At 39.3% G+C, this 240,043-nt stretch overlaps 1 protein-coding gene across 3 annotated transcripts; it reads right to left on the bottom strand.

Annotated features, from left to right (window-relative positions):
* Nucleotides 1–41,384: 41,384 nt before the first annotated feature.
* Nucleotides 41,385–188,125, bottom strand: LOC126355072 (tuftelin-interacting protein 11). 3 transcript variants are annotated; one of them, XM_050005245.1, is made up of 15 exons: nt 187,945–188,118; nt 176,826–177,087; nt 176,523–176,650; nt 149,062–149,332; nt 146,679–146,862; nt 136,224–136,317; nt 106,668–106,878; nt 105,971–106,160; nt 98,655–98,864; nt 80,507–80,748; nt 58,247–58,443; nt 57,753–57,974; nt 53,333–53,539; nt 53,080–53,228; nt 41,385–42,799 (listed from the first exon to the last, which is right to left on the bottom strand). In XM_050005245.1, the coding sequence occupies exons 3-15, from the start codon at nt 176,629–176,631 to the stop codon at nt 42,494–42,496; spliced, it is 2,592 nt and encodes an 863-aa protein (XP_049861202.1). In that variant the 5' UTR covers nt 176,632–176,650; nt 176,826–177,087; nt 187,945–188,118; the 3' UTR covers nt 41,385–42,493. The 3 variants fall into 3 exon arrangements, with proteins under 3 accessions (XP_049861202.1, XP_049861201.1, XP_049861203.1); XM_050005244.1 differs by lacking the exon at nt 176,826–177,087 and having other exon boundaries at nt 187,945–188,125; XM_050005246.1 differs by lacking the exons at nt 146,679–146,862; nt 149,062–149,332; nt 176,523–176,650; nt 176,826–177,087; nt 187,945–188,118 and adding an exon at nt 153,106–153,172.
* Nucleotides 188,126–240,043: the final 51,918 nt, after the last annotated feature.

Below are 240,043 nucleotides of genomic sequence, written 5' to 3' on the forward strand. Positions count from 1 at the left end.
TGGAGGAATTGCTTGTTTCCACATAGATGTCATCCCACAGCAGACAGTTGATGGTTTTCCTGTAAGTATCACATGGATCAAGAAGCCATATCTGCAGATTCTGTTTATAGAAGGTCATAACATTTGTACATGGTTGGCCAGATTTACCAGCTTTTCATCCGTCCGACTCTTTCTGTAATTATTACATCATGTGGCAACGGTTCTCTGTTATGGATGGTGTTCGCTTTTAGACACAGATCACACACCACCTTGGGTAGTGTCCCCTCAGTCCTTGATTCAGAGGGTTTATGTTTATTACATGCAAATCATTGGGGCGTATCATGCACAAAACTGTTAGCCCATCAACATGTGTTTTGGCCTGGCTTGGTTGTTGACATTACCCACCTGGTTGCCTCCTGCTCACAGTGCACAATGCACCTATCATCTCCATGGATATTGCATGCATGGGACCATATACATGTGAATTTCGATGGCCCCTTTCTCAATGCTTAATGACTGTTAGTCATTCACGCCTATCCTTTTTCCCGTATGTCATTCATTGTGTTCCCTCATCCACAACTGTCACCATCACAGTCTTGTCCAAAATTTTTGTACTTAAAGGCTTATTAATGACATCAGTGTCCGACAATAATGCACAATTTACATCACAAGAGTTTGCAGAAGTTTGCAATTACCATGGTATTCCTCACATCCTTGCCTCTCCATTCCATCCGTAATCTAATTGTGAGGCAGGACGTACAGTGCGAATGTCCAAACCTCACATGAAAACGTATGTTGCCACTTCTTTGTCCAACATTGCCCTAGATCAGTTTCTTTCTGTGTAGCATTTCATGCCGATTGATGAGAAGAGCCTGGTGGAAGTATTCCAAGGGCACCAGCTGAGGACACCATTACACCTCCTGTGTCCTCCACCCAGATATCAACTCGCGTGGCTGCAGCACCTCTTCCAGCCGGATATGGCTGTCTGGCCACACAGTTTCGGACATCACCCTAAATGGATTCCTTCTGTTATCGCCAGATGGCAGAGGTGATGTACCTGTGACATCCACATGCAGGATAGCCTCTGCTCAAGGCATCATGATCAGCTTTGCCTTTGTGTGGATGGCTGGCACGTACTGTCCCACACCATCACCTCCGAGCCTGTCCACATTAAGCGTCACATGATCTGCTGCTGCTGGTTCTCCACTCCTGGGCAGGCAAAGGCATCCATCCTTGGTGGACAAACCAGCAGTTCCTCTATTGCTCCTGACATCATCATCAAGGGTTCTGTCATCCATTCCTGTCAACCGCTGATACCTGTATCATCAGCACTGCAAGCACCATCATCAGAGCTGCAGCCTTGGCGTTGATGGGGTTGCTGTATGGTATCACACGGGAAAGTGAGCACAGAATGTGTCTGTGCCTGAAGCACTTCAGACCATACACTCCCATTGCACCTTGCCACCTTTGCCAGAGCCCAGTGGACTAGGAGGACAGTATGAGCATCTCCAGAATCTGCCTAATAGAGGGTGTGTGTGTGTGTGTGTGTGTGTGTGTGTGTGTGTGTGTGTGTGTGTGCCAGAGAGAGAGAGAGAGAGAACCCACCATAGGCCCTGGTCTATTTAAGGCTAGTTACGCTTGGCCTCGGTTATCTATGTGTATTGCTATAGGCTCTTTGCATACAAAATTTGCCCTTCTGAGCATTATGTAAATATTGTGTTCAAATTTTCAATGCTTCCATGGAATAAAGTTGTGTTCAGTTTATTGGCCATGTTGTATTTATCCCTGATCACAACACATGCACTGGATAGATATGTACCTAGTAGAACAATTCATAATGGGAGGGATCCTCCATGGTATGCAGTCACTGTAAAGAAACTACTAAAGAACCAGAGATTACTGTATAATAGTGATAAAACAAAGCATAGAGGTATAGACAGGGAGATGCCAAATGAAACGCTTTTCGCTGTCAAGAGAGCAATGTATGAGCCCTTCAGAGACTACTGTAGCAGAATATTGTCAAATGATCACAAAATCCTAAGAAATACTGGTTGTATTCAAAGGCTGTTAGTGGCACCAAATTTAGTGTCCAGTCCCTAGCAAATGAGATAGGAATTGAACTGAGGGTAGCAAAACAAAAACGAAAATGGTTAACTCCATTTTCCAGTGTTCCTTTACAAATGAAAACCCAGGAGAACTACCCTAATTTAATTCTTGTACCTCTTAAAAGATGAGCAAAATAAGCATTAGTGTAAGTGGTGCTGAGAAACAGGCTGAAATGGTTAAAACTGAACAGAGCTCCAGGGTCCAGTTGAACCCCTATCAGATTCTATACAGAATTCATGGCTGAATTAGCCAACATCTGACTATAATCTATCGTAGATCCCTCAAACAACAAAGCATGCCCAGTTCTTGAAAAAAACCACAGAATTCACCTGTCACATGAAGGGTAGTAGAAGTGAACCACAAAACTACTTCCAATATCCTTGACAATGATTTACTATAGAATCTTAGAATACATTCTGAGCTCAAACACAATGAGGTATCCCAAACAGAATGACCTCCTCCATGCCAACCAGCATGGATTCCAAAAACATCAATCACGTGAAATCCAATTCGCATTTTTCTCACTTGACATACTGAAAGCTTTGGATCAAGGCAGCCACACCTATGCTTATTGTCAAGAGTATGGTCATATGGGGCATCAAGTGAAATTTGTGTCTCGATTGAGGACTTTTTGGTATGAAGGACACAACACGTTATCTTGAATGGTGAGTTATTGTCAGATGTAGAGATAACTTTGGGTGTGTCACAGGGAAGTGTGTTGAGACCCTTGCTGTTCATGTTGTACAAGTATATTAATGACCTTGCAAAACCATATTAGTAGTAACCTCTGGCTTTTTGCAAATGATGCTATTCTTTATAATGAAGTCCTGTATGAAAGAAGCTGCATAAATATTCTATCAAATCTTCATAAGATTTCACAGTGGTGCAGTGATTGGCAACTTGCTTTATATGTTCAAAAATGTAAAATTGTGCACTTCACAAAACAAAAAAACATAGTATCCTGTTACTACAATATCAAATACCTGGGAGTAACAATTTGTAGGGATATGAAATGGAATGATCACATAGGCTCAGTTGTGGGTAAAGCACATAGTAGATTTCAGTTTATTGGTAGAATACTGGGGAAATGCAATCAGTCTGCAAAGGAGATTGTTTACAAATCACTCGTGCAACTAGTTCTAGAATAAGCTCAAGTGTGTGGGGAGCAATACCAAATAAGATGGACACGGGATATTGAATGCATACAGTGAGATGCAACATGAATGGACACAGATTTGTATGATCCCTGGGAACGTGTCACAAGATACTGAGGAAACTGAACTGGCACACTCTTGAAGATAGAAGTAAACTATCCCAAAACCTCTACTAATAAAGTTTCAAGAACCAGCTTTAAATGATGACTCTATGAATATAACAACAACTCCCTACATATCTCTCATGTAGGGATCATGAGGGCAACATTAGAATAATCAAACAATTTTTCCTTGAATGTTCCATACGTGAATGGAACAAGAAGAAACCCTAGGGACTGAGACAATATGGCATACCCTTTACCATGCAAGTCATGGTGGTTTTGCAAAGTATAGATGTAGATTTAACTTGACTAGAAGAAGGGATCGGTTGGTAGGACATGTCCTGAGGCATGAAGGGATCACATATTTAGCATTGGAGGGCAGCGTGGAGCGTAAAAATTGTAGAGGGAGACCAAGAGATGAATACACTAAGCAGATTCAAAAGGATGCAGGTTGCAGTAGGTACTGGGAGATGAAGGAGCTTGCACAGGATAGATTAGCGTGGAGAGCTGCATCAAACCAGTCCTAGGACTGAAGACCACAACAACAACAGATGTAGATTTATGTTATGGTGTAATGTCAAGTGCTGGCACATCAGTCAGGAACGAGATAGCAGAGAGGGCTGTGAAGAAGACATCAGCCAATTGCACACTGACCGACCCCTCTCCAGGATGACAATGCGACAGCAGTGGCCTCAATGCAAAGAGAACATAAGTGCTGCGCCCGACTTTTCACAATAAAACACATTAATACAATTTGCTTGAATTGTTGTCCAGCAATCTGAGAAAGCAATTTTCCTAGACACCCCATATTCGATGACTAGGCAGGATTCAACAATGTAGATATATACGGTGTTACAAAAAGGTACAGCCAAACTTTCAGGAAACATTCCTCACACACTAATAAAGAAAAGATGTTATGTGGACACGTGTCTGGAAACACATAATTTCCATGTTAGAGCTCATTTTAGTATCGTCAGTATGTACTGTACTTCCTCGATTCACTGCTAGTTGGTCCAATTGAAGGAAGGTAATGTTGACTTCGGTTCTTGTGTTGACATGGGACTCATTGTTCTACAGTATGTTCATCAGTATGTAGCATCAACAGGTTAGTGTTCGTCACAAATGTGGTTTTGCAGTCAGTGCATGTTTACAAATGTGGAGTTGGCAGATGCCCATTTGATGTATTGATGTATGGATTAGCACAGGGCAATAGCTGTGGAGTGGTATGTTTGTATCGAGACAGATTTCCATAACGAAGGTGTCCCGACAGGAAGACGTTCGAAGCAATTGATCGGCGTCTTAGGGAGCATGGAACATTGACTCGTGACTGGGGAAGACCTAGAATGATGAGGACACCTGCAATGGACGAGGCAATTCTTCGTGCAGTTGATGATAACCCTAATGTCAGCATCACAGACGTTGCTGCTGTACAAGGTAACGTTGGCCATGTCACTGTATGGAGAGTGCTACGGGAGAGCCAGTTGTTTCCGCAGCGTGTGCAGGCACTATCAGCAGCTGATTGGCCTCCACGGGCACAGTTCTGCGAATGGTTCATCCAACAATGTGTCAATCCTCATTTCAGTGCAAATGTTCTCTCTATGGATGAGGCTTCATTCCAATGTGATCAAATCGTAAATTTTCACAATCAACATGTGTGGGCTGACGAGAATCTGCACGCAATTGTGCAGTCACATCATCAACACAGATTTTCTGTGAACGTTTGGGCAGGCATTGTTGATGATACAATACGCCACTCTCCAGGGCTGCATCAGCGCATCAGGGATTCCATGCGACGGAGGGTGGATGCATGTATCCTCACTAACGGAGGACATTTTGAACATTTCCTGTAACAAAGTGTTTGAAGTCATGCTGGTACGTTCTGTTGCTGTATGTTTCCATTCCATGATTAATGTGGTTTGAAGAGAAGTAATAAAATGAGCTCTAACATGGAAAGTAAACATTTCCGGACACATGTCCACATAACATATTTTCTTTCGTTGTGTGTGAGTAACGTTTCCTGAAAGTTTGGCCCTACCTTTTTGTAACACCCTGTAGATGGGTGCATGAAAAGAAACAAGCAGGCGAGGCATATGACAATATTAGGGAAAACTTTTTTAACTGCTTCAGGAAAGAAGCCCCAAGTGGAGGCTAATCTTCAGAAACTGGAGAGAAAGGCCTTTGCAGCTGGGTCTGTGACAAATGCACCACACAGTGGAAGACCCAAGAAATATGATAATGACAATGAAGTCGTGGAATGCTTAAATGCCTTACTGCTTCATTTACCAGCAAAATCCACAAGGTAAGAACCTTTTGTTTTTGTATTATTCCATGCCTGCATGTTTTTTTTCCATTCAATACAGTTCCTGCAAGTGCTAGGGTGTCTTTTCATGTTCCTGTTTGCTTTTCATCTTGCTCCTTATTTCAATACAATAGCATTAAATATAACCAATTGTGACTTATGGCACGCCTTGTACAGTCAGCTTAAACTTTGCCCATAATTCCACTATGGCCACCTTATTGGAACTAAGTGATGTCCTTTCATTGTCTAAGTAGGAATCTAACAACTGTTTATCTGCTCTTGGCTGCTTAAACACTCTCCTAGAATTCTTTATGACATTATTAAGTTTAGTAACCATCATCACTATAATGACATCATAATAGCCGATACGAGTCTCTGTCTGCATACAGACACTGTCGACAACATCAGGCCTGAATAAGATTTTCGCTCTGCAGCGGAGTGTGCACTGATATGAAACTTCCTGGCAGATTAAAACTGTTTGCTGGATCGAGACTCGAACTCAGGACCTTTGCCTTTCGCGGGCAAGTGCTCTACTATCTGAGCTACCAAGCACGACTCACGACCTGCCCACACAGCTTTAATTCCGCTAGGACCTCGTCTCCTACATTCCAAACTTCACAGAAGCTCTCCTGTACAACTTGCAGAACTAGCACTCCTGGAAGAAAGGAAATTGCGGAGACATGGCTTAGCCACAGCCTGGGGGATGTATCCAGAATGAGATTTTCACTCTGCAGCAGAGTGTGCACTGATATGAAACTTCCTGGCCTGTTTGTAGTTATAAGGTCTCAAAAATTTCACTGCTTGTAGGTTGTTGAACCAGCTTGCTGAGATAGATTTCGGAAAATATATTCAGAACTACTTCACAAGCATTTCCTCACTACTGTCTAGACTTTCTTTGTACAATTCTACAACCGTTACAAAGGAATCAGTTGGTCTATAAAAACATTCGATTAACTTATCACCTAGGCTGGTTACTTGTGTCCAAATACCTTCACAGTCAGGCGCAGTTTTGATCTCCATAGAAGATATATTTTTGTCGATTACACTGAACATACCTGTTGTAAACCTATGTAGGTCACAACATACTTCCTTTGTATAATAACAAACAGATTGAGGGTGATGTGGAATTTAGGTCATCTGTCTCTGGCACATGAGTAGCTGCATGCAGAGCTGAGATGGTGATGGAGGTCAAGCTGAGGTTGGAGACAGTACAAAATGATTCAGATGTCGGGTGAAGGAGGAGTATATAGTTGTGTTTGATCTGCTTTTAATGCTTCTTCACAAGTGTATGTGAACATGCCAAAGCCCAGAGGCACTGGTTTATCACTTGAGTCCTAAAAACCACTTAACTTACTACAGTGGGGTAGATCATCGACATGGGCTTTTGGAGTCGAAAGCCCACTCTTGTACCCTGGGCCGGTCATTTGGACTGTTGATGAATGGAAACATGTTGCCTGGTCAGACGAGTCTAGTTTCAAATTGTATCGAGCAGATGGACATGTATGTGTATGGAGGCAACCTCATGAATTCATGGACCCTGCATGTCAGCAGGGGGTTGTTCAAGCTGGTAGAGGTTCTGCAATGGTGTGGGGCATGTGCAGCTTGAGAGATATGGGAACCCTGTTATGTCTAGATATGACTCTGACAGATGAGACATATGTAAACATCTTGCCTGATCACCTGCATCCATTCATGTCCACTGTGCAATCCAACAGACTTGGGCAATTCTAGCAGACAATGCGACAGTCAACATGTCCAGAATTGTTATAGAGTGGTTCCAGGAACACTCTTTGGAGTTTAAAAGTGTCTGTTGGCCAACAGACTCCACAGATGTGAACATTACTGATCATATATGGGATGCCTTGCAACGTGGTGTTCAGAAGGGATCTACAGCCCGTCGTACTCTTACGGATTTATGGATAGCCCTGTAGGATTCATGGTGTCAGTTCCCTCCAGCACTACTTCAGCTGTTAGTTGAGTCCATGCCATGTCATGTTGCAGCACTTCTGTGTGCTTGTGGGGGTCCTAGACAATGTTAACCAGGTGTACCTGTTTCTTTGACTCTTCAGTGTAATTACAGGAAGTAAAGGCAAAATATTTAAACTTACAACACTAAATTTAAACAAAAACAAATTAACAAAGTCAAAATTATCCCCAGAAATAAAATATTAAGTTATTTGGCTCTTAACACTTATTCTGGCTGTTTTTATACAAAAGTTTTCAAACAGGATGCACTTAACATATATCTCAAGATTGTAAAAATTTTGTCATGCATACTTTTTTGCATTATTTCCAGTAAAATAAACTTTACACATTATGTATGCTCTCCATACAGTCTCTCGCTCTTTCAAAACAATCATACAACAAAATTTAATCGAATAGTAATTTTGAAATAATTTCTTTTACATTGGCAAGTTAACATAGTTGAAACTAAAACATATCCTAGATCAGCAATTTCTATAAACTGATGTTTGATAATGGCAAGAAATTTTAACAGTATACTTTTGTTATGAATACAAGACTGTATATTAAGTTTGAAATAAATTGGAAGAGAATTAATAATATTTCTTTATATTCATATGGAGTGTGGATATGAGTTGTGTGTCAGTGGGCACACGAGTTAACCTTGACTGTGACCTAGAGGTCATTCCAGTTCTCAGGCAGTTACGCTTGTTATATTTTGCTGATGTTAGTATCAGTGCTTTCTTATCTTCAAGGCTGTTCCTGGAATTCTGTCATCACTGTCTCAAGCAATGTGCACCACAGCCATTCTGGAAACTCTGATGTAAGAATCAGCACTGTTATATTTTGTTGACTCAGCAGCAGTGCTTACTTATCATCAAGACCATCCCCAGAATTCACATCTGGCCAAGTGCATCAAGGTCATTATGGGAATCCTGACATCCTTATCATTAAGATCACCCCTGCATGTGCACCCCCTGGCCTGAGCACACCCATTCAACCAACTGCATGCAATGCTGACATACGTGACATCATTTCATCACTCTCTGTATGTACATGAAGATCTCTTGTGTTCAATTGACAGCACACTTGAGCTGAACAAAGAAGAATTTGGCATGTCTATTTTTTGTACATATCTATCAGGGAAATACACTCACAGCTTTCTGTATAAGGAACATAAAAGCATGATAGCAGTGGACCACTTGACTGTAGACAGAGGGAATATTGTTCAACTAATAATGACAATGAAGAAGATGCATACCTGATTGGGGCCACCAGCACGCTGCACTCCACATGTTGAAATCGTATACAATTATCAAAAAACATCTATCCATTTTCCCACCATGTAGGAAGTGCCAGCAATTGCAGTAAGTATTCATCCATCTATAAATATTAATATCATTATCATGTGTGTATGACATTATAAGATTTTTTTGTTGTTACTCTTATAGCACTAGCAGAACTACTACTGGACAAGGAAGTGGAGATGTTCACAGCAGCAGCAACAAGGAGAAATACTGTAAATAAACGTATACTACAAAAAATTATTCAGTTTTAACCCACATACTTACAGTTTATAAAGAGGGTGTGTTCACTGACAGACCATGCTTGTGATGCTGTAACAATTACTTTCAACCTACAGTGCCAAGCGAAGCATGCTGTGTGAATGCACTGCCTCTGACACAGAGATGCTTATCAGCTGTGTTACATTCAGTACCCAGCATACTTCATAACAACAACCAAAGCTGTGACTGCAGCACACACACAAATCAGCTACATTACTCTCCTAAATGCTTTAACCAGTTATGCACAGACATGGGTAACTGTGTGTTTAGTAACAAAGATAATTACAACCTCGATGAACTGGCAGAGGAGGTCACTAACAGTATTTATATTTATAGGGATTGAAAAAAGTTCACCCAGTTGTGAGAGAACCAGCAAAGGTGCCTTTTGTGAGGTAATGTAAGTAATAACACTGATGGCAATGAACAGGAAGAAAACACAAAAACACCATGCTTAACTGGTAATTCCATTTCCTTGCAGGTGAGCTGAGGTCATTCCAGAAGCAGCCACCTGGTGTATAAACGATGCTGTTCAATAACACCTACTGTTTGAACACCAGAGTCTGTAAGTGTGTCAGTATGATATCAAATCAGGAACTCTACCCAGTGGTAACATATGGAAACCCTCCATTTAGTGGCATCAAAGTAGTATTATCCCTGGATGAATAGTGTCAACAATTCACAATCTGTAGCTGGATGTCCTAATCAGATATTGTAGGTTGAGCACAAAGTTGATGAAACTTAGATAACTGTTCACCGACAGCTCTCCTCTGCACCAAATCCAAAAATACTGGGAACTATCCACATGTTCCCAAGGTGCTGCCAACAGCAGAGACAAAATTTCCAAGTAATATATATATCTTTGGATATAAAATTCAGTTGTCTTTGAGTAAAACAAATGCCTACCATACTAGGGTAAAATGCACTTTTCTTAATCTTATTAGCTATTTTTGTGTCAATGTAATGAGCAATTACACCAAATTTATGAATAATACTCTTCTCAGGTGTGCAACCAGATAATGCAGTATTCTTGATGCAATATTTCAATGCACCAGCTGGCCGCCATCTTCAGGTGAGTGTGTTGATGCACAATCTTGCCAGAACTAAGTTCCCAAAAGAATCGATGGCTCCTTTATACACCGCAGACAGCCCATCCCATGTGCACGAGCAGAAGCACTGCTGCCTCAAGCACAAGTGAACTGGCAGCACACTGGTGGAAGAAATAAGCAGAATGATATATTGCTAAGCAGACATTAACTACAAGAATCTCCTGTTGAAATGAAGATGAATACAAGTAAAACCGGATTCATGTCTTATTTAAAGAAAAACCCTTATCCCTAGTAATAATTTTATCAGATAATCAAATTTCAGTAGATTCCCTTAGAACACATTCCCAGTAGTGGGAAGTGGGAGTGATCATTTGCGTCTCATTATTTAATATCTTACGACCCTCTTTCTGGTAGTGTTCCTCCACTGCAGATTTCTCTGGTTGGAACAAGTGAGTGTGATGGTGTTCCAGACATTGGTCCTGAACAGTATGGATAGTATGGCTTATATAAGCCATCCCACAATGACATGGAATTTTGTATACTCCAGTTTTCCTCAGCCCAAATGATCAATTCTTGACATGTTTGAAGATACACTCCCAACAAAAGCTAAAAAAGCAACAGTTTACACCGTCTTCTCTCTAATGGTTCATCTGGCAGTCTGAACTGAAGAGCATGACATATTTGTTGGTCAGTATAACCATTCTGTGTCAGAAATACCAAAAGCTCCCTTCACCCAATTCCGCAGGACCCATGTGCGTTGGTGCAGTGGCTGACAAGTGTTTGCATGAAAATAAGAATCAGTATGACTGGCTATATGACATACACTATGCCCCAAAGTCCCATCATCATTTCTGTGGCCAAAAACATCTAGAAAAGGAAATTTGCCACCCTTTTCAACTTCCATCCAAAACAAAATTTCATACGAAGATGGAGACAATTAAAATGATCTAAGAAATTGTTCAAAGCATCATTTGCACAAGACCAAACCATAAAAGTATCATATCACTAAAAACAGGTAGGTTTAAGAAATGAAGTCCTGAGCACTATGTCTTCAAAGTCTTCCATAAAAAAAGTTAGCAACTATGGGGAAAAGAGGGCCGCCCATTGCCACTCCAGCACCTTGCTCAAAATATGTATCATTAAATTAGAAATATGTCGATGACAGCACACAATGGCATAACTTGGTTGTTTCAATGACAAGTTTTTTAGCAGTTAACAAAAGGGACTCTTCAAGATGCACCTGGGTAAAAAATGACACAACATCAAAGCTAGCAAGCAAGTCTGAAGGACCAAGACACGACGACTTCAATTACCATATAAAATCCACTGAATACAGCTAATAAGATTAAAAAGCATGCCAGTTTTGCTCTAGTATGTGAATACATTTGTTTTATTTGTAGACAACTGGATTTTATATCCAAAGATTTGTATTATTTGCATTTGAAAAGCTCGTCATAGCTGTTTGCTGCATCTTGGGAATGAGTGCATAATTCATCTTGGGAATTTTTGGACTAGGTGTGGAGGAGCACTGTCACTTAACAATCATCTAAGTTTTATCAACTCAAACTACCATATTTGAAGACGACACCCATCAATGGATTGTGAGTAACCTCACTAATAAGGAACTGTGGACGCTACCTTATCAGACTTAGAGGAAGGCTTCAATTTTGCTACCAGACCGGAGAATGTCCCCAGTATTGATTTCATTTGTGCATTTTAGCAAGCCATGTCCTGCTTTCCTGGGGACTGGACAGAAAAAATCAGGCAGGAGATCTCCCACAAGCTGCATCCAGCATCACTCTGACAAAGCAATACTTCATCTCTTGAAAGTGTAGTCATCAAGTTCATGAGAGAGATGATCAAGATTTACTAATTGTTCCAGCAGACAGAGACAGTGCCACAGTTCTTCCCTCACACAAAGATTATTTGGCTAAAGGAGGACTTAGCATTTCTAAGACTACAGAATGATCCTACAGAACAAATAAACTGGAAGACTCTCTCACTTCTTAAGAAGAGTTCCTTTTTTGATGAAGTGGTTAAAAAAAACTTTACCCTGGAACTGCCCCCGGAATTATATGGTTCACTCGATGTTCACGAACATTGAATTCCTCTTCATTCAGAGGTGAGCAATTTGGGTACTCCTACCTACAATTTGACAAATATTTATCTTCTGTTCTCAGCCCTCCATTTGAAAATATGAACATCACATTTTTAACTCAGTAGATTTTATTCAGCAGTTGTAGTCATTATGCCTTTGTCTTTCAGTCTTGCTTGTTAGTTTTAATGACGTATTACTTTTTACCATAGTTCCTCTTGCCAAGACCTTGTTGTTAATTGGTGAGAAACTTGACAATGAAACAGCCAGTTATGTTGTCATGTGCTGGCATTGACCTATTTCTTAGTCAATATTACATATTTTAAGCAAACTGATCAAAAGGCAAAGGGGAGACCTTATTCACCCATAGTCACCAATCTGTTTATGGAAGACTTTGAAACATGGCATTCAGGACTTTGTTTCTTAAACCCACCTGTTTTGGAGATATGTTGACACTACTTTTACTGTTTGACCTCATGGAATTAATGCTTTGAATCGTTCTTTAGACATTTTGTTTCCATCCTAGTACCAAATTTGTGGTGGAGGCTGAAAAGGGTGGCAAACTTCCTTTTTCCCCCCACAGAAATGATGATAGGACTTTGGGGCATAGTGTGTAGTGTAAACCCACTCTTATTGACTGTTATCTTTATGCACACAGCTGTCATCCACCGCACCAATGTACGGGAGTCTAGCGGACTTTGGTGAAGAGGTTCTTCCATTTCTGACACAGAAAATTTATTACAGAAATTGGAACATCTTCAAGTTGCTTTTAAGCATAATAGTTATCCTGACCAACAAATATGTCATGCTCTTCAGTTCAGACTGCCAGGTGAACTATTAGAGGACACTTGTAAACCTGTTCTTACCTTTTGCTACAAGTACACCTCGAACATCTCAAGAATTTTAAGATGATACAATGTTAAAAGTATATTTATGCCACCAGCTAAGATTAGAGCCCTTCTTGGATCAGTAAAGGATGATTCAGGACTGAAGAAACCTGAGTATACAAAATTCTGTGTCACTCTGGGATGACACTTATAGGCTAAACAACCCATACTATTCAGGAATGGTGTGTGGCACACCATTGTCGCACTCATTTGATCCAGCCATAGAAATCCGCAGTGGTAGAACACTGCCTTAATTAGGAACATAAGATGTTGGATAATGAGTCACAAATGATTGCTCCTGACAATCCATCTGATATAATTATTATTAATAGAGATCAAACACATGAAATACAATTTTATCTATTTTGAGCAACAACGGTCTTGATTTTAACCAGCAGATTGTTTTAGTTAGTGTTCTCCTTGTGACATACCATAATGCTCATTTCTTCCACTAGTGTGCTACCAGCTCACTTGCCGTTGAGGGCATTGGTGCTTCTGCTCACTTACATGCGGTCAGCCAGCCATGGTCAAGTAATGGTCTTAGCAATTTTAACATTGATGGCTTATGGTAATGATATGCTAAAAGAATATTTTTGCTAATTAACTGATAACAGTAACTCAGATGTAACATGAATATTCTAACAAATTCATGAGAATTTAATTTTCGAGTTTAGCGAGTGTAGTAATCTGATTTGAGTGCAGTAACAAGATGATTTGGAAACAGCTTCCACCCTTTTAAAATTAATTTAACTGGTTAACTGTTAATGATATTATGATAATGATTTTGTACTTTTTGTAATATGTAAAATATGTGCCTGGTCATTTGAAATATACAGTTAAACATGTGTAATTGTTGTTGTTGTTGTCTTCAGTCCTGAGACTGGTTTGATGCAGCTCTCCATGCTACTCTATCCTGTGCAAGCTGCTTCATCTCCCAGTACCTACTGCAACCTACATCCTTCTGAATCTGCTTAGTGTACTCATCTCTCGGTCTCCCTCTACGATTTTTACCCTCCACGCTGCCCTCCAATGCTAAATTTGTGATCCCTTGATGCCTCAAAACATGTCCTACGAACCGATCCCTTCTTCTAGTCAAGTTGTGCCACAAACTTCTCTTCTCCCCAATCCTATTCAATACCTCCTCATTAGTTACGTGATCTATCCACCTTATCTTCAGTATTCTTCTGTAGCACCACATTTCGAAAGCTTCTATTCTCTTCTTGTCCAAACTAGTTATCGTCCATGTTTCACTTCCATACATGGCTACACTCCAAGCAAATACTTTCAGAAACGACTTCCTGATACATAAATCTATATTCGATGTTAAGAAATTTCTCTTCTTCAGAAACGCTTTCCTTGCCATTGCCAGTCTACATTTTATATCCTCTCTACTTCGACCATCATCAGTTATTTTACTTCCTAAATAGCAAAACTCCTTTACTACTTCAAGTGTCTCATTTCCTAATCTAATTCCCTCAGCATCACCCGATTTAATTTGACTACATTCCATTATCCTCGTTTTGCTTTTGTTAATGTTCATCTTATATCCTCCTTTCAAGACACTGTCCATTCCGTTCAACTGCTCTTCCAAGTCCTTTGCCGTCTCTGACAGAATTACAATGTCATCGGCGAACCTCAAAGTTTTTACTTCGTCTCCATGAATTTTAATACCTACTCCAAATTTTTCTTTTGTTTCCTTTACTGCTTGCTCAATATACAGATTGAATAACATCGGGGAGAGGCTACAACCCTGTCTCACTCCTTTCCCAACCACTGCTTCCCTTTCATGCCCCTCGACTCTTATTACTGCCATCTGGTTTCTGTACAAATTATAAATAGCCTTTCGCTCCCTGTATTTTACCCCTGCCACCTTTAGAATTTGAAAAAGATTATTCCAGTCAACATTGTCAAAAGCTTTCTCTAAGTCTACAAATGCTAGAAACGTAGGTTTGCCTTTTCTTAATCTTTCTTCTAAGATAAGTCGTAAGGTCAGTATTGCCTCACGTGTTCCAACATTTCGACGGAATCCAAACTGATCCTCCCCGAGGTCTGCATCTACCAGTTTTTCCATTCATCTGTAAAGAATTCGCGTTAGTATTTTGCAGCCGTGGCTTATTAAACTGATAGTTCGGTAATTTTCACATCTGTCAGCACCTGCTTTCTTTGGGATTGGAATAATTATATTCTTCTTGAAGTCTGAGGGTATTTCGCCTGTCTCATACATCTTGCTCACCAGCTGGTAGAGTTTTGTCATGACTGGCTCTCCCAAGGCCGTCAGTAGTTCTAATGGAATGTTGTCTACTCCGGGGGCCTTGTTTCGACTCAGGTCTTTCAGTGCTCTGTCAAACTCTTCACGCAGTATCGTATCTCCCATTTCGTCTTCATCTACATCCTCTTCTATTTCCATAATATTGTCCTCAAGTACATCACCCTTGTATAAACCTTCTATATACTCCTTCCACCTTTCTGCCTTCCCTTCTTTGCTTAGAACTGGGCTGCCATCTGAGCTCTTGATATTCATACACGTGGTTCTCTTCTCTCCAAAGGTCTCTCTAATTTTCCTGTAGGCAGTTTCTATCTTACCCCTAGTGAGATAAGCTTCTACATCCTTACATTTGTCCTCCAGCCATCCCTGTTTAGCCATTTTGCACTTCCTGTCGATCTCATTTTTGAGACGTTTGTATTCCTTTTTGCCTGCTTCATTTACTGCATTTTTATATTTTCTCCTTTCATCAATTAAATCCAATATTTCTTCTGTTACCCAAGGATTTCTAGCAGCCCTCGTCTTTGTACCTACTTTATCCTCTGCTGCCTTCACTACTACATCCCTCAGAGCTACCCATTCTTCTTCTACTGTATTTCTTTCCCCTATTCCTGTCAATTGTTCCCTTATGCTCTCTCTGAAACTCTGTACAACCTCTGGTTCTTTCAGTTTATCCAGGTCCCATCTCCTTAATTTCTCACATTTTTGCAGTTTCTTCAGTTTTAATCTACAGGTCATAACCAATAGATTGTGGTCAGAGTCCACATCTGCCCCTGGAAATGTCTTACAACTTAAAACCTGGTTCCTAAATCTCTGTCTTACCATTATATAATCTATCTGATACCTTTTAGTATCTCCAGGGTTCTTCCACGTATACAACCTTCTTTCATGATTCTTAAACCAAGTGTTAGCTATGATCAAGTTGTGCTCTGTGCAAAATTCTACTAGGCGGCTTCCTCTTTCATTTCTTAGCCCCAATCCATATTCACCTACAATGTTTCCTTCTCTCCGTTTTCCTACACTCGAATTCCAGTCACCCATTACTATTAAATTTTCGTCTCCCTTCACTATCTGAATAATTTCTTTTATTTCATCGTACATTTCTTCAATTTCTTCATCATCTGCAGAGCTAGTTGGCATATAAACTTGTACTACTGTAGTAGGTGTGGGCTTCGTATCTATCTTGGCCACAATAATGCGTTCACTATGCTGTTTGTAGTAGCTTACCCGCATTCCTATTTTCCTATTCATTATTAAACCTACTCCTGCATTACCCCTATTTGATTTTGTGTTTATAACCCTGTAGTCACCTGACCAAAAGTCTTGTTCCTCCTGCCACCGAACTTCACTAATTCCCACTATATCTAACTTTAACCTATCCATTTCCCTTTTTAAATTTTCTAACCTACCTGCCCGATTAAGGGATCTGACATTCCACGCTCCAATCCGTAGAATGCCAGTTTTCTTTCTCCTGATAACGACATCCTCCTGAGTAGTCCCCGCCCGGAGATCCGAATGGGGGACTATTTTACCTCCGGAATATTTTACCCAAGAGGATGCCATCATCATTTAATCATACAGTAAAGCTGCATGTCCTCGGGAAAAATTACGGCTGTAGTTTCCCCTTGCTTTCAGCCGTTCGCAGTACCAGCACAGCAAGGCCGTTTTGGTTAATGTTGCAAGGCCAGATCAGTCAATCATCCAGACTGTTGCCCCTGCAACTACTGAAAAGGCTGCTGCCCCTCTTCAGGAACCACACGTTTGTCTGGCCTCTCAACAGATACCCCTCCGTTGTGGTTGCACCTACGGTACGGCCATCTGTATCGCTGAGGCACGCAAGCCTCCCCACCAACGGCAAGGTCCATGGTTCATGGGGGGGACATGTGTAATATAAGCAACATTTATCAAGTTATATGATGAGGTTTTCTGTTGCAAGTAAAGCAATAGTAATAACTAAAATACTAAAGTAGGGCTTTTGTTTGTTTTTCTTCCTTGAGCAGAACAATACCTAACGACACTATAGGACTCATCAGCTGGAGATGTATAGTGAGCAGGAGATGGGAGGCATAAAATTAATTGTTTGAGTTGAAAGTATGAGTGAATAGGAAAACTGTGCATTGTTTGATCAGTATGAAATATTTTTTTCTATGTTTTTAGTGAAAGAGCAATAAAAGCCTTTCTTTTTTTCTTATGGACTTAATTACTCAACCTGTAAATGTATCTTTGTTTGCAACAAGAAGTTATGTATTGTAATATAAGTTAGAAATTTCATATTTCCTTGTAATTTCTGTTTATGCCCTGGACAGGGACCCAATAATCTGAATATGTGATTTTTTCATGAAAATTTTATTTGTAATATGCTATTTCCAATGACTATCTGCTAATTCAGTGGCAGTGATGGAAGTAATGAGGGGGGGGGGGGGGGGGGGGGAATGGGTTATGAGACAGCATAGCCACCTGCTATGTTCTCTTCCCCAAAAATTGTTATTTTTTCCAAATGCCTTATACCTCCAATAAAGCCACGGACATATTATGTTGTGACATAGTGTGTTGTCAGGACATAAAAATTGCATATCCATAAATAAGCCTAATTTAACTTAGCTTCATTACTCAATACATTCTTCTGATCATTACTCAATTATTTGGTTAATTGACATGGAGACTGTTGATTAGAAAATATCATGATGTCAAAATATTCATTACATACAATCCTGCAAACTTACAGGGAGCTAGCAGACATATTGCAGTTTAAGGACTTATATCATTCAATAGCATAATATTCCAACTTTCAAGTGACACATTTTATTTTCCTGAAATTAATTGAATTTGAAGTTGAGAGAGGCTGACACTTTTCATTGTAAATTCTGTTGTAAATACTGTGAGATTCCAGACTTCGATTACATTCTTTTTACTGCCTGAATTTTTCTGAATAAAGTTACATACAGTACTGAGGAATTACTTCATTATTTGATAATTTCACAAAATTTTCTCTAATTTGCAATATGGTCCTCATAGATGTAAACAATGTGATTTTCATTGTGTATAGATTATAGTTCCAAAAAATGTTTCTAAATTTCTGATGAGCAATAATTTCAATAAGCCAAAATCACATTAGTTCTTGTAGTTCTTCAAAACAGCAATTTCCAACCTAATTGTTTTTCATAATATTATGTAGTTTTCAAAACAACATTTTGTTCTTATAACTGTCTGAAAGTAGTCAATGTCACCCAAAATTGGCAGTCCACAGCTGGAGAGCTAATGAGTGACACCTTTATTCGAGTGTGCTCTCAGTGTTGGCTCACGGCACAAATATGTTTCTTCTGTACGCAAAAATATGCATGCTGCCAACCACGAAACACAAGAACTTTGATATTTAATTGCATTCAAGTGGATTCTGTGATCGAAGACTAGTGTATTTGAACTGCATTGTGAACATGTATGGTATATGGCAACTGTCAGTGGAGTGAGCTAATGATGAAATTAGTACGTCATGTGATAAACTCACTTAAATGAACTATTGAAGAATTATAATCTGTAATGGACTACTGTAGGACAATGTTAATTGTGTACTGCATCAACTTCATGCAACAGTGAACTATTTATTTTGCGCCACAATAGAACAATTAACTTTGCCACTGTATTGTGAGTACTGGTCTGAAGACTTGCTGCCAACTATTTTTTGTAGTACATGAACTGGTCACCATTACTATTATTCAAGCTGTTTAAGAAATAAAGAGTTGTGTTAATGAAATCTAACATTAATGTCATGTACATTTTTGAATGAATACCATTCCACACTTATGTAGGTTTTCAGGTATGATATGATCCAGATTGGAGCTACCAAGGAGAGACTACAAAATTCATATCAGTTTCATCAAAAAGTCTAAAATAATTCTGTATCACTGCAGGAACCAAGATGAAGATTTATTCCTACATTGGTCAAAAATTTTAAATCCAACTATACCCATATCCAAAAGGCACTCCTTTGAGCGTACCCCATAGTGCCTAGTTGCTCACATCAATTATGGAAAAGCCTTTCCATTAGTGGCCAAGCAACAGCATGGTATGGTATGCTCCATGAGGATTTGTCGACTGATAAAGTGGCAGCTCACTAGCCTCAGTGCAAAAACTCTGTATGGGGCTGGTTCTAGAGCACCAAGAGTCAACCAAATTCCTGCATATTACGCCACATCTAACAGTTCTAAATGTGAGGGTTGAGCAGATACATACACAGTGCACCCACAATCATGTCAAGATCACACAAATGCCCTGTAAAACTGGAGCAGACAAGTTCAGTCTGTTACCCGTGAATCATGGCTTAGACATTTTGAAGAAATGAGTACTTTTACGGATTGTCCTTACAGGTCTCTGCGATGTGGCAACCATTTAAGTTTAGTATGGTATTGCAGTGCCTGTGTTGTTAAGAAGGATGATGCAATGTTTCTTCAGAAATGCATGCAAATGCGAAGGAACAGGAAATGCAGCGACTACAGCCATTATGAAATATATTTACTGTTGTGAACACGAACAACAATCAAGTGTATAAGGGAAGGATGATGAAAATTTGTGCCAGTCAAGGACTCAAACTCATATTTCCCGCTTTATGCAAGTCGATACCTTAACCGCTTTGGCTATCCAAGCACGACCCATGGCCAGACCCAAACTTCCACATGTCACCATTCCTGCTTCCAAGGGAATATTGCCTCTTTCTTCTTAACAACACAGGCACTGTAATATTGTAGCTATCCATCATATGGAAATTACATAATATTACATGTTGCGACAAAAGAACAATGACATGGAAGTTTGGCTTTTGCCATGGTTCATACATGAATAGCCGCATAGCCAAAGCAGTAAAGGTGACTCACATAAAGCACGAAATCCGGTCGGCACAAATTTTAATTGTCATTTCCTTATAGAGCTGATGGTAGTTCGTATTTACAACTGTGAATACATTTCATGTATTTCATAATGGCTGCAGTCCCTGCGATTCAGTCCTTTGAACAAGCATGCACATCCGAATGAATATTATTATTCTTAACAACATAGGCACTACAACATCATTTTATCTGTCAATAACAGTCAGTGACTTACAATTAAAATGGCCTCCCCTGTACTGGAATTACATAATGTGTGTACAAGTAAAGGTTATGATGCAGGAATGATGAGGATTGGAAGTTTGGGTCTGACCATAGATCATGCATGGAAAGCCAAAGCAGTTAAGGTGACCGCTTGTTGTTGTTGTTGTTGTTGTTGTTGTTGTTGTTGTCTTCAGTCCTGCGACTGGTTTGATGCAGCTCTCCATGCTACCCTATCCTGTGCAAGCTGCTTCATCTCCCAATACCTACTGCAACCTACATCCTTCTGAATCTGCTTAGTGTATTCATCTCTTGGTCTCTCTCTACGATTTTTACCCTCCATGCTGCCCTCCAATACTAAATTGATGATCCCTTGATGCCTCAGAACACGTCCTACCAACCGATCCCTTCTTCTGGTCAAGTTGTGCCACAAACTTCTCTTCTCCCCAATCCTATTCAATACTTCCTCATTAGTTATGTGATCTACCCATCTAATCTTCAGCATTCTTCTCTAGCGCCACATTTCGAAAGCTTCTATTCCCTTCTTGTCCAAACTATTTATCATCCATGTTTCACTTCCACACATGGCTACACTCCATACAAATACTTTCAGAAACGGCTTCCTGACACTTAATTCAATACTCGATGTTAACAAATTTCTCTTCTTCAGAAACGCTTTCCTTGCCATTGCCAGTCTACATTTTATATCCTATCTACGGCCATCATCAGTTATTTTGCTCCCCAAATAGCAAAACTCCTTTACTACTTTAAGTGTCTCATTTCCTAATCTAATTCCCTCAGCATCACACGACTTAATTCGACTACATTCCATTATTCTCATTTTGCTCTTGTTGATGTTCATCTTATATCCTCCTTTCAAGACACAATCCATTCCGTTCAACTGCTCTTCCAAGTCCTTTGCTGTCTCTGACAGAGTTACAATGTCATCGGCGAACCTCAAACTTTTTATTTCTTCTCCCTGGATTTTAATACCTACTCCGAATTTTTCTTTTGTTTCCTTTACTGCTTGCTCAATATACAGATTGAATAACATCGGGGAGAGGCTGCAACCCTGTCTTACTCCCTTCCCAACCACTGCTTCCCTTTCATGTCCCTCGACTCTTATGACTGCCATCTGGTTTCTGTACAAATTGTAAATAGCCTTTCACTCCCTGTATTTTACGTAAGATTGCCTTTCCTTAATCTTTCTTCTAAGGTAAGTATTGCCTCACGTGTTCCAGTATTTCTACGGAATCCAAACTGATCTTCCCCGAGGTCGGCTTCTACTAGTTTTTCCATCTGATCTTCCCCGAGGTCGGCTTCTACTAGTTTTTCCATCTGTAAAGAATTCGTGTTAGTATTTTGCAGCTGTGACTTATTAAACTGATAGTTCGGTAATTTTCACATCTGTCAACACCTGCTTTCTTTGGGATTGGAATTATTATATTCTTCTTGAAGTCTGAGGGTATTTCGCCTGTTTCATAGTTCACCATATGGTACAGTTTTGTCAGGACTGGCTCTCCCAAGGAAGTCAGTAGTTCCAATGGAATGTTGTCTACTCCGGGGGCCTTGTTTCAACTCAGGTCTTTCAGTGCTCTGTCATACTGTTCACGCAGTATCGTATCTCCCATTTTATCTTCATCTACATCCTCTTCCATTTCCATAATATTGTCCTCAAGTACATCGCCCTTGTATAGACCCTCTATATACTCCTTACAGCTTTCTGCTTTCCCTTCTTTGCTTAGAACTTGGTTTCCATCTGAGCTCTTGATATTCATAAAAGTGGTTCTCTTTTCTCCAAAGGTCTCTTTAATTTTCCTGTAGACAGTATCTATCTTACCCCTAGTGAGATAAGCCTCTGCATCCTTACATTTGTCCTCTAGCCATCCCTGCTTAGCCATTTTGCACTTCCTGTCGATCTCATTTTTGAGACGTTTGTATTCCTTTTTCCCTGCTTCATTTACTGCATTTTTATATTTTCTCCTTTCATCAATTAAATTCAATATTTCTTCTGTTACCCAAGGATTTCTGCTAGCCCTCGTCTTTTCACCTACTTGATCCTCTGCTGCCTTCACTCCTTCATCCCTCAAAGCTACCCATTCTTCTTCTACTGTATTTCTTTCCCCCATTTCTGTCAATTGTTCCCTTATGCTCTCCCTGAAACTCTGTACAACCTCTGGTTCTTTCAGTTTATCCAGGTCCCATCTCCTTAAATTCCCACCTTTTTGCAGTTTCTTCAAATTTAATCTACAGTTCATAACCAATAGATTGTGGTCAGAGTCCACATCTGCCCCTTACAATTTAAAACCTGGTTCCTAAATCTCTGTCTTACCATTATATAATCTATCTGATACATTTTAGTATCTCCAGGGTTCTTCCATGTATACAACCTCCTTTCATGATTCTGAAACCAAGTGTTAGCTATGATTAAGTTGTGCGCTGTCCAAAATGCTACCAGGCGGCTTCCTCTTTCATTTCTTAGCCCCAATCCAAATTCACCTACTACGTTTCCTTCTCTCCCTTTTCCAACACTCGAGTTCCAGTCACCCATGACTATTAAATTTTCGCATCCCTTCACTATCTGAATAATTTCTTTTATTTCATCATACATTTCTTCAATTTCTTCGTCATCTGCAGAGCTAGTTAGCATACAAACTTGTACTACTGTAGTATGTGTGGGCTTCGTATCTATCTTGGCCACAATAATGCGTTCACTATGCTGTTTGTAGTAGCTTACCCGCATTCCTATTTTCCTATTCATTATTAAACCTACTCCTGCATTACCCCTATTTGATTTTGTGATTATAACCCTGTAGTCACCTGACCATAAGTCTTGTTCCTCCTGCCATCGAACTTCACTAATTCCCACTATATCTAACTTTAACCTATCAATTTCCCATTTTAAATTTTCTAACCTACCTGCCCGATTAAGGGATCTGACATTCCACGCTCCGATCCGTAGAATGCCAGTTTTCTTTCTCCTGATAACGGCATCCTCTTGAGTAGTCCCCGCCCGGAGATCCAAATGGGGGACTATTTTACCTCCGGAATATTTTACTCAAGAGTACGCCATCGTCATTTAATCATACAGTAAAGCTGCATGTCCTCAGAAAAAATTATGGTTGTAGTTTCCCCTTGCTTTCAGCCGTTCGCAGTACCAGCACAGCAAGGCCGTTTTGGTTATTGCTACAAGGCCAGATCAATCATCCAGACTGTTGCCCTTGCAACTACTGAAAAGCCTGCTGCCCCTCTTCAGGAACCACACGTTTGTCTGGCCTCTCAACAGATACCCCGCCGTTGTGGTTGTACCTACGGTACGGCTATGTGTACCGCTGAGGCACGCAAGCCTCCCCGCCAACGACAAGGTCCATGGTTCATGGGGGGGGGGGGGGGGGGGGGTTGAGAAATGAAAAACCCTCTTCTCTGTCTATTCTTCCAACCATCGAATAGACAGTTGCCACTGAAGAGCTGCTGCAAGACTCTAGGAGGAACAAAAGACAGAGAAGTTGTCTAAAAACAAATAACATTGGATAGGACATCTAACTGATGATGTTATGTTATTAACAGTTATGCCAAAGACAGTAGCATATGAAACACTGCCTTGAGCAATACAATTATTTTGCTCAAAGCAATCAGAGAGGATGTCACTTGCTCAATGTCTACCATAATGCAGTGGCAGGAAAGACTGTGATAAAGATTGGCAGACATCCTGGAAAACCCCTTTAATGGAGCTGCCTTAGGCTACTGTGCCTCCAAGTAATATTGTAAGCCTTCTCAAAGTAAAAAAAATGTAACCATGAAGTGATGCTGGTTCAGTAAACCCGAAACCCTGTTATATAGTCACTTCCAGGAGGGTCAGGTTATCAAAGGTGAAGCAGTATCTCCTGAACTCACACTGGAGTTGTCTGGAGTGCCAGATCCAGATAAGGCGGCAGTTTGCCATCTGCTGCAAGCTCTTACCCACACTGTTAGTGAAGTCAACACTATGATTTAACTACCTGGGTGTATACAGTCTTTCTCAGGCTATAAAAGTAGCATTAAAATTACCTCACTGCATGAGTTGGGAAAGTGTCCTGACACCCAAAGGGATGTTAAAAATGGGCAAGTAGGATTTCTTCGCCTTGCCATGTGAGATGCTATGACATACTGTAATGGACTCTGATGACATGTCGTAAGCTGCAGATAATACAGAATCCATTTGCCACAGGAAAAAGGGGCAGTAGTTTTCTTCATCAGAGGTGGAACTGAAGTCCCAGTGACTTTGACTGGCAGCAGTGGTAACTGAGGCAACATAGACTCTAGAGATAGCCATTCCATGTTACAGCAGCCACTGGGCACCTCCCTCCTCTCCCAAAGATCCTCCTGATTATCTCCCATATGGAAAGGTGTATGAAAATCACAAACTGTTGCCACGATCTCTTTTTGCTGTCTCGAATAATGCAGCATTATTTTATCCTCGTTAGCCATCTGCAAGGATCTCTGCAGTTGGCCATCATTTGAACGTATATATATATATATATATATATATATATATATATATATATATATATATATATATATATATATATATAAATAAATAAAATATATAAACAAAATAGAAAGAAACTTCCACATGGGAAAAATATATTAAAAACAAAGATTCCAAGACTTACCAAGCGGGAAAGCGCCGGCAGACAGGCACATGACCAAAACACACAAACACACACACAGAATTACGAGCTTTCGCAACTGGCAGTTGCTTCGTCAGGAAAGAGGGAAGGAGAGGGAAAAATGAAAGGATGTGGGTTTTAAGGGAGAGGGTAAGGAGTCATTCCAATCCCGGGAGCGGAAAGACTTCCCTTTCCGCTCCCAGGATTGGAATGACTCCTTACCCTCTCCCTTAAAACCCACATCCTTTCATTTTTCCCTCTCCTTCCCTCTTTCCTGACGAAGCAACTGCCAGTTGCGAAAGCTCGTAATTCTGTGTGTGTGTGTTTTGTTCATGTGCCTGTCTGCCGGCGCTTTCCCGCTTGGTAAGTCTTGGAATCTTTGTTTTTAATATATATGGGGACACTAGAAGGCTCTCTACTCCTGGGGAAGGTGGTTGCAGAATCTTGAAGCACACTGTATGCGTTAAAAAGCCACAGTGGATGAACGGGTGAGTGAGCTGAGTAAGGTGGTCACAGAGAGCTGCTTCATCAAACACATCATGTGGGGGCAGGTAGATTATTGGCAACCTATATGACATACATGCACTGATACAGCAACAACTTGTAGGCTGGATGTGAGGGAAAGAAGCAAGGAGTGGTAGGAGCTGTTTACAAAAATTGGCAGTCATTCTTTAGTTCTCTCTCCACTAAGGCTGTCCTTTCAAAGGAGACTGTAAGCACGTGGCTCAGAGATTTTAAAATATGTCTCCTGAAACAGATACACATAGGTCTACCGTAAGCTAATAGACATAATTCCTCCTCAAGTATCCAGAACCCAGTCCAATTCTACTGAAGTATGGAAGCCATCTTTATAGTGAAGTTTTACTCTGTTTTTCTCTGTATCATACCTGTGGTGGGGAGATTGCTATACGGGAGGAGAGAGACGGTCTTTTTCATGAAATTCTGGACTTCAGTGACACATTTGTTTTCCCTTTCTTGTTGGAGTTCTGATATCTATATCCGTAATGTTCCAAGATGTTACAATTCCTTTATGACAATTTAGCCTGGTGTACAAATCACTGTTGATAACATACTCTCCAGATAGTTCGGCATTTAATAACTTGTTTATTTGAGTAGCTTTCAGTGTATGAGTCCAGTGTATACCACTTTGCAGCATCTTGACATATCCCAGTTGCCCCGCAACGCCCCCTAGAACTTTGTAGATGTGTAAAGGGCCAAATTTTTTCAAAAACACTGTCTACACGTTTCACAGCAATAATGACACTATTTACCACATAATATAGTCCATGACTATAACTGTTTCACTCACTTATACAGATATCTCAGGTGGATTATCCATTCAATGTTTCATTAGGGTGTGGGTGTTTAAATACTGCCCAATGGACCACCTGACCCACTGAGAGTATAAGACAGAGTTAGGCTTCATGGAAGTCCCAGCGGGGGAAGTAAGCGTCCACCCAGACACAGGTCCACTTCCCTGGACAACAGATGTTTATACCATCCTAATAACCTGAATGGTTAAGCCAAGATCTACATTCCCTGTGGCACACAATGTTCCAACGCCGCACCATATGGCAGCCACCAAAACTGCCAGCAGCAATTCAACCAGTCTACAAAAATAAAGCCGCCTTAGGACGTTAGTTAGAAGTTAAACTGAAAAAGACCCTATGCTCGCTCTCCTCTCCTATTTCTTAACCCTTGCACCACCCCTTAATCTGTGTCATTGCTGCTTTTTCCTATTTGCTTGTTAAGGTGAACATCTCTCATACTGAACTGGCATTACTTTTGGCTTTTAGTTAAATTTCTACTTATTCTTTTATCGGCATTCATACATACTTGTATTTCACTCCCTTTTCATGCAATGCTATGTGGTCCCTTCATGGTGTTTACCATGGATACAAACTGCAGTGTTACTGCAGTCCTCTTGCTGTAGCCACGCAGGTCCCACAAGGCGCAATTTATTAGTGCAGGCCTCGAATGTTACCACCGTTGTCTCAGGTTTATAGTTGATCGCCAACTAAGGTTTATAGTTGATTTGCTTTTTGCAACATAGGGTCATTATTTACTTGAGCTTTGGGCCAGTGTGCGACTTCCACATAATGTCCTATGGCAGCTTTATTTTCGTAGTCTGCATGCACTCCCGGTAGAAATTTTGGGATGAGACATTTTCCCATTTGAAAGCCCACATTCTTTGAAGCCACAATTGGGGAGGTATTACGACAATCCATCTGTGCTAGTTTGCCTGCTAGTTGTTTTTGGGCATGGACGTTGTGTCCTAGTACTGCTAGTTAGGCTATTTAAAATTTATAATTGTTTAAAGGAGTAGGTTACAATTATTGTTTTACTTTAGATTTCAAATATGCCTGGTGATGGGGTTATAAAACCAAAACCATGGCAGTGTATAGCAACTTCTGCCATATAAGACTTTGGTCAATAAAAGCATTTTACCACTGCAGAGGATTTATTTAGCATGAACATGTTGCAGAACAGTTGTGAATGTACCACAAATAAAAATGTAAAGATATTTTATGTAAATGATAAGAAAAAAAATTCAAAGGAAAAGTAGGACAGTGCAAACATAATTTTATGATACATTTGTGAAAGATTAATACCTTTCTGCGAAATGTGATGAAATTTTAAGAGAATCCGGTATGTTTAAAACTTTCGTAACTAAGAAAGGAAGAGGATTCATTCCAATTTCTGCACTTTCAGCTTGAGGCCTAAACAATGCTACACTTGTAAAAAAATGGCATCAGTCCTATTCCAGCTTATGGTCAATTTAGGCAGTGTTAAAAGAGTGCATATTCCATCCGCTCTCACAAATGGAATTGCGTATACATCAAAAAGCTCAATTATCAGTCACAATATTTCTTCCGTGGAAATGGTTATAGATTCTTAGAATGTAACAACCAGCAAGCTGAACTGTGAACTTCAAAAATTAAAGGTGGTTCTGTTGAATGATGTGAATTATTTTAGTGTCACATGGAAGCAGAGAGATAAATTTTGGAATCTGTTTTTGTTAATATTTCCATTATGAAAATACATACAAAGTCTGACAAGGAAAAGTAAATCACCCAGAAACTGCAGCTGGATGCCAATGTACATGTCACTGGCTGATTTGAACTACAATTCTCTCTCACAAAGTAGAAAGGCCACCACAGTGCATCAGTATTGTTCGTGTTTCGTGATGTTACTGGGCCCGGTAAGGTATACAATGGGCGTGAACAGTGTCATGGGCATGAACAGCGTCTGACATTCAGTGATCACTGTGAAGGACATGGAGATGCCATGTACTCATGGGAGATAGTATTATCAGTATCTGACAGAGTCTTTGGGTCTGAATTCAGCTGGCTTCATCTGTCATCAATGTTCTGGTCAACCATGTCTGACAAGGATCATACTGAACAAAAATTATTTCGTAAGTTCTTTACACCTGCGCCTGCACCTGCTATCCAAGCACATTCTGCACCATTGGTCGGAGACTAACAGCAGTTGGACCATGGAATTATCATTCCAGGCCATTAACACAATACAAACGACTGCATTTGGTAGATACCTCAAATGGGGAACCTAGACTTCTGACAAATCAAATCACATTGCGTTCAGCACTTCTCCGGATGACCATTGTCAGCAAATATCACACCCACCTGGAGAGAAGTTCCTTTCTTCCAATTTTTTCGAGAGGCACAACGGTGTTACTCCTGGCATTACAGTGTGAGCAGTCATAGAGAATGACATCTACATCTACACCTACATCTACATTTATACTCCGCAAGCCACCCAACGGTGTGTGGCGGAGGACACTTTACGTGCCGCTGTCATTACCTCCCTTTTCTGTTCCAGTCGCGTATGGCTCGCGCGAAGAACGACTGTCTGAAAGCCTCTGTGCGTGCTCGAATCTCTCTAACTTTACATTTGTGATATCCTTGGGAGGTATAAGTAGGGGGAAGCAATATATTCGATACCTCACCCAGAAACACACCCTCTCGAAACCTGGACAGCAAGCTACACTGCGATGCAGAGCGCCTCTCTTGCAGAGTCTGCCACTTGAGTTTGCTAAACATCTCCGTAACGCTATCACGGTTACCAAATAACCCTGTGACGAAACGCGCCACTCTTCTTTGGATCTTCTGTATCTCCTCCGTCAACCCGATCTGGTATGGATCCCACACTAATGAGCAATACTCAAGTATAGGTCGAATGCGTGTTTTGTAAGCCACCTCCTTTGTTGATGGACTACATTTTCTAAGGACTCTCCCAATGAATCTCAACCTGGTACCCGCCTTACCAACAATTAATTTTATACGATCATTCCACTTCAAATTGTTCCGCACACATACTCCAAGATATTTTACAGAAGTAACTGCTACCAGTGTTTGTTCCGCTATCATATAACCATACAATAAAGGATCCTTCTATCTATGTATTCGCAATACATTACATTTGTCTATGTTAAGGGTCAGTTGCCACTCCCTGCACCAAGTGCCTATCCGCTGTAGATCTTCCTGCATTTCGCTACAATTTTCTAATGCTGCAACTTCTCTGTATACTACAGCATCATCCGCAAAAAGCCGCATGGAACTTCCGACACTATCTACTAGGTCATTTATATATATTGTAAAAAGCAATGGTCCCATAACACTCTCCTGTGGCACGCCAGAGCTTACTTTAAAGCCTGTAGACGTCTCTCCATTGATAACAACATGCTGTGTTCTGTTTGCTAAAAACGCTTCAATCCAGCCACACAGCTGGTCTGATATTCCGTAGGCTCTTACTTTGTTTATCAGGCGACAGTGCGGAACTGTATCTAACGCCTTCTGGAAGTCAAGGAAAATAGCATCTACCTGGGAGCCTGTATCTAATATTTTCTGGGTCTCATGAACAAATAAAGCGAGTTGGGTCTCACACGATCGCTGTTTCCGGAATCCATGTTGATTCCTACAGAGTAGATTCTGGGTTTCCAAAAACGACATGATACTCGAGCAAAAAACATGTTCTAAAATTCTACAACAGATCAACGTCACTGATATAGGTCTATAGTTTTGCACATCTGCTCGAAGACCCTTCTTGAAGACTGGGACTACCTGTGCTCTTTTCGAATCATTTGGAACCTTCCGTTCCTCTAGAGACTTGAGGTACACAGCTGTTAGAAGGGGGGCAAGTTATTTCGCATACTCTGTGTAGAATCGAATTGGTATCCGGTCAGGTCCAGTGGACTTTCCTCTGTTGAGTGATTCCAGTTACTTTTGTATTCCTTGGACACTTATTTCAATGTCAGCCATTTTTTCGTTTGTGCGAGGATTTAGAGATGGAACTGCAGTGCAGTCTTCCTCTGTGAAACAGCTTTGGAAAAAGGTGTTTAGTATTTCAGCTTTACGCGTGTCATCCTCTGTTTCAAAGCCATCATCATCCCGGAGTGTCTGGATATGCTGTTTCGAGCCACTTACTGATTTAATGTAAGACCAGAACTTCCTAGGATTTTCTGTCGAGTCGGTACATAGAATTTTACTTTCGAATTCACTGAACGCTTCACGCATAGCCCTCCTTATGCTAACTTTAACATCATTTGCTTCTGTTTGTCTGAGAGGTTTTGGCTGCATTTAAACTTAGAGTGAAGCTCTCTTTGCTTTCGCAGTAGTTTCCTAACTTTGTTGTTGAACCACGGTGGGTTTTTCCCGTCCCTCACAGTTTTACTCGGCACGTTCCTGTCTAAAACGCATTTTACAATTGCCTTACACTTTTTCCATAAACACTCAACATTGTCAGTGTCAGAACAGAAATTTTCGTTTTTATCTGTTAGGTAGTCTGAAATCTGTCTTCTATTACTCTTGCTAAACAGGTAAACCTTCCTCCCTTTTTTTATATTCCTATTAACTTCCATATTCAGGGATGCTTCAACGGCCTTATGATCACCGATTCCCTTTTGTGCACTTACAGAGTCGAAAAGTTCGGGTCTGTTTGTTATCAGTAGGTCCAAGATGTTATCTCCAAGAGTCGGTTCTCTGTTTAATTGCTCGAGGTAATTTTCCGAATACTGCACTCAGTATAAAGTCACTTGATGCTCTGTCCCTCCCATCCGTCCTAAACATCTGCGTGTCCCAGTCTATATCTGGTAAATTGAAATCTCCACCTAAGGACTATAATATGCTGAGAAAATTCATGTGAAATGTATTCCAAATTTTCTTGCAGCTGTTCTGCCACTAATGCTGCTGAGTCGGGAGGTTGGTAAAAGGAGCCAATTATTAACCTAGCTCGGTTGTTGACTGTAACCTCCACCCATAATAATTCACAGGAACTATCCACTTCTACTTCACTACAGGATAAACTACTACTAACAGCGACAAACACGCCACCACCGGTTGCATGCAATCTATCCTTTCTCAACACCATCTGTGCCTTTGTAAAAATTTCGGCAGAATTTTTTGGCTGGCTTCAGCCAGCTTTCTGTACCTATAATGATTTCAGCTTCGATGCTTTCTATCAGCACTTGAAGTTTCGGTACTTTACCAATGCAGCTTCGACAGTTTACAATTACAATACCGATTGCTGCTTGGTCCCCGCCTGTCCTGACTTTGCCCCGCACCCTTTGAGGCTGTTGCTCTTTCTGTACTTGCCCGAGGCCATCTAACCTAAAAATCTGCCCAGTCCACGCCACACAACCCCTGCTACCCGTGTAGCCGTTTGCTGCGTGTAGTGGACTAATGACCTATCCAGTGGAACCCGAAACCCCACCAGCCTATGGCGCAAGTCGAGGAATCTGCAGCCCACACTGTCGCAGAACCGTCTCAGCCTCTGACTCAGACCCTCCACTCGGCTCTGTACCAAAGGTCCACAGTCAGTCCTGTCGACGATGCTGCAGATGGTGAGCTCTGCTTTCATCCCGCTAGCGAGACTGGCAGTCTTCACCAAATCAGATAGCCGCCGGAAACCAGAGAGGATTTCTTTCGATCCACAGCGACACACATCATTGGTGCCGACAAGGGCGACCACCTGCAGATGGGTGCACCCTGTACCCTTCATGTCATCCGAAAGGACCCTTTCCACATCTGGAATGGCTCCCCCGGGTATGAACACAGAGTGCACAATGGTTTTCTTCCCCTCTCTTGCTGCCACATCCCTAACCCTAAGGGGCCCCATTACACGCCTGACGTTGGAGCTCCCAACTACCAGTAAGACCACCCTCTGCGACCGCCCGCCCATGACTTCAGGTCATGGTTGGTAATAACTGAGGGATCTCTGATGGCACAATGGTACATTGCATCATCACATTACCTCTCATGCTACAGTGTTGTGGTGCCACTTTTCAACAAGATAATGTTTGTCCACACACGGTATGTGTCTACAAACTGTCTACATGATGTAGAGATATGCCCATGGCCAGCAAGACCCCTGTATCTGTCCCAGATAGAACACTTGTGGGACCACTTTGGCTGTCAACTCAATTCCAGTGCCATTACCAGTACCGAGCATATCAAGCACAAGTTACACAGTTGCAGGATAATTTGCCTCAGCAGAGGTTACAATGGCATTATAAGACCTTTCCCAGCTGAATTAGAGCAGGCATCCAAGCCATAAATGGTGCAATGTCATTCTGTAAAAGTCACCTCATACTGCCAAGTTCTTGGTAAATTTGCAATTCTGAAGTAACACCCACAAAGTTTCATTTCTCTTCCTCCTCCCCTTTTGAGTGCTGTCCCTCCCCCAGTTACTGTATTTGTATTTTGTGCACAAATACTTCATATGCCCACATCACTTTTTCAAGAACATTAAAATATTACCGAATAGTGTCATAATTTACAATCAAGAGCTGATGATAATTACTTCCATATTACAAGTACCGGTCACAGATTTATCATCAAACATTCACAACAGTGTTTGTAGAACTCTCAGGTGTCTGCTTGGGTCAGATCACAATGTGTCCACGATATTCCAGCAGACAGACTTTTTGGCATATTCATGTAGTTCCTGATGACTGCTTCTTCTTGGGTCAATGTGGAGCTGTGTGATGAAGGAGATAACAGCCAAAGTATTGGGTGCTTATACTTGAAGCGTAGCTTCTCAAAGAGGTCCAGCATGGGCTGTAATCATCATAGACATACGGCAGTGAATTCGATAGAAATGCTAATACATTAATGTGGAACTGATTAACAGTAGGGGGGGGGGGGGGGGGGGATGGTTCCAATTGCGGTCATTGGGTGCAAATCTGGTGCTGTATATTGTTTGTATTATGGGGATATCCACACTGTCATTGGCAAGAGACAACATGAGTGAACAGTATGACTATTGAGAAGAGAGACCAAGCACTGTTAATGACGCTGTTTTATATGAATGGTGGCAATTAAATTGCTGCACTGAGAGAGTACTGCTGACTGAATAGTCTAAGGAGAAACCCAATGTCAGTAAATCGTTTAAAGATAATTATAACAAAATTTGAAAGGACGAGTGAGCTTGGTGTGGCACATGAAAGAGGAAGGCACCATGGAAATTATTGATAAAGTCGCTGTTGCTGTAAAATGAATACACAGCACATGCCTCTGTTAGTGCTAATGCTCATGCAGTGTTATGAGAGTTGTCCATCCCACAGTAAACAGTACAGAAATTTTTTTGTGGTTTTACTGCACTGCTACTCAAATAAAACTGAAACCTCATGATATGTTGCAACATTGCAAATTTGTTCGGCGGTTTGTGACACAGATCTAAGTCGATGACATGTGGGCAGGAAATATTCTGTTGAGTGACGAGGCACATTTTACACTACAAGGTGCATTGTGTGCAGTGGATTCACAAGTCAGTCCATTCTCCGTTGAAGAGAAGAGACTCAGAGGGCCTGTCAGACGTATCGTGATCTGAATGTTATCGAGACCTCCTTGCATACCTGTTTTCATGCAATATGAGGCAACACCTCATGTCACTTACCCAGTACATGATCTGCTTAATGCAATGTTGTATGAACTTGTTATCTCCAGAAATTTTTGAAATGCACGGCCTGCAAGATCACGACCTGAACCCACGTGACTTTTGGCTCAGGACATCCAAAAGAACCTGTCCACCAGGGAAACATTCAATCTCTACCTGATCTGAAGCCCAGTATACAGAAATACGGTGTTCAGATTCCACAGAAACTGCTGCGAGCAACGGTTGCTTATATCATTTTACGGATCCAATATCTCATCAACTTCTCCGGTGCTCATACCTCTTTTTTTTCTCCCTGCATCCTGTCCCTAATCCATTATATATGGAAACATTTCTATATGTCTTTCTTATATTTATGGTGCCACATTTGTATCTGCTAGACAAAATTGTAACTAATTACTTTCCAGTGTAAATCAGTTTCATATTAACGGATTAACATAACTACCAAGTTTCGCTGTGCCATATGATAATTCCATCCCATACTGCACCTCTATGAGTAGCTGCTGTTTAATTATAAGCACCAAACATATAGGATGCCAATCCGAACAGAGCAGCAGTTATCAAGAACCAGCTGAAGAAGGCATCAAGTCTGTCTGTCACATTATTGTGAAGAACTTATGATGTAACCTGGGCAGACACCTAGGAATTCTGAAAGTTAGAAATAAGTCAGAAAAACATCAGATCAAATAGTGCAAATCCTCTTGACACTTGCCTATTTGGCAATTTATGGACTGAAACAGGGTACATTCAGCCTCATGAAAAAAACTGAGGAGCTACTTCAAAGAATGCCGCTATGGTTTGGATCATGAAAAGTCAGTAGAAAACACTGTTTTATGTCATACGAGTGGGTGTATGGTCTGTAAAATTAGGCAAGGACTGCTATACTTTATTATTATTATTATTATTATTATTATTATTATTTATTACTAATATGACTAGTACTGAAGTACGTCATGTATAATTTTAAAAGAGTGGACCAACATTATACAGGGTGATTCAAAAAGAATACCACAACTTTAGGAATTTAAAACTCTGCAACGACAAAAGGCAGAGCTAAGCACTATCTGTCGGCGAATTAAGGGAGCTATGAAGTTTCATTTAGTTGTACATTTGTTCGCTTGAGGCGCTGTTGACTAGGCGTCAGCGTCAGTTGATGCTAAGATGGCGACCGCTCAAAAGAAAGCTTTTTGTGTTATTGAGTACGGTAGAAGTGAATCGACGACAGTTGTTCAGCGTTCACTTCGAACAAAGTATGGTGTTAAACCTCCTGATAGGTGGTGTATTAAACGTTGGTATAAACAGTTTACAGAGAATGGGTGTTTGTGCAAAGGGAAAAGTTCTGGACGGCCGAGAACGAGTGATGAAAATGTAGCACGCATCCAGCAAGCATTTGTTCGCAACCAAGGAAAATCGACACACAGAGCTAGCAGAGAGCTGCAAATTCCACAATCAACTGTATGGAGAGTCCACATTGGCACTTATCTGTCCGTAACTACCTGCACGTCAACTACCCGAGGCGATGGATCGGCCGCCAGGCAGCCTGTGACAGAGCACTTCATCACTGGCCTCCAAGAAGCCCTGATCTTCCCCCTGCGATTTTTTCTTATGGGGGTATGTTAAGGATATGGTGTTTCGGCCACCTCTCCCAGCCACCATTGATGATTTGAAACGAGAAATAACAGCAGCTATCCAAACTGTTACGCCTGATATGCTACAGAGAGTGTGGAACGAGTTGGAGTATTGGGTTGATATTGCTCGAGTGTCTGGAGGGGGCCATAGTGAACATCTCTGAACTTGTTTTTGAGTGAAAAAAAAACCTTTTTAAATACTCTTTGTAATGATGTATAACAGAAGGTTATATTATGTTTCTTTCATTAAATACACATTTTTAAAGTTGTGGTATTCTTTTTGAATTACCCTGTATTTTGCTTTGCACACACCAGTGTGTATACATGGACAAAGAAAAAAAATTCCCAGATTTTTCACGGATTTCCCGGTTGAAAATACACTTTCTCCCAGGTGAAAATACACTTTTTCCGTCTTAAGTGACAGTATACCTTTCCTCGGCACTGTAAAACTTATCAATCCACAGAAAGTTTATATGGATTTCTACCCAGACGTAGAATTTGCCGGCACTTTAGAAAACAAAACTCAGGGCTTGGGGGGGGGGGGGGGGGGCAAGTTTTGGAAAAATCTTTGATGTGCAGCAACATACATGCTGCATTTTTTCGTGTTACGGAGATATAAATTCTAATTCCACCAAACACCACAAGTTACTTTCTGAAGCAGTGGAATCAAGATTACGACGCGCTTTTGTAAGCCAGTCATAACTCATGTCAAATGATCTCAACAGCTGATGACAGCATAGGAAACGTGACGTAGTCAACCAATACCAAAGATCAATCTTCAGTAGGCCGAACACACAAAAAGGAAAAGTTAATGGTTTAAATTAATATACATAGTGTTGCTACAAGGGAAAAAAAGCTTTCACAAAATAATATTGGTCTTTAAGATTAATAAGCTGCAAGAGAAGCTAAGCTTCCACATATAATGCTGATCTTTTTGCACGTGTTACACTTTAAGATACATCACACAAATGAGCCAGTAAAATTTTTAATAATGATTTAAATGTCTGGGCTCGAAATTCTTCTAGATGGTCATCCTCAAAGAGTTGATTTTTAAATGAGAATGAAACACTCTGTGATTTAAGAAATTCATTGTACATTCTCGCACATAGTTCATCTTGCGTAAAAGGAAAATTTACTTTGAAAGTAACACTTTTCAAACCACCATTCGCAATATTTTCCTGTGACCTGTTAGAAATTGGTTCGTTTCAGCAGTTGCCAGAGAGCGCTACATAATAGGCGTCACTGCGCCTGCGCAGCTATGACGACGCAGAAAGCCCACATGATGTATAAAACATTAAAAGTTTATTATCTCATGTTTGGTTCTTTATTATGGCATAATGCCATACGAGATAGAAGATGGAAAACGTACACTTGAAATGCAGCGAACAGTTGAAACTAGCCAACAGTGTGAAATTAACACTTCGTTACAAATAAACTGGCTGCCTCAGCGCAAAAGATTAATAAAAGCCAAATCTCTTTAGCTACCCGACGAAAATAACTTCATTACTCTGCAAGGCGATTGAGGCTTGACTGTCAGAAAGGTGGAAATGAAACCTGGAACTAACAACATATTTTAGCCTTCTGTAACTATGCGGAAGTATTTTAATTCATTTGGTAGCTCTCGGCCACAGAAATTCATTTTGTTTTCATTCAATGCGAGAGCAATAAACGAAGAGGAAATAGCAAAATCACTAAACGTAAACACAGGTCATGTGGAGACTACCCACATCCCCACTACAACTCAGACTTCTCTGTGCATCAGCCCCGTATCTACAGTATCTACATCTACATACATACTCCGCAATCCACCACACGGTGCGTGGCGGAGGGTACCTCATACCACATCTAGCATCTTCTCTCCCTGTTCTACTCCCAAACAGAATGAAGGAAAAATGACTGCCTATATGCCTCTGTACGAGCCCTAATCTCTCTTATCTTATCTTTGTGGTCTTTCCGTGAAATGTAAATTGGCGGCAGTAAAATTGAACTGCAGTGAGCCTCAAATTCTGGTTCTCTAATTTCCTCAGTAGCGATTCACGAAAAGAACGCCTCCTTTTCTCTAGAGACTCCCACCCGAGTTCCTGAAACATTTCCGTAACACTCGCGTGATGATCAAATCTACCAGTAACAAATCTAGCAGCCCGCCTCTGAATTGCTTCTATGTCCTCCCTCAATCCGACCTGATAGTGATTGCACACGCTCGATCAGTACTCAAGAATAGGTCGTATTAGTGTTTTAGAAGCAGTGTCCTTTACAGATGAACCACATCTTCCCAAAATTCTACTAATGAACCGAAGACGACTATCCGCCTTCCCCACAACTGCCATTACATGCTTGTCCCTCTTCATATTGCTCTGCAATGTTACGCCCAAATATTTAATCGACGTGACTGTGTCAAGCGCTACACTACTAATGGAGTATTCAAACATTACGGGATTCTTTTTCCTATTCATCTGCACTAATTTACATTTATCTATGTTTAGAGTTAGCTGCCATTCTTTACACCCATCACAAATCCTGTCCAAGTCATCTTGTATCCTCCTACAGTCACTCAATGACACCGCTTTCCCGTATACCACAGCATCATCAGCAAACAGCCCCACATTGCTATCCACCCTATCCAAAGGATCATTTATGTAGATAGAAAACAACAGCGGACCTACCACGCTTCCCTGGGGCACTCCAGATGATACCCTCACCTCCGATGAACACTCACTCACCATCGTGGACAACTTACTGGGTTCTATTACTTAAGAAGTCTTCGAGGCCCTCATATACTTGGGAACTAATCCCATATGCTCGTACCTTAGTGCAGTGGGCACCGAGTCAAACACTTTCTAGTAGTCAAGGAATATGGCATCCGTCTGATACCCTTCATCCATGCTTCGCAAGATATCATGTGAAAAAAGAGCGAGTTGCGTTTCGCAGGAGCAATGCTTTCTAAAGCCGCGCTGATGCATGGTCAGCAACTTCTCTGTCTCAAGGAAATTCATTATATTCGAACTGAGAATATGTTCAAGAATCCTGCAACAAACCGATGTTAAGGATATTGGTCTGTAATTTTGAGGATCCGTCCTTCTACCCTTCTTATTTACAGGCATCACCTGCGCATTTTTCCTAGTCACTCGGGACTTTACGTTGGGCAAGAGATTCACGATAAATGCAAGCTAAGTAAGGAGCCAACGCAGTAGAGTACTCTCTGTAAAACCGAATTGGAATCCCATCAGGACCTGGCGATTTATTTATTTTCAACCCATTCAGCTGCTTCACAACCCCAGGGATGTCTATCACTATGTCCTCCATACGGGAATCTGTACGAGGCTCAAACAGCAGTATGTTTGTACGATCCTCCTGAATGAAAGATTTCTCAAATGCAAAATTTAAAATTTCAGATTTTGTTTTGCTGTCTTCCATTTCCAGGCCAGACTGATCAGTGAGTGACTGGATGGAAGCCTTCAACCCACTTACCGATTTTACGAAAGACCAGAATTTCCTTTGGTTTTCAGTAAGATCTTTTGCTAAGGTATGACGGTGGTAGTGGTTGAATGCTTCGCCCATCGCTCTTTTTACAGCAGCACGAATCTCTACTAACTTTTGCCTGTCCTCATTCTCCCGATCTTTCTTGTACCGCGAGTGCATCTGCCGTTGTTTCCTGAGCATTCTCCGAATTGCGCTGTTAAACCATGGTTGGTCTTTTTCATCCATAACCCACTTTTTCGGCACATACTTGTCCAATGCGTGATTTACAATGTGTTTAAAATTTGCCCATAAGTCTTCCACGTCCATTATACCGGAAGTAAATGAAGTCGATTCATTTACTAAGTGGGATGCTAACAACTGCTTATCTGCCTTTCTAGTAAGAATACTCTCCTAGCCTTCTTGACCAACTTTTTTTTAACTTTTGTAACCATAGTCGTAATGAGATCATCATGATCACTTATTCCGAACCTGAGCAATTTAGATAGTGGCGCCCAGCCATACATCTGTAGCCAGAAGCGAGAGACGGTACTACTCATACGTGACTCAAGTGCACATGTGCAAGAGCCTGCCTGCAACTGCTCAAATGAATCTAATGTGAACAGTTGCCACGTCCTGCTCATCAGTGGCAATTTGTTGTCAGGAAGCACTGCATTTTCTTCCTAAAGCCTTTGACACACTTTGGTTTGCAGATGCTTGTATGAGAACTGTGTTTTGTTGTTGTATATGGCGCATTTCATTTGTGACTTTATTTTCGTTTTGTTACTGCAGTATTATTCTGCAGAAGTTGGATGCAGTAATATCCTTCGTTAGAATATTGGTTCTTAGCAGTCAAAATCACAAAAATTTAGCTGGCAACTAAAAGAATGAGAAATTCCCGAAATTCTAAAAAATTCCCACATCTCCTGGGTTGTATACACCTTGACACACACAAAGTAGATGGTGCTCTATTTTTGTAATAAATACAATATAAATATCAAACACACTAGGGAAAGAGGATAATTTGATTCACTGGCACTCAAAACCCCCACATTAGTGAACATATCTTTTAAGTGGCTCAAAAATTTCCCTACAAGAAGAGTTCATCATTGGTTGACAAAAAATGAACTTCATAACTTCACCAAGAGGTGGAACCCATGAAGAGTGGGGAAGGTGTGGTGGATGGGTGGGGTGGAGGGTTGCATCCCACATTCCAGAGGAAGGATAAAGTTCATTCCTACCATTTTAATATTGTGGCCTAGTAATCTAGATTTCAAAAGGAAATGTATACTTATCTTTACACATCTGAATATTTATACATGGGTTGAAAATAATCTCTTTCAGAAGTGAAAGAAATTATGTTGTGGTCTTTTGTACGTAATCAAACAATAAAACAATGGAAAGTCTAGGTTGGAATATTGGCAATATTATGAAAAGAACAGATTGCTATTCACCATCAAGATGACACATTGAGATACAAACAAGGCAAAAAGACTTATGTCCGAACTTCCAGCCAAAGCCTTCTTCAGAAAAGAAAAACAGACACACATGCAAACACATCTCTCTCTCTCTCTCTCTCTCTCTCTCTCTCTCTCTCTCTCACACACACACACACACACACACACACACACACACACACACACACACTCACTCACTCACTCAAAGAGCTCATGTGACCACTGTCTCCAGCCACTCTGATCAGAATCAGATTCTGGTGTGGGGGCAACTGGAGATAGCAGTCATGTATATGATGTGTCCTTGCTTGTGTGAATGTGTGTGTATTTTTCTTTTGTGAAGAAGACTTTGCCTGAAGCTCATCTGTAACAGTCTTTCCACTGTGCCTGTCTGCAACTCGACATGTCATCTTTATGATGAGCAGCAATCTTTTCTTTCATAATACTGTTGATATTCAAACACTATAACAAGTAGACAGAAATTGCTAAATCTCAAATGAATTAAAACAAAACATTATAACATCTTTACCACAACAAGTATTTTTATTGAAATACTTGGGCTTTAAAATCTCTTCAAATCGACGCATCACCTCGTAATTACCTCAAGCTTTCATAATCTATTGTAAACAACATAGCTTTGAACAGCCATAAAAAATAATTTGGGTGAGCAGTTGAAAATGATATACACTGGACACTGTTGACAGAAACTGTTTCCAAAAGCTTGAGATTTTATGAGTGATCATCACCTATAAAGCAAAAAGTTTTTATTCATTAATTTCCCGCCTACAAAACAACTTTGTAGTCAAAACTGAAATACTGTCTTAAGGAATATGTTTCACTATTTCCCTTGGATAGTAAAATGAGACTGACACTAAGCTCTAGTCAGTACATTTTGTACACTCAATCACAAAACATGAGATACTACCAAAATTATATAAATGCTATAATATTCAAATACTGCCAAGGATTCTGTTACATGCAAATATGTTCTTATGTATAAATATCAATGCACACAGTGCACAGTCTGGTTTTGATTAATAACTATTAATAAATACCAATATCCATGTTGAAAGATAACTCATCTGTTTATGAGCATATTTATAAGTCAGTATTAGTTAATATCAGCAAATTTTAAGTCTAATGAAAGGTAGGATACAGCCAGTACAGCTGAAGACATCGTACAATGCAATTTTTAGGTGCCAAAACAATATTTTCAATGGAGTGTTAAAACAATTCAGTATTTTTCTGAATAACTACTCAAATAAATAAAGTTATTGTATATAGAGTGCTCAATTTGACTCCCTATGTGTCAAGTGGCTCATATGCCTTTTTTTCTTAAATTATCCTCCAATAAACATTTACAACACATTTATTGTAGCACTTTTGGTCTTCTGCATTATTAGCAAGATACTGACTGCAGTTATTCAAACAATAAGCTGCAGCATATCAGTGAGCAAGAGATGGGGAATACTGATAGCAGCCATGTAAATTTTACTGCCCAAAATACTTTATCAGGTTACATGGTCATTATAAAGTCAGATGTAATCTTTTTAAAATTTTAAGGGAATGGTATATTCTCAATAATATTACAACATATTTCATTAAAATTTTGGAATACACAGTATATCACTTTGAGACATTTAGCCTAAACTTCACAATACAAGTACAAAAATAAACAAAATTAGCAATTCACTTCGATATGTACATAATCTGAATTTTTTTCACGATCAAAAAGTGAGGTCTTAATTTGATCACAGGCAGTGTCTCCGCTTTCATCACACCATTGTCACACAGTTATGCACATACTTATTTCTCTTCTCATTTGACACAACACTATAAAACAGCATATAATTTCTTTTTAAATGCTGCTGAACACCGGCCCCTTTGCACAACAAAGAACACTTGCAAAAATTTTAAGCAGCCATTTCCAACACACACTAAAAAGTGATGTTGGAGCCCATGTGCTTCCACCATTATAACTGACAAAAACAACATTGCGATCCAGGTACACTTGAACTTTCCCACAGCGATAAATTTGTTTGCCTTCACGGTACCTATTAGCAAGTGGCACAAAAACAATACCACGTTCCTCACAACGCTTCTGAATGAGATCCTTAAATCCTTGTGGTATCTGACTTGCAGTTCGAACAGCTTCTGCCAGCATCTGTAACAAAACATTAGTGACTGATAAATATTACCGTGTAATTAAAACCTTGTTTCCAAATTGCTCTTACTGACAAAAAAACCTAGCAAATTCTACACCCCATTCAATTTACGAAGAATATGAGCAACACATTTAATACTACCATTTATTGCTCAGATTTTTTTTGTTTTTATAGCAAAGGCTCAAAAAGGCACATTTGAGGCAGCTAGTTATGTCATGTCACTACAACAAATTGGAGAAAATTAGAGCTTTGTGCCCTGTACACAATAAGGCCATTTCAGAAAGGCCACATGGTCAAAATGCACAAGCAAGTAGCAGGACAATGGCCAACACTTTTTCAAAGGAAACATCCTTGTACTGACCTTTCCATGATTCAAGGAACAGGTTATTGCAAATTTTTGTAATAAACAATAAAAAATGTAAGGAAAATACAGATTGCTACTTACTGTAGAAAAGACATGTCAAGCCGCTGACAGGCACAATTAAAAGACACTTACACATAGCTTTCAACCACAGTCTTCATCAGTAAAAAGAGACAGAGCAAACCAAGACACTGGAGCTGGCAGACGTGTGTGCGTGGGCATGTGAAAGAGAAAGAGAGAGAGAGAGAGAGAGAGAGAGAGAGAGAGAGAGAGAGAGAGAGAGAGAGAGAGAGAGAGGTAGGTCTGCTTGCTTGTGTGTGTAAGTCTCTTTAGCTGATGAAGGCTGTGGCTGAAAGCTATATGTAAGAGTCTTAACTGTGTCTGTCTGGAACTTTACTTGTCTTCTTTACAGTAAGTAGCAATCTGCCTTTTCCTACATTGTTCATGTTCATATTCTTACATGGAATTTCCATTATTTAATATCAGTAAATGAGCCTACTGCACCTATTTTCTTTCACTGCTTTCATATGGCATCATATATTGGAGTAATTCATCATAAAAAGAAACAGTATTCATTGCACAAAAGCATGTAATCAGAATAATAGGTAGACCCCACCATGCTGACCTTGCAGACATTTATTTAAGGAACTTAGGATATTCACAGTAGCTCAGCAATACATGTATTTGCATATTAAATTTGTTATTAATAACCCATCCCCATTCAAAAATAATAATGAAGTGCATCAAAACAACACTAAAAGAAAGGATGAGCTTCACTATTCTGCATTACATCTGACTGGCACAGAAAGGGGTGAATTATGTTGCCACAAAAATCTTTGGTCATTTGCCAAATGCATTAAAAGTCTGACAGATAGCCAACAAACATTTAAAAACAAATTAAAACTATTTCTGAATGACAACTTCTTCTAGTCATTAGATAAATTTTTAGATATAAAGTAGTATTGTAAAAAAATAATTTTGTAATGAAAACTTATGTTAAACTGTCAAGTTCCACACCATTACAAAAGTGCATATTCATGGTCTATGGAACAAGTATTAATGTAATGTAATGAATATATATATATATATCAGGATTTGATGCCTGTTCATGAGGAAGTCATTAGATACAAAGAACAAGCTTATATTTGGGAAGGAAACTGGTTACATCCTTACACAGAAACCATACTGGAATCCGCCCTATATGATTTAAGGATACACAAATCGATGCAGCAAAATGGTGATCTGAGTCCCACTTCCTATATTGTAAATCCATTGCCTGTAGTTACTGCATTATGTTACTTGCTCCCCTATGGCTGGACGGTGGGATGGCATTTCAATAACAGAAAGCAGGAAGAGTCTAATGGGAGTAAACTGTTCATTAATGAAACTGTACTAACCAAACTTAATAATAATTTTTGCAACAGGTTATGGGCTCAGCCATGTCTAATTGAACAAAATGGAGTTTCAGAAGAAGAAATACAGTTTCAGAAGAAGATTGACTCAATTGGCAGATGAAATTTTTTGCTCTGACAAGTCATACAGTAAAGGGAACCTCCTGTACGAACATGGCTACCATAGGTGAGTATAATGTGAATATAGATAACTTAAAGGGCCTGATGATTGGGAAAAATGTAAATGCATATCTCTATGATGCTTTGTTCACATGAACTCTTCAAGACATTTAGTGTACACAGAATGGCAAAGGGATGACAAAAGTACCAAATATGATAGCAAGTGTGCTAAGTAAACCAACTGCTGAACTTGTGTTGACATGCAATAAAGCTAAAGAAATACCAGACAAACTACGTGTGCAATTTGAACATAGCAGCACACTGCTTAAAAATGTTTGCTGGAACTTTTTCCAGGTAAAATGCATTGAAACAGAAAGTGTTGATACACATGTAGCTAAGCTGCTGAAGTTGTTTGTAGATGTAAATGACGAGTTAACAAAACATGGAGAGAATACTCTGTCTGAAAGAAATTACACAGTCAAATCTTATCTACTCTGGAAAATAATACAATAATTTTGAATATCTATGGGGCACAATACCTCAGTAAATCACAGGTTGAAAGTACTCATTAAAAAACTTTATGCTACTGACCTGTGTGAATAAAATACAATGGAATCAACTGAATTTGTGGTTTCAAACACATGAAAAGAACTCAATAGTCATCCAAAGATCGAGCAAAGCTAAAATATCTGCGTAGTAAATGCTAACAACTAGGGCACTGTCAAGCAGAGTTTCCATGGAACAGTCATGACAACACTAACTCGTAGCAAGCAGAGAAGGTAAAGGAAATGTATTTACTTCAGGCATGTAGCTACTACTTACTCCACACGTTGTGCATGGATCTACTGGAAGTACACTGCTCCAAATAAATGGTATTGTGACAGTGGTGCCTCAAAGCATATAACTCCAGATATATTTCATGCGATGAATTTTATGTGCATGAAGTGATTTTATAGGGAAGACAGGTACTAATATCTATGCATTTGGTCAAGGAACAGTTAATATTGAAATTAGATGATGCTCTGAATTATACAGTGCTACAATGGAAAATGTTTTATATGTGGCTGATACGAGTGCTCATTAGTTCTCTGCTAGAGCAGCCTACTGACACAGCTGCACAACAACATTTGACAACTGAATTTTCTTTCTGAAACACTAATGTGAAGCATGTGATGTGTTTAAACAGTTTTTAAATGAAGCACAAACCAGTGAACATTGAGTTAAGTAAGTAAGATGTGATGGAGCTAAATAATTTAATAACAAATAACTCAAGGAATTTCTCATAGATAAGAAAAAGAGATAAGAAAAGAGATAAGAAAAAGAGATAAGAAAAACAGATAAGAGAAAAATGGTACAACTGAACATGAAAGTTGGACAATCACTGAAGCTGAAAATTTGCTGCTGAAGACAAGTGAACTACTGAAAGCACTCTGAACAGAAGCTGGAAGGTTATCACTTCCAAAGGAAACCCCTAATGGGCTGTGGTACAATCGACTAAAAGGAAATCTTGATCACTTCAGAAATTTTTGGCACAGGTTGCTTATGTTCTTATAAACAAATATTTCTATTCAAAGTTTGATGACAGGCTGCTTTTGGACACCTTGTTAGATATGTCAATGACAAAGATAAATTTAAAGAGTCTGAATTACTTCCAATAGGAAACTAGTCTTAAATCTTATTGTAAAATTTAAACCAGAAGCAGTCTGTAGCTTCTGTAGTGATTATGTTGAATTTTTTATTTGTTGGCAAGAATTCCCAGATCTGAAACAGTCAGACTTGGTACCCAAAGCAGAAAAAGGCAAATGTCATAGGCACTCCTAATGATGGACAATGTGGCACACTTAATTCTAAAGGAAGTCAAGTAGCAAGTGACTAACAAAGAAGCCACAAAATTCCTGAAAGTTGAAGCTTCTGAATTTTCTGAAGATGATAAACTGGGAAACAAAACAGAACGAAGAAAACTAGCCTGGATGAAAAGTGGTGAATTCCTGTAACAGAAGTTGTTACACACAAACATAACGATCGGAACTATTTTTCTGAAGCTTTGGAGTCAACTGAGAACAGAAAATGGATGCAAGCTATTAATGAAGAACTGGAATCCCTTAAGAGACGCAATGCGTGGGTTTTAAAACAGATTTACTATCCATAGTCATGGCTTTATCTTTCTTTAAATGACCATTTATAGTTCAACATGAACCATCCTCAGATCAGTATACAGGTCTGCCTGCAGACCTGAGGATGGCTTATGTTGAAATGAAGACAATCTTTTTTTTTTTTTAAATTAATACAATCAAGACAGATGTTGTTGTTGTGGTCTTCAGTCCTGAGACTGGTTTGATGCAGCTCTCCATGCTATTCTATCCTGTGAAAGCTTCTTTATCTCCCAGTACCTACTGCAGCCTACATCCTTCTGAATCTGCTTAGTGTATTCATCTCTTGGTCTCCCTCTACGATTTTTACCCTCCACCCTGCCCTCCAGTACTAAATTGGTGATCCCTTGATGCCTCAGAACATGTCCTACCAATCGATCCCTTCTTCTAGTCAAGTTGTGCCACGAACTCCTCTTCTCCCCAATTCCATTCAATACCTCTTCATTAGTTATGTGATCTACCCATCTAATCTTCATCATTCTTCTGTAGCACCACATTTCAATAGCTTCCATTCTATTCTTGTCTAAACTATTTATCGTCCATGTATCACTTCCACACATGGCTACACTCCATACAAATACTTTCAGAAACAGCTTCCTGACACTGAATTCAATACTCGATGTTAACAAATTTCTCTTCTTCAGAAACACTTTCCTTGCCACTGCCAGTCTATATTTTACATCCTCTCTACTTTGACCATCATCAGTTATTTTGCTCCCCAAATAGCAAAACTCCTTTCCTACTTTAAGTGTTTCATTTCCTAATCTAATACCCTCAGCATCGCCCGAATTAATTCGACTACATTCCATTATCCTCGTTTTGCTTTTGTTGATGTTCATCTTATATCCTCCTTTCAAGACACTGTCCATTCCGTTCAACTGCTCTTCCAAGGCCTTTGCTGTCTCTGACAGAATTACAATGTCATCGGCGAACCTCAAAGTTTTTATTTCTTCTCCATGGATGTTAAAGCCTACTCCAAACTTTTCTTTTGTTTCCTTTACTGCTTGCTCAATATACAAATTGAATGGCATCGGGGAGAGGCTGCAACCCTGTCTCACTCCCTTCCCAACCACTGCTTCCCTTTCGTACCCCTCGACTCTTATAACTGCCATCTGCTTTCTGTACAAATTGTAAATAGCCTTTCGCTCCCTGTATTTTACCCCTGCCACCTTTAAAATTTGAAAGAGAGTATTCCAGTCAACATTGTCAAAAGCTTTGTCTAAGTCTACAAATGCCAGAAACGGAGGTTTGCCTATCATTAATCTTTCTTCTAAGATAAGTCGTAGGGTCCGTATTGCCTCACGTCTTCCAACATTTCTGCGGAATCCAAACTGATTTTCCCCAAGGTCAGCTTCTACCAGTTTTTCCATTCATCTGTAAAGAATTCGCGTTAGTATTTTGCACCTGTGACTTATTAAACTGATAGTTCGGTAATTTTCACATCTGTCAACACCTGCTTTCTTTGGAATTGGAATTATTATATTCTTCTTGAAGTCCGAGGGAATTTCACCTGTCTCGTACATCTTGCTCACCAGATGGTAGAATTTTGTCAGGACTGGCTCTCCTGAGGCTATCAGTAGTTCTAACGGAATGTTGTCTACTCATGGGGCCTTGTTTCAACCTAGGTCTTTTAGTGCTCTGTCAAACTCTTCACGCAGTATCGTATCTCCCATTTCATCTTCATCTACATCCTCTTCCATTTCCATAATATTGTCCTCAAGAACATCACCCCTGTATAGACCCTCTATATACTCCTTCCACCTTTCTGCTTTACCTTCTTTGCTTAGAACTGGATTTCCATCTGAGGTCTTGATATTCATGCAGGTGGATAATATGTTTTAATACCAGTGACTGCAGATTTTATATCCCAGGCCATTATGTTAATTTCTTCAAAAGTGGGTGGTAGTTAAATGTCCTCTAAATGCTGAAGTAGCGCAGAATCGCTGGGTTCTACGTCAAAAGCTTGCAGCTGATGGAAGGGATGAAGAAAGCAGACTTTTTTTTAAGTGATGCAGATCCTTGGCTGTTTTACTGCAAACACAATGAGAATAGGCTATGTAGCAATATCTGTTGATGGTGGGCTAACTGTTGGATGTGACTAGGAAGAAACTATTGCTTTTACGAGTACTTTACAATGTAACTTTGATATAACAACAGGTATCCATGATAGATTAGATTAGATGAATTATTCATTTCATAGGTCCCTTGGCATTGACCCCTTGGCAAAAAAACAAAACAAAATGAAGATGGAGTGATTGTAATAATGAAGATAATTTGAGAATTAAAAGTGAGGCTGATTTCTTCATGACAAGTGAACAAATCATTCAACCACCAAAACTGTAGCAAAGAAAAATTGGCTGATATTCTGATGAAGTCATCTGAAAGGGTTAGAAGTGAAACAGCAATTATTTGTGATACTGCAATGCCTGTATTGTCAATAATGATGCAATACTCCTCCAGACAAGTATGTTTTCAAAACGTTAACTGCAATAAACTGAATGGACTCATCTAAGGAGGAAAACTGTTTACATTTTGCTACAAATATAGAATGTCTTTTTGTTTGGCATTTAAAGAACAAAAACTGGATGCAGTTTTCCAATATTACATGTTAACCTACTTGTATACGTTTGATCTGAGGTACAGTGTTTAATATTCAGTCTGTTACTATATGCTATTACAAATTGAACTAAAATAGTGTCCAAATTCAGTTTTCAGGTCACTTTCCCAGTTTCCATACGACCAGTTTTAGGCCAGATGCCCATCTTGAAACCATCTGTTACAGTTACAGTGTACCCTGTCGAATGTGGAACTGAGAGTTCTCTGTCATGACAGTCACTGTTATGACAGTACACACTGAGTTCCACATTCAAAAGGTTGCTCTGTAACTATAATAAATGACCTGAAGATGGGCAGCTGTCCCAAAACCAGTCACATGGAAACAAACAAATAGGATACTGAGACTGAATTTGGACACTTCAAGTAATGATCACAGTACCTCCATCAAGATTAATACGTCTTGTTTTGAGAAACTAAAGTGAATACTAACATTATTTGGGACAGAGGAGTGTATTTTACTGGTAGATAAAACTCCAGTTTCATTGTGATTACTTTCACCATAGGCTAATAGCTATAACAGACTAAGATCAAATAACATTAGACCATATAGAGATTGCATTTTAGTTTTGCAAAGAAGCACATTTCATTTGCTGAGGGTTATCATTATTTAATGGATAAAGTCTCGAAAAGATTAGAAGACTCAACATTAACAAAAGTAAAACAAGAATACTGGGATATAGTTGAATTAAATCAGGTGATGCTGAAAGAATTATATTAGGAAATGAGACATCAAAAATAGTACAGTTTTGCTATTTGGGCAGCAAAATAACTAACAATGGCCCAACTACAGAAGACACAAAATGCACCATGACAAGAGCAAGAAATGTATTTCTGAAAAAGCTATGTTTACTAACATAAAATATAAATTTAAGTGTTGCTAAGTCTTTTCTGGATGTGTCCACTTCCAAAGCTGAGCAGTCAGCACAGCTGATTGTCATGAGGAGGTTCAATTCCCAGCTGGGTCAAAGAGTTTCTCCACTCAAGGTCTGGGTATTGTGTTGTCATTATTTCATTATCATCAACATTTTTTTTGCCCCCTGTAAAATTATTTGTCTGGAGTAGAGCCTTGTGTGGAACTGAAATGTGGATGCTATTAATAAAGGCGATAGAAGAATGCATTACTACTGACGAGATACTGACTCTATCAGGGAAGAAAAAAAAATTTGTAGCTCAATTAAGTGTGGAGGGGGAAAGAGGGACAGAAATTGTAGAGGGAGATCAAGGCCAGACTACATTACACATCAGAATTGATGGGGGTTAGAGCAGTTATACAGATTTGAAGAGGTTTGTGCTGGATGAACTAGCATAGAGAGCTTCGCACTGAAGACCACTACCAACACAACAACTCACGTATGAAATGGTAGGTTATATGTACTATAGGTCAACACAAAATAGAGGTCAGCTATCACTTAATGAGATTGCTTTAATTTATGAGATACTGGCAATCATATTAAAGCCTCTGTTTTTCTTGGGCACGGCAATCACTTTTCTGATCGGTCTGATACAGCAAAATTCAAAATCCTCTCCTGCACCAATCTCTTCAATTCAAGAGTACAGTTTGCACCCACCATCCTCAATTATTCACTGGATATATTCCATCTCTGCCTTCCACTGCAGTTTTTCCCCTATGCAGCTCCCTTCAAAATCATGGAAGTTATTCCCTGATGTCCTATTAACCTGTCTTCCCTTCTTGCCAATGTTTTCCACACATTTTCCTCCATGCCGATTCAATTCTGTGGAACTTCCTCATTCCATATCAGTCTTTCTGATTTTCAACATTCTTCTGTAGCACATCATCTCAAATGATGATTCTCTTCTGTTTCGGCTTTTTCAGTGCCCATGATTCACTACCCCAAAATGCCATTTTCGCCTGTGCTGGTATGCTTTTTACTTCCTTCTTTCTTTGCCTGTCAAGTGTTAATTTGTTTCTAAGGGAGCAGAATTCCTTAATTTCATGAAATCATGGGCCCCAAATTTCATGATAAACTTATTGCTAATCTCATTTCTGCTACATATCATCAATTTTGTCTTTCATATTGGCTCCCATTTCTTTTTCTACCATGTCAGCAGTTCTTCCCTTTATAGAGTCCACTCTTCCCACCTATTTGCATTCTTCCTCTGTGTTTAACAATGAAATTCCTCTTGTACTGTTGAAGTAGACACCTTTTTTTTAAAAATTTTCTTTATGATGGCTGTTTTGACTTTTCTATATACTTAAACAATTCTTCCAATGACTATATTTTTGTTTCCTTCTTCAAGATTTAAGCATTTTTCCTGAATCTATTTCTCTTTGATTTTCCTGCACTTCCTGTTTATTTCATTCCTAATTGACTTACACTGCCATATTCCTTTCTTTTCCTGAACATCTGTGACCACCTTCCTTCATTGAGTAATTGAAGTGTTTCTTCTGTTACTTAATGTTTTGCCTTGCACTGCTTCTTACCTTCCCTGTTCCTATATTTGTCTGTCCACTTTCTATTCTAAGATTACCATTTTTAGACATCTATTCCTCTTCGATTGAACTGCCTACTATAGTATTCACTGTCGCATTATCTACACTCTTAACAAACTTCAAAAGCTCTTCATCAGTCCTCACTACTTCAGCATCCCACTTCTTTACACACTGAATCCAGTTGGTATCTTTCCATGTCTCCAGTCCTTTTTCCAAGTGTAACTTCTCCTCTTGTGATACTTGAACAGTGAATTCACTATTACAAGTTGAAATTTACTGTAGAACTCAGTCTTTCTCCTCAACCATTTGAGTCTATACTCCCCTATCTTTTTTCCACTGCTTACTCCACTACAGGTCATCTTGGGGCACTGCTTCGCTGTCGATTCTGATGAGAAGAATCCTATCACTGAACTGTTCACAGTAACACACACTCTGCCCTTATTATTAATGGCAAATCTTGCCCGCGTTACACCATTTTATGTTGCTGTTGATATTACCTTATACTCATCTGATCAAAATTCCTTGTCTTCTTTCCGTTTTATGTCACTGATCACACCTCTAATTTTAGATTGCGTTTTACATTTCGGTCATCGTATTTTCTCATTTCCCGATCACATTCAAACTTCTAACATTCCACACTCTCAATCATAGAATATTAGCCTTTCATTGGTTATTCAATCGTTTCCTCATGGTTGCCCGCTCCCTTGGCACTTCCCTCCTAGAGATCCAAAGGGAGAACTAAAGCCTACACTATTCCAAAGAAAAAAGTGGTAATAATTTATTTTAGGCTCTATTTTATGTTAACAGAATGTTCTCTCTTTGTGTGTTTGAAATTTACTGCATTATTTTAACGATAGTATAATGAGTGACACCAAGCGCAACTATCATGGCACTCCCAAGTTACTAACAGGGAATACATTACATTTTTCAATTACAATGCTCAGGTAACCATCAGCTCAACAGCCCTACATACTAAGGATTTGGAAACATAATGAGGGAGAAACTAAGGGGAGAGGTTTTAAATAAATAAGTAAGATAAGGGAGAGAAAACAACAATATGCAATATTCCCCTTACTTTTTATGAGAAACCTTATTCTTTTCTAAAATACAACTGGTTCCACAGATAAAATAAATATTATAGCTCTGGTATGTAAAATTTTAATAAATGTATCAATTATATGACACAAACCTCCATCCGTTCCTTCCCACGCTGAGCAGCAGGGGTCTGTTCGATGTTGGTGAGGTACGAGACAGATTCTACAGCACCTGGCTGGGATGATGGTTGCGACTGCATTGATACTGCTCTGTTCATCATCTCCAGTGCTCTCCTAAACTGTTCTACAGGGATATGGAAAGAAACATACTTCCTTACTGGCAAATCCTGCTGAATAGGTAAAAACTAAGTAAAGCATTGCTTCACAGTGCTAGCATCTGGGACTTACCCTGAATTCCAGGCTGTATAAGTAAATTCTCAGATAACATGCCTTTCCAGTCAGTGTACCAGTTTGTCACTTCTTCATAATTTGGATTATGGCTCAACCACAATGTCAGTATCTGCAGCCACTTGGGAAAGAAAAATCGCTCCAGCAGGGTGGCCATCGTGTGTGTAGGTATTAGATCTTGCCAGTCCATGACCCATTTCCACTGATCTGAGAAACAATTCAAAAATACATAATAAAGTTAAATGAGATTAGTAACAGAAACGTCAAAGAGCACATAACACATGTGTGACATAAGAGGGTTGCCCAGAAGGTAATGCACCATTTTTTTTTTCTTCTTTATTGAACATAATGAGAATTACATGCACAAAAGAATGGTGTCTTATGTACACACCCTGTTTTTCCACGTAACCTCCATCCTGTTCTATAGCCTTTTTCCAGCATGAAACTATGGAGTGTATGTAACAAGGGAGTGTATGCCCAGTTGGTACCAATCCTTGTCTGGTGGTGGAGCCAGTGCTTCACTTTGTGAATCACCTCATCATCATCCTCAAAAGTCTTCCACGAATAGCATCCTTTAATGACCCAAACAAGAGGAAGTCCAAGGCAGCTAGGTCAGGGCTGTCAGTTGTGATAACTGTGGATGGTCTCCCTGACCTCTGCAAATCGTGACGCTCCACCGAACTGCCTTTTGACGACTTCACCCTCCGTACCCAGTGATTAACTGTTCTTCTGTCAACAGCAGATGCTCCATAGACTTGCACAAGCATATGTGAATACTCCTCACAGTTTCATTTCTCTGCAGTGAGAGATTCAATGATGGCATGTTCCTTGTAACATACATCACCTATAGATGCCATTTTGAAACTGTCCTGCAGCCACTCTATCTGTTGGAAGTGACGGAAACTTGGCGTACTCACTCAGGAGACTTCAAATAATATGTACTTCATGTTTCACATTTGGAGCATTGTTTTTGTCTGAGAAAAAAAATGCGGTGCATTACTTTCTGGGCAACCCTCATATATAAAGTATATATTAGGATAGGAAAGAAACAACACTTACAAATAATAATGTGTTTGTTTGTTGCTGTGGATGAAGAATACTGCTGCACTCACATCCATTAACTAATGTATGTGAGAAGTAATGATTTCTGAAATTGTTAAGGTGGTGACAAAAATTAGTCATCAGAAGCAGATGTTCCTTCATCCAGCAAATGAGAGAAAAGCATGTCAGGAAAACGACAATTACACGATTAAGTGAAAATTTACCCTAAATTACAAGTACAATAATGTATAGCATGAAAGTGCAGCAGGGTAACTGGCAATGAAATACTACCAACAGACAAAATAAGAATAAAATAAAAAGAATAAAATTCTAAAGTAGTTGGAAGAATATGAATTAAAAGGAAATCACAAGAGATGGCAATCTTAAGAATGGCAAATGCCAATTTGGATCATGGAGCCATGAAGAGCTGCAGTCATTGGCGTGAAAGAGCAGAATCAGTGACACAAAAATTTACTTGAAGTGGACTGAATGAAACTGAAAGGAATGAAGTGAGAACAGGTTAGTCACTGCATGTAAGATCTACAACTGGAAAGTATTATCTTCTAATAAACATCAAGCTAGGCTTCTTACGTAACAGAAACTTAAGCTGACACATTTTGTTAGTTAAGGTTACTTCCCTCCAACACATTGTTTACTGCTCAACTTTTCTGTCATTCAGATGTGTGAGAGATTCTTTTCGTACCATCCACACAACTATCTAATCTCTACATTTCTTCCTTAAATATCTCTTTGCCAATATGATTCCTCACTTATGCTTCAATGCCAAAGCGTAGTTATTTGTGCAAGCAACCTATTTTCATTTTATCGTTAATGTTCTGGTCAGGTGTAGACAGACCACCTGGTTTTCTTTTGCAACTGTCATTTCTAGTCTCAATGTACTGCCACCAACAATAAGAAATAAAGGATTCATCCAGTTAGACAATAGGAAGAGGTTGACAAATTGTATGATTTAGGTTATCCCAAACAACTTTAAACAGAATTGCAAGACTTCAGATTTGAGTCAGGCTTCTTCCAAATACAAATTCTATCTGTCGACCATTTTGTCACATCATTCAATATGCCATGCCCTATCAGCTGCAAGATAACTATAGTTACATGTGCATCAAAGAATAAAAATATTGAACAAATAAACCAAGCCATTAAAAGCACGATCACACCAAACAGAATGGAGAACACACAAAAAGAAGCATATACAGAAGCTCAGATAGTTCGCTGCCATCATCATCTCTAAGTCTATCCCCTTATTATCCTCAAAAGTAATCATTTTTTTGAAAATATAATGGAACTGCATAGACAAAAAGAATCCACTCACCAAGCAGTGGCAGGATGACACAAATACAAAGGTATTAAATATGCAAGCTTTCGGAGCATGGCTCCTCCTCCTGGTAGAAGGGATGAAAGGCAAAAAGGTGGGTGAAGGAAAAGAACTGCGGAGGTTCAGGACACAGGGAGAGTTCGGAAAAATCATGCTGAATCCCAGGTCGGGGGATATCTACTAGATGGGATGAGAAGGAAAGAGTGATTGTTGGGGACTGCACCGGACGAGATTTGAAAACGTGAGATCTTAAACATGGAAGGTAGGGTAATACCCAAGACATAGATTTCCACCAAAACATCATGGACGAGTTAATAAGATTGGAGAGCTAAGCGCATTTTATGGGATAAGAGGTTGGAGAGGAGCTGGGGAGGGTGGGGTGAAAGTGGAAAAATGGACAGGTCAGAAAATGAAAGATATAGAAAATTAAACGGGAGTGAAGAAAGGAATAGTTACTGTGAAGAAATGCTGAGACTGCATAAATAAACGTAAATTAAGGCTATTTGGGTGACAAGAACTAAGGACATGTTGTAACGTCAGCTCCCAACTTCAGAGTTCAGAGAAACTGTTGTCTGGGGTAAGAATCCTGAGCGTGCACGTAGTGAAACATGCACCGAGGATGACTGTCAAACTGTTGAGCATGCTCTGCAACAGGATACTGTGTGTTGCTAGTACACCCCCTCCAACTATGCCCATTCATCCTAACTGATAACATGGTGGTAATCATGGAGACATAAAAGGCCGAACAGTGTTTATGTAATAGCAGGTATACAAGTGTTTTTACACAGGTGGCTCTCACTTTGATAGAATATGTTCTCCACTTAAACATTAGAAAAGATTGGTGGTAGAAGGGTGCAAAGAGCAAATCTTACAGCGGATATGGTCAATAACAATACCAGAGAAGAAAAGTTGCCACTAATCATATAGCAGAGATGCTGAGTCGCGATAGGCAAAATAAAAACATTCACACAATTATAGCTTTCGGCCATTAAGGCCTTTGTCAGCAGTCCTTATTTTAGCATAAAGACACAAATTCTCGTTACCAGTGTCGATGCAGGATAGGAATCGTCGGTGTTGTTCACGAGCAAGCACAGCTGCACATATGTCCAACTGCCGGTTCTTTTTATTTTGGCTTAGAACATGCCACCAGATTTTTGAACCTTACCCAATGCATGCCAATTTTGCATGATGGTGCAACTGACATGGATCATTGTAGATTAATGCACTTAAACAATCATCATCAAACCACGAAGGTCTTCCTCCTTAAATTGAGAAAATCATTTTCTTGCCATGCTTTGTAGAATGGCATAATCCTCATAAATGTGCACATGTTTCTGGCTGCCTCCACTGCTGTCACCCCACTAACGAACTCAAACAGAAAAAAGATGTTGGAAATGTTCTGATTTCTTCACTTGGCACTCCATTTCCTAGTGTCCACAGCTCCACTCACTATCTACAAATGACAATACGTAAACTCAAATAGCAACAGTGAACTACCAATTAAAAAAATGACAATCGATAAATAAACACACTGATTGGAATACTAACACTGCAAAACAAAAACACTATGAACTTATGCACCAACCTAATGCGCGCTCATTTTCAACATTTAGAAGTATGATGTCTAATAGAGGTTATTTAATTCCTTTTTTAAAACAAAAGAAAATATTCACAATTTAGGGTATCCCAGCAAATGTCATTGTGAAGTCTAACATTCAACCACATTACTCTACGGTCCAGCGCTTACTGGAAGTCCTATGATACTATACCCTTCAACCTTTGTAGATAATGTCACTATCATGGATGAGAATAAAAAGAAAAAGGTTAAACTTGGTGCCATGACTCAGAGTTCTCCACATAACATAGTGCAGCAAATGAAAGATTAGGCAGCTATGTACTGCTAGGTCTCCTAATCTGATAGACCAATGCTACATGTTAAAATCATGCTGCCATGATTAAAACAGGACAGCCTTGCATTAAGTATCCTCATGTTACTGCTATTTTAATATTTTTATGAAAGGAAACTGTATAAAATCAACTCACCATACTGCTGCTGTTGTGGATTGATAGTCATTTCTTGTAGTGCTAACTGCAATTTTGGCAGTATATTATGCACTAGGAAAGCTTCCATATCACCACGAGGAAAAACTGCATTCCAGGACTGCAGCATCAACCTTGCAGAATGATCTGAAGGATGCCAATTTACTAATGCTTTGCTCAGCTTACTACGAATGACAGGGAACACAGTAGAATCCATACGGTGCCCTGCAGCAAAAATAAAAGGAATATAATATCTCTAACACAATAAAATGATGAGTGAATATTTAAGCATCACTATACACAAATTTCTTTAAACAAGAAAGAGAATTCAAACCCTTTTCAAAACTGCATTAAAAGTGAAAGATACTCATTTTTCATTAACTAAAGAAATAAAATTACTGTACTATTTTAAGAGAAGGTGAGTTAGCAGTAAAACTGAAAAGTACAGTAAGTGTACCTGTATCGTGATCCAGTTATATCAATGTGAACTTACATACCAAGCAATGGCAGCCATGGATGTATCCATGCATGTATAGGGACAGTATCAGTAACAGGATTCCATTCTTCCACTTCCCGTTGAATACGAGGCAAAACTAGCTGCTCTCTGATATTTTCCAAGACCCAAGTTGGCAACAGTGGCAGCCAAAGTTCCAGGAGATTGATGACAGGTTCACAGTCTCGACAATTCCACGTGCTGTCAACAAAGTATTCACAATGAAAGAACAAGAAATACATAATTGCTTACATGAGCATTGAAAAAGTCAACAAATTTAAAGATCAACAATTAACACTAATGTGGCAGACTTTTATTATACTGAATAACAATAGCTCCCAAAAAAACAAAATTCATTAATGTATGTCCACCACGCACTGACTACATATGAACAGCACTTGGGGAAAAACTACCTGGGACGTACAGTTCTGAAAATTCTCTCTGTAAGGTGAATTAGATTTAGCTGAAACACAACTGGCATCAAACTGCTTGCTGCAGCACGTTACTTGTTAATCCAGTGCCTCAGGAATGAAAGTTGATCTATTTATTTAACAGGTCACCATTTTACAACATTTAGCATCATAAAATTGTAATCTAATATCAGCTAAAAAAATTAGCTGAAGTAAAAATAAAGTTACCTTCAGGAGGTGCAATTTTTAGAACCCCCCCCCTCCTCAAAAAAAAATTAAATAAAATAAAAATAAAACACACACAAAGTAGAGTCTAACTACTGGAACTTCTGGGAGGAAGAAAAGGATTGATAGAGGAAAGCTGGAAAAAGAGGTGGAAGGGGCAAGGCATGGGGGTAAGAAGGGGCGAGGTAGGGGCGGGGGGGGGGGGGGGGGGGGGGGCTGCTGCTCACAAAGACTGGGAAGTAGTCCACCTACTACCAGGATGGGTGAAGGCAAACAGCAAGCTATAGATTGAGTATGATGTCAATGATAGCACACTGATAAACACTGTGTCAGCTTCAGTTCAGAGAGGAAAGAAAAACATATAGTGAGAAGTAAGAGAGAGAGGGAGAGGGGAAACTTTAATTTATCTGGTCATAATACCTCATTGGATGTTAACCTCCATCTCAAAGAGGCTTCCATTCTAATCTCAGAATACATCAAACCAATGAAGAAACTATAGTACCTACACTTCAATTACTGACTCCCCTCTCACATAACAAATGCCCACTTTCCTAAATCCTAGATGTCCAATTGCAAATGTATTTTACTCAACACCAATTCCCAACATATATATCACTAATCTTTCTCAGGCGTTCTTCTCCTTTAACATCACGAATGTTCCAGATAAAACCTTAGTGGCTGCTACACCCAAGGGCCATTCGTTCCTCCCACCCAGCATTAATTTCCCAAAATTGCAAAATTAAGAACATGTTCTCCAACACACCCATCTCATAATCTCAATCTCCTGTACTTTAGTTATGCCAGCACAATCCACTCCGTTGTCCTAAGAGGTAAAATTTCATTATTCACTCATTCTTTAATCATTTATTTTCTCCTGTCCTTTCACACACACACACACACACACACACACACACACACACACAGAGAGAGAGAGAGAGAGAGAGAGAGAGAGAGAGAGAGAGAGAGTTATCCCCAGCTCTTCCACACTATTTTTGTGTTTCTTCCTATTCCTTAGCTGCATTACTTTTGCATCACAAGTTTATGGGCTTTAAGCTGTCATTTTCTCTTTACACTATACTTCGACAATTTCCCTTGATACCTTCATGATGTCTCAAGTGCTCACTTCGTTTCCTGCTACACAGACTCTAACCAAACTTAATAAGTAACTTAAACTTTTTCACATTTTGGCATAGTCTTTTAGTTGGTTTGGAATTTCTTTTGATTGCTTTACGATTTTGGCAGCAACTGCTAGGATACCACATGGCATGTTGTATTCACAGTTTGGTTGGAGTCCAGAGACTAATGAAATCTGCACTTAACATGTGACAAAGCTTCACATGGCAAAAGAAGATCCATGACAGCAGCACTGCTGCCAGGTTTCCTCCACAGACTTCAAACTGCTGCTGTAAGACTGACTAGCTGCCCAAGACTTTGCCATAGAACCATAAACAGAACTTTGTTAAATGACTGGTCAGAGTTGTCATGTGAAGCAGCTGCACTAAGTTCACTGTAACTGCTGGGGATCTTATCTTGCTGTATTGACCACAGGAAAGTTGTTGAAATATTGTGGAAAGAGTAAATGACAACTTAGCTGAAAAAAAAAAGAAACTTGTAAATCAGCCAACAAAGCCTGAAGAATCACGCATTATTATTTTCGCTTTTCCATTTCTCTTTTAATCAACATTTATTTCTCACCCTGTTTCTTCTAGCATCTATGATAGAGTCTTCGCCAATGAGCTCTCTTGACCACATATACTTCGTCCTTCATCTTTTATGTCTCTTTTCAGTAACAAGGTGCATCACACTCCACTCAGTCTCAATGAACCCCTTGTTTTTCCCTTTTTCCCAGCAAATCTTTCTTTTTTTTAAAAAAAAAAAAAAGAAGAAGAAGGAGGAGGAGGAGGAGGAGGAAAAGAAGAAGAAGAACACACAGTCTAACAGTCCAAAAGCTAGGACCACTACTTTCAACTTACAAGTATTTCTGCTAACACTACTAAAAATTGCACCTACTGAAGGTAAGTGCTGGTCAACCTCTCTAAACTTTTAACAAATGTATTACGAGTGACACATGGATGTACCAAATGGAAGTTAGTTGTAATAAATGACATGCATACAACTCGTTCCAATATTAAGTGAAGAGTCTATAAATCTCAGCCATGTGCCAAGACAGGCACTGCTGTTAACACATGAAAGTAATATTTTGCCAGCCTGTGTTAAATTCAATGGATGAGGCATGTATTTTCAGGAGTATAAGTTGAATAAGGAATAATGGGAGCAATTTATCTTTACTATTATATTCACTTCCTTGCTACCTCCACTACATTACCTCTGAAGTAGTGGTATTTTCAGGTCAATTACTTCACAATTTTTGAATCGAAGTAGTTTCCTGCCACTTTATTCAAGGTGCGAACTTCTATATAATAAACTGGCCATTGCAAAAGGAACTAAGACTAGTGTTTAAAATCTGGTTAAAGATGAAATGGTTAGAAACAGAGCCCTATTCGAGATAGGGAAAGAATTGGCCATGCTCTTTCAAATAATCCTTTTTGGCATTAGCTTTAGGCAGTCCATGTTGTCTTCTTACAAATAATAGTAATTTTATATGATGAGATTATAGTAATGACCATAACTACAGATTTTCAAATTAACAGTAGTTAACACCCTACATAGAAAAAGTGAATAACTAGTGCTGAACAGCTCTGCAGATAAGTTTGAAAGAAAGATTTTACAGATGTGGTGCTGGAGGTCGCTTACCTTTTCCAAATGTGCCTTTCAAATAATACTAATAATTTCTAAATAAGTTTTTCCAATGTTAACACATACATGTCATACAGGAAATTGAATTAGAAATCATTTTATCTGCAACACAGAGGACCCAAAAATAATGCATTTAGCTGCCATCAATAGCAAAAACACAAAGCCTGGTCACTGAGCATTCTGTGACAAACAAAAATTTGCTTTGAAACATGAGTTGCTTCTCATTATTCAAGATAAGACTCTGCAGTCAATACCTACCACGCACACTGAAAATACACTTTCTTTAGCAAATAACCACTTATTGATGTGATAATGTAATGTACTAACTGAAATGAAAAAGAAAAGGGCAGTGGATAGACAAACAAACAATTACTGCAGCATTAGGTGAGGGAGGGAGAAGGCGCACAAGGGGAAGGAAGGTGACTGGGAGGAAGGAGAAAGGAAGGAGTAAGGCATGATGAGTCAACATCTGAGGGATGGGTATGAGAATTAGGAGAGGGGAGTTGGCAGGGAAGGAACGATAAAGGTCGGGGACAGGGTTTCAAGCTGGAAAAGAGCCAGAATTTAGCCAGTGTTATGAGGAAGGTAGCATTAAGGATGAGGCAACAGGGTCAGGACTAGGGGAATGGGAGGATCAGGAGAACAAGGGGGGGGAGGACAGGACGGGGGGGGGGGGGGGGAGTTCAGTAAAAGGAAAATTGTTGCAAGGAGGGGAAGGATTAGGAGGAAAGGGAGAATTAGTAGCAAGGAGGGGTTAGTAGCAAGGAGGGGTTAGTAGGAGGGAGGGAAGGGAGGGCCAGGAGGGAGGGTAGGAAGGCCAGGAGAGAGGGTAGGAAGGCCAGGAGAGAGGGTAGGAAGGCCAGGAGAGAGGGTAGGAAGGCCAGGAGAGAGGGTAGGAAGGCCAGGAGAGAGGGTAGGAAGGCCAGGAGAGAGGGTAGGAAGGCCAGGAGAGAGGGTAGGAAGGCCAGGAGAGAGGGTAGGAAGGCCAGGAGAGAGGGTAGGAAGGCCAGGAGAGAGGGTAGGAAGGCCAGGAGAGAGGGTAGGAAGGCCAGGAGAGAGGGTAGGAAGGCCAGGAGAGAGGGTAGGAAGGCCAGGAGAGAGGGTAGGAAGGCCAGGAGAGAGGGTAGGAAGGCCAGGAGAGAGGGTAGGAAGGCCAGGAGAGAGGGTAGGAAGGCCAGGAGAGAGGGTAGGAAGAAAGGAAGGGTCAGGAGGGAGGGTAGGAAGAAAGGAAGGGTCAGGAGGGAGGGAAGGAAGAAAGGAAGGGTCAGGAGGGAGGGAAGGAAGAAAGGAAGGGTCAGGAGGGAGGGAAGGAAGAAAGGAAGGGTCAGGAGGGAGGGAAGGAAGAAAGGAAGGGTCAGGAGGGAGGGAAGGAAGAAAGGAAGGGTCAGGAGGGAGGGAAGGAAGAAAGGAAGGGTCAGGAGGGAGGGAAGGAAGAAAGGAAGGGTCAGGAGGGAGGGAAGGAAGAAAGGAAGGGTCAGGAGGGAGGGAAGGAAGAAAGGAAGGGTCAGGAGAGAGGGAAGGAAGAAAGGAAGGGTCAGGAGGGAGGGAAGGAAGAAAGGAAGGGTTAGGAGGGAAGGAAGACCAGGAGGAAGGGGAGGGAGGGAAGGAAGACAAGGGTGGAGGGGAGGGATGTCAGGAGAGGGGAGGGGTGGTCAAGAGGGAGAAGAGGTCAAGAGGGAGGGGAGGTCAAGAGGGAGGGGAGGTCAAAAGGGAGGGGAGGTCAAGAGGGAGGGGAGGTCAAGAGGGAGGGGAGGTCAAAAGGGAGGGGAGGTCAAAAGGGAGGGGAGGTCAAAAGGGAGGGGAGGTCAAAAGGGAGGGGAGGTCAAAAGGGAGGGGAGGTCAAAAGGGAGGGGAGGTCAAAAGGGAGGGGAGGTCAAAAGGGAGGGGAGGTCAAAAGGGAGGGGAGGTCAAAAGGGAGGGGAGTTAGGAGCAAACGGGGTTAGGACGAAAGGCAAGTTAGGAGGAGGGAAAGCTGATGGCTCATTCTTGTACATGTATACATGAGGTTAGTGTGGTCTGACAAAGGAGAACATATCTGAGTGAATGAATGAAGGAAGGAGATTAGGTTTTAATATTCCACATGTACGATTACTAGAGATACACCAGAATCTTGGAAAAGGAGAGAAAGATGGAGAGAACATTGGCCAAGCGTTTTTAAGGAGCTATTCTGGGATTCACTTTCAATCGTTTGAATAAACTACTGAAAACCTGAATGTGTTGCAATTGCCTCCTATGGGAACACACAGCCATCAATATCATAATGTATGGGCACCTAACCACTGCTCAATTCTATAAGATAGTGGCTACATATCCTTATACAAACAATTCTACATCATGAAACTTCCTGGCAGATTAAAACTGTGTGCCCGACCGAGACTCGAACTCGGGACCTTTGCCTTTCGCGGGCAAGTGCTCTACCAACTGAGCTACCGAAGCACGACTCACGTCCGGTACTCACAGCTTTACTTCTGCCAGTATCCGTCTCCTACCTTCCAAACTTTATCTCATTCTGGAAACATCCCCCAGGCTGTGGCTAAGCCATGTCTCCGCAGTATCCTTTCTTTCAGGAGTGCTAGTTCTGCAAGGTTCGCAGAAGAGCTTCTGTAAAGTTTGGATGGTAGGAGACGGATACTGGCAGAAGTAAAGCTGTGAGTACCAGACGTGAGTCGTGCTTCGGTAGCTCAGTTGGTAGAGCACTTGCCCGCGAAAGGCAAAGGTCCCGAGTTCGAGTCTCGGTCGGGCACACAGTTTTAATCTGCCAGGAAGTTTCATATCAGCGCACACTCCGCTACAGAGTGAAAATCTCATTCTGAATTCTACATCATACCACAATTTATTTTGTTTTCTATCAATTTCAAATAGTACAATAAAAATACTTATAGCACCTGAAACTTGAAGCAGATTGATAACAATGACGATGATTGTGGTGGTGGTGGTGGTGGTGGTGGTGGTAAGTTTAGCACATGAATTAATTAAGTTTGCTGCTAGACATTAAATTTTCTTATAAAAGTATCAAGGCACAAAAAATTATATAGTTCCACGTGCTCATAACACACATTGTCAGATGGAGGGTGGATGATGATGATGGTTTGTGGGGCACTCAACATCATGATCATCAGCACCCATGGAGGATGGAGTCTTCAAAGACAGTGACACGAATTTTGACAAGAAATTCTTGAGTAGTTCAACGATTAGCGTATGAGGAAAACAGTTGTTCTAATAAAGTGGTAGGGACTGACATTTTTGTCCTCTCTTGAAGTAGGACCTTTTGTAACTATATGCAGCGCAGCTTTCTGATAGTATCCATGCAGATACCTAATATTTAGTTAGTTATTATGCGATTGTTCTGTGTGTTATATGTGCTCCATAATGATAGTAAGAGGTATTTTATCTACAGAATGAAAGTGTTGGGTGTCATGATAAGTGCGTAAAAATAAATCTCAAATTCATAAACGATGAAGATCAGTGGCAGTGTTGTACATGTGCCAAACTTTTAGTAAAAATCAATTTAAAGGATTCCCTAACAATAAATGAAAAGGAAATAAATATAGTAAAAGAAGATCTAGCAGCAATAAGTTCTGAACATGGAGAACTCTTGATGACACACAAAATATTAACAGAAAAACTATCTGCTGAATGCTTCATTGTATGCATTCTTAAGGTTCTTTTGGCATCACAGATCACAGGAAGAAGATATTAATGCACTAAAAGAGGAATTAGCTACAACACATTACGAATATGAAGACCACATGAAGAAATTCAAAGTGTGTGTGTCTATATATATATATATATATATATATTCACTTTTGAAGGCCAGACATACCAACAATTAAAGGGAACAGCCATGGGTACCAGGATGGCCCCCTTGTATGCCAACCTATTTATGGGTCGCTTAGAGGAAGCCTTCTTCGTTACCCAAGCCTGCCAACCCAAAGTTTGGTACAGATTTATTGATGCCATCTTCATGATCTGGACTCACAGTGAAGAACAACTCCAGAATTTCCTCTCCAACCTCAACTCCTTTGGTTCCATCAGATTCACCTGGTCCTACTCCAAATCCCATGCCACTTTCCTTGACGTTGACCTCCATCTGTCCAATGGCCAGCTTCACACATCCGTCCACATCAAACCCACCAACAAGCAACAGTACCTCCATTATGACAGCTGCCACCCATACCATATCAAACGGTCCCTTCCCTACAGCCTAGGCCTTCGTGGCAAATGAATCTGCTCCAGACCTGAATCCCTGGACCATTACACCAACAACCTGAAAACAGCTTTCGCATCCTGCAACTACCCTCCCGACCTGGTACAGAAGCAGATAACCAGAGCCACTTCCTCATCCCCTCAAACCCAGAACCTCTCACAGAAGAACCCCAAAAGTGCCCCACTTGTGACAGGATACTTCCCGGGACTGGATTAGACTCTGAATGTGGCTCTCCAGCAGGGATACGACTTCCTAAAATCCTGCCCCAAAATGAGATCCATCCTTCGTGAAATCCTCCCCACTCCACCAAGAGTGTCTTTCCGCCGTCCACCTAACCTTCATAACCTCTTGGTTCATCCCTATGAAATCCCCAAACCACCTTCCCTACCCTCTGGCTCCTACCCTTGCAACCGCCCCCGGTGAAAAACCTGTCCTATGCACCCTCCCACCACCACCTACTCCAGTCCTGTAACCCGGAAGGTGTACACGATCAAAGGCAGAGCCACGTGTGAAAGCACCCACGTGATTTACCAACTGACCTGCCTACACTGTGACGCTTTCTGTGTGGGAATGACCAGCAACAAATTGCCCATTCGCATGAATGGACACAGGCAGACAGTGTTTGTTGGTAATGAGGATCACCCTGTGGCTAAACATGCCTAGGTGCAAAGAGTATATGGTAGATTACGGAAAAAGGGAAGATGAATACAAAGTGAAACTACTTGTACAAACGAAAAGAGAAAGTAAGATGATAGAGAAGATTTAGAAATGCAACAGAGGCAATAACAAACGTAATTGTTGGGTTCAAATTAATGATGATGTAAATAAAATAGAAAAAAACTTCCACATGGGAAAAATATATTCCCTTTTCCTTCCCTCTTTCCTGACGAAGCAGCCGCCGGTTGGGAAAGCTCGTAATTCTGTGTATGTGTTTGTGTGTTTTGTTCATTGTGCCAGTCTGCCGGCGCTTTCCCGCTTGCTAAGTCTTGGAATCTTTGTTTTTAATATATTTTTCCCATGTGGAAGTTTCTTTCTATTTTATTTACATCATGACAACAGAAAGTGGGCAACACACAACCAATGTACTGTGTTCATGATGTGACTAAAAACGTTGATATTAAAAAAACTCCTTACTCTAAACAAGGATTCTAGTGCTTCAAATAACACCACCAACAAGAAAAATGTGTATCACCAGCAACAAAAAGCCAAGGTAAACATATTGTCACAAAAGCAGCATAGACACTGACTGTAGTATTAATAATGACAACAATGAACACTTTTATAAACAACAGGAAACTAAATTGCTGGCTAAAGACATCACAATTCAAACAAAAATCTATGATTTAATAAATACAATGTGGACAGTCACGGCAAGAAATTAACTAGTGTAGTAAATGACATAAATAGCAACACTGCACACTGCAGCTACTGGAACCCCAAAACTGGGAGCAAAAACGAGCCCTCTCCAAGAAGATATCAGTCAAACAAAAGTAATGTCGCAAGAAACTATGTTATGTATTTAAGTGGTTCAAATTATGCGGCATATAATGAACCAGTCACCTGTATTAAAAATATAAAAATGTTCTTAGAACATAAGCAATCAAAAGGTTCAGTTGTTGTTACAATACCCCATAGATGCAATTTAACTTCAAGTTCATGTGTCAACAGAGAACTACACTAGACAAATACCCGTATATTCTTCTTTGTTCACAGTATGAGTCATCACACAGTACAAATGCTTCCTGTAAAAAATACTGGGTCCTGATTGCTTAGAGAGAAAAAAATGCTAATTACTTGTCCTCCTGCAAGTCAACATTCACAGTATTAGGAACACATTATTGGATAAAATGTAATGCATTGTGTGTCTCAGAACACTGGCTTATATAAAATCTAGAAGATTTCTTCATACCTAATGAGTACATTCTGGCAGCTATACTGTGTAGAAATGGGAAGAAAAATGTGGGTAGGGGTTGCAATGTCTACCTGACAATACACACCATTTTCTAAAATAAATTTATGCTCATACTCCTCTCCATTAAATGGAGACAGTTTGTATACAGATCTCCAAATGGCGATGTAGCTTTTATTTGGGGGAGGGGGCGGGGGGGGGGGGGGGGGGGGGGGAGATTTGACAAATGATAAAAATTTTAAAACTCAAAACAAATACAGTATATGACATTTCAACATATAGAGTTGTCTGACTCAGATGAGTCCAGCCCTAAAACGTTTTTAAACCTATTCAGGTCATTAAATTTATATTGTATTAATAATAGCCCAACAAGTGGGAATGCCTCTTTTGGACAAAATTATAGCTGATTTCTCACGGAACTTATATGCTGTTAGAATACCTGATGAATTTTTTGCAGATCATGATCCACCACTCCTCACGTACCATTATGCACAGTCAGATAATAACTGTGTGACTGCAAATACGAAGCCAGGCATGACATGTGTTTAGGTCAGATGTTATTCACAGATTGCCTGAGAAATGCAAACTGTGACTTTACTTACGAAAATGATGTAGACAAACCAACTGTTGAAACTCTATTAATTTCTTTAAGACACACACTATGTGCTCAAAAGTATCTGGACACCTGGCTGAAAATGCCTTACAAGTTCATGGCGCCCTCCATCAGTAATGCTGGAATTCAATATGGTGTTGGCCCACACTTAGCCTTGACGGCAGCTTCCACTCATGCAGGCATACTTTCAATCAGGTGCTGGAAGGTTTCTTCGGGAATGGCAGCCCATTCTTCACAGAATGCTGCACTGATGAGAGGAATCGATGTCAGTTGGTTTCCAAAACATCCCAAAGGTGTTCTATAGCAATCAGGTCAGGATTCTGTGCATGCCAGTCCATTACAGGGCTGTTATTGTCATGTAACCACTCTGCTAAAGGCTGTGCTTTATGAACAGGTGCTCAATCGTGTTGAAAGATGCTATCGCCATTCCCAGATTGCTATTCAATAGTGGGAAGCAAGAAGGTGCTTAAAACATCAAAGTAGGCCTGTGCTGTGATAGTGCCATGTAAAACAACAAGGGGTGTATGAAAAACACAACACCATAACACCACCGGCCCCAAATTTTACTGTTGGCACTACACACGCTGGCAGATGACGTTCACCGGACATTCGCCATACCCACACAATGCCATCAGATTGCCACATTGTGTACCATGATTTGTCACTCCACACAACGTTTTTTTACTGTTCAATCGTCCAATGTTTACGCTCCTTACACCAAGTGAGGCACTGTTTGGCATTTACCAGCATGATGTGTGGCTTATGAGCAGCCACTCGACCACGAAAGCCAAGTTTTCTCACCTCTTGCCTAACTGTCATAGTACCACGAAAGCCAAGTTTTCTCACCTCTTGCCTAACTGTCATAGTACTTGCAGTGGATCCTGATACAGTTTGGAATTCATGTGTGATGGTCTGGATAGTTGTCTGCCTGTTACACATTACGACACTCTTCAACTGTCGGTCTCTGTCAGTCAACAGATGAGGTCTGAGTGTAAGCTTTTGTGCTGTACACATCACTTCAAGTTTCCACTTCACTACCTCATCAGAAACAGTGGACCTAGGGATGTTTAGGAGAGTGGAAATCTCGCGTACAGACATATGACACAAGTGACACCCAATCACCTGACCACGTTTGAAGTAGATGAGTTCCACGGAACCCCCATCCTGCTCTCTCGCGATGTCCAATGTCTACTGAGGTCGCTGATACGGAGAACCTGGCAGTAGGTGGCAGCACAATGCAACTAATATGAAAAACGTATGTTTTCAAGGGTGTCCGGATACTTTTGATCACATAGTGTATATTGATTTACGGTACTCTTGTTCCCCACTGAAAAGAAACAGTTCTAAACCAAACAGAAAAGGTGAAAAGCTTAACTGATACACTGATAATGTTGCTAGCATCACAAAAATTTCACTTTACAATATGTATAAAATTAATTACAAATGTGGCACAGAGCTGTACGAAATTTTTCATAAAGTTTACATAAAAGAAATACAAAAAAATATAAAATTTAAGTTAAACTTGCCAAAATAGTTGCCCATGAAAATTACACAGGAGGAGCTCTGCCAAAGACTGGAAAAGTTTTATTTTATTTTTCGACTTTAGCATACCTGCTCTTAATTCTGATGATTGCCTTTTTGTAATGTAGTTCTATTATTTTCTCAAAATTTCACACTGATGAAGACATCCTTAGAGGTGTTGTAACCTAGATCAGTGTACGAAAAAGTTGTTTGGAACCAGTTGGCTGTATAATTCTTACATTGAATTTAATATATGGTTGCTGAGAAACAGCCATGTTTAAATTTGTCTTTGAAATTTTTAATCAGACATTAACTGCATTTGAAAATAAGAATACAGTCTCTCTAGAGGTATGGGATTTGAGTAATGCTTTTGGCTGTATCCCCTATGACACCTTACTAGACAAACTATAGTATTATAGAACAAATAATACAGCACTAGAAACTATTAATTCATATCTAAGTAACAGGAGGCAATTTGTGTCAATTCAAAATAGGCATTCTTCCTTGAAGAAAGCCACTTATGGTGTGCCTCAGGGCTCTGTCCTTGGACCATTCTTCTTCAGTGTTGCAGTCAACGATTTACCACATTATGCTGCACTTCAGTCAGTTATCTGATATGCAGGCAACACAACTTTAATCACCTCAGGTCGAGATATGTTAAGGTTACACCAGAAATCACAGTACACCCACTCCTTAACGTTAAACTGGTTCTCATCTAATAAACTACTGTGCAATCCAGAGAATACTCAGCACCTGATGGCAGGACTAGCTACAGACATAGAAGCAAAATCTGTAAACTGCTTTGTGACCTGCATTTATTATAAAACACAGGACTCTTTCAACTGAGAGCCCATCTTCGTTTATGTATCTAATTATTATACTTCACTGGTCCTTATGCAGAATATGGTGCAGAATCTACTATTGACAAATATTTAGAATAAATAACTTTATTAAATATGTTTTGGGTCACTGACCTCCTCAAAAGACATATTTAACCTTCATAAGTTGCTAGTGAGAAGTATGAAGTAAATCTTTTTCCTGAGTCACCTGGTCAGCTAAAAAAAGAATCACACCTTGCAATTATTTCCAGACAAATTATGATATTTCCATTTTTTGCACAAACATTTCTTTGTCTCCACAAAGTGTTAGACCCCTAGAAGCTAGGACAACAAAAATCCAGATAGGTCAGAGTTTCATAAATTTTCTCTTCTGATCCCAGTTGTAGGCTGTCTGATATGCACCTGAAGAAACAAACAACACAGGGTTGCCAGAACAGATGTTCTCTACATGTGTTCGTTCATTGCTGTTTGTGAGCACTTCTAATATCACTTTTTGATGAGTGACTCCAATAATTTGTTCAATATTGAACTGTGACTCCACATGTTTTAGAAGCAAAAAAGATGTACAAAACATTTTGAAACGCCACACAATTGCAGCCAGTGCCTGCTTGCTAAATCTTTCCAAAAGTTCAGTACTGGTGTGTACAACAAATTAATCCTCATTTTATTACAGAGATGTACTATAATGATGTTAAGTACCAGCAGGTCAAATAGTCCAAAGACTGGATAGTCATGAAACAGATAGTCAAGAGTCCACTGTACTTTGATTACATCAAATACAACAGAACCAACTTCACCAAGGCATGTTAGTACTCGAATTACATACTTTAATTTTAAATAGAGAACCACATGAAATGTTGTGTATGACAGCAATGAACTATCAATGAATGAAGAATTGAACAACACACCACACACAAGATCTTGTAGACTATGTGATTACATGGAGAGTAAGGCTGTGTCTGACAGAGAGTGCCCTGCTGGTGCACTCAGAACACACTGTTGCCACTGCGATCAGCTGTAGTCAAACAGAGGGCAGACAGGATGCAGCTATCCAGTTGTTGAACTACGCTCGTTGGGAGCGAATCAGCTGCTGTCCAAAAAACATGAGTAACAGTTCGCATGCCAATCAAATGTTGCCTTTATTCAAACTCGCTTAGAGGGAACAAAAAAAGTAGAAACATAAAATTAACACTAAACCACAAGATGACAGGGAATTTCACTGTCTTTGCGGGGAGCTTTGGTCTTGCGAACACCGTTTCTTCAGTTATTTATGAATGTCTTGCCAACAACTGGGAACATTCCACAAACTCATTTAAACAAAAATCTCAAAAAATCAAATAAACAAGAGAAAGCCACAGGTTCACAGGAAAGACTTGTCAATTTGTTTCAGGTAAGCACTTTATTTATGATGATTCTATATCTACATCTACATCCATACTCCGCAAGCCACCTGACCGTGTGTGGCGGATTGATTCTTCTGTCACTGTTTGGTAGAATATTATTTATGACAGATATTTATTGCATTATTGTATTATTATTATTATTATTGTTGTTGTTGTACTGTTGTATTATTGCATTGTATTGGTATTTATTGTAGAAACCATTTAGTTTATTTTATTACTTACTGTACCTGTACATTTTCAAAAACAGTTATTATCATAAAACATTGAACTATATGAATAAAATATACACTGAAAAATATTGTCAGCACTGTATACAAACAAGTGCGAACTACAGGTCAATCAACAATTGTCTACACTGAAACAAACTTTTGCCTTCTCATACATTTCTCTGGTGCGAGAAAAGTCACTGGAAGATTCCCGATTCAAAAATTGCAACTGTGACCAGCACTACATTGTGACACCACTGAGCTGAGTGATAAAAGGACTGCTGGGGATACAAGTGGTGGTGTTTCTTGTGATTGCAGCCACATTTTTATTTATTTCTTTTCGCTTTGTTTCCCCCGCCCCAGGTGGTCCCAGATGAGGGATTGAATTATGCTTCTTCCTCTCAATCCCAATCATCAGGAAAATATTTCTGTTTTCTCTGACTCTTCAACACATTTGATATTTATGATGTGGCAACTGTGTATCAGGAAGAAACTCCATATAACCTGCTCATGGACAATTCTGATACTTCTTGGCTCAACTGGTGCCTCCCTTTACGAATTTTAAGTATTTGCTGTAGCAGTCTCCTGTTTTGCTCAAACAGTCTCTCCTGTCTGTCACACCATAAGCAAATTATTTCATTTCATCCGCCACATTTACAACAAACAAACAGTACATTTGGTTCCAGATATTTGGCCACTGGTGATTCAGACCAGACCATTGCTTTTTCATTCCACATGCGAATGGCAACTCCCTCAAGCTAAGTCAGATATGTGTGTGTCAAGACCTCTACGACATTTCACATCCACTGTATTTATCTCAACCAGCAGAGAAAGTCTGGAAGAAAATTGAGATGGTACTAATGGAACGGTGACAATTCCCTAACAGCACTGACAACGTAGATGGGAAGCATATTAGAATCCTAAAAATAGTGAATCCTAAAAATAGTACCTCAAATTATTTTTGTTACACAAACTTTTTTTCAATGTCTGGCTTGCAGTTATTGGTCACAGTTTCATGGTTATTGATATGGGTCACTATGACAGACACTGTGGCAGCGTAAGTTTTTAAATTTCTGAATTTTTATGGAAGTTGAGATGAGGAATATGCATCAGCCTTCAAAATCATGCCCGGGCACAAGTATGTCCATTTGTCCTGTACTCACAGGTGAAGAAAGGTTCCCCGAATCAGCTGCCCTGTAAGACCCTTCAAAAGCAGTTTTCAATAAACAAATATGCAAGGGCTGGTGTGTGCTGAAAAATGCCTTCAGTATACTCACTCAAGGGTGATGCTATCTAAGGCCTATAGACTTACAATCAATACAGCAGAAACTGTTGTCAAAACGGTATATTTGTAGCTTAAATTGTCCTACAATGACACCACTAGTTTGTGCAAACCCATTATTATTTCAACTGAACTGTACTGTACACTACAGTCTGAAATACACTTGCGTCAGATTTCTTCCTTCTTGCTGCCTTTTCATCGCATTTTTATAATCACAGTGTCATATTCTCGTATCGTACAAAATAAATTTCCAAGCACCAACACAATCATTCTTTCTATTTCTGCTGCCATCTTGTACACATTTGCCTGCCACAGATTTTGTAGAAAATCACAAGCTGCCAACTGCACAATACAGACAAGGGCAGGCTAATGTGGGCACCCACCTACTCTTTGACCAGGAGGAAGCTGTAGCATGCATCCGCGCAACACAGAGAGAGCGGCGGGTGCCCACACAGGTTGTGCGCTTTCTGTTTGAAAAAGCTTTATTGTGCTTGTACATGAAAAACGTTATAAAGGTAGACTAGTAGTAAAATAAGAATTTAATGACAGGTACAATTATTTGTCAACACTTTGCCAATAAATTATCAAATGCCTGAATGCTGATGTAATGAACATTAAAATTATACTTAAAAAAACGATGGCAACATTTTTCTGGCCCAAAAATTTTGCTGCTCTGTACAGCTACAAATGCTGCACCTGCCTAAATATGGCCTCGACAGTACTAACATCCTATAATTTCTTTACATTTACAGTGTTGTATATTGCAAATATTTAAACCACAAATATCTCAAATGACAGGCAGGCAATGCAGAGGTTAGTTTTGTTTATACAGGTGTCAAGAATTGTCTCCAAATTACACACCATTGTTAATGATCTGTTTATAATATTCAAATTAATTCTGCTTTCATATGATGCAGGATAATTAACCCTTTCACTGTTACAGATGTGCTCTCTGCATTCTGTGTTGAGGAGTCTTTTGTTATGCTGTACTGCTCGCCAAATGCTGGTGTGTCTGCAGAGAGACAGCGTTCCACCCAATACAAAATCATCTGAATCATTATTTTATTAATTATTAGGTGAAAAAATTGGAATTTTGCGCATCTTAGAGTCTGATATCTTCTCTCAATAAAAAACTGAATTTCTTTTCGTTGCCCATCAAAACTTAGTGTGCTGTGTAAAATTAAGTAAAACATTCTATGGTATTTTAAAGAGTCTATAGAGGTAAAAACACATTGGTAAACCTTGTGTGTAGTTGATTTTAGCTCATATGTTGCATCAGATGAAATGTAGAAGATATCAAAATTTTATTTAAAACAGAGAGCTGAACGATATCTCATTTCATTCTCAAGTTATTGGGTTTTATATCTGAAGGATGGCCATGTGCAATGCACCCATCCACCTCTCTGCACATCACAAATCATGAGGGCATAACAATCACCATGTCACATAAACAATTTAAGATATTCAAACAAGGTTTTCTGCAGATGATAGCATACTGACACACACACATGTTGTATGATAAATACACGAAATTTTTTTATTCACTTATATACATGTGGATGTAATTTGTCTGCAACAGTGAGTGATCAACAGCTCAGATGAATACAGACATCCACAGCATGGTAGGAAGACCAAAGCAGCGCACTTATGTATGTCCACAGCATCTGGGGAACGGGTAGCAGGACATGTCTAGACACCCAACGCAGCAAAAGTGTTAAGGAATATTAATCAAGAGACAATCTTGAGAATTAAAGAGACTAAAATATGAGGACTGATGGTGGTTCTAATGTGGTAAGGCACACGATGGCCAGGCGATCAGAATGCCCTTATAAAAATAATCTACACAGATATAGTTACATATTTCGAAATTCATACTGTGAAAATGATATTGTCAACTGCTAACTCTGATTCACACTAAGTCATACATTCTCCTTTCCAACACACAAAATAGTCTCTTTCTACGGTCAGCAAAGAGGTTAAGTCTTTTGAGCCTTCCAGTAAAGTTAATCCCTAATTAGTGGCAATATTATGTTCTTAATTCTTATATTACTTTGTCTGGTTTCTATAGCACACATCACCACTAAGTTAGTACATTAAAAGCTCACTTGTCAGTACCAACCATTACTGAATCTGAATATTACATAAATACTGCAATCCCTTCTGATGCTGCAACAAGCACAACAGATTTATGATGCCCAGGTGACACCTTAGGTAGCTCTTCTATGCACGTGATTGATTGTAAGAGCTAAAGGCATGCTAGCAGCAACTCGTGCTCACACATGCGCGCAGCTTGCATCAGTGCAGGTGACCACCCACCACAAAATGCCTCCACAGCTGTGATGCTGGCAAAGCGTGTGTGATGTAATGTCAGTGGAGGATTGGACCAAATATTGGTCTCTCTCAGTTCACCATGGTTAACCTTGGTAGTCTGTAATTATTCAGGCTAGGGTGACAGACACAGTGAAGGCAAGTTTGTATAGTATGCATGTTATTGTAACCTTTATTTGTGAGTAAATTGGTAAAAATTACTAATACCTAATTACTAGTACTAGGTGTCATCAGCCGAGAATAAGCCCTTATACTTGTAAATATACTAATATGGACAACGAATAATAGTCAAAACATGTAATTTGGAAAACTGTGACTGGATTGGATATAATTTATTAAATAAATATATGAGGCAGCCACCCTGACAACACACTGTTGTCTCTCAAGTGATCAAATCTCAAACTAACTTGTGAAACTGATATAGTATTTATCTCATCAGCACAAGGCCACAAGACTGATTTCTTCAGAAGATACACTGACCTGGTACACAGCAAATAAATTTTATGCAATTTTTAGTCAATTGGCTGAATTGTTAAATGGAGCATTAAGCTCACTGAACGAGGTAGGAGTATCTGAGAAACCCATCATCAAATGAGCTCCAAAAATCTTTTAAGCAATAATACTAGCGAGAGGATCCTCATTCCACAATTTAGCTAAGTTAAGTAATCTTACACTGACAGTAATCTTTAACACAGATGGACTTATCTGAAGAACATTTAAATTCTACAACTGCTGCCTCCTCTCTAATCTGCTAAACATCAAATGTAATTATGAAGTTATTGAAAAACAAAAAGAGCAGCAGAAAACTGCAAAAGAAAAAAATCTTTATATGAGAAGACCTCAGCAGCCAGAGGCTGTGGTCATGTATACAAGAGGTGTGTGTGTGTGTGTGTGTGTGTGTGTGTGTGTGTGTGTGTGTGTGTGTGGTCTAATTCTGATAAAGACCTTTTTGGCCAAAAGCTTACTTGTTTGACAGACTCTCTCTCTCTCTCTCTCTCTCTCTCTCTCTCTCCTTTTAATTTTTTTATTTATTTTATTCCTCCCCCCCCCCCCCCTCTGCGACTGACTCAGCATCTCTGCTATAAGGCGAGTACCAATCTATCCTTTTCATAATATTGTCATTAAACAAGAAGAGTTGCAAGGCATTTCCATCAGTGGTTTGATGCTGTTTGTTCTCTTGCTCATTATGGTGTGATATATAAAATTGTGTATGAGTCTAGGAAACAGCTTGGAAACCAATGACCTTAGTTACACTGATTATATTATGCTTCCTGATTGTGCCACAAGTATCTCAAGGTCAAGATGATGCTTTTGTTGGAGAGCTTACTTACAGCATACATATTTCCAACAGCAGCTCTGAGCACACATTGGTGGAAGTGCAGAAGAGCTTATGAAGCAGATAATTCTTATAGTAAAGAAAATATGTGCTGTTCCATGAATACATAGGACTCACTCATTACAGAGATAATCAACTATTAAAACCCTGTTAGAGGTGAAAATGCGTTACATACATTAACTTTACCAAGAATAAAAGGCTCATTAGCATCCACTAATATACCTCATTATCATAGGGCTGCGCAGCAGCAAGTAGATGGAGCACATTTTGAATGTATAACAAATGTATATTGATATAGCAGCACTCTGTATGTTGGTAGAGAGGCGAACCAATCAGGAATGAAATGTCTTACACACGAACAACAGTCTGCTTTCAGCCATCTTACCATTAACACTGAGATGAAATCAATTTTGAAATAATGTTGTTGTATGCAGAGCCATGAAGGGCTTCCTATTCCTCCATGCGGAGCCTGAATCCTCTTAGATTGCAGTGCAAAACAGTAGCCACATAAATGGTGAGACTTCTCTACACATCAAGTTGCTGACCTTGCAATGAAGGGGGAAGCTGATGAGGGGCAATATCATCTCTGTCATCATCGTCAATCATCAGAAAAAGTTAGTACTGAACGACGGGTTAAATGCATATCCAGATGATAATTCAGAACTTTTATGTTGTTGCTTGTTGAGGAGCTTTGCTGTATGGTGATCTCATTACTTAATCCACAAGTACAGAGTGTATACACAGACAAGGAAAAAAAAAGTCCAAGTTTTTTCCTGGATTTCCCAGCTCAAGACCTCAGCAGCCAGAGACTGTGGTCATGTGAACAAGAGTTGCATTTTTTACCCAAGTGAAAAAACAGTCAACTCCTGGTGAACACACATTTTTTCTGTGTTAAATGACAATGTACTTTCCCTCGCAGCTGTAAAACCTATCAATCACTTGAATGGTGAAGATTTTATACTGTCACAGAACTTCCCATCACTTTCAGGAAAGAAACCAGGAAAAAACAATGCATTTTGGGAAGACCTTTGATGTATGGAAACATTTACAGTGCATATTTTCATATTACAAACGTGTAAACACGAATTCCACCAAATATAGCACAGTAGCTGCTGAACTATTGAAGTCGAGATTGTGAAGCTCTTTTGTCAGCCAATCATAGTTCATGTTGTGTGATCTCGTCAGCCAATGACAGCGGATGTTCAGAGAATAAGACATGTGATGTAGTCAGCCAATAGCAACATCCTTGTTAAGTAACACAGACAAATTAGTAGGAAAAGATAATGGCTTAAGTTAATATACACACAGTACAGCTACAAGAAAAGCAAAGCTTTTGCATATAGTATTGATAATTGAAAATAATTTTTTAAGGGTGTGGTTACACAAGATCATGAACACACAGCTTAAATTGCAGCAGCTGAATATTTCCGACAAGTATTATCATAAATTTTCACTGCTGTGCAACAAACATTCTGTTGGATACCAGGCTGAATACATGTTTCATCGAGCACTTCGACTTTTTCATAGAAAAGCTAATTAAGTGTGAAATTGCTCAAGAACTCACTTCACACTTTTTTTTAAAGAAGGTTTATACTTTTTGCCATAGTTATTGCACAATTTGTAATCTATGAAAAATTACAATAAATATGAAAAATTTGCCTTGAAACTTGGTCTTTTTATCATTTTACCCTTTAAGATATATCAAACACAATTGTGCCAGTAAAATTATCAATAATGGTATAAATGGCTGGTTGTCTAGGCCCAATTTTTTTAAAGTGACTGGCCCTCATTGTTAAGTTTTGAATGAGAGTCTAAAGCTCCATGATTTAATAAATTCATCACACATTCTCACTCCCAACGTAACTCATCTTTCATACAAGGAAATTTACTTTGAAAGCAATGCTCCTCGAAGCACTACTGGCAATATTTTTCCACAGCCTGGTTGAAATGTAAATAGTTGTGACCTCACACTCATCAAAGTGAGGTCCACAGGAAACATCGAAAGCCGTTTGTTGTTACGAAGTATTCCACAGTCTTTGACTCACAGATACTTGTGTGTGCACTGTGTGTTATTGGAAGTGCCACATTTTCTTTGCAACTAAAGTTGTATTTTGGTGTTAGCCTCTTGCTTCTTTTTTACTGTTGCAATATTATTCTGAAGTGAGCTAAAGTAAAATTCTTTGTCAGAGTATCAGTTCTTACCAGTCAAAATTACAAAAATTTAACTGAAAACTAACACAATGAAAAATCACCCAAATTCTAAAAAAATCCTGGATTTTCTCTCTTATTTCTCCCAGAAAAAAAATTCCCTGATTTTTCCTGGATTTCCCGGTTGTCCTGGCCATATACACCATGCAGGTAGCAATTTCGAGGTTGGGCTAGGTGTGCACCATTCCTCTTGGTTTAATTTGTACATATTAGTTTGGCAGCACCAAGAACGTATTAAATCATGTGAAATTCTTGAATTTCCTAGTCTCACACAAAAAGCTCTTTAGTCCCTACACCATAAAGGTACCTTCACCTAGCCTCGTGTTCATTACAGGTGGAGCACACTCATCCTATGGCCCGAGTGACCTGCCCTTCCTTTTTAACCTTCCCTAAACCTATCCCTCTCCTCCTCTCCTCAACAAAAAAACTATTAGTTCCAAAAGCTAGAAGTGTATCTCTTGCAGATTTGTGTGTGTCTATTGGCAGCACCATACATTTCACCTAGGATATTCTAACTGAGGTCCACCATCATATACTGAGTCCCAACTCTCTAGATCCTTGTATACATACAAGAGGGGACACAATGTTGTCTTACAACAAACACATTCTGACACAGACTGTGGCTGCTACATTTCCTAAGCATTTAAGATTTCCTGGGAGACCCGTAATCTGACCATTCTTTAAACACTGGACATTCCTTTATGGTCCATGCTGCAAGTTGTCATTATTTTCACAGTTTGCATTAGTCCTACAAGGTGCAAATCTTATAAATTCTGGAAATCAGAATACATATTTACCTATAGAAAAGAAAGCAGTAAGGATTGAAGTTAACAAAATTTCAAGTGATGCCAAAAATTATCAAAATCAGAACAAATTTTAACACATGATATATCTGCACTCAAATACTTGGTATATTATCCTCAATGGATGAAACCAGTAAAACCAAGCAGAAGGCACAACAGCATCTGGGTGAAGTTGATATTTCTCCACCAGTAATATTAATAAATTCATCTAGTTTACCTAATAACAGTTCTAATGACTGGCATCCATGCTTCCCAAACCAACTGCTGATAAGGGCCATTTTCTGTCCCAGGCGCATGTCCAACTTCCAATATATCCTTCCAGGTTTGGAAAAGACGTATTGGTTCTGCTGGATTTTCTAAAGCTTTCCACGATTTCAGCTTCTCATGGATCAAGGGTGCAACCAAGCCACATGCCAGCTTCTCCAACTCATACATACGATATTCTTCATAATATCGGTCCTGAAATACCAATAAATAAAATTCTTCACAATTAACAACAAAAGACTAACTATACAACCATACAGGATTATGTAAAACTTGTGAAATAAAAGTAAAGCTTGTAAATTTGTTATTGAGGCTATCTACAATATTCACAATAGTACACAGTGATAGAATATGCAGATGTACTAGCCATTTTGTTTTTGACTACAGATTTTGGTTCATTTCAGACATCCGCGGGTCATGTATATCAACAGAAAACAAACTACACACTTAGGTTATAAATTTGTGGTATACCTCCCAATCTCATACTGAACATTCTTTTGCCTGGCGTAGCACAACAACTCAACATGGCATGGACTCAACAAGTCATTGGAAGTCCCCTGCAGAAATACTGAGCCACGCTGTTTTTATAGCTATCCATAATTGCGAATGTCATCTCAGTGTAAAATGAGTGCAGCTAGCACCTCATGAAAGATTATTTGTCCACATATTGTACATGTATTATGCACAGAGTGTGTCAATGTAATTAAAGCTCAGCCTAATACAATTAGAGGGAACTGACTGTGTCTTCTTTGTAACTGCACTGTTTAATTCATAGTGGCATTTTTGTAATACCATGTTGTAATTAGACAGTGAGTGAATTTCAATATATATGAACAAGAGCAGCAACTTTTGCTAACTAGCACTTCAGTGTTTACATTATAAGGCAGGGGATATATTGGGTATAAAACATGTTGTTAATACAACATTTCAGGATGAGTAGACATTGCAATTATGGGATGCACAATTGAGTAAGTTTTGCAAGTATATTTTTATAATTATGTAACAGTCTGGACATAACACATGTAAAATGTAGATATGAATATCTTTCATGAGGCACTACCTGCAGTCATTGTATACACTGTATAGCTCATTCTCTTTTGGTACACATCACATATGGAAGGTCTGAAATGGACCGAAATCAACAGACAAATATAAAATAACTAGTACAGGTGTGCACTGAGTAACGTAGTTCTTAACATTCCTAACAGCTGTCCAACAACATCTTCACAAAATATTTCTAGTGACAGAATGGATTCAGAAATTGGTTTATGTCTATCTATGCGGTTCCCACACACAGCCAGAAAGACGAACCACCAATGTTTGCAAAATGCCATTCTCCTCACAATAAAAAGCATTTTGAATCTGGGAATTTGCACAACAGTCACTGTTATAACGCAACACACACACTTCTGGACACAATTTAACAAGCTACCATCACATAGGAACTGTAAATCATCATGGGTGCACCAGTCCTGATGTAAATGATTTCTGTGCCCTGTGAAAAGTCCTAGTTGCCTGCAGAACTGGAGTGACACACTGGAAATCATGTAAAGTGTGTACTTCGGGAGTCCAAAGGAATCAACAACTGGTTTGTACCTATCGCTCCTTCTCCATGGTCAAGCTCTGGTGCAACAATATTCTTTCCCACTCTGGGAAAGAAGGCACACACTGCTGCTGAAGGTAGGATGTTAAGCAAGGCACAAGTGCGGAATTGGCAGACGGTGTTAGGCTTCTGACATGATCGGAGCATAGGCTTGCAGTTTTACTCGTGTTGGGATCATGTGCATTATCCATGTACAACCAGGCCAGTGGAGTCTTGGCTGAGTGCTGATTGCAGCATATGCCGGAGAGAGGGAGAGCAGCCGGCAATTGTGTTGGCCTAATGATAGTGGCACGAGGTGCAAACACCACACTGTTCCAAGGCTGTGCTTTGAGTATGCATTCTGCTGTTCAATCGACAGTGAGCATTCACTGGATTCCACCTAGGAGTATATTTCTACAGATCAGTGAAATTAGGTTTTATTGATGCTGGTGATTCCAACTTACTGTACCTCGGGTTGGAATTCTAGTGGGGACAAAATGCTGTTTTTGTTGGAAGTGTTAGTCCAGCCTGCGTTCGGCTTAACATTAAGCCATAAACTGTTTATGGAACATACCTTGTGCCATGTATGAGCACATGTTGGTACAGGTTACTGTCTGTATTCTGATTTCAAGCAGCTGTCTTGATTGGTAGTGTTATTGCCTTGTTATTTCTGGTTTCCTTAAAAGACAAGGCTCATCACCTTGCAATTTTTTTGAGAATGAATGCAATGAGTTCATTAGCTCTGGTAGGCGGATTCTTTTTTTTTACTGTAAATGTACAGAGTTTTGTTAACTGCTGTAAAGTCTGGTTTGATGCTCTTTGGGAAATTATGTTTAGTGAAACATGAGAGGTTTTAGAACCTTAACTGTTTGCTGAACCATGGACCTTGCTGTTGGTGGGGAAGCTTGCATGCCTCAGTGATACAGATAGCCATACTGTAGGTGCAACCACAATGGAAGGGGATCTATTGAGAGAGTGCACAAATGTGTGGTTCCTGAAGAGGGACCGCAGCCTTTTCAGTAACAGCAGAGGCAACAATCTGGATGATTGATTGAACTGTCCTTGTAACATCAATCAGAACAGCATCGCTGTGCTGGTACTACGGACGGCTGAAAGCAAGGGGAAACTACAGCCCCAATTTTTCCCGACGGCATGCAGATTTACTGTATTGTTAAATGATGATGGAATCCTCTTGAGTAAAATAATTCGGAGGTAAAATAGTCCCCTATTTGGATCTTGCAGTGACCACTCAAAAGGACTTCATTGTCAGGAGAAAAAAAACTGGAATTCTATGGATCAGTGTGTGGTATGTCAAGTCCCTTATCACGCTTAGAAAATTTAAAAAGGGAAATATATAGGTTAAGGTTAGATATAGTGGAAATTATACTCTGTTCATCATAAGAATAAACCCGATGTAAACAAACACAAACACAATGATTGGTCAGAAGCCGTAGCACATGTACAATGCAGTTGTTACACTCTTGGAAGTAGGTCCTATTATGTATGCCATATGTAAGTACTAAGTTACGTTAAATGAAGCTTTAAGATATTCAAATGTATTAACAGACATCAACGTATTTCTTAATCATACTTTAGACATGTAGTTTTTATTTCAAAAATTGTGTACAGTCACAGCCTCGGTACAGTTGTGCTCCGACTTTTGTGCTGTTAATTCACAGTATAGAAATGACGGGGCCTACTAACTGTTCCGTAGTGAAACGCGTGTGGAACACTGTTAAAAGTGCCAAAAAATAAGCTGTTCTTAACGTTTTTCATAAATTTACAGAGCTAATCGGCTTTGAAGTTTTGCAAGGGCTGCATTAGATACAGTTGAATTTTAACTTCACATACCCTGTATAGTTCTACCAGTAGCGTAGCAGACTGATTATTCACTGCAACTCATGGTTCCTGGGTTCAAGTCTCACCAAAGTCATTTTTTTTCTCTTTCAGTTAGAAATACCTACATCGTAATTGCAAAATTCATCATCATTTTTATGAATAATGCATGCCATTCTTCTTTTTAATTACATTATGCACACAAAATTCCTGTTTCCATTCCAAATATAAATTCTTAATTATCGATTTTTTATGAAGGACTGTTAACAAAGGTTAGCTAAATTAATAAAACACAACTACTTAATTTTTAAGGCAAAAATGAAAATCCAAATACTCTTTATTTAGACTAGGTCCGTCGTTTTATGTCACAGGTGTAGTAAATGTCACAGAAACATGGAAAACAATCATTTCCACATCATTGAGCACACCATACAAATGTTCCAATTTTACATTTGCCAGTGTACCATTACAATATGAATCCAACAGAACAGATCTGGAGCCAAGTTAAGGAATTTGTCACAAGAAATATCAAGACTATTGAGCTCCCAGATGTTCAGGAACGAACACATGCAGCTTTTTCACATGCCACTGCCGAACACTGGAGGGATACAGCGCAGCACAACATAAAAGACGAAGAGACAATGCGGTGCCTGGTTGTTTTCATGGATTCTGTTGTCGGCCGACTCGTTATCAACATAGCAGATGACAGTTCCAGAACTGAAACATATTTCTCGAACTTGGATAATGAAGGAGCTAAGATATTACCTGATGACCAACTGTAATTAATACCTTCATTGACTTCAGTACTCAACAGTATGGTGAAATCCCTGCAGTACGCCTTTGCATCACACACAGCTTGCTCAGAAGAATTACCCTGTGTGTAAGTTAGGAATTTTCATTCACTCTTGTTCGTAATTGGAATACTATGTAAGGGAAGAATGAAGGCATTTTATGCTTTCCGTCTCTTCACCTAAGAAGCACGCAGCAGTGCTGGAGTTTTTCTGAATATTATTTCATTCTTTTTAAAAATTAAATAACATTCAAAGCTTTTTTTTAATGTCTGAACTGCAACTACTCACACCATTGCAGGGTAGTTAGACTGCTGGCTGGCCAGTGCTGTCAAAGTTTAATGCACCGATAAAGCTGTTGTCCCACATTGTCGCTTAGTCTATGTGCGTGTAACACAGCATAAAACACATTATGATCGTACTTGACTGTACTGATCACAATTTGGCTTCCGCTCCACATAAAACTAAATCCAATCAGATTCAAGAAAATGCGGAAGGATACATGGCGTAATGTTTACATCAGGTTTATTTTTATGATGACCAGAGTATAGTAAACTTTGGTTGCAGGAGGAACAGGACTTCTGGTTAAGTGAATATGGGATCATAAATGCAAAATCAAATAAGGGTAATGCAGGAACAGGTTTAAAAAAAATCTGATAAGCTTCTACGAACATCATTATTGTAGCCAAGATAGACACGAAGCCCACTCCTATTATATATGTTTACATGCCAACTAGCCCCGCAAATGATGAAGAGATTGAAGACATGTACAATGAGATAAAAGAAATTATTCAGATAGTTAAGAGAGATGAAAATTTAACAGTCATGGGGGATTGGAATTTGACAGTAGGAAAAGGAAAGAGAAGGAAAAATAGTATGTGAACATGGACTGGGGGTAAGGAATAGAAGAGGAAGCTGCCTGGTAGAATTTTGCATAGAGGATGACTTAATCATCACTAACACTTGGTTTAAAAACCATGAAAGAAGATTGTATACTTGGAAGAGACCTGGAGACATTGGAAGGTTTCAGACTGATTGTATAATGATAAGACAGAAATTTAGGAACCAGGTTTTGACATTTACGGGGCCAGATGTGGACTCTGGCCACAATTTCTTGGTTATAAACTGTAAAGTTGAAGAAAATGCAAAAAGGTAGGAATTTATGGAGATGGGACATGGATAAATTGTAAAAACCGGAGGTTGTAGAGAATTTCTGAGGGGGTGTTAGGGAATAATTGACAAGAATAGGGGAAAGAAATACGGTAGAAGAAGAATGGGTAGCTTTGAGAGAGAAAATAGTGGAAGCAGCAGAGGATGAAGTAAAAAGATGAGATAATAAAAAACCATGGGTAACACTAGAGATATTGAATTTCATTGATGAAAGGAGACAATATAACAATGCAGTAAATGAAGCAGGTGAAAAGGAATAATATCGTCTCAAAAATGAGAGTGACAGGAAGTGCAAACAGGCCAAGCGGAAACAGTTAGAGGACAAATGAAAGGATGTAGAAGCTTATATCACTAGGGATAAGATAGATGCTGCCTACAGGAAAATTTAAGAGACCTCTGGAGAAAAGAGATCACCTGTATCAAAATCAAGAGCTCAGATGTCAAACCAGTCCAAAGCAAAGAAGAGAAAGCAGAAAGGTGGAAGGAGTATATAGAGGGTCTATACAAGGGAGATGCACTTGAGGGCAATATTATGGAAATGGAAGAGGATGTAGATGAAGATGTGATGGGAAATATGATACTGCGTGAAGAATTTGACTGAAAAACCTAACTCGGTACAAGGCCCCGGAAGTAGACAACGGTCCATTAGAAATACTGATAGCATTGAGAGAGCCAGCCATTACAAAACTCTTCCATCTGGTGAGCGAGATGTATGAGTCAAGAGAAATACCCTCAGACTTCAAAAGAATATAATTATTTTAATTCCAAAGAAAGCAGGTGCTGACAAGTGCGAAAATTACCAAACTATATTTTTAACAAGTCATGGTTACTAAGGCCACATCCAGGGTGTATACGTGGACAAGGAAAAAAAAATTCCTGGATTTTTCCCGGATTTCCCGGTTAAAAATACACTTTCTCCCAGGTGAAAAACACTTTTTCCATGTTACGTGACAGTATACTCCTCCTCAGCTCTGTAAAAGTCATCAACCATTTGAATGTTTATGGTTTTATATACTGACTTAGAATTTCCCGGCACTTTAGAAAACGAAACTCAGGGGGAAAAACACGTTTTGAAAGACCTTTGATGTGCAGCAACATGTACGCTGCATATTTTTGTATTGCAAAGGTATAAATTTGAATTCCACCAAACAATGCATGTCACTTTCTGAAGCATTGAAATCGAGATTGCGACGGGCAACCGCTATGGTTGCAGGTTCGAATCCTGCCTTGGGCATGGACGTGTGTGATGCCCTTAGGTTAGTTAGGTTTGAATAATTCTAAGTTCTAGGCGACTGATGACTTCAGCAGTTAAGTCCCAAAGTGCTCAGAGAAATATGAACCATTATGCGAAGCGCTTTTGTAAGGTCATAGCTCATTCACGTGATCTCGCCAGCTGATGACAGCAATAGGATATGTGATGTAGTCAGCCAATAGCAAGATCACTGTTAAGTAGCGCAAATACACAAATAAGAAAAGTTAACGGCTTAAATTAATATACATAGCATTCACAAATAATATTGGTCTCGAAGATTAATAAGTTGGAAGAGAAGCTAAGCTTCCACATATAATGTTGATCTTTTTTGCGTGTGTTACACTTTAAGATACATCACACAAATGTGCCAGTCAAATTTTTAATAACGATGCAAAAGTCTCATCATCTGGGCTCGAAATTCTTCTAATTGGTCGTCCTCAAAGAGTTGATTTTTAAATGAGAGTCAAACGCTTTGTGATTTAAGAAATTCATCGTACATTCTCACACATAGTTCATCTTGTGTAAAAGAAAATCTGCTTTGAATGTAACTCTTTTCAAACCACCATTGCAATCTTTTCCCGCAACCTGTTAGAAATGGGTTCGTTACAGCACTTGCAAGAAAGTGCCAGATAACTGGCATCACCGCACTTGCACAGCTATGACGATGCAGGAAGCCCATATGTTTGTACGTGTAAAATATTAAAAGATCTTACACTGTGTCATAAAAGAAACAAGACATCAGAGGATACTTCAAGAGCGTCGGGATTTCGCGAAACATACTAAAATGCATAATTCTGCTTAAAATGCACATCCGTATGTAAATTTTCTTGGCGTTCCAGTACTCATGTTTGGTTCTTTATTATAGCATAATGCCACACGTGCACTTGAAATGCAGCGAACAGTTGAATCTAGCCAATAGTGTGAACACTTCATTTCAAATAAATTGACTGCCTCAGTAGAAAGGATGAATAAAAGCCAAATCTCTTTAACAAACCGGCAAAAATAACTTCATTGTTCTGTTAGGCGATTAATGCTTGACTGTCAAAGGTGGAAATAAAATCTGAAATAGTAAAATATTTCAGTCTGCCGTAATTATGCGAATGTATTTTAATTCATCTGATAGCTCCCGGCCACAAAAATCCGTTTTGTTATAATTTTACGTGAGAGCAATAAACAAAGGGGAAACAACAAAATCACTGAACATAAACACAGGTCACGTGGAGACGACCCACCTCCCCACCAAACTCGGACTGCTCTGTACAGCAGCCCTGGATATACGATATTTCCAAACAGGGGCAATATTAAGTAGTGACGCCCAGCCACACTTCCGTAACCAGAAGCGGGAGATGGTACTACTCACACACGACTCAACTGTGTGTGCGCAAGAGCCTGCCCGCAAATGCTCAAACAAATCTAAACAGTTGTCACGTCACGCTCATCGGAGGCAGTTTGTTGTTATAAAGCATTGCATAGTGTTCCTAAAGCCTTTGACATACTCTACTGTTGGCAGGTGCCTGTGTGAGCACTGTTTTGTTGTTGTATATGGCACATTTCCTTTTCAACTTAAGTTCTATTTTCGTTTTTCTTTTTTCTCCCGTTCATGTTTTGTTGCTGCAGTATCATTCTGCAGTAACGGGATACAATAATATCCTTTGTTAGAGTATTGGTTCTTACCAGACAAAATCACTAAAACAATGAAAACTTCCCAGAATTCTAAACAATTATCGGGTTTTTCCCGGTTTTCTCCTGGCTGAAAAAATTCCCCGGTTTTTCCCGGATCTCCCGGTTGTCCTGGGTTGTATACACCCTGCACACCCTATGTAATCGACAAGCGATCGACAGCGTGCGACAGCTTCAGACAATGGAACACCACCGCAGGTAGGGTTACGAAAGTGTCCTACATGAGCAACGTGCATGGACTGCATGTCCTCTGCTACAACTAATGATGTTTGAATTTAAGCATGTTTGAATCTTGCTGCAGCACATGCAACAGTGAGAGCGACAGCCACGCATCTTCTCAGCAAAGCAGTGGAGCGGACGTGCCAGCAGTTATGAAATACTTATCTGATTTTAAGCAAACTATATGGTAAAAAAATTTGATTCTTCACATCTTACAGCTTGATATTTTTCCTCAATAAAGGTCAGAATTTACTTTCATTATTCGCCATAGTTACTGTTCTGCACAAAACTGAGTACATGGCTGCACAAAATTTTTAAGGGTTTGCAGAGATAAAATTACATCACATGGACTTTTCGTGTAGTTCATTTTATGCCATACATTATTGTTTATGAAATGTATATCTAAAATGTATACCTAAATGTAAAAATGTATATTTAAATTGCATTTAAAGTTGAGAGTGGAATGATATCTGTTTTTATTCTTGAGATATTGATGGTTATATCCATGGACGGATTGCTCGCAGTGTGTCCAAATCCTTTCCTGCACTTTGAGAATCAAGTGGTCGTAAAAATCGTCATATCTCAAACGATTCAAGATATTGAAATGACGTTTTTTGAAAGTGACAGTACACACAAAGGACTATTTTATCATATGATTAACACTCGATATTTTTTGTCAGACGTGAGCAGAGCAAAAACAAGACACCCTATAAATTACACCATGAGGTTTTGTCCGAATTTTCATAGCGAAACAATGAGAGAGAAACAGGCAAATGAGATATCAAAGTGACCAGCATGAGGTCTGATTTTGCATGGAGATATTTAATTGCTTGAAAGTAATCAGGGTACTTAAGGAAAACTTAATTACTGAGTTGAAGAAAAATTGAAATATTTCACAAAAAGCAACTGGAAAGCTATGTGAATGAAGTGTCAAAAAGTTCATCTGTTGAGGGCCTAGCTACTTTGCACATAAAAAGACACATCAGTGTGGAATTAAAAGTCAAAAAGGCTTCCTTCGAATCAAGTACAGTTAGGATTTTTGAGAACAGAGGATGTTAGGAAAGTGAATAAGGTGTCTGTCAATGAGGTCATGCTTTCTGAATAAAACTTTAAAATAAAAAAATGAAAGATATCGGTCAAAAATTTTATGAAATGATTTGTGTAAAAGAAATAAACAAATCAGAGAAACATTCCACGTGCCTTTGAATGATGCTCAAAATCCTGAACAGAAAATGAGGAACATTAAATGTTTCTCTAATATTTTTTATTTCATGCTTTTAGACAAATTACTTCACAAAATGTTTGACTTTCTTTCCAAAATTTTTGTATGCTTTACTTTTGAAAACTATTTAGAGTAACTGAAACACTTGACCTTAACGCTGACTGCTGATGAATTATGTTCGCAAAATTAAATATTAGTAAAATTTCACGGTTGTTCATTGTATTATTACGAATTTAATGTGCGTAATATAATGGGATAGGTGTGTATACACTTAAAGAACAAGTACTTTGGCAAGATCTTAAAAATATACTTAGCGATGCAGTGTAAACAGTATACGTAAAATTTAGTATACAGAATTGTAGCTGAGTCAGTTAAAATATAAGAAGTAGCCAGGACCCAATTCAGGTTTGTTTATTAACTACAGTTTCCAGCCAGGAATGCTACCGTTACATCACAGCCAGTTCATAGGTGCTATGCTCATTCTTTTGCATTAGTCTGTCATTCTTCCGCATTTATCAGCTGTTAAAAGTTCTTGATCATGTAAAAAACATTCGTCTTTCATTTATTGATGAGAGTCGAATGCTCCTCTGCTCATTCACATTTATTCAAAGAATTTGTCTGGTGATCTTCGCAGTTGATGATATAAATTATGAAGTTTTCCATGAAGATTCTTCTCTTTGTAAATTTCATGCATAGCATTCCTTTTCCCTTTATTTTCCTAAGTAAAGCTAGTTTTGTAGCCTTACTCTACAAATAAAGTATTCTACAGTTTAAGAGCACCATTTTATAGAGCTGGTTGGTTCTAAGCAGCCACCTTGTAGCAAGTTGTGTTCAATCGCATGCAGGACACTCAAGCTTTCTGCTCGATGCTGCTGCTTGTTGCTGGAGTGTCGTGTATCCAGATGTCGCTCACTGTCGGTCACTTCTGACATTTACATAGGACATGGCCTAACACGAATTATTTACAGACGAATGGAAAAATTGATAGAAGCTGACGTCGCAAAAGATCAGTTTGGATTCCGTAGAACTGCAGGAGCATGACCCAACGACCCCCCATAGAAGACAGATTAAAGAAAGGCAAACCTACGTTTATAGCATTTGCAAAGTTGGAGAAAGCTTATGACAATTTGACTGGAATTCTCTTTTTCAAATTCTAAACCTGGCAGGGATAAAATATAGGGAGCAAAAGCCATTTACAATTTGTACAGAAACAAGATGGCAATTATAAGAGACGAGGGACATGAAAGGGAAGCAGTGGTTGAGAAGGGAATGAGACAGGGTTGTAAGCTATCCCCGACGTTATTCAATCTGTAAAATGGACAAGCATTAACGAAAAGCAAAGGAAAAATTGAAGTAGTTTTTAAATCCAGAGAAAAGAAATAAAAACCTTGAGGTTCGCTGATGGCATTGTAATTCCATCAGACACAGCAAAAGACTTGGAAGAACAGCTGAACGGAACAGACAGTGTCTTGAAAGTGGGATATCAGATGAACATCAACAAAATCGAACTGAGATAATGGAATGTAGTCAAATCAAATCACGTGATACTGAGAGAATTACGTTAGGAAATGAGACACTTAAAGTAGTAGATGAGTTTTGCTGTTTGGGTAGCAAAATAACTGATGACAGTCGAAGTAGAGAGGACATAAAATGTAGACTGGCGAAAACATGGAGTTTCTGAAGAAGTGAAATTTCTTACCATTGAGTACAGATTTAAGTGTAGCCATGTATGGAAGTGAAAGATGGACGATAAACAGTTCAGACAAGAAGAGACTAGATGCTTTCAAAATATGGTGCTACAGAAGACTGCTGAAGATTATATGTGTTGATCACATAACTAATCAGGAGATAGTGAACAGAATTGGGGAGAAAACGAACTTGTGAAACAACTTGAGTAGGACACATTCTGAGGCATCAAGATTAACCAACTTAGTACTGGAGGGAAGCATGGATGATAAAAATCATAGAGGGAGACCAAGAGATGAATACACTAAGCAGATTCAGAAGGATGTAGTTTGCAGTAATTACTCGGAGATGATGAGGCTTGCACAGGATAGAGTAGCATCGAAAGCTGCATCAAACCAGGCTTTGGACTGAAGACTAAAACTAAAAACAACAACAACAACAACAACAACAACTTATAGTAACTTATAGATCAATTTCACCCACTGTGTGCTTAACTGTTTTGGGCAAAAGCCCATTAGTACTTTTACATATTTTTGTTCGGTTTGTAGTGGCCTATGGCCCACAATAAAGTGCAAAAGCCCATTAGTATTTTTACATATTTTTGTTCGGTTTGTAGTGGCCTATGGCCCACAATAAAGTAATGTAAATTACAGATCGAATTCTCAATTTCTCTAAGGACAGAAGCCCGTTAATCTTTCTTAAAATCATATTTGTGGTCTGAGGCCCAATTGCTTTATAAGTATATTTGGTTAAATATTAGGTGGGTAAGAACCTTGCTGACATTTAGTTCTTTTAACAGGCAGAAGTCCACTGCATGTGTATACCTGCTTGGGCGGAAGTCCGTGGTGTTTCTAGAATTATTAGTGATTTCATAACTGCGTAGTGCTTAACTATATTAGGAACCAAAGTACCTGCACAAGAACCAATGTATGCAAAACTTGAAGTTATTGCTGTGCAAATAAGATTTGTAAAAAAAGATTCAGTGGCTTACAACATGAGGATCTCTCTACCATACCTTTGCTGTGCAAATACATACCTTGGCACTGAACAATTAAGAGAAATTATCATTAGTCAGTGGGTTAGGTAGTTAAAGGATTTTTATCAGTTCCATTGTAACATCTTCCTGTGTGTTTGTAGCATCCTATATCATCGGAGCAAGAAGGAAATATAATTCGTAGCATGAACTGCAATTAGAGGGGAAGCGGAAGAGAACAGCCTGGCTGAGTTGTGCCAGTGGCTGTGGGGTGCATTGGATGAGCCAATTACCATCACTGCACAAACAGTTGGAGACGTGAGCAGTGTATGCACTTCCTTACTGGGTGTGGTTGAAGAAAGTGTTGATTTGTTAGAAGGTACCTCCCTTTCTAACTAATGAGTATTTTTTTAAGCTGCAGGCAGCTGATGAGACATTGCCTGATTATGTTGACCAGGTGTGGACGGCAATGGTTGCCCTCTGTATGGATATAGCAAAAGTGAAACAGTAGTGATTGTTCTGGAGAGCATACAACCACAAGACCAATTGTAGGTAATGTTTATTCATTTTCTGACCTACAAGAAATAATAGTCAGTGTGGAGAATGTTAAGCATGTTGATAAGAAACTGGGAGGGGGGGGGGGGGGGGGGGCAAGAAGGGTAGAGGGAATTCAGGTAACACAACAACAGCTGATGCCAGAGGCTGGCATGAGGACAGGATACCTACTTAGCACCACATGACTGTCACACAATGTGCAGAGTTAACATAACGTCAATAACAATTTGTCCATTTTATTTGGACTGTTGAGCTCCGTGGCCGTGGATAATGATATTTCACTGAAAAAATACGGCAACCAGCCACTTTTTAATGCTTTTTTTTATTTACGCCAATATGCATTTCGGGTTTGCACCCATCTTCAGCTGGCAAATTACATGGATCTTCAGTTACTACAGCAGTACAATCTCAACAGCAATTTGGATGCTGCAGCAGGCCTGTGCAAAAGCAACGACTCCAATCATTTACTTCAATTTCGCGAGTTTAAAGTCACACACACAACGTGTTTTCTGCCTTATCTTCTGAACCAGTGTACGGATTGAGTCAGGTAGTAGTGTATCATTTGTCGATCGTGAATGGTATAATATGAGTACACATATTGCCAGTCTGGCACATCTACAGTAGGTTGAGGAGGATGGCTGATCCATTTAGAGCAACACCTTAGAGGTCATTGGGCAGGTTTGCATCAAACATAGAATTGCGAAGTACACGTGGCCATGAAGAGTTTTAGCGGTTGAGCACCTGACTCTGAAAATGTTACTAGGTTGTGATTTCTTGGTGTGTTCTCAGAATGTACTTGATTATGCCTGCAAGGAGTATTATTTTAAATTTTGTCTTGTCAAAAGGGTTACATTTTGTAGGCATCAAAGTTTATTTAATGTGTGTCATGTGCAAGACGAAGGGTCAGGGTTCAATGTCGGGCACTTGCTGGAACCTAGAGCAAAGCAATTGCTTGGATTGCTAGATCAGTTTCCAGATGACTTAACCAACAGCTTAGGAAAGAGAGAGAGAGAGAGAGAGAGAGAGAGAGAGAGAGAGAGAGAGAACGCTATGTAAGAGTATGAACGAATAATTAAAGGACAAAGTTATCAGGCAGTCGGTCTCCCCAACTGCACTATTCAGCGAATTAGCTGGATCATAGGAGTTGGGTCTTCGTCAACCAATGCAAAATGGGGAGAATAGCATGGTGTACAACGTGAATCTCAGCCTTCCATTTTGACACTGTGCATACCAAAGAGTGAGAGAAGCAAATGGCTGACACACTAAGCCACATGTTCTGTCAGGAAGTTGGGAGGGGAAGCAGAAGATGAGCCAGAGGCATTGATACCTGCAGGTGCTGCGAGGTGCCCTGTTGCCAAGTGGCCGCTGCTGTACTGAACAAAATCCCTGCATTCTTCTGTGATCTTGAGCAAGAGCAAGAAATAGCTGAGGAATTAACTGCCATATAAAAATAATTTACTGAGAGGCATCCAGTGAACATGTATTCGATGGAGGAAGGGATACTCACTCTGTTATGCATTGGACATGATGGAAAAGTGATAATCTGCCTTCCCAGGGGCTTGGTCTGGTCGTTTTTAGATATTTTCACCAATCATTGTGTGGCGAGCACTTGGGTGTCCATAAGATGCAGATGAAAATTAATGAGCACATAACAGTGAAGGGCATGAAAGCTGAATTCCAGAAATTAGTGGTTAGGTATGAGGAGCATAAGTGAGGGGCACCCCAACATCAATAACAGAAGGACCCTCTTTGAGTTCACTCATGAGTTCCACCCATTAACAAATTATTTATTGATTATCTTGGCCCACAACAGTGCACCAAAGATGGTAATCATTTTGTGTTTACAGTTGAAGGTACATTTGTGTGGTTCCTGTGGCTTATCCCAAACAAAAGGACCATGATGGTGATAAGCATTCAGAATCAATTCAACCATTTTTCTGAGCTTACACAGCTTGCTACGAAGTGCCAAAAGACCCCTCCCAAGTTGATTGAGATTTAAGATCAACACCCCACTGAGCAACCTCTGGTCCTTCAATGACCTAATGTGTGTGTTGACCCCAGCGATCTGAGGGTTAAGTGGGACGCAGTGGGGGGATAAACTATTCTTGGCCACCAAAGGGAAGCCTGCACTCCTAATCGGATCATGAATGTGGCACCAATGGTGGTGAATGACAAGGTGTACATGAGGAATGTGTGGGGCCAGAGTAAAGGGAGAAAACGGGTATAGGTGAAGGTGTTCTCATGACATGTAGGCACATGTGAGGCAACTAAAATTCCATCTCCAGTGAGCATCCTGGTTGAGGACCTGCAAACCCATCGAAAGACCTGAAGTCACTTAAGTCAGTTCAAGCTCAGTGGCAGGGAAGAGAGAACTGTTTTGTAAGTGATGTGAAGCTGGAGTGTCCCCCAAGCAAACCTGTATCACCACCATATCAACAACATTAGTGGTAAATTAACAGTATCACGGCATACTGTAAGGTGTATTCAACAAATAGGTCTGTCCTGTAAGTTGTACGAACAGCAGCTTGCCCATAAAGCGGAGATGATGAGTCGAAATAAGCACAACAAAAAGAGGCTACCTGTGAAACCAGTAGTGATTTACAAGCTAAGTTGCAACCATTGTGCCGTATTCTATGTAGGCATGACAACTAACAAGCTGTCTGTCCACACGAATGGCCACCAACAAACTGTGGCCAAAAAACAAGTGGACCGCCCTGTTGCTGAACACGCTGCCAAACATGATATCCCTCATCTCAATGACAGCATCACAGCTTGTGCCATATGGATCCTTCCCACCAACACCAGCTTTTCTGAATTGCTTACTTTCCCTGCAATACATCCTACATTCCCGTAGCCCTCCTGGCCTCAACCTTCGTTAGTCTCTGTCTTCACCCATCCAGACACCTCCCTGTTCCCATTCCAGCACTAAGCCGTCATTTCACCACCACACACAGTCTCTTAATTTCTTTTTATTTCTCTCCTTTCCGCTACTTAACTCCCCCCTCCCCACCTTCTCTCCTGCCCTCCATCTAAACTGCAGAACTTCACTGTCCGCCAACCCACCATACTATCCCTCCCCCTCCCCATCCCAGCCTCCTCCTTACCCCCACCCAGTCGCCACTCCCATCATGCACTGTGCTACTGCTCGCAGTGTTGTTTCAGTTGTCTGAGACAGCAGACGTGTGTGCAAGTTGTGTTTGCGTGAATGTGTGTGTGTGTGTGTGTGTGTGTGTGTGTGTGTGTGTGTGTGTATATATTGCTGACAAAGGCCTTAATGGCCGAAAGCTATAATTGTGTGAATTTTTTTTTTTTTTGTTGTGCGTATTGCGACTCAGCATCTCCACTATATGGTGAGTAGCGACTTCCTTCCCTAATATTGTTACATTCCATCCTGGATTTTCCATTACTTGATTCGAGCTTGTCCATAAACTGTCACCAGCAGACAAGTCAGAACACACTACCTTGTACAACGAAATTGACAAACTACTATGAGATGGTGAAGTTGCTGACTCATAATATCCTGTGAACGAGGTAATATTTCAGGTTGATCATCATCATAACAGTAAGATCTAGGGTGCAAAAAACCCTCATGGAATTGTGAAACATGAGGCATCTAAAGAGAATATGTTTTGCTTGATGAGCAGATACAAATTGTATGGGCTCACCGAATTTAAATCCCAATTACTTCTTTTTTTACAGCCCATCATGAATGTTTGTCTGTGCTCCTCTTCATAACATCAACTGAATAATTTGTGGAACTGCATATTTTATGGATTCTGAGTGAGTAAATGAAGATATGTTGGGATGAAATGGTCTACCATCGAGACATCTGCTGTGTCATCCAGAATGTTTGCAAGTAGCACCAGCAATTCTCGGATGAACACTGACAAGGTTTCTGGTAGCAAATGCATGAACTATATAAAGAGTTCTCAAACTTTCAGAGAACAAACTTATGAACTTTGTACACTCCCATATATCACTATGGATTTTGTATGCCACTTGAAAAAATAAGACATCAGCTGGATGTTCACACAAGCTTTTCTGTATAGCCATCTACTTCTGTACGGGCATCTTACAGAGCCCGTTTGTAAAGCTATTAATTTTTCTAGCTGTTAAACAAAATTTTAAGACACCACACCATTAAAAATTAATTTTCAAAAGAACAATCAGTACGTCCCATCAGGAATTAAACTATAGCAGAGATTAACCAAAATATATAAAAATGTCTGTGCACAATCCAGTGAGAGACGCAGACTGCAAATGTTTCTGTAGTTCTATACCATTAAATTTAATAGTCTCTGAACTGTTATGGGGAAAGTAGTGGCCTCGTGTGGGGCAGGGAGGGGAAGGGGAGGGGCAAGGGGAACAAGCTCCAACTACTCATGTAATGCTGGCACTGTACCATATGGATTGTGCTTCGTTCTGGGCTTCTTTATAGAAATTACAGACAGGTATAAGAAATGCTTCGCTGTATCATTTAAGTGGAGAATCTAGAGTACCATAAGTGATGGACCTAGCTTTATTTCATTACCCATTTTAAACAAAAAACCTACATGATAATCCTCTGCATAATGTATAGGTTGCACATGTTGCAGGGAGTGATCTGTCATGGTAAACAGGAAATTTTCTGCAGCCAAGCTTGCTTGGTATCTTGGCTGCAGAAGATTTCCTAATCCTCATGTAATGGCTCTAGAATGCTACACACAGTATTGGTTATATTACATTACTAAGGGTGGCAGCAGCTAAGCTAAACATTAAACTCCATTGCCACAAAGTCTTATGACGTCCACTGTTTCAAAATTATGGAGCCCATCAATAAAGGAAAGTATGACAAATTGCAATTGTTTTAAGAATGATATTTACAACAGTTTATTGCAACACAAATGCACCAGTATCCACATCTCTGATTTGGAAACTGAAGATCGCATAAACTTCGGCATTTTTGTCAGATTCTATCACATATTGCTGTGTAAATAGAACCCTGCGTGAAAACAAATACATAAGAATAAAAAGAAAAATTTGTGTTAATATGATCACTAAATGTACATAGTGACAAACTAATCCATGATGGAGACACTGCACAAACAATAGACTCTCAACTTTCCAAAGTGTTGTTAACTTAAATCTAATATACTAACCTGCACCTCTCTGAAGCATGCTGCTGCTTTATCAAGGGTCAAACTGCTTCCATCCTTAAAAGCATCATCAATCATTGTCAAAAGGGCTTGTAGTTTTTCTATTTGCTGCTCCTGATCTTTTACTTTCGATTTAAGTCTATCTTTTTCCTGAGTCATAACAACCAGTTGATCTTTTGTGTAACGCAATAGATGATCATTCTGGATTATGTCCTGCATGTTGGGAAGAAAACATATACTATCAGTTTCTAGAGCTCATAAAACTATGGAAGCTCATTAGCAAAGTCTTGTTAAGCTATCTGTATCTGTGTATTGGCCTCCTCTTCAGTTGTAGTTTGTCATCAAGCAGATCATACCAACTACGCTACAGAAGGAAGTTCTGTTTAGTTTACAAAGTAGTGATACACAACAAAAGAAAAGTAATAAATAAACATAGAAAATGATATCCACATAATATAAAGAAAATTATCCACGCAATATTAACTGCAGAATTAGAATCATACGATTTCTCTATTGGAATAACACATTTAAAGCTATGAGTCTGCGGTCAGAGGACTCGCATGTGACTACAACAGAGAATTGCTATCCTCTTCTATTCTATACTACACACTTATAATGCTTAGGGACCGGAAAACATAGCATCTATTTCTGTCACAATTCACATCTATTTTTTGCTCAATTAGCATCTATTTTTGTCGAAATTTGCATCTATAATCTTTGTAAATGATCAGACACACAAATTTAAAAGGTGGCACTACATATGTTAAGACACAAATTATCATATCTTTGAAACTGACTGTTAGCAAAAGTGCTGATTGGGAGCTTTCTGACTGGAATGTTTGCTTTTGCAGAAACTTCAACACCTTTTTCCTCCACAATGGCCTTTGTTTTCTTCGTTTGGCTGTATTTAAGCTTTCAAAAATGATTGTTCTGTTGAAAAGCAGCAGAATTTTCCTCACCAGTTAAGTAAACATGTCTCTAATATATGATGTTTCTGGGCATTATTTGTTCTTTTCCTGCCCAATTTGAAAATTGAAATATCTGCAGACCACTAATTTCGACCTTTTGTGGGCATTCATAGCCCTACAACCCATGATTAACAACGCTACAGATAGAACTGACAAAGCATTTAGCATAGAAGCTGGACAGAACTTATGGCACTCGATTCTAATGTTGGGGTAGAATTTTGGCACCATCAAGAAATATTACAGTCGCCCCCCCTCCCCCAAATGCTATAACACAGAAGGCAGGTGCTATAGGCTGTTGTTGCAGGTGGCCATGAGCATAAACAGACAGAATTTTGACTGCCACAGGGGAAGGAGCTGTGCAGGGAAACAAATCCCACCTCCATTTCACTGAGCAGCAGCCTACAGCAGAACTGACACATTGTCACAGGGATCACCAACCTCTTCAGGTGTTGTAAAGGCCGTAATCCTAATCTGTGATGGACCCGGATGAGTTACTTCACTTATTTCAAAAGAAGAAAAGAACATAATGAACAATAAACAACACAAAGCATTCATGGACGGCTATCGTGGATGTTGACGTTGGCATGGTACTGTTGACGTATTTCAGGCCTGGCCTCTAGCAGTAGTATTTAATGCAACTACAGTTCAAAGCATCTGCCACCTAATTTGCCACATTAAAATTGTCTGCATTATATTATATTTTGAGCTTTATCTAACAAACAAACGTACGTGTTTCTTTCTTAAAATGCTAGGTCCCACAGCTGAGTAGTCACATAGCATTATGTGACATGTATCTTAAACAGACCATACAACCATACACAACTGGCATGGTGCACTGATACATCATTGCGTTTGTACACTCCCCTCCTCCCCCCCCCCCTCCCCCTCTCCTCCACATTATCTTTCCAAATTGGGCTTCGCCAATAATTACTTAAATTTTCAATATTGTATATAGAAAATAAAACTATTTCAAATTATCTCTGATAAATAGCCCATCTGGATACAATTCACTATAGAACAGCATCTATTAAGTAATTTCTCATTTTCGCCTTCCGAGGCAGAATTTGCATCTATTTCGCGTTTATGGCAAAATGCAAATTTTTCCGGTCCCTAATATTACTTCACTGTTATTGAATCACAAAGCTCAAAAATTCATATGAAATTAACTATTCTTAACAAAATATAAATTCACTTGAAAAACTGTAAAATTATAAGAAGAATGATTACCGAGTACTTTTCTTCAGGAGGTGAAGTCTTTTTTAGTAGTGCTGACAGAAACATAGAAATGTACCAAAAAACTCTCATAACTTTCTGAGTTTCTTTTCCAGGGAGGAAAGAGGGCAGGATTGGAGATAGTCAGAACAGCATGGCAGGTACCTCATATCAGAAGAATAGAGGGACCTACCTGTTGTTAGGATAACAGGAGACAAAGACCATTGGTACTCATACATGTGTCTATCGGCAGCTACAAGAATTTTGTCTCCTGAAGAACACTACTGGCAAGTAATTAGACTCATAATTATACATAGTATTTATAGGATAAAAGGCAGTAATCTCTATGTTTGTTTATTTCTTTCATCTGTATTACTACTGCTTATTTAATGAATAATGTTTTCCTTTTTTAATTAAACTTATTTATGCTTGGTGTATGCAATAAGGAAACGCAAGATTATCTCACACTGAAATTTGTTAATGCATCTCCAACACCATAAGCACCAACATCACCACCATTGCCCCTCATAATCATCAAGTCTTTAAAACACACCTGCCTCACATTTAGCAGCCAAATTCAAAAACTTATGCACTGGATCAGTGCTCACTCACATTTGGGAACACATTTTCCATAATTACAGAAAAAACAGTTATGAAATAAATTATAATTCAGTCAAGAGACTGCATAATGTTCATGGTTTTGCTGTATATATTGCACGCAGAATATAAACAATTGTACAGCAATAGACAGCTTGCCCAAGACCTATGTCTTCATGGTAATTTGTACAGGACAAATACAGAGGTGCTGAAATGGAACTCAGGATCAAGTGACAAAACATAAAACAAGCACGATGGGAAGGAGAAAGGATTAAAACATGTACAATCTAAAAGCAATGATTAATTGTAAAATTGAAGAGCCACAAAAATACTTGAAGATGAATGCACATGGTAACAACACAGGAAGGAGTAATGAAAATTCTGAAAAGACAAAACTAAAGTGCAACATGAGTACAGGTACACACCATTCGCACTCCTTGCAAGAAGTGAACTGTAGAGTTCCTCATTTGTTGTAGACTCATTTCTTCAGGTCTCCTTTCAAACTAAAATCCTTCCTCTAATTGAGAAAGGAACATGTAAAAACTGTCTCTCATCTGTACCTAAGTTCAATATGCCAGCCTCTAAAGTATTTGACATTGGTGTAGCAAAAGAAGGTTATTTCTTTAATTAATTAAATACTTGATTTTCATCGAAGTACACACTTTGTGTATCATCTCACCTCAAGAATAGCTAACACCAGAATAAAAACTTACAAAGCTTTTCCAGGCTATGTTGTTAGTAGCACTGCAATATTTTCTTACACCTTTCAAAATTAGATTCTTATACAGCTGTTTTGTTCACTGAGAACATCCAGGAACAACAAAGTCCCACATCATGAAAGCAGGGATCTAGCAAGCTGTGTAGCATCATACCTAGTCAGGCAGGTGTACTGAATTAAATGGGGTACAGTTGCTAAATCCATGAGACCCTACAGTTTTATCTGCATAATGAATGGTTTATCTGCAGCACTCCTTGTGAATCACCTGGTTTATTAGTGCAGCTCTGAACAGTTTGTCGTCTTCTGAACATTGAGAGCTTCTGTCGGGGCAACAAACAGGTTGAATGCCTATAAATGACACTGATGTCCTATCAGCAGTCTTCACCAATATGGTGTCAACACAGAATTATGTCCATTCTACTGAAACCTGCTTAGGCACATATGTTTCCATTGACAACAAGCTGATTCTGAAGTCAGCATGACCATTCCAAATCCACAATGTCAAATGCACTTTCTCAACAGCAGCAATGTTTTGACTAGTTGATGGATCTTCCAGAATGATAGTCACCCTAAACAGATAACCCATTTTCTTTGAAATTTTTGGTTCACTAACTGCACAACACTCACTGTATCACACTGAATACAGCTCAGTGAATATTTCTCTGTGGATCCCTAAGTAATACAAAGAACTTGATGCAGTATCAGGAGAGAGAGAGAGAGAGAGAGAGAGAGAGAGAGAGAGAGAGAGAGAGAGAGAGAACATGGTGCTATGTAAAAAGAAAATAAAGCAACCATTTAAAAATCATCGGCATCCAAATATGCCTGTACACAGACATTATTACTGCCATGTCTGGTTTAGCACTAGCATACACATAGAACTTCACAATTTCAAATCCATAAGATTCCTATCATTCTAACAAGTAATACGCCAGTACAATAATCAATATTTTGTGAAAACTCTGTTTTTATTTTAATTTTTTTGGATGCTCGCTGTGGTTATCAGCACATAAGAAGATTAGAAGGGCAGCCACCGCTGGAAAAGTGAGTAGTAGCCTTGTAAAATAGCCAAGAAAGAAAAGCGGCTATGTATGATTTTGTTTAGTAACTCTTCAATACAACTGATTTATTAGATGTATTATAAAAGTCATGTTCCCAGAGTCATTAAAAGTACTTGAGCAGGCAATTTCTTGAGGGAGGCTCAACTTGTATACTAACTGTAAATTTTGTTGCATTAAATAAATATAATATTAATGTTGATAGTCATATATGTATAATCTTGTGAAATGCGAAAGTTGGTGGGAGATGGTCTGAAGAAACGAGCTTCCTGGTTCCAATTAGTGTGAGGTATCAGATTCTTGAATAAAATAAAGGTGCATGGAATTAATAATTGGATTTCAGAAATTGGAAAATGCATCAACAATTTGGTACAGTGAACCTGGACAATGAAAAGGCAAGCACTTAAGGGTGAGAGGTTTTATGAAATGGACCAATGGAAATGAAGATCACAATACGTATTTAAGAAAAGCAACAGACAGATGAAGAAACTGAAAATTTCAGGGAGAGGATTTCAACTAATCACGGAATTATAGAAAATTATAGCTCGTGTCTCAATGAAAACACCACAGAGAACTAGAAGCTGAAAGCAATGAAACAATGACTACCTGAAACCTGAAGTCACCAGATGCCAGAAGCATTAATCAACTATCTCATATGGTACATTAACTACAATTTATGCAATTTTAAAATTTTTTTACAGTGTCATAAATTCCTGTTTTCCAACCATTAGCACACAACATTTACATGTTTTTCAATATGCTAGATCTTACAGTTTATTTCAATTCCATTTCATTTTTCTTAAATGAGTAAGAACCTATGAGTTGTTTAATGTTACCAGAAACACCTGCTTTTGCATTTTTGATGGGACTTGAAAAAAAGAAAAAAGTAAAATGTGGGAAATAACTTTTTAAGTGGCAAAACTTAGATACAGGATCTCCCCCTCCTCCCTTTGCATTTTCATAGTTTGTATATGATACGTGCATGTAATAGGCATCAAAATATTCGCCATGGACTTTTTTATTATAAAAAAAAATTATCCAAATTTTTTACTATGGTTAGTTGCTGATGGAACTGAAACTGGTAATTGTCTGGGATGTAGAAAGAATTGATTTAGTTTCAGCTACCATAACCAATGTTTATGGAAAGCCTGCAACTCTGTTATTCATTATTTAAATAATAAAACACTTCTCCAGTTATGTATATTTTCAAATTTAGTGCAACACATATTGAGAATTTATTCTCACTGCCAAGTGCAAATATTTATGTGTGTGTGTGTGTGTGTGTGTGTGTGTGTGTGTGTGTGTGTGTGTTATCTTGCATCTCTTGCACTGCAGTCATCTTTTTGAGGTCACAAGGTGTACTGTACCTCTTCCACTACATAAAAAACCACACACACATGCAAACCATCACTCACACTGCTTCTTTGTGAAACATCACAAAAATACTTACAGAAATATTTACACTTGATAATGAGAACAAATTCTCGAAACCTGTCATGCTAAGCATGAAAAAATACATAACTGATGGAAGGTTCAAGCTACTCCCATCAGCAACCATGCCAAGCAGAGGGGTAGCCGGAGACAAAGCAGGAATTGTTCGGAATTTACTGATCTAGATCTGCTGAGTAGAGCACCCTGGTGTCAAGAAACATAATCACATAACATTTGTAAACACTTCTTAAAGGCCAATGCCATGCCAGTGCATTTTTTGTCAATTACTTCAGTTTTTTTCTCCAAGGAAACTGTCCCATAAAGCATAAATTGCTCAAAAATTGTAAAACAGTGATGCATTAGAAAATTGTAAATGTGTTAATAGGTGTGAATTAACACTGTGAATATTTGAAACTTGGCTGGAATGATAAAAAATTTTGTAAATGGTGGGATACCGTTAATTCCGGGAACCTAAACGTGGGGTTATGCTGTTTGTGACAACAATCACATTCTTTAAATAATCCACCTATGAAAGGAAAGTATTCTATCCCTGAATTTCAAAGTGATGCCCTTAAAGGATGTTGTAAAAAAAAACTGACCTACAGCTGATGTGCATAAACTTGCAAGCAACAGTGTGAAATTCAAACTTTTTTAGCTACTTACCATTATTTTAATGAATAGCAAGAAAAACTTAACTGCTATGAAACAGATTTGATCAGTAGCTGTCAGTCACTGTTTTATAATTTGAAGATATTCACAAAAAACAGTGAGAAAGATACTGGAGAATTTAGCATTTGAACCAACAGTGAATTATTGGATGATCATAGAGAAAAGATACGATATAATTATGGAAAATTATTAAAGGCAACAATTAGCACTTTAGAGGAGAAAAATAACCAGAAATGTCACAATGAATTACTGTCATCACTTCTGCTTGCAAATGCTTTATATAGTTTGTGAATTTCATTCTCTTATTTTTCTGTTAGAACTACAATTCTCTCAAGCAACATAAAATCAGTCATCCTGTACAAAGTCACAATGGAGGAAGTTTTCAAAGCAAATAGATTAGTCTTTGTTAATCACATTTCCTCAAATACACCTAGAGTGATTTGGGAAACAGTAAGAAAGCTGACTCACAATCTGCAACTTGAATTTCAAATGTGATTCTACCAGTTATGGCTCCTTGTCTTGTGGCTCTGTAATATGCCTATCAGATATTATTCAGATTATACTTTCTTTGCTGGTTGTCTTACCTGTCAGAAGGTAAATAATAAGTTCACTTTTCATATTTCCTTTTGAGCAAACCAAGTAACAAAGAAGGAAAGTTCTTCAACTTACCTGTTCACACATATCCAACAGCAAATTGAGGTTGTGTTGGAGCTCAGGCAAAGCAAAATTTGTAAATGCCTTGTCTTTTCGTACCTCCAGTTCTTCTGATGGCCTCTGCTGACCGGCAATTGCATGGTAGCCTGTTAGCACCCTCTGCTGTGGTCCGGTCATATCGATCACTTTCACCTTGCTGAATTGACTGTAAGAGAAAAATATTGTTATAAGTACAAATTGCACAAGTGAACACAAACTGCTAGAAAATATAACCAGAACTATGTAGCACTACCATTAAAAATGTTGAAAGAAAGAAATAAAGTAAAAAACTGAATTCTTTCTGTAACTAATCATAATAATGTTATATATTTCATTGAGTGAAAATGTTTTCTGGAGGAAAAGCAACCAAGTATTGCAACAACATTGTTACAAATACAAACTCTGTCACCTCTTAGGATTTCATTCTTACTGAAAAAGCCAATAATCAAATAAACCAAAAAGCCCATCCCAAATACAAGGATAGAAAACAGGTGAGAACATGAACTTGGTGTCATAACATTAGCAAATATAATGTGCTGTAAATTCTGTTATTACAGCCTAATTGTCACATTAATCACCACAAGCAATGCGGAAAAATATGCACATGCTGTGGCCCAAACAAGAATTATCTGTGAGTTTACAGTTCTCCTTATGAGCGATAACAAGTGCTGACCTGTAATCCTTCCTGATCGAGGGCTGGGTCTTACCCTGCTCCAATACATCGTCCACACTTTTGTAGACATAGCGGATACGCTTCTTGCTCCCAGCGTCCTTCCGCCTCCACTGTGAGAGCTTCTCCCCAAACTCTCTTTCTTCTTCCTCTTCCGAATCAACGACCTCAATAGATTGCTGTTGGTTCTTCCCTTTTTCTGGTCCATATGCACCTATTAAAAAAAATATATGTATATATGTTGAGACAATCTCTCTTGGCTTCAGACAGACTGAATTGGAGCTGCTATTACGACTAACTAAACATAAAAAAATGTGTGTGTGTGTGTGTGTGTGTGTGTGTGTGTGTGTGTGTGTGTACGTGCACATGCGTGCATTAATTTTACAACATAAAAAATGTTACACGATTGTTTCAAATAAAGAAACATGTCTCATCCTTTAACTGTGGTCAGGTAGCAGCATAAGTAATTAAAATGTGTGTTGTTTATGGAGTCTTTTTTTCTGCTTCAGTTGGTCAGAACAAAAGTAGGTTTAGTGTGGTAGGGAAGGGAACAGAAGATTGCTGGTGACAGGATTCCACTGCATGTGGCCACCATATGGCAGAGAGATGTAGAACAGGTGAAGCCTACTCACCACCAGAACTTATAAGTTACAGCTTGTGAATCTGTAAATGATCATATTAACAGGTTATGCCAATACGACCAATATTTTGATAAGTCAGTAGTCTCTGGTTAGAGTACGGAACAAGGAAATCAGTGTATAGGAAACTGAGACAGCCACTCCCAAGTGTGAGAATACATAGAAAGCCAGTAGTCTGTGTGCTGACAAGATTTTGACACACACACACACACACACACACACACACACACACACACACACACACACACAGAGAGAGAGAGAGAGAGAGAGAGAGAGAAGATGCAATAATGCCAGTCTATCTCACATGATTTTAAAGAAACTATTCAGTAAAGAAAAATTATTCTTTTGCAATTTATAGTGTCATTCATCAGCTTGTGGTGAACTGCTAGTTTTTAATAATGATCATAACTATTGCATATTTCAAAATTAAGTACTCCACAGCAGAAATTCGAGTAGTTTGCAATGCAAAATAGGTCATACACGGCTATGTAGAAAATGTCTCTAACATTTTATTTAAACTTGGGAGGAGATCTGTATCTATCAGCAATCCTGCCACCTATAAATTAGCTGTACATTTCACCAAAGATAAGTTGTCACTAATTATTACTTTATTACAGTTTAAACATGTGGTAGTACTTTTTAGTTTACTGTAAAGCTCGGGACAGGTGTGATAAATGTGAATGCTGCCATTGGTTAGTTACTACAGGAGAAACATGTCTGGACTGTGAAATGAGGTTTCACTGGAAAGCCAGTAAAGTATCAGATGAGCCTCTCCTGCAGAGATGTAGATTACGTAGTTGAGACAAGAGAATCGTGGAGCAGGGGAGAAAGGTTTTTGATCTTCATGTATAACTGAAAATGGTGTATTTTGAATTAAATAGGTTGAATGGGGAAAGAGACAATAGGAGCTGGTAAAAGGTAACAATTAACAGGCAAAAGGAGAAAATCTCAGACATTATACTTCAAATGGTTAACAATCAGTTTGACTTGTCACCTGAAATACAAGAGCCTCAACCAAAACAGAGTGAAGCAGAGTCATAGGAAGAACTTTAAGCCTAGGTTTGTAGAAAATTCAAGTACAAAGAAAAAGATTTCTGCTACTATGCAGTTGTCACAAAGTGGTGTAGGCCGAATGCTACGGAAAACCTTGGTGTAGAATAACAGGTCACAAGCACTGTGAAACCTACTACCAAGTTTAGCCAGGTGACAGATTTTGATGGAGAGGATCAGGTACTCATAGAAAGAGCAGGAGACAGCCTGGCTGGCAACTTACAATATAGCATTAAAGGTGACTTGAAGGAAGACAGGAACAGGAACAGGAACAGCAACAGCAAACAGTCATGTGGGTTTTGTGGAGGTTTTACAAGTGCCATGGCTGCGGCTGTCAGCTGTATCAGCAGAGAACTGAGTGGATTGTCTCATATCCATCCCATTACTGTTGCGGCAATTGGGAGATGGGGATACATAAATAATGGAGGGGGAGGATAGATTATCTGAGCATCTTGCAGAAAGTGCAAGGGTGGCCACAAGCACACAATGCAAAATTCCTGTGATTATTGGAGCCAAAGGGGCACATTCTTTTTAGGTTTGAGTCAGGTTACAGACAGACAGTACTGAAAGACATTAAAGCAGAACAGACCCACAATGAATGCAAGAGTTCCCAGGAAACTAAATTTAATGTTTCATCAGTACATTAGGGTGTCGGAAATCAAGAAAGATGAGCTTCTTGTATGCCTAGCAGATGTGGAAAATTCTGAGGTAATAGATATTCTGCACCTCTCTGAACATCATGTAACTACACCAATGGAGAAGTTAAATATAAGGGATTTCAGATTTGCATCATTTGTGTATACCTAGTCAACATGGGAAAAGGAGTTGTAATGTATGTAAAAGATGGACATAAAGTCAGCATTATAGAGAAACAAAAGGTTTTTGTGCAGATCAGAACCTAGAGGGATGTGCTTGAGAGTTGTTACTGCAGAATACTTGTTTGAGAGTTGTTACTACAGAATGCTTCTCTGGTAATTGAAAAATACTACAGATCCTCTGAAGGAAACTTTCAGCTACTTATAAGAAATGCAGATGCATCAGGCAAGAAGATACAGTCAATAACTTGTGGAGATTTCAATGAAGGCTTCTTAAAAGATATGAACAGGAAAATTGAACTAGAATCTTTATTTGTGTGTTGCAATCTAATTTCAGCAGTCAGTCTATCAACTCGTGTGTAGCAAGACAGTAATGCACTGACTGATAACATTTTTATAATGGGGCGCTTAAGCTGAAACAACTGATTTGTATCCAACTGTTATTGGATTGGTGCAAATTAACAAAAATAAACAATATAGCACCTTACAGCCTTGATACAGATTCATGCAAAGCAGTGGGGCTTTATACTAAGAATAGGATACAATGTTTTACGAGAAAGTTGAAAGAGATTGTATGAGACTAAGTGTATGTAAAAAGAGATGTTAATGTCAATTCAATTCATTCCATAATAAATTTGTGTCAATATTTGAAAACTGCTTTCCTAACAGGTTATCCGTAAGCATTAAAAAAAGAAAGCCATTGATAACTAGGGGATTTAAAATCTCATGTAAGAAGAAGAGGCAAATTTAGGTAAAGGTCAGCATAAGTCAAGATCAGACATTATTTGCAAACAACAAAAAATACTGTAATATTTTAAGGGACGTCATTAATGCGTCAAGAAAAATGTATATTGTAACATAAATTAATAATGTGGATAGTAAGATAAAAAGTATGTGAAATATAGTTAACTGGGAGACAGAACAGCCAGTCAGTTTATAAGTTACCACAACAATTAAAGTAACTGACAATGTCGTGACCGATAATTCACAAGTTGTGAGTGCTTTTAATGATCACTTTCTAAATGTAGCAGTCTGAATAGGATTAAATGGTTTAGCTGAAGAAGCAAGAGATTATATTAAATCTATCACAAGAGTCTAGTATCCTTTCAGAACAACTTATTGCCTAGATTACAAGTTTTGCTACACAGATAACTAATTTTTGCCACTTCAATGGCCATCTTCAAATGTGACAATGTTTACAACAAAATACAGGTCAATACATCTTATCCTAGCCAAAAGTGTTGTTATATAATTAAGTAGGATATTCAACCTATACAATAATATCACTGCTGTTGAGTAACTAATTGCATGTTTGTGTTCAACACACAAAAAATATAATTTACCGAATTGATCCAAAGTCGTTATTAACATTACACAATTGTGCTACATGTACATTATCTTCCCATAATCCCAGAACTTGCAACATAAACAGAAAAGCCGAAGAAACTGGTACAATATCGTATAGGGCCCCTGTGAGCACGCAGGGTGCCACAACATGATGTGGCATGCACTCGATTAATTTCTGAAGTAGGACTAGAGGGAACTGACACCATGAATCCTGCAAGGCTGTCCATAAATCAGTAAGAGTACTTCTGAACAGCACATTGCAAGGCATCCCAGATATGCTCAATAATTTTCATGTCTGGGGAGTTTGGTGGCCAGTGGAAGTGTTTAAACTCAGAAGAGTGCTCCTGGGGCCACTCTGTAGCAATTCTAGAAGTGTGGGGCATTGCATTGTCCCGCTGGAATTGTTCAAGGCTGTTGGGATGCACAATGGACATGAATGGATGTAGGTGATCAGACAGAATGCTTACATATGTGTCACCTGTGAGAGTCGTATCTAGACGTATCAGGGGTCCCACATCATTCTAACTGTAAATGCCCCACCCCACAACCTTAGAGAGCCTCTACCACGTTGAACAGTCCTCTGCTGACATGCAGAGTCCATTGATTCATGAGGTTGTCTCCGTACCCTTACATGTCCATCCACTCAACACAATTTGAAATGGGACTCGTCCAACCAGGCAACATGTTTTCAGTCATCAATAGTACAGTGTTGGTCCTGATGGGCCCAGGCAAGGTGTAAAGCTTTGTGTCATGCAGTTATCAAGGGTACACAAGTATACTTTCACTGAGTGCACAAAAAGGGTGTATGCTGATCTTACTCTTTCTGAGGTAATAAGCGTAAGGAATATAACATGCCATCCTGCATGACATGGCAACCAGTTGAAGTTGTCCTTCTGAAGGAAACAGGCAAACTAACTGCTGCAAGTCATTTGGACCTTAAGTCATAGTTATTGTCACCAGGTAGCAGTGTAGTATGAGACATCTAACACGAGAAGTTACAACACTGCATATTCCATTATAAATAAAATAAAATACATCAGTTAGCTAAAATTTATTAGTAGACATATGTATGTCATACATAACAGTGTATAACACAACATAATAAAACTGTTACACACATTAAAATACGTATGAAATAAGCTGCACTGATATTTAAGGCACAAGATTCAAGCCCATTTATCGAAATTTGTTATACAAAAACACCATGGGACATAGTATTATAAATGTAGAAAATTATAAAGCAACCTAGTATCCAATAATATACTAAAATACTTAAAATATATAAGCAGCACACATCTTTCCGTTATGAGATTCAAGCTCATTTTGAGCTGGTTGGTTGGATAAATAAAGGGACCAAACTACAAGGTCATCAGTCCCTGTTTCCTTGGACAGACAGGTATACATGTCTGTACATTAGAAATGGCCTACCGTGTAAACCCTGGAGAAGAAAACCCAAGGACCGCCTAAGGTCAATGATGGCTTGATAAGGGAAAACAGGGCACGAGAAGCAAATAGAAACATAAGTCTAACACAATGTGGGGGGGGGGGGGGGGGGGGGTGAGTAAATGAGCAGGTAACATGAGGGCCAGGGTTGACCCACTCATCCACAGCCCAGTGTGGGCAGAGGAGGCAACAGTGTGTTCAGCCAACTCCTTAATGGGCCAATAAGGTTAAGCAGCCTTCCTTTAAAGAGAGCGGTAAAAGCCCATTTCACGAATAAAATGTAAAACTAAGTCAGTTGCTGAAGCATTGTCTCCTAATACCAGGTGTAGTGAGTCAGGAAGATTGAGAGTCCATCGCAAGTTGGCAAGGTTGCGACACTCCAGCAAAATGTGGACCTCTGTCAATTGGTAACCACAACAAAAATGGGGTCCTCATGACCAAGGAGATGACCACAAGTCAGCCAGGTACAGTCAATCCAGAGCTGGCAAAGGACAGTAGAGCCCTTGTGAGAAGCCACATGGAGGACCTCCACAGATTCATAGTCTCCTTTATCATCCATAGTTTGTTTGGTGAAGTCAAGAGTGCACCAGTCCTCATTCCATATTACTAAAACTTGACAGCCTAATACTGACTGGAGGTCTGTTTGCGAAATACTGATCTCAAAGAGTAGGCTTACTGGTAGCCAGTTTGGCTAAGCTATCAGTGAGTTCATTCCCCGGGATAACAATGGTCTGGGGTTCAGACGAAGGTCACCGAGAATCCACATTGTTCAAGAGCATACAGAGAAATCCTGGGTAGCCATCACCAAGGTATAGCAAAGATAACATTGGTTTAGAGCTTGCAAACTGCTCAAGGAGTCACTGCAGATGAGAAATGACTCATTGGCGCAGGAACAGATATGCTCATGAACATAAGAGATGGCTACCACCTCTGCATTGAAAACACTACACCCATTCAGTAAAGAGCAGTGTTTAGTATGCTTCACACGGATACTCATTAAAGCCTGCGTGACCAGTAACCATCAGGCCATCAGTATAGACAAACTTCTGAACCCCGGGATGTACCAAGGATGGAGAAAAATTGGTGGCGGAGGGCCTCAGTTTGAACAGTCTTTCAGACCTTGTGAGAAGTCAAGATGAAGCTGTACCCAAAGGGTGTACCAAGGAGGTGTACATGAGTGGAACCAGAGGAGAGGTGGTAGAGGAACAACTGGAGATCAGAGAGGAGGGACTGGATGCAGATTGCATCCAGTAACCCCTGCTCTGAGCCACTGTAGGAGATGGATTTCTGTGTTTGGAAAGAGAAGACTGTAGTTTGGATGCTTAGGGGAGCTGCAAACGTGTGTAGCATACTTGATAAGCTGTTGTTGATGCTTGGTCTGCAATGGAGGACCCCAACCGTTCACAGGGCTAGTTCGAAAGGCACAAATTAAACCCCACGGTGGTGTATTGGATCCAGTATCCACAATGCTGATGGTGATGGCGAAACATATGCCAGACTCCCATAATCAAAACACGACTGTATCAGGGCTTTGGAAATCTGCAGAATGGTAGTGTGATCTGCATCTCAGCTGGTGTTACTCAGGAAGCGATGTGTATTACGTTGCAGCCAGAACTTTCGCTTAAGCTGGCGAAGATGGGGGATTCCATGTCAACCAAGCATCAAAGACCGGTCCTGAAAAGCAACAGCTCTCTACCACACTGAGTAGTTGGTCATGAGGTAAGGTTCTCGTTGTGGATGAATGGTATGGCATTAACAGAAATGCTTGACACAAGTCTTGATGGCTGAAAGACAAAAGCCATGGGTGAGGGACCATAACTGCATCTTTTGTATGGCATCTTGCAGTCGTCATTCAGCGATACCTACACTAGAGGAGCAATAGTAGAGGCAAAAGTCAACAGCACACAAGGAAGATGACGCTGAGGAATCCACAGCTGCTGATAGACCATTGATGGCTACTAGAAAGGGAAGAACACTCAGTACAGAGCTATGCAGCACTCCATTCTCTTGGATATGGGGGGAGGGGGTTACAGTGGGAAGCACCAACTCGAACACAGAAACTGTGGCGCAACAAAAAGTTCTGGATAAAAATCGGGAATGGAGCCCTGAGGCACCTCTCATGTAAGGCAGTGAGGATGTGGTGTCTCCATGCTTCTGCAGGTCAAAGAAGATGGCTATAAGGTGTTGAGGTCAGGCAAATGCTGTTCAAATGGCAGACTCCAGGTAAGCCAGATTATCTGTAGTGCAACAGCCTTGGTGAAAACCACCCTCAGAATGAGCCAGAAGATCACAAGACTCGAGGAGTCAATGCAGCTGCCGGCTCACCATACCTTGCAGTAACTTATGGAGGGCATTGGTGAGGATAACTGGGCGATAGGAGTCCATCCCTAGAGGGTACTTACCAAGTTTCAGAAATGGGATGACGATCCTTTCTTGCCACTGAGATGTGGACTAATTCTCTCGCCAGGTAGAGTTTAGGAGGGCAAGGGTATGTCACTCCATCGATAGGTGCCTGATTATTTGCTTGTGGATGTGGTCTGGCCCTGAGGCTGTATCACAGCAGTGGGCTAGGACACTGATGAAATCCCATTTGCTGAATGGAACATTATATGGTTCCAAGTGGTGTGTAGTGAAAGATAATTGCTTTCATTCCACCCACTGTTTTTGGACACAAAAGGTAGGTTGATAATTCTCAAACACTAATCCTCAAGCATAACATACAGCAAAATATTCGGTTACAGCATCTGGATCAGTGTAGACAGTGTCATTCAAGGTAATACCAGGTACAACTGCAGGTGTCTGGTATCCGTAGAGACATCTGATCTTTGGTGAAGTCCTCCGTCAACAGGTGTGCTTATGTTTGAAGAGTCTGCCTATGATCTCTAATGGCCTCTGTGTTTTCTTATGACCACCACCAAGGTCTTCCGTAGGGGCAGGTCACAGGAACATGGGAATGCCTGCAGTTGTATTCTGGACTGCCTCATCAATATCTCCTTACAGCATGGAGCCAAGGACGACAACAGAGACAAAAGCACTCCAGTCAACCCTGTTGGGAGCCTGTCTGGGCAAGCGTCCAAGGGAGTGACACTGAGGAATGGACAGGAAGATTGGGAAGTGGTCACTAACACACAGATCATCATAGACTCTCCAGTGGATGGATAGAAGAAGACTGTGGCTGCAGATGAAAAGGTCAATGGCCAAGAAAGTTCTGTGTGCCACACTGAAGTGTGTGGGAGCAACAGGCACTTCACTATTGGGAGGGGGGGGGGGGGGAGGGCGAGCGCGAAGGGGGGGGGGGGTAAACATTACAGATGGTAATATCCTGAAATGCTCTTACCTGAACAGCCACAGCCCCCAAAGGTGTATTAAGAGGCATAAGTTCACTATATAGTGTGTACAGAACATGTGTGCAAACACCACCCAACACCCTGTCAGAGGTAGCAATTCTTATAACACCCACGGTATCCACGAAGAGGTGGGGTCTGCGATGCTGGAATCCAAGTCTCCTGAAAGGCAATGCAGATGGCAGGGGAAATGCTTAAAAGACGTAGCTCAGCCAGGTGTTGGAAAACATCACTACGATTCCACTGGAGAATAATGTTGTTGATGTACCATAAGAGCATGACGGACCCAAGGAGACAGATTATGCCCTAGGGTCACCTGCCGCCACTAGCTGAGGAGTTAAGGCATCAGCAAACATAGGTTAAGGATTCCATTCTGTGAACTGATCCAGGGCCTCAGGGGCCGCCAGAATCTCCACCTCGGCCATAGAAGTGAAACAGGCAAGGTCTGTGGGAACCACAAAAATCTTCTTCTTTGAGGACTTTTTCCTCCTCTTAGAGGATTTGGATGACTGAAAGGGCTTCTATGAATCAGTTTCAGGTAATGATGACAACAGCTATGAGAGGCCTGTAGTTCTATCAGCCACTGGCTGATGTCTGGTTGTAGACCAGAAGAAGCCTTGGAAGGAAGTGTCCAGAGTGACCCCTTTCTGGCAAGAGAAGCTGAAGGAAGGTGATTTGTCTCTGGCTGGGAAGTGGAGAACAATATCCCTGGTGGGCAGAATGCCAACGATCCCAAAGTAAGTGTGGGGGGAGCAGCAAGGAGAGAGCCTCCAATCATCAGGGGGGCAGGTTTAGTTAAGCAGACCTGAGGGTTCGTTGTAGGAGATGTAACAGGTGGGAGTACCATCACAAACGGCGACAACGGCATTGTAGCCGGTTGGTTGGTTGGTTGGTTTGAAGAGTAAAGGGTCTGAACTGCAGGGTCATCAGTTCCTTTTTCCTCATTCAAACAGGACTTGGATTAAAATTATTCCTCAAAAAACTCTGCAAAAGTAAAAAAGGTGTAAAACTAACTGGGAACCACACTGAAAGAGTAAAACAAAAGAAGCAAACCAAAAGAGGAAAACAAGTGTTACAAGGTATTAAGGCAGTATAGCTGATGGCCTGGGCTGGCTGATTGCAAGAATCAAAAAGAACGAGCCAGCCACTCTGCAACACACTAAATTCTCAACGCACAGATAAGGAAAAGATGAACGCCAAGGCGAACAAACAGCAAAGAATGACTGAATTGTTAAAATGGAGAGAGGGTGAAGGCCTGGGAGAGAAGGCCACACACACACACACACACACACACACACACACACACACACACACACACACACACACCCTCACACCCTTAGATTGAATGATAAAAAAAACCTCTCGAATAAAACATAAAAGTAGATCAACCACTGAGGCACTGTCACCTAGCACCTAGGGAGTGAATCAGGAAGGGTAAAAGACAACCTTGTGGAGGCTACACTGAGAGAGTCCAAAATTATGTGGGCTACTGCCAATCGGAAACTGCATCAACACTGGGATGGATCCTCACGATGGAAGATATAACAGTGAGTCGGCAAAGAACAACAGAGTCCCTGGAGTGGTTCACATGGATGACCTCTACACTATCTCCTTTATAGCATGTAATTTATTTAGCGCATTTACACTGTGCCATTTGGTATCCCAGATGCCGAAAAGTTTATGGCATAAGGCCGATCAGAGATCAAGTTTCAGTGCGTCAATCTCCAGAGGCAGTATACCAGTAGCCTGTTTGGCCAGCCTGTCAGCAAGTTCATTTTCTGTAATTCCAATATGTCATGGGGTCCAAATGAAGGTCACTGAATGTCTACAGTTTTTGATGGCATAAACAGTCTCCTGGGATAGTCTTTACTACAGGATGGCATAGGAAGTACTGGTCAAAAGCTTGGAGGTCGCTTAAGGAGTAACTACAGATGACGAGGGACTCACCTGTGCAGGAGCGGATACACTCAAGAGCGCAGGAGATGGCTACCAACTCTGCAGCCATCCAGCAAGGAGAACTGTGCAGTATAGCCAGCATGAGCATAAGCGAAGCCAAAGTGATCATCGAGCATCGATGTAGACTACTACTGACCCCTGGAACTCACCAAGAATAGAGAAGGTTTGGCGGTGGAAGGCTGCAGGAGGAATTGTCTTTTGGGCCTTGTGATAGACAGAGCTGAGGCCGAGGCACGGATCATGGAGATGTATCTGATGGACCCAGAGGAAATGTGGTAGAGGGGAAGACTCAAGTTCAATGAGAAGGGACCAGACACAGACAGCAATCGTGTTCCCTGATCTGGGCCGCCACTGTGGAAGATGATTCGCTGTATTAGGGGAAAGGAGACAGTAATCTGGATGTTAAGGCAAGCTGCGAATGTACACGTCATAATTTGCAAGCAGTTGCTGTTGCCTGATAAGCAATGGAGAAACCACAGTTTCCACGAGTAAGCTGTTCACTGAGCTCGTTCGCAGGGCTCCCGCTACATGTCAAGACTCCACAGTGGTGAATACGGCCCAGCACCCGCAATGCTGAGGGCAATGCTGAACTATACACAAGGCTCCCACACTCGAGACAGGACTGAATAAGGGCTTTGTACAGCCGCAACAGTGCAGAGCGATCTGTACCCAAGTTAGTGCAACTCAGGCATCGAAGAATGTTAAGATGCCTCCAGCACTTGTCCTTAAGCTGACAAAGATGGGAAAGCCAAATTAAGCAGATGGCAAAAACCACTCCTAAAAAGCGATAAGTCTCCTCTACGTTAAGCAGATGGTCATCAAGGTAAAGTTCTGGATGTAGGTGAACAGTACGATGATGACAGAAGTGCATGATGTAAGTCTCGGTGCCCGAAAATTGAAAGCTGTGGGTAAGGGCCCATGACAGTGCCTTTCATATAGCTTCCTGCCATCGATGTTTACTCACATCAACTCTAGATGAGTGAAAGAAAATACAAAAGTCATCAACATATAACAAGGGTGATACTGAGGACCCCACTGCTGCTGCAATTCCATTAATGGCAATTAAAAAGAGTGGGACACTCAGTACAGAGTCCTGGGGGACCCCATTCTCCTGGATATGGGGGGAACTGTATGAAGCACTGAGACGAACTCTGAAGGTGCGGAGCAACACGAAGTTCTGTAGCAGGCCACAGAGGTCCCACTCGAGTAATGTAGCGAGAATGAGGTGGCACCACATGGTGTCACAGTCTTTCATCAGATTAAAAAAAAAGTGGCTATAAGGTGTTGACAGTGGGAAAAGGCCATTCAGACACCAGACTCCACATATACCAAGGTGTCAGTGGTGGAGCGACCTTGGTGAAAACTGCCTTGGGGTGGAGCCAAAAGACCCCGGGACTCAAAGAGCAAACACAACCGCTGGCTCACCATATGTTCAAGCAGCTAGCACAGAATGTTTCTGAGGCTAATAGGATGGTAGCTATCCATATTTGGCAGTTCTTACCCGGTTTAGCACTGGAACGATGACACTTTTATGCCACTGCAACAGAAACTCACCACTGCTCCAGATGCGACTGAAGACAGCACGGTGGTGTAGCTGTTAATCCGCTAACAGATGTTTAATCATTTGGTGATGGATGTGTTCTGGCTCAAGGAGCGTGCAGGACAATTGGCAAGGGCACTGAGAAATTCTCACTCACTGAATGGAGCATTATATGGCTCAGGGTGACTTGTAGCAAAAGATCATTCTTCTCCCTACTGTTTTAGGACAATACAAAAGGTGGGGTGATAACTCTCAGATGCAGAGGTTCGAGCATAATGCTCGGCAAGATAATCTGCAATTGCATCTGGGTCAGTATATATAGCTCCATGTGAAGAAATTCCAGGTATTCCTGCAGGGGTCATGTCCATAAAGTCTCCTGAACTTGGCCCAAACCCGGGAAGGAGAGGTTTGTGTACTGATGGTGGAGATGTATCATTTCCAACACTCAAGCTTCCGTCGTTTGATTAGTTGACAGACTCAGGCATGCAGCCATTTGAAGGCAATGAGGTGCTCTGGGGATGGGAGGCGCTTTTGATGTTGCAGGGCCAGTCACAATGGTAGTAGTAATGATCTGGATCACCTCATCGATGTTGCCATGCGTTAGAGATCCAACAGTGGTAGCAGAGGTGAAAGTGTCCAAGTCAGTCTTGGTAAGAGCCCATCTAGGCAAGCGTCCTGGTGAGTGATGCCAGGAAAGTGACAGAAAGAGCAGAAACGGGTCATTACCACATAAGTTGTCGTCAGTTCTCCAGTGGATAGATGGTAGAAAACCAGGACTGTATACTGAGAGATCAATGGCTGAGTATGTGCCATATGCCACACTGAAATGAGTGGCAAAGGTAGAGTCAAGTTAATAGAGCCTCGAAATCTTTAACACGGCCAGTAATCTCGGTTTCACCCCACAAAGGATTATGGATGTTAAAATCAGCCAGATGTAGTAAAGGTGGGGGAGTTGGGAAATTAGTGCAGCCAATACATGGCACAGTACTTCACAATCTGGAGGAATATAGATTTTGCACATGTTAATACCCTGCATGTCCTCACCCTAACAGCCACAGCTTCGATAGGTATTTGGAGGGGCACAGGTGTGCTTTATACACAGGTAAGGACATCGATAAAGACACCACATGACATCCTGTTACAGTCAGTACAATTTTTGTAATACCCTCAATAGTCACGAAGGGTAGGGGTCCTTATTGCTAGAAACCAGGTTTCCTGAAGCACAACGCAAAAAGCAGGTGTGACACTTAAAAAGAGTTGTCATAACTCTGCCAGCTACGGGAAAAAACCACCACAATTTCACTGGAGGACAACACTTCCTGTAGCCGGGGAAAGCATGGAGTCACCAAGGAGGCAGTTTATGCCTCAAGATCATCTTCTGCCACCTTGCTCAGGGCTTATGGTCTGTGTGTCCATTGGTTCTTCAGCTCCTGGGATATCTATGTCCTCATGGGACACTAGAATCTCAAGCTCATCCTCGGAACTGGAGCCTTTAGATGTTGGAGGGCAATGGGAGGAAGAGTGACCCCAACCCACAAGGAGGCCCGAGGGCCCACAATTCGAGGTACATCTGGCACAGTTATTGTCACCAGAAGGTTTAACATCACACCAGTTTATCACCACCTTGACCTTTTAAGTCAGCAAATCATCTTCAAAGGCCAAGATGAAGGCAACAGTAGCAGTGCTGTCGTCCTTAGGCCGACTATACAGATGCCTGACAAAGTGAACATCTTGCCACTGTACACTGGCGCTCAACTTGTCATCGGACTGGAGGAGGAGAACTCTATGGAATATCCTTCTCCGCACTATACAGGGTGATTCACGAAGACACGCAAATATTTTAATATGTCATTCTACAAGTAAAACTAAAGAAAAAAGTTCATATAAACATAGATCAGCAAATGTTTAGTTATAGCGTGATGGCTAACTAAAGAGTTTGCCTGACATTTAGCAACTTCGCTAACTGAAGCCATCACAAAAGTGTACCAGGTTAAAGCAAAGAGCAATTTCCATTTATTTTGTTGCAATTGGTCTGATGAATCTAATAAAACATGTCTCAGTGTGTATCTGCAATAGTTTTCCAGGACATCCAGAGAAGCAAAGATTATTATCCATGTAAATTTGTTTACTTTCCATTAAGAATGTAGAAACGTTTATGTCATTGTTGACAACCGTTAGTGAGTTGTTACAGTCATTTCCTAACCTTGTAACGAGTTAGTTTCCTGTACTGTTCAGTGAAAGAACATAATAACAATAATGCAAATAAGTGAAACCACATAGTAACTGTTGTAGTTTGTAAATTATTTATGAAATAGGAATGCCTTTCAAATTTATGACAACGGAATACGCCAATATGGTGTTTATTTATGGCAAATGTGATGGTAATGCTACAGCTACAGTTAATGAATATCGCATACATTATCCAACTCGGAGGATTCCGAATGCATGAATCATTAGCAGAGTATTTCAAATCTTACAGGAGACAGGTTCTATACCTAGAGTTTGTAATGAGGAACGAGCGCTCAATATGTAAAGACGATGATGAGGGTATTATGGATGCTGTTCAACGTAGCCCAGGTACCAGTGCATGATGTATCTCTCAACGATTAGGCATTTCACAATATAAGGTATGGCGTACACTAAAGCACAATAATCTGTAGCCTTACCATAAAAAAAGTGCATCACTTAAATTCAGGAAATCCTACCCTTTGCTTGGAGTTGTGAAAATGGTTAAATACTAATCAGCAGTTACACAAATAAATTGTATTTACTGATGAGGCCCAGTTTATTTGAGATGGTGTAAAAAATTTACATAACAAGCATGTATGGTCTGAAGCAAACCCACATGCAACAGTGCAACACAGTTTCCAGCAGCAATTTAGCATAAATGTGTGGTGTGATATAATCAACACACACTTTATTGGACCATTCATATAACTGGTGGGACATACAATTTCTTCAAGAAGAAATGCCCTGTTTGCTGAAAGATGTTCCACTTCCTGCGTGATTACAAATGTCATGATGGCGCCGTTACTATACATTTAAATGAACATTTTCCACAGAAATGGATTGGTCATGCTGCTACACATCTGTAGCCACCCAGATCGCCCAATTTAACACCAATGGATTTTTGTGTACAGTGATGGATGAAAGAAATAGTTTATGAGGACAAGTCAATACACGTGAGGCATTACTTGCTCACAATATGAATGCAATTGACAAAATTAAGAACAACCCCGTGGAACAAACTAGCAACAAAATCTGTTCATACATCTGCAGCTAAATGCATTGAGCTTGGTGGAGACATTTTTGAACATTTATTGTGAATGTATTGTGAAATTGTCTGTACACTGTACAGCTTCCTTAACACTGAGCTTTGTTTTTTCTGGTTTAACATGAATTCTCGAGTGCTATGGTATTAATTAAAGCAAATTATCTGACACATTCATACAGTTTCAGTTAACATTATTACCAACATTTTTCCAAAATTAGATACTCTACAACTCCTTTTGAAAACTTTGTGCAACTGTCTGGAATTTAAAAAACAAATTGGGCTAAGTAGTTAATGAATGAAAATTTTTACAAAATTACACCTTCACTTCTCTGGATGTTCTGGAAAACTACTGCAGATACACATCTGGGACATGTTTTATTAGATTCGCCAGACCAATAAAAACAAAACAAAAAAGAAATCGTACTATACTTTAATCTCGTACATTTTTGCAATGGCTTCATATTAGCGAAGTTGCTAAATTTCAGGCAAAATCTTTTATTAGCCATAGCCCCATAACTAAACATTTATGGACCTATATTTATATGAACTTTTTTCTTTAGTTTTACTTGTAGAATGACATATTAAAATATGCAAATATCTTTGTGAATCACCCTGTATTTAACTTTTTATTGGGTGGGGGGGGTTTGTGATTGAGACCGGGAGATCACGCAGCCTGCCACGAGCGAGCAATGCATGTGACTGGGCAGGAGATGTTGTTTGTATCAAAATCTATCCGTTCCTCAATTTGGATATTCACGACACTTTCCTGAATTAGTCTTCTAAGTGTTCAATGAAAAACAGAGGCTTTGTTGTTTAAAAAGAATTCCCCATCAGACCTGGCACAAACTATGTATCAAGGGGAATACGTCTGTCCCCATCAGACCTGGCACAAACCGTGTATCAAGGGGAATACGTCTGTCCGTAACCTTGAGCCCCACATTCATGTAGCCAGGGAACGGAATGATTTGTGGTTGTATCTCTCAGCATTATAGTGTTTCTTACCTCACTTAGGGACTGCTGGGGCCATTCAACCACCAGCATCAGACAACTTCATCTGCTTCATTGCGGGTCATCTGCCCTGATACCACCCACTCCGATCAGGGGCTCTCCCCAAGAGCCACAGCAAAAGCCACTTGGCACAATGACCATTGCCATGAGTCCTGATGCCCCAAGAAGACAAGTACCTACTCCTTGGCATATATGGCGAGGTTTGCCATAGTTGCTGCATATGACACTGTTATACATACTGGATACAACTGTTCATACTACTTCTAGGCCTCTAGATAAGTAAGTTTGCTGGAAGTCTTATACTCTTGTATTTCTTCTGTTTCTAGAAAATGGTGCAAATTGTCAAGCAGGAAGAATGGTGCTTTCCACAGTTAACACAGATGGGGGGTGGGGGCCACAAGGAAAATTCCCATGCAACAGTTGTCCACAATCTCTGCAGATGGGGCTAGCATTGCTACTTAAAGACATGCCCAAATTTCATACATTTGAAATGTCACATGGGGCAGGAGGGGGGGGGGGGGGGGGGGGGAGGATGTGACATATGGTTTCACACTGCATCGGTTTATCATCACCTCGACCTTTTCAGGCAATGACTTGTCCTCAAAGGCCAAGATGAAGACACTGTTAGCAACCCTATCATCCTTCGGCCCTCTATGGACATGAAGATTAAGTGTACACCCATTGTTCAAAGTTGGAGTGCAGCTCATCAGATTTCAAGAGGTGGTCTCAGTGAGAAATGATGCCCTGAACCATATTTAGACTATTATTGGGAGTGACAGCCTCCAGTACGTCACCCAACATATACAAGTGATCAGTGCCCATGATTGAGCAGGGGATGCTGTTTTGATCAAAACTGATAATTTTCGATCAAAACTGATAATTTTCATTTTAGAAATGGATACCAAAATTCCCCAAACTTGTCTTCTAAGTTCTTCACACACAATAAGGGCTTTGCGACCAAGAAGGAATCACCATAAGCTCTTGTGCAAACCAAGTATTGCAGGAAGCATTTCTCTGCTAGCCACTTCGCTCTACGTTCCTACCAATGTGTAGCAAAAGAAGGAAACATTTTAGTGTTATATCTCATTACACTGAACAAAGACTTTTCTTCCATAGAGACTGCTGCGGCTGTATGGTTACCAGTGGGAGTTAACTTCATCTGCTGCATTTGTGGTTCATGTGCCATGGTACCACCCCTCCAAATGGGGTCTTTCCCCATGGGCACAATGCAGGCTCAGCAACGGCTACCTGGCCAGATATCCATTGCTTGGAGTCCCTGTCCCCCAATCACGACAGTAACATCTCTTTGGCATATACGCGAAGTTTTTAGCTCAGGCACCAACAGTGTGATGCCTTTGTAGTCAGGGGGTTACCTGACAACCCCTTCCCCAAAGGATGGCTACTGTGCTGGGTTTTAGGTTCATTACCTTATTAAACCTCCCCCCCATGAACCATGGACCTTGCCGTTGGTGGGGAGGCTTGCGTGCCTCAGCGATACAGATGGCCGTACCGTAGGTGCAACCACAACGGAGGGGTATCTGTTGAGAGGCCAGACAAATGTGTGGTTCCTGAAGATGGGCAGCAGCCTTTTCAGTAGTTGCAGGGGCAACAGTCTGGATGATTGACTGATCTGGCCTTGCAACACTAAGCAAAATGGCCTTGATGGGCTGGTACTGCGAACGGCTGAAAGCAAGGGGAAACTACAGCCGTAATTTTTCCCGAGGACATGCAGCTTTACTGTATGATTAAATGATGATGGCATCCTCTTGGGTAAAATATTCCGGAGGTAAAATAGTCCCCCATTCGGATCTCCGGGCGGGGACTACTCAGGAGGATGTCGTTATCAGGAGAAAGAAAACTGGCGTTCTACGGATCGGAGTGTGGAATGTCAGATCCCTTAATCGGGCAGGTAGGTTAGAAAATTTAAAAAGGGAAATGGATAGGTTAAAGTTAGATATAGTGGGAATTAGTGAAGTTCGGTGGCAGGAGGAACAAGACTTTTGGTCAGGTGACTACAGGGTTATAAACACAAAATCAAATAGGGGTAATGCAGGAGTAGGTTTAATAATGAATAGGAAAATAGGAATGCGGGTAAGCTACTACAAACAGCATAGTGAACGCATTATTGTGGCCAAGATAGATACGAAGCCCACACCTACTACAGTAGTACAAGTTTATATGCCAACTAGCTCTGCAGATGACGAAGAAATTGAAGAAATGTACGATGAAATAAAAGAAATTATTCAGATAGTGAAGGGAGACGAAAATTTAATAGTAATGGGTGACTGGAATTCGGCAGTAGGAAAAGGGAGAGAAGGAAACATAGTAGGTGAATATGGATTGGGGCTAAGAAATGAAAGAAGAAGCCGCCTAGTAGAATTTTGCACAGAGCACAACTTAATCATAGCTAACACTTGGTTTAAGAATCATGAAAGAAGGTTGTATACGTGGAAGAACCCTGGAGATACTAAAAGGTATCAAATAGATTATATAATGGTAAGACAGAGATTTAGGAACCAGGTTTTAAGTTGTAAGACATTTCCAGGGGCAGATGTGGACTCGGACCACAATCTATTGGTTATGACCTGTAGATTAAAACTGAAGAAACTGCAAAAATGTGGGAATTTAAGGAGATGGGACCTGGATAAACTGAAAGAACCAGAAGTTGTACAGAGTTTCAGGGAGAGCATAAGGGAACAATTGACAGGAATGGGGGAAAGAAATACAGTAGAAGAAGAATGGTTAGCTTTGAGGGATGAAGTAGTGAAGGCAGCGGAGGATCAAGTAGGTAAAAAGACAAGGGCTAGTAGAAATCCTTGGGTAACAGAAGAAATATTAAATTTAATTCATGAAAGGAGAAAATATAAAAATGCAGTAAATGAAGCAGGGAAAAAGGAATACAAACGTCTCAAAAATGAGATCGACAGGAAGTGCAAAATGGCTAAGCAGGGATGGCTAGAGGACAAATGTAAGGATGTAGAGGATTATCTCACCAGGGGTAAGATAGATACTGCCTACAGGAAAATTAGAGAGACCTTTGGAGGTAAGAGAACCACTTGTATGAACATCAAGAGCTCAGATGGAAACCAAGTTCTAAGCAAAGAAGGGAAAGCAGAAAGCTGTAAGGAGTATATAGAGGGTCTATACAAGGGCGATGTACTTGAGGACAATATTATGGAAATAGAAGAGGATGTAGATGAAGACAAAATGGGAGATACGATACTGCGTGAAGAGTTTGACAGAGCACTGAAAGACCTGAGTCGAAACAAGGCCCCCAGAGTAGACAACATTCCATTAGAACTACTGACGGCCTTGGGAGAGCCAGTCATGACAAAACTCTACCAGCTGGTGAGCAAGATGTATGAGACAGGCGAAATACCCTCAGACTTCAAGAAGAATATAATAATTCCAATCCCAAAGAAAGCAGGTGCTGACAGATGTGAAAATTACCGAACTATAAGTTTAATAAGTCACAGCTGCAAAATACTAACACGAATTCTTTACAGACGAATGGAAAAACTGGTAGATGCGGACCTCGGGGAGGATCAGTTTGGATTCCGTCGAAATGTTGGAACACGTGAGGCAATACTGACCTTACGACTTATCTTAGAAGAAAGATTAAGAAAAGGCAAACCTACGTTTCTAGCATTTGTAGACTTAGAGAAAGCTTTTGACAATGTTGACTGGAATACTCTCTTTCAAATTCTAAAGGTGGCAGGGGTAAAATACAGGGAGCGAAAGGCTATTTACAATTTGTACAGAAACCAGATGGCAGTCATAAAAGTCGAGGGGCATGAAAGGGAAGCAGTGGTTGGGAAAGGAGTGAGACAGGGTTGTAGCCTCTCCCCGATGTTATTCAATCTGTATATTGAGCAAGCAGTAAAGGAAACAAAAGAAAAATTTGGAGTATGTATTAAAATTCATGGAGACGAAGTAAAAACTTTGAGGTTCGCCGATGACATTGTAATTCTGTCAGAGACGGCAAAGGACTTGGAAGAGCAGTTGAACGGAATGGACAGGGTCTTGAAAGGAGGATATAAGATGAACATCAACAAAAGCAAAACGAGGATAATGGAATGTAGTCAAATTAAATCGGGTGATGCTGAGGGAATTAGATTAGGAAATGAGACACTTCAAGTAGTAAAGGAGTTTTGCTATTTAGGAAGTAAAATAACTGATGATGGTCGAAGTAGAGAGGATATAAAATGTAGACTGGCAATGGCAAGGAAAGCGTTTCTGAAGAAGAGAAATTTGTTAACATCGAATATAGATTTATGTATCAGGAAGTCGTTTCTGAAAGTATTTGTTTGGAGTGTAGCCATGTATGGAAGTGAAACATGGACGATAACTAGTTTGGACAAGAAGAGAATAGAAGCTTTCGAAATGTGGTGCTACAGAAGAATACTGAAGATAAGGTGGATAGATCACGTAACTAATGAGGAGGTATTGAATAGGATTGGGGAGAAGAGAAGTTTGTGGCACAACTTGACTAGAAGAAGGGATCGGTTGGTAGGACATGTTTTGAGGCATCAAGGGATCACAAATTTAGCGTTGGAGGGCAGCGTGGAGGGTAAAAATCGTAGAGGGAGACCGAGAGATGAGTACACTAAGCAGATTCAGAAGGATGTAGGTTGCAGTAGGTACTGGGAGATGAAGCAGCTTGCACAGGATAGAGTAGCATGGAGAGCTGCATCAAACCAGTCTTAGGACTGAAGACAACAACAACACCACCTTATTAAAGGGAAGGGTGCAAATATGAAAAGGCACAAAGATAGCGCGCACACACCGCATCTGCAACCTTCTCTGCACAATCCGCACTACTTGAGAATTTTGAAAACTGCTGGCAGGTCAAACCCAACAATGGAGACTATGTATTTAATGAAAGTTGTAGAAAACATCGGAAGTGGAAACTCAAGTCCCAATTCATAAGCCAAATACAAGCAGTATCTGCACCAAGAAAACCATTTGGTGGAGAGGCAGAGGGGGAAAGGGATAGTGGAAGTGTAAGCCTGCTGCAAGAAAGGAAGTAATGCTGCAAAGGGTGAGACCCTTTGGTAGCCACGTACATACTCACCAAAGAGTTGTGACCCTACTGGGATACCTACAATAAACTATCAACCAAGTGTTTTAAAAACATGTCTTTGAGGGACTCAGCAAAAGGTTGAATCGGGTGAGATCGGACATTGCAGACAAGTAGATGCTGCATCATGAGCTATGCCGCATGTCACATGGCCACTTCCATCACGGAATTTTTGACCTAAAATGCATTCCTGTTGTTCTACAAGCTGCACCCTACCCCCAATTCACTTGACCTGAGTCCTTGAGAATTTTCTCTTTTCCCAAACTTGAAAAATGTCTCAGAAGGATGTCATTTTGGGATACTGGTTATTAACTAATCTAGGCAACAAAGTGTTCTACAAGGACACTACACTCTCAAAATACAGAAGATCACCTCCTGCTTACACTGACAATGTCATGTAATAAAATTATCATTCTACAAATCTTAAAGCAACTAGAAGTAGCACCCACATCCTACACTGAAACTGACAGAATTCTAAAAAAAAATCTAAAAAGCAATAGCTCATGTACTGCTGATGGAATTTCAAACAGAATTCTGAAAAAGTCTAATTTAATAAGTAGTGTCCCTAGTGATATACAGGATGTCCCAAGAGGAATAGTCAATATGCAGGTATATGACAGGAATAATCATTAGAAGCAAAAAAGTCTACTAAACATGGGCTCTTTGAACAACTATGAGTAGAAGATGTATGATTCACAGTATCAAATATGAAAAAATTCTCATAGCTCTTAAGGTATATATTTTACAACCCAGTTCACTATAATTTTTTTTTATCTTCACAATCATTTCTGTCATATCCTGTAATACTGACCATTCCTTTTCATACACCTTGTATGTAATACATCACAGGCATATACAATTATTCCAGACATTTTAAAATATGCAAGTGTTAAACTTCTTCATAAGAAAGGTGACAAGAAAGGCTTGATCGTCACATTATTTCCTTACTGACACCCTTTCCCAAATTATTTTTTTTAAAAAAAAAAAAGCAATGTACTCAAGATTAGTCTCACATTCAAGTAGTACTTAGAATGTAACACTTTGGACTTCAGAAGGATTGCTCACCTAAGAATGCTATTTATAGTCACTCATCAATTATTACAAGGTTTAAATATAACATTGCCAGTTGGAAATTTTGTGATCTTTCCATCGCAGTTTATTGTGTAAATCATGTTATACTCTTAACAAACACTCAAGTTTTATGGGATCAATGGGTTTACACACAACTGGTCTGAATCATACTTGACAAATAAAACACAAAAGGTGGTGCTCAATAATTCAAACAATGCTAGAGGTGCAGAAAATTTTAGCGCCAGGTATAGAAAATTTTAGTGATTGGGGAGAAATAATAAGGGGAGTTCCTCCAGGGTACAATTTTGGACCCACTCTTGTTCCTTATGTGTGAATGACCTTCCACTTAACATCCAACAAGCAAAATTGATACTTTTTGCAGATGACACTAGTGTTATGATAAATCCCATTAGAGAGAATGCCACTAAAGAGACTGTAAATATCATTTTTCAAAGAATTATTAAGGGGTTCTCAGAAAAGGACTCTACCTAAATTTTGAAAAAAACACTACATTCAATTTGTACGACACACAGTCATAACAATAATTGATGTACTGCATGAACAGGTGTCATTAAACAGGGAAGAGTGCAACAATTTTTTTGTTGTACATACCTATGAGAACTTGAATTGGAAAAAGAATATTACTAAGCCTCTCAAATAGTTAAGTTCACCCACTTTTGCTCTTCATATAATTGCTAGTTTTGGAAATTAAAAAAAAAAATCAACCTCCTAACATGTTTTGTGTATTTCCACTCAATAATGTCTTAGAGAATAATTTTCTGGGGTAACTCACCACTTAGAAAGAATGTACTGACTGCACAGAAGCGATCAGTAAGAATAACTTGGGTTGTTGGCCTGCAGGTGTCATGACAGGGTGTATACGTGGACAAAGAAAAAAAAATTCCCGGATTTTTCCCAGATTTCCTGGTTAAAAACACATTTTCTCCCAGGTGAAAACACACTTTTCTGTATAAAGTGACAGTATATTTTCCCTGCAAAACTTATCAGTACTTTGAATGGTTATGGTTTTATATACAGGCATTGAATTTCCGTACTTTAGGAAACTAAACTCAGTGAAAAAGACACATTTTGGAAATATCTCTGATGTTCAGCAACATGTATGCTGCGTATTTTCATATTACGAAAGTATACATTGGAATTCCACCAAACACCACATGCTTCTTTCCGAATTATTTAAATCAATGATGCGCTTTTATAAGCCTGTAATAGCTCATATCACGTGATCTCGCTAGCCAATGACAGCGGATATATAATGTTGATCTTTTTTGTGTGTGTTACAGTTTAAGATATATCACACAAATGTGCAGGTAAATTTTTAATAATGACATAAATGTTTGACCTTCAGGGTTCAAAATTCTTCTAAATGGCTAGTCATCAAAGAGTTGATTTATAGATGAGAGTCAAACGCTCTGTGATTCAAGAAATTCAAAGTACATTCTCGCACATAGTGTGACTTACGTAAAACGATATTTACTTTGAAAGTAGCACCTTTCAAACCACCATTCGCAATATTTTCCCGCGACCTGTTAGAAATAGGTTCGTTTCAGCAGTTGTCAGAGAGCGCAGGTAACAGGCGACACTGCGCTTACGCAGCTACCGTGACACTGGAAGCCCGTATGTACGTACATGTAAAACATTGAAAGATCATACATTATGTCATAAAAGAAACAAGACATCAGAGGATACTCCAAGTGCATCAGTATTTCGTGAACCATACTAAAATATGCACATTTAAAATGTATACTTAAAGTGCACATTCGAATGTCCAGATTCCAAATGAACTAGACCTCGAACTGATATTAAGCTTTTCAGTGTGGTTTTTGGGATGTAAATTTTCTTGGAGCACCAATACTGTATTATATCATGTGTGGTTCCTTATTATGGCATAATGCCACGCATTCTAGACGATGTAAACGTGCACCTGAAATGCAGTGAACAGTTGAAACTAGCCAGTACTGTGGAATTAAACATTTCGTTTCAAATACATTGACTGCATCTGCAGAAAAGGTTAATAAGAGTCAAATTTCTTTAGCAAACAGACAAAAATAACTTCATTGTTCTACAAGGCATTTAATGCTTGACTGTCAGAAAGGTGGAAATAAAATCTGAAACTAATAACGTATTTTAGCCTTCCGTAATTATGTGAATGTGTTTTAAATCACTTGATAGCTCCCAGCCATACATATCCGTTTTGTTTTCATTTGACATGAGAATAAACGAAGGAGAAGCAGCAACATCGCCACGCAGGATTAGCTGAGTGGTCTGAGGCGCTGCAGTCATGGACTGTGCAGCTGGTCCCGGCGGAGGTTCGAATCCTCCCTCGGGCATGGGTGTGTGCGTTTGTCCTTAGGATAATTTACGTTAAGTAGTGTGTAAGTTTAGGGACTGATGACCTTAGTAGTTTAGTCCCATAAGATATCACACACATTTCTGAACAACAAAATCACTAAATGTAAACACGGGTCACGTGGAGACTACCCACTATAACTCAGACTGCTCTGCACATCAGCCCCGAATCTATGATATTTGCTAATCGGGTCAATATTAAAAAAATCGAATTTTCAAAAATATGCTCATCTTGTAGCGCACATCTTTCTGAAAAGTCTAAAACATAAAACATATGTGTTCCAAGCAATGTAATACATGTTGTTTGGTCTTCAGTGTGCCAAAGTGCAGTGCCACACCTCTTCAGAGAGCATTCTTGTATCGCATGTCACTTTATTTCGCTCTGTGGTATTCAAACGTGTATATTTTGTAATGGGTGCCATCAAACTATATTCAGGATGGTGAAAAATTAAAATGTCCTGTGGTGCCTCTCCTGCTTCCAGTCAACCGGTTTGACAGCCCGCCCCTGTTAAAAAAAAAAATCTCGCAATTATTAGCGAATGGGATTATTAGTAATCGGGAGAACAAGAACTCTTCAGAAAATTTGCACTCTTCATTGCCTATTATCTAATAACTTGCTGTTTTGTGTGACATAAAATTAAATATAGGATACATAAAACCAATAAAGACAAGAGACAAGCAAAAAAGTACACATTTCTTCAATCCTTAGCTCCTAGCATCATTTTCCTCTCTAATCATGGCGTGATTTTCTTTCTGCAAAATAGTCTATCACCTCATCAAAGTTCGTCAAATGTTTTGCTACATGAAAAATCGAAATGTCATTTTCTAATACTGAAAAAGCTGTTAATACAGATAATACTCAAGACTGGTGCGGTTTCTCGATCTGATTACGTCTATTTTGTCACTGTCTGCTAGATAAAACAAAATAGGCCTTTCTAACATTGCACCAATTTTGTAACACACGCCAAATAAACAAGACTGTTTTGGCACAAATGGTCATTTTTATAACACAACAGAATATAACTCACGAAGTACCACTATCAAATGCCTATTAGGCCTACTACAAGCAAAAAGCTTTATATTAGGAAATCGTTTCACATTTCATTCATACGCACCAGTTTCTCAAGCATGAGATCGAAAAGTAGTATTAAGAAATTTTTATATAAATTAGGAATCGTCTTATTCTTCCAAAATGTGTGTGATGTCCCCGTTTCTTCTCCTTCCTCGTTCTAACAATTTTGTCATCACCAATTCTGTAGCTATTCTTGCCATTGTCAAAATTTGTTCGTCGATTAGCTTTACTAACCCTGTCAGAATCACAGGTATAGTTATCCCGTGATTATTTTCCGGTTAGGCGTTATTACGTCTTTGTACAACACGTTTTCCACGCTGCTTCCAGGATAGAACTTAAGCGGCTGCTAGCCGGGGACTGTTCAACTGGTCCTTACTAGTGTAGCGATCTGGCGAAAAAATTTCTGTCAAAATATCACTTTCTTGGATACACCAAGAAGATAATACGTAATCTTTCTCACCTGTTATTCCTGTTAGTCGCTAATTTCCATTCTGGTAGTCTGAATCTATAGATTTTGCTAGTAATTATAAGAACGCTGATCATTCGCAAACCCAATCAACCACATAATCAGACAACAATTGGTATTCATCCGTTCGGCTTTACTCCGCTCAGTTCGTATAGCCCCATCGCCTGTTGTCTGCGGAAAGTTTATTTCTAGATGCGACGAGTATTCTCCTGATAGAGACATCACGTACACTATGCACGCATTCAAAAATCAACTTACGATTCATTCAGAAATCAACTTAAAATGTTTTCAAAAATATTCAAAAACCAACAGTAATGAGTTTCAAAATCATATGAATGATTGATATACCAACGTGCACTGGATGCTAAGCACTTTGCGAAACAACTTTTTTTTTTCCCTCAAAATATGAATTTGGCGCCCCCTTTTTCCGGTAGCATCGAGCTGCTTGCTACAACTGCTTGCACAGCCAACAGCCACATTGCTGTAGCCAGAAGCGGGAGAATGTGACTCAACTGGGCATGCGCATGAGCCCGCTCATAACTACTAAAACAAATCTAAATGTGAACAGTTGTGACTTCACGCTCATTGGAGGCAATTTGTTGTTATGAAGCATTGCGTAGTTTTCCTAAAGCCTTTGACACATTTTGCCGTTGGCACACGCTTGCATGAGCACTGTGTGTCGTCGTTGTATATGGCACATTTCCTTTGCAATTTAAGTTATTTTGGTTTTTTTCTCTCGTTTATGTTCCATTGTTGAAGTGTTCTTTTGCAGTAGCGGGATACAGTACTATCCTTTGTTACAGTATCTGTTTTTACCAGTCAAAATTACAAAAATTTAACGGAAAACTAAAACAATGAAAAATTCCCAGTATTCTAAAAAATTCCCGGGTTTTTCCCGGTTTTCTCCCCGATGAAAAAGTTCCCAGGTTTTTCCCAGATCTCCCGGATGTCCTGGGTCATATACACACTGCATGAACGTATCTCTTCAAGGAGATAGGCATTTTAACTGTGCCATCACAATACATACATTTGCTAATGAAATTCAAACAATGGAAAATCCAGGATGGAATGTAACAATATTATGAAAACAATAGTTGCTACTCACCACACAGCGGATATGCTGAGTCGAAGATAGACACAACAAGTGTGTGGCTTCAGATGGGAAGACTGTGTGTGTGTGTGTGTGTGTGTGTGTGTGTGTGTGTGTGTGTGTGTGTGTGTGGTCTATTTTTGACAAAGGCCTCGTTGGCTGAAAGCTTATTTTGTTGCGGGGTGTGTGTGTGTGTGTGTGTGTGTGTGTGTGTGTGTGTGTGTGTGGTCTATTTTTGCAAAGGCCTCGTTGGCTGAAAGCTTATTTTGTTGCGGTGTGTGTGTGTGTGTGTGTGTGTGTGTGTGTGTGTGTGTGTGTGGTCTATTTTTGACAAAGGCCTCATTGGCTGAAAGCTTATTTTGTTGCGGTCTTTTCGTTGTGTCTATCTGCAACTCAGCATCTCTGCTACATGGTGAGTAGCAACAATAAAATTTGTCATAAATAATTCATCACAATCTGAGAAGAACAGTGAGGTCCATACCTACACCACTAGAGGGAAAAATGACCTTCATTACCCATTACTATGGCTATCAGTGTGTGGCTGCATGAGCAGGACTAAAAAATACTGTATTCAGTAATGTTAACACTAATCATGTGCACATATCCTGTAAACTTACTTGTTACACATCATTTTGATAAAATAATGCAAATGATTTATGGACATGAAACTCACTCGCTCTCACTCACTTCCATTCACACAGGCAAACGGTATAGTGAGAGCGAAATACTCATAACCTGGTAACATAACTGCTCTGAGATAACGAAATGAGTTTTTGGCATACGACAACATGCAAATAGGAGAATCATTCTCCCATATGGTTAATTTCTGAAAGTTTTAGCTACATTTTATAGGCATCAACCTCTGACCTCATACGCATTAAACATGAACTCACAGTGACTCCTATTTTTCACTGGAAAATATTCTAATTTCGTGTGGCGAGTTACTTAATTTTGAAATATTACAGGAAGTATGACCATTAACAAAATGATAAGCAGTTCACCACAAAGCTGGACAATGGGGCTATAAGGTGTGAAAAAAATCAACTATTTTTACTAAACATTTTCTAACATTGTGTGAGAAAAATTGCTAAGCAACCAAGTGCATGTGCTGACGTTTCTGCAGTGTTGCAAGTCTACTACCAACCACACGAAAACAGGCAAATGACGTTTCATTCTTAAAGAACAGAGCACTGTCCCTCCAGAACAAATAGGTTGACCCATCCGGCAGCAAGAATGAGAATGAGATGCTATTCACGGTCCAACTTACTTTGACAAGTTCTAAGTATTTTGTGCAAAAACTTGGTAGCAACGTAGAATGAATTATTCACATTCTAACAAAGAGTGCATTGTTCTGAAACTTCCTGGCAGATTAAAACTATGAGCCTATCTTTGACTTTAATCAACAACCTTGCCTTTAGTGGACAACATTTACTGAGCAAGCTATCCAGACTTGATGTGTGTCCTGCCCTCAAAGTCTCAATTCTGAAAACAACACTTCTAAAACCCCATGCTGGCATGTAGTTTTAAATCAGTCTTTAAGTTGGAAGCAATCTCTAGAGGCAACCCAGGACACAGAAAATGTAGCAAAATGTAGCACAATAGAGAGGAGGCTAGCCCATAAAAAATTGTGGTGCTGATGACAAGCTTACCAAGTACTAACATGAAATAATACAGAAGACAGAATAGCCTTTCAGCCTGCACAAATCAAATGTAGCAACAACATTGCAAAAAAGTTCCAACCTTCACTTTTTTTTGCGATCCTTGAGAATCTTTAGGTAAATCTTTTGATGAACAAGTGACAGTTTACTGGGAAACTAAAAGCCAAGTTACAATACCATTTTTGCTGACATGGTAATTTGTACATCAACACCTCAAACAGTAAAATACAAGATACCTAACATGTATGTCAAATGCAGTAAGACATATTTCTCCACCTCAGTTTAGGTGGAAACATTGAAACATGGCTTAACAAATAACAAAACTGATAAGCAAACTAACCAATAGCGCCTCTTCCACGGCGTAAATGGGCTTCTACAGGTGCAGAGATACCCTGGAGGTCCTTTCCCAAGCCCTTTCCTGGCTGGAAACCCATCTGAAACAACACAGCGACAAAAGATTATATTAATTTCAAAAATAATGTCATAAAACAGTTAAGTGCAATAATAATATTGGGAATCACTTTTTACCTTTTGGTAATTGAAAATCATTTGTTTTGTTACTCAAATGACAAAAATTCTTCGTTATTTTATCCCAGTAATTATTAAAAATAGAACATAAACATTAATACTTTATTTATTCTGGTATAATATGTGTGTAAATGCTACCACCAAGTGAAATTCACTTCTTTGTTTTTCAGTAAGTCCAAAAACAGTTTTATTTTAAACTATTAAACTGGTATTCTATTATTTGCAAAACAAAGAAGAAAGGAAGGTTTAGCATTCCACTGCTAACAAGGTCATTAGAGACAAGAGTACAAGCTTGGAATGGGTACAGATGAGGATACAGACTGTTTCTTTTTCAAAGGAATCGTTCTGGCATTTGCCTTACATTCTGACATTGGCCTTAAGCAATTTATGGGAGCCACAAAAATGTAAAATTGAATGGTTGTTTGAACCACTATCCTATGTCCTACCACTGCGACACCATGCTCGACTCCATTACTTGCTGCTTTTTCTTCGGTTATTATGTTTACATCACAATAAGTAGCTTGTATGCATATTTCACAAGTACTTTTGTCTATCATGATGAGCTTCCTGGTAATTTTCATTTCATTTGCAGCATTAAACATCCCCAGAACGTACTTGCAAACCTCCCCCCCCCCATCCCCCCTCCTCTCTCTCTCTCTCCCTCTCTCTCTCTCTCTCTGTCTGTGTGTGTGTGTGTGTGTGTGTGTGTGTGTGTGTGTGTGTGTGTGTGTTGGAGCAAAGGAGGGGGAAGGCTGAGAGGTTGGTTGGGTAGGTGGCTGAGTGAGGGAGAGGGGTTGTGGAAGAGGGGACGAGACAGCAAGGTCATGGCGTCCACGATTCAAGGTAGCAGAAACTATTGGACAAACAACAGCACAGTCCAGGTAAAGGGAAAGGAAAGTGGACATATAAAAAGGTGGAATGAATGCTGGAGTAGCAGGAAGAATAGAGTAAAGAATGGGAGTGGGGAGATGCGGAGAGGCAAGAGCAGGGGGTGCTCCAGAGGCACTACAAGTGCCAGGGCACCAGCACTGCTGCCAACCAATTCTGATCCTCACATCGTACCACCATCATGACAATAGGGGCAACACCAGAGGAAGACGATACAAGAAAAGAGGAACAAAACAGTGCAAAAGACCAGACAAATTATAGAGGCAAGTTGGGGAAAGCTGGGCCAGCAGGGACGCATGGCCAAAAGCTTTCCAAACCAATGCTAATGCTAACTGAGGGACTCCGATTCCGGAAAGAAGGAAAACCACTTTTGCGATTAAAACCATGGACGGACGTAACCATGCAAGATCATCCACTAACACCTGTGACATGGGAAGTAGGTGTATGTGTTTAGTGTGTAGGGCAGAAGGTGCCGGGCAGTCTAACAAGGGCAGTGAGGAGGAACATGTAACTACGTAGGGGGGAGGGGATCATTACAGGTTAAAAAAACCATGGACTGCTCTGATATGGCTGACACAAAGTTCCCTTAATCGCAGGAAGTTTATTAGACAGTGGGGACCTTTGCAAAGTTTCTGAGTTCGAGCCTCGGTCTGGCACACAGTTTGAATCTACCAGGAAGTTTCATATCAGTGTACACTCTGGTGCAGAGTAAAAATTTCATTCCAGATAAGATTCATTGGAGGATTTCACCCTGACAAGGAGTAAAACATAAGGAGGAATCTTCGGCCTGCTATTTCCAGAGGAGGAAGACAGCCTGATAGAAGGCAGATGCCGAAGCCTTTGCAAGATGGGTCACAAGGTATTCCACGAGAAACAACACATCCGTACACAAGTGTTCGAGGGTGCAGAGACAAGCATTCCAAACACAGCCGCTTGCTCAGTTTGATTAAATAACAGACTGTGGCAAGTTAATGAGACTGTCGTAGAATAGGTGTCACTTAAGGCGTAACAAGGCTCAATGGCAATGGCAATGGCTGTGTTCCACTGCAGGACTAGCCGGCAGCGAAAGGGGCCTGTCGAGAAGGAGGTGGCAGTGCCAGCAGCCTGAATAATCGTATCAGGCACATAAGAGACAACATCACTACAACCTGACAAAGAGAGGTAAACCCAACCTGGGGTGTATATACAGGCAATCAGTGTGACAAAGCCACAGGAGGGGGGGGGGGGGTGAGGGGGGAGGGGGGAGGGGGAATGAGAGAATCAATGGGAAATAGTCATTATGCACAGCGAACATTGTACTGAAGGGAGAAGAGGATGGGAAGTGAGCAGAAGATCAATGGCACAGTCAGAGCTGTAAGCAGCACTAAATTGGGTAGGGGAAACATCATTAAGAAGGCACAGGCTGTGGTCCACAAGAAAATGGTCTATGACGAGACCATGACAAGATGAAAAAGCATTGCTCCACAAGGGGTGATTGGCATTAAAATCCTGAAGAAACAAGATAGAGAGGGGGGAGTTGTTGAAGGGTGGCAATTAGGGCAGCAGGTAAAGGTGGCCGTCAGGAGGGAAACAGAGATTGCAAACCAAAATCCCAAAGTCCAAGTGGACCCGGACAGCAACTGCTTCCAACGTGGTACAAAGGTGGATCCAAGTTCTAACAATGTCCATATGGACCAATGTGCAAACGCCAGCCCCCAAAGAAGCGACCAAGTTTCAACAGAGAGCACAGAATCCACAAAGAGTCAGCAAGGGGCATCAGTAAAATGAGATTCCTGGAAAATGAAGAGCTGTGGAGTAAAAGAAATGACAGGCTGCAACTCCAGAAGGTCACTGTAGAATATGTTACAATTCCACAGAATAAGCACAGAACAGGGATCCAAATGGGAGGGGAACGAGCTGAAGCTGGTCACACTGTCAGATAGCCATCAGTCACTGGCAAGGATGGATCAACATCCACAAACAAGAGGTCAGACTCAAATTTCGAGGTAGGAAACAGCACCTCTGGGAACACCGAAGGGGTCTTGTCCCAGCACATATGATTCTTCTTCTTCTTCTTCTTCTTTTCTTCTCCTTCTTTTATTCTTCTTCTTTTATTCTTCTCCTTCTCCTCCTCCTTTTTTGTAGGTTGAGAAGGGCTTGGCCCAGAGAGAGAGAGACAGAGAGAGAGAGAGAGAGAGAGAGAGAGAGAGAGAGAGCAGAGCTCACCATCTGCAGCATCGTCGATAGGACTGACTGCAGACCTTCGGTACAGAGCCGAGTGGAGGGTCTGAATCAGAGGCTGAGACGGTTCTGCGACCATGTGGGCTGCAGATTCCTTGACTTGTGCCATAGGGTGGTGGGGTTTCGGGTTCCGCTGGATAGGTCAGGAGTCCACTACACGCACAAGCGGCTACACGGGTAGCAGGGGTTGTGTGGCGTGGACTGGGCGGTTTTTTAGGTTAGACGGCCTCAGGCAAGTATAGAAAGAGGAACAGCCTCAAAGGCTACGGGGCAAAGTCAGGACATGCAGGGACCAAGCAGCAATCGGTATTGTAATTGTAAACTGTCGAAGCTGCATTGGTACTTCAAGCGCTGATAGAAAGCACTGAAGCTGAAATCGTTATAGGTACAGAAAGCTGGCTGAAGCCAGAGATAAATTCAGCTGAAATTTTTACAAAGGCAAAGACGGTGTTTAGAAAGGATAGATTGCATGCAACCGGTGGTGGCATGTTTGTTGCTGTTAGTAGTAGTTTATCCTGTAGCGAAGTAGAAGTGGATAGTTCCTGTGAATTATTATGGGTGGAAGTTACACTCAACAACCGAGCTACGTTAATAATTGGCTCCTTTTACCGACCTCCCCACTCAGCAGCATTAGTGGCAGAACAACTGAGAGAAAATTTGGAATAAATTGCACATAAATTTTCTCAGCATATTATAGTGTTGGGTGGAGATTTCAATTTACCAGATATAGACTGGGACACTCTGATGTTTAGGACAGATGGTAGGGACAGAGCATCGAGTGACATTATACTGAGTACACTATCCGAAAATTACCTCGAGCAATTAAACAGAGAACCGACTCGTGGAGATAACATCTTGGACCTACTGATAACAAACAGACCCGAACTTTTCGACTCTGTAAGTGCATAACAGGGAATCAGTGACCATAAAGGCCGTTGCAGCATCCCTGAATATGGAAGTTCATAGGAATATAAAAAAAGGGTGAAAGGTTTATCTGTTCATCAAGAGTAATAGAAGGCAGATTTCAGGCTACCTAACAGATCAAAACGAAAATTTCTGTTCCGACACTGGCAATGTTGAATGTTTGTGAAAAAAGTTTAAAGCAATTGTAAAATGCGTTTTAGACAGGTACGTGCCGAGTAAAACTGTGAAGGACAGGAAAAACCCACCGTGGTTCAACAACAAAGTTAGGAAACTACTGCGAAAGCAAAGGGAGCTTCACTCCAATTTTAAACGCAGCCAAAACCTCTCGGACAAACAGACGCTAAGCGATATCAAAGTTAGCATAAGGAGGGCTATGCGTGAAGCGTTCAGTGAATTCGAAAGTAAAATTCTATGTACCAACTTGACAGAAAATCCTAGGAAGTTCTGGTCTTACGTTAAATCAGTAAGTGGCTCGAAACAGCATATCCAGACATTCAGGGATGAGGATGGCATTGAAACAGAGTATGACACGCATAAAGCTGAAATACTAAACACCTTTTTCCAAAGCTGTTTCACAAAGGAAGACCGCACTGCAGTTCCTTCTCTAAATCCTCGCACACACGAAAAAATGGCTGACATCGAAGTAAGTGTCAAAGGAATAGAAAAGCAACTGGAATCACTCCACAGAGGAAAGTCCACGGGACCTGATGGGATACCAATTCGTTTCTACACAGAGTACGCGAAAGAACTTGCCCCCCTTATAACAGCCGTGTACCGGAAGTCTCTAGAGAAACGGAAGGTTCCAAATGATTGGAAAACAGCACAGGTAGTCCCAGTCTTCAAGAAGGGTCATCGAGTAGATGCGCAAAACTACAGACCTATATCTCTGACGTCGATCTGTTGTAGAATTTTAGAACATGTTTTTTGCTCGAATATCATGTCGTTTTTGGAAACCCAGAATCTACTCTGTAGGAATCAACATGGATTTCGGAAACAGCGATCGTGTGAGACCCAACTCGCTTTATTTGTTCATGAGACCTAGAAAATATTAGATACAAGCTCCCAGGTAGATGCTATTTTCCTTGACTTACGGAAGGTGTTCGATACAGTTCCGCACTGTCGCCTGATAAACAAAGTAAGAGCCTACAGAATATCAGACCAGCTGTGTGGCTGGGTTGAAGAGTTTTTAGCAAACAGAACACAGCATGTTGTTATCAATGGAGAGACGTCTACAGACGTTAAAGTAACCTCTGGTGTGCCACAGGGGAGTGTTATGGGACCATTGCTTTTCACAATATATATAAATGACCTAGTAGATAGTGTCGGAAGTTTCATGCGGCTTTACGTGGATGATGCTGTAGTATACAGAGAAGTTGCAGCATTAGAAAATTGTAGCGAAATGCAGGAAGATCTGCAGCGGATAGGCACTTGGTGCAAGGAGTGGCAACTGACCCTTAACATAGACAAATGTACTGTATAGCGAATACATAGAAAGAAGGATCCTTTATTGTATGATTATATGATAGCGGAACAAACACTGGTAGCAGTTACTTCTGAAAAGTATCTGGGAGTATGCGGGCGGAACGATTTGAAATGGAATGATCAAATAAAATTAATTGTTGGTAAGGCGGGTACCAGGTTGAGATTCATTGGGAGAGTCCTTAGAAAATGTAGTCCATTAACAAAGGAAGTGGCTTATAAAACACTTGTTCAACCTATACTTGAGTATTGCTCATCAGTGTGGGATCCGTACCAGATTGGGTTGACGGAGGAGATAGAGACGATCCAAAGAAGAGCGGCGCATTTCGTCACAGGGTTATTTGCTAACCGTGATAGCGTTACGGAGATGTTTAGCAAACTCAAGTGGCAGACTCTGCAAGAGAAGCGCTCTGCATCGCGGTGTAGCTTGCTGTCCAGGTTTCGAGAGGGTGCGTTTCTGGATGAGGTATCGAATATATTGCTTCCCCCTACTTATACCTCCCGAGGAGATCACAAATGTAAAATTAGAGAGATTCGAGCGCACACGGAGGCTTTCAGACAGTCGTTCATCCCGCAAACCATATGCGACTGGAACAGAAAAGGGAGGTAATGACAGTGGCTCGTAAAGTGCCCTCCGCCACACACCGTTGGGTGGCTTGCGGAGTATAGATGTAGATAGAGAGAGAGAGAGAGAGAGAGAGAGAGAGAGAGAGAGAGAGAGAGAGAGAGAGAGAGAGAGAGCAGCCTTCAGTTAGATCTGGAACTAAAAGATAGTGGGTGACCTTGGGGTGCACGGACTGTACGTCCTGTGGGCAACATGTGGCAGCAGACCTCTGATCAGGATGATGCAAGGGGGAGAGGGCCTCTCATCAGGAGATGCCAAAGAAGTGTATGCATTATATGTTCTAAGGACTATACTGTTTGTGAAAGAAAATATGGAGCACAGTATAATAAATAGTGATATCCACAGTTATAATACAAGGAAGAATGAGGATTACCACATAAAATTCAGAAATAAAAAGGCAACTGATCATAATCCATTTTCTGGTGGAAGATTTTTTTACAACAGACTGCCATATACCATAAAAATGTTACAAGGAAACATATTTAAAATAAAATTAAAGCAGCTGTTAATTGCTAAATGTTTGTACTCCATCAAGGATTTTTAATGTTGTATGTACTTTATTTCTACTACTAAACTATTTTTATTGTTCATGTATGTACTGACTGACTATGTCCATGGCTGTAAAAGTTATTATGGACAAATAAACCATTATTATTATTATTATTATTATTATTATTATTATTATTAAGTGGGTACACTTCGGCCAGATAGGGGACAGCACCCAGAGTGGATAACTTGGGCACTGCAAGAGAGGGTAGAGAACAGAGGGCTCAGGACTGGGATGAGGAGCAGAGGATGGTAAAAAGGATGTAACAAAGGCAAAGTTAGATGTCACTGAGACAGTGTGAAGGTGGTCATATTTCTGATAAAATAAACGATCGAGGGACTTGCACTCCTGAATCTTCTTCCCCCTCATACAACCCGGGCCAGCCAGCAAATGTGGAGAGTGATGGCCATGACAATTAATGCACATGGGCGGAGGAGTATAGGAGCTCCTCTCACAGAGTGGGCTTCTACATTCACTGAGTCGTGTATTGGGTGCACAGGGGGAAGACATATGCCAGAAACACAAACGCCTAAAATTCCTCGTGTGTGCCAGGACATACAGCTTCAAGTAATACCAGTAAACCATTACCTTGACCAGTAATTTCCAAGAATGCTTGCAAATGATATATATTGAATAAACGACTGTCTTGGAGTAAGATATCGATTCTGTTTACGGTGATGACACACAACCTGCAGCAAAAAACCTCACTTCAAGCAACAGCACTGACACATAATAAGTAGTAATAATAATATTTTTTTAGTAGTCTCACCAAGATGACCGAAGCAGCTACAGTTTCCAGTAGTGTTAGACTCAAGTGGCATGATTTGATTCCTAGGTTGAGTATGATTGAACATGATTTGGAATTCTGTTGTGAGGGCCATCTGCTCCCAAATCACAACACTAGAAATTGTGTGGATTGCTAGGGGAGAACTGCATCAAACTAGGTTCAAGAAGTAGCGGTCATGAGTCCTGTTACAGTTGTATCACAGAAAATGTTGGAAAAGAACAAGTATAAGGAAAAACACATGGTTTGATAATTTTAAACTGACAACTGACAAAGTATTATTTTAGTTTCCTACTGGGTTACAGATTACATACTGTAAAACACCGAGTCAGAAAGTGGATTGTCCATTGATACTGTTTTGTGACTGTTACAGATTCTGTCGAGAAGTAATTGTGACTAGCGACAGTGGTCCAACAACTCGTGTCAACAAGATTGTGGAAATAAGCGAGTCGCACAAAACAACTCAAAAATATGGGAAAGGACAACTTCTCAACAAAGGAACTGAACAAATTTGGGTATATGGAAGCATAGAAAGAGAATCAAGAAAATTTTTCATTGTAAAAGTGTATTCCAAGACTAAACGAACTTTAGTGCCTCTTACTAAGAACTTCATCTTGCCCAGCACCAAGCACCAATGTCATTAAATATGGATGGAAATCATACAACACTTTGAAGGAAGAGGGATTTCACTATGAGTTTTTAAACCATTCTGTCAAATACGTGTCTTTTGATGCTCCATCTGTGCACACACAAAACATCTAGCGATTACGGAAATCCCTGAAATCATCCATCAGAGAGAAGAATGACCGGGAGACAAAAATGAACTGTATATTTTTCAATACATGGTAAAAAACTTCCCTGTGAGACTGTACCTGTTTTCTTAACAGATGTTGCTAGAGCACACCCCAGCTATGGAAAAAAGGACTTCTACTGCCTGCACACACAAAATATGGAATTGTCCTGAATGAAGATACTGATGATCAGTAAGGTAATGTCGCCATTGTACAATTTTTATGTATTGCTTTTGTTGTTGCCAATATTACAACTCAAATCCACGTCATTCGTCTTCTGTCATAGTTGTCCTGATTGCTGTAAATAAAATCGGTATCTTGCTCTGCGACAGTCACACTTTCGATACATATCACTTGAAACTACCCCTTGTCTTCCTCCGAGAGGGTGTCCGCCTCAAATGCTGGACTAAAGGCACCTGTATTGAAGCAACTGTCCTTATGACCTTTGTGAACACGACAAACAAAACGAACACCTTTCCGTTCCAGATAGGCCCAGAGTTCCTCATCAGTTTGAAGGATGAGGTCCCTATAAAAAAAATGACACCCTGAACCACATTCAAAAACTAGTGAGGAGTAATGGACACTGGAATGTCACCAAGATGGTCACTGGCACGTAGGTTTGAAGACTGGGTGGCAGAAGTAATTCTGATCAACAGCGAACTCGACTGCACCTTACTCTGAGAGTCCACTTTGCCAAACTTGTTTTCAATTATTTCTACAAAAAAGTATTGACTTGGTGGCGCTAAAAGTGTCCCCAACAGTCCTGGTGCAAACCTGGGATTGGGGAATGGGTTTCACTGCAAGTCAGCAAGCCTGGTCCTAATCCCAGGGTTTAGCTACAGAAGGGAAGACCACAGGGTCGTAAGAAGTAGTGTGGAAGGAGCAATTCCCAACTAAAGAGAGAGTCGCGGAAGAACATGTAGTTTTTTGGAGCTTAATGCATTTCATATGCAAAGAGTCCACCCTGATACCACCCGCTCCAATTAGGGGTTCTCCTAGTGGTTGCCACCTAGCCACAGCAAGGTCTGTCTGGCATAGTGGCCATTGCCACGAGTTCTGATGCTCAAGAATAACAAGCAACCATTACGAGGCATGCATGGGGAGGTAGCAGCTCACATATCAAAGATATGATCCCTGTGTTGTCAGGGGCTTAAGCAAACCGGTACATAATGACCCCACCGCACCAACTGGTTACAATGCTGGCTACATAGCATGAAAATGACAAGGGAAAGAGCAAAGGATGGAAGAGATGGTAAGGCCATATCAAAGACACTAAGTAATACGCTCTTCCCAGTTGGCTCACACTATGGAAGCAAAATTCAGAATGGGGATTCAAACCCCAAAGGGGGCCAAAAAACCAGGAAAAAAGGGGTGGAGCATACAGAAATGTGAGGAACCAGGAGGATAGCCAGATCAACATAAGCAAGAACATCAAGAGGGGGGAAGGAGCAAGGACAGGGAGGATGGGGAAAGGGGAAGGGAATGCAAGAGAAAAGGGGAAAAAAGGCTACAATAACCTTGAGACTTGTGGGGCAGGAGGCTCTGAGACGCTGTGTGAGAAGGCAAAGTGAATAAATTGGGCAATGGTAATGGGAGAGTGTGGAGAAGTAAGAACCGAATTTGGCAATTGCATAACAGAGTAGGTGGAGACACAGGACACCGGCTAGTGAGTGTAATGGAAAAGAAGTATCCGAAAGAATTAGAGGATATAATTAACACTGGGTCCAGCAGAGTAGAGAGAGTGAGTGAGCGAGCGAGCGAGAGCGAGAGCGAGAGAGAGAGAGAGAGAGAGTTGGCCTAGTGTACAACTAACTGTTCTCCACAAGTTAAGTGCTCAAACTGTTTTGCTGGGTGTGGGGGTGAGGTTGATGATTAGAGGAGAGGAGAGTGAGCAGGAAGATGGCAGCAAGAGACCTTTTGTGCAGTAATAGGATCAATAACTATTAACAGCAACTACTAATACAATGAACAGAAAATTAAATTTGTTTTAAATATAATAGGAAGAAGACCTGCAACAATAGCTTCGCTCCAATTCCTTTTGTGTGTTTTTCCCAACTGCCAACACCTTTTTGCATCAGAGAAGTAGACACAGTTGATGCTTTCTTCCTTCTTAAACCAGCAATATCTCCATCTACAAATGAGTTGACTTTGTTGTGGTGCCGGAACTCTAATCCGCTTCCCTCATCTTCCTCACTTGAAAAAATAAAAACAACTGTTAGACATTATTATCATAAATAACAAACATCATAATAGCTGTAACAGCGATAAAGGAAAATCTGCTCACTAGTTGAGTTCTGCAGCAAATATCAGCTAGTAATAGTGAAGACACTGTTCAATAACCACAAATAGAGGACACATATTTGGAAATGGCCTGGAAACACAGATTCCAGTTGGATTAAACCATTCTTGAGACATGGAAAAAAATGGCTCTGAGCACTATGGGACTCAACTGCTGTGGTCATTAGTCCCCTAGAACTTAGAACTACTTAAACCTAACTAACCTAAGGACATCACACACATCCATGCCCGAGGCAGGATTCGAACCTGCGACCGTAGCAGTCACACAGTTTCGGACTGCGCGCCTAGAACCGCGAGACCACCGCGGCCGGCTTGAGACATGGATTCTGAAGTCATAAAATGGGCTGTAAGGCATACCCAGTAACAAATACAGATTCAGATCACACTTAAGCAATGATGAAAAGTACAATGAAGTTAAGAGAACTGGCCGGAACAATCAATGTGTGAAGAACTGGGATACTGAAGTATTGAAGAATGATCAGGTGAATTTCAAGTTCACAAAGGTTGTTGATACTGCTATAATGAACACCACTGTAGGTGGTTCAGTTAACAGGAATGGACGTCTCTGAAAATGGCAATCTTAGAGGCTGGAAAAATAAATACACCGGGTGGTTATAATTAAAGTGCAGCTACTCATCGAGGTCCAGCATAGTCATAGTTATGGTATGGTAGCAAAACCTGATAGATAAAATAATGCATTAATGTAGATCCGATTTATGCTGGAAAAAATTAGTTTCAATTGTGGCCACCACGTGCAAATCTGGCAAATCACAGGTGAGCTTTGTGTGGCACCTGGAAGAGGAAAACATACTATCCTGGTGGAAGTTATTGACACGGTAGCTGTTCCTGTAACTGATCATGCAGAAAATGCCACTAACCGAATAGTACTTGTGCTCATGCATCCCATGGTCAACAGTAAGGAAAATTTTTCAGTATATTGTACACTGGTACCTGTCAAAGATCTGGATGACGCATCAATTGAAACATCATGATCCACAACACTGTTCTGAATTTGCTCTTCAGTTTCTGGCCCAGGCCTAAGTTGTTGACAAAATGGAAATATGGAGTGACAAGGCACATTTTTCACTAGAGGATGCAGTGAATACAGAGAAGTAACAACTTTGGGGCAACAAATTGCTCACCTAGTGCAAACAACCTTCCATGAACATGTTTTCCAGACCCATGGCCTGCAATATCACCTGATCTGAATACATGTGACTTTTGGTTAAAGTAACACATTTACCACGACACATTCGTTCTCTAACTGATCTGAAAGCCAGTATACAGAAACACATTGCTCAGATTCCACTGGAACTGCTGTGTGAAATTTTGCAGTATTTCATCGACCTCTCCGGGGCTCATACTGAACAAACTGTGTTAAGCTACGGTTAATAATAAAATCAATACTATGCCTTTCTCACTTGTTTGACCTTTTCTGTCCATGTCCTGTTTGTAATTCACTACATATGCAAACATTTCTGTACGCCTTTCCTGCATTCACAGTACCAGATTATCACCTGGTGGCAAAAATTAAAACTAACATTTTTCCATTGTAAATTGGTTCTGCACTGACGCATTAGCATGTCTACCAACGTTCCATGCCATATGGTAATTACAGCTCAAAATGGACCTCTGTGAGTAGCTGCACTTTAGTTACAACCACTCAGTAGAAAGACAAAAAACTGCAAAGAAACCTTAGGTAACAGAAGAAAAGCTTCAATTGATCAACAGAAAAAGGAAGTATAAAAATGTCAGAGATGAGACTAGAGTACAACAATGTAAGTCACTTCTTACTGTTTGTTGTGATCTTCAGTTAGAACAATGGTTAGATGCAGCTATCCGCACTACTCCATATTGCATGAGTTTCTTCATCTCTGCATAAATACATCCCTTGGTTTCCTCTACAACTGTTACCTCCCCCCTCCCTCCCCACTGTTAGCATAGCAAACTGATGATTCCTTCTGAGTAGGGGGGTTAGAAGTTAGAACAATGGAAATGATGATATTGAATGAGCGTTTTGTCAAAGGAAGTACATAAGTTTAACATATATGGCTTCTGTAACAAACTTTATAAACAACCTAACATATAAATTACCTTGATGTAGTAGCTATATCAGCACCTCTCCGTCTCCGAGTGCCAAATCCTGCCCTTGTCTCCTCCCCATCCTCACTATCTTCTTCTTCTTCTTCTTCCTTCTGTTTCTCATTTTCACCAGGCTTCTTCTTGCCTGCTTGCTGTATGCCACCAGAGACAAAACTTACAGGGGCTGTATAGCTATACCCTTTTCCACCAACTGCACCCCTAAAGCTGGCTCTAGTTGATGTTCCTCCTCCACCTTCATCACCATTTTCATCAGCCCAGATACCTGCAATCACAAGTAATATAAACTGACTATGAAATGTAAATATCACCAAAAACAAGTTTGATATTGTTTGTGATCCCAACATTGTTTACAATGTAGTTCACTACATATTTATGTCCGTACTGTTCACATTTCTGTCCATACTGGCAGGAAATGTTTCTCATGGTGTACCCGCTTTAACAGCTACGCTATATTCAGTGAAGAGGACAATTTACTGATGTGTGGTACTGTTTAAATTCCACCCAACAGTAAAGATAAAATGTATGAAATTATGTGATGAGAATAATTTGTTACACCAGCTGAACATGGATAATGCTTTGCACAACTTCAGTAGGACTCATAGTCTTTGTAAGATACACAAGTGCTTTGGGGAGATCAGTATGGTTCAAAATGAGCACACTTTGTACACTGCAATTGCAGTATAGATACTTTTGTTGTTCCAAGATGACGAGTTTCAACAATCTTATGCTGCCATCATCGAATCTTATGGAACTTGTTATAAAATTGTGATTGTACATTATATAGAGTCAAAGCATGAAAGACACTCCCTACGTATACAGGTCTTGACAGAAGTCCAGTTGATAAAATGCACACAGATGAAAAATGCACACAGATGTTACAACCTTTGAATCGTCCATGCACATTGATGGCCGCACAGCACTCTGCAGCATGTACTACACAAGAATTTTATCAACTGTGTGCGTATTTTATCGTCTGTTTTCATTTTATCAACTGGATTTTTATAAAGACTTGTATACATGGGGAGTGTCTTATGTTTTGGCTTCTTGTAATGTAATATGACAACTTTATAACAGGTTCCATAAGATCAGAATACGGCAGCATAAAACTGTTGAAACCAGTCATCTGGGAACAATAAAAGTGTCCACACAATGGTTACAGCATATGAAGTGTATTCACTTTCACATCACAGTCTAATTTTGAAGTTCTGTCAAATATGGTAGTATATTTGTATTAAAGAAAGACGTCAATCTCGGGCAAGTGATGTTAGTGAATTAGAGGATTACTATTACACCCTGTTATTTTTGGCAATAAAGTGGTGCTTTTCTGGCCATCCATATCCGCCCCACATTTCAAAGCAAGTTATACCTCAAATATGACAATGTATATGGAGCATGGGCTAATGAATCATCTACAAGTGACTCATTTAAGTAAACAACACTGCAAAACACGAACACTGAAGGTAATCAATACAGAGTACAGACCAGTCAATTAAAGTTCTTGAGGATTTGAACTGAAGCAATACAACTATATAAACAGAAAAATGAAAAAGCAACCACCACGTGTAATTTTAGCAAGAGGAATGAAGATTAAGACATACTTGAAAAGGGGGCTCTATGAAACAAAACAGGAAGATCAAGATTGGGGTAGTGTGGTCATATGTGAAGAACAAGATGGGAGACGATACCAAAGGGCAAATTAGCCATAAAGTTTCAATGATAGAGTCTAAAAAGAAGAGCAAATGACAAATGACTCAAAAAGAGTCAAGGAAAATGTGGACTGGAAGGATAGTAACTGGAATGTAGAGGCTTGTGTTTCTCGCTGCCCCAGTCAAATTCCAGAAACAGTGAGATGATTATGACATTGAAATAATTTATATCAAAATGACTACATAAATGGCAACTGATCAGTCTTCTTAATGCCATAAAAAAGAAATATCTTTTGTGTCATGTAATCATGACAAATTTACAAATTATTTTTTAAGTTCAAAGGATACCACAACAAAATAACTGTGATCGAAAGTGATTGTGCAGCACAGGAAACAAATTGACATAAGTAAGCATCAATTTGTACATTTCCTTCTCCACTATTCTCTTTTTATCTTTCATCATCCACTGTTCGCTCCATTTCTTTATTATAGGGGAAGGGGGGGGCAAGTATTTTTCATGACAAAGTTTAGTTGGAATTCATGAATTTTGTTACAAAATAAAACTACGGACATTCTCTCTTCCCATTTCATCTTATTTGCTTTATTGAAACCGTTATGCATGCTTGTAAGTAATACTTGTATTTATATGAATCTATATAGCGATTTCTGTCTAAATTTACACTTTTACTTTGCAAACAACTTAATACTGTGTGGTGAAAAGTGCCATTAACTTTATTCTCTCCTCCCCTAACACAACTGCAAATCAGATTCACATTTCTCTGATTTTATACATTGAAACGAAATGGTCATATGGACTCTGGCGAGGAGAGACTGTCAGGGGTTGTGTCAGCCACCTGGTGTAAGTCTTTCTATTTTACACCACTTTGGTGTCTTGTACATTGATGAAGATGAGTTGAAATTGTTAGGACAACACAAATACCCACTCCACGAGCAAAGAAAATCCCTGACCTGTCAGGAAATCTGACATAGAAGCCCCCCAACTGCAGAAAGCAACACTAACCACTAGATCACTAGCCACGGACTGGTTTTATGCAAATGCGAGGTATTAATGTTTGTCCTCTCTTAGAAGGTAGGTGATTGGCATATTAAGAATAAATATTTACACAATATTACCTTTTCTTCTAATGCACCCAACATCCCCTACTGGTATTTGTTGAGTATATCTGTCACACTCATCCTAACTAAACAAACAGTTTATGTCTCGCATGCAACTCATCTCTGTACCTTTGCAGATCTTCTGCTAATCCCAATTAAAAAATTCTTCTCACAAATGAAGTAGCCATCAAATACTTTACACCTTTTCCATTTAACTATAGTAGTTCAAGGTTACTTGTAAGTGGTTCCTACTGTGGTTTAACTTCACTAAAAACTAAAAAATCAAAAAACAAAACTACACAATTATGGTATGATATTCTACCTGTACAAGTCATTCATATATTAATTTTTGTATGTAATCCACACTTTAGCAGATCCTAGAATTTTTTATAATACGCTCACCAATTTGTGACACATGAGTACCATAAACTGGTGCTGTCGTTACAGTATATGGGGCATTTCAAGAACAAGGAAATCAAAAAGTGCATTTTTGGCCATTTTGGACTAATCCCATTTTTAGTACCATTCAGGAAGCTACCTTACAGAGCATAAAAGATTCATGTCCACATATTGTAAACAACTGTTACAGGACTGGTAACACTGTTGAGAATGGAGGGAAGCAGTCCTCAAGATGCAGAGCATGTCACGCAAGGAGACACAACGAAAGATCTTTAAGGGAAACAGAAGGACAAAAAACAAAAAATGCTGAGTTTCTATCAAACATCAGTATAAAGAAAGAAGAGTACAAAAATGGGAGGTGTACATTAAGGACCAAATGGAATCAGATGTTTGGGGTTATCCACACAAACTTTCAAAAAACAATGTTCAGTCACTACTGTATTATCAACCCTGAGACGATCCGACAGCACAATGACAACAAACTGGGAGATATCAGTCTACTTAGAGGAAATAATTAACATTAGGTCCAGTAGAGTAGAGTTAATGACTGACAGAGAGAGAGAGAGAGAGAGAGAGAGAGAGGAGAGAGAGAGAGAGAGAGAGAGAGAGAGAGAGAGAGAGAGAGAGAGAGAGCGGGTGGGGGGGGGGGGGGGGAGGGGGGGTTGCCTAGTGTACAACTAACTGTTCTCCACAAGTGCTCAAACTGTGTTGCTGGGTGTGGGGGTAAGGTTGATGGTTAGAGAAGAGGAGAGGGAGCAGGAAGATGGTACCGAGAGACCTTTTGTGCAGTAACAGGATCAATAAACTATTAACAGCAACTACTAATACAATGAACAGAAAATTAAATTTGTTTTAAATATAATACGAAGAAGACCTGCAACAATAGCTTCGCTCCAATTCCTTTTGTGTGTTTTTCCCAACTGCCAACACCTTTTTGCATCAGAGAAAAGAACAATGGAAGAGACAGAGTAGTATCAACATCTTCATTCTGAATTGCTAAAGGAGCGCATGAATGTGGGTACATTTGCCCAGGAGGAAGTGAGACTGGCAATAACGAAATTAAATTTGTGGATGTAACCCACAATAGCCTAGAATAATTTTATAATACATTCACCAACTTGTGACACATTAGTACATAAACTGATGCTGTACAGTGTACAGGGTATTCAGAGAACAAGAGAAACAAGTAAGTTTTTGGTCATTTTGGACTAATTCGCTTTTAAGAACCATTTATGAAGCTCCTGTAGAACACACAAAATCCATGTCCATATGCTGTAAAAAACTGTTACAGGATCGGGTATACTGTTAAGCACGAAGTGAAGCAGTCCTTCAGATGCAGGGAAAAAGTCTAGACCAGGGACAGTGGCGTACTTCCATGTTTCGTGCAGGAATGTTGTCAGCGTTTGCCATGAGGTATGAGTGGCACAAAGAAGGTGTGTCAACTGTTTGTGTTATGCCACCAATGAGAGAGCAGCAGTAATACATTCGGAAGAAAGTGTCAAACATTGCTGTAAACAAGGATTACAAAATTGAGGATGGCATCGCAATGCATGATATATTCAAAAACACATCTGGATCCAGAGCTTAATAATGAGGAATTGCTTTGTTTTTATTTATAAGTGGAAGTTCTAAATGATGACAGTTTTCCTATTACTAGCACTGAAGTTCCAGCCATGGTAGCAACAAATCCTGTTTTAAGGGCAGGTTCTCATTCAAAATGGTCGAAAATTCATTTTTTTTATTGTAGTTTTGAAACGTATATGTGCCTTGAATCTTGGGACAAAGAAGTTTCTACAGTGCATTGTTCAACTCAGTGTCGCGGCCACCCTGGGGCTCTCAGCCAGAGACGCGTGACTCAGATAGAAAACTTGTCATGTTGTGATGCATGTTCACAAAATTATTTATATTGCAGTATGCAAGCAAACATATTAGCTGAAAAAGCTGACGAACAATGTGTGCAGGTTACCAACTGCAGGATATCCAGTTCAGCTAGATCATCTTTTCTCACTAAATGAGGGAATTGCTCTTTAGAAATGATTCAAGTTAGAGGAAGGGTTGATATACGAAACTTCAGACAAAACATAAGTAACAGAAACACTCTTTTTCGTCAAGTTTTAGTCAAAATATAATTTTTGGTCTGCTATATTGGATTAGCCATTTTGAGTTTTGAAAATCTATCTTCAGATTTGTATTCAGTGACATCAAAAATATATAACAATATGTAGTTTTTATGCAAATTGAACTAATAATACATTTCAAAGTTTTCCCTAAACCTTAAACAGGTATTTCTCGAAAAACGATTTTTCATACTATGTGCGGCATAAAATAACAACAGTTCAAACTATTAACTTCTACCTTTGTCCCCTGAAAAGTAAACACATTTCTTGGGAGCCTGTACCCGTAATGTATGAAATTTGTTTACATTAACTATTTTTTGTAAAACCATAAAGAGTGACAAAAACCCACAAAAATCAAAATCAAAGTTCAAGTTAGCACTATAACATTAAATTTAAGATTATTTCCCTGTGGCTATGTATGAGCTAACGTAAATTTAATATACTATCGACTGATGTTATCCATTTTTTATTTAGGATAACTCCAGAGTGGCTACACTACACACAGTCTGCATACTTCAAACTCGCAGGTCCTTGATCAAACCATAATTTAATAACTGCCCAGAACAAGTTTGTAACCCTTACTTTTACAAAAGTTGGTTTTTACGTGGAAAAAGGTTGTTAACAGTACTTGTCACAAGGTAAGGATATTGTTAACTGCTTTACACAATCTTCTGTTTGTGTTAGATTGGTAACAAATTCGGGTTGCACAGAACAAGGTTGTATCTGAAAATAAGATGGCAGACGCATCAAGCGTACCTCTTACAGTCAATGCTAAAAAACACATGAATGGAGGCAAAAAGTGTAAGAAATATGTGAGTGAGTGGCATGATGTGAAGCATAAGCAATATATATCAACGAGGGTAAGTTAATAGTGACAAAATCTCCACCAGATAAGGTTGTAACCCAACTTTACACATGGCTATTTTTCATTGTAATATTATGATTCCGTAACCTTAAATAAGTAGCCTAGCTTGTGAATAGTGAAGCAAAATTCTGTCTAGCTTTTATTGTGCAACATCACCAAGTTGTGCAAACCATATCACAACAATCAATGGTTGCACAATGAAAAGGTTATTAACACAATGCATAATAACCTAACATAACAGAGCACTTGACTTACACATTCAGACAGAATTAGACTTTAATCATTGTCTTCAACAGTATAAATAATTACGAATTACACTGAGTTTATAAAAATACTATATAGTCATCCAAACACTGCTTCAAAATGTGATAATCGTTTTTTGTGATTTCAGGCATTCAGCTGCAGGTAAACCTACCAATGAAAACTAATTACAGTGTATACAAAAGACACAACAAGACTTCTATACTTTGAGTTATGATCAACAGTCAGCACTGTTAGTACAAAACTGTGTAAAACTTGAGCACATAGACATTGCAGTTTTTCTCATTTCTTAACAGTGTCGTCAGGTGGAACTCACCAGATTTGTCAAAAGATATCACGTCATGCTTATAACACAGCTTCTCACCAAATACAGAAATTGCAAGAGATAATAAAAACTTCAGAGTCATTCTGTGACAAGAGGAGCAATGACAAAAATCAGCCTTATGCTATACCTGACCATGTAAAAAAGCTATGCAAAATCACATGATCATTGTCAAAACAAGAAACTCATTATCGTTGCCACAAATCTGAAAAGAGGTGGTTGTCCACTGATCTACACTTAAAAAATATGTTTGATATTTTAGAGAACAACATCCTGAATATCAATGCAACACACATACAGAGAACCTGGTCCCAAGTAAAGTTATTTCTTCTGTGAAACATGGCTGGCCAGACAAACCTTTGAGCCTTGCTTCCGATCCTTTGAGAAATTGTTTTGCATTATAAAATCATCTTTCTGTTTGGGACAGAGTGCTGCTCTCTGGGTTGTAGTCTCATCTGCCCTTCAGTGTGAGGTTATGCGTTTATTGCATGTGGACCATTGGGGTGCGCACGTACAAAAGTGTCAGCTCTCGATTTTTGGCCAGGTGCTGATGGGTAAATAGGCCAAGTTGTTGCAGCCTGCTCACAGTGTGCCACCTCTCAGGCAGCTCTCCGTGCTTCTTCAGCACTGTGGCTGGATCCCAAGCAGCCTTGGCAACAAATTCATGTAAATTTTGCAGGACCTTTTCTGAATTTCTGCTGGCTCATTGTAATTTATGGTTCTAAGTTTCCGTTTGGGGCGCACTGCCTGTCCAATTCTGTGATGGCAACAATTTATGCTTTGTCAAAAATTTTGGCAATGGAAGGTCTTCGTATGCATTAGTTACTAACAATGGGCCCCCGTTCATATCTCAAGAATTTGAAGATTATTGTAAAAAAAAAGTGTGTCACGGCTACCACTTTTCACCCTCAATTGAATGGGGAAGCAGAAAAACTAGTGCACACATTTAATACTCAGATGAAAAAATATGTTTTAGATGTGTCACCGGAAGTAGCTCTTGACTGGCTCCTCAGCTTGTGTAAGTTCATCACTATTGGCAGTAAGAGTTCGGCAAACTTGTGGCACGGTCGTCAGCCCCCAATTCTGCTGCATCTGCCTCAGTCAATGTCAGGCCATCCACCGGCACCGCCGCCCTTTGAGCTCACAGGTTTGGCCGTCAGCTGAAAAGGGTGCCGGTGGTAATCAAGAGTACCTGTGGCCGATGACTCGTTGTGTCATTCACATGGATAAGGGGAGGATGTCACAACGCACTGACCAGCTTTCACTTCGCAGGGCGGCTGCGCACCGAGTGTACCTCCGCTGTCCCCAGAATCCTCCAACTGTCTCACCACCTACTATATTGTGGCTGGTTCCGTTGTCATTCCTAACATTTTCATAAGTTTCTCCTGTGCTGTGGATGCCCCCTTCAGCTGTCAGCAGACCCTGGGTGACCCTGGCTCCTGCACTGTTGCAGCCAACACCTCTGCTGCTGCTGCTGCTGTTGCCTCCATTGCAGTTGGGCCACCTGCTCCGCCACCTTTGCCACAACCTCCTTCCCTGGGGGTTGGACTCAGGTGAGGAAATGAATGCTTCACAAGATTTGCGTGTCATACTGTATGGCCTCTCACAGGGGAGTGGGGCACCGCACCTTCCCCACTCGCGCCACTTCCGACTCTTAAGCACTGCTCAATTCTTCGCAAAGGAAAAGGAGTGTTACAACTACTAATTTTGTGTGCGCACCACTTCATAGATAGCGTGTAAAGTTTTGCTTGATTTGACCACTAGAGACCACCTGGCCTGCTAATATGATAGCAGTTGTGCGCGCAGCCTGCCCGTTGTGACCCGTTACAACTGACGATTGTATGGGCCACAGCATAAGGCTCTGCTGGCTACTTATGAATTGCTAACTTTGCTGTACCTTGTCTTCCATGTGTGTGTACTGTTCAAGCAATAAATTACAGTGTTCTAGGGTTAGAACTTTAATAATCAAACTTGTGTGCAGAGGTTAAATGCAGGATAACAGTATTTTTATATTCTACATCATTTTGTACCTAAAATATAAGATACATACATAATATTACATCATACCTTCAGAGTCACTATTTGTTATATTGTCACATTTTTCTTTTGATGCAGGACACGAGACAGATGCTGAGAAAAGTGGTACTTCTGCAGCAGGTGATAACAATGTCTGCAATCAAGGTGAAACAGAGAGCAGACAAGTCGCAACATTCTGGGAAGTAGCAGAGAAGTATTAGGCAAAGGCAGTGGGACTGAGGGCACGAGTATACTACAAGGAAGGGCATAAGAGTTCTAGTTATAAGACTTCCTGCAAACACCCCTGCTACAAAATGCAACGCCATGAACAACTTGAAGAAGATACAGAAAACATATTTCATTCCTCCTGGAAACTTAGTGACTATAGCTAGCACAATATGTATCTTCAGAGGCTTTTTGAGCCATGTCCGATTATGAGGTCTTGGAAAAGATGTGGTTCCAGATATCCTAAAAGTGTTAGTTTCAAATATTTCTTGGGACTGAAATAAGATATGTAAGGGTGCATCAGAAATATTTTCTGAATACCTTTCCAATTAGCGGGAAAACGCTATAACATTACGGATACATAGGCAAGCGATTTGGCTGCCTGAAAGTGATATGAGGAAGGTGAAATTGTTATATGGCAGAACACTAGAGGGCCCAGAGCTCAGGGTGCGTTGCAGCAGGTCCAGCTAGGTGGCCAGTGCTGCCAAGGCCAATTACAAAAGTTAGCAGTATCGCCGGAAATGTGTAAATCCCAGTGCTGAAAATTTTGACAGCTGCTGCTTACATGGTATTTGTGCAGGAGACAATGCTACAAGAAAAGGTGGAGTGTCAGGCAAGGTGAAAGAGAACTTCTTACAGCTCTTCAAGAACCTATAATAATTAACAGCTAAGTATTAAAGCATGTCTGAATACATCTGCAATCTAAAATGAAATGAGGTGCATCCAGTTACACAACAATATTTCAATACCTTGAAAACCACAGAAGTTAATATTTCATAGTGAATAAAAATTTTCACAATGAACCTCTGAAATAGTAACTTTTAAACATTTCATGTGATTTCAACATACATATTTCGGATGACAGCATTGCCCTATAGCTGACATCTCTGAAAGCTAAGTATCGTGTTTATCTTGTTTCTTGATTTACTAGGTTTTTAAAAACTTTTCATAATGTAAATGTTTGTCAGAACACTGTCTCCTCCATAACTACAGAGCAAATGAATACAGCATGAATATCACACATTTTGTCATACTTTCATATTTACTTAATGAACAGTTTACTATTTTGCCAGTAACTTCATTTACATATTAATTACAACTGACAATACAAAAGCACTGTAATTTAAGAAGTGGTCAGTTACGTGTATTAGCTGACACCTAATAAGGTGCTTCTGACAAGCAGGTCTAAATTACTGTTTAAACAATGTTTAGTGATAATCTGTTGTTATTTATTGTGAGCACACTTTTGCAAGAATACTGGCTTATTTATTATTGGACAAACCTTTATTTATATTTATTGTGAATGGTCTGAATGTGAACAAATATTTATAAAACGTCTTTATTTAAATATTGTTGTAATGTAATAGGTTCATCTGGTAAGTGGTCAAGTTGAGTCAAATGATGTCTGTAGAACATAACGACAATGTATTTTTGGTGGGGATGGCCTTCAGCCAATGGAAAAGCAGACAACAGCAGAACACTATGGGAGTCAAGAGGAGACTAGAGCTTTCTAAGTGAAGAGCTCAAGGGAGCAGTTCTGGGCACTTTTAAGTGAATTCTGGAGGGAAACTGACCTTTATGTGGTAATGAGTGGTATTTGATCATGGAGGTATCTGATAATGGGTGCTGAAGGGCCACTACTATACTTAAATGCTCGAGAGTGGGACTCTCAAATTTTTCCGCTTTTATCATGGAAATGAGGATAGACAAAGTACAAGTTAATATTCCTTATATCACATGTGATAATTTTTATATCATCAAGTTGAACTCTTTAACTGTTTTGAGTGGGTGAATGTTAAATGTATTGTGATTGCGAACTGGATGTAGTTTTCGCGTATCTTTGATTACTATTTAGTCTCGGGATTTTGCCACCATGCTCATAATGCTATTAATATGACTTTAATGCATTTGATAATAGTATTTTATGTCTATATTTCAAATAAATATCCTAGGACCACTTTCTGTTTATTTGAGATGTCCTTTCTTGAATAAAAATTATTCAAATTAATTCTCTGTCCCCCTCTCTCCCCCATGGACCATGGGCCAAAACCGTTGACGGGGTGGCTTGCGTGCCTCAGCATTACAAATAGCCACACCGAAGGTTATATGTTGAGAAGCCAAACAAACGTGGTTACTGAAGAGAGGCAGCAGCATTTTCAGTAGTTGCAAGGCCAACAATCTGGATGATTGACTGTTCTGGCCTTGTAGCATCAACCAAAATGGCCTTGTTGTGCTGGTACAGCATAGTAAATGCATTATCATAGCCAAAATAGACACAAAGCTCACACACAACACAACAGGACAAGTTTACTTACCAACTAGCTGCCCAGATGATGAGAGTGAGGAAATTTATGATGAGACAAAAGAAATTATTCAGAGAGTTGCAGGAGATGAAAATTTAATTGTGACTGGGGACTGGAATTTGTTAGTAGGAAAAGAAAGAGAAGGAAACACAGTAGGTGAATATGGACTGGGGGAAAGGAGTGAAAGAAGAAGCTGCCTGGTAGAGCATAATTTAATCATCTCTAACACTTATTTTAAGAAACATTAAAGAGGGTTGTATTCGTGGAAGAGACCTGGTGACACCAGAAGGTTTCAAGGAACCAGATTTTAAATTGTAAGACATTCACAAGGGAGATGCGGACTCTGACCGCAATTAATTGGTTGTGAACTGTGGATTAAAGCTGAGAAAATTGGGAAAAGGTAGGTACTAATGGGAGTGGGACCTGGATAAGTTGAAAGAATGTTGTCGAGAGCTTCAGAGGGAGCACCAGGCAACAGATGCTTGGAAAGGAATACAGTAGAAGATGAATGGGTAGCTTGAGATGAAATAGTGAAGGCAGCAGATGATCAAGTAGGTAAAAAGAGAAGGCATAGTAGGAAGCCCTGGATAACACAAGAGATATTGAATTAAACAGGAAAGGAGAAAATTCAGAAATGCAGCAGGTAAGAGGCAACATGACATTTAAAAAACTGGGATTGACAGGAAGTGTAAAACTGCTAAGCACAAATGGATCAAGGACAAATGTAAGGATTTAGAAAAACATTTCACTAGGGTGGAGATAGATACCACCTACAGGAATGTTAAGAGGCTTTTGGGGAAAAGAGAAGCAGCTGTATGAATATCAAGAGCTCAGAAGGTAAACCAGTCCTAAGCAAATAAGCGAAAGCTGAAAGATGGAAGGAGTATATAGAGGGCCTATACAAGGGAGATGTACCTGAAAGCAATATAGAAAGGGAAGTGGATGTAGATGAAGATGAGGTGGGAAATATGATACTGTGAGAAAAATTTAGCAAAGCCCTAAAAGACTTAAGTTGAGACAGGGCCCTGGGAGTAGACAATATACCGTCAGAACTACTGATAACCTTGGGAGAGCCGGCCATGACAAAACTCTTCCATCTGGTGTGCAGGATGTATGAGACAGGTGAAATACCCTCCAAGAATAATGTAATAATTCTAATTTCAAAGAAAACAGTTGCTTCACAGGTGTGAAAATCACCAATATCAGTTTTATAAGTTCCTGGGTGTAAAACACCAGCTCAAATTCTTTACAGAAGAATGTAAAAACTAGTAGAAAACAGACCTCAGGGAAGATCAGTTTGGATTCCCGAGAAATGTAGAATGGGAAGCAATACTTACCTCATGACTTATCTAACTGAAGATAGGTTAAGGAAAGGCAAACCAGCATTTATAGATATTGAAAAGCTGTTTATAACTTATAGAGAAACCAGACGGAATTTATTAGAGTTGAGGGGCATGAAAGCATGACAATGGTTTAAATGGGGGTGAGACTTTGTAGCCTATTCCAATGTTACTCAAAATGTATATTGAACAAGCAGTAAAGGAAAACAAAGAAAAAGTTGGAGTAGGAATTCAAGTTCAGGAAGAAGAAATAAAAATGTTGAGGTTTGCAAATGACATAAGTCAGTCTGACAGAGCAAAGGTCCTGGAAGAGCAGTTGAACAGAACGGTCAGTGTCTTGAAAGAAGAATATAAGATGAACATCAACAAAAGCAAAACAAATATAATGGAATGTAGTCGGACTGAATCAGGTGATGCTAAGGGAATGAAATTAAGAAACAAGACACTTCAAGTAGTAGATAAGTTTTGCTATTTGGGTAGCAAAATAACTGATGATGGCCGGAGTAGAGAGGATACAAAATGTAGACTGGCAATGACAAGAAAGGAGAAGAAGAGAAGTATGTTAACATCGAATATAGATTTAAGTGTTAGGAAGTCTTTCGTAAAGGCATTTGTCTGGAGTGGAGCCGTGTAAGGAAGTGAAACATGGATGATAAACAGTTTAGACAAGAAGAGAATAGAAGCTTTTGAAATGTGGTGCTATGGAAGAATGTTGAAGATGATTAGATGGGTTGATCACATAACTAACAATGCAGTACTGAATAGAATTGAGGTGACAAGAGATTTGTGGCACAACTTGATCAAAATACGGGATCAGTTGATAGGACACGTTCTGAAACCTTAATGGGTCACCAATTTAGTAGATGAGGGAACTGTGAGGGATGAAAACCATAAAACGAGATCAAGAGATGAATACAGTAAACAGATTCAGAAAGCTGTAGGTTGCAGTAGTTATTTGGAGATGAAGAGGCTTGCACAGGATAGAGTAACATGGAGAGCCGTTATCAAACCAGTCTTCGGAATGAAGACCATACGCGGGGCATGTCAGCAGACGTGCGACTCGACCCTATGACTACATCGAGCTATTCTTTGTAAACAGAGCCGTGCATAGCCCAAGTACCTAAAGTAGCCACAGTAAACACACAATTGATTGCTGTTTAGAAGAGCAACTGCAGTAGTAATAAGCATTAGATACTATCGCAAGGCAATATAAAATAATAAATGAAAATGAATTTTTTGGTGTATTGGATGTCCAGTTTAGGAAGTGAGCACCAAATAAAACTGATGACACCAAAATATTGAACATATAGCATCTTTCCAGATCCATTACATTCAAGAGAAGAATCCGGAAAGGAAATATCTCCACCACGATTTAACAATGCGAAAAAATGTATGAGTTGTATGTAAAACACTGTTAAGACTAACACGAAATCACACTGAAAAATAAAAGCTATAGATAGGAAGGGGATTTCAAGAGCTACTTCATGATTAGTGCATCCTCTTAAAGCACATACCTCGACACACAGTAAAATAACCTTATATTCAGATTCTTGTACCACATTATAGCAACCATAAAATGTCATTGTCTCTCATGAACTTATGTCACGATTCGAGCATGATCACAAATTCTTGGTATCTGGGCATTCCTACTTACTTAGTGATAGTGATTTTGGTTTGTAGAAATAGCCACTAAAAAAATTTCATACATTTACACTCCAAATCACTGGAGGGACATCATTAGATAAGCAAAGCAAAGAAAGCAACAACCAAATTTGAAGTAAGTGAAATTAAATTCTCAGACCCCATATTCACCAGAAATTCAGAGTTTCAGTAACAAACAGGAAAATAATGATGTTTATGACATCAACTGGCAGACAGAAATGGTTATATTATGAAACAGAATCTTCGTTTACTGTGATGTTTAAGCAGACTCTGAACCCTGATGTGTAATACAGGGTGTATACGTGGACAAGAAAAAAAATTTCCCGGTTAAAAAAACACTTTCTCCCGGGTGAAAACATACTTTCTCCCTGTTAACTGACAGTATATTTTCTCTTGGAACTCTATAAGTCCTTTGAATGATTATGGTTTTATACACAGGAGTAGAATTTCCAGGTGCTTTATAAAACTAAACACAGGGAAAAAACACGTTTTGGAAAGATCTTTGATGTGCAGCAACATATACGCCGCATATTTTCGTATTACGGAAGTATAAATTCAAATTCCACCAAACACCGCATGTTACTTTCCGAAGCACTGAAATAGAGATTTCGATGCGCTTTTGTAAGCCAGTCATAGCTCAGGTCACGTGATCTCGCCAAACGATGACAGCGGGTATTCAGAGCTTAGCACATGTGATGTAGTCAGCCAACAGCAACATCACTGTTAAGTAGCGCGAACGCACAAACAGAAAAAGTTAATGGTTTAAATTAGCCCAGATAACCCTGACGTCCTTCTGGAAGGACGACATAACTAACTGTTGAAATTATTTATTTTTGTGAATAATGCATTGTTGCAACGGACTGTGACGCATTGTTATATGAAGTAGGCAGAGTCAGTTGCGCACTGCGACAGTCAGTTTGACGATGTCGTTTATAGTGAGTGAGAAATTGTGTCTTGAAAATAGGGCTGATTTTACCATGGACAAACTGACTGACCTTGTCATTGACGGGTATGTATATTTTGTTTCATATTGCGGCAATAATTCTGAAACCTGTAATACAATATCTTAAAGAATTAACCTATATTATTTATGGGCTCATATTACGATTGAAAGTTTTCATCAGTTGTAATTCAATAATGTTTTCAACCGTCCTTCCAGAAGGAAGTCAAAGTAATATGTTGTCATTTTGTATTCACAGAAAACAATGTACACTTATGGAACATTTGAACATGTTAGAATCAAAAGATGAGGAAATACCTAATACTGGTGTGAATGTAACATTACGCTCTCCTCTAAATTCAACTGATGACGTAACAGATGAAGAAAATCCAAGTGTAGATAAATTACCAGCAAGTCAGCTCAATGCTACTGCACTACATGACCTAAAGAGAGGGGCGTGGAAGCAACGGGAACAATAAGAGGAAACAGAGTTAAGAATTGTACTCTATCATTTGTAGATAAAATGATAAAAGGAAATAGAGAATCACATGAAATTTGTTCTGACTCAGCATCCGGGATTTCCATTGTACGTTGGAATGACAACAATGTTGTTACTGTAGCCACCAACTTTGACAGAGTGCAACCACTACGCACTGTAGCAAGATTTTCCAGGGAACAAAAGAAAAGGATTAGCGTGCTTCAACCTAACTTGGGAGGCATAGATCGAACTGACCAAAATGAATCCCTATATAGATGCTCTATAAGAGGGAAAAAGTGGTATTTCCCAATCACTGCACATTTTATAGACATTGCAGAGCAAAATGCCTGGGATCTTTACAAGCACAACAAATAAACCATAGATCATCTGACATTTCGTCGTCGAACTGTCACTGCAATTCTAGAAAGAAACAAAAGAGTCACTACCAGCAGAGGATGTCCTAGAAAGAGGGCGAAACTAGATTCTAGAGTTGATGGAAGAGAACATTATGTTGCTGAATTACCAACGGACAAGATAACAAAAAAGAAGAAGCAGCTGAAATGTCAAAGTTGCCACAAAAAATTACTACTATGTGTGTAAAATGTGACTAACCACTTCATGTTTGTTGCTTTTTGTCTTATCATTCTAGTGCATAAAATATATGTATAGGTTATTTTCTTTGCTTTTTGTATTTATTAGCTGTTTTAGCCCATAATTCAAATTTATTTATGTTTATTTGAAAGTATAAAAAACAAAACAAGTTAATTGTGCAATGTCATATACTTTAAAAACATGTTCCCTTATTGTCCTGATGTCCTTCTGGAAGGACACCCATTTTTGGAAACACTAAATAAAAATAAATACTCAAAATTGTTTTTACTTTCTTCCTTACAACCTTGTGAATGAACGTAGATAAGATATAAATCAATTTTTGAAAAACAAATAATTCAGGACTAAATGGGTTAATATACATAGTGCTGCTAGACGAAACGCAAATCTTTCACATATAATATTGGTCTGTAAGATTAATACGCTGCAAGGGAAGCTAAGCTTTCACATACAATGTTGGTCTTTTATGCGTGTATTACAATTTAAGATACATCACACAAATGTGATCATAAAATTTTTAATAACGACTTAAATGTCTGATGATCTGGGCTCGAAATTCATCTAAATGGCTCATCATCAGAGTTGGATTTTTAAATGAGAGTCAAACGCTCTGTGATTTAAGAAATTCATCGTACATTATTGCACGTAGCTCTGTTGTAACTGCCAGAATGGTACCTTGATGGTAACGCTTTTCAAACCACCATTCGGAATATTTTCCCGTGACCTGTTAGAAATAGGGTTGCTTCCACAGTTACCAGAGAGCGCCAGATGACAGGCGTCACCACGCTTGCGCAGCTACGATGTCACAGGGAGCCCATATGTTTGTACGTGCAAAACATTAAAAGATCATACATTATGTCATAGAAGAAACAAAACATCACAGGATACTACAAAAGCATCGGAATTTCGAGACCCATACTAAAATGTCCACATTTAAAGTGCACATTTGTATGTCCATATTCCCAGTTAAGTAGGCCACGACCTGACATTAAGCTTTTCAATGTAGTTTTCGGGATGTAAATTTTCTTGGACTACCAGTACTGTGTTATCTCATATTTGGTTCTTTATTATGGCATTAAGTCATATGTGCTAGAAGTTGAAAACGTGCACTTGAAATGCACCGAACAGTGTGTGGAATTAAAAAGAAAATTTCTTTAGCAAACCGACAAAAATAACTTCATTGTTCTGCAAGGCAATTAATGCTCGACTGTTAGAAAGGTGGAAATCAGAAATCTGTTTTGTTTTCATTTGACGTGAGAGCAGTAAACAAAAAAAGCAGAATCACTAAATGTAAACACGGGTCACGTGGAGACCACCCACTACCCCACTATAACTCAGACTGCTCTGCGCATCAGCTCGGATCTACAATATTTCTGAATCGGTGCAATACCCCGCCACTCCCTTGAGTGTTTGAGATAGGACGTCAAAAATATTTAAAAAATTGAATTTTCAAAAATATGTGCATTTTGTAGCGCACATCTTTCTGAAGAGTCTGATGCATAAAACGGGTGTTCGAGGAAATGTAAGGCATGTTATTTGGTCCTAAGTGTGCCGAAGGGCAGTGCCTCACCTCCTCACACAGCATTCTTCTATCGTACATTAGTGTGCTTCGCTTTGTGAAATTGTAAATTTTGTAATGGATGCCATCAAACCATATTCAGGACAGTGGAAATTAAAATGTCCTGTGGGGCCTATCCTGCTTACAATTGGCCGGTTTGAAATCTGGTCCCTCTTCAGAAAATTTGCACTCTTTATTCCCTATCAGCTAACAACTTGCTGCCTTGTGTGACATAAAATTGAATGTAGGATACATAAACCCAGTAAAGACATGAGACAAGCAAGACAATACAAACTTCTTCAATCCTTAGCTCCTAGAATTTTTCTCTCTTTAATCTTGCTACAGCTTTACATGGCGTACCTTCCTTTCTGAGAAAGAATCTATTACCTCATCAAAGTTCGTGAAATATTTTGCTACATGAAAAGTCAAAATGTCGTTGTCTAATACTGAAAAAGCTGTTAATGCAGATAGGACCCCAAGACTGGTGTGGTTTCCCGATCTGATTACGTCTATTTTGTTACTCTCTGCTAGATAAAACGAAATAGGCCTTTCTAATACTGCAACAATTGTAATACACACCAAATAAAAGCGAGTGTTTTGGCACAAACAGCCTTTTTTGTAACGACAGAATATAATACACAAAGTACCAATATCAAATGCCTATCAGGCCTACTACAAGCAAAAAGCCTTACATTAGGAAGTAGTTTCACACTTCATTCATACGCTGCAGTTTCCCAAGTATGAGATCGAAAAGGAGTAGTACGAAATTTTTATACAAACTTGGAATCGTCATATTGTTCCATAACTTATATCATGTCCCCGTCTCTTCTCCTTCCTCGTTCTAACAAACTGTCTTGTTAGCACTAGTTCTGTAACTGTTCCTGCCAATGTCAAAGCCTATTCGCAGGTTAAATCCACTAATTTTGCCAGAATCACCGGTTTAGTTATCCCGCGATTATTCTCCAGTAAGGCGTTGCTACATGTTTGTACAGCGTGTATTCCGAGCTTCTTCCAGAATAGAATTTAAAGCGGCTGCTAGCCGGGGATTGTACAACTAGCCCTTACTAGTATAGCTACCTGCCCAAAAATTTTCTGTCAAACTTTCATTTTCTTGGATACACCGAGAAGGTAATACATAATCTTTCTTACCTGTTATTCGTTTACTTCCACTCCTGTAGTCTGAATCTATGGATTTAGCTAGTAATTATAACAACGCTCATCATTCGCAAACCCAATCAACCACACAATCAGACAGCAGTTGTCATTCATCCGTTCGGCCTTACTCTGCTCAGCTCGTATGGCCCCTTTTGTCTGTAGGAAACTTGGTTTCTACATGGGATGAGTATTACCCTGACAGAGACAACATGTACACTATGCACACATTCACAAATCAACTTACAATTGATTCAGAAAATAACTTAGAATGTGTTCAACAATTACAGGGATGCATTTCAAAGTCATATGAATAATCGATAGACTAACGTGCGCTCTGGATGCTAGTCGCTTTGTGAACCAAGATTTTTTCTCTCAATAGTATGAATTTGCCCCCCACTCCGCTCCTAAAACTGGGCCTGCTGCGAATGCAAGAATCTAGCAGCTTGGGCGCTCCAGTAAAATTTTTTCCAGTAGCACCTAGCTGCGACTGCTTACTACACAGCCAACAGCCACATTTCTGTAACCAGAAGCAGGAAAAGGTACTACTCAACTGCGGATGCGCATGATCCTGCTTGTAACTGCTAAAACAAATCTAATGTAAACAGTTATGACGTCACGTTCATCGGAGGCAATGTGTTGTTACGGAACATTGCATAGTCTTCCTAAAGCCTTTGATACATTTTGCTGTTGGCAGACACTTGTATGAGCACTGTGTTTTGTTGCTGTATATGGCGCATTTTCTTTGCAATTTAAGTTTTATTTTTGTTTTTTCTCTCGTTCATGTTTTATTGTTGCAGAATTATTCTGAAATAGCGGTATACAATAATATCCTTTGTTAGAGTATCGGTTCTTGCCAGTCAAAATTACAAAAATTTAACTGAAAACAAAAACAATGAAAACTCCCCGGAATTCTAAAAAATTCCTGGGTTTTTCCCAGTTTTCTCCCGGATGAAAAAAATCCCGGGTTTTCCCTGATCTCCCGGGTTGTATGCAGCCTGGTAATATGAAGAAGGTGACAAGCAAAAAGCCCAAGCAATCCATGACATACTTTGGTATAAAGAGGATGCTGTTCAATGTTACCAATCATAGATGAGTAACAAAAGCAAAGAAAGAGAACCCGGAGGAATTATTGCTGTACATCCTGCCTGCACATCACCATTTCTTCAAGAGCCTAGAATGTGACACTGCCACAAGACAGCCACTTCAGCTTTGCAAGTAAACAAATGAAAGTGTGTGTGTGTGTGTGTGTGTGTGTGTGTGTGTGTGGTGTGTGTGGTGTGTGTGTGTGTTTGGATCTGATGGGCGCCCAACAGTGAGGTGATCAGTGCCCTTACACTTATGAAAACAAACAAATGTGGAGATGAACTAAAAGTGCACTCAAAATGACCACACAGTCACTCTGTATCACATGCACCCTCACATGCACTAAAACCAAACAGGAGGGACGAGAGCTAATCAAGAAATTAAAACGGAGAGGAAAAAAACACAGAAGAAATAGAAGCACTCAGAAAAAACAAAAGCGAGCCAGCCACCCTTTCACACATTAAGAACATCTCCCTAAAATCCTGTTAAAACGTTGGACAGTTCACGAAACTAAATCTCAAACCACATTCGTTTGATCATTACATAAAATAGATGGCAAATCGTGGCAGTCCGCTGGTCGGAAAATAAAATGCAGTCCAATAAAATGAGGCTCACTGTGATCTACGCAGCAAAAGCAGCACACACTGTAGGGTCCTCTCGCCAAAGTAAGAATCATGTGTCATAGGGCTGTGTCCTATGCGAAGATGAGTAAGAGGGATCTCGCCCCAGCAATGTGGTGGAAGGAAGTTCTCCATGGCCAAGTTGTGCACTTGATGACATGAAGCTTGTTATCAGTTATTGCCAGCCACTCATCTTGACTTTGTACCTCAACAGTGAGGTGATAGCATGCAGGAGGATAGCACACCAAAATACCAGAGGATCACAATACGCCTCATTGGCTGCTCAATAAGCCCTTCCATTCCCCCTAATTCCAATGTTCCCCGGTTCCCAACAGAAAGATACCTCCTTCCCCAGTCGTCGTAGTTGTCAGAGGGCATCCTGGATATTCTGGGATACTGTACAGGAATCTGCTGGATACAAACGTTGGAGAGAATGCAGAGCACTCAGAGAATTTAAGCAGACGAGAAATCTAACACCGGGAGAACATCTCATCTGCTCCAGTGGTCGCAAGATCACATATAATTCTGCATCAAAGATAGTAAATTCTGGAGGCAGTCTGACCTTGAGGACACACTCCGGGTAAACAACAGAGCAACCAAAAGAGTTCCCCTGCTTACGCCCATCTGAAAAATCAACTACATGGTCATGATACTCAGATAAAATGTCAGAGAATATTGCATTAAAAACGGAAGCAGGAGTGTTATCTTTCCTGTACCACAACAAATCTGAAATCACTCTGAGTCTCTCCAGTAACAAGGGTGGCAGACAATTAAAACCCTGTATTTGGGTTCGCACTGGCTCCATAACGAGTGACTCCACCACACGCTGCATGTGGATCTCAGATGTCATCATGGCTCGAGGGCAGTTGGAAAAAACGCATTCCAGAGGTGGACGAGCAACAGTATGGTGTAAGGGTGAAGTTGAAGCTGGGAGGGGCTTACACGCCTGATGCACCATGAGGAGCTGGCGTCAGGTGGTAAGTGGTGATTCCCCCTCCTCAGTACAGATGGTCCGATAAGCACCTGTGGCCATCCAAATCCCCTTATGATGGACATCAATGGTCCACAAGTAAGAGGGCCTCCCTGACCTATACACCGTGCAACCAAACTCCAGCCGCGAATGCACAAAAGCCCAATAAACTGAAGGAGACATGCCCTGTGCACTCCCCAAGACCTGTGACTGAGGCACTTGATGAAGTTCAGTGCCTTCAGGGTTCCGGCTGCCAGGTCTATCATGTGTGGTAAGCACAACAATTGAAAATAAAAAAATGAGGCCCAGAAACCACACTGCGTTTCTAAAATGTAGGATGGTGTCCCCCATTTTCAGGGCAGGCAAATTAAAAAGACGATGAGAATGATTAAAATGAACACACACATACTTATCTGTAGAAAACAGGTAACCCATCTTTGGAGCCCACTCCTCTAACCTCTGCATTGTAAGCTGCAAGTGATGGCTCGCCATTGCAAAACTGGATAATGATGATGATGATTGGTTTGTGGGGCACTCAACTGTGCAGCCATCACCGACCATACAGATTCCCAATCTTTATACAGTCCAATCTAGCCACTTTCACGAATGTGAGGACAGCACAAAGACCCAGTCCCCAGGCAGAGAAAATCCCCAACACGGCCGGGAATCGTACCCAGAACCCCGTAATCCAAAGGTAACAATGCGAGCCACTAGACCAAGAGCAACGGACTGTAACACTGGAGGAGGAACAGACAACAGCAAAATAATCTACAAATAAGGAAAACTGTACAGGACTCCTCACCATGGATGTGATACTGTTGATGGCTATGGCAAAGAGGGTAACAATTAAAACACTGCCCTGAGAAACACCATTCTCCTGATCAAATAGATCAGACAGCGTGCCACCAACTTGGACCCTAAAAAACCGTTGAAGACAGGAAAGACCTTATGAAGATGTGGCTACTAAAGCCCCTGCTACAGTTGTGTGAGAATACAGTGTCTCCAAGTAGTATCATATGCCTTACTTATATCAAAGAATATGCCGATACAGTGACGCTTACGGAGGAAAGCCTGCTAAATAGCCGCCTCTTGGGGGATCAGATTGTCAACGGTGGACCGAAATCTTCGGAATCCACACTGAGAGCAGCTAAGGAGTTGCCTGGTCTCTAACAACCAGACCAGACAATGGTCAACCATTCGCGCCAGGGTCTTTCCTACACAGGTCATTAAGGCGATACTCTGATAACTACTGGGACATGTGCAGTCCTTTCCTGGCCTGAGAAGAGGGTTCAGAATTGCCTCCCCCAACATGTTGGGGAAGTTGCCTGTTTGCCGTAACAGACTAAAACATTTGAGGAGTATTTCGTTTGATGCTGCTGGCAAATGTCGAAGCATGCAGTACCGGATTTGGTAGTGACTGGGTGCGGTGTCACAGACCTCAATCAGTGCCGATTCGAGCTCCCACATGGCGAAAGGGGAGATGTAGACCTCAGAACTGTTAGACCTGGAGTCCAACTTTTCCCTCTCTATTGCTGCATGATAGCGATGAAATGTCGGATCCTGGCTTGCATGGGCTTTAGTCTGTGCAAAATGTTCAACCAGCACCTGAGCAATGTCTCTAGGTGATGTTTGGAGGCACCCCTGTTTCGGCACTGCTGCTATCGGTAAACAGCTGTGTTTACCGGAAATCCTTCAGATGACTTCCCATACTTCTATAGAAGAAGTGGAACAATTAATGGAGTCCAAGTACACTTGCCATGACCTTTTCTTACTCTCCCTCACAACTCGAAAGGTCCTAAGGTTGTCTGCTGTCGGTTGGCATTTAAAATGTCGAAGAGTCGTACGCCTTTCCGGATTGTGGAATAGAACTCATACGTCCACCAACGTACTGGTCACCTCCTAAGACGACCTGAGAACTGTGGGATGGAGAGGTCAGTAGAATGATGGAACACTCTTGTGACGTGGTCGACCCATCCTTGGATGCTGTTGCACTGTTTGAAAACAGCCAGCTGGCTGAAATGCGTCCAGTTGGTCCTGCTGACCACACATTTTGGGGGCTTAACTTTAGTGGCTAGCCATTTAGTAGGTGAAGCCGGATTTAGGAAGTGGTCACTGGAATGAAGGTCGTCAATGACCTCCCACTGAACAGAGACAGTGAGGGTAGGAAGAGAGGTTGATGGCTGAGAATGACCACATAGAAGTAGAGAAATGTGTGTGAGTACCCGGGTTGAGGATGCATAGCTCATGAGACATCACAAGGCCCTACATAACCTGACCCTGGGGGCAAGTATTGGTTGAGCCCAACAGGACATGATTGGCATCAAAGTGTCCCAAGAGGTACAATGGTCATGGGAGTTGTACGACAAGATCTGTGAGAGCTTCAGAGTCTAGTGCATCTTGCAAAGGTAAATACAGTGAGCAAACCATGATCCTTTGGCACACATGAATTTGAACTGCAGTTGCTTGCAGGTCAGTGGCCAAGGGAGAGCAGATGAGTGGTGCGCATTAGTGACAAATACTGCAACACCTCCCTCAGCCCTTTCTCCGATAGGTCATGCTTGTGTTATAGTGTATAACCCTGTGGCACAGTGACATCTGTATCTATAAAATGTGTTTCTTGTAAACAAAAGCACAAGGGATGTGCCTGTGCTAGGAGTTACAGTTCCTCCACACGAGTCCTGGACACATTCATGTTCCACTGTAGTAAGGAAGCCATGTCATCAGAGAGATTTTAATTTACCATATCTTTGCATGAGGGAGATGAAGTGCTTGAAGAGGGAGGGGGAGTGGAGGGGCTGCCTGGATTCAAGGCACGTAACTCCCATGATACCCTCCTCATCAGTCAGATGGGAAAGAATGAAGTCTGGCGGCACTTGGGACAGCTTTTGACCCAAACATCATGAGCCTTTCCCTGCACTCTGTCCCTACGAGGTTGCAGGGGAAAGGGGCATTGAGAGACACTCTGGATGCTTGCTGCGGAATTGTTGTTTGTCTTTTCTGGTGCAGCTGCCTGGATTGCTTTGTCCTTACTCTTTTTCCCTTGACATGTACACATGCAAGTGCAGGTGCTTGTTGTGGATACACTTTTATCTACTGTATCTTGCGTTCTTCAGCAAAAACAGGACAGTCTTGGCTCTATACTGGGTGGTTACCAGAGCAGTTGATGGAGATCACCGGAGATGGGCATTCAGTGCCAGAGTCATGAACGGTTTTTCCGCAGTTCCTGCAGATCGCTTCACGTCAACAACAGATGGTTGTATGGCCAAAACGCTGGCATTTATAGCACCGCAGAGGATTTGGAACATAAAGCCGATCATTAACCACACTATAAGTTGTTCAGGCAGTCTCAAAAAATTGAATGTGACAATGAAAGTGGTAGTCTTTTCAGTTGGTTCATTATTCCTGCGCGTCCATTGCTACACATCGACTATTCCCTGGGATACCCATTCTTGCTTCACTTCTGCTACGTTGATGTCCATAAAATCTTGGCATGTTACAACAGCCTTACTGGAGTTGAGTGAGGTGTGCATCTCAACAATGATATCATAGTCACCCAGTTTTTGTGATTTCTTAAGGTCTACCTGCTTTGACCTGTTAATTTCAGCCAACAATGAGCCATTGCTCAATCATATTATAGATTTTAATGTTCCAGCTAGGGCTTCCAAAACCCTTATGGATATAAAAAGGGGACAATTTTTCAAATGTCCCCTCCTTCCTCTTTACCAACAGGAGCACATTGTTATTTGTAACTCCATGGGCCCTGTTACTGCAGTCCAAAGTATTCTTATTATCAGGGAGGACTAACCTCTCATTCTTTTGGATGAATGGGTATGAATACTCGCAGGCAGTGCACCCTTCCCCCTGGGAGAAGGAGATGATTTCAAGGGTTCCTTCTCAGTACCACGAGCAACTAGGGAAATAAGGGTCCATTCAGACACAGCTCTGCCAGCCTGAGTAAGCCTTATACAACTAAGCTGCGGTAGATTCCCCAGAGGTTACCCGCTAATGACTGTTCCACCTCAATCGCCATGCATCCCATCAGTGCGCAGCACATCTAGAGACTGAGGTTCTTTTTTTAAAAAAATAAAAAAAAGGAATCCCATCCTCGCAATCTGGATGGTCAAGCTAATACCCCCGTTCCCTGAGACACACAACATTCCACCGCCACGTCGCATGGTGGTCAGTGAAGCATGCCCAGAGCCTACGGTGATGGGGTTGGTGGTGCTTACCAGTTCCCAGCTCAGGAACCGTGGGGTCACCAAGCCCGTACCCAACAAATCAATGCTGAGTTCCTGAGGGCAAGTAGACAAAAGTCATTACATTTTTCTTTGAATCTGAATAACATTAACTTCTTATTTGGAAATATTTCATACAAGCAGACACATGGAACATTTTCTTCCTTGTTTCCTAAATAAAAACTAAAGATCAGAATACACAGGTAGATGTGAATACAATACATTCAGTCCACAAAAGAATAAAGACCATAATTTTATTTTCTTATTCAAGGTAGTATGTAATAACATTTAAATATAATATATGAAAATTCACTATACAAAATATATTCTATTATTTACACATTTTTAAATGGTGTAAACGTTTTCCTGTAACTAATTATTCAGCAAAAACTTTGTCTACTTTCCTAAAAACTTTTTTATTGTGACTTGATTCCCTTTTGCTCAGAATGCCTCATATATGACAAGTAGCATGGGAAGTTGTAAGTGTAAGATTTCAGTAATGGGAGAAAAAGTTAATATTATGATGACCGCAATCACAGTACAGAAAAATGCCTCTTGTTGAAGGCACTCTTGGTAACAATGATTAAAATAATATACAGTGCTTCTTTTAGTCCAGGTTAAACATGTTGTTGTTGTTGTGACCTTCAGTCCTGAGATTGGTTTGATGCAGCTCACCATGCTGCTCTATCCTGTGCAAGCTTCTTTATCTCCCAGTACCTACTGCAGCCTACATCCTTCTGAATCTGCTTAGTGTATTCGTCTCTTGGTCCCCCTTTACGATTTTTACCCTCCACGCTGCCCTCCATTACTAAATTGGTGATCCCTTGATGGCTCAGAACATGTCCTACCAACTGATCCCTTCTTCTAGTCAAGTTGTGCCATAGAACAATTTAACTTAAAAGACAAAAATGATGTGTTCTAAACATGTGACAATTAAAATATTTACTTATTTATTAGTACAAACACAACTGCAAATATAAAACTGGAAGCAAATAGGAAATGTCTAAATGTAACAAGTCTGGCAATTTTGTTATGTTACTTCTCTCATATTTTCCACATTCAGTTGCTCCAATATTAAAGTCATTTACATGGATGCACATGTACAAAGCAAAAGTAAGGGGCAGCTGAGGGTGGGAATCTTGGATCACCCCACAAGGCATGTTCAAATTGCACATATAGTCTATTAATGCAAATGAATGTAAAATAATTAATTTTATTCATACCTCAGCAACTGTCTCATAATAACGAAGTGTATACTTTGTTATAGTGGGTGAAGTTTTAGAAGCCATACACAATGAAATGAAGTAGTGATATACAAAGATTAGTGTTATGTTATAGTGATCCCAGTGATCATGAAGGAATTGACAGCATACTTTTTTCAGGTACCATTATGGCACATTTAAGATTCAGATCACTATTCATGCATTTATGAAATTGGCATACAGCTGTTGGTTCATGACACCTGTTTCCTTGATATAGTTTAGTATCATGTTCATAGGAAAGTTATTACTCTTATGCCATGAGCTACTTACCATATATCTGCTGATGCTTTGTTAGCCTCCTGGTAGGTCTATTAATATTGAACTCATGCTCCAAATCATAATCGGTTATCTCAAATTTCTCTACTTCATCGTCTGACATTGTTTGTAATGACCCAAAGCTGCAATTAAACAGAATAACAATTTAAAAAATCACAAGCTATAAATAAGTGCATGAAACATACTTCACAGTTGCGAATGTGAACACCTATCAGCTGCATAAGATAATGACAACAATGAAAATTTGTGCCAGACGTTGACTCAAATCCAGATTTCCTGCTTTAGATGAACAGTCACCTTAACCGCTTTGGCTATCCTTGCACAACACTCACGGACAGACCCAAACTTCCATATGCCATTGTTCCTGCATCACAACCAGTACTCGTCCATGCATTATGTAATTCCTGTACTGCGGATGACATTTTAATTGAAGGTCACTGCCTGGTTTCGGCAGATAAATACAACACTGCAGTGCTTGTGCAGTTAAGAACAGTGCAATGTTCCTTCGGACAGACTTTGCATAATTTGTCTTACCAACGTAGGCTCTGCTTTATCATACCTATAAATAAGAGCCTCAAATCAAATACACATTGACTAACAAATTCCTTCCATATCATAATGATAGAATTATTGGCAGAAGTACACAAGGTTATGCAATCAACAGAAGCAAAGTTATGAATTTTTCATATTCATGAAATAAACAAAGGTAAATGAAGTACATGGTTTAACTTCGTGATTTCAAAGGAACAATCCCAGCATTCATTAAGAGATTTTACGGAAACCCTCAAAACATTCCAAATCTGGGTGGCATCTGTTGGCTTCAGTAATTCACAATCAAGCAGACATTTTTCAAGCTAACACACATCGTGCTACACTACGCGTAAGTCTGTCACCATTATCTTCATTGCAAAAAATAATATCAAAGTAAGGGAACCCTTATATATGCTTTCAGCACACAGTGATACAAAAATGTGTCATACTGACCCGCCACACCAGTTCACAGATTTTCCTCAACAGGACCTCCCACTGCCTCTAATCTAGACTCATCAAAGTTCATACCACCTGGACTAATACAAAAGTTTAGTCTTTCCTGTCTCTAGTGAACAAAAATACCTTGCTCTTCAGGCCTCTGCCAACAGTTCTACCAATATGGCTACATATTAATTCTATGCAAAAATAGTGTCTAGCAAACAATGCAAGCCATCAGTGTATTCCCTGAAGTTTCACGACATATTTTACATAATTGGTATTTGTGATGTTTTTATTAGTATGTCATTCATGTTATTCATGTTCTTTACAGCATGTCATTTAGTTACTAGGGGGGCAGTGGCACATATTGTGTTTCACAAAAGACGTACAGAGAGGAGGAGGAAGTGGGAGGTGACAGGGACAGGAGAAAGAGGGAGATATTTTGTGATCTGGTGAACCCAACAAATGTGAATATGCAAAAACCAAATAGTCCATGATCACAAGTACTTCTACTTGCGATCATAGTTTCCACAAGGCTAATCTGGGAAGTATGGTTACGAGAATTTTTGAAATAGAAAAAATGAATTTATTTTAGTAAAATTTACATGCATTGTAGTATAAGTCTTGAATTGTTTTTCCACATAATCATCATTTACCTCAACACATTTTGTCATCCATGGGATGAGTTTTATGATTCCTGTGTCATAGACATCTCCCGCAGCCTTTTACAGCCACTTCGTCACTTAGATTTTCATCTCGTCACTGTCAGAAAAGCATTTTCATGAAGATGTTCCTTCTATTTGGTGAATAGGTGATAGTCACTAGGTGCAAGATCGGGGTTGTGAGAGGGGTGGCTTAGAACATCCTAACCAAAAGAAGTCTACAACTCCTGTGCTATATGAGTGATGTGCGGAACCGTGTTGTCATGAAGGAGACAGACTCCCATTGTCAGCATACCATGTAGTTTGTTTTGTATAGCTCTGAGAAGTATCTTCATGATCTCACAGTATCTTGCAGCATTTACAATTTCACCTTTTTCCAAAAAATCAAAGATCGCAACCTCTTTTCTGTCCCAAAATACTGGCACCATGATATTCCTCGCCGTTTGCTGAATTTTGAATTTTTTGGCAGAAGGAGATGAGTATGCTGTCACTGTATAGATTGCCATTTGCTCTCTGGATAAGCCCAAGTTTCATCTCCTGTCATTATAGAGTTAAGAAAAGCCTCGCGTTCAGTCTCAAAACAGTCAAGAAATGCAGCACTAGCACTGATTCTGTTCATTTTGTGTACTTTGGTAAGCACCTTGAGCACCCATCATGCACACAACTTCTGATAATTTAGTTGATTAGTTACAATTTCATGAACAATAGTTCGTGAAATGCTTACACAAACTGCAAGCAGGTTGTCAATTGCTGAATGGTGATCATCAGAGAGAAGATGTTCAATTTTCTTCACCACATGATCAGTCACAACAGATTACCTTCCACTTCTGCTTTCATCGTGAACTTCAGTCCTTCCAGAATTGAAATTCCGTACCCATTGTGTCACATACATCCTCTCCATAAACTGAAACAATTTTATGATGAATCGCAGCAATGTTCATGCCCTTAGCATTTAGGTAGCAAATTACAGAGTGCATTTCACACTTGGCAGGAGCCAGAATGAGAACGCTCATTTCTAACAGTCACCAAACTAACCAACAAGCTACTGATCGTTGGGAATGCTCTTTCCTTCCACTGGATTCCCACTACACAGCAGTGGTACCAACTTCCCCCACAGACATTCCAGGCTAAGGTTACACGCCTTGCAACTGTAATTTCCGGATAACCCTTATGCACCTATATACACCATCTGCCACCCATGGTATAGTGCTTGGCAGTAGGCACCTTGTATCACTACCAGTCATTTCCTTTTTCCTTCACAAAACAGAATGAGGGAAGAACTATTGACTATATACCTATATACAAATCCTAATTTGACTTAAATTCTTGGTCTTTCTGCAAAATATATGTTAGAAGCAGCAGAACTGTTCTGCTGCCAACTTCAATGCCTGTTTAAATTTTCTCAATAATGTTCCACAAAAAGAACATTTTCTTCCCTCCAGGGACTCCCATTTAAGTTAACAATGTGTCTCCATAATACTTGTGTGCTGATCGAACCTACAAGCAGCCCACCTCTATATTTTTTTATGTCTTTCTTTAATCCAACCTGCTCAGGATCCCGGACACTCAAGCAGTACTCAAGAAAGGGTCATATTAGTGTTCTATATGCTCTTACCTTTACAGATTAACCACATTTTCCTAAAGTCTAAAACTCTTTCTATAAATCTAAGTCAACTATTAGGCTTCCCTATCACCGTCCTTACTTGCACATTCCATTTCGCATTGCACATTCCATTTTGCATCACACAAAGATAGTTAATCAACATGACTATGCCAAACAGGACACTACTACCGTTGTAGTCAAACGCTACGCAATTGTTTCTCATACTCATTTGCATTAACTTACATTTTTCTACATTTATAGAAAGCTGCCATTCACCACATCAATTACAAATTTTATCTAAGTCAGCTTGTCTCCTCATACAGCCAGTGAATGATGCGGCTGCCGGTCACTCTGTCTATCCGATCAATTACGTATACATAGAATAAACGCAGTCCATCACTCTTCCATGAGGCATTTCTAATGATACTCTTTCTCTGATGAATACTCACCATCAAGAACAATGTAGTGGGCTCTATTACTTAAGAAGTCTTCAAACTACTCACGTACTTGGGAACCTATTCCTTATGCTTGTACCTTTGTTAACAGTTTGCTGAGGGGCATCACATCAGGTGCTTAACTGGAAATCTAGGAATATGGAATGTGCTTGCTGCCTTCATCCACGATTTGCAGGATATCGCCACAGAAAAAAACTAAATTAAGATTCCATATAGATCTGATGAATTATTTGTTTTCACCTCTTTCAGTTGCTACTTGACACCTGGAACACCTACCCCTACGCCCTCCATACAGGAGTCTGTGTGACGGTCAAAGAATGGTATGCTTGTGCAACTCTCGTGTGTGAATTATTTCTTAAAAGCATAATTTAAAACTTCGGCTTTCCTTTTGCTGTCTTTGTTGCCACCCCAAACCAATCAATGAACGACTGGTAAAAGCTTTCAGTCAACTTACTGATTTTAAGCGGGACTAGAATCTCCTTGGGTTCTTGGCAAGATCTTTCACTAAAGCATAACAGTTGTATGCACTGCACATCAATATTTTTACAGACATGCTAATTTCCACTAACTTGAGCCTGTTACCATTTGTGCAATTTTTTTTTTTCCGAGTTTGGAACAGTCTCTGCTTCCTCAGCATTTTCTGAATTGTATTATTAAACCACAGGGGGCGGGGACCTTTTCTGTCGTTAATTGATTTATACTCAGCACATACTTCTCCTGAGCGTATTTACAATCCATTTAAAATTTGCCCATAATCTCTCTTCGTTCATTACACTGAGCCTAAAAGATGTCAACTCATTATCTAAGTGGGATGGTACGAACTGCATATCTGCTCTTTCTAGCATAAATGGTCTCCTAGCATTCTTGATAGATTTATTAACTTTAGTAATCACTGTCACTATGATGATATGATCACTAATTCCTATCTCTAAAATGACTCCGTCAATAAGGTCAGGCCTATTTGTAGCTACTAGGTCTAAACTATTTCCACTGCACATGGGCTGTCAAAGTAGCGGCTCAAGACAGTTTTTGGAAAACTGTGTTCAAAAGTACTTCAGAAGACTGCCTGTACATACCACTTCCAACAAATTCATAGATGTACCAGTCTACACGCAGTAGGTTGAAGTCGCCTCCACCTTGTATAGCATGATGTGGGTATGGCTGTGCTACTTCACACAGGTTTTCTTTGAATGACTGTAGAACTTTACAGCACAATCAGGTGGCCAGTAAAGATATCCAACAATTAACCTGTATTCCGAAAGACATGTTACACAGACTCATTTCTGACCTTGATAGATACAATATTCTTATTGACTCCAATGAATATTCCCCCTTTGGCATCTAATCTCTTGTTCTGATATAGAATCCATGCCTCACTAAACAGACATATTGTTAAACTGTGGATCACTATTATCTTGAAGTGACTATGCCACCTCTCACCACACTGCATATTAGTTACAATTACATCCCTGGCAAAAACCTCTGTATTTAAACTATTATCTGGTGTTTTCATGTTACTAACAAAAACATCCATATCCAAAAATCACTACTCTGTGGAGATATGTTAGTTTGTCATTTATTGCTTTGTAAACATTTTTGGGTTTTTAGTGGTACCACTGATTTGTCATTTCTTGAGTTTTGTATTTCCACGATGTCACTGGTGTCACTCTGTTTACTGATCTCCAAAAAATTAATGTCTTCTTCAACTTTTCTGACTACCAATGACAAATGAAACACAAAGACACTTTCTAGGTTCTCTGAGGAAAATAACTTCTGTGAATGTAATGGAGGAAGAATTTTTTAATTTCCACAGTATTTGGGGATCAAAAATAAAAATAAATGAAAAAAGCCCGCTGAAGTAGTAAAGTCAAGGTCAATACCATTTTGCAGTTTCAGCAACATTTTACTGCATCTTTTGCATAGTATTTTCTTTATCAATTTGTAAACAAAACTTGAGGAAAACTCATTTACATGGCTGCACAATTTATGTATCACTTTAATCATATAAAACTCATATCTTTGCGAGCCTATTGCTACAATTGGAATCCACAAATCATGGCCTGCACCTGAATAGGAAGGGGAAGGGCAGATTAGCTGAAAATCTCGCAGGAAATGTAAGGGGAGCCACAGGCATACAAGAGAAAATTCCTTCGATTACTGGAGTCGAAGGAGCACTTCTTTTTAGGTTAGAGTCAGATAGTGTAGCGAATCCACAGATAGACCCTTCACTGTATGAGTACAAAATTGAAGAACAATCAATGGAAGCAGTTACTCCATAAACTATTAGGAGTAAGCGTTTGGAGCAAAATGTCTGGGAGTATGTGTACGGAGCAATTTGAAGCGAAACAACAATATTAAACAAATTGAGAGTAAGGCAGATGCCAGACTGAAATTGGAAGAATCCTTTGGAAATGTTGCCCCTCAACAAAGGAAGTAACTTACAAAACTCTCATTTCATCAATTCTTTCAGTATGGGATCCATAAAAAGACAGGCTGCTACAGGAATTAGGGAAGATAAGCACATTTCATTACAGGTTCACTTATTAAGTGCAAAAGCATCATGGAGATGCTCAGCCAACTCCAGTGGCAGATACTGCAAGAGAGGCATTATGTGTCCCACTTGGTCATTTATTATTCCGAGAGTACGTGTTCCTAGAAGACTCAACTAATATTTTGCTTTCTCCTACATATATCCCACAAGAAGACCATCAATAGAAACTTAAGAGATATTCGAGACCACGTGAAGGCTTACTGGCAATCATCATTCCTGCAAGCCATATGCGACTAGAACACGAAAAAGAGAAAGGCAATGGTACATGAAGTACCCTCCACCACACACCATATGGTAGCTTATGGAGCATAAATGTTGAAAGAAATCAGAGCAAAATACGAATATAGTATCTGTAGCAGCTTCCAGAAAAATAAAATCAATTTGTTTCATCAGAACTTTAGAGAGTTGAATGATAAGGTAGATGGGCTTCTTATATGCCTAACAGATGGGGAAAATCTGAGGTGATACATGGTCTGTGCTTCTCTGAACATCACGTTGAAGTATGGATGAAGAAGTTGAATACCAGGGATTTTAGACTTGCATCATTTTTGTCTATAGTTGAAATGGAAAAAGGACGACTTGCAAACATATGTAAAAATTGGACAAAGTCAGAAATATGTTGAAACAAATAGTTCTTGGGTAGATCAGAATGTAGAAGTATGTGCTTGTGAACTGCTATTGCAGAATACTTTTCTGGTAATTGTAAAATGACCTTTGCAAATCTTTCAGCTATTTATGAGAAATACAAATGCATTATCGAGCTACATGTCAGACAAGAAGAAACAGTTAGTAGTCTAAGATTTCAATGTAGACTTCTTAAAAGATACGAACGGAAAAAGCGACTGGAATCATTATTTGGGTGTTCCAATATAATTTCAGCACACAGTTTGCCAACATGTATGCAGAGAGACAGTAAGACACTGATTGGTAACATTTATAATGTAGAGCTTAGGCTGGAACAATTAGTGTGTACCCGATTATTAATTGAGTCTCTGATCATGATGCACAATATAACACCTTACAGCCCTGAGGCTGATTCATACAAAGCAATAAGGCTTTTTACTGGGAACAGGAGTATGATGAAAAAAGTGGTAGGGGGTGAGCTAAGTATAGAAAGAGATGCTAATGTCAATTCAGTTTATTAGATAGTAAATTTCTGTCAATATTTGAAAGCTGCTTTCCTGAACAGTTATACAGAAGCATTAAAACACAAGTAAGCTATGATAAAGAGATTTAAAATCTCATGTAAGAGGAAGAGGGAAAGGCAAGAACAAGTCAGTACCCATCATTACTTGCATACTACAAAAATACTGGGGTCAACGGAGGCATCTGACCCCACCCGTCAGCTTTGACCCATGACGTAAGGGTGTTGTGTTGTGTGATGTCATGGCGGTGCAGAGTTTAGTTTATGAGTGTGTTGTGTTTGCGGATGTCATCTTGTTGCGGTTGGTGGCGTATATATGGTCTGCATGTTATGTGGTGTATTGGGTTCATTTGAGTGCTGGTGCTTGAAGTGTGCATTTGTCAGTCATGACTGTTACAAAAGAATGGAAATTAGTTTCAGTGAATTAAGAATTAAGTTTCTGTTGTGTTTATGTCATTGCAGTGTCGTTTGATGTTATTGGTTTGTTGTTTGTCGCGTGGTAAGTCGTTTAAGTCAATTTGTGGCTTCTTTTGTTAGGTATGGATATGACTTCTAAGTTTAACAGTGCACATTTGTGGGCTGAAATGGGGCACGACATGTTGTCCGTCATTAAGTTCCCGCAACTTTTTGGGCCTGTGGTGGAGACAGTGAAATGCAGTGTATGCAAGCAGATTATGCGGGTTGTTGTGTGTGTGTGTGTGTGTGTGTGTGTGAACCAGTGTGTAGTGCAGAACTTTTTGTGGTAAGTAGTCATTTTTTTTGGGTCTATTGTTCATGTGTTATGATGTTCGGTGGGGTTTTGTGTGTTGTTGGGTCACTGACAGTGCACATAGGACAAAATGAGAAGAATGAAGAAGAGAGAGCAACTGCTGATAAACCAACACAGTCTACTAAGAGAGAGAATGATAAAACTAGAGAAAGGTTGTGTAGAGAAAGGAAACATAAAAATATGGCAGAAACAAACCATATCAGTGAACTAGGATCTTACAAATGTTCCCCGACATTAGGCAAAGCTGCACGTAAGTCAAAAAAGTCACTGCCAAACAGTCCAAGGAAATGGACTGCTGTTGTCAGGAAACTAGTTAAGGAACTGGATCTTGCTGACATTAAAAGAAATGTTAAGATATCCCCAAAAGGTTCAAGAAGTTTGCTAACTGAAACAAGAAATAAAGTAGTTGAGTATTTGAGTCCAGATGATGATAGTCGAGCTACTCCTGGTATTTGTGATGTAAAATCTGTTAAAAACTGTAGAAGTGGAAAATGAGAACATGTTCAGAAGTGGTATGTGATTATGACTGTTGGTGAGGCCTATTAGGAATTTAAGAATTCAAACCCTTATATCCATTAGGAAAGTCAACATTTTATGAACTAATGCCAAGTCATGTACTACCAGTTTCAGAGACACCTCATAATGTGTGTGTATGCAAATACCATGCAAATTTTAAATTTATGCCTGAAAGCAGTTCACATGCGGTTCTAGTTGCTTCAGAAAGTTACTTGTGATGTAGAAAATTATGATCGTATGACACAAAAATGCAGTAAGTGAAAATGTGACCTCTCATTGTGGTTGACTGATAAAAATAAAGATAAAATTCTGTCATGGAAGCAGTGGAAGGACTATCACACATCAACACTGAAGACAGCCACTGAAGAGTTAGAGGACCAGCTGTCAACATTTAAAAGGCATTTCTGGATAAGAGAAAAACAAGCCTAATATTTTGAATCTTGTAAGGAAGAGCTTACAAAGAACTGTGTTGCCATGCAAGTTGACTTCGCCAAGAACTTTTCTTTAATGTTACAAGATGAAATTTAGGCTGCACATTGGAGCTATACACAAATAACATTATTTATGTGCTATGTATGGGATAGTCTAAAGACCGTTTCTTCTTATGCAATTGCAAGTGGTTATCTTTCACATGACAAATTTGCAATTTGGTGCACATCTAAAACAGCAGAATCCAAATTTACAAGAAGTTCATATGTTTTCTGACAACTGCACTGCACAGTTTAAAAATAAATTTATATTGTTCTACCTCTGCCGTACTAAATCCTGTTTGGGAGTTGAAATTGAGTGGAATTTCTTTGCTGCTTCACATGGAAAATGGGCTGTTGATGGGATAGGAGGAACAGTAAAGAGAACTGTTTGTAGAAGAATCAGAAGTTGGACAGTGGTGGTGAATAATGCAAGGTTATTTTCAGATTATGCGAGTGGTAAATTGAATGAAGTTCACATTCTCTTCGTTTCAAGCAGTTGTGTAGACAAGACAAAGGAATGGCAGTCAAGGCTTTGGGAAGATGTCATTCCTATTCCTAAAGAGCATTCTAACCATTATAGAAACTATGACAGTCACCATATTTTAGCTGTGGAAACATCTGGCAGTGAAATGGCAAGATATGAAATCTTTCAGGATATCTATAACTCCAAGAAAAATTTTATGTTTATTTAGATTCCGAAGAGTCTAATGTTCAAGATAGCCAAGCAACATCAGAAAATGAAGTACTGGCAACCATAAATGAAACTAAGGAAATTAAAGCTCGAACCTTTTTAATCATCAAGAGGGGAAATGGACAGCATTTCGTTGCTGTTTGCCAACCAGTGTGTGTGGCCAATGCAATCAAGGTTATGTTTTTAAAACTATGTGAGAAAGAAAACAAACACTTTTTTCTGCTAATGAAAACATTACAGTTGTTTCTTTACAAAAGAATGTTGTTAAATTTTGAATTCTCCTGTGATTCAAATGAAAGAAAATAAAGTTTTTTATTACTTTCGTGAAACTATTTAAGACTGTATTTCTGCGTATATGTCTTTAGTTAGCTATTTGGGTAGTCATTCCTTTATTTATTTGAGCAAGACAATGCTTCACTCTCCATATTGTTTATTATGTTAAGCTAAGAGAGTGTTTCAGCTGAAGATGAGCTGCATGTTAGTCTCTTTAAAGAACACCAACACCAGTATCATTAAGCAATGCGAATTTTTGGAGGCCTACTACAAAAATTGTAATGAATACATTATCATCCTTTAATTCTCTTAAATATTGAGAGAAATTTGTCACATCCGTGACATAATTATGTCACACCCGCAACAGCAAAAATTGTTATTACTTTGAAAATAATGTAAGTTTCTTTCTGATACTTTCATAGCTACCGCAGAAAGTTTTCAGTAGTATACAGTTATTAATTTGTTTACACATAATCATTCAATTCACTGATTTTTCCCTGTAATAATGGTCAATGTGCTACATTGCACCTCTGAATTTTGTCACACCCGTGACATATGATTTTTGGATAATAACATAGGTTTCCATCAATTACAAAAAGAAAATTATATTCAGACTTAGTAATGTAATCAATTTCCTTCTAGATGATATATATTGAAATAGGAATCTTTAATATGGGGCATTTTAAAAATATTATACAGTCCATTTCTATAGACATGACGACGGAATCCGTCAAGTAGCAACTTACCCTTTAAGTTTAGTTCTGCATGTTTTGCATTTGGAAGTTAAGAAGTGGGTTTAGTGCACACCCTCTTTTAACGATCTTAGAATTCATGCACTTACTTTTCACTTGGCTTTGTTGGTGGTATAAAAATTTAATTTCATCTGAACTTTTTGTTTCTTTATTTAGAAACGCGTTATGGGTACGATACTGGATCCCCCGTGCACCACAAAATCTTGGTTGTTGTGACAATGATCGGTAACGTAGGCCAAGGTCTTGGTAGGCTGGATTGTGACAATTTGATTGAAAGTTAACGAATCAACGATTGCGAATGTCACATAAAATCTGTGGTAATACATTGGCCTCTGGCGTAAGAAAAGGACAACCGGAGTTAAGAAGTGGCGGTTAATTTTAATCATATATTTCGGTCAAAGTACAGATCTCTAAAGTTTACAATACTGTATGGTTGGACCAGTCTTTACTGGCAGTTATACTGACTTACTGTAGGAAGGTAATTCTTAAATTGTGAAAGTACGGTGGTAATAAGGAAGCAATCGCTACTTCACTTTTTTGCTAAAATATATTTCTCCTTACCTCTAAAGCATGCTACAACGTATGATACGCATCATATTATACACATTAAAAGCATGTTTCAATTATTTTCACTCATAAAAACTTATACGATCATATATATTTTTCACTTTTTAACAAAATCTTGTCTACCGGAGCCTCACAAACCAAAGACTTCATACACATAATAATTGCAATCACAGATTCATATGTAACTATCGTCTCAATCGATCCAATAATTTCGATTGTTACGCACTTGCGAACGTAATCAAAGAGTAAGAGCATAGCCAACTAAGCAAGCCAAAGCACGCCTTTATTGTTATTTCATCCCCTTCGGGCACATGGGTGGGGAAGGTGGGGAGAGGTTGCCAGCGGTATAATATTCGGCTCTTCAGCCAACGGGATTAAAAAATTTGTAATTAGAAACAATATTTGAGTCTGTTTTTTCATTGTAAGTTAAAATAAAAAAAACGGACAGTTAAAAAACGATAATTTATACAAGTTAAAAACACACTTTAGTAAGGTGAAACTCTACTGATTAAAAAGCACATTAAAGCAATGCACTTTCACTTAGTCTAACCTTAAAAATGTGAAGGGACTGCACTATGTGAGAAATATTGTTGGAGGAGAGACTGTGTTCCGTATAGGTTTGATGGGAGTGGATAAAAAGATAGAGATGTATCAGATGGGAAAATTATGGAGACGACAGGAACGACTTCAGGTGGATTGTGGAAAATGAAATCGGTGGGAAAGACTGAGGGTGATAAGTAGTGTGTTGTGTGGGTAGAGTACCAGTTACAAAAGAAAAGGGATGGAGAGGGAAAAGGAAAGAGGAGCCCTAATGTGGAAAAGATAGGTGGGAAGAGTCACAGTATCTAGGAGGGATCAGTATCAGGGCAGATCACATTGTCTGGCAGAGAGAGTTGATTGAAGTTGTGTTGGGATAGGATACGGAGTGTGTATGTAGGTATATGGACGAAGGCGTACCAGCATACTAGGATTCGTGAACAGAGGAGAGACAATGCAGTTAAAGAAATCTAGTTTCCGGGTAGTATAGGAGAAGCAGAGATGTTCGATTTTGGTTAGGAAGGGTGGCAATTTGATGACATGGTAGAAGATCCATGTGGAAGTAGGTAAACAGATCAGAAAGCGAGATGAAGTGCAAGGCATTTGAACTTTTGTAGGGACTTACAGAACTTTGGTGGGATGGAGATCGCTGCTATGTTTGCATAGCAGAGGACATGTCAGATAAGGGTTTGTAGGTGTGGAGAATAGTGTTGGGATGTAATCCTCAAGTTTGGCCTGTTAGACGTTTTAGTGGTTTTAGTCTATTGTGAGCTTTCAGTTGGTTGTTTAATAGATGAGGTTTCGACATTAGGTGCCGGTTAAGGGGTAGTACAAGATATTCTAGTGGTTTAGTTAACTGGGTAGGATGGTTGTAAATGTTAAGGTAGAATGCATGGAGGCAGTAGGTGCAGGTGGTTCATCCTATAATTATTGCCTGAATTTTGGAGTGGCTAATCTTGCGGAGTCAGTGGTTACACCAGGAAGTAAACTGATTGAGGTGGATTTGGAGAGCTCTTTGGCATTTCTGCAGTGTAGGGCAGAGGGCAAGGAAAGTGCTGTCGTCAGTATACTGAAAGAGGTGGACTGGTAGGGGTCGTTTGGGCATATCAGCAGTGTACCGGAGATAAAGGAGAGAAGAGAGAATGGTGCCTTGGTGCACTCCTGGAGTGGGATGGAAGGTATGGGAACTGATATTGTTAATAATGACAAAGGATGGGCGATTAGATAGGGAGGACGCAATAAGGTGGACATAGTTAATTGTAAGATTGAATGTCTGGAATTTGAAAAGGAGACCAGAAGGCCATACATGGTCATAGGCTTTTCCTACGTAGCAGGAAACAAAAATAGCAGATTTATGAGAGCTGGATGTTGAGGTCAGCGGCAATAATGTAGGTGGTAAAGATATGATCTATGTAGAATAGGAAGTCATAAGAAATGGGATAATTAGGTCAGATGTAGCTGGTGGCACAAGACTGCAAAAAGAGGATAAGGATAAGGTGTTCAAAAAAATCGGCAACTATGTCCACAAAATTTTTTCATGCTTACCGTTTACTTATTCTGAAAATCTCCTTGGAAATACTCTCCTCCACAGCTGATACATCGATCCCAACACAGTTTCCACTTCCAGAAGCAGTCTTGTTAGCCTCGCCCAAAACGCCGTCTGCGAATTTCCTTGCCTCGTCGGTCGTTGCAAATCTTCATCCTTTCAATGGGGTTTCCAACTTTCGAAATAAAAAAAAAGACCGCAGCAGGGGCCAGGTCTGAAGAGCATGAAGGATGAGGCAGCACAGTGATTTTTTTTTTTTTTTTTTTTTTTGCAGCTGTCACGCAGCAACAAAGATGAATGTGCAAATGCCTTACTGTGATGTAAGAGCCATGAACTGTGTCACCACATTTTGGGCCGTTTCTTTCTCACATTTTCTCGGAGGCATCGCAAATCGTCCTGATGGTACCATCTATTAACAGTTTGTCCTGTGGCACCAATTCATGATGAACTAATCCATCAATGTCAAAGAAAACTATCAGCATGACTTTGATATTTGACCTCACCTCATGAGCTTCTTTGGTCTTGGGGAACTTTTCCCTGTCTACTATAAAGATTGAACCCTTGTCTCAACACCACAACCGTAGAAACACGTCTCATCACCAGTTGTGATTCTGTTACGGAACCCAAAAGCTCTTCACAAACAGCGAGGTGAAGGTCTCTCAAGTCTTGACTCATGAGCCATGGTACGAACTTGGCGGCAACACGATGCGTTCCAGGATGCTGTGTCAGGATCAAATTGAAATTTTACATTCTTCTGCAATCTCTCGGACAGTCAGTCTCCTACTGGCATGCATAATTTCGTTAATGTTCCTGGCATGAAGGTCGTCGTTAGATGTCGAAGGGCGTGCTGAACGAGGGTCTTATTTAACTTCCGTGCTGACTTGTGGGAGTCAAATGGAGGAAATTGTTGAGGTGATTGGGTATCAATGTTACGTGTGAACCATTCGTAACTTCGAGTATAGCTTAAGCAATCATGACCATAGGTTTCCTACATCATTTGACATGTCTCTGTAAATGTTTTCTTCAATTTCACACTAAATTTAATGCAGACACATTGCATCTCTAACTCTGCCATCTCAAAATTTTAAAACTGTGCGACACAATTGCTACTCAATACAGTATTGAAAAATAACTAACAGACATACAACAATGAAACTTCTGTTAGTTTCACTTTGGACACAGGCGTGTACAGGGATGCCGACCGCATTGCGCTCTAACACACCATTGGTGTGAAATTACGAATGTTCCTGAATTTTTGGAACAGACAGGGATGCTCTTGCTGTGGCCAATTGCATCTCCACCTCTAGCCAGGGGAGGATAAAGAGAGAGGTTTAGATGGTACGGTAGCATTGGAGGAATGTTTCATTAATGATAAAGATATGGACGTTGTGTTGGGATAGGGTATGCAGTAAAAGCTATGTATTGGTGGGGATGGAGCAGATTTTCTGGAACAGGATTTTACAGTGCTTTCACGGAATTGTAAGGGATAAGACTAGGTTGTCTGGATGAAGTATGAGGAGGAGTAGACAAATGTGTAAAGGTGGGTGAAGACAAAATGGTCCTAGGGGAGTAGCTAGCTTGTGTGTTGAGATGAAAGATAGAGCACGTAGCAAAGGAGATTTGTTGGAGGGTGTGTGGATGTCAGAATGGATGTACTTTTGAAGGATGATTGTAATGAATTTCATAATGTCTTAGGCAGTGGAGTCAGATAGAGGAAATTGTTGTGGTGAGTGGGGATATCAATGAGATGAATTCAGACATTGAGCTCAAGTTTGGTAGGTTCTGGCCTAGTATTCCATTTCACTCAATAGGTGGGTTGGGAGTCATTGCAGAGATAGGAGCAGATACTAGGTTAAGGGTACTGTTTAATAAAATAGGAAGCCTTACAGTGTGGACAGGTAGCTGGGTTTTTACAATCTGCAGTAAGGTGACTTTTGGCAACATTAGGACTGAGGATAACATTTAGAAGGGTCAACCTTGTGTTGGTGGTGACATTTTGGGGATCCCTCTTTAAGCAGAAGGTCTATGATGGCAATAGATGCAGACACAACACAGACAAGGCGAGAGGCCAAGGTCATTATTGATCTGAGGGGCTTTTCAAACTTTTGATACAGGGTTCTTATAAATGGTGGAAAAAACGAACTTTATAATGACTTGATTAAATTCTATAATCTTACCTGATTACATTGACATATAAATTATAGGGTTTAAAATGAAAAATGACTTACATATACCAAATTTTAAAGTTATGGTCACATATGTCACCACGCCCCCTTTATTTCTGTTACAGAAACCAGTATTAATTGGAAAACAAGTGTGAACTTTTTGTTTCCAGCGACTATACATATCATATACTGTGTGTGTTGGTGACAGTGCAGGTTTCTAGTGTCTGTAAATGATTATCTTTGCAAGTATTTACTTTTGTTCTGCTGAAGCAGTTTGTTCACGTGTTAATGAATGTTTGTTGCCCATGTGCTAAATATATTTGTGGAAGTGCATATCCCTTAGTGCACAATAAATACGAACTATGCCATGCATCAAAAAATTCAATAAAAGGAAATTCCGTGGTAACCAGTTCACAAACAAAGCAAGCCACACTGTTGAAAGTAAACTATGTATCAGTTCTTCAGGGAAGAAACCCCCTCATGGCAGGCATCCTGGTGTTCAAATTTTAATGATGATGCAGTTTATAGTGGATTTGTTGTTGTTGATGTGAGCATCTTACCTTGTTTGATAAAGGAAGTGGCGAAATGTAAACAATGTGAAGGTGTAGGCAGTCTGGAAATAACTGAATAACAAAGTAGTAGGAAGGGTTTAGCGTCAAAACTAGTTTCTCTGTGTAGATCCTGCAATAAATCTAACTCGAAAATGACTTCGAACATTGTGCATAATTAATATGATGTGAATTTGAAGTTAGTGAATGCAATGTGTGCAATAGGAAATGGAAAAAGGCTGCTCAAAAGTTTTGTGGTTCGATGGACCTTTCTCCTCCTCCAAGTAGGTTCAGCAAGTACATAAAAATACTTTTAGGTGCTTTCACAGCTGTGCCTAAAGCATCTATGAAACGAGCAGTAGAAGAAACTGTAAATATTAGAGGAGCCAGGGACATTGCTGTTGGACTTAATGGGACATGGCAACATCGAGGACTTTGTTTCTTGAATGGTGTTGTAAGCGCTACTTCTCTGGCGAATGGAAAAGTTGTTGATGTTGAGTGCTTATCTAAGTACTGCCATGGTAACACTGAAGGAGATGTTGAACGTCAGTGTTCTAAGAATTATGATGGTTACAGTGGAGGTTCAGAGTGTGATGGAGCTCTAAAACTGTTTCAGACGCCACTGCCCCTTTATAACGGTAGGTATACGAAGTACCTTAGCTATGGGGACTCTAAAGCTTTCAATAAAATTAATGAGACCAATGTTTATGGCGGTACCTTGACAACAAAACTGGAGTGTTGTGGACATTTGGAAAAGAGGATGGATGCTAGATTAAGGAAGCTACGAAGAGAAATGAAGGGAAAGTTGCTATATGATGGGAAATCTTTGTCTAGCCAAAGCAGATTGACAGAAAGTCAAATAGACCTTCTTCAGAGTTATCATGAACTGCACCTCTGAATGAGAAAAGCTGTATGGGCCACCTACTTTTATAAGTTGTCCATAGGCGACCACCCTGTTCATGGACTTTCCCCTAAAGGATTCTTGGTGTGGCTACCAAAAAGCACAAGAAAGTGGCCAAATATACCTTCATAAGTATTCTCTTCCTGAACCTAGCAAATTTTAGAGACCTGAATGACCCTATTTTGCTTACTTCATGAGGGCGCTCAGAATACAAATGAAAGTTTCAACCATTTCATATGGGAAATATTACGCAAGAATGTTTTTGTTGGACTAAATACATTAAAAGTTGGTTACCAGATGATATATTTCAATGATGGAGTGATAGGAAGGTTGGAAGTTCTGGGAAATTTAGATATAAAATGTGCTTCTGATATAGATCAGTTGCTTGCGTGTGTCAGACAATGGGTGCAAGAAGCTGAAAGATTCACTCTTCACGTTACCAAAGAAGCAAGAACTGCTAAAAGGAATGCCAAGAGGAAGCTTGAGGATGAAGAAATGCTGCAGGATGGAGACTGTGCTTCAGGAATGTTCTGAGGCGCAGCTTAATTGGACTCTTATCTTCATTCGCAATTTCCCGAAATTTGTATTTTCAGAATTCACATACAAATATTTCCTAAAGTTTATAAAGCACTTCTCTAATTTTTTGCTGTAACTTGCAATAGTCCATACCTATGAAGTAGACCTAAGCTTCATAGCAGAATCAACTAAATTATAGAAAAAAATAACATTCTTATTAGGAAAAAATTATAAAAATTAAAATGTAAGATGTGATATTTTTATGCTTGTAACATTCATAATAGGTCGAATTAAATAGGTCTAGTACCTCAGCTATCATGTCATGCATATCTTGTAAAATTTGTTTTCCTTCAAATGTATTAACGCTGGATGAAATGGTACCTCAATTTGAGGAAGCATTTTGGAAAAAATGCATCAATTTCTTTGTAATTTTTTAATAACCCAGAGAAGGTTCAAAAATATTCAAAATACTTCTAATTTGTTTAGAAAGTGTGCTGCATTACCTGATATCAACATAAAAATCTGTACAACATATACATTATAAACATTGCCTGAAAGAAATAAGTGTTGTTTTTTACATACTACTGAGCCAGAAAATTACCTTGTATCCTTAAATCCAAGTGGTTGTCCCATTCAGATACCACTACCTCAATCGATGATCTCAAGGTTGAGCTTTATGATCGCTACTATGAGGGTGGAAATGGCAGCAAGGTTAGGGTTGTTTGTAACTGGGTGTTGTGGTGAGACATGTTAAGGATGCTTTGGAACAAAGGGTACTGGGAGGAATTTTGGAGAGAAGGTCTGTATGGACGTTGAGATTCAGGAACTTTAGTAAAACAGAGTCTTTCTTGGAAAGATTTTTTGGATGTGGTGGCTTGGTAGTTTTTTTTTTGAAAGTGAGGTATTTGGGTTTAAGGACTGTAGGTCAGGGTTGGAGAGGATGAAGGTGTGGATGGTAGAGGAAGAAGTTGGAGGGGGAGGAGTTATATGTGTATACTGAGTGTCGCCAGGCTCAGTTTGTGGTCTTTTAGGTGTAGGAGCGCGAGAAATGTCAGTGTTTTGACCTTTTTGTGTGTTTCTTAATAACTGTTGAAAGGAAGGACAGATGTACAATTTGGGATTGCAGGAGGGTTACCTAGGAGTCATCCTTCAGCACAGTTTGCATTGCTTGGTGCAGTGAGGCTCAGGAGGTGATGTATGTGACAACATCTGTTGCAACTGTTGCTTGGAGGGCTGTAACACATGCCACAGTGGGGAGGGGGGGGGGGGCAAGTGGCTTACGAGTCTTGGCTAAAGGAAAATAGATAGGCGCAGCTGACAACAGAGAGAGGTACATGTGTAACTGTTGTGGTGGAACAGGACATTGTGGATAAGGGGGGACAGATGTAAGGGGGTGGGATAGAGGACATGCTTCATGTGGTGACAGAGGTAGCAGGAGGTGGAGAGGTGTACTAGGATGGTACTTGATGATGGAGAGTATTGAACAGTATTGAAGAGGCACTGGGACTATGGCGAAGAGCTGTGGTGAAGTTGTGAACGATGAGAATGTCTCCGACGTGACAGGGATGGAAGCTGCTACATCAGGCATGATGAGGTGGCTGCAATAAATAGTTGGAGGCGGTAGCAGAGAGAAACAGATGATGAAACCATGGCAAGGCTGATGGAGGCGAAGAGACTAGCTGTGCAGATGTGGGCTGACGATATCCAGCGGCGAGGGCGACGTCTGGATAAAAAGATGATGAATGGCAGTCAGTATGGTGATGGGTAGAGAGGACTGCCAGCCAACGCGATGACAAATAGCGAGGACTGGCAGCAAAGGTCACAATGAGGACGATTGGGAACTTTCCCCTATCAGAATTTAAAGTCTGCGAGCAGAGCAGGCGGTTCTTATTCCCAATAGGAAGAGGGTTTCTAAGCCTCCAATGAGTTATGCGTCATAGGATATATATATATCTGCAGAGTAGCATAGCCTTCTGTGCATGCTTTACTATCAAACGGGGTCGTCACGTGATTTTTGGGACAATGCTGCTTGTCTGCAATTGGCGGTAATATCAAAACTTGAATATTACACATAATTGCCTTGTTTTATGTATATTTATGCACATTTGAGTTTTAGTAATGGCTATGGTGTAGTATTGTCATTGCCACAGATGTAAAGAGAAGTATACGTTTCACAGATATATACAACGATTCATACATATATACAACTTTTTATAAATGTCATATTGACATGAGGCACCTTAATCGGGCAGGTAGGTTAGAAAATTTAAAAAGGGAAATGGATAGGTTAAAGTTAGATATAGTGGGAATTAGTGAAGTTCGGTGGCAGGAGGAACAAGACTTCTGGTCAGGTGATTACAGGGTTATAAACACAAAATCAAATAGGGGTAATGCAGGAGTAGGTTTAATAATGAATAGGAAAATAGGAATGCGGGTAAGCTACTACAAACAGCATAGTGAACGCATTATTGTGGCCAAGATAGATACGAAGCCCACACCTACTACAGTAGTACAAGTTTATATGCCAACTAGCTCTGCAGATGACGAAGAAATTGAAGAAATGTACGATGAAATAAAAGAAATTATTCAGATAGTGAAGGGAGACGAAAAGTAATGGGTGACTGGAATTCGAGTGTAGGAAAAGGGAGAGAAGGAAACATAGTAGGTGAATATGGATTGGGGCTAAGAAATGAAAGAGGAAGCCGCCTAGTAGAATTTTGCACAGAGCACAACTTAGTCATAGGTAACACTTGGTTTAAGAATCATGAAAGAAGGTTGTATACGTGGAAGAACCCTGGAGATACTAAAAGGTATCAGATAGATTATATAATGGTAAGACAGAGATTTAGGAACCAGGTTTTAAGTTGTAAGACATTTCCAGGGGCAGATGTGGACTCTGACCACAATCTATTGGTTATGACCTGTAGATTAAAACTGAAGAAACTGCAAAAATGTGGCAAATTAAGGAGATGGGACCTGGATAAACTGAAAGAACCAGAGGTTGTACAGAGTTTCAGGGAGAGCATAAGGGAACAATTGACAGGAATAGGGGAAAGAAATACAGTAGAAGAAGAATGGGTAGCTCTGAGGGATGAAGTAGTGAAGGCAGCAGAGGATAAAGTAGGTAAAAAGACGAGGGCTGCTAGAAATCCTTGGGTAACAGAAGAAATATTGAATTTAATTGATGAAAGGAGAAAATATAAAAATGCAGTAAATGAAGCAGGCAAAAAGGAATACAAACGTCTCAAAAATGAGATTGAGAGGAAGTGCAAAATGGCTAAACAGGGATGGCTAGAGGATAAATGTAAGGATGTAGAGGCTTATCTCACTAGGGGTAAGATAGATACTGCCTACAGGAAAATTAAAGAGACCTTTGGAGAGAAGAGAACCACGTGTATGAATATCAAGAGCTCAGATGGCAACCCAGTTCTAAGCAAAGAAGGGAAGGCAGAAAGGTGGAAGGAGTATATAGAAGGTTTATACAAGGGTGATGTACTTGAGGACAATATTATGGAAATGCAAGAGGATGTAGATGAAGACGAAATGGGTGATACGATATTGCGTGAAGAGTTTGACAGAGCACTGAAAGACCTGAGTCGGAACAAGGCCCCCAGAGTAGACAACATTCCATTAGAACTACTGACGGCCTTGGGAGAGCCAGTCATGACAAAACTCTACCAGCTGGTGAGCAAGATGTATGAGACAGGCCAAATACCCTCAGACTTCAAGAAGAATATAATAATTCCAATCCCAAAGAAAGCAGGTGCTGACAGATGTGAAAATTACCGAACTATCAGTTTAATAAGTCACAGCTGCAAAATACTAACGCGAATTCTTTACAGACGAATGGAAAAACTGGTAGATGCGGACCTCGGGGAGGATCAGTTTGGATTCCGTCGAAATGTTGGAACACGTGAGGCAATACTGACCTTACGACTTATCTTAGAAGAAAGATTAAGAAAAGGCAAACCTACGTTTCTAGCATTTGTAGACTTAGAGAAAGCTTTTGACAATGTTGACTGGAATACTCTTTTTCAAATTCTAAAGGTGGCAGGGGTAAAATACAGGGAGCGAAAGGCTATTTACAATTTGTACAGAAACCAGGTGGCAGTTATAAGAGTCGAGGGGCATGAAAGGGAAGCAGTGGTTGGGAAAGGAGTGAGACAGGGTTGTAGCCTCTCCCCGATGTTATTCAATCTGCATATTGAGCAAGCAGTAAAGGAAACAAAAGAAAAATTTGGAGTAGGTATTAAAATTCATGGAGACGAAGTAAAAACTTTGAGGTTCGCCGATGACATTGTAATTCTGTCAGAGACGGCAAAGGACTTGGAAGAGCAGTTGAACGGAATGGACAGTGTCTTGAAAGGAGGATATAAGATGAACATCAACAAAAGCAAAACGAGGATAATGGAATGTAGTCAAATTAAATCGGGTGATGCTGAGGGAATTAGATTAGGAAATGAGACGCTTAAAGTAGTAAAGGAGTTTTGCTATTTAGGAAGTAAAATAACTGATGATGGTCGAAGTAGAGAGGATATAAAATGTAGACTGGCAATGGCAAGGAAAGCGTTTCTGAAGAAGAGAAATTTGTTAACATCGAATATAGATTTAAGTGTCAGGAAGTCATTTCTGTAAATATTTGTTTGGAGTGTAGCCATGTATGGAAGTGAAACATGGACGATAACTAGTTTGGACAAGAAGAGAATAGAAGCTTTCGAAATGTGGTGCTACAGAAGAATACTGAAGATAAGGTGGATAGATCACGTAACTAATGAGGAGGTATTGAATAGGATTGGGGAGAAGAGAAGTTTGTGGCACAACTTGACTAGAAGAAGGGATCGGTTGGTAGGACATGTTTTGAGGCATCAAGGGATCACAAATTTAGCATTGGAGGGCAGTGTGGAGGGTAAAAATCGTAGAGGGAGACCGAGAGATGAGTACACTAAGCAGATTCAGAAGGATGTAGGTTGCAGTAGGTACTGGGAGATGAAGAAGCTTGCACAGGATAGAGTAGCATGGAGAGCTGCATCAAACCAGTCTCAGGACTGAAGACCACAACAACAACAACCTTATATTTTGAAAAAATATCGAACCAAGTATCACAAAGTCGAATTGTAGAGATAATTTCTATGATTATATGATCGTATGTTTACAAGACAAATACTAGATAAATTTGCAAGTGTGTCTGGGTAAACTGCCAGTCAATACATACATATTGGTGCTGTATTCGTATGCAGATAAAATTTATACATAGCATTCTCATTAATTTCGTCCAATTTATAAATGTTCTCAAACACTTGTGTGTATCTAAGATTCATTGCATGAGACAGTTTCCTGTACAGTGTCATTGTAACATAGTTAATTATAACAGATTCAGCCATTTCAATCAGTGCAATAGAAAATGTAAAAAAATATTGTTGGCTATCACTTCTTTTATTACTCCAAATTTCGCGTATTGATTTTGCATTGTTTAGTTTTTATTACTTTTCTGTGAATATTATACTGTTTTACTTTTCTGACGAGATGGTCAAAAAATGGTATAGATGTTTCACTTGTCTATAAAAAGCGAAGGGCCAATAAAGAAAAATTAAAAATAATAATGGACAAGCAGGTGTAGTAGTTTCGTAGTTCCGAATGAATTGTTTTTTTGTGAGACTTAATCGCCGTCAATAGTGTTGTTGTGATGTAATTAATTAGAACAGAGGTTCCACAACACGAATAAGTCCAATAGAAAAAGGAAAAGTGTATTGTTGGCTGTCACTTCTTATTCCATTATGGAGAAAAACAAAATTAAAGTGGAGTCTAAGCAGAATCAAACATGTACCATGAAAATGTTCAGCTAAAAGCACTTGTAGCCTAACTTGTTTCAAAGGAAGACAATTTCCATCACTGTAGTCCATAAAATGGACAATATACTTACGGGGTATTAAATCGCATCACTAACTAACCACAACAGAATAACCTGTCACTAAAGGATTATGAGCTCATGAGGAGTGGTTATGAACATCCCAGTTATTCAGAAAGAGTGAGGTGTGTCACCTGTACATTACTTTCTTCAACCTCCCCATATAACTACAGTCATGGGCTTTATAAAAACATTTATTTAAACTTTGATACAACCTGTCATATCTCACACTTATTTCATAGACTTCGTAGTCTCATCCTAGTAGCTTCCATCTAACTTTAAAAGCAACAATTATTCCCCTCACAAGTTTCTCATTACATTATTCACATCGAAAATATTGTAACTCTTGGCTTACTTAGTCTGGCTTAGTTCAAGGGAGATGAACTCTCAGCACTTGTCTGTAGCACACTTGAAATTCGCCAGAAACATGCAACTAAATAACACATAAAATAACAATTAATGCAAAATCGATAATAAGAAAAAATAGAAATGTAAGGGTTCAGCAACACAGTGAAATATGTAAGCATGACATGCAGGGCGTAATAATAGGAGCAATGCTGCGAGATGTAAAGTCATCATTAAGCAGTTATAACACTCATAATATCTCCTTCTCATCAAATCATAATTATCCTTTATTTCTTGCTACAGCATTGCCACTCTTGTTTGAAGATTGTAAAATTGTGTATGCATTTACATAATGTAGAATTCGTTCATAAACAATGTTACTTCTCACAAATTAATGCTAAAAAACTTTACCTTATTCTTTTCGTTTCTCTAATGTTTCCAACCATCTTTGCATTACACAAATGAAGAAAAGAGTAATAAACAGTCACGCTTTAAATATATAAATCAGTATCCTGTTTTGCAAGGAGAATACTTCAGTCGCGTTTCTCATCAACTAACAGAACCTGTGTGGAGTCATAGCTCTTCGATGTACGAAAAAATTGGCCAGGTACGAGTAGGACTTGCGTTGTGAAGGTTGTATGCGAACTTAATTATGTATATAGACAGTTCTTCCATCCCAGGAGTCGAGGATCTCGACGATTTTTGCCTGTTACCGACATTGATATTGGTCCTAGAAATTCCAAGACTTTCGAGAATCTTTTAAATTTCAGTTTGAAGTTAGCTAACAAACAACGAAAGAAATACTGTTTTCATGTGATATAATTACACTTTTCGAATTTTGTCTCTTATGTGCGATTTCAAACCTTTTTTCTTGCCAAGTTTAGATTCAAAGATTGATAGATAAAACTTTTTCACAAAGTCTGTAATGTTTCTTTGGTGTTTTTTACTCACAAATTCACCAAAAATACAACAAAAACTGTCAGCAGGGGTTTTACGACCACAATTAGACATTGTACTGAGTACATGTACAGGAAATGGGAAAGTGACGTTAGAATGACAGTAAACAAACACCATCTGTTAACACAAAAATAGAATCGACCTTTTTTGGCAGCAAATATTTTTCAGCAGTGCTACCAAAGTCATTTACATTCATTACAACACATTTTCAAATTATTGTAACAATATAAAAACTTTTAAATACTTTAAAAAATCGCTTAATTGAATAAATTTAACTATAAAATGTGAAGAAATGGTGGGTGATAAATTTTTTAAGTATCATATTTGGATTTCCCATTCTAAAAACATAAGAACAAGGTATTTTCAACAAAAAAGTTGTGCCATCATTGGCCAGTGTTATTCATGTTTCAATCCTTTACGCACAACTGTGGAAGATTTTGTTAATTGATCTCCACTTGGTAACATGACTGAATGCGGTTTCTGGTAACGATGGTTGAGTCTTGCCTCGTTTTTGCCTTTTCTAATTAAAAGCAGTTTTCCTCTTTGGTACATGGCCACAGACCGCTTGATGTGATGCTAGCAGTTGAGCTGACCTGAGCTACGCTATGTGGAACATTTTTTTTACACTGATAAAGTACACACTATGTCTCAACTCGGTAGCCTCATTAATTATTTTACAAGAAAGATGCTGAACAATACTGGTCCAAGATATCCACCGAGTGAATCTACAGGTATTTTCTTTGTCCGTTAAAAGAACTTATTTAAGAGGAAATAGTGTCAAATTTAAATTTTATTTGTTTTGTGTACTTGTTGTAGTGTCTGTTCTTGTCACTCAACTGAATATTAGCGTCCCAGAAGAGCTTGTTCTTGAAAAAACTTCGTTTTATCTGAAGTCCCGATAATCGCGACATAACGTGAAATGTTGCGTGACATAAACATAAAAAATTCTGTTAAATTTTTCTTGATAGTGCAAATTTCGTTTAAAAAAACAGCTGCTAGTTTCATCAGTGTCTATTGTCGCAATACAAGTGTAATTAAGCGTTTCAAATAAGTATTTAACTAAAACATTTTGTATTGTTTGCTAGTTAGACAGACGCGATTTAGGCCTAAATTTTCCAGGTTATAAACATTTAAAAACCTGACCAAACATGCTTGATAACGTAAATTCTCTAAACGCAAATTAACTACAAATTTATTCTCCTGTCATTGTATCTCTAAATCAGTGCAAAAGCAACAACCACTGCACTTAAGACATTTGTATCGTTTTTCGTTTACATACAGCCAATCTTGCGTCCTTGAGAAATTTAAACTTATCTATTCTCTCTAAGCTGACAGTGAGTGAGAAATGTGGGAGCTGTTATAGATTAATGAGTAGAAGGCTTTGTTGCCAATCTTGTAGGGAATGTTTTCACTGGGTGGGGGAGGTTGCGGTGGGGAAAATGTTGGGAGAACAGAAGAGGCCGTGCCCTTTGAAAGGAACCATCCTGGCATTTGCCTGGAGCTATTTAGGGAAGTCATGGAAAACCTAGATCAGGATGGCCGGATGCGGGATTGAACCATAGTCCTCCCGAATGTGAGTCCAGTGTGCCAACCACTGCGCCACCTCGCTCGTTTTTATTTAAGGATTTGACAAAAGAGGAGCATGTAATGATAGTGGATGGGGTGGGAAACACTTTGTACAGGAATGGGGCATATGACATAGGTGGTGACCTGGACAAGATAGCTTCTGCAACTCACGGCACCAACGTACACTTTGTTGAGCTGTTCCAGCATCATGATCTTGATGGAGCTGTGAGGCTAATCAGTGTTGGGTAAGGGATGACTCTGAGGACAGCCAACTTTGCTATGTTTCTCTGGTGCCCATTGGGACTACAACAGATGGGGTTTCACTAGGCATGGCCTAGACATAGACAAGATTGGGAATGGAAGATTAGTACAGCTGACTCATGAAAGTATAGGAGGTGGATCTCGGGCCATACTTGGTCAAACACTTGTTGTCATGGGTAGGAAAAGTAGCTTTTTTTTAAGGATAAATTCGAACAACAGGTTCCCCTACCTAAAGAGTATCTTCCGCTGTTTCAAAAATTACTGAAACAATAATTCACAAGACAGATTTTAAAACTTCAAATATCAGACATACCAGATGTCGCAAAGTAAACAAGCCACTGAAAGAGTAGCGTGAGCATTTCAGAGACTTAACAATCCTCCATCAAAACATGCAATCAATAAAAAATAAAATAAAACTATTAGAAGTTGAACTCCAATCTTTGAACTGCACAGTAGTTTGTGTTACTGAGCACTGGTGCAGAGACACAGAAATCAAACATGTAGTATTATCATTGTATGAAAGGGAGACTTCTTACTGCAGAGCTGCTTCAGGGGGTGGAGGATCATCCATTTGTATCAGAAAAGGAACACAGTTCAAATCAAGACATGACCTCGGTACAGAAAGTGAAGACAAAGACTTTGAAATATCAGCTATTGAATTAACAGGGCTTCATATCACCAAGAAATAAATCATTTTGTAGGTGTATAGATCTCCTAGTGGTAGTGTGGACACTTTTTTCAATAAATCAACAGAAATTCTAGATAAAGTCTCAAGTGCAAAGGTCAGCATAATTCTGTGTGGGGACATTAACATCAACACTAATATCATAAATGAATCCAGCAGCACCTTCATAATTATCCTTCAAATTTTAGCATGTCCCTAATGGCCAATAGTCCACAAGGTAACTACAATGACTGCATCACTAATTGGCCATATGGCCATAAATATGGACAGGGAAAAATGTGATGTAGCTGTAAAAGTTCTCGGACTATCAGACCATCTCTGTCAAATAACAACAGTATATTCAGGTATCGAATCATTCCCTAACTTACAAACCTACAAACGACATCTATCAGAAATCAAAGTAAAAATTTTTCAAAAGAACTAGCAATACAATGCTGAGATGAAGTGTATAAAGAAACCAATGTGAATATGAAATTCTCTAAATTCTGCACATCCTTTAAATTGAGCTTTGAAAAGGCATTTCCAAAGGTAAGCATGAATGTATCAACATCTCACAAAAACAGATGGATAACAGCAGGTATTAAGAAGTCCTCCCAAACACTTAAACACTTCAGTTCCATGAAAAGGATTTGCAATGGACCAGAATTCTTACATTTCTCTCATAGATACAAAAAGATGTATAGGAAGGCGCAGAATGATGCAAAAAGTCATTTAATGACAACATAATATATGATGCAGAGAACAAAAGCAAACAAGTTTTGTATGTTATAAAAAAGGAAACGGGGAGAGGCAAACAAACGCAGATTAACAAACTGCTGAAGGAGGGGGATCAGATTAGATTAATACTGGTTCCATGGATCTTGAATACGATATTTCGTAATGATGTGGAACGAGTCAAATGTCCCTGATCTGAAGGATTCATTTATTATATTTGTTAAGGGGCCTTGTATAGTCCTTATGTATTGTTTCAGTACACACATTGGTACCTCATCTAAGCATACTGACATTTTATTTTTTAGTTTTTGAACAGTTTTATTGACTTCATTCTCTGTATTTGGAAGTAACATCATTGCATTTAGTGCAACATTATTTGCAGGTGTTATATTTGTTTTTGGAAATTTTTGCAACTAACGTCTCTGCAATACTTGAAAAATGCTCATTTATGTAGTTTGCTAAGTGTTGTGGATCATTTATTACCTGATAGGGTATAAAGAGTAGAGATAACACACACTTCAAATAGATGCAAACATTTAGTAAAAGACTTATCAGAACCATATTACATCAATATAGGGGTTCCACAAGGTAGCATATTAGACCAATACTATTCCTGATATACATGAATGACTTTCTCACCAGTGTTACTCATGATGAAAAAATTCTCTTCGCTGAAGACATAATATTATAATCACTGAAAAACAAGAGAACTCCTTGCAGAGAAAGCAAATTACACTGTCAAGCAAGTTTATGATTAGTCAATAAGCAATAAAGTGACATCGAAAAGAAAGAAAAGTAAAGCCATGAATTTCTGTTTGAAGAGGAAAAATTACTCTGTTAATTTAAATGTAGGTGGCACCTTTATAGACTGTGTAACAAATTTCAAAATTACACTTGTTTAAAAAGGCAGCTAAAAAGTACATGTGTTGCAATACATTTTATACATTGAAGAATTACTTAGACAAAACAGAGTAGGGGTTTGATAAAAATGTTATACAAAAAATAATAATAATGATTACTAAACACCCAACATTCCACATAACACATTATGTTTTTTTTTCCTTTCTAGAAACACTTATCCCCAAGCTATGCATAGCACAGTACTAACACATCTTCCTCTTTCTGAGCTCAACATCTCACTCATTATAGAGGGATGCTGACAGTTTTTCAGGATAGCAAATGGCAAACTATGGTACAGAAAATGGCCCAGAGATCACTAGTGCGTGTGTTTGTGTTTGTTGTGAGTGAAGTGCTAGGAAACAATGTGTGTATAGTGTGCAGTGACTAATTGTGAGATATGAGTGAACAGTGTGTCATTAGATTATTTAATAAGTTATTTGTAAAAAAAAGTATTGTATACCAGGAGTAAATCTATGATTGTCTCTAACTAGAAGTCTGTAAATGTATGTGTATACGAATTAGCTTATTTTCAATGATCTAAATTTGCAAATACTTTGACATGTCCTATATCCTTGTAAAAAGAGATCTACACATAAACAAAGCTACTACTACTACTACTGCGTAAGCTTTTATCACAAGTCTGCAAATCTTAGTAGATACAGTTACAAGAGAATGACTTTCCACTCAATTATTTGGTCCCTGGGAATAACTAGAACAACTATAATCCTTACCCAATACTGTAATGGGGAATGACTTACACTTTTCAAGCCTTTGTCTGAAATTAACAGAATTATTACGCACGAAACCCTGAATAATGGAAGTAAGTACATTACCCATAGACTGACACTGAACCTTCAGACCATTGGATCAATGCTTTGGGAATGTAGGGTCACTACAGGTAAATCAGAATAAAATGAGAGTATGAGGAAATGTGGGACATAATTTTTAGGTAAAACAATAAACTGGTAGCCAAGATCACAGAAATTCTTTTTATTCCATGATCACTAGTTTTGGCGAAACTAAAGCCGCCATCATCAGATCTTAGGACACATACAGGTTACATCAAGGCAAACAGTGCTAATATTAATAACTGTCCTAAGTTCTGATGATGGTGGCTTTAGTTTCGCTGAAACCGGTAATCATGGTATAAAAAGAATACCTGCGATCTACCAGTTTATTGTTTTACAACAATCTAGTTCGCTCTCACATGAGCACTATGTGCTCCCTACATAGGATTCCACACATTAGTCGGTAAAAAACGAAACCCTTATAGGATCACTTTGTTGTTGGTCTATATGTCTGTATGTCTATCCATCTGTTAAAAATCATTTTGTTCTGAGGAATGGGTAGACATATCACATTGAAATTTATGGCACAAGCGAAGTGTGTGGTCCATTGGCATTGTAATAAATGTAAGCTTCTAAGTCAATGCAGTCAAAAGGTAACGCCATTTATGTCACATATTGTGATACTTGCTAACTCACTCATCAAAATCTATTGGGTACTTCCCATTGGGCTAGAAACATACTTTGAATCTAAACTTGGTGATCAAGAAAAATCTTGGGACATACCTGGAAAAGATATGTTATGTATGTGTTGAAGATCTGAGAAAATGGCCCAAAAAGGAGGGAAAAAGCCTTTAGATTTGCAGTTCCTATGATTTGGATGGAGCCAAGAAATCATTCCAGTGATTGCTACTTTTGCACTGTTGGTATTATTGGTCATAATTAGGAAGAGAAGAAAGTAATAAGCTATCCTAACCTTCTGTCCACCATCCGACCAGTAGGGCATGGTGTAGATTTGCTGTTCCTGAACCACCAGATGATTTAAATTCTATTCCTACAGAAGTATTTTCTGATGTACAATTTGATTTAGATGAAACAGATGATGACGAATTCCATTGTTATACAGAAAATCTAGAGCCCAAATTGTATACTCAGACCGAGCTTAACGATTTGGTTAGAGATCTAGGCTTAACAAAAGAAAAAGCTGAATTTCTTGGCTCTAGATTAAAGCAAAAGAACTTATTTGCAGCTGGAACCAGTATATACATCTACAGAAAGAGAGAGAGTAGAAATTTTCCAAGTTTTTTCAAGTGAAACCTCTATATACACATATCATTGTTTTAAGTAGCTTATTGTAAATACAAACCATGCTTATGTTGTAACAAAGTGTTTCATTAATTTCTCCATTTAATGCATAGCATAGGATATTTTTACTATACAATAAAAAGCATATTGCTCGAAAACTAAGGGTGATACAAAAAAAACTATGGCTAGAATTGGATTCAGCTCATACAAATCTATAAAGATCAGCTATCAAAGTAAAAAAAGTTGTTGAAATTTTTTTCGAAGGCCTGTATAATCAATAGATTTAAATGAGTGAAGTTTAACAGTAACTGTAACGATGAGTACAAGTACTGTGTTCTTGTATGTTCAGTGGCTAGGGAAATGGCAGCAAGGGACAGGAAATGACACCAGGTGCACTCAGTATGTATTCCAGGTGGCCTCATTCAACATGTTGAGGAGGCTATTGCACCAGCCATTGAGGGAACAGAGTGCAACCAACTGCAGATTGTGGCACATATTGGAACAAATGATGCCTGTTGAGTGAGTTCTAAGGTCATTCTTGGATCATTCCAGCTACTGGCAGAGAAGGTTAGAAGATCAGCCTTCCAAACATAGTTTCAACAAAACTCAGTTTCAAGCATTGTCCCCAGAATTGATCATGGCCCTTTGATTCTGATTCGAGTGGAAGAACTGAAGCAGAGACCTTGAAAGTTCTGTGAAAAGTTAGACAGCGACTTCCTGACCTTGCGCCATAGGGTTGAGAACTGTAGGGTCCTCCTAAATACGTCAGGTGTGCACTACATATCAAAGGCTGCTGCTACTCAGGTAGCTGACTGTGTGTGGGGTGCACACAAAGGTGTTTTAGATTAGGTTGCTCTATATCCAATCCAGATAACAATAGCTGTAGAAAACAAAGAAGTATCAGCGTAAGATCGAAAGAAATGCCTCCCAACGGTGAGAGCATTACAATCCTAATGGTTAACGGTCGAAGCATTCGCCACAAAGAGCCAGAGTTTGAAGCGTTCATGAAAAGTAGTGAAGCTCACATAATACTAGCACAGAAATCTGGTTGTAACCTGAAATTAACAGCAGTGAGATTTTTTGGGGAAATTTAAGAGCATTTCAAAAAGATGGGCAAATGGCAAGCAGATGTGGTGTATTTGTTGCAGCAGACAAGAAACTCAAATCCATTGAGATAGAAATTGAAGCTGCATGTGAGATTGTTTGGGCAGACTCAGTATCAGGGGTGGGCATAAAATGATAATTGGATCCTTCTATCACCTCCCAGACTCATCTTGTGGTGTAACCAAAAATTTGATAGAAAACCTCAGTTCCCTAGTATGTAAGTTCCTCAAACACTTTAATTGGGAAAATTACAGTTTTGTTAGTGGTGGGCATGATAAGACATCTTGTAAAACTTTACTAAGTGTCTTCTCTGAAAACCATGTAAAAATAGTTAGGAATCCTACTCATGATGGAAATATATTGGATCTAACGGCAACAAATAGACCTGATCTTTTGAGGTTGTACACATCAAAAGAGGTATCAGTGACCATGATGTAGTTGTGGCAACAACGATTACCAAAGTGCAAGGGACAATTAAGACAAGAAGTAATGTAATGCCATATCTCAGTGAGGAAGTTGAAAGTTTCAGCACAGGTCAGGAGCATGTAGAGGAACTCTGGCTCAAGTTTAAAAGAATGATTGACCATGCAATGGATAGATATGTACCCAGGAGAACAGTTCATAATGGAAGGGAACCTCAATGGTATGCAGTCACTGTGAAGCAACTTCTAAAGAAACAGAGATTACTGCATAATAAGTGTAAAACAAAGCAGAGAGCTATAGATACAGAGATGCTGAATGAAAAGTGTCTGGCTGTCAAGAGAGCAAATCCTGATGCCTTCAATGACTACTTTAGCAGAATATTGTGAACTGATATTCTACAAAATACAAAGAAATTCTGGTCACATGTAAAGGCTGTCAATGGCACCAATGTTGGTGTCTACTCCCTAGCGAATGAGACAGGAACTGAAATTAATGGGAGCAACGCAAAAACTGAAATGCTTAATTCCGTTTTCAGATGTTCCTTTACAAAGGAAAACCCAAGATACTTGCCCAAAATTAGTCCTCGTACCACTGAAGAATGAATGAAGTAAGTATTAGTGTCAGTGGTGCTCAGAAACAGCTGATATTTGTTAAAACTGAACAAAGCTCCAGGCCCTAATGAAGTCCCTGTCACATTCTAAACCAAATTTGCAGATGAGTTAGCCCCTCTTATCACTATAATCGATCGTAAATACCTCGAACAAAAAACTGTCCCCAGTTCCTGGAAAAGGGCACAGGTTACACCTATATACAAGAAGGTTATTAAAGGCGATCGACAAAACTACCACCCAATATCCTTGACATAGATTTGTTGTAGAATCTTAGAACACATTCTGAACTCAAACTTAATAGGGTATCTTTAATAAAACGACCTCCTCCCTGCCAACCAGCGTGGATTTCGAAAACATCGATCATGTGAAACCCAAGTCCAGTTTTGACATATGAGATACTGAAAGCTTTGGATCAAGGCAACCAAGCAGCTGCAGTGCTTCTTGATTTCCATATAGCATTTGACTCAGTACCACACCTACACTTATTGTCAAAGTACGATCATACGCAGATTCAAGTGAAATTTGTGAATGGATTGAGCACTTTTTGGTAGGGAACAACAGCATGTTATCTTCGATGGAGAGTCATCGTCAGATGTAGAAGTAACTTCTAGTGTGTCCCAGGGAAGTGTGTTGAGACCCTTGCTGTTCATGTTGTATATTAATGACATTGCAGACAATATTAATAGTAAAATCTGGCCTTTTGCATACTATTCAGTTACCTGTAATGTGGAAGAAGCTGATGAGTATTCAATCAGATCTTGTGAAGATTTCAACATTGTGCCGAGATTGGCAACTTGCTCTAAATGTTCAGAAATGTAAAGTTTTGCATTTCCAAAACGAAAAACCGTAGTGTCTTATTACTGTAATATCAGTGAGTCAATGTTGGACTCGGTCAACTCATACAAGTACCTGGGTGTAAAACTTTGTAAGGATATGAAATGGAATGATCACATAAGCTGAATCATGGGTAAAGCAGGTGGTAGACTTCGATTTATTGGTGGAATACTGGGGAAATCAGTCTACAAAAGAGATTGTTTACAAATCACTCGTGTGACCCACCCTAGAATATTGCTCAAGTGTGTGGGACCCACACCAGGTAGGACTGACAGGAGTTATTGAACTTATACAGAGAAGGGCAGCACGAATGGTCACAGTTTGATTAATCCAATGAAGAGTGTCACAGGAATACTAAAGGAACTGCAATGGCAGACTCTTAAAGGCAGACATAAACTATCCCGAGAAAGTCTATTAACGAAGTTTCGAGAACTGGCTTTAAAAGAGTACTTCAGGGATCTACTACAACCCCTACATGTTGCTCACACAGGGATCATGAGGATAAGATAACAATAATCACTGCACACACTGAGGCATTCAAACAATCTTTCTTCCCATACTCCATATGTGAGTGGAACAAGAAGAAACCCTAATAATGGAGCAATGGGAAGTACCCTCTACCATGCACCTCATGATGGTTTGTAGAGTACAGATGTAGATGTATATGAAATGGATTTTTATCTGTAATGTAGTTCCAGGCAGCTTAACTCAAGAATGATGAATAAATTTTCGATTTTCAAGTTAGTAAGCAAGACGAACATTACGAAAGGGATACCTGGTGACGAATATTGTAGCGAGTTCGGAATGAATTGCAAAGGTGAACACTGTTCAGATACGACAGAGAACTTTGAGTGAATAATTTAGTATTTCTCCATATGTAACAGGCCGGGCGCAAAGATACGGTTCCTTGCTAACATATGAATGATCCTGCTTCAAGTATTGTCACTCACTTGTGTTCCCTGTGAAATTGACACAAGTGTCGTTGTTACTATGAGAATAGAGGGAACCTACTGCCCATAGTCTTCACAGTCATTGATTGACTGAAATGGAAATTAATTTCAGCAGTATTCTCCTCGCAATGGTGCAAGAGGTGTTGCTCTACGAAACAGATATGAGGACGAATTATTAATGTTAAGTATTCAGTTTTCTGAGTTTGGTTCACTACCCTTTGATGCCAGTAAGTGCCTTCACATATCATCAGAAGTTCTTTGTGTTTTGAAAAATTATTCAACAATATTCAAGTATGGTAGTCACCGAAGGCTTCACGCACTGTGCTCCTTATGGCCAAATGTTTTTCAATCAACATCTTTCTGTCGATAGCCCTACACTTTGTTTTAACATGTTATGCGATAGTTTGTTTTAGAAAATTTTTTGCTGCAATTGTGTACCAAGTACCGTCGCATCCATCACGTTTTATTATGCTAGCTACATATCTGTCCAGTACATGGTCAAATATTCTTTTAAACTTGAGCCGGCCGCGGTGGTCTCGCGGTTCTAGGCGCGCGGTCCGGAACCGTGTGACTGCTATGGTCGCAGGTTCGAATCCTGCCTCGGGCATGGATGTGTGTGATGTCCTTAGGTTAGTTAGGTTTAAGTAGTTCTAAGTTCTAGGGGACTGATGACCACAGCAGTTGAGTCCCATAGTGCTCAGAGCCATTTGAACCATTTTTTTTAAACTTGAGTCATAGTTCATCACATGCTCCTGTCCTGAGCTGAAAGTTTTAAGATCCTCATTGAGAGATCTCACTACTGTTTCTTTATCCAATTTCATGAAGATATAAATCTACTTATTTTAGTAACGTTGTGTACTTTTGTAATGGTTGTCGCTACAACAGCCTCATGGTCACTGATGCCAATTTCGATGTGAACATCCTCAAAGAGGTCAGGTCTATTTCTTATCATTAGATCTAACATAGTTCCGTCATGACTGGCTTAGGAACTATCTGTCCTCGGTAAGTTTCAGATAAGGCATTTTCATAGATCGTCTTGTCACACTAAACACTAACAAACTGGTACTATACCAAATTACTATTGGATGGCTGAAGTCTCCTCCAGTGACTACAGTGTGACTGGGAAAATTACATATTAGGAATCTGACGTTTGCTCTAAAGTTTTCAGTTATCCCAGGAGGTGAGTCTGTTGGTCAATGTCAATGGAAGGATCCAATTACATTTTTATGCCCACCACTGCCACAGAATCTTGCCCAGACAATGTCACATGATGCTTGAGTTACATTTCCAGTGTATTTGAATTTCTTTTCTGATGTGACAAATACACCACCTCCATTTTACATTAGGCTTTCCTTTCGATATACGTTTAAATTTTCTCAAAAAAGCCTAGTGCTGTCAATTTCAGGTTTTAACCAACTTTCTGTACGTGCATTACGTGAGATTCACTGCTTTTTAAGAGGGCAACAGACTGATATTTTCTTGTGAAAACTTCAGCAGCTGACCACGAGGATTTTGACACTCTCGCCTATGGAGGACGTATCTTTGGGTCTTGCAGTGATCTTCCAAGTCTCCTACAGCTATTGTATATGGACTGGATGAAGAGTACCCTAATCTGGAAAAAAACAGACTTACTTGACCCTCTCTGATGTGTTGTGCACAACGGAACCTTCTTACAGTTCCCAACCCTATGGTTCAAGTCTAGGAAGCCACAGTCTAGCTTGTCACAGAACTCTCACAATATTTGTTTCAGACCTTTCACACAACTCAGAAACAGACCACGATCTGTTGCAGGACTTGTTGAAACTCATGAGCAAGGTTGTCATTCTCAACCTTCTCTGCCACTTCTTGGAATAATCTACGTTTGCTCTCTGAGCCCGGATAACAGGCATCAGTTGTCCAAACATGCGCCATAATCTGCAGTTCGTTAAACGCTGTGTCCTCAGTGGCTGCCAGAACAGCCCTCCAACATCTTGAATGGCCCACCCAGGCTTACACACTGAGTGCACTTGAAGTTGCTTCCCAATCCTCGCTGCCATTTCCCTAACTCATCGTAAATTTGAACAGCTTTTGATTGATGGACCACTACCCTTTTGTGTTTGCCTCACTTTGACAAGGACAGATAACGCTCCCAGCAGTATTTGTGAGTGGAACACGAAAGGAAGTGACTAGTAGTGGTGCAAGGTACCTTCTGCCACGCACCATATAGTGGCTTGCAAAGTGTGTATGTAGATGTAGTGAAGTGAGTCTCACAGAGTGAGTTTCGATTTCAGTGAATGGCAGCACTCGAACTTGTTGGTTTCTTCTCCCTGATCCCTGTCTCCACTGTACAGGACACATAAACCTACCACTCACACGCCACTCACAGTCAAGTAGACAAGCAGTGATAATACATCCTGTATTTTCTGCAGAACACACAGTATCAACAGGAGAGTACTTAATGTACCTTTGGTATCTCAGCTAGATGACTCAGGGTAGCCATCCTAACGTAACTATTCACAGCAGCTTCTATTCTTGTGACAGTAATCACGGAAATTTCCAGCTGCTTATGAGCAGCAACTGATTCATCCCATGCCCCAAACATCTTACAAGTGGTATGTACTGTGCCTTCTACAGTATTTTATAGAACAATAAACAGATAACTTTAAACTAACCTTGCCGATTTCCTTTTCTTTGTGCTGATAGTACTACCAGTAGCCTTTTGGAACTGAAGCAATTTGCAGGCGAACCCTAACGTCTACTATGCCAACAGATAATTGTTTATCTGAAACATTTTTCATGTTATTGTCAGTAATGAATTAAACAACATCGTTAATTTATGATGAATTCAGCTGTGGGAACGCCACAAGAGAGGAACCTGTCTGACCGTCGTCTGTGTCCTCGTCAAGGAAATCTTTGTAAGGTGTTCTCAACAGATATCTAGTGCTAACAGAAATGGGGACACTCTACTAGAGAGAAATCCTGTAGATCTGTCTATAGTCACGGTACCATCATTATTTTTGTGAGTCCACGGTGCCCATTTCTTCTATTAAGCTCATGAGATGCTATTCAAGCAACGAAACATTGAAGGTTTACACTGTCCAGTCACATTAATGAGACTGCCTGTGAAAATTGCGAATAATTAATTATTCCTGCAGCATAGACCATGGTGAGACATGCAGGAAGAGAGTCAATGAGATTCTGAAAGGTACTTACAGGGTTATGGAGCCATGACAATTTCAGTGCCATGCCCAGCTGTACTAGGTTACTCAGTTGACAATCCATGGTGAGAACAGCCCGAGCAATGTGGTCCCTCAGATTCTCAATTGGGTCTAAATCGGGAGAGTTTGGTGACCAGGGGACTACGGTAAACTTACCCTGATGCTCTTCGAACTGTGCACATACACTTTGAGCCGAGTAACGCATTGCATTATCCTGCTGATAGAGGCCATCATGCCGAGGAAAAACAGACTTCATGTACAAGTGGTCATGGTCCCCAAAGACAGGTGGATAATTATGTTGATCCATTATGCTCTCCAGAATGACAAGATGACTCAGAGGATGCCATATAAACATTCTCCAGACCATGATCCTTCCTCCTCCGGCGTGGACCCTTCCAACGATTGTTGCAGGGTGTTTGCTTTCAAACGTTTCACACTGATGGAGCGTAAAACGTGATTCATCTGAATAAGCCAACTGCCATTACTCAGTGAACGTCCAGTTCTCGTAGTAGTCCAGCCTTTGTTGAATGGACAACATTCAGCTTGGTTTCATGAACCAGGCACCAGCTGCAGAGGACGATATGCAGCAACAGTTGCTGAACGGTCATTGAGGAGACTCTGCTGGTAGTCCCTCAGTTCATATGGGCAGTCAGTTGCTCAATAGCTGTATGTCTATTCACCTGTACACATATCTGCAGCTGTCGTTGACTCCTGTCGTCTCGGCCTGTGGAGCACCACAGTTGTCTCAGTGCCTGTTTTGGATTGAGCAGTTTGCCATGCCCTGCATATTTTTACCACAGCAGTACTTCAAGAGTTCACAAACTTAGCCACTTTAGACATGCTTCCACGCATTGCCCAAAATCCAATGATCATGCCCCTTTGGATGTCACATAAATCGCTCTGTTACCATGTTACAAAACAACTGCACTGTTGTCCGTATCCCCCAGAAACTTTTTATATACCCTCCACTGCTAGTGCAGCCACCTGCCGTCTTTCAATGGTTATTCCCAGTTGATGTCGTACGCAGTGTATAGTTACATAAAGGAAAAGCCCTGACATGCTACGATAAAAGTTATTACCAATAAACACTAGTGCGCCCACTGTAAACATCGGCAAAGAGATATTTTGGTATGCTGGAAAACGAAAGACAAATGATGGAAACTTTTTTCAATTTTTTTGTACAATTATTAGAGAGACTCTGTCTTTAGTTCTTGTGGCGAGAAGACGTAACTCTTGTTATGCAATGTGTTGTCTGAATAATAATCCTATGAAAGTATGAAGTGTGAGAGTTCATTTAGTGCAAAAACATAAATGCTTTCTTTAATTCGGCGCATTATCCCAATGTCATGTCACTGTAGCTGCTTGCATAAGACGAGGAAGTCTGATTAAAAATCCTTATTGTATCCAAGGTCAACAATGAGAAATACTTATGGTGGAAGAAGACGAATATACCAAATGGCGTAAATCTCAACAGCACAGAGAATACAGGAACTGATGTAAGTTAAAAGTGAAAGACATTGCATTAGCTTAAAAATCTATAAGGAATCAAAATGATAAAAATGGGAAAAATCAATTTGTTTAATTAATTATATGATATATTTTTTTAATATAAAATTTTACCCAATAGGTGGTGTTCACATTAATGTGACTGGATTGTGCACCACAAACATGTCTCTCTTTTTACAATTTGTTATAATTAAATGTCAGTTACTAACATATCAGTGTTAAAAGCCTTCATAACTTTTTTAAGATGAACGTTATTGTCTAATATCATGTAACTACAGAATAGCATAGTCCATAGAATTGGGCAGCTCTGAAGATGAAGGAAGTATGTTCACATCTGACGATGCTCTAGATATTGTTTTCACCTTTCCATTTGTAAAATGTTCCATTTGTAAAATGTTGGAGTTAAGTAACAATGTAATAATAGTGTGTTTTGCAACGCTGGATGATATTTACATATAGGAGAACTCTCTCTCAGGAGCGACTTCTTTAGATTTTGTGACACTAGTCTGATTGACAGACAGAAGAGTACATTGTGGTGAGTGAAGGTGAGCAGAAGTGACATTTATGTTCTACATTGTCAAAAGTATTGGCTGTTTGTTTCCGAATACGGCGCTATTTCCGAGTGTGTACAGTATATATACAAAATATGCTTCAGAACATTCGCCTTCGAATTGTCCATTGTCTAATACAGGCTGTCTGAATTTACTTTGTGGTTTTAGTTTTTATGGTAAAAGTTACATCAAGTATGGCAGAATGCGTTGAATAATGTGCAAACATAAATGTTAGGTTACACAAAATGTCAATATATTACCACAACCTTTATTTAGCATTCTCATTCATTGCCATCATCAACTCATAGCCAAAATATCACTTTCAAACATAATATAGAACTTGGACTATGCTACAAATCAGTCTGTCACCACAATCAAGATTTCTGGATTGGGGGGGGGGGGGGGAGGGGAGGACGTGGGATATGGGTCAATGCCTTTTCATTCAAACATGATGGTAACAATTTTTACACAGTAATTAAAGTGTCAGCTCATGAAAATTGGTTAGGCCAATTAGATATACAAAATGTGTATTTTCTGTGGAATATGTATAAATATAGTTTGAAACTTCACTTGGAAAGCCTGCAGCTCCAAATGAATGCCATGACTGAAAAGAAAAGAATATGTTAAAATGCAGTGTGATGCAACCAGAATCCGATGTCTTGAGCTAAGAAAACTGTGCTAAATGTAAAGGGGCTAGCTCATGGTATTTCATCCCCTCCCCCTTGAAATCTTGGTTGTGGTGACACATAACTGTAGCATAGCTAGAGTTCTAGGGTATTTTTTGAGGTGATATTATATGTAAACACCTTAGGATATAGCAGAACACAGGTTTCTTAAATTAATACGAAATTCCGAGAGCCTTTTATAAATGCAAAGATGAAAAAAAGGAATTATTACTACATGGTTGGATGCAAACCAATTTTATTCTGCTTCTGAACTGTCAGACTTAGTGCAATAAGCTATGCTGCAGTTACACAAAATTAAACTTTAGCTGTCAATTAACACTGTCCTGAAGGCGTTTTAACAAGAGTATGTAATAAACTGACATTTAATTATAACAATTCGTAAAAACAGTGACGTGTTTCTGATAAATCTTTAGTGCACTGTCATCCTGACTCTACTTCTTGCAACCTACGCCGCAAAAATGGGCACCTTGGACTCGCAAAGTTTCATGGTAAGGTGAATGTCGAGACATCTAATGGACCGTACTGCTCGGTAGCTGAGCAGCCCAATTTCTGCTAGCACTAGACACCTGAGGTGACTTGGTACGCTGTATGGCTTCAAAACAGAGTAGCATACTTTCCTATTCGCACTGTATGGTAAATAAAGAGTATTCTAACGAGTACAGTGTCGTTACTAACCGCAACCATTCTCTTATCGCATGGTAAGATTCTACACAGGAAATATGCACGCTCTTAAAAGTGAAAACTAATGTGATGTGCTGTGTTAGGTGTTTATAGTAACTGTAAATCGCAAACGCCGCTTCACTACAAGAGAAGTCCGCACAACGCTCGAAACACGAAGATCCTCGAAAATATATGTTACAAGTATTCAAAAATCACATTTGTAACTTCTGAAAATTCTCAAAATATATTTTTATTCTTCATTGATAAACGCTGAAATTCGGGATGAACCAATGTATGTCTGTGGGATGAACGATATTTGAACAAGGATAGTACTGCTAAAATTATAAAAACACTAACTTTTATTACAATGGTTAATCCTGTAGAGCATAAGACATGTTCATACGTTGTAGCTGAGAACTTCAGTAAATCAAAATTTGGTCACACAGAAACCCAGTCACTTGGCCGTATTACCATAGCAGAAGACACTTTGCATGATAAATCGATATTCAATGCAGTATACAGTTTTCCCGTATCCCATCCGAAAAAACCGCTCAAAACATCTTCGTCTGTGTGCATTTTATCGACGCTTTCTATTAAACTAAGCACTAATCAATGTTGTATTAGGAAAGCTCCTTAAGAAGCATGATCCATGGATTTTTGACTGGGGATATCAGACTGAATTCGACACCATAAAAGCTGTATTGGCGAAGGAGGTTATTACAACCCTCTCAGGGTGAACCAAAAGTTAGGTTTGCTCACTCATACCTCTGATTTTGGCCTAGGTTCATATTTATTTCAAGTCAGATGAGTGAACCATCAGCCTGCTTTGAACACAGAGCTTGAAGTAATTATCATAGTGAGAAATGCTAAAGATTTCATTGTCATTAATCTGGAAATTATATAAGAATGCTTGGTAAACTGACGTGTGCCAAATTTGTAGGATGGGGAGACTAAATACAAGCGACCAGTCTTGAAATTACCTACAGACAGGGAAACCACAGATAATTATGTAAAACTTCCTGTAATCAAAGACAAGTGTTTTTTTGATTTGTGTCGTAACATGGGTAGAATACAGCATGGTATGAAGGAAAGCTGAAACTCAGGACTGAATAACAAATAAAATATGAGCATATTAAATGCAGCATAAAAATGTGTTATTCTACCAAAGAGGCCCACTACCGAGAACTGGTAAAATATCTGCCCCAAACCTTCATACCTCGCACGCAAAAAGAGAAAAGATAAATGGAAAATAAAATTTATTTTATTCTTGGACTTTTTTTTTTACTTTCCAACTTTGCATTCCAAACTTATGTGTGTTTAAGATGAGATTCCTCTGACTGAAAAATAACAAACGAATATTCATTCCAGTCGAAGATAAAAATTTTTAATGAAGTACTGTTCTCTTCTAAGAGCTATTTATGTGAGAGAGATCCTATACAATGGATTTATGTTGTTTAAACATTAGTTCTGAATAATTAACATTCTTTTGTTACGTTAAATAAAAGAATCCATACCTGAAGAGCTTTAAAACGAATACCAGTAATTTTTTGTGTAAAATATAAATTCGTTTTCATATACACCAAGGCAGCTAGGTTGTATTCCAGCAAGTGTTGAGTATAAGCTCACGTGGCGTTATGTAATATATGTAGATTAATTTTGGAGCAATGAAGTGTGCACACAAGCTCATCAAATATTGGTCCTTTCAATATGAGACGCTAAGTACAGTGAGTGCTGAAAACCTGTAGCTTGTGTTAAAAGCCTAAGGCTTCTAATCAGTCTCTTAAGTGTGAATTACACCTTACAGTTCCAAAGAAGTCTTAAGCCTAGTGGGCACAGAGCTGGTGAAGTACATTTTAGTTTTCTATTACACGCTCACTGCATATTTGAAATTATATGCTCACTTACGCAGAAAGCGGTGGAAACTTGACATACTCCACCAAGACTACAATATTTAATGTCGTCGAGTGCTACATCTTTCTCTGAGATGCCTTGTAAGCTGAGCAACACTTCATTGCACCAGTTCATGTACAAGAGACAAATGAAATGGTTACTAGAGAAAAACACCCTGTGACTCTGATGCTAACAGTAATATGGAAGAAACATGTTAATTTGCTCATAAGATTTTCTGCCAATATGTTTCACAGCACTGAATTGACTTCACCAAACTGAGTGTACTTAAATAATCAAAATAACGGAAGAGTTATAATTTCTTAATATTAAACCTCCACTTAAAGCTGTGTTTCAGAGATAAAATTTTCTACAGTTATCAAATATCAGCAGACAGGAGCAGTATCTGGGATATTACAATTACCAATGTACTTATGATTCGAGATATGACTTCATCATATAATTCTCATCACAAATTAACTTTTCTGTATGCAATACTCATATACAGAAAACATGCAGTTCGCCAACAAAGAAATATAATACATAATTTTGTGCCAATGTACATTTGAATTGTTTTGGGAAGATTTTCTGCAGTTTTCCTGTGGTCAACATTAGCTACCTATACTGTAATATTCTACAAATATGCAATTTCAGAAGCTTGTTACCGATCTGAATATGAATATTTGTTGTCGATCTAATTAGTTTGAAGAGTAAGTTTTATTTGCCTCCATGTCTTCATTCCTGAGATCTTTTTCCTCTGCACTTTTTCTGTAATACTGCTGCCTCTGTTGGGCAATTCTTTCACATGTTTCTCTCGTTTTTTATGTTAACCACGTAAAAATTTTCCCTTTCAGTATTGTTTAAGAATTTGTTCTGTATCTGTTTCATGTCATAATCATTTTTGGCATTGTGATCAGTCTTTTGAAAGGTGCACTTCACTTGATATTCGCTGTGGAACTCATTTGAAAAATAGTAAAGATACTGATGTGAGCAGTCATGTGTGCAAGAATAGCCTTCTATTAGCTGTGAGAGAACATACCTTTTGCGGCCAACATACATTGCCTTCCAGCTCACATGAGGCTTTAATATTTGTCTCTGAAAAGTAACTGTCCCTTCTTTCATGTTATTTGATTTGCATCTATAACACCAACAATTATTTACCATTGCTGTTACTAAAACAAAATATTTTCAATTCTTAGATGTTTATATTCATAAGAATCTGAATGCGAATTTACATGTTATGGCTCTTACTACACCATAACTTTGTAACTTTGGCGTTATTAATAATATCAGATTGTGAAAATGAAAATGTAAAAAAGTGACCTTCCTTTTAGTATTTTTATTCACAGATTTTATGAGATCATAGGCTGGGGGAAAAGGTACTGGTTGCACAGACACATGGGTTAAGGGTCATATGTTGTGTGTCCTTCAGAATGCCTTGTAGTATACTTTCAGTAGATACCCCCTTATGTTGTCAATACTTCAATCATAAATATGTTATTGTAAGGAGCAACTGCTTATACTATCCACAATGCAGCCTTAGTGTGGCGCAGATGGGAGGAGAGGTTTTCAGTCATAAAAATCTTTGTATGCTTAATTAGTAGTGTAGAGAATTTAATAGGTTCTGAAGCTAACTTCAAACATAAACTGAAATAATATCTACTTGACAGCTCCTTCTATTCTGTACAAGGATTTCTAAATGTTAAATAATTAGTGAGTGTGTGTACCTAAGAGTGAAAGAAAAACAGAGACACAGAAATTGAGTGTGTGTGTGTGTGTTGTACAAATGTATTGTGGACTGTTGTGTCATCTTTAATTTTTCGTTTTCGTGACAGTTTTCCGTGAAGTCCTGGATTTTTTCCTTTGAGTATTCTTTCACAAAAAGAGTGAAAATGTCTGAAAACGAAAAATAATCTAGGTTTTAAAATAGCTTGACCGAGATGAGCCTGTACCACCCATAAATGAAGAATAAATAGAGGAAACAATTTTCATCAGAAATCACCTCTTTTAACAATGATAAGATCAAATCTCTTGAAGGAGAAAAATACAACTGTTTTCAACAGTATTTGATACCAGTACATAGTAGTAAAACAAAACACAATGGAAAGGTAAACAGAGTCTATTTATTTACTTCTAAACATTATATGATTTGTTTACATATACCAGTATATATGTTCTTGGATAAATAAATTCTGGTGTTTTAAAAAATTTGGATGACACTTTTTGTAATTTTTGCCTCATGAGCAGCGAGAACATTTGCTGTAGATTCAGATTTTCTATTAGTCTTTTATCATTGTTGTATGCAGTAGCCTTCGTCAGTTCACTTAACATATTAATTTTATAAAATACATTTTTACTTATTTAAATTGAGATGGGACATTTCTAAAAATTCTTCTAATGAGCAGAATGAGTTAGTTAACAAGAAGTTGTGTAACCTTTCCTTAAGTAATTTGATTGTCATGCTTGAGACATGTTTAGATAATTTTTATATATTTTAATTGCTATGAACTTATGACTAATGATAGTTTTTGCTAACCTATTTTCTTGCGAGGGCAGAGGAGTTCAGATTCTTGTATTGTACTCATGCCTTGATTCGTTACACCTAATTTTAGTAGTTCAACGAGTATATAGTTAACACTATCAAGAATATATATATATTAATAACTGTTATATTCTATATTTAATTAACAATGATTTACAGAGCATCCTACCATCTACCTTTGCCATTGGTCTGACAGCTTTCTTCTGGGTCACCAGAATTTCACTTATTTTTTGCTATTTCACCAGAGTATTAATCCATACCTTAAAACAGACTCAAAAAAGCAAAGGAAGTTACCTTACATATTCAAATGTAACACAGCACAACAGTCTCTTCAGAAGGTATGTAACCATTGTGTGTTTCACATGAGAGTTCCATGTTAGTTTATTGTCAAGGATGATAGCTAAAAATTCTGTATTTTGTTTTCTATTTTTACAGTCTTTGACAGACTGAACCACATATTTTGTGTCTTCTTTCATTTAATAGTAGATCATTGGCATTAAACCATGATATTGCATTTTATTTTGCCAATTCATACTACTAACAAGGTTATCAAGTACATGGATTACAGACAGAAAAGTTGTGCTATCTGCATACATACACATCTTTATATCTACGTTTCTTGGTAAGTCGATTATATGTACAAGTATTAGAAGTGCTCGTTATTTAAATCCCTATGGCACTCTGTGTTGAACCTCAAGTGTGTTTGACAGATGACTTCCTGAACTCACCACTTGCTTCCTTTTATTAAGGTATGATTTGATGAACTTTAAACTTTTGTCACATATTCCATAGTACTTCTGTGTAGATAGCAAAACAAAGTGATCATTGTAGTCAAATACTTTGCTCAGATCACATAAGCTTACCTGTATGCGAGCATGGTCCTCATATGCTGCTAAAATGTCTCTCACTAAGAGTTCTATAGCACGTATAGTTGACTTTTGTTTTCTGTAACCAAACTGTGGTGTACTTAACACATCATTTAGTTTTAGGTACTGATACATCTGCTGATACATTATGCCTTCAAAGACGTTGGCTAGTACTGGAATTAGTGAAACTGGCCCGTAGTTCGCTGAACCATATTTGCTACCCTTGTTAAAGGCTGGAGTCACCTTGCATACTTTGAGAGGATCGGGGAAAGCCCCTTCTATGAGACACAAGTTTATATGATACGTTAATGGGGCATAAGTTTAATGTATTATTTCATTCAGTAGATTGTTTGACATGTTACACTGGCATCACTGATCAACTTTTTGATTTCATCAGCACAAGTTACAAAATGTTTGATGAATTTCTCTGCTGGTATTGGAACTGTCTTATCAAAGTTTCTGATTTCCCCTTTAACAGTATTAATTATTGATCATGCTGTTTTGCAGTGGTTTTTGCTATTTTTATAAGATTAGTGTTGTATTTTTTTAGCCAATAGTGACTCTTTCTTATATAGTCTCTTAGTGGTTATTTTGGGGACCTTAATTTCATTATAATTACTTACTTTGCCAAGGCGCTTTAACAGCGGTAGCTTTTTTTTTAATTCTACAACTCTGTGGTGTACCACAATTTACCGCTTGTGATGTACCTTTTGCATTTCTTGCTGTCATGTTTTGTTTTCTTCAAAGGCAAAGATAAAAGATGAAGCGGTAGCCCAGAATAGATCCTGCACCTACCGTAATGTATTTTTGATTTTCAAATGTTATAAACAAAAGATGTTTTTCCTGTTCCTCGGTAATAGGGAGGGCTCATTATCTGTTAACGGACGAAGGTAGATGCAGGTTATTTTAGAGCGAAATCTGCGTTAGCCACTTTGTTTGTGAGAATAACGAAAAAGTCTGTATTTTTGAAGTGTGTAGAAGAAAGTATATAGTAGTATTTCGCTAGTGAAAAACAGAGTTATTATTCCAAGTAGTACTGTAATATACAAAAATCTAAGAAGCCCACCTGTGTACTTTGGAGTTATTACAAAGATCCGATTACAAAAGGAATGATGGATACAGTCAAGATTTTGTAGGTAGATATGGCCATCCGACGTAGTATTATTAATTTGTAAGCACAAATCTACAACAAGAGAAAGGCTGTATCGTTTATGTGGAACTAATATGAATACATTCTTTGCCCATTTAAAGGCATAGCTCAGCTTACTATGATTTTCTAACACTCTTGAAAATTAATCTCAGTATTTCCATGTATCTAAAACTTTATTCTTTATATTATATTATAAAGTGGCGACAAGTGACTGGCACAATACGTAGTGGTCAAAACAGTGAGAACAGTGAGTACTAGCATTGTTAAGACAATGGATATACATTTATGTTAACAATTTCTTTATGTTCCATGTACTCAAAATTAACGAACAACTGATGAAATGATGGAGATGATAATGTAATACTGGAGAAATACTAACTGAAAAAAATAACAAACAAATTAGAAGGAAGAAGACAACAATACCAAGAGTGGACATCTAAAAATACAACAGAGGGTAGTACCAATTACAAGACAACAATAAGGTAGTTCCTTACAATGCATATAGAGAATGCGTTCCTAGTACACATGTTAGAATATCCAAGCACCTATTTCCTAAAGTCCAGAAGCTAAAGCTTCAGAGGCGAACGCAATTGCAATCAAGTAGAGAGAATGAGATTTATTTATCAGTACAAAAAGTATATTGAGTGAACAACAATTGAGATTACAATTATATATATCTGTGCATGCATTCTGTCGTGGAAGAAATAGGGCAGAAGTAAAGTCCAAGCAGACAAGATATTTCCACAATGGATGCACAGAACGATAATGAAATATCATTTCAAAATCAAAATACCAATGTAGTAGACTTACATTTGCGAAACGTAACAATGAGTAGTCTTGACCATCAAGTGGTGTTTATTTGGATGCTGGGCGCGACATGACATTGTTGCATTCGACGTCTGTGAATATGGAACATTTCCTTAAAATAATATGTTGATTATAGTAGACGAAATTAATGACACCTCAAAGCAAAGGAATAATTTAAATGAAAGTAGTATGCACAGTACAGACACAGATGCTGATAGGCGTAGGCCAGATGTGACTAGGGAAGATATGCAAGCCTTATTTTGAGGTTTATCAGAAACAATAAAAACAGACATGAACGCAATGAAAACAGACATGTATTCGAAAATGTTGAGTTTAGAGACCAATGTGAACACAGATAATTCAAAAAAGTCGAATTTAGAAATAATACAGACAGACATGAGCACAATAAATTGAAAGATGTCGAGTTTAGACACAATACAAACAGACATGACTAATATGAAAGCGGACATGACCACAGCAACGTCCGAAATCGGGAAGGTAAATACAGACATGACACCCATATCAGGTGAAGTAAAAAATTGGCACACTGAACCTGGATATGAAGCTCACAAAGCAGATTCTGCAAATCTTCACAGAGGTGGACAGGAAAATTAACGAACAACTATGAACTACAGTTCACAATATGAGCGAGAAATTAAAAGTCACTGTGGAAGAACAATTTGAAACATGCACACACAGACGTATTGACAGGAGCTCTCCAGAGTCAGAGAAACTCAGGATAATTCACATGTAATGCAGAAGAGTACGCAGGTCAACATAGATAATGTACAATCAGAAGTAGTGAAGCTGCATTCATCCTGTGAAGACTTGCCAAAAAATGTAGAGAAAATCATTGTGGATATAGGATTACTTAAGTTAGAACATAAAAGAATCGACCCACATATTGTGCAACTTTACGAAACAGTAAAGGATAATACAACAAATGAAAACACAACGTTCGCGGAAAAATGAGTACACGAACTGCCTACTTATGTGGAAGTGGTAAGGGAAGTAGTGGGTCACAAGGAAGAAGAAATTTTAAAACGCGCAGAACATGATATCAAACAGGTAGAACGAAGATTAATGGACGAAATAGTTACCAAATCAGGTTTGGTAATATTATCGCCAGGGGCTGTAAGCAGAGCTATAAACAGTCATCCACTGGTGAGAGCAATCAGTGGCGCAGACAACGACGACCAACTCACGCCCCGCGAGGCATGCCGACGCGCGATGCGAGCAATGAGCATAACTTTTATGAGACAGATATGTCATCACCGCAGGTAAACGCTGTTCCGTTCTGCTGGACAGCGTTGCTAATGGACGACAGCTTAATAAAACACTGAGAGTTTCCTGTATTTTCAAATGAAACAAAACGAACACACCCAGTAGTGTTCGTCCGAACCTTTAGGAATGTACTGCCTAGGACTTGGACAGAAACTCAAAAAATCAAATATGAGGTAGGACACACAGAAGGTGATGCCCTTTTGTGAGCTACAGAGTTGTCACAATTCTGCGAGACATATGATTAGTTTGAGAACGTATTTTTAGATAAATACTGGTCAATAGCTATTCAGGAGAGACTAAGACGAGAGGTATTCAACCCATTACCACATCATCCAAAATTCTGGGGGCTAAGAAACTAATTTGATACATATCTAAACAAGACTGGCTACTGGAATCTTCTGATCTTTCATGCCGATGTATTGAAAATCTTGAAGAAAAAACTGCCTATAAATTTTAGGGGAAAATTAGTAACCATTCCCGAATATGGTCTCAAGTATTTTCTCTTAGTGCTCGACTCAATAGATTTAATTCATGAGGATGGGCCAGCAATGCTTGGTTATAGTGACGGTAATGAACACAACCCAAATGGGAGGAACAACTGCAGTAACAGCAATGGCTTTGCAATCTATAACGGCCACAGGCGTATGAATGAATGGCATCCTTATGTACAGCTGAGCCACAATGGAAATCAGTACAATCGGTTTACTTATCAGCCAGAGGGTGAGCGAAGGTATGGAAATAAATATCAGCCCCATTAGTACAGCAATGGCCGAGATAGGAGAAATTCGAGAGAAAACTTTGATAGTAGGCGACAAGGAAATGCAAATTACCAGGATCGGAACACAAGAACACAAGAATCAAATAGAGAATCAGCAGCCCATGCACTCAAACTGGAACAATCAGGACACGAACTGGCGAGCACGAGAGCATACGGTGAACATAGTAGAAGTGACAGCAGAAAATGAAACAATACCTTAACTGCCCACAGGAAATATCAATAATCGTTCATGACTAAGCCATAATTTAAAAACAGAATTTCAAGAGGAAGAAGGTAATGAAATGACTGTGTACCATAGTAATAATATTAGTGACATAAACACTAACATGAACAGAAATAGGAAAGAGGAAGTAGAAACTGAAACAAGCTTACACACATAGCGTATCTGTAAACTGTTTTTAAGCTATGATAAGGAAGCAGAAATAAAAGAAGATTTGTTCACTGAAGAGACAGAAACACCACACAAGATAAGTGAAATTATTCAAGCAACAATAAAGGTAAAGGTGATAACATAGATAGATATACCAGTTGTTTTGGACACTGGCACATCAACAAGCCTGATGTCAACCAGTTTGTTTAAAGAGATAGTGCGGGAAGTAAGTGTACCTACACTATCTGTAGAGAACTGTAACGTTATATCGGCGATGGGAAGTAAATCTAAAGTTATAAAATTACAGGCCAGCATACCCATTAGCATATGAGGTGTAATTTAGCCGTGTACTTTCTTGTTGGTAGACAAACTCACAGTGAACTGTATACTTGGTATGGAGGTGATCAGAAGGTATGGGATAAGGATAGACATCGCCAATGGGGAATGTCAATTACATGTAGGAGAACACACACTGACAGTAGTCTTAATAAGAACTAGAATGACAAATCAGACTAGGCAGGCACCAGACATTAATGTTAAACTTATCTACCCTCAAATCTTAATGGTAAATGAAATAGAACATGATGATGTTGGTGGGGTGATCCTCAATGAGCAAACAACAGGCAGTAAAATTGTAAGTAGGTTGTTTCGGTTTTTTTATTGGTAACACTGCCGCCACATAGCGCTCTGTATGAAAATCACTGGCTGTGCCATGTGCAGTCTGTGGCTGGTTTGCATTGTTGCATTGTTGTCTGCTATTGTAGTGTTGCGCAGCGGCAGCTGGATGCTAACAGCGCGTAGCGTTGCGCAGTTGGAGGTGAGACGCCAGCAGTGGTGGATGTGGGGAGAGAGATAACGGAGTTTTGAAATTTGTAAGACTGGATGTCATGAACTGATATATATATTATGACTCTTAAGGTAAATACATTGTTCGTTCGGTATTAAAATCTTTCATTCGCTAACTATGCCTGTCAGTAGTTAGTGCCTTCCGTAGTTTGAATCTTTTATTTAGCTGGCAGTAGTGGCGCTCGCTGTATTGCAGTAGTTTGAGTAACGAAGATTTTTGTGGGGTAAGCGATTTGTGAAACGTATAGGTTAATTTAGTTAGGGCCATTCTCTTGTAGGGATTATTGAAAGTCAGACTGCGTTGCGCCAAAAATATTGTGTGTCAGTTTAAGCACAGTCGTGTATAATTTTTCTAACGGGACGTTTCATATATCGACCCTTAGCCTAGGATACCTCACTGGAATCTTCTGATTTTTTCCTTTTAGTTTGTGTAATTAGTGTAGATTTTGTTTATTGCTAGCGTGCAATTGTAGAGAGAATTACCTCTGTAGTTGTAAATTTTCATTGTTGTACAGTAAAATAGTTGTGGCATGCATGTAGGTTTGCACCAAGTATTTCGCAGCTGCGCTTGCAATTAACTAGATATTAATTTCAGTGCTACGTTCATTCATATGTTCTCTTATTTTTGCTCTTCAAATTGTGATTTTCTGTGTTGTTGTGTGAAATATTGTGACAATAATGGCGTGTGAAAAACGTAACACTAGGCTCCAAAGTAAACTGAGAAATAATAGTGACGACGAGCGTAGCTTACCAGCACCACTGTGTAATGAATTAACAGACATTCTAAGTAGTAATTTGGTAAGTATGCATAGGGAAATGAGGCGGGCGTCAAATAATGGTGTAGACAGTGAAACAGGTAGTGAACAGGGAAGCATTATCGATCGATCGGTCGGCAACAGCTCGCCTCAGGAATCGGGAATGACAGGACACAAACTTGCAAATACTGCAGATTCAGGTTTTGAGTCCTCACCGTTTTCTAAAATAAGTCAAAACACATTTTCTTTTGTCAAAATGTGAATGTTGCCGGTGCAACTTCACTGTCGAAAAGCACTGAGGAAAATGCTTCAGACACCACTGCACTTTATTACAGTTAATGCAACAAATGGGACAAAGGCTACAAAAGTTAGACACAACGCCTGAACAAAATCAGAAACAAATGGGACAAAATCTTCAAAAGTTAGACGCAATGGAACAAAATCAGAGACAAACACAGCAAAAGCTTCAAAAGTTAGACACAATGGAACAAAATCAGAGACAAACACAGCAAAAGTTAGACGCAATGGAACAAAAGCTTCAAAAGTTAGACTCAGTGGAACAAACACGTGAAGATTTAACTACTGAATTACATAAAATCGAATCGAAATGTCAAAAAGTCTGTAATGACGTAAAAACACAAATTTGTGAGCATTTTCAACCTATTTTTTAGCGACATGAAAATACATTACAGAATCACGAAGCAGCCATAAAAGACCTGCAAAATATTGTTCATGAAAATCATGAGACCTTGCAAGCTAAAATTGACTCAGTTGCATCTACCGATTCGGTTATGCAACTTGCAAAAACTCAAGAAAACTTAAAGGACACAGTAGATACTCTGAAAATTGGTTCAGAAAGACACATTGAGGACGTTAGTTCATTATCAGATAAAGTAGTTGAACTTTCAGATCAGCTAAATAATTTATCTACGAAGGTAGATGATAATCTGAATGACACAAAACCGGTAGTCTTTAATGACACAGAAGAGTTCTAACAAATTAGGAAATTCAAACAAAATCAGAATCAAATTAATACGCAACACCAAAGAGAGATCCGGGAAGTACAAGATCAGCTGACACAGGTAATGCAAGAATTACGTATTTCAAAGGACACTCGCACTCCAATACGGGAAGACGACATAAAAATACGGAACTGCCACAAAATAATAACACAGGGCACTTCGGAGATTATGAAAGAAATTGGCAAAGTACGCCGAATTTTGAGATGGAACCGCCGAAACGACGTAACAATCACCGATATGCGACTCGCCGACATGATGATTTTGACTATAAGTTGTTCATTACTACACGTAAATTCAAAACATTTAAAAATTCTGGCAACGACATTCATCCACAAGCGTGGCTTCATCAATTCTCTCATTGTTCCCCCCCCCCCCCCCAACTGGTCATTAGAGCACAGATTAGAATTTATGTGTGGCTACTAGAATGAACCAGTTGTAAGAATGCGATCGGTCATTCACGATTGCCACAGTGAAGGAGAATTTTATCATGCCTTCCTCTCTGCATACTGGTCTCAAGCTACACAAGACCGAGTACAACATAGTATCATAATGACGAAACATTTCGAACAATCTGAATTTTCCAGTCTTGTCAAATATTTCGAAGACTTGTTACATAAGAATCAGTATCTTTCAAACCCATACAGCCCCTCAGAACTCATCCGCATTTGCTTAATCAAATTGCCTGAGCATTTACGACATATTATTTTCGCAGGACGTTGAAAAGAGGACATTGAAGCTTTTCAGGGACTGCTACAAGAATTGGAAATTGACACTGACAATCGCGGAACGCGAAAACAGGAACACAACAATTACAGATGACATCCGTCACAATGCCGCGTTGAAAGAAATAATAACTGGACACGACAAGGCTATTCTTGCAGCGCAAGTCGTGAACAAAACAGCCACCACCCATATGACAACCACTGGCAGAGTAATAGCTACAGAGAAAGATCGCATTTCCGTAGTAATGATTATAACAGAGACAATCGTAGAAACAGACAGTATGGGAGCCAAAACAATTACTATCAAGAGAGACAGAAAAACTTCAGACGCAACAGTTCAGCACGCAGTTACGATTCAGGGAGAAATTTTCCACCACTTAACCGACAAGAAAGAAATTACAGAAACTACCGACAAAACGACAGACCTGAATTCCATCAGAACTGGCGGGATTCAAACAGAGCTGGGCCCTCTCGGCAAGGTGAATTTGTAGAAGTTAGGTCTCCTAATCCCAATAACGACGTGCGACAACAAAGAGACAGACAATGACTCGCACCGCAGGCAGCAACGTGCGCCCGCTGGCTCTGAGAAAAATAACGTAAGACGCTAGCCTTGAGAAAATTTTAGCAATCTTTACCGGCGTATACGAGAGCTTTGCATAGTAGGAAGAGAAAAGGCTTGCACCACATTTTACATGTAAAACCGTTTGTTGAAAGATAATCTGCTTTTTAACTTTGTCTTTGCCATAAAACATTTCACTTCACGTTTCTAGTATGCTTTGTGAGACTTAAGAACTTCTTAACATGCAACAATGTTTGAAGTTAGCTATCCAGACTAGAACCTAGGTAACATTTTTAAACATAAATTACGAATGCATTGTTTTAGTGAACAGGCGACACAGTGTTGTTATTTGTACATTCTTGCTTGTTAGTTGCACGATTACGTAACGACTATAAGGCTTACATACTTAGAACATATACTGTTAATGAGATTTTAATGCAAGATTTTGGTTTAGTTGAAAAGACATTCTTTATTTGAAGTACTTTCTGTGAGATTAAAGATGACTTACCATTTGGTTTCTTTGATAGCTACACGATTATATCACGACGCTACTAATATGTGACACAATTTACATTTGCTTTTGCGGTGTTTCTATTTTATATCTGCACAGTTTTTCTGAATTCTTCTGGAAAGGAAAACATGTTTTAGTAGTAACTTTTTTGGTATAGCTACAATGAGACAGCCTTTTCTGTTGCACAACAATACGTTACAGTATAGTACTTACTTCATCACGGCAATAAGCGTAGTAACTACGATATCTATACGCAAAGCATTTCACTTTTGTTTATCATGGGGTAAGTACATTGACTTCTGCAGATCTTAGCTTTCGGAGGACGATAACTACGACACTTCCAGAGAGATTATCTTACAACAAGACGCACAGTTTAGCGCTACCGTACACGTATTTGAGTGATTAATTTTGTACTTAAACATTTATTTTTAAAGATATTTGAAGTACAATGATACAAAGGTTTTCCGTGATACATTTCATTCCATTGCTGTAATCTGTAACACCTGAGGATATAATTACATTAAGATGACTTCAGACTTATGAAATTGTATTTTGTTTGTACTTTGTGAAATGTTCATATTTTTTCGGAACCATTGTGATGCTATGAGAGCTTTGAATGACATATTTGGTATGAGATCATGATTTTTAAAGTACATTTGAGGTAGATGACACTTTTGACATGAGCAGAGAATTTTGAAATTATTGGAGGAGGCTAGGACGATTTTGAGTTTCGGCTGAGGTTTTATGATGTTATGATGACGATATGCATTACGCTGTTGTGGTATGTTTATGATCAATAAGCTGATGCTATATGAGTTATTTGGCTGTGCTACATATCTGTTACGATGAAATATTGAAGAAGTGTCGATGAATATGTATATGTATAATAAGGTAAGGAATAATGATTAGTGGTTAGGGACTCTGGTTTGTGAAAAAAGGATGTTGCAAACCAAGAATCGTACTTTAAGATTTATGAAATGTGCGTAAATACGTGAATGTATCACTATGCTGGCGAAAATTTTTCGGACACTATTATATTTAAAGGATTTTGTTTCTACAGATGTGTAACGCAAATTCTTGACTTGTGAATTTTTTTATATGAGACTGCCACTGTAGCGGAAACTGGTGTCGTAAATATTTCGGTAAGACAGTTAAGTGACCACCTGCACGTAATACGTCATGGTAAGCCAGCTGCACGACAGCCACCTGACAAAAGAAAGCCATTAGGTGAAAAAAAAGAGGCCATTATCCTCGCTATTGACAGTCGTTTGTAGAAAGCATCGCAAATACGACACGCTCATTATTTGGAAAGATACTTACATCTGCACACTTGATTATGCAAGCGTCTTTCTACGAGAGTTGAGAGAATTTCTACTAACTTATGAAATGTCACATGACTATTGAATGATATTTTTGTGCTTTGCTTTTCATGGTTGCTTATTTCATTTAACATCTGTTTCCCAGTTGTGTTGCATCATTGATTTTATAAAATAAAATTAAATGCATTTGCTAATGTGAACACTTTCTGCCAACAGATCTATTAAATAATAATTTTATGATCCATATTCTTCGAAAAAGGAGCACTTTGAGTAGAAAGAACAGTAAGAAGGGATTAATAACAGTAACTGAATACATAATTTTCTTTTCAAGTACATGGTAATATTTTTTTTACAATAAGTTTTTGTGGTGCACCATTTTAATTACATAGACATTAAGATGTGAATAGACATTGTCCTTATCTGCATTGTTGTCTTTAGCGTAATATTTTTTTCTGCTTGAGCTTTGTCATGTTTAGGTATAAGTTATAGCATTTGCTGCTGCTGTTTGTCACGCATAGTGCTACTGAATGTCACTTTGTAGTACTAGGTTAAGCCAATTTTATTACTGATTTATTTTTCTTGTTTGCTGTGCATTGCCTTATATTAGTGGTAATATTGCTGCCTTTTTTGCCAATTTCTATTTCTTTATCATTGCTGTTTGTTTTAATTGTTTTGTGCTGCTGCATTGCTTCTTCCCTTAGTTTAGCATCTGATCTCAGTAGATTTAAGTTAGCTTAAGAGGGGGTAGACTATATGAGAGAACGAGTTGTCATGAACGGAAAGAAATGCTTTGAGAAGTTATACGAAAAATGTACAGAAAGCAGGTATAGGTAGGATTTTCTTGGAAATAAATGATGAGGTAAGATACTGGAAAATAAATGATGAGGTAAGAAATATGTGAACATGTAAATACAGAAAGCATGCTTGGATACGATATTCTTGGTGGAAACAAATGTTGAGATACGACGAAAGATCTACAGAATGAAGTTTTGGGTTGGACTGCAGTACCAAATGTTACCCTGAAAACAAACCCTGTCCTTTCCTTTTGTGTTATCCCACTATGTGTTTGTGTACCATTGTGGATTTATTTTCTTCCTGTTTCTGTGTACTGTTTCATATAATTTTTTCTCTTCTAATACTAAGTTACATTCACTATGATGAGGAATACTGTTATCCTCAAATATAATTTGCATTAATAACATGTTATTTACTTCATAAAGATGTTTACACATTATTTATTCTGTTTTGCTGTAATGATCATTTGTGAAGTTGATGTTTCAAAAGGTATTCCGATATTTTATTTATATACTTATGTCGTAATTTTTGTAACTCTGATGTATTTGTTATTTCGATTCTTTTGTAAAGCCTGTATTACTATAAATGTTATCTGTACTATTATGTTCTTTAATGATGTATTTTGTACCTTTGTTATTGTATTCTTACATTATAAAATTGTAATTGACACCGGTTGATCAAATTAAGTAATTTGTAAGTTACATTTCACTGGACACATTTCTGTTGGTCATAGCATATGGACAATATGTGAGAAGTAGGGACTCTTAGTGTTTGCACGTGTGTTGACAATTCAGCAAGGGACTGGATAACAGCACTGCTGGTTCTAAGGACATTTCAAACAAATTTTTTGTGAGTGGAAAAGTGGTCGTTTATGGACTTGCTATATTATCTGCAAGACTCTTCAGTGGTGATTGTGCACCTTCACGGTCAAACAGATGGCTGCTGGCCATCTCTACAAGAGCTGCAGTGGGTCAGCACCTTTGATGAACCACCAACACCATTATTTCTACAAGGACTGCAGTGGGTCTGCACCTCTGGTGGCCCACCAATACCGTAATCTCTACCAGGACTACAATGGGTCTACTCTGTGTTGACCTACCTACCAATATTTTTCAAAACTTCGACTGACTCTGCTGTGGGTTTGCTCTGTTGTGGCCCATTACCTATCTGCATGTCAAGAGTCAGCACTGTCTTTCCGTTGGAAGGACAACACTACTTCTTCAAGACTGCATGGAAATCCACTACTTCCATGTGCATTTTCTTTTATTGCTCAGTCTTTGAGAAAAACACTGCTATTTTACTGTGATGAATGATCAGGACTGTCTATATGGACTGTGAGAACATTTTAGCTTTTGACCAACATTGTATCGATAAGTGTGTTCATTTCATTTCTTTGTTATTGTAATTATGAAAAAATTTTTCAAACCTGTATTGTCCACTACCCAAAACAATTTGTAAATTTTTTTGTGGGGAGCATGGGGGCTATGTAAGTAGGCTGTTTAGGTTTTTTTATTGGTAACGCCGCCGCCACATAGCGCTCTTGTATGAAAATCACTGGCTGTGCCGTGTGCAGTCTGTGGCTGGTTTGCATTGTTTTATTGTTGTCTGCCATTGTAGTGTTGGGCAGCGTCAGCTGGATGCTAACAGCGCGTAGCATTGCGCAGTTGGAGGTGAGACGCCAGCAGTGGTGGATGTGGGGAGAGAGATGGCGGAGTTTTGAAATTTGTAAGACTGGATGTCATGAACTGATATATATATTATGACTCTTATGGTAAATACACTGTTTGTTCGGTATTAAAATCTTTCATTCTTTAACTATGCCTATCAGTAGTTAGTGCCTTCCATAGTTTGAATCTTTTATTTAGCTGGCAGTAGTGGCGCTCGCTGTATTGCAGTAGTTTGAGTAACGAAGATTTTTGTGGGGTAAGTGATTTGTGAAACGTATAGGTTAATTTAGTTAGGGCCATTCTCTTGTAGGGATTATTGAAAGTCAGATTGCGTTGCAGCAAAAATATTGTGTGTCAGTTTAAGCACAGTCGTGTATAATTTTTCTAAGGGGACGTTTCAAAATAAGTAAATCTACTGGTCTTAAGAACGAACAGCGAAGTGAACTGACAAAATTACTGTTTAAGTATCATAGCATTTTTCGAAAACAACCCATTACTAGTAAGGGATACGAATATAAAATGTGTACCCGCATGAAACTTATTGTAGAATGTCATATGGCATTCCCTGAGCAGAGAAAGAGGCAATAAAACAGAGAGTATGATTAGACAGAAGTTTATTGAAACACTGCACTCACCTTTTTGCAGTCCAATTCTCACAGTTGGTAAATCTGATAGAATAGTGCGGTTGGTGTTAGACAAAAGAAAAATAAATAAAAACATTGTTCCTATAAGAACAAGGCCAGAGAGTTTTGAAGAACAGTTATTAAAGTTTCATGGGGTTAGTATAAAGTACACAGCTTTCGTTATTGCCAGAAGGAGCTATCAGTTTAGGGTGTTACCTTTCAGGTTAAACGTGAGCGCTGGTGTATTTAGTGAAGCATTAGACAGAGTACTCTGTCAGGAATTGCGTAGCAGATTACACTCTATGTTGATGACCCATTAATTGCGACCAAAACATGGAATGAACACATAAGTATTTTGGAAAAGGTTTTTCTAAAATTTGATAAATACGATGTCTTAGTTAACTTTAATAAGTCTGAATTTGGAAAACACAAAATAAAATTCTTAGGGCATATCATTTCACCAGTTGGAATTGTACCTGACCCCAGTAAAAAAATGTGATACACAAAGAAATAATTATAAGGTATTCTGGGACTGGCCTCATTTTTTAGGAAATTTCTGTCACAACAATTGTTGAACAGTAGTTCACTATTAAACGTATTGCATAAAAACCACACTTGGTTGTGGACTAAAAAATGTGAAAATGATTTTCAGCAGATTTAGCAGGCAAGTATACACACCTATTCTTAAACACCCAGATACAGAGTTGGACTTACGTTTAAGCACTGATGCTTGTTATCAGGGGCGCAGTGCGTGTCTGCTTCAAACAATAACAAAGAGTGGTCAATACAAAGTCAACATAATCAGTTTTGCTAGTAGAACCCTAATGGAATGTGAAAGATCTTATCTGTACCTGAGTTAGAAGCGTTAGCGGTAGTTTGGGCGTTTCCCAAATTTCAATATTACCTTTAGGGAGAATATACTAAAGTTTACTGTGAGCATCAAGCTTTGTCCTTTCTTCTTATGTACAAGTTGTTACATAAAAGAATAGTGAGGTTGTGCATGTATGTTCAAGGGTTTGATTATGAAACAGCGTACATGAAAGGAGAACAGCATGTTTTGCCAGATGCACTATCAAAGTTACTCCAAGGCTTCGACGATTTCCACGAGTTATAAGGGCAAACATCAGATTTCAGGATACTTTCAATAAGTGATGTAATTTTTAAATGTTGTAGCACACCTGCCCCCCTAAAATTCCTATAATATTCGATATCCAGAATTTGTAGCCGGCTATCAGTACTTTCTGTTACACAAAGAATAAAAATCATGCCACTACGGCACCTTTTCCTGTTATGTAATTGTACTATATAATACTATGAATTATATTTAAACAAAATTCATGAATAATTAAATAATGTGTAAATATGTAACATAATAATCACTATGAACCATCTACAGTTACTCAGAACTATAATAATCAGTATGGAATTAATTTGATTAGAAGTAGTTATAAGTGTTAGCATTGTTATTACTTTTGTTAATTAGCTGCAATTAGATCTGGAAAGTTCAACTTGGAAAATGTTATTGTAAATCGATCAAAAAGCAAGAATTCATGTAATTTCAAGTCATATGTAATTTCAAACCCAAATTTGTAAACCCGAATTAATACCATTACTAAAATAATTAATTAATTAATCATTGTTAACACATGTAATTAAACCCATTACATACGTTTGGATGCATATTTGCAAGTTATGAGCCATTAAAGAGGTTAAACAACTTGTGTCTATATTATGTAAATGTCAGCAATATTTTGCGATGGATAATTGATTTGTATTTATTAAGTTAATGAACCGCATTATTGTAAAAAAGTCATTTAATTTTCAATTTTAAATTGTAGAATTTCTAACCTAAAACACGTCCGTAATGAACTAATATTTTATGCTGTAAATAATTTGATTGTCAACCTTTTGTATATTTGTGACTTTTATTTGTAACTATTAATTTCGCGATGGTGTAATAATTGAAGTAATGAACGGTCGTTGTTTGGAATATATATAAGCAAATGCGGCAATGCAGCGTCAATTCGCCTAGGGGTTCACTTTGTAGTCATGTTTCTTCGCCCAGTAAGTCTGTCTGTCAGCTATTGGATTGTCAAAGAGACTATATGTTAAGTTTGATGTATTTTGAAATAAATCTGGAAAAATGTTATTATCAACAAAAAAAACCTCCACAATTGTATGACCTGGAGTTTTAATTAAAATGAATCACCAGCTACCTGACTCAGGCAAATTACAAGATAAGTACAACAAAAATACATCGTTATGCATTGCCCTTACTTACATGCACACCAGGTGCAAATGTATAAGTAATTATATTAACGCACCGGTAAAGAAATCATATGCATTCATAAAGTAAGGGAGATGTCATATCGTGTTATATCAAAACGTGCAAAAACATGCAATGCTTGCAGGAAGAAGACCTGAGATGGAGCAAGGTAATAAAAAATTTGCAGTTTAGAACACACAAACATTTACTGCACTATTACATTGTACACAATGGCGTACATTTCCTTAGAAGAGACCGACGAATGGGTAAGTGATCTGTGTGCATAACTCAAGAATATGTAGATAACTTAACTCAATACAAGCACCACACATGGGAACACTACAGCATGCTAAAGTGTGCTGGGAAAATTTCGACAAATCGTTATTTTCCTAATATGAGGAGACGTATAGATCAAGTATTAGATGCTGTACAGTTTGTCAAGAGGTCAAGCATCACAATAGGACATGTCTTAACGTAATTCTCCCAATAATAACAAAGCAACAAAGGGATCTTGTATCTACTGACACTGCAGGACCTTATCCCCAAGCCCGTAACAGGGTTAATACATCATAGCCCTGCACAAAGTTTTTAGTAAGTATCTTCAGCTATATGCATTCAGGTCTAGACCAATTATAAAGACGATTCTAGAAGACTACATACCAGACATTGGTAAATTCCGTGAAGTACTAACTGATAATGCATCAAAATTTACAAGTGACCAATGGAAATCATTTTTGAAATCACAAAACGTACATCATATATTAGTATTCAAATTCCATCCAGAAGCAAGTCCCAATGTATGATGCTTTCGTGAATTTAACAGATTTATCTGCACATATATACCACAAAATCAAAGGAAATGAATAGAATACCTGGGTCCCTTTGAGTGTATAGTAAATCATCTACCACACACATCAGCAGCGTACATGCAGGCCGAACTTACATCTAAAAGAGTGGAACTGGATGAATGGGCAAAACCGATACCCAAATTAGGGCATAAAGATATAGACTTAGATGAGAAAGTACGACAAGCACTAATAACATTGGAAGGGGAAGCTGACATGAAGAAAGGAATTTTATGATAGGAAATTGGAAAACATAAGAGAATTCGAGATTGGGCATCAGGTTCAACTAAGAACTCATCCAAAATCATCGTAGTTAAAAGC

Source organism: Schistocerca gregaria, chromosome 3 (assembly GCF_023897955.1).
Source record: "Schistocerca gregaria isolate iqSchGreg1 chromosome 3, iqSchGreg1.2, whole genome shotgun sequence".
In the NCBI taxonomy this organism is placed as follows: Eukaryota; Metazoa; Arthropoda; class Insecta; order Orthoptera; family Acrididae; genus Schistocerca; species Schistocerca gregaria.

What these genes read in the sequence shown, in the direction of transcription:
- LOC126355072 (XM_050005244.1), bottom strand. Translation starts at nt 176,631, where the DNA reads ATGTCAGACGATGAAGTAGAGAAATTTGAGATAACCGATTATGATTTG. An exon ending in GAGCGAAGCTATTGTTGCAG is followed by an intron (nt 136,318 to 146,678) that starts GTCTTCTTCCTA and finishes GTGTTGTTTCAG; the next exon opens with ATGGGTTTCCAGCCAGGAAA. An exon ending in TATACAGCCTGGAATTCAGG is followed by an intron (nt 53,229 to 53,332) that starts GTAAGTCCCAGA and finishes ATATCCCTGTAG; the next exon opens with AACAGTTTAGGAGAGCACTG.